Below are 288,358 nucleotides of genomic sequence, written 5' to 3'. Positions count from 1 at the left end.
TATGGTTAAATCAACATAATTTTTTTTTTGCAAAATAAAATTTCAATAAGAATCCTAATAAAGAAGAATAGGGTAATTAAAGGGAAGAGTTCACTTCCTTTGAACAAATATTGTTTCCCCCATCTTGCCTCTCCCGAGAGCTTCGATCTGAGCAACTGCTCAAGTTGCTGCGTTGAGGAGGCAAAGCCGGGGAAACAATTCCGTCATTAGCGCGGATCCAAAGGATTGGAGCTGCTACGCCACAGGGAGAAAAAAAAAAAAAAAAAGATGCTTCTCCTTGATGCAGCGGGAGACGGGAGAGGACCAGTTATCTTCTGAATAACTCGAAATATTAGGTGGCTGCCCAGTCTCACAAGAGCTTTGGCCAGTCGCAGAGTTGAGCTGCGAATATATGGCACAGGCATGGGGTGGGGTGAGGTGAGGTGGAGTTGGGGGGACTTGAGGATGTGGGCAGGAGCGGAGGTGTCGGGAGAGGAGGAACAGAAGGTTCTCGCCTGGGCCCTGCTGGCTGCTGTCAAAGCCTCGGCCACCCAGACCAGGATGCCCAGGGGCGAGGAGAGGACCAGGAGAGGGGCCCTAAAAAAGGCATTTATCTGACCTGTCCTCCTCTCGCATGCCTTTATTTATTTGCTTAGCCACCAGGCTCCCTTTCTGAATAATACGCACAATTAATTATGCTTTTCATTTGCATGATCTACACTACAGCAGTGATTATCAGGTCAGCACGGTGTGGGAGTTGGGGAGATACATTAATAACGAGTTAAAAAACAAAACAAACAACGACAAAAAAAACCCACATACAGGGAAAGCTGCCCTTGTGTACCACAGGGGCTGAAGAAGCCAGTACAGAGGTAAGGTTGTTGAGTCCAATGAAGCTTTTCCTCAGTTGGAGTTTGTCAATAGTGGGTGACAGTTAAATGCAGCTTTTAATTAGAAGGGAATCTTTTATCATGGACACAGATCTATATTTTTAAAAGCATCAGCCTTGAGATCAACTGGATGGAGAAAATTAACTGAAAATTAAGAAACTCTACCACAACTTCCACTGAGTTTTCACTTAATATTTGTTCTATAACACCCTCATTCCATCCCAACCCTTGCAAATAAAAGAAGCAGAAAGGCTCAAGAGGCCACTGGAACTTTCATCTTTTCTCTACCTCGGAAGTGTAACTGCTTTTTAGAGATGGGAGGAGATGCAAATCCTTTTTGTCTCTAAGATCTACTGGAGAATCTGAAAACCCTTAGTCTATTAAGGACACTCCACACCTTTGCCACACAACTAATTTTCTGCTGCTAGATGTATCTGGGCCATATATTTTAAGCCTGCCTTGATCTGTTTATCTGAGCCAAAAATGCATGAACAATTAAATGAAAGACTCTGGTGTGTCAAAGGAAGGAAGGTGTCTGTAGACTGTGATGATTTTAATGACTGCAATTATTGGAAGATTATTCGACAAGCATCATAGATTTGTTTACTGCCTTACTTGGAAACTATGGGGGGCCTATTCGCCTTGGGGTTTCACTCCCCCCCCCTCCATCACCAACTACTACAGAGGGGTCTTAGACATAAGCAAATGTTGGCTTCTTCTTTTCTAGGGCATTTCTACCAAAATTGGACTTCCCTGGTGGCTCAGACGGTAAAGCATCTGCCTACAATGCAGGAGACCCGGGTTCGATCCCTGGGTCAGGAAGATCCCCTGGAGAAGGAAATGGCAACCCACCCCAGTACTCTTGCCTGGAAAAATCCCATGGATGGAGGAGCCTGGTGGGGTACAGTCCATGGGGTCGCAAAGAATCAGACACAACTGAGTGACTTCACTTTTCTACCAAAATGGAACACATTTGTTGTCTCAGCCAACTCTCATGGAACCATCTTTGGAGACACTAAAGCAATCTTTTCACACAGACCCTAAGTTAATATGTTTAAAAAACCCAAAGACCAAGGAATTCTGGTCATTCATCAGCTTCTCCTTGCCAGCGTATTAGTTTCCTCAGTTTTACACTTTCACAGGCAGCCTTTGAGGAGACTTCCAACTTCTCCTTTATCCAGGGTTTAGAGGAGACACAACTGCAAGTTATGAAACAGGACTTTAGGCATACTTAATATGCCTATTGGAGAAAGTTTGGCTTTTCTTCTACAAGTGTTCCCTACCCCTACCCACCCCCAGCCATATGATTTCCAATCACAATTCCTAATGTTGCACTGTTAGAAATAAGTAAATAAAAAGAAGTATGACTGAGAGCAGTTTGTATCCAAGGAACTTCTTTGCTGTATTATACATAGACACAAGGAATGCAAATAAGGAAGATTTCTTGTCTGATAAAAGCAAAATCATCTTGTCTAACTAAATAAATCACAGCCTGGGTTTTGCTCCTTAGTGAAATTTGAAAAAAGAACAAAAAGGATAGCAAACATCCCTAGTAAGTCCCCCTTCCTCTCTCCCCTGAGGCTCTGAGGCTGCTGTGGCCTGGTCATCCTAGTGCTCTTCCTGGGTCTGTAATCAACCAGTCTGAAGATTAAGGTGGACTTCTGCTGGAATCAAGAACCTGTGCCTGTTCAAACAGGAGCCTGCAGAACTCTGCAAGTGGCAATTAGGAGCCCATTACAAGCCATTAGATTGATCAATGTACCTTAAACAATGCAAACGATTTATATGGCTGATTTATACGGAGTGGGGAAAAGAAAAGAGATGGGGGGAGGACGACTCCATATCCTTCCCATTATCTCACTGTTCTGGAGAAGACCCAGGCCCAGCCTCTCTTCATCACTGTTTAGAACCACCAGAGCGATTTATTCTGAAAACTTTTCAAGCAAAGACACAGGCTCGCCTGGCTCGTTTGGTGGATGGCGAGGTGCCCATTCTTTGCCCCTTTTCTCTTCTAAGGAAGAGCTTAGAAAGACCGAGGCCGGGATTCACAGCGACGCCACTCCCCCCGCGGAGCACGCAGAAGGGAGCGGTCCCAGCTGCCGCCTCTCCCCGGGTCTGTCCCGGAGAGGGGTAGGATGACCTACAGATTTGTTTTAACGGTGTGTTGAGAGCTGTGTGGCCTCCTAATTACGGCAGAACACAGAACCATTAGCCCTTGAAGTTTCAGGCGCGACTTCCACCCAGCTCCCCGCGTGCAGAAGACACTGGGGAGGGGGCGCTGAGGAGGGAGGGGGAACTCCTCGGAACAGAACTCCTCGCTAGAGCTGACTATTTCAGCTAATCTAAACTGGAGAAGACAAATATACAACAGAGCCGAGGCGATCAAAGCTGGCCCTGCCAGCTCCCTCCTCCCGCCCTCTTTCCCGCCCCAAAGTCTGTTTGTAGTTGTCTCCTGTGCTGCAGACACTCGTCCGTCTTCTCACGACAAGGAAATTCCTGCCAGTTTTTTCCAGAGCCTGCAAGGAGAGGACAGACGCACTTCACACTTCCTACAGGAGAATTCCCTTTGTCTTATCTCCCCTCCCCCAGTCCGCCCTCGGCTCTGAAATGGGGGGAGAGGCAGCAGGCGGAAAGACCCTGGGCGCTGAAGGGGCGATCGTAATCGAACCCCACTTTCAACTCTGCCCCTGTAGGTCCCCTCCCCCCTTTCTCCTCTTTTTTCCCCATCTTTTCTCCTCCCTTTCTTTCTCCTTCCCTTTTTCCAATCCCCTAAATGCTCTTACCACTCAAGTCTTCTTGAGGGCTCCCGCGCCCAGAGCCTGGGCCGGCGCCGTTTTTTTCCCGGCCTTAGTGGTTTGGCGGGAAAGGGCTCCGTCCTGGCTTGTCCATGGGTGTTTGGGACAAATCCTTTTGTCTGTGTCTATATGTGGAATGGGAAGCATTACGGGTTGATAATGGATCACGGAAGGAAGAGGGAAAAAAACAGAGAAACTACAGGCCCTGGGAGAGTTGCCACCTGTGTCTTTTGCAGCCAACCTGCGATGGGAGCCCAGGATATGGAAACTCTTCTAGATGGCTCATGACTTCACACACACACACCCCTCTTCCCCCAACTGCCCTCATCTGTTCTTTATTATCCTTACTCTTACTCTTCTGAGTTCTTCCCTGAGTTGTTTTCTTCCATTCTCCACCCCGCTCCGCCCCTAGGACTTCCCAGGGCTCTATAGTTAAGTGAGAGACTGAGAAAGAAGGTCGGTTAAGAGTCTCACCAAGCATCCAGGCACTCCTGTGACATCTCCCAGAACCGGCCTGTCCTGGGCCGACACTTTCGTGCTTTCTGAATTTCAGCCAATCTAGAGCCCTCTCTGGTCACATCCATCCCCATCGCGAGGCCAGACTACCACGTCCATCCTGAAGTATCCAGAGCCAGGTACTCAGAGGGGCAGGGGAAGCTCCGCACACATTAGACACGTGCGTCTCCTCCTGCCCCTCCCCCTCCCCCGCGGCCGCAGGCGGAATGTACATTGATGACACTGACACACTCACTCGGGCACGCGCCAGCGGCGTCGATCCTCCTTCCCTGCCAGGCAGCAGCGGGCGAGACGGCCTTGAGGCAGGTGACATAGCCTCGGGGAGATAGACTCCGCGCTCCAGATGCCACCCTGGGACTTGGGGGTGTTCGGGTCCCCCAAAGCCAGCGGCGGGGCTCCCCGGCCGGGTGGCCATAGGCCTCGCGGTGGCGGAGCCTCCGGTCCGCCTCCTGCTGTGATCCCCGCGCCGCCCCATGCTCGGCGTCCCGCACAGCACCTTCACCGCCGCAGCCTGCGAGCGCCCGCCTCCGAGAAGCCTGCAGTCCGCCCCCTCGCCTCCGCAGGCTCGGTTACATCTGGGATGCATTGCCCCTTAATTGTCAACCCCATCGCTGTGATCAAGTGAACGTTGCTAATCTCTACATTTATTGTTTAGGTAAATAGAGGCTGCGTTTAATCAATACGCGGGGCCCTAGCCCTCGCAGCGCCAAGTAACTTAAGTCAACGGTGAAGATTTCAGTGTGTGCGTAATTATAGAGCACACGGAATATTCACTCCAGCCTAATCCCACATCCCACCCGGGGGAGCGAGAGGAGGGAACGTGAGGAATCTCCACCCTCCGAGGGATCGAGGGCCGGGTCCCTTCAAGGAAGAAAAGGACTTGGCTGTGACACCACGCGCCGAGCGCGGGGGCCTAAGACTGGACTGGGAACTGTCCTGACATCCGAGCGGCTAAAGCCGGCGTTCCGCGCCGTCTTCCCGAGGCTTCTGGCCGCCTCCGCTCCAAATTTGCAGCGGTGAAGAGGGTGGTCCCCCACCCGCAGGTCCCCGCCAGACAGGAAGACTGAGGGCGGGGCCCGGGAAGGAGGGTGGGGCTGTATTCCCGAAGCCCAGGACTCAGCCAGCGGTCAGGGTCTCTTCCTCTCCCTCAGTTCTGAGCCCCCGAGCTCCTTGCCCCGCGGGAACTTTCGAGAACCCCAAGCCCGAGCGCACAGAGCTCTGGGGTATTTGCGCATCTTCCTAAACAGCTATTGTTTCCTAATTAAGAAGACCTTAGCCCAACGCTAGGTAGAGCTACTGGGACTCGCTGCAGGGAGTGGGCAGGCCTGGGGAGGTGGGCGGTCCGCACTGGCGGGAGGTGATGTCCGACTCCTAAAGCAGCTTGGCTGCTGGAGTGGCCTCTGGGCTCGGCAGGGAAAGGGTTAATTAGCTGGGACTCATCCCGGTGGTTTTGGCGAGAACCCAATCTCTGGCGTCGCGCTAGAGTGGGGCCTAAGAGGTTGCGCCTCCAGTTTGAGATACTAACGCTCTCTCCTTGGGCACTTGGTCGCTAGGGTTTGTTTCTCCTGGTGCCTTTTTCTCCGTTGCATTCCTGGGAATGTTCGATATAAACAACCAATAACTTTGGTTGTAATCAGATACTCGCCTTGCACGGAATTGCCCCGCTTTCAATATGCTGGATTCTAAAGTCAACTGATGATTTGCAAGTTTAGGGTGTCAGCGCAACCACGGAACTAAATGACAACTGGGACTTGAATGGGGGCCATGGTTCTGGATGGTAGCTGGCTGATTTTAATTTTCGGAACTGAACAGTTCTCGTATAAGGTATCTCTTCTTAGCTTTCTCCTTCCCATAAAAGTTGAATAGCATTTAGAACAAGAGGAAGATTAAACACAAATGTCAGGGCAATCCTAAAGTCCTTTTTGTAATACTTCTTCCTGAGAATCCTGTCTGCCAGCCTCAACCTCCCACCAAGCCTTTGACTCTCCTTACCAGCTATGCAGATCTTTCACTGCCCTGCTACAAACCAGCCTGCCAGTCAGTCCACAGGACACATAGTGTCAGACTTCTTTGATTGGAGACAACTTAACTTTTTCTATATTGTGGCTGTTTTTAAGCTAAGTCCAGGAAAGAAAGAAAGGCAACAGGACTGATGTCCAGGTTTTCTGGATGGGGACAAGCCCTTTGGGACTCTCAGGAGCTGGGTGCAAGTTAAGGTCCACCACTTAATGCTGTGACCTTGAGTGGGCCAGGAAGCTTCTCATTTTCTTATTCTCTAAAATGAAGTTAATAATTTCGACTTGAAGGGATTGTTAGTATAAATAAAACTGTGTAGGGAAATTCCTAGCAAATGCTCAGTACTTATTAATAGTTGCCTCCCCTTTGCCACTGAAATTCCCAACTAAAACGTTCTGTGAAACTAAAGATAAAATCAACAGCTACCCTAATATAGAATTTTGGTGCATATGGAAACCACAGGGCCTAGTAAAGAATCAGACTGAAGGAGGATGAATGCAAGGACAGCCCGCAACTGCCTGTTTGGGAAGGAGTGAGATTAGCTGCTTCAGTCAGCAATACATCTCATGGTCAGACTTTCACAGGTCTGCACATGGGGGACGGAAAATGTCTCTAACAGTAATAGCTAATGTTTATTGAGCATGTATTACATGCCAGGCACTCTGTCAAGTGCTTTACACATAGCATCTAATTTAATCCACAGGATAATAAATTATCAGGTATTATTGATCTCTCTCTTTTTAAACTATTATTATGAAAACTCCCAAATATATATATATTTAAAAGAAGAGAGTATATTATAATGAACCCCTCTATGTTGATCACATAGCATCAATAATTGTCAGCTCCTAGCCAAACTTGTTTAATCCCTATCCCATCCATTTCTTCCTACCTTATTTTAAAGCAAATTTCAGACATCATATCATTTGTAAATATTCCACTACTTATTAAAATATCAAAAGACAATAACCCTTGAAAAAAACCAAACTACTATACCATGTTATAATCATACTAAACACTTTTGAAATAATTCCTTAATATTATCAAACATCTAATCAGTGTTCAAGTCTCTCCAATTATCTCATAAATTATTTTTTACAATTGTTTTTCCCCCCAGATCTAAGTAATATCAACACGTTCAGTCTCTAATGTCACTTTTAATCACAGATCCCTCTCCCTCTTTTTCTTTCCTTGCAATTTATGTATTGAAGTAACCTAGTCATTTGTCCTGATATCATTTTTATAAATGAAGAAACAGACTCATATAGGTCAAAGGAATTTAGTAAGAGATAGAAAAGGAATACAGACATAGCCACATCTGACTCCAGAGTCCAAGTGCTTAATGGCTTTATCATATTCTCTTTAGATCAAGTGACGAAAAGCAAGACACAGGAAAAGCACAAAAAGATTTCAGAACATGCCTGACTCGCTTAAGTGACTAGTTCCTTTGCTAAGTACCCACAGAAAAGTGTTCACTTAAAAACCCAAGCAGGGTTTGAATGTGGGAAGAGAAATTGAAAACAGGATAACCCAGAGTCCTCCTTCTGGTTTGAATCCGGCTACATAATTCCTTCGTGCAAATGTATGTATAACGTGGTGAAGGGATTTTTATTTCCAACACATATTTAGCAAGGCAAAAACATTTCTTAAATGAATCTACCAGTTTCCTTTTCTCTCTTCTCCTCTTTATATAACTCGTATTTCCCCCTTTTCTCTGTTTTCCATAGCTAGATAAGGAGAAAACATCTCTTTTAAGTAGTTATTTTAAAATACTAGTCAAATTAACAATTTGGTAGTTTGATATGTGATATCTGGCTTTTGTTACGGTAGTTTTGAAACCACAGTTACCCTAGCAACTGAATACATTTTTTTCTTGAAAAATTTTTTAGCTGTCTGGAGGAAGAGAAAAAAGAAAAAGAAAACTTCTTGCCAGAATTTCCCCATAATAGCCTCCATTAACTGCAGTGACTTCTATTGGAGAGGCCAGCACTGCTATCTCCTGCTGTCACCAGTCATTCACTGATCCAGGAGATGTTTTGTTTGATAAGGCCAATTTGAGCTTTATAAAACATTTATTTTTTCACCTCCAAGGAGCAAATACCAGTAAGGATGGAATTCAGCGTCTATCACTGGATACCATACAAAGGCCTCAACCCGCCAGTGGAGCTTCTGGGTAAGAAGAAACGCTAAAACAAACATAAAAACTTTGTTTATTTAATTTAAAAAAAAGAGGGAGGATGGTGCAAGGGCTTTAGATCAGCCCCTTGAGACTTAGCGTGAGGTTAAAAAAAAAGCAAGTAGATGAGCCAATAGTGCACTCTAGAATCTTTCTGGAAACACCTTGTGCTTAACCACTCAGTCATGACTGACTCTTAGCAACTGAATGGACTGCAGTCTGCCAGGCTCCTGTGTCCATGGGATTTTTCCAGGCAAGACTACTGGATTGAGTTGCCATTTTCTTCTGCAGGGGATCTTCCCAACTCAGGGATCAAACCCAGGTCTCCCACACTGCAGGTGCATTCTTTACCAACTAAGCCACCAGAGAAGCCCTGGAAACATCTTTGTAGGTGAGCAATTGCCCAAAGTGAACAAGGATGTGAGATAAAGAAATAAGAGAGAGGGGGATGCCCATAGCATTGTTTTATAGATTTGATAAAATATGTATTAGCATTTCAAGGAGGTGAAGTAGAGAAGGAAAAAAAGCTGTACATTAGGGTTTTTTGGAGTAAAGAGACTGTAAACACTTGTAAGAATATTCATTTATTTGCTTCTGAATAAAATTCCCCTCACAATAATGTTTCTAATGCACACAACTCTAGATTCCTCTTCTTAACAAAACAAACTGACTTTGTAAATTACAAATATCCAAATTCTTTCTCTTGAGTAGAAGGAAGCTTGGTTCAAGACCTCAGGCTACGGTATGAGGAACCCAAAAGGCAGAGAACGAAGTGCTGGGCAGTTCTGGTCCTGTTGTTAAGATGCCTCCTCTCAAGAGTCTCCCAGGCCAGGAAGTCCTCCTCTGCAATATAAGGGCTCAACAAAAATAAGGTTTCAGTCCTTCCATTTTATTTTAGATTGCCCTATTGAGGGAAAATATTTTGACTTGAGGAATTATATTTTGAACCACAGTAAGAACTAAACAGAGGATGAGATGGCTGGATGGCATCACTGACTCGATGGACATGAGTCTGAGTGAACTCTAGGAGTTGGTGATGGACAGGGAGGCCTGGCGTGCTGCGATTCATGGGGTCGCAAAGAGTCGGACACGACTGAGCAACTGATCTGATCTGATCTGAAGAACTAAACAAAGAGAGAAAGAGAATATTGCTTCTATTTGTAGAAAATACAATTACTCCACAATAAATTTATCCTGAACAGCCACAAAAAATTTTGCAAACATATGCATATTCCTCTCTAGGTCAAAATAGGAAAAAAAAAAAAGGCAGAAACAGCAATACCAGCTAGGGATCTTTCTTAACTACCTGAATCACTAACGAGATCTATTGCTTCTTTTTCCTCCCAGCTTTTTTGAGATATAATTGACACATAACATCTTGTAAATGTAAGTCAACAACATGTTGGTGCGATACAATATATATTTTGAAATGTTACCACAATAAGGTTAACCTCACATAATTACCTTTTAAAAATTATTCTTTTATTTTTGGCTGCGCTGTCTTTGTTGCTACAAGTGGGCGTTCCCTAGCTGTGGCGAGTGAGGCCCCTGACTTGTTGCAGAGCAGGGGCCCCAGGGCACGTGGAAACTTGAGTAGTTGCGGCACAAGGGCTCAGTAGTCGTGCTGCACAGGCTTTGTTGCCTCGAGGCATGTGGGATGTTCCTGGACCAGGGATCACACCATGTCCCCTGCCTTAGTAGATGGATTCTTAACCACTAGACCACCAGGGAAGTGTCCTCCACCCCCTGCCTGCCTCTGCTTTTTTTTTTTTTTTAGTGGTGGTCATGGTAGAGACACCAACATTTGAGATCTACTTTTTAGCAACTTTCAAGTACACAATACGTGTGACTAACTATAGTCACTGTGCTGTAATCATTAGACCTCCAGAACTTACTCATCCTATGACTTGGAAGTTTGTACCTTTTGGTCAACATCTCATTTGTGCCCCTTCCAGCCACTCAGGAATTCAGATTGAGTACAGAGGGAGAAGGCAATGGCACCCCACTCCAGTACTGTTGCCCAGAGTATCCCATGAATGGAGGAGCCTGGTGGGCTGCACTCCATGGGGTTGCTAAGAGTCAGACACAACTGAGCGACTTCACTTTCACTTTTCAATTTCATGCATTGGAGAAGGAAATGGCAACCCACTCCAGTGTTCTTGCCTGGAGAATCCCAGGGACGGGGGAGCCTGGTGGGCTGCAGTCCATGGGGTCGCACAGAGTCGGACACGACTGAAGCGACTTAGCAGCAGCAGCAGCAACAGAGGGTATGGATGGTTTGTTTCTGCTCCACTGTATTTGAAGCCTCAGCTAGGAAGACTCAAAGGTGGGGATGGTGGTGGTGACTTCAGCTATCAGAGACTAGAATCATCTGGATAAGTCTTCATTCACTCATTCATTTACTATCTGGCATTAGATGCTGGGTGGGCTTCCTAGGTGGCACTAGTGGTAAAGAACCCACTTGCCAATGCAAGAGACACAAGAGACGCAGGTTTGATTCCTGGGTCGGGAAGATTCCCTGGAGGAGAGCATGGCAACCCACTCTAGTATTCTTGTCTGGAGACTCCCATGCACAGAAGAACCTGGTGGGCTACAGTCCCTAGGGTCGCAAAGAGTTGGACACAACTGAAGTGACTGAGCATGCACTCCCGGGACATCTATACATGGTCTCTCTGCATGTTTGCAGACTGGTTTGGACTTCCTCACAGCACATATGTGAATGCCTAGAGCCATGTCCCAAGACAAGATGAAACAACACAGTATTTTTGTGATCTCTTGATTGGGACAGACACAAATATTTGCTCAGGTTTGAGGGACAAGGACATAAACTCCAGCTGTCCATGGGAGGAGTGTTAAGATCACATTGTAAAAAGAGCACTCAGGGTATGAGACACTGTTTTAGTCCCTTTTGGAAAATACTATCTCTAAGAATATATGTATATACATGGAAAGGGAACTTTCTAATAGAGTACAAAGAGTTGACAGATACCTGAGAGCTATCTTTCACTGTCTGGCAGTTGAAAATTAAATTGTTTCCTCTGCAATTGCCCACCAAACACGAATACCCAGTTTGGAATTCATAGAAGTAAGAAAGAAGTATTAATATTTTGTGTGATCCATTAAGAAATAGTAAAGTCTGTCTGAGATGTAAAGCAGGAACTTACATATTCCCTATGCTTCTTTATTCGGAGAAGACAATGGCACCCCACTCCAGTACTCTTGCCTGGAAAATCCCATGGACGGAGGAGCCTGGTGGGCTACAGTCCATGGGGTCACTAAGAGTCAGACACAACTGAGCAACTTCACTTTCACTTTTCACTTTCATGCATTGGAGAAGGAAATGGCAGCCCACTCCAGTGTTCTTGCCTGGAGAATCCCAGGGACGGGGAAGCCTGGTAGGCTGCCGTCTATAGGGTCACACAGAGTCAGATATGACTGAAGCGACTTAGCAGCAGCAGCAGCATGCTTCTTTATTAAGAATTATTTTTCACTAATTTCTTGCAAGTGTAAAGTTTACAGTGTTTTGATTAACATTTTGCTCTCACATGCAACTCATCAGCAGATGAACAACAGCAAGTGCAGAATTTCAGTAACTACCAGTTTCTCTTTTGGCTCGAAACACTGTAGTAAAAATATTCATCTAATAACTTGGTCACTCTCATCTCTTTAAAGTAAAATGTAATAGGCAGCTTTAATAGAGAATTATTGACAGTCTCTCAGTTGTGTATTCCTTTTCATTAGCTTCTATTCGATTACATAATGCAAAGCTTTGGAATATTCTAAATCAGCCTGCACCTTTGAAAGAAACTTCGATACTTTTCTTTGTTACTATAAGTCTTTTCCTTTTTAATATTAAAAGAGACTGAGGAAATGTCTTAATGTTTGGTTAATAAATTAAAAACCCATGTTTAAATGCTTTAATATCCTGGTCCTATTTCACTGTGTCATCAGGAGTTGATTTATCAACTGTAAAATTACATAAGATATCTTTTAAATGTAGAACTTTTAAATGTAGATAATAGTTGGACTTCTGTACAGACACTGTGATCTTCTGATAATGTCTATATCAATTGTGACAGCTCATTGTAGCTCACCCAGACCAGCTCTGAAACCAGTGATGCCTTTTCAGAGATCTGAGACAGGTCACAAAGCTGGGCTTGATTTCACTATCTAATGCTGGTTACACATACGTAGTTCAGGCCTTTTCCATTCTTCCCTGAATGCTTTCTGCAAAGTTATGAACAAAATACTTTTTTAGAGAACCAATTGGTGTGTTTGTTTGGGTGACCTTTCAACTGAGAAGACAGAAAAGATATGGATTATATTACAAGGGCAGATTCAAAGCAAAATTTCGAAAATCAATAATTTGTCATTTTAAAACACTGAGTTGAATGGAATACATCTCAGTTAATAGTTAAATTAGATCTGGAGGCATGAATTCAGAGCTAACCCATTTTTCTGTGTGCTAGTTCCATCATAACTGAGGGATAAGGAAAAGTACACAGAAATGTATGGAAGTTAGGATTCATCTCGCTACATGTGTCAAAAAAGTCAGAAACCAAGATAATAACATTGGCTTGAAGTTAACAGAATAGAAGCTTACTTCTAAACCCATATGGCAGCCCAGTGATCGTCAGGAATTTGATGCCTCTTTTCATGCCTCACCTGTTTTACTAAGGACACAGGCATAGAGGTCTTATGGGTTTCCCAGCTGGCACTAGCGGTAAAGAACCCATCTGTCAATGCAGGAGACACAGGTTCAGTCCCTGGGTCGGGAATCCCCTGAAGGAGGAAATGGCAACCCACTCCAGTATTCTTGCCTGGGAAATCCCATGGATAGGGGAGTCGGGCAGACTATAGTCCTTGGGGTCGCAAAGAGCCCGACATGACTGAAACAACATAGCATGCTCACATATAGGTCAGGATGACTACTGATTCTACCTTCTAGTCAGCAGAAAGAAGGAAAGGAAACGGAAAATGTATTCTTTCCCCTTAAGAGCATTACCCAGGAGCTTAATTTAACACTGTACATCTCATGTAATAGAATTTGCTCACATGGCCACATCCAGCTGCAAGGAATGTTGGGAAATATAGTATTCCTCATGACCATGTTTCTAGATTTTAAAACCTACAAGGAAAAGGGAGAGGTGAGACATTGGAGGGCAAATAATATTCTCCACCACAAAGTATGTGCTTTGCGTGAAGAGGAGTGATCTAGAAACCAACAAACTGTTGTGGTGAGGCAATTTGTACTAATTTGGGCTATTCAGTATATGGCTGAATAGCAAAATAATCTTGAAATTGCTTCTGTCTCAAGTAAACATCAAGTATTCCAGGCCAGAATACTGGAGTGGGTAACTGTTCCCTTCTCCAGGGGATCTTCCCAACCCAGGGATTGAACCAAGGTTTCCCACAAAGCAGGTGGATTCTTTACCAGCTGAGCCACCAGGGAAGCCCAAACATAAAAAATTGTATCTAAATAAGACAAAGTAATTATTATTGATATTGTTAAGTGTGAAATGGCTTTATGGTTATGTTAACATAATGCTTTATTTTTTAATGATTTGTGTTGAGTATGAAGAGATGAATAACATGATCTCTGGGATGTTCTTGAAATACTTTTGCAAAGGAAAAGGGAAAAAGATGAAGAAAATATGGTCAAAATATTGATAATTTTGAATTTGGAGTTTTAGACATATGGGATTTATCATCCTACTAGAGTTCCAAAGAATAGCAAGAAGAGATAAGAAAGCCTTCTTCAGCAATCAATGCAAAGAAATAGAGGAAAACAACAGAATGGGAAAGACTAGGGATCTCTTCAAGAAAATCAGAGATACCAAAGGAACATTTCATGCAAAGATGGGCTCGATAAAGGACAGAAATGGTATGGACCTAACAGAAGCAGCAGATACTAAGAAGAGATGGCAAGAATACACAGAAGAACTGTACAAAAAAGAGCTTCACGACCCAGATAACCACAATGGTGTGATCACTGACCTAGAGCCAGACACCCTGGAATGTGAAGTCAAGTGGGCCTTAGAAAGCATCACTACGAACAAAGCTAGTGGAGGTGATGGAATTCCAAATCCTGAAAGATGATGCTGTGAAAGTGCTGCACTCAATATGCCAGCAAATTTGGAAAACTCAGCAGTGGCCACAGGACTGGAAAAGGTCAGTTTTCATTCCAATCCCAAAGAAAGGCAATGCCAAAGAATGCTCAAACTACCGCACAATTGCACTCATCTCACACGCTAGTAAAGTAATGCTCAAAATTCTCCAAGCCAGGCTTCAGCAATATGTGAACTGTGAACTTCCTGATGTTCAAGCTAGATTTAGAAAAGGCAGAGGAAACAGAGATCAAATTGCCAACATCCGCTGGATCATGGAAAAAGCAAGAGAGTTCCAGAAAAACATCTATTTCTGCTTTATTGACTATGCCAAAGCCTTTGACTGTGTGGATCACAATAAACTGTGGAAAATTCTGAAAGAGATGGGAATACCAGACCACCTGACCTGCCTCTTGAGAAATTTGTATGCAGGTCAGGAAGCAACAGTTAGAACTGGACATGGAACAACAGACGGGTTCCAAATAGGAAAAGGAGTTCGTCAAGGCTGTATATTGTCACCCTGTTTATTTAACTTCTATGCAGAGTACATCATGAGAAACGCTGGACTGGAAGAAACACAAACTGAAATCAAGATTGCCGGGAGAAATATCAATAACCTCAGATATGCAGATGATACCACCCTTATGGCAGACAGTGAAGAGGAACTCAAAAGCCTCTTGATGAAAGTGAAAGTGGAGAGTGAAAAAGTTGGCTTAAAGCTCAACATTCAGAAAACGAAGATCATGGCATCCGGTCCCATCACTTCATGGGAAATAGATAGGGAAACAGCGGACACAGTGTCAGACTTTATTTTTCTGGGCTCCAAAATCACTGCAGATGGTGACTGCAGCCATGAAATTAAAAGACGCTTACTCCTTGGAAGGAAAGTTATGACCAACCTAGATAGCATACTCAAAAGCAGAGACATTACTTTGCCAACAAAGGTTCGTCTAGTCAAGGCTATGGTTTTTCCTGTGGTCATGTATGGATGTGACAGTTGGACTGTGAAGAAGGCTGAGCGCCGAAGAATTGGTGCTTTTGAACTGTGGTGTTGGAGAAGATTCTTGAGAGTCCCTTGGACTGCAAGGAGATCCAACCAGTCCATTCTGGAGGAGATCAGCCCTGGGATTTCTTTGGAAGGAATGATGCTAAAGCTGAAACTCCAGTACTTTGGCCACCTCATGCGAAGAGTTGACTGATTGGAAAAGACTCTGATGCTGGGAGGGATTGGGGGCAGGAGGAGAAGGGGACGACAGAGGATGAGATGGCTGGATGGCATCACTGACTTGATGCACATGAGTCTGAGTGAACTCTGGGAGTTGGTGATGGACAGGGAGGCCTGGTGTGCTGCGATTCATGGGGTCACAAAGAATTGGACATGACTGAGCGATTGATCTGATCTGATCTGATCTGAATATAATATATATATATATATATATTTAATAATTGAGGTTGAAATTTCTAAATCCTAAGTGGTAATATGAGTTTCTTATAGGGTTGGCCAAGTTACTTAATGTTATGGGTCTCAGTTTCTTCATATGTAGAATGCAGATGATGGTATCTTGTCCTAACCATTTAAGAGCACCGCAGTGAAGGTCAAATGTAAAAAATGCCTATGAAAGTGTTTCAGAACCTATAATGTAGTATGGTATCAGTTATTGTTAATGATATGCTTGCTGTCATTTTTGTTATCATTATTCATGTAAGGGCAAAGGCTGTGTCTCATTATTCACTGCTGTACCTCTAGTGACTGGGAAAATGCCTGGAACATCATAGATACGAAATAAATGTTTGATGACTGAGAACAAAAATTGGTAAGCAAAAAATTGTATCTGTAACTGACACGGGATAGAAGAGCCATGAAAGCTTATCCAACAACTTCCTAGTACATATTAAATGACCAGCTTAAAATGACACAGGGTGGCAGAGTGTCAGTACAGGGGAAAGGCAAAGGCATAGTCAAGCTCAAAACCACAAGGGAACACCAGAGGCCCAGAAAGAATGTTTTTTTCTTTGTAACTGCCTTGGGAAAAGCATGCCATAATATAATCATGTCACTTTTTGTTAGAGTCCCAAGGAACAGTGCGTTTTCTAGCAGTACTCAGTTTTGTTTCATTAACTACTATTTCTAAACAGGAGGCCAACCAGAGGGGACTCAGAAGTCCTTTTGTCATGCAAACATTTTGTTTCTAATGGTCCCTATTGTAAGAACTGGTCTTGTAAATAGAATGACTACCTACCTCTTTTCTTTAAAAGTTCTCAAAATTCTGTTACTGGTTGTAGCCAAAGGTGTAAATTCTGTTCAAGTTTTTCACAGGAAATTTTCTTCTTGAGTATGCATGTGGATCAGTCATTTCAGCAGCGTCCTGATACAACAGGGCTGAATTAGATCCACATTGTCAGATTATCGCTCTAGTTTTGTGTGTGAGATATGTATGCTCAGCACTCCCCTAGCAAATAACAGCAGAGAACAATCATTCGGTAGCCAAGATTACAATGATAGAAATGATCAGATATTAATTTATCTTGGGATACATAATTTATATTATGTATCTTCATACAATACACGTGTATTTTTGCTCATGAAATCTATAAACTGGTTAGGTAATTCTGCTGATCTGAGCTGGTCTTGGTTGATCTCAGCTGGAATCACTGGGGTCTGTGATCAGCCGGCTGGTCATCTGGTGGCTGATTGAAGCCAGATGTTCATGGATGAGATTGCTCATCTTGACACTCTCATCCTTCAGCAGGATCCCATGCTTGTCATCATGGTGAAGGCAGGGTTTCAAAAGAGCAAGCAGAAGCATGTAAGTCTTCTTCCAGGCCTTCACTCAGAGCTGGCACATCCACTTCTGCTGTATTTACTGGTTAAGCAAGTAACAAGGCCAGTAGGAATTCAAAGCCAGGGAAAACAGATTCCACCTCTACATCATAAGTCACGTCATAAGAGGTATGGAGACCTAGAAGAGAATAATTGGGGCCTTTTTTTTTCTTTTTTAACAATCGGTCTACCATAATAAGGATGAGATTTTGCTAGGGATACCTTAGCGAGATTTGCTCTTGGAGTGTCCCCAACTAACCAAAGTGCTTTACCTCTTGAGTAGGAAGAAGAGAATTTCATTGGAATAGTGGGTAGGCTGGCAATAGATACTGAACTTTATTTAAAAGTTTACAAAAGCAGGCACAGATCTAATTTTTCAGTGCCTTCTAGAGTTTGCCCAGGTCCAATAACATGGATTTCTGTGTCCTGGTTATTAAGCTCTTTGCATACTGTGCTCAGTCATTGACTTGTCTCCAACTCTTTCTGACCCCATGGACTATAGCCCACCAGGCTCCTCTGTCCATGGGATTTCCCAGGCAAGAATACTGCAATGGGTTGCCACTTACTCCTCCAAGGGATCTTTCTGACCCAGAGATTGAACCGAACCTGCGTCTCCTGTGTGTCCTTCATTGGCAGGTAGGTTTCTTTGTCACTGAGCCACCGTATTGTATAACTCATTTAATTCTTACACCTACCATATATGATATCATTATCCCTATTTTATGGATTAGGTAACTGAGGCTTAGGAAATTTAAAGGTTAGGAAGGTTTAACACGCTAATCAAGCTTTCTCAGCTGTAAATGGAGTGTGGATTCAAACCCAGGGCATTCTAACTTCAAGGCCAGTGGAAGATACTAAACACTATGCTGTTTAGTCTTCCCAAATGAAGAAGCTCCCTCTTTCCCTGCAAATGGTATTATACATCCATTTCCCTGCAAATGGTATTGTACATCCGTTGTACTCTAACCATCTCAAATTTAAAAAGTAGTAGAATCTTCATCTATGGTTAACATGAGAAAGCAGCTTCGTGTTATATCGCAAAACAAGTGTCAACAAACATTTTCTACAAAAGGTCAGATATTAAATATTTTAGGCTTGTGGGTCATTCGTCTCTGTTATGTATATGTAACTCTATATGTAAATGAATGAATGTGGCTGTGTGCCAACAAAACTTTGTTTATAAAATGGGTGGCCAGTCACAGAGAATTTGATTCAAAGCCAGGACTTAGCAAAAATGCACTCTGTTTCACCTGCATGAGAGAGGGGGTTTGGGAGAGAACGGATACAAGGACATGTATGGCTATGTCCCTTTGCTGTTCACCTGAAAGTACCACAACATTGTTAATTAGCTATATCCCAATATAAAATAAAAAGTTCAGAAAAAATTAAATAAGGTAAAAAAATTAAATCAACAATACTTCAATTAAAAGAAGTGATCGTGGTCGAACGTGGGGGCAGTGAAATAGGATCCAAAAGGTCTGCTCTGTTTTGAGCTGTAAACAAAGATTTTCTATGTGCTCTAATCCTTCATTAGCTGTTTAATAAAACTAACGCTAGTTTCAGGATAGAGACAAAGAGATCTTTTACTAAGGAAACCAGATTTGTTTTATCTTGGTTTTTATCTCTTATCCCAGGAACTTAAGATCAAACAAGCAAGGTTTGCAAGCAATGAATTGATTGCCTTTACAACCTCATCAGAATGACAAGAAATATATCCGTTTTTTTTTTTAATCCGTTTGAGAGGGAAATTTGCAGACTTCCACCCAAAAATGCAAAGGAGCAATAGGCATTAATAAAATGTGAGCCCACATCCTTCTTTTCAAATATTCCACTCTCCCTATAAGTGTATCTGTATCAATCTATTCAAAGGCCCCAGTCCTTGTAACTCGCAGTGAAATTGTCTCTTAATGAAGTGATGCCCTTGAGAGCCAAACATCATTTGATGTTGACTTCATGACTACCATTAGGTGTTAGAACATGGTGTTAGAACATGCATCAGTTTTGCATCAGTTTTCTAATTCCTCTGATGGATTATTTGATTATATATTTTATGCCACTATTTCTCTAGAGCTTTAGAGACTCAAAGATATCTGCTATATACTTTATACATATGTAGATTGTTATTTTATACCTTAAAAAAAAGCCTTGTTATTTTATTTCTTAAAGTCTGTATTCATGAAGTGAAATAAAAAGTTCTCACCCATATAAAAAAATATACTTTGTTCCAAAGGCCAGTTTGAAGTGTTCTCCAAATCCTCTCAAACATGATAAATATAATAATAATGAACACTATAATAATTCATATGTGCTATTAATAAAATATAGTTAAAAATAAGGCAAAATCATGATTTTTCAGATAAATAAAAAACATACAGGTCAAAGATCTTATTTAACTCATTAATAATTAATGAAGGAAACAGTAAGAGAGTAAAACCTTTTCAAAGGAGAATTCAAAGAACAAACACATATAACAGCAATCAGGAATGCTGAAATTCGCTTACCAATGAATGAGAAAATAGTATTTATAGGAAATGTAATGTTTGGAATCATCTCTTTTACATGTGTCTAAGTCACTTCAGTTGTGTCCAACTGTTTGTGACCCTATAGACTGTAGCCCACCAGGCTCCTCTGTCTGGCAAGAATACTGAAGTGGGTGGCCATGCCCTACTCCAGGGGATCTTCCTGACCAAGGACTGAACCCACGTCTCTTACGTCTCTTGCATTGGCAGGTGGTTTCTTTACCACTAGCCTCACCTGGGAAGCCCTCTCTTTTACATAGTGACAATCAATTGCACCTTCAACAGAGATGATTTATTTTCACGTCTACAGATAAGACTCTTTTGCATCAGTTTTCTACAACTTACAGAGTTGTAGGTAAAATTGCCCAAGGATAGTGAAAACACAGACACCTATATAATAAAATAACCCCAAAGGATCACCCAGACAACAACCATTGAGAAGATACCTAGTAATCTTCACCTATTCTGAGTTTTCCCTGATGATCTATTATAAATTTTCTTAACACTGTGCTTTTTAAAAATTGAAGTAGAGTTGATTGACAATATTGTATGGTATTAGTTTCAGGTGTACAGCAAAGTAACTCAGTTATACATATATACAGTTATACATATATATTGACATAGATTTATAATTTAATTCTTTCTCATTATAGGTTTATACAAGATATTGAATAGAGTTCCTGTGGTATACACAGTAAATCCTTGCTCTCCATGTATTTTACATGTAGTGGCGTGTATCTGTTAATCTCATACTCCTAATTTATCCCTCCTCTCCACAGTTTGTTTTCTATGTCTGTGAGTCTGTTTCTGTTTTGTAAATCAGTTCATTTGTATTATTTTTTAGATGCCACATATGAGTGATATAATATTTCTCTGTCTGACTTCACTCAGTATGATAACCTCTAGGTCCATTCACCTTGCTGCAAATGACAATGTTTCATTCTTTTTTTATGGCTGAGTTAATATTGCATTATATATATATATATATATATATATATATATACAGATACATCTTCTTCATCCATTTCTATTGATGGACACTTGGGTTACTTCCATGTTTTGGCTGTTGTAAATAATGCTGCCATGAACTTTGGGGTACATGTATCATTTTGAATTAGAATTTTCATCTTTTCTGGATCTATTCCCAGGAATGGGATTGCTGGATCATATGGTAACTCTATTTTTACTTTTTAAGGAATGTCCATACTGTTCTCCATAGTGGCTGCACCAATTTACATTCCTACCAGCAATGTAGAAGGGTTCCCCTTTATCCATACCATCTTCAGTATTTACTATTTGTAGACTTTTTAATGATAGTCATTCTGACTAATGTGAGGTGATACCTCATTGTAGTTATGATTGGCATTTCTTTAGTAATTAGTGATGTTGAACATCTTTTCTTGTGCCCATTGGCCATCCGTATGTCTTCTTTGGAGAAAGGTCTATTTAGGTCTCCTACTCATTTTTTGGTTGGGTTTTGTTTTTTTTTTTTTTTACTTGAATTATATGAGCTGTTAGTATATTTTGGAAATTAATCCCTTGTCAGTGGCATCATTTGCAAATATCTTCTCCCAGTTTGTAGGTTGTCTTTTTGTTTTGTTTATGGTTTCCTTTGCTGTTTAACACTATGTTTTAATCCAAAGTTTCCCAAAAGGTAGAAGATATAACACTGGTGATACTAAAGACAATTGTTTTGGGTAGCTTCCAGTCTTTTTTTTTTTTTAATTTTTAATTGAAGGAGAATTGCTTTACAATGTTGTGTTGGTTTCTGCTGTTCAACATGAGTCAGCCATAATATACATGTGTGCATGTGTGCTTAATCGAAAAGTCATTCTGACAACTTGTGATCCCATGGAGCCTGCCAGGCTCCTCTGTCCATGAATTTTCTAGGCAACAATACTGGAATGGGTTGCCATTTCCTCTTCAGGGGATCTTCCAGACCCTAGGATAGAACCCACGACTCCTGCATTTCCTGCATTGCAGGCAGATTCTTTACCACTGAGCCACCAGGGAAGCTGTAAGTATACATATATCTCCCTAAAGATGATTTTAAATGGTATGATAAATGTTTTTTCATCTTAATGATCATATGCTTATTTTACAATGGGTTGTAAAATTAAAATTAGTCAACTCATGATTTCATAGCTATTATTTTTTTTGAAATATGTACCTAAACAGATCACTCTGAAATTTCAGAACACTAGGTCAAGAGTCTAAAATCTTATAGAAAGAGAAAATGTTATTTATAAAGGAATAAGAATCAAACAAACATCACACTTCTCATACACAACACTGGATGCTCTAAAATTAGTCAACTCATGATTTCATAGCTATTATTTTTTTTGAAATATGTACCTAAACAGATCACTCTGAAATTTCAGAACACTAGGTCAAGAGTCTAAAATCTTATAGAAAGAGAAAATGTTATTTATAAAGGAATAAGAATCAAACAAACATCACACTTCTCATACACAACACTGGATGCTCAAAACAAGGGGGAAATGCCTTTGGTTTGTAGTGAAAATTATGTGGAATAGAATTTTATTTCAATTCAAACTTTCCAATCAAGAGTGAGAGCAAAGTACAGTTATTCTCAGAAATTCAATAATTCAGAAAGTTTAATGTCCATGTAAATTCCAAGTAGCTTAAAAATGTACACATTTTTTTTAAAAAAATGTACTCACTTTGGACTTTCCTGGTTGCTCAGTGGATAGGAATCTGGCTGCCAATGCCAGGGACATGGGTTCGAAACTTGGTCCGGGAAGATTTCACATGCCACAGAGCAACTAAGCCTGAGCACCACAACTACTAAGCCAGCATGTTGCAACTACTGAAGCCTGTGTACCTACAGCCTGTGCTCTTCATGACAAACCTGTGCACCTCAACAAAGAGTGGCCCCTACTCGCTGCATCTAGAGAAAGCCCACACATCAACCAAGACCAAGCGCAACCACAAAACAAAAAAGGTACTCATTTCCGGTCAAGATGGGGTAACAAAAACCAGATTGACCCACTTCCCTGAAACAACTTTAAAAAATCAGATGAAATAGTGAATATATGAAATAATTATTTTTTAGATGTTAGGCATTAGATAATGAAGGACAGTGATCCCTGAGAGATGGGAAGCATAGCAAGGTGACTTCAACAATTATCCCAGTTTAGTTCCTGGAGAGAGTTTTCAGGCTGTAGTGCAGGAGGAGAACCCCAGCGGAATGCAATGATCTTTGAGTGGAGCAGATGGAACTGGGAGTTGGAGAGATGAAGTTAAGAGAGAGGCCCAAACTGCTGGAGTTTGCAGAACAAAGAACCAGAGAGGAGAAAACTTCTCAGAAAGATAGAACCCCCCCAAATGTCCAGAGGTGCTCCCAGAAGTATTCGTCTGAGAGCTTACCAGCACATGCATTTGAGAAAACTATACTAGATCATGTAAAGAACCACCAGTAAGGAGCTCACTCAGTGCCACAAATAGTGCCAATGCCCACCAGCCAAACTGGAAAACATCACAGTTCATGGGATATTGGGTAGAGCATGCAGAAGGGTCTCATTTCAGTAGTAGTACAAAATTAGCCCTAGATTAGATGCTCTCCTGGTCCTTCCTCAGATCAGATCAGTCGCTCAGTCGTGTCCGACTCTTTGTGACCCCATGAATCGCAGCATGCCAGGCCTCCCTGTCCATCACCAACTCCCGGAGTTCACTCAGACTCATGTCCATCGAGTCAGTGATGCCATCCAGCCATCTCATCCTCTGTCGTCCCCTTTTCCTCCTGCCCCCAATCCCTCCCAGCATCAGAGTCTTTTCCAATCAGTCAACTCTTCGCATGAGGTGGCCAAAGTACTGGAGTTTCAGCTTAAGCATCATTCCTTCCAAAGAAATCCCAGGGCTGATCTCCTTCAGAATGGACTGGTTGGATCTCCTTGCAGTCCAAGGGACTCTCAAGAGTCTTCTCCAACACCACAGTTCAAAAGCATCAATTCTTTGGTGCTCAGCCTTCTTCACAGTCCAACTCTCATATCCATACATGACCACAGGAAAAACCATAGCCTTGACTAGACGAATCTTTGTTAGCAAAGTAATGTCTCTGCTTTTTAATATGCTATCTAGGTTGGTCATAACTTTCCTTCCAAGGAGTAAGCGTCTTTTAATTTCATGGCTGCAGTCACCATCTGCAGTGATTTTGGAGCCCCCAAAAATAAAGTCTGACACTGTGTCCGCTGTTTCCCTATCTATTTCCCATGAAGTGATGGGACCAGATGCCATGATCTTCATTTTCTGAATGTTGAGCTTTAAGCCAACTTTTCACTCTCCACTTTCACTTTCATCAAGAAGCTTTTGAGTTCCTCTTCACTTTCTGCCATAAGGGTGGTGTCATCTGCATATCTGAGGTTATTGATATTTCTCCCGGCAATCTTGATTCCAGCTTGTGTTTCTTCCAGTCCAGCGTTTCTCATGATGTACTCTGCATAGAAGTTAAATAAACAGGGTGACAATATACAGCCTTGACGAACTCCTTTTCCTATTTGGAACCAGTCTGTTGTTCCATGTCCAGTTCTAACTGTTGCTTCCTGACCTGCATATAGGTTTCTCAAGAGGCAGATCAGGTGGTCTGGTATTCCCATCTCTTTCAGAATTTTCCACAGTTTATTGTGATCCACACAGTCAAAGGCTTTGGCATAGTCAATAAAGCAGAAATAGATGTTTTTCTGGAACTCTCTTGCTTTTTTCATGATCCAGCGGATGTTGGCAATTTGATCTCTGTTTCCTCTGCCTTTTCTAAATCTAGCTTGAACATCAGGAAGTTCACAGTTCACATATTGCTGAAGCCTGGCTTGGAGAATTTTGAGCATTACTTTACTAGCGTGTGAGATGAGTGCAATTGTGCGGTAGTTTGAGCATTCTTTGGCATTGCCTTTCTTTGGGATTGGAATGAAAACTGACCTTTTCCAGTCCTGTGGCCACTGCTGAGTTTTCCAAATTTGCTGGCATATTGAGTGCAGTACTTTCACAGCATCATCTTTCAGGATTTGGAATAGCTCAACTGGAATTCTATCACCTCCACTAGCTTTGTTCGTTTCTTTCTTTTGTTTTGTTTGTTTCTTCTTGCTATTCTTTGGAACTCTGCATTCAGATGTTTATGTATCTGATATTGGGTAGAGCATGCAGAAGGGTCTCATTTCAGTAGTAGTACAAAATTAGCCCTAGATTAGATGCTGTTCTGGTCCTTCCTAATGAAGCTTAAAAGCAAGCCCTGAAAGGATCAAGCTTATTTCCTGGTAAGTTAGCTACATCCCAGGACCGGAAAAAGTATTTGAAGAAATAAGAGCCAAAATTTTTCCAAATTTGAAAAAAACTAGATCCAAGAAGTTCAACAAGCCCAAGCACAAGAAACACAAGGAAATCTATACCACGGTCACATCGTAATCAAATTCATTAAAACAAGTTACAAAGGGAAAATATTAAAAGCAAACAAAGGGGATGGAAAAACACGAGTACAGAGGAACACAGATAATGACAGAACATTTCTTGTCAGAAAAAATGTAAGCAAAAACACAAACCAACCGGTGGAGTAACATCTTTAAAGTACTAAAAAAACGAAGATTTAAAGATGCCAAGCCTAGAAATTCTAAAAAATAGGTTCTCAGGATAAAATACAGCTGAGAGAGGAACTGATTATGTCTGGAACTTCATTAGCTATAAAGACCCATAGAAAGCTGTCTGGCTCTTAGTGCTTTTGTGCTCTGTTCTAACGTATGATTTTGCTTCTAATACTGATTGGAATGTTGCAGAGCAATTGCATGATTTACTCAAACCCATAAAGATAAATTCATTTCTTTTTAAAAATAAGCTTATTTATTTATTTATTTTTGCTGCACTGGATCTTCCTTGCTGTGTGAACTTTGCTCTAGTTGTGGCAAGTGGGGGCTACTTCCTGGCTGTGGTGTGCAGGCTTCTCATTGCAGTGGGTTCTCCTGTTGCAGAGCATGGGAACTGGGGTGCAGGCTTCAGTAGTTGTGGTTCCCAGGCTCTAGAGCACAGGCTTAATAGTTGTGGCGCTCAGCGTTGGTTGCTCCAAGGCAAGTGGAATCTTCCCAGATCAGGGACCGAACCAGCGTCTCCTGCATTGGCAGGCAGATTCCTTATCACTGAGCCACCAGGTAAACCCATAAATTCACTTCTTAATCTATACAATTATTCTGGAAATTAGTAATATTTTGACCAAAAATGAGGATTCCCTTAAAAGTAACCACATGGTTTATATTTAGAGAGATATTAGGTTGATAACAGTCTTAATTAGATTCGAGTAGAATACTTGAACGGAGAAGGCAATGGCACCCCACTCCAGTACTCTTGCCTGGAAAATCCCACGGATGGAGGAGCCCAGAAGGCTGTAGTCCATGGGGTTGCTAAGGGTTGGACATGACTGAGCGACTTCCCTTTCACTTTTCACTTTCATGCATTGGAGAAGGAAATGGCAACCCACTCCAGTGTTCTTGCCTGGAGAATCCCAGGGACGGGGGAGTCTGGTGGGCTGCCGTCTATGTGGTCACACACGACTGAAGTGACTTAGCAGCAGCAGCAGCAGCAGAATACTTGAAAATCTTTTTAATGAATATGGCGAAGCTGGGTATGTTATACTCTACAACCTGTTACAAACCTTTCAAATAAGTGAAAAATCCGAGATAGAAAATTAAGATTAACATTAATTATATTCCTTTGTGAGGCATGTTTTTATCTAAGCTATTTGCATTCTAGCACTTCATCTGAGATATATATCTATATTGCATAGTTGACAAATATTGTTAGCAGATAGCTGCTGTACTCATTTACATGTCTTTTGTTTGCTTGTTTGTTTTGGTTGTGTTGCTCGGCTTGTGAGATCTTAGTACCCTGGGCCCTCTGCAGTGAGACTGTGGAGTCCTAACCACTGGACCACCGGGAAATTCCCTACATGGTTATTGTATGGGTGAGTTTTGATAGTTAATACTGCAATAAGAAACATGCACGAACCTCAGTGGCTCGAAGGTTTATTTCTCATGCGTGGAATGTGTCAGCTGTGGCTGTGCACACTGTGTGTTCATTTCAGGATCCAAGCTGAAGAAGCGGCACCCGTTAAGGACACTCATTGGTGTGGTAGATGGAAAAGAGTGTAATGGCTGAACTGTGCAATGGCATTTAAGCTTCTGTTCAGATGGTCAATCGCACCTCACATTTCATTGGCCAAAGCAAATCACATGGCTAAATCCAGTGTTAACAAAATAAGGAAGTATGTGCCTCCTATATGAGGGACTGCAAGTTACATGGAAATGTGTAGTATATATAACTCTCTTACAGGAGGTGTGGTGAATAGTTGAGAACATTAATGCAATCTTCTACCATTATTAAATGGGATGCATTCAGTGAAGAAACAATTCAACAGACTGTTCTGCTCTGATTATTCAAATAAGACCAACCTGATGGTTTATTTAATATCCTTTCAAATCTTATCACTGCATTTTCAATTTAAAAATCACGAAACTTCTAGTGAAATACAAAGCATTGCTACCCAGTGGTATTGGGGTGTGGGTTTGTTTGTTTGTTTTGTCTATTTTTTTGGTGGAAATGTGGGGGAGAAAAGTCTCCTTAACAGGATCAATCACTAACCAGTTATGTCAAAGATAGTGACTCTCCTCTAATAACAGCAGTGTTGTAAAGCATTTCTTCCAATATATGGCTCACATGTTGTTGTTAAAATGTATGGCAGCCACCACCACTCACAGTTCCTATTACTGTCTGTAACTCTTCTGTCCTTTAAAATTTGTCCCCTACTCAAAATCTTTTCTCGAGAAGAGCTGTCATTGATTTTTCTCCAGTATTCCATTGAGATGCCACACTGTTTGAAGCAGAGTGTCAGTGACTATCCTTCCAGCAATTGTTCTGGCTTGTAATCACCCACACACCTTCACTTTGGCTCATCATATGGAAGGTAGCTTATCCTCCTGATGCCGCACACATGTCCTGGGCAGGGGACTGTTTTTGAAGAGCTCTGCTACCATATGGTTTTTATACATTTTCACTGTGATTCAAGAATTTTGGCATGGTGTTGAATTTTATATGTTTTGAGAGAGATTGAGCTCTGCCAGAATTTCAAAGACTTTAATTTTCTTCTGTAGCTTGATGCCACCGTTTTTCAGTTTCCATTATGATTTGATGGCCTTCCTGATATTATTGTTACATTTTCTTTATTAGTGCATGTAAGAGAATTATCCCCATCCCATGGCATGCTGCTGCCTTTAGAGAGAAAACTGTCATTTTTGGATGAGCTGAGAGATTCCAGATAATGGGAAGATCTGATAGTGTATGTAGGTAAAGGTAAGATTACTCACTGGATTTAGAATTTGCCTTTCATCTCTGCCGGGCACATGAGTGGGGAGTGTGAGGCTTCCAAAAAAAAAAAAAAACTAGCAACTGAGTGGAAGATGCAATAGGGAGGCTTAAACTTTGAATTTGAAAAGTCAGAAATTCTTCTGTTTGCCCCTGGTGAGTTGCTGACATAATAAGATGGAACTCATGCTATGAGGACTAAGATGAATGGAATTGCTAAAAAAGCAAAAGTTCCTTAAAAGCCTTTGTAACTCACCAAAAAAAGGGCTTCAGAAATACTATAGAGGGCTGAGAAAAAGGTCAAGGTTAAAGGCCCCATCTTCACCAATGTGAAAGAGAGGACTAGTTGATCAGTACAGGATTCCTCCAAGGAATTTTGGAACCAGAGATGGAACTCTCCTACTTTAGTCTCTAGGCAATTAGGAAAAGGCAGAAAGCAAGAAGCAAAGTGGCTGATGGCACTGGTTAGGGCATTGGGTTCAGATCCTGTGAAAGGAACCAGCAAATGGTTCCTGGAAGAGACAAGAATTCTGTCAGGTCTGGTGTTGGTGCCTGCCCAGATCTTTCTCAGGACAGCACTCTGACTGCTAAGTGTCTACTTCACCAAGTATTGAATTCAGACTAGAGCAAAGCATGGAGGTGGGGGCTGTGTAGCCAAAGCTAATCTGGGGTTGAAAGATAGCTTCTTGGATAAGGATTTTGTGTTCTGTAAACTAAAACAAGGGAGGGGGCATCTGCCCCTTTCTCCATGGATGAGGAGTCGACACTCTTGTCAAAAGTCACGAAACTTATTAGAATACAGTTACCTGTGAGCAGAGTCACTGTGATTAAAGCCATGGATTTTCTTCTCTTCCCCACTTTTAAGTAGTGAGTTGATTTGGGTCTTTGTTCAAAGCATTCAGATATTTTGCTCCTTTTTGGTACTTCTCACTCATGCAGCAGAAGGTATCAGAGGAGCTAGGGCTGCCTCATTAGGGAAGGCTGGGTTATCTTTCTATTGTTTTTCATGAGACGCTCTAGTTCCTGGGTTAAGTCTCTTGTAGGGAAAGTGTGGTCTTGCTTGGCCCAGGTAAAACTCCCCATCTTCGTAAGCAGGTTAAGAAATTTCTCTTCTAGAGGCCAGAAGACAGATGTGCACCTCCAGACAGCGCCAGGGATGGTAGTGGATTTCCTGAGCAGCACCGCGGTGAAAAGCGCTTTGAAGTGAAAAGGTGGAAAGAAAAAGTGGAAAATCTGGGCCTCGGGTATTACGATGGATAACTGTGCCACCTGCAGGAACCACATTATGGTTCTTTGCATACAATGTCAAGCTAAGCAGTCATCTGGTACTTTTGAACAGAGAGCTGTTGCATGGGGAGTCTGTAACATGCTTTTCACTTCCCTTGCTTCTCTTATGGGCTCAGAGCACGGCAGGTGTGTTCATTGGACAGCAGAGACTGGGAATTCCAAAGGTATATGCACCAGGAAAAGAGAGTTTTTTCATTAAGCTCAACTGTTTTGTTATGCATTTAATGACTTGCCCTCCTGTTACTTAATTATAAATTAGGTAGAACCATGTCTTCTCTGCTTTGTATTTTTTCAGTTTGCTATTCCTGCAGCCGTATTGTATTCCGTGTCAAATAAAATCCAGTAGGATTCTTTAAAAAGGAAAAAAGAAAAATTTCTCATGCCCTGGAAATTTCTATGAAGAACAGGATACACCAACTGGAACCCACTTCCAACCCTGCTTCGTTCTATTGCTTGCTCCTGCTGCTGCTTCTGCTAAGTCGCTTCAGTCGTGTCCGACTCTGTGCAATCCCATAGGCGGCAGCCCACCAGGCTCCCCTGTCCCTGGGATTCTCCAGGCAAGAACACTGGAGTGGGTTGCCATTTCCTTCTCCAATGCATGAAAGTGAAGTCGCTCAGTCGTGTCCGACTCTTAGTGACCCCATGGACTGCAGCCCACCAGGCTCCTCCATCCATGGGATTTTCCAGGCAAGAGTACTGGAGTGGGGTGCCATTGCCTTCTCTGATTCTATTGCTTGGAGAGAATTAATTCACTCTCATGGACAACATTAAAAAAAAAAAAAAAAAAAACGAGGCAGGATTTTCAGGGCTACCAAATGTGTTCAGTGGCATTCAGACTCCAGGTCTACAAATGCTTGGCTTTCATTTGTTTCAAATGCTTAGGCTCATGACTGAATAAGCAATCTACTGGGTGGTGGAATTATAGAAAACATATTAGATAACCCATGCTCTACAGGTGTTTTACATATAGAAGTCTTTCATGTGTAAAACTGGAAAGAAAGCTGGTCTACAGCCCTTCTTATTCCAGTGGGCATTTTATTTTCAAGAATAATGAAAATATGTTGTCCCCTGCATATTTCCTATTTCTGCTGTTATTAATATAAAGATTGTATCCAGGAAGCATGTGATTCCAGAAAATCCATCTGATGGTGGGTAAATACTACAAATTAATTTGGCTGAATTTCTCTAGAAGTTGTAACCAACTATCCTGTCCCCTCTGAAGTGCTGTGCAAGAGGGCAATTTGCTGCTGGCCTTCTGCAGCTTATTTTATCGTAGAGGAAAGGACCGATTTGCACCATGTAAATCACTAAAGTATTTAGGCTTTCCCTCAAGGAACAAGGCTATGTTGGCCAGAAGGTGACCCATAAATCATGATGGGAGCAACAAAGGGTGGTAAGGTTAGCAGTATGAAACGGACTTTCAGGCTTTCAGACTCAGTGGCCAGACACAGTAAGGTAGTATATCACGGTAAGGGGCTAACTTCTAGGCTCTTTGGATGTGCCTCCATCAGGAGTCCATCACCTTGTACTAAGACACATGAGACCAGATGGTAACCTTAGAATTCAGCTGCTCACCAGAAATGGTTTGGCTGACTTGATGGCCTTGTTTGTTGGGAGCAGAAAGAGAGGAATGCGAGGATGAATTGAGAGCATTCCTGGGAGTTTGGAGGAAGATCATGAATTGGGAACATTTGCCACTTTCTGATTCTTTACCAAGGAGGGAAAAAACAGGGAGGGAACACAACAGAAAATTGGATTAAAGTTTTACTGAGCCTAGCCCCGCCCATCAGAGAAAGACCCAGTTTCCCCCTCAGTCAGGCTCTCCTGTCAGAGAGCTTCAATAAGCTTCCATAAGCCTCTTATCCTTATCCATCAGAGGGCACACAGAATAAAAACCTCAATCACAGAAAACTAACCAAACTGATCACATGGACCACAGCCTTGTCTAATTCACTGAAACTATGAAACATGCCATGTAGGGCCACCCAAGATGGAGAGGTCATGGTGGAGAGTTCTTACCAAACGTGGTCCACTGGTGAAGGGAATGGCAAACCACTTCAGTATTCTTGCCTTGAAAACCCCATGAACAGTGTGAAAAGGCTAAAAGATAGGACACTGAAAGATGAACTCCCCAGGTCGGTAAGTGCCCAATATGCTACTGGAGATCAGTGGAGAAATAACTCCAGAAAGAATGAAGGGATAGAGCCAAAGCAAAAACAATACCCAGTTGTGGATGTGACAGGTGATGGAAGTAAAGTCCAGTGCTGTAAAGAACAATATTGCATAAGAACCTGGAATGTTAGGTCCATGAATCAAGGCAAATTGGAAGTGGTCAAACAGGAGATGGCAGAGTGAACGTCGACATTCTAGGAATCAGCGAACTAAAATGGACTGGAATGGGTGAGTTTAACTCAGATGACCATTATATCTACTACTGTGGGCAAGAATCCCTTAGAAGAAATGGAGTAGCCATTATAGTAAACAAAAGAGTCCAAAATGCAGTACTTGGATGCAATGTCAAAAATGACAGAATGATCTCTGTTTATTTCCAAGGCAAACCATTCAATATCACAGTAATCCAAGTCTATGCCCTAACCAGTAATGCTGAAGAAGCTGAACAGTTCTATGAAGACCTAAAAGACCTTCTAGAACTAACACCCAAAAAAGATGTCCTTTTCATTATAGGGGACTAGAATGCAAAAGTAGGAAGTCAAGAGATACCTGGACTAACAGGCAAACTTGGCCTTGGAGTACAAAATGAAGCAGGGCAAAGGCTAACAGAGTTTTGCCAAGAGAACGCACTGGTCATAGCAAACACCCTCTTCCAACAACATAAGAGAAGACTCTATACATGGACATCACCAGATGGTCAATACCAAAATCAGATTGATTATATTCTTTGCAGCCAAAGATGGAAAAGCTCTATACAGTCAGCAAAAACAATACCAGGAACAGACTGTGGCTCAGATCATGAACTCCTTATTGCCAAATTCAGATTTAAATTGAAAGTATGGAAAACCACTAGACCATTCAGGTATGACCTAAATCAAATCCCTTATGATTATACAGTGGAAGTGACAAATAGATTCAAGGGATTAGACCTGATAGAGTGCCTGATGAACTATGGACAGAGGGTTCATGACATTGTATAAGAGGCAGTGATCAAGGCCATCCTGAAGAAAAAGAAATGCAAAAATGCAAAATGGTTGTCTGAGGAGGCCTTACAAATAGCTGAGAAAAGAAGAGAAGTGAAAGACAAAGGAGAAAAGGAAAGATATACCCATTTGGATGCAGAGTTCCAAAGAATAGCAAGGAGAGATAGGAAAGCCTTCCTCAGAGATCAATGCCAAGAAATAGAGGCAAAAATAGAAAGGGAAAGACAAGATCTCTTCAAGAAAATTAGAGATACCAAGGGAACATTTCATGCAAAGATGGGCACAATAAAGGACAGAAATGGTAGGGACCTAACAGAAGCAGAAGATATTACGAAGAGGTGGCAAGAATACACAGAAGAACTATACAAAAAAGATCTTCATGGCCCAGATAATCACGATGGTGTGATCACTCACCTAGAGCCAGACATCATGGAATGTGAAGTCAAGTGGGCCTTAGGAAGCATCACTATGAACAAAGCTAGTGGAGGTGATGGAATCCCAGTTGAGCTATTTCAAATCCTGAAAGTGCTGCACTCAATATGCCAGCAAATTTGGAAAACTCAGCAGTGGCCACAAGACTGGAAAAGGTCAGTTTTCATTCCAATCCCAAAGAATGGCAATGCCAAAGAATGCTCAAACTACCGACAATTACATTGACCTCACATGCTAGCAAAGTAATGCTCAAAATTCTGCAAGCCAGGCTTCAACAGAACGTGAACCATGAACTTCCAGATGTTCAAGCTGGATTTAGAAAAGGCAGAGGAACCAGAGATCAAATTGCCAACATCCGTTGGATCATAGAAAAAGCAAGAGAAATCCAGAAAAATATCTACTTCTGCTTTATTGACTATGCTAATGCCTTTGACTGTGTGGATCAAAACAAACTGTGGAAAATTCTTTAAGAGATAGGAATGCCAGACCGCATTACTTGTCTCCTGTGAAACCTGTATGCAGGTCAAGAAGCAACAGTTAGAACTGGACATGGAACAACAGACTGGTTCCAAATCGGGAAGAGAGTACAACAAGGCTGTATATTGTCACCCTGCTTATTTAACTTATGTGCAGAGTACATCATGTGAAATGCCGGGCTGGATGGCACAAGCTGGAATTAAGATTGTTTGGAGAAATATCAATAACCTCAGGTATGCAAATGATACCACTCTTATGGCAGAAAGTGAAGAAGAACTAAAGAGCCTCTTAATGAAAGTGAAAGAGGAGAATGAAAAAGTTGACTTAAAACTCAACATTCAGAAAACTAAGATCATGACATCCAGTCCCTCATGCAAATAGATGAGGAAACAATAGAAACAGTGAGGGACTTCATTTTATCAGGCTTCAAGATCACTGCAGACGGTGACTCCCGCCATGAAATTAAAAGACGCTTGCTCCTTGGTAGAAGAGCTATGACCAACCTAGACAGCATATTAAGAAGCAGAAACACTACTTTGCCAACAAAGGTCTCTCTAGTCAATGCTATGGTTTTTCCAGTAGTCATGTATGGTTGTGAGAGTTAGACTATAAAGAAAGCTGAGCGGCAAAGAATTGATGCTTTTGAACTGTGGTGTCAGAGAAGACTCTTGAGAGTCCCTTGGACTGTAAGGAGATCCAACCAGTCAATCCTAAAAGAAATCAGTCCTGAATATTCATTGGAGGGACTCATGCTGAAGCTGAAACTCCAATACTTTGGCTACCAGACGTGAAGAACTGACTCATTGGAAAAGACCTTGATTCTAGGAAAGATTGAAGGTGGGAGAAGGAGATGATGGAAGATGAGATGGCTGGACGGCATCACTGACTGGATGGACATGAGTTTGAGTAAGCTCTGGGAGTTGGTGATGGACAGGGAAGCCTGGCATGCTGCAGTCCATGGGGTCACAAAGAGTTGGACACAACAGAGCGACTGAACTGAACTGAAACTAAGTTCTGATCAGAACTTAGTGAATTATTAAACTAAAAAGTTTAACTGAAATATATTTCAACATTCAATGCTACTGTGGCATCATTACACTCTAGATTCAGAATGAGTGTTTCTTTTCCCAGGATTACTTGCTTTGAGTGATAACTGGAACTCAGTATTATGTAGATGAGCCAGCAACTATGTCAATACTTATAATTCCACATATATTTACTGAAGATGTAGTATTTGAAAAGATGAACCAAATAATGGATGTCATTGGGAAGGAAATTAAGGTCTAAATATAAAAATATTCTGATGAGATGTCAAAACTTTAATGTCCAGCATCCAGATGTTTACAAATAGAAATTTTACAAGAGTATTATCTTCATTGGACAGTATGAATATGGCCTTCAAGTATTGATTTATACCCAATTTCCAATTCTACTGTATTTTCCCAGATTTAAACAACCACCCTCATTTGATACAAATTAAAAATTCACTTTATTAATCTTAATAGAGTATTTCAGTTCTCATAATACTGTTTCATAAAGACATGTCATTTATTTATTCTTTTTTAAAAAGTGCATAAAGAATTCAGAAAGAAAAGTCAAAGAAAAAATCATAAAATTCACCCTTCTAAAGTGTAGAGCTCAGTGGGTTTTAGTATATTCATAAGATTATGTGATTATCACATTACATAATTACAGAACATTTTTATCACTCCAAAAAAGAAACCCTGTACCCATTAGCAGTAACTTCCCATCCTCCTATGTCCTCAGGGATGAGAACCACTAATAACCACTAATCTACTTTCTGTCCCCGTGAATTCCCCTATTCTGAACATTTCATGTAAATGGAGCTATATAATATGTTGCCTTTTGTTTCTGGTTTCTTTAACTTGGCATAATGTTTTCAAGATCTGTGCATGTTTTAGCATGAATCACTTACTTCATTCCTTTTAATGGCCGAATAATATTCCATTGTATGGATATACCTCGTTGTGTTTATCCATTCACTTGAGTTGTTCTCAGTTTTTGGCTATTATGAATGATGCTGCTATTAACATTTGTGTACAAATTTTTGTGTGAAAATATGTTTTCATTTCTTTCAGATGTACACTTAGGAGTGGAGTTATTAGGTCATGTAATAACTCTATGTTTATTCCAGAAATTGCCAGACTGCTTTTCAAAGTGGTCACACTACTGTATATTCCCATCATCAATGTATGATGGTTATAATTTCTCCACATCTTTGCCAACACTGTCCATCTTTTTCATTGTAGCCATCCTAGTGAGTATGAAGTGATATCTCATTGTCTTGATATACATTCCCTTTGGAGAAATGTCTATTGAAGTCCTTTGCTCATTTTTAATTGGGCTGTCTTTTTATTATTAAGTGGTAAGAATTCTTTATATATTCTGGATACTAGACCACTATCAGATAAATGATTTGTAAATATTTTCTCTTCTTTTGTGGGCTTTTTTCTTTCTTGATAGTGTCCTTTGAAGCACTCCAATTTTTCATTTTAGTAAAGCCTAATTTATCTATTTTTTTCCTTTGGCTGTTTGTTCTTTATGTGACACATTTAAGAAACCAATTCCTAACCCAAGTTCATGAAGACTAACGCCTATGTTTTCTTCTAAGTGTTTTATAGTTTAAGCTCTTGCATTTAGGGCTTTGATCCATCGTAAACTAGGTTTTGAATATCATGTGAGATAGGGACCCAACTCATTATTTTGCATGTGGATGTCTATTCCATTTTCTAGGCATTTTGGGTTCTATTTTATTTATTTTTTTTTTAAATTCTTTTTAATTTATCAGACTTGGTTTATCACCAGCATTTATAAAACCAGAGCTAGGCAAAGAACTAGGTCTGGAGACACAAGCATGGTCTTAATATAGCAAATGTTTAGCCTGCCCTGATTATTACAAATCAGAACAGCGAGAATATTCGCAGGGGTTCTATTTTAAAATATGGAAAGTATTGATAAAGGAATTGGTACAATTCTAATGAAATGTATTAACATTACACTGAGAATTTAAAATTTCTAAATTCTACATTTATGTCCAAATTACGTTGGTTTTCATCTAAAGGAGGCCACTAGATTTCTTTGTTAACCTTTGAAATTATTTGTGCATCATAGATTTGTAAAACTCTCTGAAATATCAGCTCTGTATATGTGCTGGTAGTTTCTCATAGGGTGTTTTCAAAGATCAAGCTGCTTGAATTCATTTTGAATTCTTCAGTTGGTAATGAGTATTCTGAACATGAAGCAAAGATAGTTTTTAACCAATAGTGAGCAGTTTATTTTATTTTCTTATTTTAGCATTATTTTCTCTCCATAGTTTTACAGCAATATTGGACAGTTGATATTTTTTACCTTACCCTCTTGTTTCTTGGCATTTATTGACTTGGTTTTAGTCAGCTGTAGTTGTGAAATTTGAATTCTGTTCTCCTACCACTTATAATACTCCTTTGCCTACTTGTATGAAGTATGAAAGTGTTTTATTCAGAAATGGTCAATGAAATTACTTATTCCAGCAGACACAAAAATAACTCAAATGAGTAAAGTTTGGCTTCATCTACCTCATTTTTGAAATTAGTGTAATTTCCAACATCCCCAGTCAAGTAAATATTGGTTGCTTTTGAAAACGGTATGGGAAAAAAGTAGCAGATATAGCAACGGACGTATATTCCTCAGACATTCAGACCTAAGGCTGTTCTCCAACCTGGCTTCTGTGGAACTGCCATTCTAACAAGCAGATGCTGTAAGCAAGAATGTGAATTATTAATGCAGTATAGCATTGTCACCAACAGACCACATAAATCTATTTTAAAAATTCTTTTACATACATAGGACAGATTCTGCTGTGGCACTATGTGCTCTAAAAGCTGCAGATACATTTTAGAAAACACTGATGAAGCCATTACTGTTCTGTCCATTTGTTCATAGTATATATCATTATTCAAGAAATTTAAGAACCATAATGATGGAAAATCACACGGAAAGAAAAGAAGAGGAACATGGACTCTGTCAGAAACAAGGGCTACATTTTTATTCAAGAGGTCCCTAATGATGGAAAATCACAGTGAAAAGCAGAGGCAAAACCAGGATTCCATAAAGGACCTGACACACACCAGTGGTACAAGTAGGAGAACAGTCATAGCAGACGCGTAAAAATAAAGAAAAACAAAATTAACGAGAGACAAGCTGTACTGGGGCTGACGTTCAAAACAGCAACAAATCACAGCGAATTCTGAAGATTAATTTCAAAGAATCTTCTGAAATAAGCAAGGAGACAGACAGCATCAATATTAATGAAGCTGAAATAGAACTCCAAAAGAGCCGCAGCATAAAATGGCACATGAATGTTTTGTTTTTAAATGGATTGTAGATTGGATCACAGGACCATCAGGAAAATGAAGGGACATTCACAAGAACATCATAACAGGGCCAGCTGTGTGATAAGCAATTACAGCATCAGTGCTAGAATCTCCTATGTAAAAGAAAAACATCAGTAGTGAAATAAAAGAAAATGTCAACAGTCTGCAGATGAGGTAAAAGAAAGTGAAGAATAGATTTTATTGAGCCTCAATAGCCTTCACTGTGTCAATATCGAATGTCTTTGATAAAACAGACAATAGGCATTCGAAGAAAGATCAGAATTTGATTCCGTCTTGTAATGCACTCAATTTCCCTTCAGCTTGTCAGCTAAGCAGCCCTGGAATCAGCCCAAAGCTTCCACTGCTTAAACCACTTGCCCGGTTGCAAACTAAATGCTTTTGGAAGCTGTATAGCTTTGACAGGCTTCTAGAGTCTACAGATGTCTCAGGCATCTATAGATCAAATTTTAAAGGAAATAGTTTAGGTGTGTTAATAGCAGTGGAATGCTATAGTCCACATTTTTATAAATAAAGGATTTGTTATTAAAAGGCAAGTTGTCAATTATTATCTCCCTGTTGGTTTCATGGGTTGCTGCCCTCCAGATGGACAGGTCCAGGGGCTGTGTCTCAATGGAGTTGTGGCAATTCCACTTGGCATTTCCATTGCTATGTGGTACCACAGAGGGAGAAAATAACACCCACTTCAAGCTTTTTCTCTCTTCCTATAGCTCTACAATATTTATGATTGCAAGTTGTTAAGCTATTTTAACCACTAGCTGAGCCAAAGCCTGTTTGCAGGGGACAGAAGAGTGTGGGGTGGGGGGCAGAATTTACTTCCTATCCACAGTTAGAAAAGTAAGTCATGTCCGGCATAAAACAGCCTCTGTAGGGTTGGGTTCTTTGCCAATCTCCTCCTAAAAAATGAATGGGAAGTTGTGGACATTTCTGGAGAATTTATAGCAAGGGGCCATTTCACAGAGCTTTACTCTCTGTACTACCACAAAGAAATATTAGCCCTGTAGTAATTTAAAGATATGTCCATAGATTCTTTGGTATTCTTCCCTTAGGAGCTGGCACTTAATTCTCCTCTCTTTGATAGTAAGCTGGACTTAGTGACTAACGGAATATGATGATACGGGGCATGATGTTGGAGACTAGGTTATTAAAGGCATTGAGCTTTCCTCCTTGCTCTTTCTTGAATGATTCACTTGGGGGGAAGCAGTGGCCGTGTCATGGGGTAATCTCAAGAGGGCACTCAGGCAATCCTGCGGAGAGGCCCATTGGTTGAGGAACTGAGCTGCCAAACGGCAGCCAACAGGAGCAAAAGGAGGTCACTTGTCGAGAACCATATGGGCCAGCCATCTTCTGGTCCCAGTCAGCCTTCAGGTGGCTGTAGCCGGGCCTGACATCTTGAGTGCAACCATGTGAGAGTCCCTGAGACGGAATCCCTCAGCTGAACCTCTTCCAAATTCCTGACCCACAGAAACTGTGAGGTAATAAATATTCATTGTTTAAGCTGCTAAGTTAGGGGGTGATTTTTTTTTTTTTTTTTTGCCATGCCATACCACTTACAAGAATCTTAGAGCAGCTTCAATCCTGACCGGGGATTGAATCTAGGCCTTGGCAGTGAAAGCCTGGAATCCTATCCACTAGGTCACCAGGAAACTCCCTGGGGGTGACCTTCTATGTGCAATAGATAATTAATACAAGCCCCTGCCATTTATTTATGGTATTTATGTCCTAGGCTCTGTTTGCCAGACATAAACTTCTTATAATGTAATGAGATTCTTTAAAGAGGCCTAAGATTGCTAATTGCAATATGTGTATGAATCAGCCTGTTAGGAATGCTATTTTCTGTGGCACATTCCCTAACATGGGACCTATGAATCTGTATTTTCTAGAACACACTATTTGAGAAATATTGCTTCAAGCCTTTATCCTTTTTCTTCAGCAAATGCACATCTTTTAAATAAGACCCTCTGGGCATGTTGTTCCTTGTTTAAAAAATTATTACATTATTATTTTTAAAATACTACCCAAAGACTGTAGTGAAGTTTTTGCAAAGAGCAAGAGATAGTGTACCCTGATGAGAAGGTATTTTTGGAGACCAAGGATTTCTCAAACCAGATCCTTTGGAAGTCTGTCTTATTTGTTTGGGTAGGATACTTGCACTACCCAAGGAATTTTGGATTTGCATTTAGGGTAATTCTATAGGCAAAAGCCTATGCCTCATTTTGCTCACAGGTTTATCTAATTTTTAGGAGGTAAAGACAGAACCATCTCAGAGGACCAGAGAGTTGCCAGCATGGTAGACCTGAGGGTCCCCAGAGGCCTTTCCCCAGTAGAAATCTCCTTCAGCCTCATAGGATAGAATAGAGTCATTCTCTTATCTCAACCATCTATATATTTGGTGTATTTTTAAAAAATGTTTCCAATTATAATTGGGAGATGTCATCAATTATAAGATACACTTTGATTTATGAGATATTAAAATGAAAAAATATGCATCTTAGAATAGATGAAATAATAATTTTATGATTGACAAGAGTGGTATCAACAACTCATCACTGGTTGGGAGAGTCTAGTTAATGAAATTGTTTCTCACCTAAAGATTTGATAGAAAGCAACACTGAAATTTTAAACTATTATCGAAATTATTATGTTAATTTGTGCTTAAAATTATAGCGACAAAAACAACTGCATGTGTGCTAAATTGCTTCAGTTGTGTCCCTATGGACCGTAGCCTGCCAGGCTCCTCTGTCCATCGGTTTTCCAGGCAAGAATACTGGAACCCACTAGGCTCCTCTGTCCACAGAATTCTCCAGGTAAGAACACTGGAGTAGGTTGCCATTTCCTCTTCCAGAGGATCTTTCCGACCCAGGGATTGAACCAGCATCTCTCAAGTCTCCTGCATTGACAGGCAGGTTCTTTTCCACTACTGCCACCTGGGAACCCCAACAAAAATGATTCCTAGTACTTGATTCTTATGATCTTGCAATGTAACTGGAACTTATCAGAACAATCACAATGCTTATATACAAAAAATTTGTTTTCTTAAAAGATCAATTTTTAATTCATTTATTCATGGTCTCTGATGTCACTCGGAGAAGGAAATGGCAACCCACTCCAGTGTTCTTGCCTGGAGAATCCCAGGGATGGGGGAGCCTGGTGGGCTGCCGTCTATGGGATCGCACAGAGTCGGACACAACTGAAGCGACTTAGCAGCAGCAGCAGCTGATGTCACTGGGTCCTCAGTGGTGCTAGCAAGGATTTGGCAACGGTTTGGGGTATCACTGCTGAAGGGAGGGTAGAAAAGGAATAGTTTTGTAGCCTAAAGATATAATTGTCATTAGTAGGAGATGATCTAGAATATGATTCTTTAATGAGGTCCTCCTACTATACCTTCCTGTACTCCTTTCTTACTGCTCCACCTCTCACTCTCAGAGGAAGGAGGCATCATCACACCACTTCCTCAGTGTCTTGGCTACACCCTTTCAGCCTCCAGTCCCAGAGGAAGAGGTGACCACCTTGTCCTCATATAAAGCCAGTCCTTCCATTTGTGCCCCGGACTATTCTCTTCTGATTTCTCAAAGAATTCACTTAAACTATGACTGCTTTTTCCTGTTCTCAGCTTTAACCAACACATCTCTACTGGCTCCTTCCCATCCATTCACATTTAAGCATCCTCAAGGGTGTCTCATTTTATAAGTCCTGTGAAATAAATACCAAGTAGTAAATTGAGTGAAATTATGAAACCCAGGCAGAGCTTAGATGAAAGATCCTAATTCCTTCAAACTGCCGAAAGCATCTTCTCAGAGAGCGCCTGTGCCCAAGATGCTAACTATTCATTCCTTCAAAACAAAGGGTTAAGCACCTTCCAGGGTTGTGGTAGAAAGCTGGAAATGTTTTCATTTACAAGAAAAATAGAACTTCAATCCAAAATTTCAACTGAAATATGTATTTTTCATGGGTTTCCTAATTAGAAAGTTAGAGAGAGAAGCATGTTTTCTTTGTAGTTGGGAAAGAGTAGCCATAAATAAGGACTGAAATGCTTAGCTATTTGGATGAAGCCTTTCCACCAAGACTACTTACTCTACTCCTAGTCAATAAGAAACAGAACTGAAAGTATGGTTAGTTTTACAGATTCTTTACATTAAAACTTTTCTATACTCAAAACAGACAGCCATATTCTAGTATATGCAAGTATTCTATAGTTAAAGATGAATTATTGCAATCTAAAGGTCCAATTTCTTAAGAACATTTACAACAGCATTGGAAGTATGAAACATTTTTTTTGACTAAAGATGCCTAAGACTTGTACACTAAAAACTGCATAACATTGCTGAGACAAATAAAAGAAGGCCTAAATAAAAGAAGAGCTATATTTTGCTCATGGGTTTGAAGACTCAGTATTGTTAAGACATCTGTTCTCTCCAAATTGACCTATACATTCAATGCATTCCCAATAAAAAAACTCAGCAGGCTGTTTTATAGAAACTGTCAAACTGATTCTAAAATTCATATGGAAATGCAAAGGATCTAGCGTAACCAAAAGAACTGAAAAAGAAGAACAAAGTTGGAGGACTAACTATATGGTTTTAAGACTTTGTAAAGTTGCAGTAACCAAGACAGTGAGGTATACTGGCACAAAGACAGAAAAACAGATCAATGAAATAGAAGAGACAGTTCAGAAATAGACCACATGTATATGAACAGCTGTTTTTTTGACAAAGGTATATACGTAGTTAAGTGGAAAATGGATAATCTTCCCAATAAATGGTGCTAGAATGTTTGGATATCTACATGCATAACAAAGAATGGATGTATACATATATCAAAACTTGTCAAGTTGTGCATTTAAGTATTTATAATTCATTGTATGTAATTTATACTTCAATATAGCTGTTTTTAAAAAATTAAGATTTATTTTTGAAGAACCAACATATAATTTTTCAGATGGTGTTGTCAGATGTCTCCCAAATCATAATTGGAATGCCATCTGGGTTAGGATCTCCTGTGGATGGACAAACACAAGAGGGTAACTCTCTGCTTTAGTTAAGTATACACCAGGCTGAGCTAAGGTGCTACCACTGGATTCTTTTGTTTTTAATTAAAGCCGTTTCTTACTATATTAGATTAGAATTGATGATCAGAACCCAATAGTCATTTTTGCTAATAGAATGGATTTTTAATTTGAAATGATTGAAGTATCTCCAAAATAAACTCTAATTTTAGAATGACACAATCATGTAGATTTTTTAATCGTCCTTAATAATCTGAGTTGGTACTATTATATATTAGGCAGGAAATCCTATTACATTTAATGTCTAATTATGTTAGGGAAAGGAAATGATTCCTAGAATCATCCACAGTAAACTTGTAAGGGCTAGGACGTCCCTGGCAGTCCAGTGGTTAAGACTGCTCTTGCATTGTTCACCTCAGTTCAGTCGCTCAGTAATGTCCAACTCTTTGCAACCCCATGGACTGCAGCACGCCAGGCCTCCCTGTCCATCACCAACTCCCAGAGTCCACCCAAACCCATGTCCATTGAGTCGGTGATGCCATCCAACCACCTCATCCTCTGTCGTCCCCTTCTCCTCCTGCCCTCAATCTTTCCCAGCATCAGGGTCTTCCATTGAAGGGGGCATTGCTTATCTCTGTTAGGGAACTAAGATGCTGCATGCCACATGGTTTGGCCAAAAATAATTTTTTTAAGGGCAACGATTTAGTTTTTAGTATATTTTTACATTCTAATAGCTATTAAAAATGAGCGTGGTTTAGTGGTTAAGATATTTGTCATTCAAAAAACGTGGGCTAAATGTCCATCAAGCAATTGATGGACAAAATAAAATATGGCACAGATTCAAAGGCATAATATTCAACCTTTAAAAAAAGTGAAATTCTGATACATGCCACGACATGGATGAATTTTCAAAACATGCTAAGTGAAATTAGCTGGATATAAAAGACAAGTATTATATGATACTACTTACATGAGGTACCTAGAATAATCGAATTCACAGAGATGCAAAGTAGACTGGTGGTTACTAGGTGATGGGAGAAGCGAGTAAGGTAACGGGGAGTTGGTGCTAAATGGGTACAAAGTTGCAGTTTGGGAACATGAAGAAGTCCTGGAGGTAGATAGTGGTGATGGTTGCACAACACTGAATGTATTTCCTGCCACTGAATTGTACACTTAAAAATGGTTAAAATGGTAAATTTTAGGTTGTATATATTTTGCCACAATAAAAATTTTTTTTAAAGCCTGGGCTAAGAACCAGTTCTGCCACTTTAAAGTTATGAGATCTTGAACTATATTTGTTTAGTGCCCACAAATTCCTCCTATGCAAATAGGGATAATATTAGTAATACCTACCTCATAGAGTTAGAGTTGTTATGGGAATTAAATGAGATAAATTATGTAAAGTAATTAAAGAGTGTTTTTTGACAAAGTAAAAGTGAAGAAATATATATATATATATATATATATATACACCATATATACCATATATATACATATATTTACCTCTCCATTCCTGAGGTCAATAGTTTGTTGAATGAGTGAGGAAAGGAATGAACTGCAGGGCACTTTCTCCCAGTGTATTCAAAATGTTAGAGCAATGACAACAAAAATGACTACTAATTTTTGCATAGTGATTAGAGTTCACAGAGAGCTTTCATATACATCACCATGTCTGAATGTCATAATAACACAACGAGTAGGGCAGATGTGAGAGTGCTGTTCTTTACCACCAGGAACCCACATCAAGGCAGTTAGGGTTTTCGTGCAATGATTAGGGTGCTTAATGCAACGGAAGAGTGAAATAGCAAAGTTAAACTTCAAACTCAGGTTTGAAGCCTGGATCTTTTCTACAAACACAGTAGAAAAAGGCCAACAGGATGGAAAATGTGCGGAACGTAAGACATCATGGAAGGTTGGTAGATAGCAGCATTGCGTGATTCCTTTGCCCCAAATATCCTTCCTTCCCTTACACCTAAAAATTAGCTACTAAGCCTCTGGCAATGAGGGGTCAAAGTGGGACTTCAGTGCGCCTGAAACAAGGTATCTTTTGATGGTGAGTGACAGCCAGAAAGCACAGGGAAGAGAGACAGTGGGTGGGGAAATCTGACACCGAGGACTTCAAAGGAGGAATGAGCATTGTCCTACACTTTCATTCCCATCACTGGAAAAAAGCACTGGCAGGTTGTCCCATTTCTTGGTTGATGATTTCTCCTATTGCTCAAGTCATTGTCTCTGTAAGATGGAAGATGGATAAGGGAAAGCTGGAAACAAAGAAATAAGGCTACTGCAAACTGGACCAGATTAGATTTTGACTGTGATTTCTGCTAGAAGTTGAGAATAGTGACTTGGGCAATAAGTGAGGAAGGACCCAGCTAAGAAATGGATCTGTCTTCCTGTACTGGGGCAGAGCATCTGGAAGCAATGAAAATGAGACTATGGAGCCTTCCGTCCACTGTTGTCTGTGACAACTCTTCCTCCGTAATTCCCCGGGCTGTCTTTTTTTTTTTTTTTTTTTTAGACTAGATTTTTGGAGGTATTATCTTCTACCTACAACATAAAATTTCTGCCTTTAATTCTGCAACTGAAGTGTGTACCACATTCTCATTTCATTTAAAATGTTATAATTGAGTCATAAGAAAGCTGGGTAGTCATACAATCACTCTGAAAAATGCTTGAAGCAAAGTCTTACTGAGATGATTCCAACCTCAAACTATATGGCAAGCACACGGTTCTCCCAGTGCCTTCATCGTGATAGAGGTGATCTTCCTGTAGTCTCTTTTGTTGTCTGCCTGCCTAAGACGCTCTTTCTGGCTCTAATGAGTAAGGATACAGACACATGTCATTGCTCCTTTCTCTCTACTCCTCTGACCTCGGATAGCATGCAGCTAGATTCTGTCTCCATCGTTACTACAGAAAGTGCCATCTTTAAAAGAAGAATGCCTTTTGCAATCTTGTAAGAACTCCAGCTGGTCTGGCAAAGGTTGTAACCTATTTCACATCTTCAAGGACTACTTTTTATTTGGGGGTGTCTTTAAAAAAGCAACACTCTACAACTCCCTGTTTCCTTACATAAAATTCCCCCATATCCTTTATCTCTATGCTTTAAAACACACTTTTAGGAGGCATAAGCACTACAGGTAAGATCTAAAAAGCTCAATGTTAAAAACTGTTAAAGTGTCATTAATTGCACGTGGTAAGAATCTTTAAAATAAACAGAAACTTCTTGAATGAACATCTGTATGACACCATATACTTTCACATTACATCAGGTTGTTGGTCTACTAGAAGATACTGAGAAAATTTCACATGGATGTGAAATTATGATGGTTTCCAAGCCTACAGGTCTTCTCTGTAGCTCAAACAGTAAGGAATCCTTCTGAAGTGCAGGAGACCCAGGTTTGATCCCTGGGTCGGGAAGATCCTCTGGAGAAGGGAATGGCAGTCCACTCCAGTATTCTTGCCTGGAGAATCTCATGGATAGAGGAGCCTGGTGGGTTACAGTCCATGGGATCACAAAGAGTCGGACGCAACTAAGCTACTACTACCAAGGCTACTGGTGTCTCTGAAAAGAAATATCTGTTCCTAATATTTGGTGTTGAGGGAGAGTCAGATCATATGGTAATACAGATGCTACTCTCGTTATTTCTGTGTTAAAGAAGCAATTGAAATATATAGAACTTTGAAGACTGATGATGGTGATAATGTAATGGAGCCTGTAGGTAGTTCAGGGCTCCCTGGAGGAAAGGAGCTCAAGGTAAGAGGGGCTGTGTACTAATAAAAGTGTCTTAGAGAGGGGATGGGATTCACAAAGTTTGAAGGAGACAGTGGGTGGCTTAAATAGTAGATATTTAGAAGGAGATTCTGGAGGAGTACATGGGAAGTATATTAGTTTGCTCGGGTTGTGAAAACAAAGTTCCAGAGACCAGGTGGCTTAAACACAGAAATGAATTACCACACAGTTTTGGAGTCTGGAAGTCCCAGATGAAGACGTCAGCAGGGTTGTTTTTTTCTGAGAGTCTCTCCTTGGACTGTAGGCAGCCATCTTTCTGTGTCTTCATATGGCCTTACCTCTTTGTCTGGGTCCTGACCTCTTCTTCTTACATGGACACCAGTCATTTTGGATTAGGGAGCACCCATCTGACCTCAGTTTACCCTAACCACCTCTTTACAGACACTGTCTCCAAAGATCAGTTCTGAGGTACTAGAGATTAGGACTTCAACATACGAATTTCAGGGGAGGGACACATTCACCCCATCATAATTTCACATCCATATGAAATTTTCTTAGTATCTTCTAGTAGATCAGTAACCTGCTATAATCTGAAAGTATATTGTGTCATACAGATGTTCATGAAGACATGAAAATATATGATGATAACTGGGTGTTTGCTGTAGCAGACGTATAATGTGCTCCTTGGGGTGTTGGGAGAGATGGGGCTAGGGAGATAGGTGGGGCTCACAGGATGAAGGGTCTTGTATACCAGGCTGAGGAATTTGGAATTTATCCTGGAGACTATGAGGGACCATGGGAAATTGTAGAAATGGCACAACTATATTTGTGCTTTGGATGCTCTGTCTGCAATGGGGATTGGGTTGTAGAGAGGGAAAAATAAAGGCAGGGGAACTGATGAGGAAGTTAAGAGAGAATCTAGAGAGAAGGGGAAGCTAGGAGGGATTTTTAGGGTGCTATGTAGAGACAGTTGGGAGGAGATGGTACTGGAGAACCTGAAACTCTTATGAGCAAGTCCACAGGATAAGATCTTAAAGGAAGATATGGGGGTGCAAGGTACAGAGAAGGAGATCAATGAAGAGAAGAGGAAAGATGTAAGGAGGAAAGATTTAGAGAAGTTACTAGATGGAGGAGCGTCTGAGGAGTCCATGATCTATGCCTCTAGTTTTGCTTTTGCTTCTGCTAAGAGAATGCTGGATAAATTCTGGGACTTGAAGATGTTAGTAAAGGTTTGGAGTGGCCACCATGAATAGAAAGGAAATAGAATAATTTCTGAGCTGGTTTTCACAGCAGTGTGGAGCTTGAACAAGGTAAATTTCTTCCTGGACTCCTGAGAGAGTTTATGAGGCCAGAACCCCAGGCTGAGGGAATAGGGTGGGGCTGGTGAGAGAGTGGCTGATACTTTGGGATCCAGGCCAGGGGAAAGAAAAGGAACTGGAAGGGGTTAGAGGTCTGACAACTCTGGACATTTGAAGTAGAGATAAGACTGAAAAGCTGGTTTAATGAAAGAGAGGACGCATGAAGTGCAGGCAGAAAGGAAGTGGTGGATGAAAACAAAGAGGTTTCTAATTTAAAATTTCAGGGGAAAAATAATTCAGGGGAAAGAGCAACTTCAGGTAGTGACAAGGTCCTGAAGTCAGTGTTAATGAGGGGAGGCATGTGCTGAGCTTTCACAGGAAAGTTTAATATCAGACCCAAAAGGAAAATTTCTTAAAAATGCTGTCAACATGGCTCTGTTGTTTGGTCTTTTTAAAACTCTGGGCTTGGGGAAATATTGGAAACCTCTGTTCCCTAAGGAAGATGAAAGTGAAAAGATAGAGCTCTGAAAAGCAAGTACATCTGGGGATCATTAATTATATGTAAAAACAAAAACACCCTCAAAACAAGAAACAGGACAGGAGAGGTAAGCGCTCTGCCTTTTGCAATGTTAAATAACTAGCTAGAAAGAATTCTTTGCCTAAATCTTCATAATAAGGCAATTTTATTTGGTTTATACTTCCTGTAAATCTTGAAACCAGAGAACTTTAAAGTTTTGTTATATAAATCCCCCCTACCCTTGAAAAACAGCTTGAGTTCTCTTTTATGTTCTTGTCATCCTCCTGGGGTTGTGAGTTTGATTAGTAAAGTGGACCTGTAATTTCTAACTTCACACTGCACTTTATCTAACTATTCATTATTTGCTCTAATTTCTCCCTTAGAAATCAGTTTTCTTTTAGACAGCATTGTTTTCCCAAAAAACCCCTCTGTATAATATTAAAATAAAAAGTAAAAAATGAAAAAGGATTTACCTTGTTTATTTAGGATATTCTATAGGAATCATTAAAGTGAATAAAGCTGTACACAAATTTTCATAGTTTTATTCATAATAGCCAAGAAGTAAAAATTCAGTTGTCTATTAACTGATGTATGAATAAATTATTGTATTATCCATATGTCATTTGACCTTAAAAAGTAATGAAGTATTGATACATGGTACTGCTAAGAAAGAAACCAGACTCAAAGAGCCAATGAGTATATGCTAATGGGTATCAGGTGTTTTTTTTGAGGTGGTGAAAATGTTCTAGAATTAGATAGAATATACTAAAAAACACCGAGTTGTACATCTTAAAAAGGTGAATTTTATGATATGTGAATTATATCTCAACAAGAAAATAAAGTGAATAAAACTACTAGAGACGTGCTACATAGAAATATATATTAAGCCTTTACTCCAATTTACTGCCCTATGGCTAGTTTATTTTGCCTTGTTATACTTGTCTATCACACCTAAGTCACCTGATTTAAGATTTGAAAATCTGGGGTCAAGCTTAATCTCTTAATGACTGGTCATATTTCCTTTTTGCTTGAAGATTTCTATCTACATTAAACATCTTATTTATGCCCATTGTTGAAAAGTCTCACTACCTGTGCTGAACTCTTAATGGTGAGTCTGAGTTTCTACTGAGTCCGAGTTTCCAGTCAAACAACCAGGAGTGGAATCTGCCAGTAATAAGTACTACACAGCTTGCTATACTCTCTTGTAAGTGCTTTGGGAGAACCAGTCAAATGGTAATTGATTTAAATAACATTTAAACATTTTTATTTTTATTTATTTATTCATGGCTGCACTGGGTCTTCGCTGTTGCACTCTGACTTCCTCTAGTGGTGGCGCGTCGGGGCTACTCTTTGCTGTGGTTCACAGGCTTCTCCTTGCATGGTGGCTTCTGTTGCAGAGCACAGGCTCTAGGTGCGCTCGGGCTTCAGCAGCTGCAGCGCTTAGGCTCAGTAGTTGAGGCTCACAGGCTCCAGGGCTCAGGCTCAGTCGTTGCGGTGCGCAACTACTTAGTTCTTCCATCACATGTGGAATCTTCCTGGACAGAGATCAAACCTGTTTCCCCTGCATGGGCAGGTGGATTCTTTATCAACTGCACCACCAGGGAAGTCTTAAATAACATTTTATAATTTAAGCAAAGTAGGTGATTGAGTCAAAAAAAATCATTAATTTGACTAAGAAACAAGATCTACTTCTTTACCAAGACCAGTTGAATGCATTCATGGCCTCTTTAAGAGAAAAAAAGAAAGGAAACAGAAGAGAAAAAAGAGGGAAGGAAGGAAAGAAAGGGAAGAAGAAAAGAAAGTGAAAAAGGAAGGAAGAACTTGGCAGTCTTCCAATGTCTGGCAAAACATTCCCTGATGACCTGAATTGGGGTTTGAGGATGAGAGCGGCAGTGTTTGTTCTAGGCAGAGATCTACCGCCACACTTACGTGCACCAACGTATAGGAAGAAAGGAATCAGAGCCGAGACCTCCTGCCATTTACCCTAAGCAAGGCAGGGCTGGGCTTAACTGTTGCAATAAAATTAGGAGTTAAAATTGAGCCCCAGTAGTTCCCCCCTCCATGAATGTACATTTTGTTCCTCATCTTTCGAAGTGAAGCTTAGTGACTTCTAAAGTCAGCTTAGTCATTTAGCTCACGCACAACTGGGTAGCTTAAGGAATAGAAACTTATCTCTCATAGTTCTGGAGGTAGGAAGCCCTGAGATCAGGTTGCCAGCATATTTGGGGTCCTGGTGAGAGCCTTTGTCCAGGTTGTCAATGGCTGACTTCAAGTGGTACCCTCCCCTACATGGCAGCAAGTGAGGGCCAGCTGTCTGGCCTTTTCTTAAAAGAGCGCTAAACGCACACAGGAGGGCTCCCTGCTCATAACCGAGTTACCTCCCATAGGCCTTACCTCATAATACCACCACACTGGGGACTAGATTTCAACATATGAATTTTTAGGGGTTTGCAAAACTTCAGTTCATAACACGGAGTTTATTTCCCCTCCCGTCAATCTGCACTGGTCTTGGGGCTTGCTCTGCCTGGTTGAACACAACAGAAGTGGTTCCCCAGGACTTCCAGTGCAAAGATTAAGAGGGCTGGCACTTCACCCCTGGCATCTTAGAACCCTCAGCCATCATGTAACAAGTCCAAACTATTGTCTGGAGAGAAACCTATGGTGACCCTGGAGGATGAGATATCACGTGGAGAGAGAGGCCACAAGGATGAGCACTGAGGGACCAAACATGTGAGGAAAGAAGCGCATGTATGTTCTTGATTTGACCACTGTGATTACAGTAATTTTAATGCACTAAGTTTGGGAGTTTAAAAAAAAATATTTAACCATAGAAAGCTAAGAGAAATTGGAATCTGGAAGTAAGGTGCTGTGGTAATAAAAAACCTAAAAACACATGGCATTGACTTTGGGACCAGCTGGAGGGCAGAAGCCAGAAGGGCTTTGAGGAGACTGTAAATGAAGTTGGAAGGGGAGTGATAAAAATGTTATTGGATACTGGAGAAAAAGCAACCCCTGTTAAGTAAGGGTGGAAAGTTTGGCAGACCTGCTGACTATAGTAATATACAAGATAGAAAACATACCTCATGAACTTGTGAAGATGGCTAAGAAGATTTGCAGATAGCATGTTCCAAGTACCAGTTGGTTTTTCTAAGCTGCATTTGATGAGACAGGAATGAACAGAGAGTCGCCAGCTAGGACTTTGCTGCTGCTGCTGCTGCTGCTAAGTCGCTTCAGTGGTGTCCGACTCTGTGCGACCCCATAGATGGCAGCCCACCAGGCTCCCCCGTCCCTGGGATTCTCCAGGCAAGAATACTGGAGCAGGTTGCCATTTCCTTCTCCAATAAGAAAGTGAAAAGTGAAAGTGAAGTCACTCAGTCGTGTCCGACTCTGCTAGCAAGGATCAAATCCAAAGTGCTGCTGGATAGATGAAAGGGCTTCCAAGAATTTTAAGTGCACACCACTTGGGTTTTCTTTGCTAGAAAAAAGGATTTCTAAGCATCTTAAAGGCATTGTCACATAGCATCTGTCTCTAAATCCTAGATGGGGAGAGGGCCTGTCTCATAGAGACTTGTGGATGTGGCTTTTACCTAATAGACTGGATTAAAATGTGATATGCTGGAAGCCCATAAAGATTTTTTAAAAAGGAATTATATAAGCATGGTCCAAAGGGCAGAGATAGTGTAAAAACAAAAGAGACCTCTGAGCCCAGAACTTTCTCCAGACAAGAAGCAAGCAGAGAATGCTACTCAGTTGTAAACATGGACCATTTCTTATGGAAAATGAAGAATGACTCAGAATCGAGGGCCTAGAGAATCTGAAAGAACTACTCTAGCAGGCAGAACTGGGCCTTAATCAAGGCACTTTCTCTGATCTCAAAGTTGTAGGAAATGATGGTATGTGCTTGGCCTAATTCCAGAATTACTATGGTCTGGTGACTGTTATGTGCCTCCTATCCCCCCATTCACCCCTTAAAAAATTTTTTTTAATTTGAAGTATAGTTTATTACCTCAGATATGCAGATGACACCACCCTTATGGCAGAAAGTGAAGAGGAACTCAAAAGCATCTTGATGAAAGTGAAAATGGAGAGTGAAAAATTTGGCTTAAAACTCAACATTCAGAAAACGAAGATCATGGCATCCGGTCCCATCACTTCATGGGAAATAGATGGGGAAACAGTGGACACAGTGTCAGACTTTATTTTTTGGGGCTCCAAAATCACTGCAGATGGTAACTGCAGCCATGAAATTAAAAGATGTTTACTCCTTGGAAGGAAAGTTATGACCAACCTAGATAGCATATTCAAAAGCTGAGACATTACTTTGCCAACAAAGGTTCATCTGGGCAAGGCTATGGTTTTTCCTGTGGTCATGTATGGATGTGAGAGTTGGACTGTGAAGAAGGCTGAGTGCCGAAGAATTGATGTTTTTGAACTGTGATGTTGGAGAAGACTCTTGAGAGTCCCTTGGACTGCAAGGAGATCCAACCAGTCCATTCTAAAGGAGATCAGCCCTGGGATTTCTTTGGAAGGAATGATGCTAAAGCTGAAACTCCAGTACTTTGGCCACCTCATGCGAAGAGTTGACTGATTGGAAAAGACTCTGATGCTGGGAGGGATTGGGGGCAGGAGGAGAAGAGGATGACAGAGGATGAGATGGCTGGATGGCATCACGGACTCGATGGACGTGAGTGTGGGTGAACTCAGGGAGTTGGTGATGGACAGGAAGGCCTGGCGTGCTGCGATTCATGGGGTCGCAAAGAGTCGGACACGACTGAGCGACTGAACTGAACTGATAGTTGATTTACAATATTGTGCTACTTTCTGATGTACAGCAAAGTGATTCAGTTATGCATATATATATGTAATTCTTCTTTACATTCTTCTTCGTTATGATTTATTGCAGGATATTGAATATAGTTCCCTGTGCTATACAGTGCACACTTAGTTACTAAGTTGTGTCCGACTCTTTACGACCTCACGGACAGTAGCCTGCCAAGTTCCTCTGTTCATGATATTTCCCAGGCAAGAACACTGGAGTGGATAGCCATTCCCTTTTCCAGGGGATCGTCTTGACCCAGGGATGGAAATTGGGTACCCTGCAATGCAGGAAGATTCTTTACTGTCTGAGCTCCCGGGGAAGCTCATGCTATACAGTAGGACCTTATTATCTATTCTATATACAGTATTTTGTATCTGCTAGTTCCAGACTCCTCATTTATCCTCTGTCATCCCCTTTCTCTTTGTAACCATAAGTTTCTTTTCCATGGTTGTGAGTCTGTTTCTGTTTCATAAATAAGTTCATTTGTGTCACTTATTAGATTCCACATATAAGTAATACTCAGCTTCCCAGGTGGCTCAGGGGTAAAGAATCTGACTGCCAACGCAAGAGATGTGAGTTTGATCTCTGGGTTGGGAAGATCCCTTGCAGTTCAGTTCAGTCACTCAGTCGTGTCTGACTCTTTGCGACCCCATAGACTGCAGCACGCCAGGCTTTCCTGTCCATCACCAACTCCCAGAGCTTGCTCAAACTCAGGTCCATCCAGTTGGTGATGCCATCCAACCGTCTCATCCTCTGACGTCCCCTTCTTCTTCTGCCTTCAGTCTTTCCCAGCATCAGGGTCTTTTCCAATGAGTCAGCTCTTTACATCAGGTGGCCAGAGTATTGAAGTTTCAGCTTCAGCATCAGTCCTTCCAATGAATGTTCAGAACTGATTTCCTTTACGATTGACTGGTTGGATCTCCTTGTGGTCCAAGGGACTCTCAAAGAGTCTTCCCCAGCACCACGGTCCAAAAGCATCAATTCTTCGGCACTCAGCTTTCTTTATGGTCCAGCTCTCACATCCATATATGACTACTGGAAAAAGCATAGCTTTAGGCAATGGCAACCCACTGCAGTATTCTTGCCTGGAAAATTCCATGGCAGAGGAGCCTGCTACAGTCTATGAGGTCGTGAAGAGTCGAACACTACTGAGCAATTGAGCAGACACAGATAAGTGATAGCACTTGGTATTTGTCTTTCTTTTTCTAACTCTCTTCACTTTGTAGGATAATCTCTAGATCCATCCATGTTGCTGCAAATGGCATTATGTCATGCTTTATTATGGCTAATAAATCGCATCTTCTTTCTCCACTCACCTATAGATGGACATTAGGTTGGTTCCATGTCTTGGCTACTGTAAATAGTGCTACTATGAACATTGGGCTGCATGTATCTTTTTGAATTAGAGTTTTCTCTGAACATACATCTAGGAGTGGGATTACTATCCCCCTCTTTTTGAATGAAGGTGTCTGTTGTGCTTATCCTGTCCCTTTATCACCATGGTATTGTTGGATGCAGGTGGGACAGGTAATTTGTCTTTTTAGTTTACACAGGTCTTTGTGACTAAGGGCTGCACTTGAGAGACCATCTTGAAGAGCTTTAGTTGCTCCTGGACCTTATTTGACTGACAAAGTCCTGGACTTTGACCTGATGCCATAAAAGTATGAGATTTTAGGGGTTCTGAGGAATGAGAATATTTCACATATGGGAAAGATATGAATTGTTGTGGCCAGAGGTGCATTAGAGTAGTGTTTCCAAAGATTGTCCCCCACAAATACTTCTCCTACTTGTATACTTGCCACTCTTCACATTAAAAAATGGTACTATTTCCCATTCCTCGAATCCAGGTTGGCTTTGGGCAGTAGAATGTGGACAAGGTGATAATCTAGGTCTCTGGAACTAGACCTTAAGAGACTTGATAGCTTCCAATTGCCTATTGCTACTGAAATGTTCCCTCTTTGAGCCCAGCCTCTATGCTGTGAGACACCTGAGTGGCAGAGAAAGGGCATGTGGAGAAGGACTGAGGTGCCCTAACCAACCGTCCCTGCTGACAACCATCAAATGTCAGTCAAATGAGCAAGGCCATTTTGGATCTTCTAGCAATCCCAGTGCCTAGCCTAGCAATTCCACTGAAGCAGAACTGCCCAAATAAACCACAGAAAATATGAGAAGTACTAAATATTTGTGTTAAAGCCACCGAGTTTTGTTTGTACAGAAGACCGTAGTTGAGGGGAACTAATAATATCCGGAGAATGCTTTCATCTTGTTCCAGGTAGCCTGCTTGCTGCTATACACCACCTTAGTCATTAGACCTCGTAAAGTCTCTGTGAGGAAGATGGTGGTAGGCCCAGGGAATGGAGGCTGGGACAAACAAGTGGGTCCAAATGACATAGCTTGTAAGCGGTGGTACCAGAATTCAAGTCTAGGTTACCTGCCTCCAAAGCCTGTATTCTTTTCAGCATCCCATTAACACTCAACAATATTTTACAGTTAATGGGAAAACTTCAGGTTTAATGTAGAGAAAATTATAATTGGTGATTTTAAGCAATACTACTCTAGAAACCTTGTTTATATCATTAAAGTAAAATGATTTTTTTTTAAATAAAATATAACAAAAATTTTATAAAATAAAACTCTTATTTTATAAAGCTAATGATTAGAAGGGGCTTCCCAGGTGGCGCTAGTGGGTGAAAAATCAGTCTGCCAATGTAGGAGATGCAAGAGAAGAGGGTTCGATCTGTGGGTCAGGTCAGGAAGATCCCCTGGAGGGGGAAATGGCAACCTGCTCCTGTATTCTTGCCTGGAAAATTCCATGGACAAAGGAGCCTGGTAGGCTACAGTCCACGGGGCTGCAAAGAGTCAAATATGACTGAGCGACTGAACTCCAAATCCTTGCTTTATCAGTCTCAATGAATTGACTTTTATTGAACTTAATTTCCTCTTTCAGCATGTATTATTCAAACAACATGGGGAAGGGAGTTATGTTCCTTGTTTATTTTTATAATAACTTTAATTACTTTTCTATATAAAATCTTTTGTTACTTATGGAATTCTTTGGTTGGTTTAATGCTGTCAAACCAGCTGACAAATTCTATTTGTTACATTCCCTTTATTTTACATTAACATTTGTGGCATAGATAGAAAATGCAACAGAAGATAGTTATATTTGATAGGAACAACATTCCTGAGATTTTGACTTAAAAAAATAACATGGATTAGAACACCAACACTAAAAATATCTTCAAATAGCATGAAATACCTGCTTTAACACCTCATATCTAAGATGGAATCTATGGTTAAAGAATAGTGACATTTCTATACTTTTCCAAGATAGCTCATTTCAATTTATTCACAAATGATTAGGTAGCTATATTTAGCTAACACTTCTATACAAAGGAGTCTCTTGGCATTCTCTTCAGCAGTATAGTTCTATATAAATGCAAGCAATGGTTTTAGGCCAAATTGTTCCTTTTGATGGCTCTAGACTTTCAAAATTTCATAGTCTGACTCTTAGGATTATTTTCCAGTTGCTAGAGACTTCACTACACCTGCGTACATTCACAGAAATATTTATGGAGACAGCAATGTGAAAAGCCTGGCAGGCTGATTCCTTTAGGATGGGGATCTCTGTCCATTGCCACCATAAACTCCTTGCTTTGTTCTAGCCACCTGCATCTCTTTATTCTGACTTTGTGAGTGAACAGTATTCTTGCATTTCTCTAAGACTTCCCTCCATCTCATTAATCTCAACTCAGTCTTTACGACTCAGGACAAGTGTGTTCTTCTCCAGTCACTGTCAGTGTTGGTTCCACACTGCATTAACTCATCCCAGTTCAGCCGTTACTTACACTGTGATTCCTTTATCTCCTTTCCCCATTATGCTATGGAACCACTGGGGAAAGCAACTCTGTGTGTGTTTTAATTAGTTCTGAGTTTCTTTTTCTTTTTTTTTAATTATTCATTTATGGCTGTGCTGGGTTTTCATTGTTGCACTCTGGCTTTCTATAGTTGTGGAGAGTGGGGGTTACTCTCTAGCTGCGGTGCTCGGGTTTCTCCTTGCAGCGGTTTCTCTTGTTGCAGAGCACGGGCTCTGTGGCACCCAGGCTTCAGCAGTTGTGGCACTTGGGCTCAGTAGGTGCGGCTGGCGGGCCCCAAAGCGCAGGTTTAGTAGTCATGGCGCAGGGGCTTAGTTACTCTGCAGCATGTGTGATCTTCCAGGATCAGGGATGGAATGGGTGTCCCCTGCATTGGAAGGCAGATTCTTAACTGCTGGATCAGTGGGGAGGCCCAAGCAACTGTGCTTTTTCCATCTTTATCTCCCCAGCCCACAGCAGAATTCCTGTACAGCATTAAATTCAATAAATATTTAATAACGAAGAGAATGAAAGGGAAGCTCTCTGTCTTAGAAAGAAAAAAATATGAAGCCTTATAATGGCACCTTCCAGACTTTCCTGGTGAGCCAGTGGTTAAGACTCCACGTTCCCAATGCAGGGGACACGGGTTTGGTCCCTGGTAAAGGAACTAGATCCCGTACGCCACCACTAAAGATCCTGTGTGCCGCAACTAAGACCTGGCACAGTCAAAGAAATAATTAAAATAGAAATAAATAAATAAATATTAAAGTCACCTTCAAGGAGAACCACAGAGTCTCTTTTAAACAGCTTTATTGAGAGATAATTCACACATTCTACAATTTACTTCTTAGGATTATTTATGTTATGACAAACCCCTGGAGGTAGTTACATTTTCCTTCAGACTCTTGCATATACCACAAATACTTTTTTTTTTAACTTTTTTTTTATAATGACAGTTTTTAATTGTACTGAAAAATATTCAACATTTAAAATTCTCAGACTCCTCCCACTTTTTCTACCGAAGTGGTTCTCAAACTTCAGCTGCATGGGAATCACCTGGACGGTTTGTTAATCTGCAGATTGCTGGACCCTGTCCACAGAATTTCTGATCCAGTGAGTTTGGGGTGGGTCCAAGAAGTTAGCATTTCTAACAGATTCTCAAATGATGCTACTGCTGCTGGTTGGGAGATCCCTTTTGAGAACTATTGGTCTAGCAGTTTAAACAATTATCAACATTTTGCCATATCAATCATTTATCCCTTTCTCCCTCTTTCTTTCTCTTCTTTATTTTCTAAAAACAAATGTCTGATATTTCTCTATAATTTAAGAAGTATCTTAAATACTTCTGTATAAAATGAAGACTTAAAAAATATAATAGTATCACACCTAAAAGTTAACACTACTTCCTTAATATCATTGCACTGATAATGATAATTTTTTTTCTGATTATCTCAAAAACACTTTTTATGGTTGGTTTGTTCAATCAGGATTAAAACAAAGTTGATACATTCTATTTTGTTGTGACTCTTTTAATCTGGAACAGTCGTCTTTCCTTTTTTAATTTTCTCATGCTGATCGGTTCAGTTCAGTTCATTTCAGTCACTCAGTCGTGTCCGACTCTTTGCGACCCCAAGAACTGCAGCACGCCAGGCCTTCCTGTCCATCACCAACTCCAGTAGCTTATTTAAACTCATATCCATTGAGTCAGTGATGCCATCCAACCATTTCATCCTCTGTCGTCCCCTTCTCCTCCTGCCCTCAATTTTTCCCAGCATCAGGGTCTTTTCAAATGAGTCAGTTCTTCGCATCAGGTGGCCAAAGTATTGGAGTTTCAGCTTCAACATCAGTCCTACCAATGAACACCCAGGACTGATCTCCTTTAGGATGGACTGGTTGGATCTCCTTGCAGTCCAAGGGACTCTCAAGAGTCTTCTCCAACACCACAGTTCAAAAGCATCAATTCTTCGGCGCTCAGCTTTCTTTATAGTCCAACTCTCACCTTCATATATGATTACTGGAAAAACCATAGCCCTGACTAGATGGGCCTTTGTTGGCAAAGTAATGTCTCAGCTTTTAAATATGCTGTCTAGGTTGGTCATAACTTTTCTTCCAAGGAGTAAGCATCTTTTAATTTCATGGCCTCAGTCACCATCTGCAGTGATTCTGGAGCCCAAAAAAATAAAGTCTGCCACTGTTTCCACTGTTTCCCCATCTATTTCCCATGAAGTGATGGGACTGGATACCATGATCTTGGTTTTCTGAATGTTGAGCTTTAAGCCAACTTTTTCACTCTCCTCTTTCACTTTCATCAAGAGGCTCTTTAGTTCTTTGCTTTCTGCCATAAGCGTGGTATCATCTGCATATCTGAGGTTATTGATATTTCTCCCGGCAATCTTGATTCCAGCCTGTGCTTCATCCAGCCCAGCATTTCGCATGAAGTACTCTGCATAGAAGTTAAATATGACAATATACAGCCTTGACGTACTCCTTTTCCTATTTGGAACCAGTCTGTTGTTCCATGTCCAGTTCTAACTGTTGCTTCCTGACCTGCATACTCATGCTGTTGACTTGATAAAATCAGGTTAATTACCCTGTAGAATATCTTACCTTCTGGATTTGGAAAACTGCTTCCTCATAGTGTAATTCAACTTGTCCCCCATCCACTATATCTCCTATAAACTTAAAGTTAAAACTAAAGGTTCAATTAAATTCAGTTTTAGCTTCTTAAGCAAGAATATCTCATAGGTGGTGCCATGTAGGTTATGTTGCATCACCTCAGCAGGCATGTAATGTCTGGTTATCCTACTTTTAGTGATGCTACATTGATTGGTAGATTCAAGTGGTAATAGCTTAATCATTAAAAAGTGTACTATCAACCTTTTTTCCTTAATAGTTTAATCATCCATTAATGAGCACTGCCTATACCACAAAAATAGTGTTTTTCTATCATTTTGTTTGCATTTAGTAACAGGAGTCCCCTCCTTAATTAGGGATATTTAGTGTATTTTATATGGGACAGACAGAATAAATTCTTTTTTCTTTTTTTTTAATTTTCAAAGTAAGGACTTGGTGCCTGTTGTTATATCAATACTAAGTTGTGTCCTTCCTCAAGTTCATACATTGAAGTTCTAACCCCCAGTATGTGTTTGGAGATAAGTCTTTAAAAGGTAATTAAGTTAAAACATAGTTATTGTGGTGGTCCCTACTCCAACATGACTGGTATCCTTATAAGAAGAGAAAACGTAGACCCAGATATACACAGAGGGAAGGCCACGTGAAGATAGTGGGGGAATGTGGCCCCCTGCAAGCCAAGGACAGAAGCCTCAGAAGAAATCAACTTTGCTGACACCTTGATCTTGGATTTCTAGCCTCCAGAATTGTGAGAATATAGATTTCTGTTGTTGAAGTCACTTAGATGGCACTTTATTATGGCAGCTCTACCAAGCTCATACAATGCCCTAACTACTTCTAATGGTGACCAATAACTTTCTGTGTATTTATGTAATTAATTATCTTTCTTTATCTTTTTCATATCATATGAATGCATGGATTTTATACATTCAACATGTTTCAATTTGTTTCAATAATTTTTACTTTGGATGGTTAAATTGTTCCATATTTGGCTGGAGGAAGCCTAGAGGAAGTTGACTTTTGTGTCATTTTGATATGATCCCAACAGTCTTTGGTAACTTCCTTCCTCTCAGGTAGAAGGTATTGTGGGCTCATTTTATACATTTTTGATCCCAACACATTTAACATAATCATTTGCTCTATGATATTCATAAAATAATTTCAAAATGATACCAGTATTTTTTTTATCAGTTTTCATGAGACTACTAGAAGAAATTAAAAATTTACCTTTTTGTCCTTAGAATACCTATTTCTAAGAATATATAGTCAAAGTCTTATGTTATAAAAAAACTTAAAACAGTTCTTCTCTTTGTGTGGTTGTGTCACCGACTTGATATACAGTTATGCTTATTTGTTTTAAAACAGTCTTCTCAGTACTTTGTCAGGCAGCGTTCTTTGTTTATTTTATAAGCATCATTAGAAAATACTTTTCTTCAAGCTGTAATGAGAATTGAAGTTCAAAGACAGATGAAATGGGAAGAAGCACAGTTCTGGGACCTCATCTTCCTGCTTATATGCATCATTTAATAGTTCACCAATGATTTCACAGCAATTCATCCAGGATTCCCTGAATAAACTGTTCCCTGACAAAACATTTTAATCACTGCATCAATTTAAATAATCCTGGTCATGTCATGAACACTGAAGCCTTAATGTTTCCAGGCTCTTGTTTGTCCTTGAATATCAAAGCCTATAGATACACTGAAGATGTCTTCCAATAATGTTAATAGTTCTATTTACTGACTGAAATATTCATGATTAAAAAAAGAAATCCTAGCCAGAAGTTCCCTTTGAGGTCAGTTTTTTTTACGTGAAATATTTGAGTTAATCTTTTGCTCCACTTAAAAGCATACATAGACATGCGGGCACACAAACACACATATATACACCCCTTTATTCCTCATCTATACTGTTAGACAGACTGCATCATTTGCTAATTGTGAAACATTATTTGGCTGTTGTGTGACATGTTTAAATAGAAAGTGCATGTGGAATCAGATGGAATTGGTTTGGTAGTTAGGTTATTGCCTAATAATGAATGCTAATAAAATCACCTAACCTTTTATGGATTTGGTGTCCTTAGCTACAAAAAGGGCATAGTAACCCTTACTCCAGTACTCTTGCCCAGAAAATCCCATGGATGGAGGAGCCTGGTGGGCTGCAGTCCATGGGGTCTCGAAGAGTCCGACACGACTTCACTTTCACGTTTCACTTTCATGCACTGGAGAAGGAAATGGCAACCCACTCCAGTGTTCTTGCCTGGAGAATCCCAGGGATGGGGGAGCCTTGTGGGCTGCCGTCCATGGGGCTGCACAGAGTCGGACACGACTGAAGCGACTTAGCAGCATTAGCAGCAGCAACCCTTACCTGGCGGCTCAGTGGTAAAGAATCTGCCTGCCAATGTAAGAGGCATAAGAGACATGGGCTCTATCCTTCAGTCAGAAAGATCTCCTGGAGGAGGGCTGATCCTCTGGAGGAGGGCCTGGCAACCCACTCCAGTATTCTTACCTGGAGAATCCCATGGACAGAGGAACCTAGCAGACTACAGTCCATGGGGTTGCTGAGAGTCAGACATGGCTGAAGCGACTTAGCACAACCCTTACCTGTACAGTTAGTATATTAGGTCCCAGATGTAAAATGTAAGGATGGTATCTGGCACCCAATAGAGGTTAGTAAGATAAGCAATAGGAAGATAGTAACTATTTTCATTCTCTACCTAAAAACCTAAGAAGGACAGAAATGGAAGCAGAAGAAAATCATTCGATCTTGAAGATGATTGTGAGTACAGTGCTACTTCTTCTCTTGATTCTCAGATCATTGTGTGTAATCTGGTTCAACTTTCAAGGAGATCCAACCTGAGCTGGTATTGCTTCAGCTGGCCAGGAAGCCAAAGCACTGAGTAGTCTTTAAAGTCCTGTTAATAAGGCACAGAGGTAATATAAAACAGTGATTATCTTAGTCAGGGCTTTGCCTATCAACTGTAGGACAGGATAACCCAAAGATAGCCTCTAGGAGATTCATCAGTAATCTCAAAGGTCACTCAAGAAAACATACATGTTTCATCCCACTCTTTGGAGATCTTTCCCTTCTCCTGAAAAGGCATTTTCTCATCTAGAGTAAGATAAAGCACAAGACTCTTAATTTTAAGTTTCATCTTGGTAGTCAGACATCTGGGAGCAATGCTTTCTTTAGTTGGTACTCATTTTTTTTTTTTTTTCCTTGTCAAATAATCATTTCTTGTCACTACATAGTTGTTAAAAAAGCAAGGGAAGAAAGCATTGTTCAACAGGTTTCTGCTGCAGAAAAAGGACTCCTCCTAAATTACTATTTAATATCAACTTCCAAAGAGTTGATTCCGTAGAGCACATGGTCTCAGAGATTTTAATGTGTATTGTATGAAAATGCAGGTAATGGTGGGATATGGAGACTTGACAGGTCTCTTTATTGTGGAATTTCTCAGATCCTTAAATATACTAATGTATATTACAGTCTCCCAAAGGGAGATGCAGGATACAGCACTCCTGGTCAGTCATGTTTGGCTTCTCTGTCCATGGGATTCTCCAGGCGAGAATACTGAAGTGGATTGCCATTCCCTTCTCCAGGGGATCTTCCTGACCCAGAGATTGAACCTGAGTCTCCTGCATTGCAGGCAGATTCTTTACTGTCTGAGCCACCAGGGAAGCCACCTTCTAAAACTTAACCGATCCTAGATCTGTGGTTCCATAGAGCGTAGAGGATCACCATTGTACAGAACACACTCTGGGAAATAAAGTTTTATAATTTAAAACTACAGGTAAGAGGAACATTGGATCAATGGACCCCTAACAGACATGAATTATTTTCAGGACAGTATCAGTTGTTCTTTGCTTTATCTATTGCAACCATTGTTTGGTTGTAAAAAATAGAAACCCATTGGAAACCAATTTAAACAGAAGATGAAAGTCTTGGTAGAATACAGAGCTATTTCACAGAGTCCAAATTCAGAAAATATACAGAACTTTAGGAGGACTAGACTGTGACCCTAAAGTCAGAACTTGTGATTAAAGGACCATGTGGGTGATTGATTACTGCTTTTTTCCTGCTTGCCTGTTTTTTCTTTCAAAGAGCTTTGTCTGAACTGTCAAGAAAGTGTATGACATAGCCCTGATTCTATGTTGCCTTTAAGCAATTGATAGTAATTATTGCTATGTTGTGTCCAACTTCTCAAGAGAAAGAGAATCTAGATAGCCCAGCTTAGATTGGGCTTTCACCCACCGCTCGTCCAATCTCCTGAGGCTAAAATTCATGTGCTATAAACAGGAGGGTTTAGGCTTGCCCCCTCAGTTTGGAGAGGGAGTGAATCATTCTTAGAAGGAAGGGGCCATGGGATGAACAGGCACCGCCAAAGGGACATCAGTCATGACTTCTTCATAAGAATCATTTAGAAAGAAGGGCACCCTTGATGGCTGTGTTTCATATAGTGACAACAGAAAATTGATTTAGAAAGAACATCCTTCATAGAATCTATTTGTGAATCTATTATGAATATATTGTGTCAGGCATTATCACTATTTGTTAGTATCTAATTCTCCTCTACTGCTAGGTACAAGGATCCTCTGCCCCTTGAAGGTTGATGTGGTCATGTGACTTCACTTGGCCAATGAAATGTCACTTTGTGGGGGGAGCACTTTGAAATGGAAGGATTTAGAGACCGAAATAGCCTGCAAGTACTGAGCCAACTCATGGACAACACTAGCAGAGCTCCAGGGGACTTTATGTAAGAGAATTATTTTATTCTGTGACTTCCTCTTCCCCAGACATTTTGGAGTTGTCTTTTTAAAAAAATATTTATTTATGTGACTATGCTGGGTCATAGTTGTGGCACAAGGAATCTTTGATCTTTGTTGTGGCATGCAAGCTCTTCAGCTGTGGCATGCAGGATCTTCAGTTGTGGCATGCGAACTCTCAGTTGTGGCATATGAGATCTAGTTCCCTGACCAGGGATCTAATCCAGGGCTCCTCCACTGGGAGTGTGGACTCTCAGCCACTGGACCACCACAGAAGTCCCTGAAGTAATCTGTTACTGTATTATAATCTGTCCTATGCTGACTAGTACAAATAGTCGCTGAAATGAACCACACAGGTTCAACAGTGTAATGAAGGTGAATATTATCCTGAGCTGGTGCTACTATGAGAGGCCACCAGTTTGGTAACTTACAGGCAAGATCCCCCAACTTCCAGTTCAATTGGTGGGATTCATGATACATTTTGGTAAGTAATTTCACTTCTCATATCTGGAATTTTAAGTATCTTGCAGAGGTTAATAAAAAATATTATTTTCACATGCTCTCTTTATGTAACACCACTATGTTATCAGAAGATGATCAATTTTCTTGTGTTTTCTCATTGAACAAGGTATACCAATATCTATTACAATATGTACATTTAATCAGATGACCACCAATGCCACTAATTTTTTTCAGAATTATCATTCTATATTCAAGCTGTTATGTTGAAAAGTGGTTCAGGAAGTATATGTGGACACAGGTGCCCTATTCTTATACAACCCTGATTTTGCCCAGAGACCTATCCACAGTCAGGTGCCTCCGGTGAAGCTGAGCTATATTCCAGGCCCAAGGTTGGGCCGAATGGTCTCAGGCTAACCCCATTTCCCCTGCCAGTGTTTGGTTTGAGTATAGGCATGAGACCTCAATTTGCCCAATGGAAGAAGTCTGCTAGAGGATTTCTAGGATCCATTTCCTTTTTTCTAAGAAAGAGTTACAAGAAGAAATGGTTTATTTTCCTTACCCTCCCTGAATATTGTCATTTTGGGATGTGTTGCCTAGAAGTGCCACAGGAGTCTTCTTGCTGTTAGCCTGAAGATGAAACCAGAGGATGTCCAGAAAAGACAGAGCTGTGATACAGAAAGAATCAAGATCCCTGAAAATAGTGTTGAGCTACAGAATCCATCAATCCTGAAGTTCTTCTTCTCTGGACGTTCTGTTATATAGGACAAATTTCCATTGAATAGGAATTTCTATTACTTGCAGCTCAAAGTATCCTACATAATGCTTTAATAGTATCTGTACTTTTTTAGTTTAGCATATATCTTTTTCTGTTGCCTCTGGGAAAATAGTATGTAAAATCTTCTTTTAAGACTTCCTGAAAAAAGAAAAAAGACTTCCTAAATCTTTACCCATGAATTACGATAGACATTAGATAACAAAATTCTAGCAGTTTCTATGAGGATAGCTGGACTCCTTAATCAATCAGCATTCTTTCAAACACTATGAGCAATTCCAGAATACAGGGCAGATGATTAAACATGTTTTACTTCACAGGTAACTTATGGTCAAATTTCAAAGATTCAAAAATCACGATCTGTCAAGTGGAAGAATGAAAATTGAAAATCTGCTTCTTTGCTGATGCCTGACTGGGTCTGAGTACTGCTGGTAATGGAACAGGGAAAGGGGTTGATCATACACTGTCTGGAACATAATATCAGAAGTCCTACAAGTAAATGAAAGTCAAAGTGATGGTGTATTTTATTTAGTTTTTATTAACAAAGTTTTTTCCTATTTTTTGGCCAAGTTGTGCTATATGCAGGATCTTAGATCCCCAACCAAAGATCGAATCTGTGCCCACTGCAGGGAAGCATGGTGTCTTAACTGCTGGATTGCCAAGGAAGTCCTGGTAATGGTGTATTTTAAATTGTGAAATTGTAATCAAAGCACTTAAGTATTCTATAGATTTTTTTTTATCAAGTTCTTAGATAGTTATTTGTATAGTTACTTGTTTGCCTTCCCTGTTAGACTGCAAGCTCCTTGAGAGCAAGGGCCATATTTGTCTTATTCTTCACTGCACCTCTGTCACCTCACACAATTGTTATTTCTGTTTTGTGATGAGAACATGTAAGACCTAGTCTTTTAGCAACTTTCAAATACATATATATATTATATATATATAAAATACAGTATTGTTAACTATAATCACAATGCTGTATGTTAGATCTCCAGATCTCATTTACCTTCTAACTACAAGTTTGTTAGACCTTTGACCAATAGGTCCTCAATTCCCCCTGCCCCCCTCCCCCAAGGTACTTATATTTTTTACAAGCTGTTCCCTTCCCCTCTAAAGTTATTATCAGGACAGTTTCCCTCTTAGTGTAGTTATTACTATTATTTTTCTATCTGTTACACCTGTAACAGATGTGGATGAGGTTGGCCCACAGGTGTAGCCCAGCCTTGCAAGCCTATGATGAATGTGTCACTGTTCCATTTTCCTCCTTTCTTTCTCTTCTTCTCTCTGTAAAGTCTTCCTGTCTCCTGCCCTTAGGTTTCTGTATAAGATCAGTAAATCTCTGAATTTCCAACGGAGCTACTGTATGGGGTGGTGGGGGATAAATGACTGACCTCCATCCATTTCCTAGATCCTTTGTGACCTTTGGTCAACTCACTTGATCCCTGGTCATTGACTGATGACTGGAAAGGTAAGAAAAATTCTGAAAGCTAATAATAATAAAGAGTGAAAAATACGAGCTCTTGTCTACTTTTAAAAAAAATTGGAGTATAATTGCTTTTACTATATTGTATTACTTTATCTTGTACAACAAATTGAATCAGCTATTATGTATACATATATCCCCTCCTTCTTGTGCCTCCCTTCCACCGCAACCCCCATCCCAAGGGCTCTACTTTTTTTCAGCCCATTTATCTTTTCTTGGCAGCACCCTTATGTTGAGCTGATCTAATGGTCTATTCTCATCCTTCCTTTGATAGAGATCTTTTGCTCAATTTCCATTTTAGACTACTCCTGATTCTTTCCTCTAGGCTTCACCTAATCACTGAGCCCAACAGGTACTAAGTAGAGGTCCCTTTGTGCAAAAGGGTCAAGGACAAGCTTTCCTATGTTCAAAGTCATTTTATTAGGCTTGGCATTAGTGTTAACTCTTAACATCCTGTTTGTTTCACTGAGTCTTCATTTATTATGTAGAATACAATGTACCTACTAGGATCTCCTCTGAGACATGCCTGCTTAATTAGTAGAGAGAGATCAGTCAGAGATGTTTTTAGCCACATGACTGCTGATTGGACCTTTGGTAGAACTTTCCCTAAACCAGGCCAGTAAGATCCTCTCCCCCATGAGTGTGAACTGACCCCAGTGACTGCGAGTCATATTTCACCCAGTGAGTTAGAAATGGAGACTTATTATTGGGTAACTGTTAGCAGCAGCGATTGGCCACTCCTGAAACTCTGCCTAGCTCACTAATATCTTTGTGACCTGCTTTGTCAAGGCACTTTCAAGGTGGTCCGAAGTGCAAGTAAAAGATGGTAGCTGCAAATAGAGAAACAGGTAACTGACTCAAGAACTTGATAGTGTGAATTGAAGGGAATGGGTAGATTGCAGAGATATAGAGATTGAAGAAGTGTTGAGATCTGGCCTAAGAACAGTGCTAAGTTGAAGACAGTGCTATTACTCCTCGGCTGGGGAACGTTTTCAATCAATATTGGAGTGGCTGGTTGCTGGACAGATTGGGCTCTCTGGGATTCTTGAGCTTTTTAAGTAATGGTTCCTCTTTTTTCACAAGCAGCCGTGTGAAAGCCGACTGTAGAACTTCGTAAGAGTGTATGATACATATGCACTATTTAAGTTGTCTCAGTCCAGCTCCCGTGTCACCAAAACCTTGTATTTATAAAAACTGGTGTCTGAGTACAGGGTAGCTAAGAAACAGAAGGACGCTAAATAGCCCACACTTTGTACTCACCATCAGTATAACCTCTTATGAGTAGTGGAACCCAGATTGAAACCTACATTTCCTAAATTCTAAAGGTCCCTGCTCTTAACCCTCCAGAGGAAAAGGACGGTGTGTGTGTATGTGTGTGAATATTGGCTGTGTTAATCTCATCCAGGGATTCCGTGCCTGTAAAATGCCTGAACGATAAATTAAGGCAACGAAGGATTCCTTAGATCACAGGCTTCCTTTAGTCCTATTTTTTTCCTTTAAGAAAGTTTACCAGCTTCTCATTATCAGATTGAGTGAAGAGTTATAGAAAAAGAAGGCGAGCTGGGGCCGTGGTCCCCGATGACTCAGTTGGCAGCCAAGCAGGGCTGGCGCGGCTAATTACTAGACTTGAGTCAACCCGTCTGCCGGCAGGCGGTCAGGCGGGATGGTTCGAGGTCCCGCGGCTGAAATGTGCGCTTACTGGCAATGCAGGGCAAGCACAGGGAAGGAAGCCGAGATCTCAGGCCGAGACGCCCACGTGTAGGGAGGGCGGAAGACGCCTCTCGGGGGTACAGGGGTCAGGCAGGCAGGGCTGGATCTCCAGCTTCCGCCCGCTCGGGTGCCGCGCGGCTCCTCCCACTCTCTCCCGCTTCCAGGCGGCCGGACCAACGGGCCGGGCGGGCGGGCGGGCGCGCGGGGCGGGGTGGGGCGGGGCGCGGCGGGGCGCGCGGCCTGCGCGCAGGTGCAGCCCGGCGCCCGGCCCGCCCGTTCCGCCGCCGCCGCCGACGTGCGTGCTGCTCGGCGGAGGGGCCGGGCCTGCGCTCTCTCCTCCTTCCTCCCCGCCTCCCGTTGCCGGTAGGACCCATCTCCCGCTGCCGCTGGGACCCCCGTGTCATCGCGCGTCCCGAGCACGGTGAGGTCCTCAGGGAGCCTGCGGGCGCGCCCCCGCCGCGTCTTCGACCCTCCGACTCGTTGCTCTGAGGCCGGCGTCGGGCCAGGGCTGGGTGGCCGGCACGGGGCGAGGGCAGCTGGCGGCGTGGAGCGTGTGGATGAATGAGGCGTTGTTGGACTAGGCCGCGCCTCGCGAGAGCGGCCCACGCCTCACTCGGCACGTTCTAGGGAAAGCCTCCTACCGAGGCGGGGATGGCCAGTGGCCCCATCCAGAGGGGGAAGGTTTTTGGAGGGTCTCTGCTTTGGCTGGGCGGCCGGCCACCCCTCGGTAGAAGGCCAGGGGACTGGAGTCTCCTCTCATGTAAATGTGCTTCGGAGATCTGGGGTTTGGCTGGCAACTGGTGGGAGTTAAGATCCTAGAAGGGAGATTCCTTGGCCTCCGGGGTCAAGGATCAGAGGCTGGACTATCACTTTATGAGCGGGGCCTCAGCGTGGCCCGCGGAGGTTCCGCTGGAGCCAGAAGATAGGGACATAGTTCCCAGCTTATAAAACGTGAGGTTAGCAGTCCTCTTAAGTTCAGTTTGCAGTACTGAAGTGGGGTCAGTTCCGCGCGGAGAAACTTGGAGCCAGATTGTCAGGGACCCAGAAAGTTTCGACCTTTAAACAAAAAGGTTTAGTAAATCCATTTCGGACTAGAAATAATCAAAGGGTAGATTCCGGACGTTGCTTATGAGGTCTGAGGAGTCGTAGCTACAGTGCCAAAGGTGGAAGAAACTTGTTGGAAAGACCTTGATGTTGGCTAGTGTTCTTTCATGTGAAACGTGGTGTTTCTGTGCGAAATGGGAAAGAGTAGGTTCCAGATTAAGGGGGAATGGTTTGGTGGGAGGTGACTCGGTTGCTAGTGGTTCTAGAATGGATTTTCTTTGACACTTTTATCTGTGCTTGTGCTTCCAAATGCTTTCATTCATGGAACCACACGTCAGGTTAAGAAAGTGTTTTGTGAACAGTCTGAATGGAAGATTGGCAGCTTACGTTTTATTTTTTATTTCTGGTGCCACATATTTGTATTTTACTTACATATTTTAAATTTCGTTTGGGCTGTGCTGGGTCTTCCTTGCTGTTCTGGATTTTCTCTAGTTGTGGAGTACTTGCTTCTCATTGCAGTGGCTTCTCTCCTTGCAGAGCAGGGGCTCTAGGCAGTAGCTGAGACACGTGAGCTCAGTAGTTGCCATTCCTGGGCTCTAGAGCTCAGGCTCAATATTTGTGGCTCACAGACTTAATTGGGCCTCACCGTGTAGGATCTTCTCAGATCAGGGATCAAACCTGTGTCTCCTGCATTGGCAGGCAGATTCTTTACCACCAAGCCACCAGGGAATCCCTGGTGCTACATATTTTTAGATCAGTTTTTCTATTACTTTTCAGGGGTGACTGCTTTGATAACTATCATAATCAAATCTGTTAACAACTTTTCTGTTTATATTGTTGAAAAATAAAGTATGTCAGTTTTGAATTAATATATACAGTGCATTTTGTTTTTTATTATTCAATAATATATTTTGTGTGATGAAATGTGTTTTTGGTCAATGGGGATAGTAAAATGTTTTGTTCACGTGTATGTTTGTTTTGACATTTCAGATGCCCCCCAAAAAGGGAGGTGATGGAATTAAACCACCCCCAATCATTGGAAGATTTGGAACCTCCTTGAAAATTGGTATTGTTGGATTACCAAATGTTGGGTAGGTGAATATTGGCCTTTTCACATTTTCCTTTTGTAAATATTTTGGTCCTGTGGTACAAAGGGAAACTCTGGAGGTAATTGAAATTTAAATTGAAGAGGCCAGGAAACTGGAATTCTACTATGTTGCAAAGCAAGGTTTCATTGAGATGTATCTTATTTTTGGTTTTCTACACAGTACTGTATTGAAACTTGAGTTAACTTACATTGTTTGTTTTGCTGAACTCAGAGGAAGAATCTGTGGGAATTGAAACGTCTAGTTGAAACAGAACAGCCCTGGTTTGCCTCAAACACTGTTGGGAGACACAATGCTGAATTTATGTGGAATTAGAATAGTTTAAATTAGATTTTCTTGCTGGTTGGCTATGTAGGATACCTAGTCTGGTCACCAAAGGCCATACAGTAGGATACTTTAGTAAATAGTTTTAAAACCCACATTATAAATTTGATTAGATTCTTGGGGAGATCAGGGATAAGATGACTGAATTTTTACTTGAAGAGAAGGTGATGAATTTGAACTTAATATTGGAAATTGTATGATAAAAGGGTATTTGTTATAAAGTGGTTAAATCTGAAAGTTGTGGGAATAAAATTTTGAGTTTTGTAATGTTTAAAATTAAAGTGAATCACTTATTGCGAGTGAGACAGTAATTAGGAAATATTTGTGGGTTTTTTTCTTTTTTGTATAAATATGCACATGCAACTTGAATGTTCAAAGTCTATTTTTTCATTATTTGCCCTTCTATTTTAATACCTTTCACTAACCTTAAAATACAAAAAATGTCTCAGAAATGATTGGGGTGTACTAAGGAGTATCAAATCCAATATGTTAAGGATTTGTTAAGGTGACAGAAGATGTTTTGGAATGTGAGTTAGGCTTAAGATTGGCAGGTGGGACAACCGTGTTCTTTGATGTGTTCCTTGGAGCCCCTGTCACAGAGACTGCCTAGTGAATGCAGCATGGTGTGACCAAGTGAGGCAGTTCTGAAATTCTTGTAATGTAAAGCGTGACAAGTGTGGCTGTCCTAATTTCAACTGGAGCTGGAGAGGTTTGCATTTTGAGGGGGTTTCCTGCTGTGATATAGGCTGCTTGCAAAGTAAGACTAAATAGAGAGTGGGAATATAAGCAAAACAAATAATTAAGCAAAGTACTGTAGGGGTGTTGTCAATAAACTTGAAAGCAAGATATGATCATTATGTATGTTGTGAGCTTTATTACACTTAGTAAGCAAGACATAGTTTTTAGATATTAACGTACTTCTCTTATTCTAGACTCATTGCAGTCAGTGCAGCTTGATTTTAGTGGAAACACTTTAAATGGGCTATCTTAAACTTCTTCCTTTTATTTTATTTTTGGCTGCATTGCATGGCATGTGGGATCTTAGTTTGGTGACCAGGGATTGAACCCATACCCCGTGAAGTGGAAGCACATAGAGTCTTAACCAGCTGGACTGCCAGGGAAATTGTAAAATGGTCCATCTGGAAAAGTATTTCTTACATGAGTTTTTTAGCATAGAGCATAATGTCAGTATATATGAGAATAACCTAAAATATTTTTTTAAATGTGTTATTTATGCTTTTAAATTAAATACTTCTCCAGTTCTGTTGACATATACTTCATAACAGTAAATTCACTCATTTTAATAATGCACAGTTTGATGAGATTTGGCAATTGTGTTTGGCTGTGAACAGTCCTTTTTATAGAATGATCTTACATTGCCTAACTGTATCAGTTAGGGTTCTTCGTAAGCAGCACAAATTCTTGTTGTTTTAAGCAAGAAAAAGACACTGGAAGAAAAGCATTGAAGAGCAAGCTGAATGGCCAAGCCTCAGTAGGGACAGGAGCTTGGATAGCCTGGCGGAGTTGGGTCTGCATGGAGCCCAGCCATATGAAGCTCTGGGTGTGGACCGGAGGTATGGTCCTCTGGGTGTTTCTCATCACCTGCTGCCTCTCCAGAGGAATGCTGGTTCCTGTGTAGGGAAATCTGACTGAACATGTCTTCCTCTAGATAGGCTCACAAGAAACAGGCTGGGGAGAGGGGACAGTTAAAAAATAAGGACCTTTAGTACAGAAACCGATGGAGGAGGGCATGGCAACCCACTCCAGTATTCTTGCCTGGAGAAGCTCCATGGACAGAGGAGCCTGGTGGGCTACAGTCCATGGGGCTGCAAAGAGTCGGACACGACTGAGCGCCTAAGCACAGTACAGAAACCATCTGAAGAATCTCTTGGTTTTTAGAGAACTGGATGAATAAAAAGGTTTGCTTTTTAGTAGCCATAAGGCTGATTACCTAAAAACATCGAGGTAATATTTATAGCTAACAATACCTGATACTTATTTGAACACTTATTTGCTATATGCCTATCATTGGGCACATTATATGTGTTATCTAATTTAATCAATGTTTGATGTCCCTGCCCTCTTCCCATTATACTTTGAATTCCATGAAGGCAAAGATAGCCTTGTTCTTCTTCATTGTTATTATTTCTAGCACTTAGACTGGTGTTCGGAGAAAGCAACGGCACCCCACTCTGGTACTTTTGCCTGGAAAACCCCATGGACGGAGGAGCCTGGAAGGCTGCAGTCCATGGGGTCGCCAAGAGTTGGACACGACTGAGCGACTTCACTTTCACTTTTCACTTTCATGCATTGGAGAAGGAAATGGCAACCCACTCCGGTGTTCTTGCCTGGAGAATCCCAGGGACGGGGGAGCCTGGTGGGCTGCTATCTATGGGGTCACACAGAGTCGGACACGACTGAAGCGACTTAGCGGCAGCAGCAGCAGTGTTAGGAACTTAGTGACAGTGGCAAAGAAGGTGAAAGTTAGTCACACAGTTGTGTGTGACTCTGTGATCCCATGGGATGCAGCCCGCCAGACTTCTCTGTCCATGGAGTTCTCCAGGCAAGAGTCTGGAGTGGGTTGCCATTTCCTTCTCCAGATGATCTTCCCGACCCAGGGATTGAACCTGGGTCTCTTGCATTGCAGGCAGATTCTTTACTAACTGAGCTACTAGGGAAGCCCAGGAACTTAGTAGGCACTCAGTAATTATTTGTGAATGGGGTAGTTCTTCTGCCCTTGATGCCATGTGTAGGTTTAGTGATAAGGGGACATGTTTTGATGGCCACTTTTAATGAAGTGAAGTAGAAAGAATACTAAAACAAAAATATGGAAATTTAATTTCCAGGTTTGTTCTGCTTTTTCTTACCTGAATGACCCTTTATAAATTAGCTCTTCTTGGGCAAGTATATCATTGTAGGTATAAGGCTTGGAGGATGTTAGGGGACACTACTGATACTTTTTTTTTTTAAGGTTTTTTGCTTGTTTGTATGTTTTGTTTTTAGGCTCACAGCAGCTTTGAGGGAAGGACACAGAGATTTCCCATACACCTCCTGCCCATATATGTGCATGTCCTTCCCCTCTTAGCAACATTCCACACCAGAGTGGTACATTTGTTACCATTGATGAACCTCACTGACACATCACCCAATGTCCATAATTTGCTGTAGAGTACACTCTTGGTTCTTTACCTTCTATGGATTTAGACAAATGTATGAAGACCTTTGTCCACAGTATCTCATAGAGTTGTTTCACTACCCTGAAAATCCTTTCTGCTCTGCCTATTTATGAACTTTCCTCAACCACTAATCTTTTCGCTGTTTCCATACTTTGGTTTTTTTAGAATGAAATTGGAATTGTGCAGTATGTAGCCTTTTCAGATTGCCTTCTTTTACTTAGTAATATGCATTTGTTTCTTATATGTCTTTTCCTGGCTTAAATAGCTCATTTCATTTTAGCGCTGAATAGTATTTCATTGTCTGGATGTACCATAGTTTTTTTAATCCATTCACTGACTTAAGGACATCTTGGTTGCTTCTAAATTTTGGCAGTTACGAATAAAACTACTTGTTGTAAACATCCATCTGTAGGTTTTTGTGTGGGCATTAATTTCCAACTCATTTGGACCAAGGAATATGATTGCTGGATTGTATGGCAGGAGTATGTTTTTAGTTTTATAAGAAGCTTCTGAAGTGGCTGTATCGTTTTATATTTTCACCAGCAATGAGTGAGAATTCCTTTAGCTCCATATCCTCGCCAGCATTTGGTGCTGTCAGTGTTCTGGATTTTGGCCATTCTAATAGGTGTAGTGGTATTCCATTGTTTTAATTTGTATTTCCTTGATGACATTGTGAAGTATCTTTTCTTATACTTATTTGCCATCTGAATATCTTCTATGGTGAGATGTATGTCAAGGTCTTGGCCCATTTTTTAATTAGTTTGTTTTCTTATTGCTGAGTTTTAAGAGTTTTTTGTATATTTTGGATAACTGTGCTTTATCATGGAGAAGGCAATGGCACCCCACTGCAGTACTCTTGCCTGGAAATCCCATGGATGGAGGAGCCTGGTAGGCTGCAGTCCATGCGGTCGCAAAGACTCGGACACGACTGAGCAACTTCACCTTCACTTCCATGCATTGGAGAAGGAAATGGCAACCCACTCCAGTGTTCTTGCCTGGAGAATCCCAGGGACGGTGGGGCCTGGTGGGCTGCCATCTATGGGGTCGCACAGAGTCGGACACAACTGAAGCGACTTAGCAGCAGCAGCAGCAGCGCTTTATCAAATATGTGTTTTGCAAGTATTTTCTTCCAGTTTGTGGCTTGTCTTCTCATTCTCTTGACGTTGTGTTTGCAGAACAGAAATTTTTCATTTTAAATAAGTTTACCTTTTTATTGGGCTTCCTATGTGGTGCAGTGGTAAAGAATCTGCCTGACAGTGAAGGAGACACGTGTTCAATCCCTGGGTTGGGACAATCCCCTGGAGAAGGAAATGGCAACCCACTCCAACATTCTTGCCCAGGAAATCCCATGGATAAAGGAACCTGGCAAGCTATAGTCCATGGGGTTGCAAACCTTACTATTTCTTTCATGGATCATGCCTTTGGTATTGTACTGAAAAGTCATTGCCATACCCTAAGTCATCTGAGTTTTTCCCTATCTTCTAGGAGTTTTGGGCTTTCCTTGTGGCTCAGCTGGTAAATAATCCGCCTGCAATGTGGGAGACCTGGGTTTGATCCCTGGGTTGGGAAGATCCCCTGGAGAAGGGAAAGGCTACCCACTCCAGTGTTCTGGCCTGGAGAATTCCATGGACTATAGAGTCCATGGGGTTGCAAAGAATTGGAAGCCACTGAGCAACTTGACTTCACTTCTAGGAGTTTTTTAGTTTTGCATTTACATTTAGGTCTGTGATCCATTTGAGTTAATTTTTGTGAATTGTGTAATGTCTGTATCTAGATTCTTTTTTTTTTTTTTGGCATATGGATGTCCAGTTGTTCCAGCACCGTTTGTTGAAAAGACTGTCCTTGCTCCATTATATTGTCTTTGCTTGAGAAACTACAATTTGATATTCCGTCTTGGGACAGCTCTTCTTGATGCTGTCACTGCATGAGATGTGGTTAGTTTCAGTTGCAGGTGTCAGAAGCCCCCCCCCCAAAACTATGGCCGAAACAGAAATTTCTTTTTTATGTAAAGTAAATTTAGCAGTCATGGGTTGGTATATTGACTTCGCTTTATGAAGTCTTAGAAACCCCAGCTCCTTGCACTTCGTGCCTTGGCAGTCCTAAGGGAGCGGCTTTTCGTTCTCATCATCCAAAGTGTTGTGAATTCCAGACAGCTGGTTATCCAGAAGGTCAAAAGGCCAAGTGACTTGCCCTGCAGTCTATATGGATTTTTTTTCCTGTAAGCTGTCACACTGTACATTCTTTTGTCCAGATTTAGTCATAAGAATTTTTCAGGGAAGGCTAGGAAATGTAGTCTTTATTTTGATGGTCAGATGATCAGTTAAAAAATCTGTTACTGTGAAAGGAGGAGAGAATGAAAATTGGGGGACCACTGTACACTCTGTTCCAGCAGTCACAGCTGCCTTAGGGGACTATTTGTCTTGCTTAGTTGATACTTCTGGGAATGTCCTTTGGTTGTTCCTATGACTTGCTGTTTTCCAATTCACCAGAGACCAACTACAGAGTCTTTCAAAGCTAGGTACTGTTGTTAAGGAAAACGCTGTAGGAAATGCTTTTAAAAAAAATTGCAGAATAATTATGTTCAGTGTTTTAGTTATGTAGTTTAATGTAACAAACCATTCCAAAAGCTTGTGGTTTAAGACAATGACTTTATTATTTCTCCTGGTTCTGTAGCTTAGTTGGGAGAGTTTGCTACTGGTCTCACTTCAGATCCTATGTATCCTATATGTGCCTGCATTCAGCTGGTGGCCAGTCAGGATTGGAGGGTTCAAGTGGCCATACTGGCAGGGCTGGGGCCTTATCAGGCTTGGCTGGAAGTCTGGGTCATTTCTGCCCTCCTTTACTTGGCTTCTGTCTCTCCAGGTTATCTCCAAACTTTTTTATAGCATGGTGGCTAGCTCCCAAGAGAGAGAAGATGTGACGGTGGTACAACATGCTTCCACCTATTTCTTTTAGTTAAAACAAGTCATGACACCAGCCCAGAGACAAGGAGGGAAGGGAAATAGACCAGTTTCTTGGTGGGAGGAGTGGCAAAGAATGTGTGGCCATCATTAATCTGCTGCATTCTATTATTTCTCCAGTATAGTTTTGTATGACACCCATTTGTTTCCTGGAGAGGTCTTTCTGGCTGATTCTTAGCTTCTTGTTCTTACTGAAGAAGCACCATTCCTTTTTTTAAAAAATACATCTTGTTTCTTGTTTATTTGTTGGCTGCTCTGGGTCTTCGTTGCTGGGCATGGGCTTTCCCTAGTTGCGGCCGGCTGGGGCTGCTCTAGCTGCAGTGTGTGGGCTTCTCTTTGCAGTGGTTTCTCTCGTTGCCGAGCACGGGCTCTAAGGCCTATGGCCTTCGGTAGTTGCAGAGAGTGGGTTCAGTAGTTGTGGCACACGGGCTTAGTAGTTGCCCCAAGGCATGTGGGATCTTCTCAGACCAGGGATTGAACCAGTGTCCCCTGCATTGCAAAGCAGATTCTTAACCACAGGACCACAAGGTAAGCCTGAGGCTCTATTCTTGATTGCTTCAAGAAGCTCACTGGCGGAAGATTATTCTCTTAGTGTTCAATTTATAACTCGCTCTTTATGCATACATTTATTTTTTATGCTGGCCAGATTTTTTTCCAGTATTTGATTGTTAAAAATTTTGTATCCAGAAAAGCCACTAACTTCATACGGAGTAGTGTTTTATTATATATACATTATATATAAGAAATAACCAATTATGTGTATTCTATCCTTGGAATAGATTATATTTTTCATTTATAGTTATAGATTCTTGACAGTGTCTTCCACATATGACTTAATTGTTTCTGCAGATTGCTTGCATGAACTAGTTTGAAACTGATTTGGAAATGAAAGTACAGGGAAATCACAAATTGTGTACTTTAACTTTTTTTTTAGGTCATTTAAGGCCTTTTAAAAATGTTTGGTTTTGACAAAGACTATAGCAAAATGCAGTAGTGATCTGAAAGCTGGTGCTCACGTTTTGTCTGTAAATTCTCGGCCCTGTTTGTAACTCTCCACCTTTCTTACTCTTCTGCAGTCTTTTGTGGTTGCTACACTTCCTCTGCTCTCTTAATAGATTTCTGTCCTTGGCTGTCTTCTCTCTCATCCTTTCTCCCTGGTTAGTCTTATCCTCTCCTGATTTTAATCATCTGTTGGCTTCTCTTTTCTATAGTCCTGCTGTTATATTCCCTCTCTTGTGTAGTAATACTGCTTTCCGCCCAGATACTTGAGAGATTTATCTTTGCATCCTTTCTCCTCAGCTGTATTTTTCTGTAGGGTACCAAACCTGGTACCCGAATCTCTCTCTGATCTGTTTTTTTCACATCTTCATTGCCACTGATTTCTTACTTGAATTATTCCAGAGGCTTCTTAAGTGGGCTTTTTGTCAGAGCATTATCTATAGTGAATCTTTTGTTTTGTTTTGCCCAAGTGATTTTTTTTGTTTGTTTTTTACATTGAGGTATAACATATACAATAAAACGTGAAAACTTTAAATGTACATATCAGATTTTTACGTTTTAATTTACCCATGTAACCAGTACCCACATCAAGATCTAGAACAAATCCAGTGCCACAGAAGACTTGCCCGTGCCCCTTCTCAGTCAGAACTGTCTTTCCTACCACATTCCAGCTTATATCACCACATTGGTTAGTTTGCCTGATGGAGATGGAATCATACATTATGCACTCTGACACTTTTTATACGTCAATGTTATGCCTGAGAGAATATACAGGATGTTTACCCAGGTTGCTGTGATGGGCACTTGGGTAGTTTCCAGTTTTTGCCTGTGATGGATTGAGGTGATTTGAACTTTCATGTACATGTCTTTTGGTGAGTGGATCTAAGCACTCGTTTCTGTTGGGCGAATGGATGCACTTACCCACTTACCCTGCCTCTTCTCCAAACTTCCCACCCCGACTAGTTAAATAGCTTTAAGTGATACTGCCACATAGTTTTCCAAATTATCTATTATTATTCTAACTTATAGTGCTGGTATTGCAGAATTTCTAATTGTTCTGCATCCTCACTGGCACTTGGTATTATCATTCTTTTTCATTTTGGTCATACTTCAAGTGTAATCTCATGATTGTTTTGCATCTCTCTGATAGCTAATGATTTTGAGCATCTTTTAAAATGTTTATTGGTCATCTTCTGTGAAGGATTTTTTTTTTTCTTTTTTTGTAATGATTAGGTGTTGTTTACTCTGGATATGGATTCCTTGTTGGATATGTATTAGAACTGCTTCTTCCCAGTCTGTGTGACTCTGCTTAAGGTTAAATAAAAACTCTTTTTTTTTCAAGAAGTTTCACAATTTAAAAATTTTACGCTTGCAAAACCAGTTTAAAAAAAAAAATCCTATATGAGGTCTGTTTACATTCCCCAACTGTTAACACAGTATGGTTATAAAATTTAGGAAATCAGCAGTGATTTACCAGTTTTCTTACTAATATTCATTTTCTGGCCCAGGATCTAGTCCAGGGTTACATGTATGTTGCACTTAACCCTTGCTGTGTCCTTAGTTTCCTTTAATCTGAAACAGTTTATCACTTTGTTTCTTTATGCCCTTGACACTTTTGGGGAGTGGTGGCCATTTGCCTTAGGCTCTTAAACCTTGAGGTTTATCTAATATTTCCTTGTGGTAAAATTCATACTTTTGGATGCAGAATTGACATATGCTTCTAAGTACATTACATCCGGAGGCATACAACCTTGGTTTGTCCTAATGCTAGTGATGTTAATTAACTTTGATCAGCTATCTAGGAGATGTCTGACAGATTTCTTCACTGAAAGGTTTTCTGTATTTCCCATTACATATGTTGTAGGAAGATACTTTGAAATTATGTAAATATTGTGTTTCTCGTACTTTTGCCTCCCAGTTATGGCATGTATTAATGATTCTTGTTTGAAATAGTTATTATTGTGGTGTTTACCAAATGGTGATTTAAAAATTTCTATTGTTCCTTGTATATTTATATATTTATAGAAGGAACAATGGAAATTCTGTTGTATAGAATTCTGTTGTAAAGAAGAGCCTCCCCTTCTTCTGTTACTTATAATTTGTTTGTATCAGGAGCAGTTTTTACTTTGTTGTTTATAATGGGTTACTTTTGTTACATTGTGTCGCTCCAACTGCCCATATATGGCCTTCAGGAGCCTTACTGTTCACAAGTATACCTTTTGATGTGTCCTCTATTTTTTTAGTGTTTTCTACTTTCTGACTCCAGAAAGTAGAAAATTGTGTATATTGTGTTCTAGACTTATTTGTACTTTCTCTGCTCCAGCTTTGGAATAAACAAATTTATGTGTGACATGTGTTTTCACCGCTCTTGAGTGTATACTTAAGAGTGGAATTTCTAGGTTGTATGTGACTGTGTATTTAAGTATTTGAGGAACTGCCAAACTATTTTCCGAAGCGAGCATGTAAGTCTGTATTCCTATCAGCAACGTATGTAGGGTCTACTTTCTTCACATTCTCACCAATGCTTGTTGTTACCTTTATTAAGCATTTTTAAAATTAAGGTATAGTTGATGGCAACCCACTCCAGTACTTTTGCCTGGAAAATTCCGTGGATGGAGGATCCTGGTAGGATACAGTCCATGAGATTGCAGAGTCAGACACGACTGAGTGACTTCACTTGATTTACAATATTAATTTAAGCGTGTAACATAGTGATTCAAAATTTCGTAGATTATATTTAATTTACAGTTATTATAAAATATTGGCTCTATCCCTTGTGCTGAATACTGTATCCTTATGGCTTATTTATGCATAGTAGTTTGTGTATATCTTACTCCCCTGCCCTTGTCTTGCTGCTACCCCCTTTCCCTATCCCCACTGATAACCACTGTTTTGTTCTCTGTATCTTCATTTCAGTTTCATTTCACTTCAGATATTTATGCAATTGTTCTGTCTGATAGTTTTCATATTTTTTTGCATTCCTCATTATCTTCATCTGTGAGTTTGTTTCTTTTTTGTTACATTCACTGGTTTGTTTTGTTTTCTAGACTCCATATATAAATGATAACATAGTATTTAGTATTTATCTTTTCTCTGCCTGACTTATCCCTTTATCTGTTGGTGGACACAGTGTGCTTCCATATCTTGGCTGTTGTAAATAATGGTGCTTTGAACATTGAGGTGCATGTATCTTTTTGAATTAGTGTTTTTGTTTTCTTTGGGTATGTACCCAAGGAGTGGAATTGCTGGATCATATGGTAGTTACAGTTTTTTTTTTTTTAAATACTTTATTTATTTATTTGGCTGTGTCAGGTCTTAGTTGCCGCCTGTGGGATTTTCATTGTGGCATTCGAGATCTTTCATTGTGGTGCACAGACTCTCTGGCTGTGGTGCGCTGGCTGCTGAGTACACAGGCTCAACAGTTGCAGCACGTGGACTTCGTTACTCTGTGGCATGTGGGATCATAGTTCCCCAGCCAGGGATCAAACCCAGGTCCCCTGCTTTACAAGGCAGATTCTTAACCACTGGACCACCAGGAAGGTCCCTGGTTTTAGTTTTTTGAGGAACCTCCATACTGTTTTCCACAGTAGTTACACCTCCCACCAACAGTGTACAAGGGTTCTTTTTTCTTCATATCTTAGTTTCAGCATTTGTTATTTGTGGTATCATTGATTGTTACCATCTTTTTGATTATAGCCAAACCATGAAGTGGCATCTCATTGTGGTTTTGAATTGCATTTCCTTGATTCCTATTAATGTTGAGCATCTTTTCATGTGCTTATTATGCCTTCATTTTGGAAAGATTTTTGTTGGCAATTCTAGGAACAGTTTTTCTTTCAGCACATTGAAGTTATCTTCCATTTTCTTCAGCTTTCTAATGAGAAGTCTATTGTCATTATCATCATGGTTTTTCTGTACATAATGTGTTTTGTCCCCCTATAGTTTTCTTTAAAATTTTCTTTTTATGTACTAGTTTTCAGAAATTTGATTTTCATATGCATTGTTATGGTTTTTCTTATGCCTCTTTTGCTTGGGATATGTTGAGATTTTTAGGTTTGTGAGTTTATGATTTTCATTAAATTTATAAAATATTTGGCTAGTATTTCTTCATATGCTTTTCCCTCCCCTTCTCCCTGTTTCCTTTCTTCTCCTTCTGTGATTCTTATTATATGTGAGTTAATCCTCTAATTAGTATTCTGCTGAAGCTGTGGTTATTTTTTTGTCCAGTTTCCCCCTCTGTGCTTCACTTGATGGTTTCTGTTGCTCTGTCTTCATGCTCACTGATCTTTTCTGCAGTGTCTATTGTGCAGTTAGTTACATCCAGTGGCTATCATTTCAGTTTCATTTTTTTAGATATTATATTTTTTATACCATAGTCCTGCCTGGGTAGTTTTTAATTTAATTCCTCATTGTCTTCATATTTACCTTTATATCCTTTAGAAAAATTTAAAAATTTCTATAACATTTATCTTAAGGTCCTCATCTGCTAATACCATCATCTCTATCATTACTGGGTTTGTTTACGTTTGTTGACTTTTATCCTGATTTTGATGTTTTATTTTCCTGCTTCTTTGCATTCCTCTTACTTTTTATTGGATTCTAGATGCTGGATTTTATGTTGCTTGCTGAAAGTTGTAGTAGTCCTTTAATGAGTGTTGGACTTTGTTCTCACATTTGGTTTTTGATTTTTTTGAGACTTTTTCTTATATTTTCTTAAGATAGGTTCATAATATTTTTTTGCTGTGGTGCTACTTTAGCTCTTATACTAAGATGTGGCTTTGAGGACTCTACCCAAGTTCCCTTGCATCTCTGTCTGTTCCAGCTGGTAGGGATGTGAACTATTCTAAGCTCTGTGTGAACCTGAGAATTGTTCACTGTGCTGCACTTGGGTATTTTTTCCCCTGGCCCGTGGACACTGACCTTACTCATGTACAGTGTTACTCAGCCTTATTCTTGAAGATACCTTCTGCTGATGTCCAGAGCCCTCTCTGTGCAGCTGCTTCCTTTTAGTACACTGTCCTATAAATTCTAGCTGCTTTGGGCTTCTCAAAACTCTCATCTCAGTCTCTTTAACTTGGCACGACTGCCAGGTTCCTTTGGTTCCCCCTTCCTGTGCTGTGGCTTTGAAACCACCTTTAGGCAGTAAGCTAGGGCAGTTTCAGAGCTTAGTTCATTTGTAGTTCTTGCAGAGAACACTTCCTGTGTGGTATATTGTCCACTGTTTGAAAACTGTTATTTCATATGTTTTGTCTGATTTGCTAGTTGATTGTGGCAGGAGAGCAGTTCTATAAATAGAAGGGGAAGCAAAATTCCCCAATTTAAATGATCTTAACTCTTATTATTTCTGTCAGTATTCCAGGGTACCTGCTCGTCTGTGGAAATTTGAGACTGGGAATTATTTGCTTTCTTTTTTAATATGTTTAGAATAATCTTTTGGACAACAGATCTACTCTCCTACTCACTTTTTCCTGTTATCAACAGTAATTGTATGCCTTAAAAGTACTTCCTAATCTACTTTCTTTTAAGTCTTTTAATTTTCATAGGTTCTTTTTCAGAATTCTGGTCATTGTTGCTGTATCATCACATAATTCAGATAGATTTTTTTCTTATTTATTTACTAGTAACTACAGACTTTATTTGGATTTCACCAGTTTTCCCACTAATGTCCTTTTTCTTTTCCAGTATAGATCTTTTAAAGGTCACAAAAATTTTCATTTACTTTTGAAAAGTGCCAATCAGGTATTTTGTATAATGACCCTCAATTCCATTTTAATGTTTTGTCATGCTGTAATCTTTTTCTTTGTTCATTTCTCTGTCAGTAAACATTAGGGTTCCTTCCACCTTTTGGTTATTGTGAATAATGCTGCAGTGAACATGAGTCTGTAAATATCACTTTGCTGCTGCTGCTGCTAAGTCGCTTCAGTTGTGTCCGACTCTGTGTGACCCCATAGATGGCAGCCCACCAGGCTCCCCCGTCCCTGGGATTCTCCAGGCAAGAACACTGGAGTGGGTTGCCATTGCCTTCTCCAATGCATGAAAGTGAAAAGTGAAAGTGAAGTCGCTCAGTCTATTTGTGACCCCATGGACTGCAGCCCACCAAGCTCCTCCGTCCATGGGATTTTCTAGGCAAGAGTACTGGAGTGGGGTGCCATTGCCTTCTCCCAAATATCACTGTAGATCCTGCTTATAATTATTCAGGGTAAATACCCTGAAGTGAAGTTGTTGGGTCACATGGTAATTTTATTTTTTAATTTTTTTGAGGAATCTGCATACTGGTGTCCATAGCGGTTGTGCCATTTTACATTCTACCAGGACTGTGCCAGTTTCTCTATATCTTGGCCAACACTTACTGTTTTCTTTGGCTGCACTGGGGCTTTGTTGTACTCGTGGGCCTTCTCCAGTTGCGGCGAGCTGAGGCTGCTCTTGAGTTGCTGTGCGTGGGCTTCTCATTGTGGTAGCTTCTCTTGTGGCACGGAAGGGGCTCTCGGGTGCCTGGGCATCAGTGGTGTGGCGTGTGGCCTTAGTTGCCCACGGCATGTGGAGTCTTCTTCCAGAGGTCAAGCTTGTGTCCCCTGCGCTGACAGGTGGATGCCTAACCAGTGGACTGCCGGGGAAGTCTTATTTTCCGTTTTTTTTTGATAGTGACCATTCAGCTGGGTGTGAGGTGATGCCTCATTGTGGTTTTGATTTGCATTTTCTTGATGATAGGTGATGTTGAGCATCTTTTCACATGTTTCTTGGCCATTTGTTTATCTTCTTTTGGAGAAATGTCTATTGAGGTCCTTTGCTTTGATGTAGTCTCATTTTTTTTTCCTAATTTTGTTTTTGTTGCCTGTCCTTTTGGTGTCATATCTCAGAAATAATTGCCAAATGCAATGTCACAAAGCTTCTTCTGTACATTTCCTTCTGTAAGTTTCATAGTTTTAGGCTTTAGGTCTATAATCCATTTTGAGTTAATTTTTATATATAGTGTAAGGTAAGGGTCTTCATTCCTTTGCATATGGCTGTCCAGTTTCCTCAGCATCATTTATCGAAGAGACTGTCTTTTCCCATTCTAGATACCCTTGTTTAAAGATTATTTGACTGTATATGGAAGGCTGTATATCTGGGCTCTCTATTCTGTTCCTCTAGTGTATGTGTCTGTCTTTATGCCAGCTCCACACTATTTGGATTGCTATAGTTTTATATTTTGATACCAGGAATCATGCTATAGACTTTTGGGAAGAACACTATGGAGGTGAAGTGCTTTTCTCTTTGTGTATATCGAGGGCCATTTGTAATAGCCCTCAGTGATTTATTACTGGTGATATTTTACTAACCATGTGTACACTCGCTGGTATTTATTTATGTCATTTTTATTTCTGTATCTAGTAGGTAGTTACTTTTTAACAGTTTAGTTATATCTTTTATAACTTCATATAAATTAATATAAATTGTATTATATTTATATAATATACATTATATATTATATTTATATACTTAATATAAATTAATATAAATCTTAATATAAATTAAAAACATTTCAAAAAAAACATTTTACGTTTTCCATGTTTTTGAATGTGTATTTTATAAATAGTTAATTCAGAATAATGGCGGAGTTTACATTGGTATCCTAACTTCCCTATACATAATATAATTTTGCATAAGATTTTAGATTAAACATATTCAGTCAGATTTACCTATTACAATAAAATATATAGCTTCAGAAATAAAATAGATTTTAAATGGAGGAAGCATACATTAAGTCTAGCTACTCTTTCTTATGAGAAAAGAAATAATATTTCATTTCATTGCTGAAGTAATGTTTATGTAAACCTCTTCTTGCATTAGAGAGAGATCCCTACAATTTTGAATCTTTCCTATACCTTCAGGCTTCAATAATAACCTTAAGGGATCTGAATGTGTGTGTGTGTGTGTGCATGTGTGCGTGTATAAAATCCTCATTTCACCAAAAAGTCTTATAGGCTTTACCACTCCAATTTAAGCCAAAACTTTAAAATTCTTTGCTTTTGCAAGGCTTTTCTTTAGTAGATTTGAATTGATCAAAATGTCTTAGCTTGCCACCAAAGCCTGTACTAATAATCCTTAGAAAATTTTTTTTTCTTTTTTTGTACTTACAAAGCTATTGGAAAATATAGATGACTTGGGCTTTGTGAAATTTAAAATCCTGGCCAAGAGGAGGTGACCTGTGAAAATGGAGCTGTCTTCCAAGTTTAGTTGATGCATGTAAGAATTCTTTTGGCCTAAGAGATATGGGGACTTTCTTTTCTACGTTGTTGTTATATAATATGTTTTAATTTTAAGTTTATTTCTTTATTATGAAACATATTTTTGTCCAGGTAGGCAGTCAAAATGCAATAGTTATTAATACCAATAAATTTGAAAATAACTCCATGAACTCCCTATGGCCTTTTTATGTTGCAGTTACTGAACCTGTGGTAATAGCAACAAGCAGTTTTTTATCTACAGTATCCAGAAATACAGCTGCATTTTTTTTGTCCCCCAAGAAAGGCACAAATGTCTTATAAGTAGATTAATTAATATGTTTAAATTTGGTTAAAATATTTCTATTGTACCATTATTTTGCTATTATTTTTATTGCAGGTATACAGTATTCCAGTTACCTTTTATTTATTTTTTACTTTTCGGCTGCACCACACAGCTTGCAGGATCTTAGTTCTCTGCCCTGGGATCTTAGTTCACATGCCCTCAGCAGTGAAAGTGCAGAATTTAACTACAGGACTGCCAGGGAATTCCCTTTAATTACTTTTTTGATAAATATGAACTTGTAGATTATTCTAGTAACCTATACCAAATCTGGAAAGAGGCCTGGTAGTGCATGCCTTTAAATTCTCAGCTGAGTCTGTTATTACAGGCAAGCAGATTTGACCAGTGATGCTCTAAGTAACCAGTAATGATTTAAATGGCTGTTTTGGGAAACTTCTCTACTTTAATCTAAAATATTTAATTTGAATGGGATATAAGAGCTGTATTTTAAAGACTGATGGACAGGTACAAGTTAATATATCATTGCCAAATTGTACTTCTCACCAGTAGTATTTCGATGAGTCTCCCATGTTGCCTTTTGTTCACTACTATTTTAAAAGGGTCTCAGAGGTTAAAAAAAAAAAAGTGGTTCTCTGGTTTAAAAGTTCAATCATATGAACTAACTGTAACAAGTATAAACTGCTGAGTATAGGGTTAGATCTCATCTAATAGACATTTTTACCTTAAAGAAGTGTTTGGAAAAGAGAGAATAGTAATACAAGTTGGCATTCTCTGAGTGTGTGTTATTTATTATTAATAGCTTTTTTCTTGATTAAAGTTGTACTTTGGGAAAAATTCGCATTTTTACCTTCATAATCCACAGATCACAGTTCTAGACTACCAGTAATCCTTATGCATTAACAAGTAGAAGGGAGTCTGAGCTCCAAACTTTTATTTCCTACGAGGCAGTTAGCATCTGTTTCCCAATTCAGAATGCTTGGGAAGTAATTGACCTAACTAAATACATACGTCTCTACATTTATGCCAGAGGAAATCATACTAGATACAGGTGAGATGATACTGGTGTTTCAGCAACTTGATGAATGAAATATATAGGCTTTGTAGTATGATGTGAAACTAGTTATTTATAACAAAGATTCTTTGGGGAAATGTTTTTCACATTCTAAGTAGACTGAGATAGGAGCATAACTTAATTGTAAATCATGAGCTGCACTGTTGTAAATTTAATTCATTTCTGTTAGTAAGAATGTATCCTCCTCTTTCCCCAGATTGTTTTTATAACCCTCATGGATTTTATTTGAGCATTGAAATGACAGTAGGATAAATTTTTCTGTGCTAGCCTAAAAATTGGTTGAAATTGTTTTTATTCCTTTTAGGAAATCTACCTTCTTCAATGTACTAACCAATAGTCAAGCTTCAGCAGAAAACTTCCCATTCTGCACTATTGATCCGAATGAGAGCAGAGTACCTGTGCCTGATGAAAGATTTGACTTTCTTTGCCAGTACCACAAACCAGCAAGGTAAGAAAAATCTTTATGCCATTGTTCATGTGGTAGCCCTGTATAGATTAAGTACACATACATTAGTGATGTATTTAAAATCATGTGTTTTAATTTTTTTTCAAAATTAATTCGGAATTGTTATTTTGTGAGTGCTCAGTCACTCAGTGGTGTCTGACTCTTTGCAACCCCATGAACTGTAGCCCCCCAGGCTCCTCTGTCCATGGGATTCTCCAGGCAAGAACACGAGTTGGTTGCCATTATTTGGGGTGATTATTAAAGTAATGTAGAGCCTGGAGAAGGGTAAGGAAGGATACATCCGTTGTTAACATTGCAGTTATTTTTTTCTGGGGAGTGTGAAGTAAAGGGAGTAATTAGTCTGTATTATGTGATTCCACTCATGTAAATGTATACACGTATGTGTGTATTCATAGGAAAATGTATGAAGTGAAGATCACAAACTAATCCATGGTTATCTCTAAGGAATGTAATTTTTAGAATGGAATTTCATTTTTTATTTCTTGTGTTTCTCTATGTTGTTTAAAGTTTTTATAACAAACATGTTATTAGGCTGGTGCAACAGTAATTGCGGTTTCAGACCCTGAATTTTAAATAATTATAATTAGGTTCAGACATATCTTTATTAATCAAAATAGGAACCATTACAGTCAACACATTTTTGCCAATGAGAAATAAGTTTGTTTATTCCTGTAGCATAAAAATCTGTGCTTTGGGATTCAGCGAACTTGTGAAAAGCGTTTTCTGCGTCCTGCTGGTTGTGGAAGCATTTTCCTTGCAAAAAGTTGCCGAGATGGCTTGAAGCAGTGGTAGTTGGTTGACAAGAGGTCAGGTGAATGGGACAGATGAGGCCAACCTTGTAGAACAATTTGTTCAACTTTTGAAGCATTGGTTGTTCGACGTTCAGTGGGGCATTGTCATGCAGAATTGGGCCCATTCACTTGATCAATGCCTGCTGCAGGCATTGCAGTTTTCTGTGCATCTCGTTGATTTGCTGAGCATACCTCTCAGGTGTAATGGTTTTGCTGAGATTCAGAAAGCTGTAGTGGATCAGGCTGGCAGCAGACCACCAAACAGTGACCATGACCCTTTTCTTGGTTCAAGTTTGGCTTTAGGAAGTGCTTTGGAGCTTCTTCTTGGTCCAGCCACTGAGCTGGTCATTGCTGGTTGTTGTATAAAATCCGCTTTTTGTTGCTTGTCACAGCCTGATAGAGAAATGGTTCATTGTTGTTGTGTAGGATGAGAGAAGATGACGCTTTAGAACGATGATGTTTTTGATTTTCGGACAGTTCTCAAAGCACCCACTTGTCAAGCTTTTGCACCTTTCTAGTTTGCTTCAAACGCTGAATGACTGTAGAATGGTTGATGTTGAGTTCTTCAGCACCTTCTTGTGTAGTTGTAAGAAGATCAACTTCGATGATTGCTCTCAATTGGCTGTTGTCACCTTCCGATGGCTGGCCACTGTGCTCCTCATCTTCAAGGCTCTCGTCTCCTTTGCAGAACTTCTTATACCACCACTGCACTGTACATTCGTTAGCAGTTTCTGGTCCAAATGCATTGTTGATGTGAGTTGTCTCTGCTGCTTTATGGCCCATTTTGAACCTGAGTAAGAAAAACGCTTGGATTTGTTTTTTGTCTCACATCATTTCTATAGTCTAAAATACATATAAAATAAACAGCAAGTAACAATTCATTAGCAAAAATCATAAAGCAAGAATTGCACATTAAAATGATGTATAGCATAACCACATTTATTTAAGAATGTATTCCAATATCAATTGCAATTCCAACGCAAAACTACAGTTACTTTTGCACAAACCTAAATAGTATATTTTTAATTAGAAAAAAAATAATATAGGTTTATTGTAGGAAATTCACAGCATGGAAATGTATAAAGAGAGGAGTAAAAATCACGTATACTTCTGTCTTGATATAATAAATCTAAGTACTTTGGAGGTAGAAACTTCCATACTTTTGATATTTTTTTACTTGGGGTATTATTAATATTTTTCTAGAGTAAAAATACAGATTTAAATGATTTTTAATACAATACTTATGCTTCATACTACGTTATATGAATGTGTGTACAGTTTATTTGCTCTTTCCCTACTATTGAGATTTTGTGTGCATTTAGTTTTTCGCTCTTTTGAACGTGGTGATAAATCCCAAGATTTCATCTCCAGTCCTGAACTCTGTTGAACTCCAGACATGTATCTTAACTGCCTCTTTGACACTGACACTTAGATGACTAAGCAAGTGCCTCTGACCTGACATGTCCAAAATGAGCTTCTTGGTTTCACCCTGCCTGTGTCAATATTGTGCTTCCTCAAGACTTTTATAATTCAGTAAATACCCCTATTATTTCTCTAGTTGCTTAAGTTAAAGCCCAAGATTTATTCTGGATTCTTTTCTTTCCTCACCCCTACATCCAATCTGTCAGAAATTCCTGAGTTCTAACTATAAAATATATACCAAATTCATTTTCTTCTCTTACTTTCATCCTCTAGTTTTAGTATCTGTTCATTTTTGACAAATTAATTATTACTGTGATGATTGTCACATGATGATTTTGTAATTTCATCATTTATTTTTCATTTATTAGATGGCATTCTGCTATAAGAAGAGCTTTCTTGTTTTCATTTATTCATTCATGTATTTATTCCTATCACTGTTACTCACTTTGTTATAATCTATTATAATCATTGGACGTAGCTCAAATTATATCCCTCAGATTGACTCCTCAAGCTGACTTCTGTATCCTTTTTAAAAACATTTTATTTTTAAATGATTTCAATTTTATATATAAGCTAAAAAATTATATGTAGAATGCTTGTATGGTTTCACTCAAATTTCTCTGAACTCTTGAAAGTAAGTTGCAGACATAATGCCACACTGCACTTTAATTCTTCAGTTTTTATTTGCTAAATATAGACACTCTCCAGCATTGCCAGAGTAAACCATTATAATCAGGACATTGACAATGATCTAAATTTCATATGATCTAAAAACATAGTCTTAAAAATCACTGGTGCGTGTATAAAAAGTCCTTGAATAAGGGCTCAAGTTTTTGTTTTTTGATATATGGTATTAATGGTTTAAACCTTTATCATGGCTTTAAATCAAGAATCAGAATTAAACTCATTCCCATTAGAAAACTGAATCTCAGAACTATAGATTTACCTGTCTTGTTTCCTCATAAAAGGAAATGGAAATCTAAGAAGGTAAAATGATTTGTCCAAGGTCACACAGATAGTTAATGTCAACCAGCACTAGAGCTGAAGGCTTCTTTAAATTCAGGGCCTTTCCACTCATATCTGTGCTACTGTACTTTATATTTATCATATGGGCGATAGTTTTAGGTATAAGACATTATGTAGATGAATTTGGTTGCACTTAACGTACTGATTTGAAAATTCATTTATTGAGATAGCAACAGGTAGCTGGTATTTTAGTGTTGGTGTCAGCACTTGAGTTGTGTCAATGAGGACCTGGGTTTGTCCCCCTCTCCATTTTACTTTCTTCCTCAGCTGGATCCTAAGATTGCCTTCCCTTTTATTCACAGGATGCCTCTCCAGTCTTGGAATTGTATACTTTGTCGTCCATGTTCAGAGTGAGGAAAGAGGGGTTTGCTTCTAGAAGCTCTGTCAGAGCACTGATGAGCTTCTATTTAAGAATGCTCTTACCTTCTCTGGCAAACCTCTCCTTAAGTCTTTCTAGGCAAGTGGGGCAAAGCGGAGGTCCTGGAGTCATTGGTTGTGCCTAGGGGATGAGATTAAACTGCTTATTTAGGTCCAAGTACATGCCCCATCTAGAATTAAGTATAGAGCCAGCTTCTCCAAAGCTCTGGGCAACACTGGCGAGGGATGGCTGGCCAAGTGACAGTCAGTATAGTCCCCAGGGGAAGGGCAGAGGACACCACTGGTGAGGCAACCGCAGTATCCACCAAAAGCTGAACCATATCTCATGTATGTTTTCTGTGGATTTGCTGATAAGAGCTATCAGCTATTTCTATTTGTATAAAAAAAAACTTATGGAACAGTTATTTTTAAAATACTCATTTTCCATGTAGATAATAGAGAAGTATTTTATGGAACTTTATGTTGTGTTTTATCATGTAGTAAAATTGACGTTCTGAAAAGTGAATATTCTGAAAATTGACAAAGGATACATATGTAGGCCATACACCTTTGTCATATGACGTTGAGCTTTATTTACTCATGCTTTAATCTCCCTTTTTACATGGCTGACTGGTTTTGTTAACTTGTTTTCTAGTTTGTGTTAACTGTTACTTGACCTTGTCTCATTCTGTTGCAGTTGTTAACAACTAGGTTGTTACTATTCTGTTAATTGGTTCACATCATTACATGCACTTCGGGGCTGTAAAACCCATATGGCGATTAAATGCAAGAGGGAGAGCACATCCGTATACCTATGGCTGATTCATTGATATTTAGCAGAAAACAACAAAAATCTGTAAAGCAATTATCCTTCAATTAAAATAAATTAATAAATAAAAATAAGAGGGATTAATAAAATCATTTATATTTAAATTAAAAAAATGCAAACCTAGATATCCTGTATCCCAGTTTCATTACTATTGAGCTGAATGATCCTGTGTGCAGATTTCTTAACTCCTCAAAGGCTCAATTTCTTCATCTGTAAAGTGGGTTTAATAAATAACATCCACCGTATAGAGTTGTTGAACTTTGAAATGATAATGCACATCACCAGTCCGTGTCACTTGGTCTGGTTCCTGGCACAGTCAGTTGTCCGTTAGCTCATTTTGTGATGGTCGCCTTGCCTTGTATCAGTGTGCTCTGAAACATTCCCCCTCTCTGCTTTTGTGTATGTGTGCACGTGCCCGTGGAGCAGTATAATAAAATTAATGATGTGAGTTTTCATTTTTAGAGACATAATAACAACATCTATTCTGTTTTAGAATGTTTTCTCTTCATTTTCCTAGTTAAGAAAGATTATTTCTTGCTTGCATTTTTTAATTCATTTGAGAGTCTAATAAACATTGTTCTAGAAAGTAAAAAATTAATTTATGTAATGTGTTTGGAAGAGCCATTTGGCTAATAAACAGGTTCTTAGTACTGTCTTCTACTAAAGTCATTTTTTGTTTTTCAGCAAAATTCCTGCTTTTCTAAATGTAGTGGATATTGCTGGCCTTGTGAAAGGAGCTCACAATGGGCAAGGCCTGGGGAATGCCTTTTTATCTCATATTAGTGCCTGTGATGGAATCTTTCATTTAACACGTAAGTACAGTTGTTTATTTAGTTGATTGATTCCATTATGATTCATATTTTCTTTCCATTGTGCAAATCAAATAATAAATAACTAATAAAATAAGATTTGCTTAGTTTCACAGGGTGAATCGTGGTTTGTGTGTTAATTGTGACTTAATGTGATTAGGTATCATCTCCACATGAAAAGGCTTATTCCACAGTATATGCTGTGTTGTTGTCAGTTTCTAATTGAATTTTATCCCATTTTGGATTAGACTCATTGAGAAGTGTTTCTATGCAGAAGTAATTTTGTTGATTATAAAAGGCATTTTGAAATTTTCTTAACTTGTGGAATTTTCCTTCATTTTTGCTTTCCATGTGTTGAGAAGACAGAATTGATAAAGGAGGGGATTCCATTATTCTAGAGGAGAGAAAAACATCCGGGTTATATATTAGAGATGAAAGGATTAAGGAGAAACTGTAGATCAGCTAGTTGTTAATGAAGAGAGGGATATAAAGCAAAGAGAGAAAATAGGTGGAATTATGTGTTGGTTTGAGTTCTACAGAAGTGACCCACGAACATAGTAATCCTCTGAAAAAATAGAAAGTTTTAGGTTAAGGCTCAGGTCAACACTACTTTATGGTAATAATATTGTAATGAACAAATTAATGCAAATGAAGGAAATATAAATCAGAGGTGGAGTCTGATTTAGTGTTTTTCTCTGTTACTGGTCCTAGACAGGTAGCTATAAGCAACTGAGAATGAGCATTTAGAAAGTTTTGCTTAGTAATTCATTTTTATTTTATTCCACAAAAGCTCATAATAGATAGTTTGAGAAGCACTGTTCTAGGTAGCTTTACTTGGATGAAGATATAAAGACACTTTATGGACGAGATTGTGATGTAGGCAGAGAATAAGATTGTATGTTTGTGAGTATGGAGGGGCTTTAAATCTTTAGACCACTCTGTCTTATTTGACACATTATTTGTGGAGCACCTCTTTCTGTTGTGCTAAGGGATATGATGGTGAGTGGAAACAGAAATGACCCTCCCTCATGGTGTTTACAATCCAGTGGAGGAAACAGACATTGAGTAAATGGTCTTGTAAATGCCAGATGTCATTCTCTAATTGTGTACAGAGAAGAGAGACAGATTTTTTTGGAACCATGAACATTTTTTTTAATGGTTTGCATGAGTTAAAAAAAAATGAAAAACTGGGCTTTCCTGGCGGCTCAGTGGTAAAGAATCCTCCTGCCAGTGCAAGAGATAATGAATTCGATCTCTGATCCAGGAAGATCCCACATGCCCCGAAGCAGCTAAGCCCCTGTGCCACAGCTATTGAGCTTGTGCTCTGGAGCCTGGGAACTGCAACTATGAAGCCCAGGTGCCGCAACTCCTGAAGCCCAGATACCCTAGAGCCGGTACTCCGCAAGAAGAGAAGCCACTGCTATGGGAAGCCTGTGTACCGCAACTAAAGTGTAGCCCCTGCTTGCTGCAACTAGAGAAACCCTGTGCAGCAACGAAGACACATCACAGCCAAAAATAAGTAAAGAAATAAAGTTTTAGAAAATTGAAAAACTTTTAAAAAGTGGGAATTTCTCCATATTTTTGCCATAAATGGCATCTGTAATTTTGAATAAACAACTCTGATGAGCTATGGGTATACTCTATGGTGAGGTGTATGTATTAACTATAGAACAAAATTTCTTTATGAATTCATAATTTTCCTTTTTTGTGTGCTTTTAGTTTTCCTTGATCATGTTGTTAAAGAAAAGTGACACAATACAGAATACGGAAATAGGAACCACATTATGGGAAGCAAATTCTTTTAAAATTTATATATGTGGTAACTTCTCATAGATGTTTTATTTAGAAAAATAATTTTTTTCTCTAGAGTTCAGTGAGCCAATATAATTTGCTTTTACCAATTTTTAGAAGCAATATAACTTCCTATTGTTAGATATTTAAAGCTTTGAACATGACAAGACTATTGATTTCATGGAATCCTTAGCTTTTTAAAGCTGGCATTTGAAGTTTTGAAGTGATTTTTCAACAGAAAGCTAAAGTGCTTGTGTGTTATCTGAAGGACAGCACCTTTGGCTGTATCATTGCACCTACTGTCAAGCTGTCAACAAGTTTATAGTTGAAACTTGTTAGTTTCTCAGCAGCCACTTAGAGATATGACCTTGTAGCCTGGAAATAAGAGTTCTGCTTTTTGAGGTATGAGGCAGTTTTGTTCCCAATTTAGAAACATATAGGAGGTTCAGATTTATAGAACTGTTAATTGTGAAGTATGTACTCATTTATAGTTATAGAAAACAAAATTTCAAATACAGTTGATTATTTTCACCTAAATTGTTGTGTGTTTGCATGTGTGTGTAGTTGGTGGTAATGGTGGGAAGATGGGATGTGTGGTACCCTGTTCTTTCCAGAGTTCTGTTCCCCAGTTGCTTGTTAAAGGGACAAAATGTAGGAACCTGGGATGACTGTAGAGTTAGCATGTTTTTAAATACCTCTTTAGGACTTCCCTGGTGGCTCAGATGGTAAAGCGTCTGTCTACAATGTGGGAGACCTGGGTTCGATCCCTGGGTCAGGAAGATTCCCTGGAGAAGGAAATGGCAACCCACTCCAGTACTCTTGCCTAGAAAATCCCATGGATGGAGGAGCCTGGTGTCCATGGGGTCGCAAAGAGTCAGACACAACTGAGCGACTTCACTTTCACTTTCACTTTAGGGTATGAACAGACTCTGGCAGTTATGGCCTGGCAAGCAGTTCATTACTAACAATATTAGCATGTGTCTGAATTGTTGGCATTTTATTTTGATTTCTAGAAGAAGGGAAATGATTACTAAGCACCTAGTATTAGGTGAAAGTGAAAGTGAAGTTGCTCAATAGCATCTGATTCTTTGTGACCCCGTGGACTGTAGCCTACAAGGATCCTCTGTCCATGGGATTTTCCAGGCAAGAGTACTGGGGTGGGTTGCCATTTCCTTCTCCAAATATTAGGTACTATGGTAGATTTTTTTTCTAATGTATTCTATTTAATGTTAACAATTCTGCAGGATTGGTGTTATCCCAGCTGTATAGGTGAGGGTATTGAGAGAAAAAGATTAAGTAGTTTTGCTCAAGTACATAGTAAATGTAAATTTGGCCTCGAGCCCATCTTTCTTCTTTCTTTTTCTGGTCACACCATGCAGCCTGTGGGATCTTAGTTTTCCAACCAGAGATTGAATCTGGGCCCCGGGCAGTGAATGTGCCAGAGTCCTAACCACTGGACTACTAGGGAATATTCCCCATCTCTCTTCTTTAAGCTCTTTTTTTTCACCATACCACACTGTTTTATTCACTTTTAGATCTGAATGTTTAGAATCTACATAGTAAACATGTTAAAGATCCATGTATTTGTGTGTGTGGTGGATGTGGGGAAAGAAAAAGAGAAGTTAAGTGCTTGGAGTATGCTGTTTTCCAGAGACTACCTGCTCTTCACAGTAGTGACCTATAGACGTATCTGGAGACGTTTCTGAAGAGACAGATGCTGTATAGTGATTTTAAAAGAATTGGGTTATAGTTTTATTCTTTTGTTGCCATCAAATATTTATTAAGTACTTACTGTGTGCCAGGCTATGTGGTAAGTGCTTTATGTGAGGAATTTCATTCAATTCCCAGAGTAAGTCAGATGTAGGTGCAGAGAGTTTAGAACATGTGTCCAGGGTTAATAGCTGGTAGGTGGTATAGTTGGGAGTAGTACTCAGGAAGGCCAGTCTGACTGCAAAACCTGCACTCTTAGCCTTTGTACCAGTGGTGACCAATAGAAATACAGTGTGAGCTACCTGTGTAGTTAAAAGTTTTCTGATAGTCACATTAAAAAAGTAACAAATGAAATTAACTTTAATAACATTTACTCTATCAAAAATATTATTTCAGTGTTAGTCAATATGAAAATTTATTGATATATTTTTTGGTGCCATGTTTTTGAAATCTGGTGTGTAATTTTTACTTAGAGCACATGTCCATTTGGACTAGCTGCATTTCAAGTACTTTATAGCCATATGTTGGAGAAGGCAATGGCAACCCACTCTAGTACTCTTGGCTGGAGAATCCCATGGACGGAGGAGCCTGGAAGGCTACAGTCCATGGGGTCGCTAAGAGTCAGACACGACTGAGCGACTTCACTTTTACTTTTCACTTTAGTGCCTTGGAGAAGGAAATGGCAACCCACTCCAGTGTTCTTGCCTGGAGTATCCCAGGGACGGGGGAGCCTGGTGGGCTGCCGTCTATGGGGTCACACAGAGTTGGACACGACTGAAGCAACTTAGCAGCAGCATCAGCATAGCCATATGTGGCTAATGGCTACAATATTAGTTACTTATATTCATAGAAAGAAATTTGAAGAGAGACCTCAAATTGTTAATAGATTCTTTGGAGAATAGAATTGGGATGGAGAGAGAGGTGGGTGACTTTCCTTTCTTATGTTAGACCCTTGGCTAGCTTTTTAAAAAGTGAACATGTATTCTGATTTTTAAAACATGAGAAATTTTCTTATTTAAATACCAATGTAGTGAGTGAGTGAAGTCACTCAGTCGTGTCCGACTCTTTGTGACCCCGTGGACTGTAGCCTATCAGGCTCCTCCGTCTATGGGATTTTCCAGACAAGAATACTGGAGTGGGTTGCCATATCCTTCTCCAGGAAATCTTCCTGACCCAGGGATTGAACCTGGGTCTCCCACATTGTAGGCAGATGCTTTACTGTCTGAGCCACCAGGGAAGTCTGATGTAAGGTATGTACAAATGATTCAAGTAAAATTCTAAGGAGTTCTGTATTAAATCAGTGAGAAGATGGCTTTGCTTAGAATGTTGTGATTCACGAGTTGTCAGTGATCTACTGCTATCTCTGTAAAAATGTTTGGTTTTTAAACTGGGCTAATCAGGACAGTTCTGCCAGGATGATTTAATTAAAGATTTTATTCTCAGATAATGAAATTAGTGGGCTCTGTTGTTAAAGAAGTTACTTCCTTGAGAGCTCCCACAGCATTTTATTTGTATGTTCTGTTCTGCCATTAAATGATACTTGAATTTCTAAGGTACCTTAGTGGTGTGTGGTTGAGTGTGTGTGTATGTAAGGCAGATTGCCTTTATACCTCCTTGTTCTAATAACTAATTCCTTTTCGTACAGTTATCTCTTCCTCATTTTATGTATTCTTGGTAAGGGGATATTATCCAGTTTCTTCCTTCCACCGTGGGAACCTTATCTGTGCCCTTGACAGACACAGCCAAGAACTGGCCACCCAACCTGAGCTGGGCTTTGAGAGATGAAAAGATTGAGTTAAGGTCATTAAGAACTCAGTATTTCATTTCATCTGGCTTTTTTTTTTTCCACCCCAAGAGGAAGAATGATAATAGAAAAGGAAGTGTAGTCTTCTAAATAGATTCTTAACATTTTTATTGTATTTACACCAGTTGTTTTAATATCCCCAGTGCAGAGTCATCTGAAGAAAATTCCTTGTTGATTTGTCAAAGTGAAGGGAAAGGCTTGCTAGTCATGCCAGCCCATTGTTGTTTTGTGATATAATCAGTAGCCATCTATGTGATATCAAAAAGTATTCCCTTGTAATAGGTTGGGTTATGTATAATTTAGGTAGTGTTCTCCAGTAGTCCACATAGAATTATAAGTTGGTTATTTGTTTATCCCCCCTCCCCATCATATCTAATGAGTGGGCAGTTTTGGTTTTATCAGATTTCACCCCACCTTTTCATTATAAATGGCTAAATGTTGATACTTTAAAAAATACTCATAATGTTTAAAAATTCTGAATGATACATGGTTATTATAAACAAAATAGGAAATAATGAAGTGTTCACAATAAAATTTCATGTCTGTCCCTTGCTTCCAGTCTTCAGAAGTAACTGCCTTTTCTTTAAAATCTGAAAGGATATGTGCTTATTTTCCTCTCCTGATTACATGGAGGAGTTTAGTTTCTATTTGAATTTATTTTCCAATGTTTATTTTCCTTAAAAAAAATAATCTAGTAAGTAGAGCATTTCAATTTTCAGAATAACTGTTAATTGTAGCTTGATTTTTATGTCATTTCTTTTTATTTTGAAAGATCTATGAAGTTTTATAATTCTTAAAAAAATGTCTGTTGCCCGCCTTGCTCCCACTCTGCAATATGATTTTAAGCCCTTGACTGATTTTACTTCTCTTTTGGGCTTACGTCTCTTAAACTGGGCAGACAAGTTCATATGAGATAGAATTAAAATTAATCTATGTAGATGATTTCTGTGCAGATGGTTAGAATTTTTGGCCAGGAAAAATAAAAGCCCTGATCCTTTCTCTTTTGTTATTAATGACAGATGCCTCTTCATTCTGTTTTGTATTACTATTCCTCTGTGTCTTGTTTGAATTTCGTATGTCTAAATTGCTCAGTTAAGAGTTTTAACAGTAAGATTCCAGAGAGTTCCTTTAGTTTTGTTGCCTGTGTTTGCTAAAAAGTAGTGTTGATGGAAGAAAGAGGTTTTAAGTTGCCTTTCTAGTTTATATAGAATGTTAGCCCTCAAGGCACTACAACTTTATTGAACTGCTAAATAAGAAGGTAAAAATGCTTTCATTTAATTGCCACCCCCCTTTAGGTTAAGTTAGGTGTTTATATGTTTTGTAAATCACCTTTAATTACCACAGAACATAAATTGCTGTTTTTCAAGAGACCACCTCCCCCCTTCCTCATAAGCACGTCATTTAAGAGTTTAAAATGAGTCACACATTTTTGCCTAGACACAAATTGCCAATATAAAGCTGTCTTTGATTGTATCCTAAAATAATGGTGTTTTTTTTCTTTGGGTCCTGTAATTTTCTTTTTCAGCAGTATTTATTAAATTAATCTAGTATTGGATTGCAGTAAACAATCTGACCAAAAAACATATGTTTTCTTTGTTTCCTCGGTACAAATTCAATGGGTTAAGTAATCATGCAGTGGTTCTCATCTACATATACAACGCATTCTAATAATGAACTTCTGTTGACTGTGGAAAATATTGCAGCAGTAGGAAACAGTTCCTTCTAGTTTACACTGTAATAGTGTATGAAGTTATTTAATCTGCTAGCTGTTTACAGTTTAATTGCTTAAACGTATCCTCATATTCATGGTGGTCTTATATTTACTTAGGTGCTTGAGGCATTCTCATTTTTTTTTTTCTTAATTGTCTTTTCTGACACATTTTAGAGATCTCCTTTCCTGTCCTCTCTGCTCAAAATAGCAACTATATGGATTCTTTAAAAAGCTTTTCTCTCACTAAGAGTTGAAATTACTCAGGGATGGAAGGGCAACTTCTAAGGTCCTGGAGAGTCTCTTGATCTTTTAAACATTAATGTTTGAACTACGTTTTTCTTAGTTGTCAGAACACTGTCGTTATGTTAAGTTAAAAATGTAAGTTTGAGACTGATTTGGTTTTGAAAACCAGTGTATTCATTGTTATACTTGAGTGAAAACGTAACACTTGTGTTTTACTACAGTGTAAGTCTTCAGTTTTACTATAACTTGTCCCTTTGCAAATTTTACACTGACACCCGTAAACCACCCATTGTAGGCCCAGAATCATTTTCCTGCATCAGTGACTCAAAATATTGAGCTTGTGGGTTGCCAGCCTAGGCGGCTGAGGGAGCGCGGGGCTTCCTCTAAGGGCTGCAGGCTGTGTAGCAGCGCTAGTCCTTTAGAACCAAAAGATTCCTCTCCTCTCCCCTATGAGGTCAGGGTGTCCCTCCGGAACCGCAGACTGCTCAAGAGCCTGGAGCGATCTCCTCCAGGCCTGTGATGTCTCCTCCTGCTCCATCTTCCCTGTGTCTTGCTGTCCTCGCTCCCAGTGCAGGAGGGCGGAAGGCACGTTGCCTGGCTGGCTTGGATTTGACGGACTGAGTTCTTGCTGTTGGGAACTAAAGAAGACCCCACTGTCTCACCAGACCTCTAGACACTTCACCCGTCATATAGGTGAAGAGTTGGGTCAGGGGAAGGTGGTTTTGTTCCGCTTTGCTCTTCCCTGAGTGGAAAGGGACGACTGTATCCACCTTCTCCATAAGTCAGCTGTGAAGATCTTCTCTTGTACGCCAATTGTCAGGTCGATGGAACTGAAATGGTGTTTATACATTATAGCTTTCTGGGAATAGTGTTCTCCCTCATTCCCCAACTAAATTTACTGTTCAAATTTTGTTAAATCCTTAGAGTGAAAATGAAAATGCAGGGGATTACATGTACCCCACTCATTTCCTAACTTGTTTTTTTCCATCTTTGTATATTCAGGCTGAATTCTGATTTGTGTATTGTGTATAAAAAGTTTGAGAAAGAACTCTAATTAAAATTATTTTGAATATGGTTTTTAAAACCAATTGAAAGTGTTATATTTGGGGTTTTAGTCAGATCAAGGATTGATATTTTACTTTAAAGAACTTAAGAAAATAAAGTCCCATAAAGGAAATTTAGTGTAGGTTATGATTTTAAATACAGAACCACAGTCTTATTATATATCACCATTTTAAATATGATCTGCTATTTATAAACTCATGGTTGTAGTAATAGGAAGGAATCAGATGAATGAGTAATAGGGAAAGGAATGTACTGAGTTAGGAGCAGGCACTTTTCGGTGCTCTCATATGATACTCCTGTGAATGAGCTCTTATTAGCCCATTTTAGAAATGAGGAAACTGGATCTCAGGGAGTTTAAATAACTTCCAAAAACCACACAGCTACTGAGTTGGCAGAGTCAAGATTTTTTAGCAAAACTCATCCTTTAATTACTACCCTGTGTTTACTTCCTGAAACCATTTTATTGCTGAAAATTATAAAACATTTTTCTTATTTTAGGGTAGCTTTAATAGTAATAATAATTTTTAACGAGAGGATAATATTTCATTGCCAGTGATCTACAATTTATCATTTCCTAGGTACTAGAGTATGTTTTTAGTTATTCTGCTGTGATAGATGACGCTTCTGTGAGTGACTTTATTCACATACCTTTTTGCCTTTATTGTATTGTTCGCTCTTTTTGTTGGTTAGTTACCCAGTCATGTCTAACCCTTTTATGGACATGATGGGCTGCAGCCCTCCAGGATCCATGGGATTTCCCAGACAAGAATACTGGAATAGGTTGTCATTTTCTCCAGGGGATTTTCTTGATCCAGGGATCAAGCCTGCATCTCCTGCATTGCAAGTGGATTCTTTACCACTAAGCCACTAGGGAAGCCATTATTTGCTTAAGAAATATTTATTGGGGAGAAATTAATGAATCAAAGGGTACATTCTTTTACATTTCATTACTTGCTAGCCATTGCCATGTTGATTTTCAACAGGGTTTCTTGAATTTGCTTTTTTGTAGAAATTATCATACTGCATTTAACCAGCTGTAAACACCAGTTGTACAGTGTATATTGGGAACAACTTAAAGTATACATAAATCAGTGAAATAAGATTACATGTTAACTATTTACCCTATTGAGAGTAAAGGGGAAAAGCTAAGTGACTTTGATAAGGAAATAGCTGGCAGAGCCCCAAGAGTAGAACTGTTCCTGAAGAACAGTTGTTGGAAGAGAGAGAATGGAGGAGCCTGAACGCACTGGAATTTACTAGGGGTTGCTGTTTACCTGGTTTGCCATTCTTGGCAGGGCTTTGTGGTTAATCTCTGAGTTAAATTTGATGTAAATTAAGACCAGACTATAATTTGAATTTGAATTTGAATCCTTCTTTGTTACAACCTCTTTCAGTTCTTGTTGTCAGGCTTTCTTTGCTGACATTGTAATTTGTGGATGAGAATTCTAAACTTTGCTTCATTTCATTTGAGAGGCATTAGGAAACTTAATTACTTTACTTGCAAATAGATTTATACTGAGTATTTGCATACAAGTATTGCATACATATGTTATAAACGTCTCTGTTTTTTCACTAAATGACTTATTAGGTAATACTATGTTAGGAAATCTAATAAAGGAGAGAAAGTTAATATTATTTTACATGGTTTACTTAACCCTGATGTTTATATGTTGTATTTTCCTTTCATTTTTGATAACTGCCCTATACCAGCTGAGGCAGAATGGTAGCTAGTCTTTACTGGACTGATAATGATATCTCTTGATAGTTGGTGAAAAAAATTGTTCTTCCCAACATTTCTCATCATCGCCTTTCTTTTCCTTTACATGACATGAAGAATGACAGATACTGGTACCAGAAGCTTTGTTTACTGAGGATTAATATGTGGAGGAGGGTCTGGTAACCCACTCCAGTATTCTTGCCTGGAGAACTCCATGGACAGAGGAGCCTGGCAGGCTATAGTCCATGGGGTCGCAAAGAGTTGTACACAACTGAAGCAACTTAGCACACAATATGTTTTAGGCAGTAGCTTAAAGCTTTATTATTACATTTGTGGCCTCATTTAAGTTTTCACAAGGTTTACTTGAAGTATGCACTACTATTCCCGTTTTACATGCTAAAGCAACAATTAAAGAGGGCAGGTAGCTCACTCAGGTTAGTAAATGGCAGAACTGGAAGTAGAATTGGGGCTCTTTGATCTAAAACCCTTCCTATTAACCATTATCTCTCATGTGTTGTGTACATTTTTAGTTAATTGACTTTAACATTCTTGGTCCCACGTTTCAATTCTTTAGTTTCCTTTACCTTAGAACCTAGTTACTTCAAGAAAATCTTCACATTCTGTTTTTGAGCCTAAAGTACTCATAGTAATTACTTTGATGTTCACAAGCACTTCTGGGGATAGAGTTCAGAGAGAAAGAAAGATCACCTGTAGTCAGAGAAGTTGTAGTTTTTCTTGGTTCATAGATAGATGTTTTGTGTGGGTTTCTTTCAAGGTAATTTATGTATGGTAAGCAAAATACAGCTTACTTTAGAAAGTGGATGCTTACTGTTAATTAGCATCAATGTATCAGTATTTTATCTGGAATTAAAAAATACATTTAAAGGTTATAGGATCTTATTTTCACTAAATTAGGGTCCCATTGAAACACTTTACTGAGGTCTCTACCCTCTCAGTTTTTGGTTGTTTGGGTGATACACACAAAAATGGGATATGTTGGCATTTTTCCTAGGATAAAGTTGGCACGATGATGAGTTGATTCATTAGCATCCTCTAAAGGTGATTAACGAAAAATTTTCAATCTCTTTGATGTCACACTAGTAGTGTTTGATGGTTTTATGCTATCTGGGATGATGTGCAGGATGTTCCTGGCTTATCTGTTTTATTTTCTGCCCCAGGTCTGAAAATAGCAAGGTGTCTAAAAGAGCACTTGTTCTTTTTTTTCTAACTGCTATAGCTTCTCACTCAGCTATCGTTCTTTATATCCCCTAGAGAAATTTATTAAAAAAAAAAGAATGCAATTTTTCCAGTCATTTGTCTATATGGAAAGGTGGACAGATATCTTAAAATTAAGTTTGAATTAATAACCTCTAAGGCAGCATTTCTCAAATTTTTTGGCCTTAAGACTCTTTTATAGTCTTAAAATTATTAAATATACCAAGAGCTTATATTTATATAGGTTATTATCAATCCATATTTACCATATTAGAAATTAAAACTAAAACTAAAAATGTCTTTCTTTCTTAATGTTCTTTAAAATAACAGTGGTAAACCCATTATATGTTAACATTTTTTGAAAAATAATTTTATTTTCTAAAACAAAAATATTTAATAAGAGCGGGAGTGTTTTATATATTGCAAATTGCTAATGTCTGACATAGGAGATTGCTGGATTATATTTGCTTGTACCTTTAGTTTTTTGCAATGTTTATTTGAGTGAGATAAATGAAGAAAATCTGGCCCTATACAGATATGTGATTGGAAAAAGGAAGAGTATTTTAGTAATCATTTTAGATAATTGTGAATATTATTCTTTGATACTGCATCAAAAATAGTTGATAAATAGTTTCTTAGTTTATAAATAGTTTCTTAAAAGTTAATTGAAATATAAAGCCTGCAATATAGCAATGGACTCTTTTTCTCTTGCATTAAAGTCCATTGGTCTATTTTGTATTTTGAATGACTCTTCTATCCATGCATACCTTTAGTCATTTGGAAAATACCAATTCTCAGTGAGTATTCTGCAGATCTTTTGAATTATAACATATTTCATTATACTGTAGCACAAAATCACATCTGTTAATATCACCACAGATCTCATAAGAAAAGTCTTTACATATGGGGAAGCTGTCAACGTCATGGTAGCACTTACAAGTTTTCCAAAATTTTAATTTTCAATTGAGAGCCTAAATTTTATCATTTACAATAAAATGGCTGCCAGATATAACCATGGTTTGAATGTCAGTTGATCTTTCAAGTAGAAATGATGTTCCACAGAAAAAGTGACTAGTTCAGCTTGCAATTCAAATGCTTTTTCTTGATAACCATGGTATTTTGGTATGTAGCAGAAGTGTTTTATGTGTACTTCTGTGTCTTCACCCAGCATATTAAAAAGATGTATACCCCAGGTTGAGATTTTGTAAAATTAATAATTTTTACTTTTATTAAGGTCATTCTTAACTGAAACTTGGTTGTTGGGTATGTGAAGAATACAGTGATTACTAGTACAGTTTGAGATCACCACCTTGATTTTCATGCTAAGTTCCTGGTGGTTCTCTCACTATTGATTTCGCACTATGACTGCAAACGTCAACTCAGTGAGGAAGACAGACAGCATCTTGTTATTATTATGGCAGAATGGTTTGAACTTGCAGACCCCTCAGGGGTCTGTCACCACACTTTGAGAACCACTGTTCTAAATTCTTTGAATATGCCCCAAAGTCTTTGTTATTCTTTATGAATTTGCCTATATTCTTCTCATTAATACAACCCGGATTTCTTCAGGTTCCACTATTCCAGGTAAATGAAAATAATTTATCACTTGACTTTACCGTTTTTGTTTTGCAAGCATTGTATAAAATTTTTTACTTCTAATGTGCAGAGCTTTCAGCTACATGGTCATTTGAAAAGGCTTTGAATAATAGACATTGCCTGTGTTAGGTGCTTTGTCTGCAAATGAATATTTGGCTAGCATGTGTAAATAAATTGGATGTTACATAGATACCCCAGAATTAAACAGTTGTAATGTGAGATTTAGAGAGATTTAAGTATTTATTGGCATGTATTAATGTGACAGTAAGGGAAGTTGTAATCACACTTGCCTGTTTATTTTTTTCCTCATTTTTTAGTGACTTAAGTCTACCCTTCTCCATCCCTAGTCACTGCTCTTTAAACTAAAACAGTGAAAATCATTTACCACAAATAAGGATCTTTTGTGCATAGGAATATTTAGGAATGGGAAAAATCTTTTAATCATAATCCATTCCAAATCAAATTTTTTGTGATTAATTCATTGCAGTGGGATGATTGGGATAGTGATTACCTATATCTTAAACTTGAAATTTTATTTCATTCTGCTTTACATTATTCTCTTTTAAAGAGCAGTATCAAAAATAACATAGCTTCTAGTGCTCCCGTAAAAGCTTTTAGATTCTTGGGTTGAGTGGTGGTGGTAGTGAGGAGTGCTAGTCATTTGGGACACTGGCATCTGTTACACTTTTTTCCATCAATGAGAAAACACCTCTTACACTGGTAGCTAAATAGGCCTAAAGAGTTTGGTGTTTGTTTCTTGTTTTTATGGGGAGACTTTTCTCTAGCACTGAATAACAGTACTCAGATATCAGTTAATAAGAATAGATTAAAATTTTTTGAAAATATTTTAACCTAAATTATTAAACTATGAAGTACATTGGCAATATATCAACACATTGGCAATATATTAATATGTTGTTTCATATAAATACTTTCTGCATGCATGCTCAGTAGTGTCTGACTCTTTGCAACCCCATGGACTGCAGCCCACCAGCCTCCTCTGGCCATTGGAATTTTCCAGGCAAAAATATTGGAGTGGGTTGCCATTTCCTTCTCCAGGGGATTTTCTGGACCCAGGGGTAGAGTCTGTGTCTCCTGCATTGGCAGGTGGGTTCTTTTACCACTGCACCTCCTGGGAAGCCTTTTAGCCCAGTGTTAATCCTAGTTTGTCTGGTTCAGCTTATCCTTTTTTATGTTGGGAATACTGCATTTCCCTGTGTAAGAAACCTTTTGACTATTCAAAGATTAAAGCAGATATTCTGGCAAAACATAAAAATGTTGATTATGAACAATTTAAGAGCTTCACTTCAGTATTTTCTTTTTATAAACCACCTGTTGTCTTATGTGCATGGTGTATACTTTTGAACAAAGTGCTCATCACTTGTCAGCCATCAGTGGCAACATAGAAATTACTTGTGGTACTTGCTTTGCAAGAAGTTCTTTTGTATTTGTGACATCAGCTTTGTTTTATACAATTAAAGTATTACACGCTAGAATAATCTATTAAATGGTGATTTAATTCTTGCCTTGAACTAAATTTGTTTACTGATTGTATGCAGCTATTGACTACTATTTTACATGACAGATTCATAAAAATTTCCCCCTTATTTTGGTAGCAGATAAGAAGGTGGTTATATTATTAAAGGTGTTTCTCAATTTAAAAATTTGCCTTCAGTAAATATTACATAAAGAGATAAATGTTGAAAACCTTGTGTGTGTGGATAATCCTCATACGATTTGATTTTCAAATGAAGTGCAATACTTATGATATATTCATGATCACTTTAACAGTATTCTAATTTTTAAACTCCCAGTTGAAACTGTATTGCAGTCATTTTTATTCATTTTCTTCTGTTAAAAAAAGAACAAAGTATAGCTGTTTGATTAAGACTTAAGATTGATACTAGAATAAATATTTAGATAGTTATGTAACTTCTTTTATACTTACAGTAACATTAACTCTATACAGCAATCCTAGATAACTTTACCAGTGGATTCTAAGTAATCTGAATATTTCCCCTTTGTTGTCTTGTTAAATAGTCCTGGTTATAATTTTTTAAAATAAGTTAAGAGCTCTAATATATTGACATTATTTAAAATGACAAGTATTTTCTTCAGATAATTTTTTCAGTGAGCAGATTTCAGAACTAATGGAATAAAATTACTCACTTAAATTTATTTTATATTTTGTAAAAAGCTTTAGGAATGCCACTCTTCAGTTATATTATAAAGGTAAAGTGTAGTATAAGTACATTTTCCAAGGTAGCCAGTGGTATATCTCTGCAATAATTGAGTTCCTACCCTTGACAATAGTTTGTATATAGAAACTCTACATGGGTTCAATGATTCAGAAGCAGAAAACTACTCACAAATAAGAATTTTTTGTTCTTTTCGGAAACTGAAAGTAAAAGGTAACTTTATATTTGCAGGAAAAAAATTTGGTTTCTTTTTCACTGCATGGTTACTCTGATGTAACTGATATAATAGAGTGGACATTAGTATATAAGTAAATGATCAAATGAGTCATGCGATGGAACATCTGCCTCAGAAAGCCCTTTCAGACATCATATGCTATGCCGTTGAAGTGTCTAATCAGTGCATCTGTCCCGGAGACTTCAGTGGGTGCGAGGATAGTTTTCTATTTTGGATTAGTTACTATATGAAGACAGTATATTAACAGATTTTTTTTTTCATGAATGCAACTGGAAAGTTTATGCCTGTGATGTCTGAATAAAAAATTAGCAATGATTTTTCTTTTTAGCATAGTAATAATTAAGGCATGGTAATGAACATACAAACTTCTACCTACCTTAAAGTGGTTATTTATGATAGGATTTTACATTGCAGACCTACAAATGCTTCCTGCAGGAAATTTTCTTGCAAATACTGATGTTACAACAGGAGAGAAATCCAGATGGAGCATGAAGCACAGCAGGATTCAGATAGGATATTTAACTAGAACAGAAGCCTGTGTTTTGGATCCCTTCTGAGCTGGAGTGTTCCTATAGTTTTAAAATTGCCACCAGAAAGAGCGGAGGGTGGGGGAGAGGGAGAGGAAGGGTGGGCAAAGGAGGGAAAGTGTATGAGCACATTGATGTGTTTCACATGAAGTAAAACCTTCTAACCAGACACATTGTAGAATACCAGATGATGATAATGACATGCAGAGAATTGTGGTATACATATGTTTGTTTTATTCGTATAATCAACAAGCCACAGAAGACAAATTCTTATGATCGTATTTAATTTTACTAAAGGTTGCAATCTAAAGTAGTTAGTCTTTTAACAAGAGAAAAATGAATGTATTTAGAGCAGGGGGTTTGAATAAGAATTGGGCACATGTTATTTTAGACACTGGGATTTTTAAACCTTGGAAGCAGAGAATAGTCATCAGGAAATATTTTTATTCCAAAAGAGGGTATAAAAAAAGTTATCAGAACTTTTAGTTTCTGCCCTGGGATGTAGAGAGCTGGAGAGTTGTTACTACTCCCTTACAGTGAGAAAGAACCTGGCTAACTTCTGTGGCTCAAAAGTAAAATGATTTCTAAAGATATACACTGAAAAGTCTTCCTTTGTCTCTATCTACCGTGCCCCCCCGACTCTAGTATTTTTTATTACTATTGCTTATTCTTCTATAGTATTTTTTATACAAATACAAGCTAACACAGTTAAGTATTTTTCCTTTCCGTTTCCTAAACAAAATAGCAACCATATAAACTGTGATACACTTTGCTTTTGACATTTAAAGTGTCCTGAACAGCTCTCCATATCAGTGCACAGAGATTGTTTTCATTTTTCTTCACAGACACATTATTTCCTTGTGTGACTAACGTGATCATTTATTCAACAAGTTTGGTAGTGCTGGATGCTTGGTTTATTTCCAGTTTTTTATTCTGATTATGTTATAATGCCACAATGAATAATCTAGTACATGTGTTATTTCATATATGTGAAAGTTTATGAGAGATTCACAGAAATGGAGTTGTTGAGTTAGAGGGAAAATGCATTGGTAATTATGGCAGATAATGCAGATATCCTTCCTAGGAGTGTGCCATTTTTATACCACTTCCAGCAACTCAGTCGTGTCCGACTCTTTGCCAGCTTAGGGACTGTGTAGTCCTTCGGGCTCTATCCATGGGATTCTCCAGGCAAGAAGACTGGAGTGTGTTGCCATTCTCTTCTCCAGGGGATCTTCCTGACCCAGGGATCAAACCTGTGGGTTAGTTTTAATTTGCTTTTTAATTGTAAATGAAGTTGGGCAACTCTTCATATGTTTAATAGCTATTTGTGTTTTTTTTTCAGATTGCCTATTTATGTTGCTTGCCTGTTTTTCTATTGGGTGTTTTCTTTATTTTCCCCTGTAATAACTAAGAATTCTTTATATGTGGGGAATATTAGATCTATGCGTTGCAAATATTTTTTAATTGATCATTTGTCTTTGTCTTTTTATGGTCTGTTTTGCTATATAAAATTCTAAATTATTATCAAAGAGGCCTTCCCCAACTGAGGGTTATAAAATAATTCATCTATATTTTCTTTAAGTATGTTTATGGTTTCATTTTTTACTTGTAAATCTTTAATTCATTTAGAGTTCTATCTTTGTGTAAACTGTAACACATCCATTCTACTGTGTATATATGTATATATATATATGTATGTACATTTTGAGAATAGCTCTTTGATTTTCAAATAATATTTATTAAAGTCTATCCTTTGCTAACTTGAGATGCCACCTCTGTCATATGCTAGATTCCTAGAAATCCTTTTATTTATTTATTTGGCTGTGCTGGGTCATTAGTTGTGGCATGTGGAATCTTCATTTGCAGCATATGGGATCTAGTTCCCTGACCGGGGGTGGAACCCAGGCCCCCTTGGATCGGGAGCAGGAGTCTTAGCCTCTGGGCCACCAGGTAAGTCCCTCCTATAAATTCTTGGGTCTGTTTCAAATCTTACTGTGTTTCACCAGCATGTTAGTTTATTCATTTGCTAATGTGACACTTTTAAAATCATTAAAAGTATTTTAATGACATTAAAGTATTCCATATTAAAGACAGTATATATTGTATCTGATAGGACTGTTCCCCTCATTTTCACACTGTTCCTGGCTAGTCTCATTATTTATTTTTCCTGTATAAACTTAATAATCAACTTTCTTCATCACAGAAAAAGAAATCTTACTGGCATTGTTATTATAACAAATTTATAAGTTAGTTTAAAAAGAATTTTTAATCTTTACATTCAGAAACATGTATTCTTTTACTTGTTCAGGTCTACTTTTGAAGTGTTTGGAAAGTTCCTCCTTGTGTTGGTTTTGCATATTTCTTGTAAAATTAATTTCCAGGTTTTTAATCTTTTTTTGTTGCGTTTGGTATTGTAAATGTGGTCTTCTTTTTCATTGTTTTCTATTGTTGTCTGTATGTTAAGAATATTAAAAAAAAATCAGCCTGTTCATCTGATTCTTTGTTAGGTACTATAGGAAAGTCATAAAAATGGATAAAATATAGATTAAGTGAAATTAAATATAGTACATTAATTCAGTGGAATACTATGCAGTTTATATTAAAATGGACAGGTCCCTGTGACACATGAAGTAAAAAAGCAGGTATTTGGTTTCGTTTAAGCCCTAGAGAAAAAAGTCTCATATTCAAATGTTAACAATAGTTATTTGCAGATGGTGAGATAATTTTTACTTTTTGTCTACCTTTTCTGGCAATTACTAGTTGTCCACAGAAGTGGACGTGTTTTCCTTCCTTGCACATGTCCATTCATTTTTACTAGATTTCCAAACCTGCAGTGAGAATGGACATGAATCTACATTTTCAGCAGTGGATTGTGAAAAGAAGTGACGCTTATCCTAGATTTTAAGGCATTGCCCATGTCTCCGCTAGCAGTTGCTTTTTCTCCTTTTATGTGCTTGCTAACTAGCTTCAGTCACGTCCAAGACTTTGCGACCCGATAGACTGTAGCTTGCGAGGCTCCTCTGTCCATGGGATTCTCCAGGCAAGAACACTGAAGTAGGTTGCCATGTCCTCCTCCAGGGGATCTTCCCCACCCAGGGATCGAACCCCAGTCTCCTGCATTGCAGACAGATGCTTTACTGTCTGAGCCACCTGGGACCTTTCTCCTTTTATGCCAATTTAACTGAAGTGCTTAGACCATGCAGATGGTGGCGGTGCCTTAGAGGATAGTTGACTGCAAGGACCAGAGCTGCCTCACTAAGTTGGATCATTTGTTTCAAGATTGAAATTAAAGCGAAATAAACTATTTGTTTGTTAGTTCACCTGATTTTTGGTTCTCTTTTATGCTCTAGTTTTACTTTGGCTAATATACCTGAGTATTGTAAATATGTGAACACATTCAGTTTAGTTCAGTTCAGTCGCTCAGTCGTGTCCAGCTCTTTGCGACCCCATGAATTGCAGCACTCCAGGCCTCCCTGTCCATCACCAACTCCTGGAGTTCACCCAGACTCATGTCCATCGAGTCGGTTATGCCATCCAGCCATCTCATCCTCTGTCGTCCCCTTCTCCTCCTGCCCCTAATCCCTCCCAGCATCAGAGTCTTTTCCAGTGAGTCAACACTTTACCTGAGGTGGCCAAAGTACTGGAGTTTCAGCTTTAGCATCATTCCTTCCAAAGAACACCCAGGACTCATCTCCTTTAGAATGGACTGGTTGGATCTCCTTGCAGTCCAAGGGACTCTCAAGAGTCTTCTCCAACACCACAGTTCAAAAGCATCAATTCTTCGGCACTCAGCTTTCTTCACAGTCCAACTCTCACATCCATACATGACCACTGGAAAAATCATAGCCTTGATTAGATGTGTGAACACATTACTTTTATAATAGAAATCCATTTTCAAAGAATATAAGATCATATTATGCTTATTTTACTGAAACTTAATTTTCTCATTTAAAATACCCTGAATATCTTTCCATGCCATCAGTGCCCACTTTTGTTTGAGTAAACTTTTTATTTGGAATAATTATATAGATTCACAGGAAAGTTTCAGAAATGGCATCGGGAGTTCTCATATATATACCCAGTTTTGGTTTCCTCTTACGTTATCTTTGTTTCAATATCCCCTTATTTTACAGTGGTAGATTTGTCAAAACTAAGTACGTAAAACATGGTACCTTTATTAAACCAACATTGGTACATTACTGTTAATTAAACTGGATTTTATTTGGATTGCACCATTTTATTTACTGCTGCTGTTTTCTGTTCTAGAATCCAGTTCAGGAGACCACATTTTATTTGTGTGATGTTTCCTTAGTCTTCTCTGGCCTCCTCTGATAGTTTGTTAGTCTGTCCTTCTTTTCCTTGACAGTTTTTACTGTTGGAGTGTTCTGTTGTACCCTCAAATGGTGTTTATCCTGATTTTTTTCTCACGATTAGACTAGGGTTATGGGTTTTTGGAAAGAATACCACAGAGATGAAATGCGTTCACATTGTATCCAGGTGTCTACACGACATAGTATCTACACGACATCAGGGATATGTAAACCACTATCACTTGATGAAGCTGGTGTTTCCCATGCTTTTTTACTGTAAAGTTCTGTTTTTTCTTTTTCACATTTTCCCTTTCCTTTGGAAGCAAACCAAATGTAGCCCCCAATGAAAGGGAAAGGGGAAAATACCTATTTTTGAAGGCTAGATTTAATCTGCTAGATATCAAACTTGATGTCCACCAGACTAACTTTAGATACTTGAAATTTTCTGCTTTGATACTATGGGCAGCTGACTAGTCAGCATGGAATCAGGCTGGGATTTCCTTCTTTAATTGCACAGAATTTAGCCTACTAGTTGGGAACAAGCGAATAGTAAGTGGGATTAGAGAATATACTTGTATCCCTCCCCGGATGCCTCATTTTTTTCTGTTTGTCATCTTCATCTGGAAATCAGAGTTAAAATCCCTGTCTCTGGAGATTTGAGCATTTCTGGTACTTTAATGGGAAGAAGATTTAACTGAGTACCATTTTTTGAGTTACATTTGGGGCCAGTACTGTGCTCGGTTTTTTATATGAATCATATTTTATCTTTAGAACAATCTTGAGAGGAAAGTGCATCTTTATCACAAAGAAACTGAGACTAGATTTTGACTTCCCTAACATCATTCAGTTTATAAGTGGTAATACCCAGATCAGAATTATTTCTTCCCTACCTTCCTTCCCCCTTTTTTTTCTCTTACATATCACAGGGCCACCAGTTCTCTTGTCTCTCCATCAGTGAGAAAAGCCTAGTTATCATTAGATAGAGGGATATGATAGCTATTTAGTATAGTTAACAAGTAGTATGAAAAGATAAACATTATTAATGCTATGTGATGTAATCAGATTTTCAAGTTAGGATTCTCTTTTACCCAATGCAGATTTTGTGTTGCCCTGTTTTCTCTGCCCTAGTGTGTACCTGAATACCTGAAGAAACCCACAAAGAGACAGGGACTCTCCTGGTCTCAGTTCCAGCTCATTGCTGCACAGCTGATGGTTGGATTAGCAGTAGTCTGACTTTGCCACTGGCGAGTTCATTCTGATGCCAGTGGCTTACTTAACTGATTTCTCCCCCCAGAACTGATGTTGATGATGAAGTAAATGTATAGTTTTTTTCTGAGAGTATATTATATGCACATATAGTAGTCAAACTAGGAAAGATTGACCTGTTTTTTTTTGTTGCCGTGGTGTCCCATTTTATTAAAGAGAGGTCAGAGTTTTCTTTAATGGTATCTTCAGAGATTTGTTATAGATAGTAAATGAAATGTTTAAAAAGTGAAGTTTTATTGTATATTTGATGGTAATAGATGCTAAGGGAAATAAAGTATGGAAGGAAGTTAGGAAGTGTTTAGGTGGGTGGCGGGGTTGCAATTTTAAACACCGCAAAGGAGGGTGTCACTGAGAAGTTGGCATTTGAGTAAAGAACTAAGGGAGGTAAGGGGTGAAACTATGTAAATATTCAGGGCACAGTGGAAAATGAAAGGGCCTGGAGGCAGAGTTGGGCCTGGTGTTTTTGAGTTCTGTTATTCTACATCCACCTTATACTCTGCTTTTCAGAGTTTTAGTATAACAGGTGAGTTGTCCCTGCCAAGGCCAAGTTGTACCTGAAATCTGCTTCCCTCTCTCTGACATATGATTGTGATTCTGCTGCCCATGCCCTCTCTTTCCTGTGTCATGTTTCCTCTCTATTGATTTATTCCCATGACCGTGCAGACATGGTGCAGTGACCCCCTCCAGCAGCTACTCTCTGTTCTCTTTCACAGTGAAACTGACAAGAGGTTGTTTTTACTGTTCTTTGGATTCCATTCAGTTTTTTAAAAAAATCTACTCCAATGAGCTTTTGCCCTCAAAAGAGCATTTAAAGAGCTCTTGTCTAGGTCACCAGTGACTTCCATGTTGCCAAATGCTCCCTTCTCATCATTCTCTCTGATTGAATTCTAGCCAGTTATCCATTTACTTGTTTATTATGTTTCTCCTTACTAGTATGTAAGTTCCATGACAGCACGCACATGGATACACGTGATACTTTTGGCTGCGTGGGTGAGTGAGACTACACATGTCGTTGTACATACCTTACGTGCACCACTGTCCACTTGCCTGAGTTTTTTTCCTTGGGGTAAATTGCTAGAAGTAGAAATTACTGAGCCAGAGAGTATACACATTGTAAAGGCTTTGTTCGTAAGCTGCCTCCTTAACCAGAATGTACTGTTAGTATCTGTTTATTTTTAAGGCTTTAGCATTCATTATGAGCACCTCTTAAATGTTTTTACTTTTTTACATTTGTATCTTTTCCCAGATTGCCAAAATCCCAGTGTAACTCACAGTTTCATACTTTAATGTTCTGTCAGGGCTAGATAGTCTAATAGGAAAAAGTGCTCCTGAAGTTGTGTGTTCAGAGAGTGCTGGAGCCTTAGAGTGTCACTGGAGCAGTGTGACTGTCTTTAGGAAAGGAGCTTTACCCATTATGCTGTGTCCTGCTGTCTTATCCGAGGAGTAACACATTTGCTAGAGGTATTTGCCTTTAGATTTCTGCCCTAGTCAGAGGTCAGGTACTGTGGTGACTACTCTCTTGCTCTATTGATTATAGCAGGAATGCTGAAGCAATACAGCATGAAAGAATACACTCGCACACACACACACACCCCCCCCCCAAATTTATACTCTGATTATATGAGTAGGTTTTTCATTATGGACTGAAAGTCGAATAATTTGATTTTGCCTATGTGTTCCTAGTATTTTGTTGTTAAAATGGAGGTGTTTGATAAGAATATTGATAGTGTTGTTGATGTATTATACTAATAGTTTACAATTTATCATGTTATTGTCATACTGTGGCCATTAAATTGCATTTTGAGGATTTGGGGTGTTAGAATTTTACTAGTAACTTTTTAATGAGCCTCTTGGTTGTATTTTACCCTCCACCCCTGATACGAGTAAAATAAACTACTGAGTTAAAAATAGAAAATGCATGAACATATACATATAATCTTTTGCTCCTTATAGCATTATCCGTGGTCTAAATTTGTCATATCCCTCAGATCCTAAGGACTACCCTGGTGGCTCAGATGGTAAAGCATCTGTCTACAATACAGGAGACCTGGGTTCGATCCCTGGGTTGGGAAGATTCCCTGGAGAAATGGCAACCCACTCCAGTACTCTTGCCTAGAAAATCCCATGGACGGAGGAGCCTGGTGCAGGCTACTGCCCATGGGGTCGCAAAGAGTCAGACACGACTGAGCGACTTCACTTTCACTTTCAGATCCTAAACTAAACCAAACCAAAATAAAGCGCCAAGTAGGGACTTCCTTGGTGGCCCAGTCATTAGGGCTTCACCTTCTATCGCAGGGGGTGTAGATTTGACCCTTGGTTGGGGAACTAAGAGCCCACATGTCTCACAGCCAAAAAACCAGAACATAAACAACAGAAACAGTATTGTAACACAGTCAATAAAAATTTTAAAAATGGTCCACATCAAGAAAAAGATATTAAAAAGCAAAAAAATAAGGCAAGGAAGGCGTAATATTCTAACATCTTCCTTATACTTCTACATCTTCTGGTAAAAGTGAAAATTTTGAAGATAAGGTATATTCCTTAGAAGGAGAGTTTAATATTGCTGTTATTTAAAATAATTGTTAAGCTGCTTGCTTTTCCTTGAAAAATTTATGCTTGTTTTCAGAAGTCAGGAGTTTAGCTTGTACAAGTTTTGGGAAACTAAATTAACTGGCACAATTTATGCAGAAAGTAATAAAAGTCTGATCATATAAAGTATGATGTGTGTGCTTGCGTTTGTCTTAAGAAAGTGAAGTCTATAAAATTTTTTCTTGCTTCCTAAATTTAGATAATTAAATTTGGATCTTTTTCCAAAGCACTGAGGCTTTGGAACTTGTGTTTGTTTATAGTTTTCATTTGTGGAGGTGAATTCCTAAATTGAAATTGGCTTATTAGTTCAATAGTGGTCATCTGGAAAACCATGTATATTTCCATGTTCTATTTTATATTTTAGGTTGTACAGAAGTAGTTAATATTTATATTCTGTTATTTAAAAAAAAAATCTGCTTTGAATTGATTTAGTCACTTGTAGATTAGAGTTTTTTTTTTACACCATAGTTTATCCTTAAAGTTAGTTTAGTTCTTCATAGGGAACTGTGTTTTGATTTGATCAGTAACTAGAAAATAGGCATTTAAATTTTTTTCATAGACTTCTGAAATGCTACTAAATATCTCTAAGAATACTGAAAAATATATTAGGTTTATATGTATAATAAAATTTGAAAATTATTTAATAAAATAATTACATATAGTTGATATTTCAAGTATAAAGAGGCGTGGATAAAAACTTAACTGAGAGAGCTTGGGGTGGCTGGTTCGTGAGGGAATTAGGTGCATGCTTTTTCGGGGAGCACCCTCCGGTCGCTTCAGTGCCTCGAAGGGTAGGTTGCAGAAGGAGGCCCAGGCGATCTGAGGCTCTGAAGAAAGGCCCGCGGGAGGACGAGGCCCTGAGCCAAAAAAAAAAAAAAAAAAAAATTAACTGAATTTACTGCAATTTGAAATGTACAACTTTTTACTTTTAAAGAAGGAGGGTTAGTATATTTTGAACCTGTTAGAGAATTGGTTGAATTGGGGTAAGTCAACAACTTTTTGTAAATCAAGATATTTTTTAAGATCTGTCTTTCTCTTAGTTGGTATTAATTTCCTGAGGAATTGCTATTTTCTGATTAAGCATGTCAGGGTTTACCTGAAAAAATTTTAAATTATCAAACTGGATGACTTTATCAAAAATCCATTGCCATTTGCTTATGGTTTCTGGCTTTTTCAAGTGGAGAATAATAGTGCTCTTAAATTGGATTTATGCTGACTTTTAAGAAACATATTTGTTCCAAGCAGTCTAAGAAGCACAGAGATCCATGTCAATATTCAGAATTCATATTTTCCTTGAACAGAAGGTTGTGATAAAATGGTACATGGTGTGTTTTCATTGCCTGTTGAAAGACTTTCATGCAGTTAAAATAAGCATTTTGATGGTGGTTGAATTAAGAGTTTTTGTCAGTCTCTTCTCATCATGGATGATTAGACTAAAACGTCTGCTTGTCTTGACTTGAGATCACCACAGCTTCAGATAACATGCTTTGTGATTGAAGGTCGAAATATTTTGAATTCTAATAGGCTGCCAGATGAATTGCTTGAAATAGACTGTAAAATTTCAAGGCTTCCTTTTCCATCTGCTGTGAAAAGAACCATTGGGAATGGTTGAGCTTGATGATCATAGAATTACTGGATGGTGATTCTAAAACCCTCAAAGGGAAGTTGCTATGGAGATCTAGTTCCAAACTGAAATGATTCACCTTTGAAAGGCTGCAGGGTCTGAGAAGCTGAACACATCATTGTTCAGGTGGTCATTGGTTAGGAAATTGCTGGTGCCTGTGTAATCAGCACTCCTGTGGTAGTTAACGATCTAAAAAGGTTTGTTCTGAATGATGTGGGACAACAGCAATGTGCATAAGATGGCTTCTCTCAGTCATAGTTTGCTCAGCCTGGAGCTTATGAAAATACAGTGAACTAAATAGCACAGAAAGGAACTGCTTCATTGAGGACATTTTTTGAAACAAAATTTTGCCGTGATGAGTTTGATATCTAAAAGAAAATAGTTCCTTTTTAAAATAAAGTTTTTGCATAAACATACTTTGTTCTGTTTTAATTCACCTTAACCCCCACCTTTCATGATAAAGTGCTCTTTATTTCTCTGGGTCCAGGGCCATGGTGAAATGTTTGGCTTTTAATATCCTAAGTGCTATGTTAAGAGCCTCTTCGCATAGCCATATGGTCACAGGAGAAGGACTTTTAAAAAGCCCCCAAATCATAGAAAATGAGTCTAGGAGAGCCCCTAAATTATTAGGAGTAGAATGCAATTAATCCCTCTGTAGCAAATTGTTCCCCTCAATTCTTTTATTATTCATTATTTGTGAAGTGTATTTTAAATTGATATTGTTTACAATTTTTTCTTCTATTTTTACTAAAATTTTTTTTATCACCTCTACTTTTAAAAGAATTATTTATTTATTTATTTGGCTGTCTGGAGTCTTAGTTGCAGCATCGGGCCTTAGTTGAAGTGTACAGGTTCCAGAGTGTGTGGGCTCAGTAGTTGTGTTCAGTCTTAGTTGCCAGATGGCATATGGGATCTTAGTTTCCGGACCAGAAATCGAACTCTCATCCCCTGCATTGGAAGGCGGATTTCTAACCACTGGAACACCAGGAAGTCCCTCTCACCTTTCGCTTTTTTTTCTATATACCTGAGACCAGAATAATTTTTGAAATTTGTTTGACAGCAAGTCATTGTAATCTGCTTTTCTCCTATATTAAGATTTCAAAATAGATGAAATTCAGTCTTAGTTTCCTAAGTGCTTATAATGTTGAGCTTCTATAATCAAGTATGAAATCTTATCAAAAATAATTTAATGTCTCATTTCTCTAGATAAGTTCCCCCAAACATTATTGAGGTATGTTTTACATATAATAAAATCACCCATTCTTACTGTACAGTTTGATGAATTTTGTTTACTGTATACAGTTGTGTTTCCACCATCACAATTGGAAAATACGTTTTCATCCTAAAATGTTTCCTCACATTTTTTTTGCAGTTCCTCCAACTCTTGCTCTAGCAACTACTAATCTACTTTCTATCATTATAGTTTTATCATTTTTAGAATTTCATGTAGTATCATCTGGTAAGTTTGTGTTACTTTTTTAAACAAGCATAATGTTTTTGAGATTTATCCATATTGTATGCATTAATGTTTTGTTCTTTCCTATTTGGAGAAGGAAATGGCCCCACTCCAATATTCTTGCCTGGAGAATTCCATGGACAGAGGAGCCTGGTGAGCTACAGTCCATGGGGTCGCAAACAGTTGGACACAACTGAGCGACTAACACTCTTGCCATAGTAATAATAGTATGGATATATCACACTTTGCTTATCCGTTCATTAGTTGATGGCTATTTGAATTTCAAATTTCTAGTTTTACTATTATGAATATATTCAAGTCTGTGTGTGAACATATGTTTGTTTCTTTTGGACAAATACCTAGAAGTGGGATTGCTGAAGCATATGGGAAGTATATGTTTAGCTTAGTAAAATACTGCCATATACTGTTTTCCAAAGTGGCTGTTGGGAATTCCCCGGCAGTCCAGTGGTTAGGACTGTGTGCTTTCGCTGCTGAGGGCATGGTTTCAGTCTCTGGTCTGGGATCTGAAATCCTGCAAGCTGCAAGGTACAGCCAAACAAACAAAAAAACCAAGCGGCTGCAATTTTGATTTCTCACCAGCAATATGTGAGTTCCAGATACTTCTGATTCTCTTCAAACTTCATATTGTCAGTCATTTAAGCTTAGTCATTCTAAAGGGTTTCTCATTGTGGCTTTAAATTATGTTTTCCAGATGGTTACTGATAAGCATCTTTTCATGCTCATCTGTTTCTCTGGATGAAGTATCTGTTCAGACCTTTTGCCTGCATTAAACTTGAAGTGTTTGTATTATTTTCAGCTGAAAGAGTTCTTTATATATTCTGGCTATAAGTTCTTTTTCATATATATGTTGTGTGAAATTTTCTCTCAGACTGTGGCTTGGTTTTTTGTTTTCTTGAATTTGTCTTTCAAAGAGCAAAAGTTTGGGACCTCCCTGGTAGTCCAGCGGCTAAGACTCCAGGCTTCCAGTTCAGGGGGCCAGGGTTCAATCCCTGGTCTGGGAACTGGATCTCATATGCTGCAGCTAAGAGCCAGTGGATTCAAATAAATATTTGTTAAAAAAAAAAAAAAAACAAACCCCACAGAGCAAAATTTTTTATTATGATGTTCATTTTATGATTTTTTCCCTCCAGTGTTTCAGTGCTTTCTGTGCCCTGTTTAAGAAATCCTTACCCAACTCAATGTCACAGAGGTTTTCTTTTAATTGAAGTTTTGCAATGTTAGTACTTACATTTAGGTTTATCAATTTTAATTTTGCATGAGTTAAAGGATTAATTTTTTTCCCCATACAGATAGCTAGTCATTCCAGAATCATCTAATACTTTCTCTCAGTGAATTAATTTGACACCTTATTAGAAATAGTTGACCCTACATTTTTGGCTCAAAAGTAGGGTCTGTTTCTGGACTCCATTCTGTTCCATTGGTCTGGTTTTTTATTCTTCTGCCAGTACCACACTGTCTTGATTACTGTAACTTTAGTTAAGTTTTAAAATCAGATAGTATAGATCTTCCAACTTTGTTCTTTTTCAAGATTGTTTTGGTTTTTCTAGGTTCTCTGTATAAATTTTAGAATCAGCATTAATTTCTGCAAATTAAAAAAAGAAGGCTGCTGGGTTTTTATTGATTTTTGACTTTGTAATGAAACTGTGAATGAAGACTGCCAATCTGTGAACATGGTAAATCTGTTAATTTATGTAAATCTTCCATCAAAGTATTTTATAGCTTATAGTATATATTTTGTACATATTCTGTTAAATTTATCCTGAAGTATTTAATTTTTTTTGCTATTGTAAATTATATTGTAGGTTATTTGAATATGCCCTTAATAAGTTTGAGGAAGTTCTCTTCTATTCCTAGTTGACTGAGGACTTTTATCCTAAATGAGTATTAGATTTTATCAACTGTATTTCTTTTAGCTAGTAAAATGATCATAGAGTTCCTTTTTTATTGTATTAATATGACTTACATGAGACTGATTTTTGGATAATAAGCTGCTCATATTCCCACAATAATCTCACTTTTTCATGATGAATAATACTTTTTACATTATGTTTGATTTGATTTGCTAAGATATTTTTTAAAAGGGTTTTTGCATCTGTGTTAATGAGGGATGATCAGTTCTGTGTGTGTGTGTGTGTGTGTTTTTTCCTTCAGATCTTTGTCTGATTTGGATATGAGGCCTTATAAATTGAGTTGGAAAGTGTTTCTTCCTTGATTTTCTGAAAGAGTTTGTGGATAATTAGTGTTATTTCTACCCTTAATGTTTGATAGAATTTAATAATAAAGCCATTTTGGGCTGGAGTTTTCTTTGTGGGAAGAATTTTATTTGCAAATTTAGTTTCTTTAATTGATATAGAGCTATTTATATTTTATTTTTTTCCTTTGTTCTGTTTTGGTAATTTGTATGCTTTTAGCATCTTGATGCTAGACGGTCATATTATCTAGACTACTGTCTAGACTGTTGGATTTGCTTCTTTCTACCTATTTGGTTTAAATCTACTTTTCCCCTGTAATTTCTTAAACTGAGAACTTAGATCATTGATTTTAGAACTTTTTTCCTAATGTAATCATTTAAAGTTGCAAACTTTCTTCTAAGTACTGCTTTTACTTTATTCCACATATTTTGATACATTGTATATTTCTTATCATTTTAAAGTATTTTCTTATTTGTAATTTCTTCATAATTCTTAAGAAGTATATATATTTATGAATTTATAGGGTTTACCTGTTCCTATTGTTATTGATGTCTAATTTCTTTGTGGTCAAGGATCATATTCTGTGTGATTTTTAGTCTTTTTAAAGTTTACTGAGACTTATTTTTTGACTCAATGTGTAGTGTGGGCCAAAAGAACTATGTGCTCTTGAATGTATACTTTGTTTTTATTAGGTGTAATGTTCGATAAATATCACTTATGTGAAGTTGATCAGCATTTTTCGTATTTTATATGTATCATTTTTTTTGGTCTGATTCTGTCACTTAAGAGAGGGGTGTAAAAAATCTCCAGTTCTTGATTGTGAAATAGTCTATTTTGTCTTTAATTTTGGCTTCCTATATTTTGAAGTTTTGTTATAAAGCATATACATATATATATGTATGCCTTCCTGATGCATTTACCTTTTCTCTTTATAAAATATCCTTTTATCTTTAAGACTACTTTTAATTTTTAAATCATAAGATAGTTAGAGCCAGTATAACTATATTATGCTTACTGTTTTCTATTCATTTACTTTCAGTCTATCAATGTCTTTATATTTTAAAGTGCATCTCATGTACAGAGCATATAGTTGTGTCCTATTTTATTAACTTTGATAATCAGCAACTTAAAATACATTGTTTAATGTACTTACTGATAAGTTTAGATTTGTGTGTATTTCTTTGTGTTCTCTTTGTCGCTTCTGTTTTGTTCCTCTCTTTCTCTGTGCATTATTTTATTATTTGAAGATTTCTTAGGGATTCACTTTAATATTCATCTTGGTTTTTAACTAGACTTCTTTACCTTTTTCTCTAGTGGTTGCTTTGGTGATTATAATACACATTTTTAACTTTTCACAGATAGTGTAAAGGTGTCTTTCTTACAGTTTACATAGTTTATATTGAATCATTTCATGTAAAATATAAAAACCTCGCAAGTATGTAAGCCCATATCCCTTTCCAGTCCTTTGTGCCATAGTTATTGTTTGTAATATTATGCATATATAAATGGAGCAATTTAAAAAAGTGAGATAAAGTTCATGTAACATGGTTGGAGAAGCCTGGTAGGCTGCAGTCCATGGGGTCGCACAGAGTTGGACACGACTGAAGCGACTTAGCAGCAGCAACATAAAATTAGTCATTTAAAAGTGTACGTTTTAGTGGCCTTTAGTATTAATACATCCCCGAAATAACTTTTGCTTTAAACATATGTTTTTATTATAAATTTAAATATATATATATAAAATATATAAATAGGGCTTCCCTGGTGGCTCAGTCTGTAAAGAATCTGCCTGCAATGCAGGAGACCCAGGTTCAATCCCTGGGTCAGGAAGACCCTGTGGAGAAGGGAATGGCAACCCTCTCCAGTATTCTTGCCTCGGAAATCCCAAGGAAGAAAAGCCTGGCAGGTTACAGTCCATGGGGTCACGTAGAGTCGGACATGACTAACACTTTAATATAAATAGATGAACGGGAAAAATGCAACAGCAAAAATAAGTCTTTTGCATTTACTCAAATATTTGCCATTTCAATGCTCTTTATTTTATTTTATCTTTTATTTTTTGAGAACCTGAGGTTCTATTATCATTTCCCTTTAGCTTGAAGACATTTTTCAAATATTTAAGTGTAGGGCCATTGACAATGTATTCTCTTGGCTTTCTTTCATCTGAAAATGTCTATTTGGGCTTCATTCTTTACAAATATTATTGCTGGATATAAAATTCTAAGTTGATAGGTATTTTGGCTTTTTTTTTAATTTTTAAGAAAAATATTCTATGTTCCTTTTTAAAAATTTTGATTATTTATTTGTCTGTGCCAGGTCTTCGTTGCAGCACTCAGACCTTCAGTTTTCGTTGCAGCGTGCGGCACCCTAGTTGCAGCATGTGGTATTTAGTTCTCTGGCTATGGATTGAACCTAGGCCCCCTGTGCTGGGAACGTGGGTCTTAGCCACTGGACTACCAGGGATTACTTTTGACATTTGTATCATACCCCTGCTATTGTGTCTGCTGTTGAGCGTGTCTGTTCATGGGCTTCTTTGAGTTCATTCTTTCTGTTAGTCATTGAGCTTCTTCAGTCTGTAAATTTCTGTCTTTCGACAAATTTAGATACATTTTTACTTACTAATTCTTCAAATATCTTTTCTGTCCCATTTTTCCCTCTCCTCCTAGGACTCTAATTACATATATGCTGGGCCATTTTTAAATAACCTAATACGTCCCTGAAGCTCTGTTCATTTTTGCTTAATCTTTTTTTTCTATGTTGTCAGACCAGATGGTTTGTATTGATTGCTTCCCTGGTAGCTCAGCTGGTAAAGAATCCACCTACAATGCAGGAGACCTTGGTTCAATTTTTGGGTCCAGAAGATCTGCTGGAAAAGGGATAGGCTACTGTCTCCAGTATTCTTGGGCTTCCCTGGTGACTCAGATGGTAAGAATCTGCCTGCAATGCAGGAAACCTGGTTTTGATCCCTGGATTGGGAAGATCCCCTGGAGAAGGTAACAGCTACCCACTCCAGTATTCTGGCCTGGAGAATTCCATGGACAGAGGAGCCTGGCAGGCTATGTCCATGGGGTCACAAAGAGCTGGACATGACTGAGCAACTTTCACTTCATTTCACAATCTAGAAGTTAACTTAGTCTTTCCTCAGTCATCTCAGTTTGGCTGTTACATCCATGCAGGGTTTTTTTTTTTTAAGTATTATGTTTATCAGTTCTGCTTTTTTTAAAAAAAATTTTTTTCTGGCTGTACTAGATCTTCATTGCTTTGCATGGGTTTTCTCTAGTCGTGGTGAATGAGGGTTAGTCTTTGTTGCAGGGTACGCGCTTCTCATTGCCATGGTTTCTCTTGTTGCAGAGCACAGGCTCTAGACGTATGGGCTTATTAGTTGCGGCATGCGAGCTCTAGGGCATACCAAGTTCGGTAGTCACGGCACACAAGCTCAGTGGTTGTGACTTGTGGACCCTAGAGTGTGCAGGCTTATGAGTTGCACTGTGCAGGCTCGGTGGCTGCTGCTCGTGGGCTCTAGAGTGCAGGCTCAGTAGCTGTGGTGCATAGTCTTAGAAGATTCTGCGGATGTGGAATCTTCCTGGACTAGGGGTCAAACCCATTTCCCTGATTCTTACCCACCGTGGCAGGCCAATTCTTACCCACTGTGCCGTCAGGGAAGTCTGGTTCTGATTTTTTAAAAGATCGTTTTTATTTCTCTGCTGGGAATGCCTGACCTTTTGTTTATCTTTCGCATGTTTGTTTTGTTTATTGAAGATAATTTTAATAGGAACTTAAATTTTTCTTAGCTACTTCCAGTATCTGGATCATCTCAAGTTCAGTTTTTTATTTGTTTTCTTTTCTTTTAACAATGTGTTTGATTTTCCTTAGGTAATTTTAGATCATATCTTGGGCATTGTGAATGTTATGTTGTGGTTCTGGATTCCATTGTTTTTCTCTGTTGTGTGTTGTTTCCTTTGTGTTAGTAGGCAACTGGACTTGAACTACAAACTCCATTTCTTAGTCGGTAGTTTCCCTGTCACTTCAGATATTTTGTCTTTAGTCTGCTTCAAGTGTGCCTTGCCAATGCAGTTCTGGTGTCAGTCAAAAAGAGGTGTGTACAGATTTTGGGGGTTCCCTCTAGTTTCCCTTGCTCTCTCCTGTCCTGATGTATTCTTCCATTGCCATGGTTTCCCTGGCTTTATCTTTCTGGTTGCCCAGACCAGACAGCACATCTGCTTCTGTGCTGTGCTGCTTATGCTTGGCCCCAGCCTGAATGTCTTGAAAATGGGAACTCACGTCATACAACTCCCCTCCTTTATGCATGTATTCTTAACCAGTCTGTCTTCGTTCTTTAGTGCCTTTAGGTTGCTGCTTTTTTTTTTCTGTATCTTGTTCTAATGGCATAGTGCTTCTTCTCTTGAGTGGGAATGGTAGTTTTCCAGGGGGATTTTAGTATGCTGTTGTTGAAAATGGAAACCCTTTGGATAGAATTTTCGGCTAGTTAATAACTCAGTGGCATGCCAAAAGTGGAATACATTTCTTTTCAGATGTGTACACCAGCACTTCTTAAAGTGATAGCCTGCATCTTAAGGCAGTGAGTTTTGAACCTTAAGAAGAATATATTTGAGATTTATAGTTAAATTCAACTTCTTGCCAAAATACTTTTCTGAATTTATCATTATTTAGTATTTATCCTTAGTAATAATATATTATTGTTATGCTTTGATTATTATGTAATAATATTCATTTGAGTGAAGAATTGATAATGATAAGTATTATATTTCTGAGGATTCTGAATGTACTTGTGGTGCTGCAGTATTATCTCTCATGTATCTTTTTGGGATTAATTGAAGAAGATAGAGAAGATTCAGTTCAGTGTTTTAGTGACTAAATTGTAACTGGTTTATATTTACTGTGGGAATATTTTTGTTGGGGATAAGATAAACATTGTATTGACTTATGGGTTCTTTCCCTTTTAAAAAAAATTTACTCAAGATTCTTTGAGACATCATTATTGATACCTTTTAATGTGAGTTTATCTTATACAACAATTATAATGACAGTATTATGAAAGGAGGCGTAATAAGTGAATTTTTAACTAAATATTCACAGTAGAAAAGAGAAGAGAACCTTAAAATATTTTTCCCTTCAAGAAAGTCTAAATTAATATCTCTTAGAATGGTAAATTTGGGCCAAACACTAGAGTTCGTTGGTAGATATATCAACAGTGCAAGAAATGTATTTTACCACTTCTTTGTGCCCCTTTATTTTAAATGTGCTACTGTTGGTGATTACTAACAGAAATTTGCAGCAAACTGTACAGAACAGAATTTTGCAGATATTTACTTCCCAAAATAAAAAAGAACTGCTATTGTACTCTGCAATAGTAGCAATAAAAACAACCTTCCTCTTGGGGACCAGAGTCCCATTCAGGTAAGCTATTCTTCTGGTTGGTTGGTTGGTTTGAGGTTTTATAGTTCATGTTCAGATCATAGTTCCAAGGTATATGAACTGGTACCACCACTGCCACAGTTGGGTTCTTGCTAGGGCTTCCTAGTCTTCTTTTGTGTGTGTGTACTTAAAAGTGATGCAGTGGTGGCTGTCTTCATTCTGCCTAGGGAACTGCTTTTCAACAGCTTTGTTATATCTTCCTCTTCAGCAAGAGGGAAATTTAGGTTCTACTTTTGTGAGCACATTGGCTTATTTTTATTACGTGCATTGAAATTCTCAAAGCTAGGTCAGCAGTTAAGTGTTCATCAGGTAATTGAAAAACTTGTCGGATATTATCTTCTGATAAGTAATAGGAGGCAACATTTAAGCCATTAGTGATAAGTTATTTGCTAGACAATGAAAAGATGAAAGGCATTCTGAGTATCTTATAAGGTGCATTTTTACTGAAATTAATGAGTTTGACAAAGCTAATCCAATTTCTTTGATAGATGGTAATCTTGCATACAGTTGATGAGGCCTTAAAATCATTTACTGAGTCATTTTCTGCTTAAGGAAGAAGTTAAACTTGAACTGGATAGATTTTGGCTAGATAAAAGGGAACAAGAATTTCCTTGATGTGGACTCTCCAGAAAAAATTGTACAAACAATTGTTCTGTGCATCAAAGATTTTGCCACACAAAATTTTTTTTTGGATTTTTTTTTTTTTCCAGTAGATAACATCTCTGTTTAGAGATGAGGAAACCTGGAGTCAGAAATTGATTGTTAACTGTGTTACTTTAGGCAAGTTAATGGCAGAACTCATAATTTCTGAAGCCAGAACTATTGACCTGATGACACTTTATACCAAGTGGATGCATCCATTTTAAATATGGGGTATTAGATACTCATAATTATTTTACATTGTTTTACATAATTTTACATAATTGTTTTACATATGAGAGGAAACATAATATCTGAGTTTCAATATTTCCAATTGCAATAGAATTCCATTTCAAAATGGCTTAAAAATGAGGGCTATCTGTCAGCTTTTTCTATTAAGCAGGTGAGATGGTTTCAGGAAGTGTTTGATCCATTGATTCAGCACTGAGCCTAAAGACTTAATCTCTTTCTGTCTTTCCTCTCTGAATTGAACAACTTTATCCTAAGGCTGATTACTCTTGTGATCTGAAGATGGCTTCTGGCATCTCACTGGCCACTCGGCTTCTAGTTCACATCTGTCAGGGAAAAAGAGTGACGCTGGCCCACCCTTCCAATAAAAAGCTTTGAGATTTACTCCACTTGGACCTGCTTTGGAGAGGTCCAATCTTTGACCATTCATTGTGGGTAGATAGAATCATCTAAACTCCCTAAACTCCAAAGCAGTAATGGGAGGTAAGAGAGGGGACGTAGATAGATTTTGGGGAGTTGACAATAAATCTATATGTTCCAATGTCAAACTTGAACATTATTATTTGCAGTTTTGTTAACTGGAGAGGAGAGAAAATGCCTATTAAATTTTAAGTTAAAAATTTTTTAGGAACTAATTTACTTCCATACTTTGATTCTTGACTGGCACATATCATCTTTCTTTTCAGGGTAATACCTCATAATACTGGTTTAAAACATCCCATTATTATGAGTTAAAGCAGTATAATTCTGATGAAATTTCATTACTATAGTTGTAATAAAATGTTTCCTCTTCATTAAATATGTGGTGAAGTTTATTATTCATGAAAATGAAACTGACAAGTTACCTTGTGAGGTCACCAAACATAAAACAGAAATGGTATTTGGGCCTCCTCATAGCGCTCCATATTGGTTAGTGCAAATTTTATTTAATGGCATGTTTTTAAAACTTGTTTTTGTTAATTTTCAAACAGTCTTTGGTTAAATAAAGGGTTCTGTTCTCCAAATGTAAAAATCTTTTTTCATGTTTTTAGGTTAAATTTTTTCTTTTGACTTAAATTTTTGATCAGTTTTCTAAGTAGTCACCCATACTTTTGTTTAGAGGTAATATTTTATTTTATATTACTGCTATAATCTATCATTTCTGTTGGTCTTTTCTGGATGTTCTTCTTTATTTACTTATTCTGTTTCCACTTCTTAGTTCAGGCTCTTATGCATTATAACTGACCTTTGTAATAAATTCCTACTGCGCCTCTCTTTTTCTGATCAGTGTGACCATGCAACTGACCATTTGTGTCAGACACATTTTGTTTAAAATGCAGAATCCTAGGTGAGACTGGTGATCCAGAGTCAGATCCAGGGAGAAGGCTGGGCATCAGCTGCATCCTAGGAGATTTAAAAAAATCACTGTTCTAGTCTTTCCTTCCTCCAGTTTCTTCCTTCAAGAACAGTGGTTCTCAACTATTGTTCTCAATAATTGTTCCCACTGTATCCAAGAATTTTGGTTCTATATCATGAAGGGGAAAAAAATGCCAATTTTTTTCACAAAGCAGAAAATAATTGTACATTTTTTTTAACTCTAAACTTAAGTTATATTAACTTTGCAGCATTTATTTAGCAGTACATATTGCTGTGGGGGCTTCCCTGGTGGCTCAGATAGTAAAGAATCTGCCTGTAATGCAGGATATACCATTCAATCCCTGGCTCGTGAAGATCCTCTGGAGAAGGGAAGGACTAACCACTCCAGTATTCTTGCCTGGAAAATTAAGTCTTGTAGGCTACAGTCCTTGGGGTCATAGCCCTGTTGTGGTGAAGGGGCTTGTGTAACTCATTGAAGCTACGAGCCATGCCATGCAGGGCCACCCAAGACATACAGGTCATAGTGGAGAGTTCTGACAAAACGTGGTCTACTGGAGGAGGGAATGGCAAACTATTCCAGTATTCTTGCTGCGAGAACCCCATGAACAGTATGATAAGGCAAAAAGATATGACATTGGAAGATGAGCGCCCATGTCGAAAAGTGTCCAGTATCCTACTGGGGGAGAGCAGAGGACAATTATTAATAGCTCCAGAAAGAATTAAGCAACTGGGCCAAAGCAGAAATGACATTCAGTTGTGGATATGTCTGGTGCTGAAAGTAAAGTCCAGTGCTATAAAGAATAGTATTGCATAGGAACTTAGAATGTTAGGTCCATGAATCAAGGTAAATTGGACATGATCAAGCAGGAGATGGCAAGAGGTGAACATCAACATCTTAGGAATCAGTGAACTAAAATGGATGGGAATGGGCTAATTGAATTCAGCTGAACATTGTATCCACTACTGTGACCAGGAATCTCTGAGAAGAAATGGAGTAACCCTCATAGTCAACAAAAAAGTCTGAAACGAAGTATTTGGGTGCAGTTTGAAAGACAGCAGAATATCTTGGTTCATTTCCAAAGCAAACCATTCAGCATCACAGTAATCTAGGTCTATGCCCAACTCCTAAAGTTGAAGAAACTGAAGTTGAGCAGTTTTATGAAGATCTAAAAGACCTTCTAGAACTAACACCAAAAAAAGGATGTCCTTTTCATCATAGGGGATTGGAATGCAAAAGTAGGAAGTCAAGGGATACCTGGAGTAACAGGCAAGTTTGACCTTGGAATACAAAATGAAGCAGAGCAAAGGCTCACAGTTTTGCCAAGAGAACCTACTGGTTGTAGCAAATAACCCTCTTCCAACAATGCAAGAGAAGACTCTACTACATGGACATTACCACATGGTCAATACCAAAATCAGATTGATTATATTATTTGCAGTTGAAGATGGAGAAGCTCTATAAAAACAAGACTGGGAGCTGATTGCAGCTCGGATCATGAGCTCCTTATTGCAAAATTCAGGGTTAAATTGACAAAAGTAGGGAAAACCACTAGGCCATTCAGGTATGACCTAAATCAAATCCATTATGATTATATAGTGGAGGTGACAAATAGATTCAAGGGATTAGATCTGGTAGGCAGAGTGCCTGAAGAACTATGGACAGAGGTGTGTAACATCGTACAGGAGGCAGTGACTGAAACCAACCCAAAGAAAAAGAAATGCAAGAAGGCAAAGTGTTTGTCTGAGGAGACTTTACAAATAGCTGAGGAAAAAGGAAACAAAAAGCAAGAGAGAAAAGTTCAGTTCAGTTCAGTTCAGTCACTCAGTCCTGTCCAGCTCTTTGTGACCCCATGAACCACAGCACGCCAGGTCTGCCTGTCCATCACCAACTCCTGGGGTCCACCCAAGCCTATGTCCATTGAGTTGATGATGCCATCCAACCATCTCATCCTCTGTCGTTCCCTTCTCCTCCTGCCCTCAATCTTTCCCAGAACCAGGGTCTTTTCAAATGAGTCAGGTCTTTGCATCAGGTGGCCAAAGTATTGAAGTTTCAGCTTCAAAATCAGTCCTACCAATGAACGCCCAGGACTGGTAAAGAAGGATACCAAATTGAATATAGAGTACCAGAAAATAGCAAGGAGAGATATGAAGGCCTTATTAAATGAACAGTGCAAAGAAGTAGAGGAAACAATACAATGGGAAAGACTCAAGATCTCATCAAGAAAATTAGAGATATCAAGGGAACATTTCATGTAAGGATGGGCATGATAAGGTCAGGAAAGGTAAAGGACCTAAAAGATACAGAAGAAATTAAGAAGAGGTGGCAAGAATGCACAGAATACACAAAAAAGGTCTTAATGACCTGGACAACCAACATGATGTGATCACTCACCTAAAGCCAGATATCCTAGAGTATAAAAAATGGGGCTTAGGAAGCAGGCATTACTATGAACAAAACTAGTGAGGTGAAGGAATTCCAGCTGAGCTATTTCAAACCCTAAAAGATGATGCTGTGAAAGTGCTGCACTCAATATGCCAACAAATTTGGAAAACTCAGTGGTGGCCACAGGACTGGAAAAGTTCAGTTTTCAGTCTCAAAGAAGGGCAATGCTAAAGAATGTTTCAACCAACATACAATTGCCATCATTTCGTATGCTAGCAAGGTAATGCTCAAAATCCTTTGACCTAGGCTTCAGCAGTACATGAACCAAGTTTTCCAGATGTACAAACTGGATTTAGAAAGGGCAGAGGAACCAGAGATCAAATTGCCAACATCCTCTGGATTGTAGAAAAAGCAAGGGAATCCCAGAGAAACTTCTGCTTCATTGACTACTTTAAAGCCTTTGACTGTGTGGATCACAAGACACTGCGGAAAATTCTTCAAGAGATGGGAATACCAGACCACCTTACTTGTCTCCTGAGAAACCTGTATGCAGGTCAGGAAGCAACAGTTGGAACCTTATGTGGAACAACAGACTGGATCAGAATAGGGAAAGGAGTACAACAAGGCTGTATATTGTCACCCCTGTTTATTTAACTTATAAGCAGAGTGGATCATGCGAAATGCTGAGGTGAATGGCTCAAAAGCTGAAATCATGATTGCCGGAAGAAATGTCAACAACCTCCGATAATGCAGATGATACCATTCTATTGGCAGAAAGAGGAGAGGAACTAAAGAGCCTCTTGATGAGAGTGAAAGAGGAGAGTGAAAAAGCTGGCTTACAACTCAACATTCAAAAAACTAAGATCATGGCATCTGGTCCTATCACTTCATGGCAAATAGAAGAGTAAAAAGCGGAAGCAGGAACAGATATTATTTTCTTGGGCTCCAAAATCATTGCAGATGGTGACTGCAGCCATGAAATTAAAACTTGCTCCTTAGAAGAAAAGCTATGACAAACTTATAGTGTATTAAAAAGCAGAGACATCACTTTGCCGAGAAAGGTCTGTACAGTCTAGCTATGGCTTTTCCAGTAATCATGTACAGATGTGAGAGTTGGACTGTAAAGAAGACTGAGTGCTGAAGAATTGATGCCTTTGAACTGTGGTGTTGGAGAAGCCTCTTGAGAGTCCCTTGGATTGCAAGGAGATCAGACCTAAAGGAAATCAAATCCTAAAGGAAATCAACCCTGAATACTCATTGGAAGCTCTGATGCTGATGCTGAAGCTCCAATACCTTGGCCACCTAATGCGAAGAGCCAGCTCTTGGAAAAGACCCTGATGCTGGGAAAGATTGAGGGCCAAAGAAGAAGGGTGGCAGAGGATGAGATGGTTGGATGGCATCACCGACTCAATGGACATGAGTTTGAGCAAACTCCAGGATATAGTGAAGGACAGGAAAGCTTGGTGTGCTGTAGTCCATGGGGTTTTAAAGAGTCAGATATGACTTAGCAACTGAACAACAATTGCTATGGTTTTAAAATACACACAAATAAATCTACTAGTACCTGAAATTACAGTGAATGTTAAATTTTGTACTATGCTAATTCTGAAAGACAAAGATAATGAGTACATAGGGATATAGTTATTAAGTAAGGCAGTACTTCATAGCCTATATGAGGCAAGGAATGGGGAACACCACGGGTCTAGGAATGTTGTTAATACTCCAGAGGACCACATCTCTGGCATACCACTTTTTTTACTTGTGATATAGCCATTGAAAAATCAGATGTACTGCTGATTGTGAATCACTGTATTTGATTATGTCACTGTCTCTTGTAAGACATTCGTGCCTTGCTGGGAATTCCATTTTCTGTCTAGTACTCAGGACTCTTCTTTGTCAAGCATTAGTATTTTTTTCAGTGCTCTTTTTTCTGTTCCAAATTGTCTTCAGACAGATGTGCTGTTTGTGCTCTGAATATTTCTTCTGCATCTCATCCTTGTCTATGCTGTTCCCCTAGCTAAGTTTATTCTCTTAAGATCATATCCTCGATGATCTACCTTTCCCAACCCCCTTTTGCTCTTTCTTTCTTATCTTTTTTTTTTTAAAGATTTTTTAAAAATTTTATTTTATTTAACTTTACAATATTGTATTGGTTTTGCCATATATCAAAATGAATTTGCCACAGGTATACATGTGTTCCCCATCCTGAACCCTCTTCCCTCCTCCCTCCCCATACCATCCCTCTGGGTCATCCCAGTGCACCAGCCCCAAGCATCCAGTATCGTGCATAGAACCTGGACTGGCGACTCGTTTCATATATGATGTTATGCATATTGCAATGCCATTCTCCCAAATCATCCCACCCTCTCCCTCTCCCACAGAGTCCAAAAGACTGTTCTATACATCAGTGTCTCTTTTGCTGTCTCGTATACAGGGTTATCGTTACCATCTTTCTAAATTCCATATATATGCGTTAGTATACTGTATTGCTGTTTTTCTTTCTGGCTTACTTCACTCTGTATAATAGGCTCCAGTTTCATCCACCTCATTAGAACTGATTCAAATGTATTCTTTTTAATGGCTGAGTAATACTCCATTGTGTATATGTACCACAGCTTTCTTATCCATTCATCTGCTGATGGACATCTAGGTTGCTTCCATGTCCTGGCTATTATAAACAGTGCTGCAATGAACATTGGGGTACACGTGTCTCTTTCCCTTCTGGTTTCCTCAGTGTGTATGCCCAGCAGTGGGATTGCTGGGTCGCATGGCAGTTCTATTTCCAATTTTTTAAGGAATCTCCACACTGTTCTCCATAGTGGCTGTACTAGTTTGCATTCCCACCAACAGTGTAAGAGGGTTCCCTTTTCTCCACACCCTCTCCAGCATTTATTGCTTGTAGACTTTTGGATCGCAGCCATTCTGACTGGTGTGAAATGATACCTCATAGTGGTTTTGATTTGCATTTCTCTGATAATGAGTGATGTTGAGCATCTTATCTTTGAGGTCAGTAGCTTGCTTAATGTGATAGGCACCACTTCATGCAGCCATGATTTAGTTTCATGTGCTTATCTTATTTCTTCAACTGGACTGTAAGCACCTTGAAGTTGTGAGCCATACCATGTAATTTCACTTCTCCTCAGGTATTTAAATGTGCTTGGTGGCTCAGATGGTAAAGAATCCGCCTGCAATGTGGGAGATCTGGGTTCGATCCCTGTGTTGGGAAGATCCCCTGGAGAAGGGAATGACTACCCACTTGAGTATTCTGACCTGGAGAATTCCATGGACAGAGGAGCCTGGGAGGCTACAGTCCATGGGGTCACAAAGAGTTGGACATGACTGAGTGACTTTCACTTCCCTTCTGTGTAAAATAGAAGATGGATATCATTTTTGTTGTTGTTTAGTCACTAAACTGTGTCCAACTTTGCAACGCCATGGACTGTAGCCCTCCAGGCTCCTCTGTCCATGGACTTTCCCAGGCAAGAATACTGGAGTGGGTTGTCATTTCCTTCTCTAGTGCATTTTCCCAACGCAAGGATCAAACTCGTGTCTCCTGCATGGTCAGATGGATTTACCACTGAGCTACCAGGGAAGCTCTTGGGTGTCATTTTTGTTACTAGAATTCTTTCCTAGCTATAGCTGGACTAAGTTGTGATCTAGTAAAATTTTTTACACTACTCTGCTTGCTTGCCTAAGAAAATAATGCAGGGTGCAAATGGATATGTTTTTATTGTTTTATCCAAATTGTGGATCAAGCAATAAGATTTTAGATAAAATCAAATTCTTGTATTTTGGTGTTTACCTTTACTGCTAAGCCTCTGTATATTTTTTCTGTAATGCTAGTAACACATGTGGATTTATATATGGCATATGTATAAATAAGCTTATATATAATACATTTTTCTATATAAAATTTGCTTTTATTATTGTAATTCTGTGTTATGTTATCTCTAGTATTAATATTTTTATTCAGGGTTAAAACTTAGCAAAGTGATTTATATAATATATATAGTTTGTGTTTGATATAGTTGGATGAATTCTTATAGGTAAAAATTTATATGATAGAAGGAAATCTTATTTAAGAAACAAACCGACCATTTAAAATAGAAACCTGAGATCTTTTTCGCATTGCAGCTGAGTTGAACAAATAATCTTTCCATCATTGCTATGAAGTGCATGTAGTTAAAAATACATTTATACATATTATTTAAAAAAACCTAGTTAACTTTAAAATATGTAAGTTTTCTTGTCGTTTAGGGTTCTGTGAAGCTGATCATCAAGAGGGTTGCAAATCATTGGTGGTTTCTATTTTCAGATTTCCACATCCCGGAGTAATTTGCTTTAATTTCACCCAATTTAACCTATACTTCACACCATCACCATTCAGCTTTAATAGCTATGTTCTATGCATAAGAAAAGCAGATAAATGTCCACAATTAGGCTGCAAATGATTACAACTAGTTAGGGCTTTATGAAGACAAAACTTAAAGGACTATGGCGCCAAACAAAGCCACAAAAGACGGCTGAAAATGCTGTCTCGAGAAGTCAAGTCTACCACAGCATTTGATTTATTACTTTTGTAGTTGATTTTACTTATTTTTAATATATTGGCAGGTGTGCGTACTCTGAGAAATGTTCGGCTTTAATGAATATTAGTTCTCTGTTGTTAATTAATGTATTTTAGTTTTTATTTTCTTCTTTGAATTTTGGCATAGATAACCAGATTGAATCTTTTAAAAATATTAAGATAGCATATTTTTTTATATTAAGCAGAATTGGTTTGAAATGTACTGGCATTTTATACCTTGTCAGTGCATTTGTGAAATTAAGACTTTTCTGAAATGTTTATGTATGTGTTGAATGGTCCTATGAGACATATGATAGAAGTATATATTTACAGTTCTGTATAGAATTTCATTTCTGGTTCGACCTTAGCATGCAAAAGATATGCTTAGAGTATTACTTGTATAATATATCTACGCATATATAAAAGATTCAGAAATCATGGTAATCCCTTTTATGTGTGGGTGTTGTTTTCTTCTCTCTATATAACTTCCTGTTGATGGTTACTGCACAGCATTATTTTAGTGTATAAAGAATTTGGATATGTTTTAAAGTTTTAAAAAAAAGCCAGATTGTTCATCTTATTGTAAAAGTATGTCTTTCTCCTGCAAAATAAAATGTGTCCTTTTTGTTAATGTTTTTCCACATTTAGCAAGGTAAGTCTGAGCTAAACAGTTTGATTGCATCCCTCTTCAAAATTTTTAGTCCAGGTTTTGACATATAAATCTTTTTTTATTTTTTAATGAGTAAATAAAATTCAAAGTTATAGTTTAGTATTTAGATTTTATTCTTTAGTCATTATGTTAAATATTCTCTCAGAAATTCTTATAGATAAAAGAGTAACAAAGCTGATGAATGATAGTATCTTTCCACAGCTTTTGTGCACCCAGAATTATTCATGTAATTGAAATACTTCTATTTTAGAAATGTAGCATCCACTGTTTTATTAACCAAGGGGTAGCATGTGTTTATTTAAAACATACACATACTGTAGATAATCCTTATTTTCTAAACTAATAATCAAATCATATCCCTTTAGTTTATTGTTGCTTAGAAGCCAAAATAAATGTAGTTTAAACACCTAAGCCATTGTGGGCTTTATACACGTGTAACAAACATAGTATACATGCACGCACAGAGCTGTTAACTTTAAACATAGTGCTCAGGGATTAGTAGCTTGTTGCCTTGTAGAAGCAGTGTGAAAGTATACTGAAACTTATTTCTTTAAAGTATCTTTATTTTAAAGAAAGCAGTCTATCCCACAAAGTAGACCAATATATCCAAGGCAAGACAATACAGCTACACAGCTTCACAGTTGTATTAAACTAGTTTCATATGCTATATCATAAAACTTTCAGTCCAATCAGCAACTAAATTTAAATACTGCAAATTGTAGCAGCAAAACAATAATTCTGCTGATTAGCCCCTTTCCATTTCTTGTAAGTGAACTGTTTATGCTGTTGAGTACCTTTTGAAAAAAGAAAAAGCCCAAACAGCCTTGATTAGTCAAGGAGTAATTGGATGACTTGATTTTAGCAAGAGAATGAATTGGTTGATGATAGCCTGTAACTAAGTGTAGTGGTTCTGTTCAGATGAATACATAACATACAGTCATCAGATCTTGACAGGTATAACATATAAGCAGTGCTAAAATCTGGTAGTAGTGGGGATAAGATGGAAATGGAGGGAAATAAGTTTGCCCTGAAGTCTTTTGTGAGAAATTTTGAGGTGATTCTTAAAGTAATTGAGAGGAACTTCCATATTTTTTTTTAACATTAGGGAAGGGGTGGGGAGATACTGTAGTTCCCATGTTTTATGCTCTAAAGACAAAAGAGCTGTAGGATCATTTAACTTTATTTAGGGAGATCAACAATATTACATCCTTTTATTCTTGTTGAAGATCATGATTCATTAGTAGAGCCATGTGGGAAAGCTGTGAAGCATTAATTGTGTTCATATTTAACTGTTTAAACTCTTGATTAGTCAGACCTTTTTGAGGATAGCATTATTTTATGATTTTCTGATTATTTTTAAGGCTCTATCTGAGTCTGTATTAATGAGAACTGGCATAAAGCAAGAAAATTATTTAAAAATTTCTTCTTTTGTAACTGGATTTCTTAAGCCCTAGTTCTCATCTTTCCCCTCCCCTCACCCAAAGAAGGTATTACAGTAACCACCCCTCCTCTGCAGTAATGTGCTACTTGTGTCCAAGAGTTTCAGTTGCGTAAAATATGAGGTCAGGGTATTGCTAGGTGAATGGAATGAGCTGGGTAGACCTGCACCCTCAGTTGCAGGGGGTGAGGGGTGTAGCAAGGTGCTGGCCCAGCCAAGTCCAGTCTGATACTGGCTTTGATTTGGCACCACCTGCTGGCGGTGGTTTGCTCTGACTTGGCTGGTGATGGTGATGACTAGGACTTTAGGGTAGCAGCAGAATTCTAGGAGTCTCTCAGGTAAGTTGGTCCCCATTTTGTTGAGCCAATTATGGTGGGTTGGGTTGGAAGACTACCGGGTGTGCAGTGGCCTGCTTTACGCAGTCTGCTCCCAGAGGTTCAGTCACTTGCCTGTCCTTAATCTTTCTAGGCCCTCCCCTTCCTTCTGTGTTTCTGCTCTCATTTCAGAACTGTGGATTGTTGTATTTAGGGCATAATTATTTTGTGAGGTATGTATCTGGTTTTGTGACATCTGCCTTTGCAGTTTGGACCCAAGAATGATCCCTATCATGTAACATAGATTTAGTCAAACCATTATTTTCCTATTCTAACACCAAATATTCTTGGTGAGTCCTTCCTTTTCCTTCTGTCCTCACCCCTACTCCACCATATTTTTTAAAAACTAGGTAAAAGTAATAATCCATGGATATTACAAACAAAGCTAAAAATAGTTATTTTAAAGATTAATAGCCAGCCATTTCTTTGACTGATTAATACCTGTCACATGTTTACATTTTTCACGCATTTAAACACCAGTTTCAGACTCTAACAGAGAAAATATTATCTCTTAGCAGAACATCAGTGTACCTAAATGTGGGACTAAAAAATAATTTATGCGTCCGTCAAAACCTGCACACAAATCTTAATCCAAAGTTTAAGTGACATCTGTGTAACACCAGTGTTCCAGTTTGAAGCCTTGAGGCTGACTTTCTATCAGCTTGTACTGAATACTAACTATTTCCCTGCTTCCTTTCGTCCTGGATTTACTTTCTTGTATTTATTATATGCTAATCTGTCTCTCTCCTCTTAGATTGTAAACATCTTTGAAGATGTTATTCAGCTTTTTCTCACCTCTGAAACTTGCCTTCCAGCTCCTGGCCCCATTCTGTTCGTGATTGACATTCAGTATACATTTGTTAAATATGTTGCTTAAAATATGTGTCTTTAACTAGCTGTTATATATCTCCAGCTTTATGACTGGTCACATTTCATTTCTTCTCAATTTAATATAATTCTTCCTACCCACTAGACCAAAAAAATCTTTATAAAGATTTTAATTTATTTTTTAGATTTAACCACATTCATGTTATTTCTATAACCAGTACCCAGCAGTCAGCTGCTCTGTTTTTGACCAGTAGTCTCTCTGCAAGCTGCTATTAGATCTTGTATATAACTAATGGAATTATTTAAAGACAGTGTGAGTGAGTAACCAAACCAGGGCAAGATTACAAGAGCACTTCTCTGAAAATCTACATTAGGAATTTTATAATTGAGGAGATTAAATTTCAACTCCTGAGCTTAGTGTTAGAACCTTTTCATTGGAACTTCCCTGGTGGCCCAGTGATTAAGAATCCACCTTCCAGTGCAAGGGACACAGGTTTGATTCCTGGTCGTGGAACTAAGACCGCATGCTGTGGAGCAACTGAACCCACGTGCCACAACTAGAGAGCTGGTGCCACAATTACCGAGCCCATGCTCCACAAGAGAAGCCCCTGCACGCACCGTAGCTAGAGATTGAATCCTGCACACTGCAGCGAAGACTTAGTAAAGCCAATAGTAATAATAATAAGGCACCATGTTATGGTTGGTGTAGCACAGCCTTTGTCTTTTGGTGTACACTGGTGTGCTGAACTATGCCTTAGTGTCTGAAGACATTTTTGACTCCACAGCTGGAGGTCTGCCTGTGTGCTTGTGCACAGCCTTGTGCCCAGTATATGTGTGTGTGTTACCAGCATCTGGTTTGTAGAGGCCAGGGGCGCTGTTGAACATCCTGCATTGCACAGGTCAGCCCCCACAAGAAGGAATTATCTTGTCCTGAATGTTAGGAATACCAACGTTGAGAAACCCTGGTATATACCTTTTCTTTAGATTTCCATTTGTAAGTATAGTTAGCTTATTTTGTGTGTTTACATCCTAAGATCTTGACATATATTATCACTTTTAATCTTCAGAACAATCTTAGGAGGTTGGCATTATTCTCTAGTTTTTACAGACGAGGAAACTTCAGACACAGAGAAATTAAATAGTCACAGAGCTAATGAATCAAACAGTCTGAAATACAGATTTGAATCCAGATTACCTGATTTCAGAGTCTATGCCCTTCATCATCTCTACTCTATTTATACTTCTATCCTGCCTGGAATTTTCTTTTGACTGTCTGCTTTGCTTTGCTAATGTCTGTCCCTAAAAGTCTTCATGTGTATTCAAGCCTTCCATCCTTAATCTTGATTCATGCTGATCAGTTCCTTCTCTCTTTTTCTTTCATGGTTGCATTTATTGGTCTTATAGTGGATAGGTATGTTTGCCTTCTTAATTTGACTTATTCATTTTAAAAATTACACTATAATGTGTAATTCAGTGCAGTATGCCCAAGAAGCCCTCAGAAAATAATTAAGTGAATATCAATCATCACTAATAACCAAGCAGTTCAAAGGTGAAGAGATGAGACAGAAGAAACTTCTCATATCTGTTATTTCAGTTTGCTGTTTTGTGCTTTACTTACACTCTGTTACTTTATGTGATTGACATGCTTAGCACTGGTTTCTTTGAAATACTTCCTCAGTGTCTTGTTGTGTGCTATAAAATTGATCCTTTGCTGTTGTGCTGCTTGTCTGGATTCATCTAGAGTCTGTTGTGTTGTTGTTTAGTCACCAAATCCTGTCTGAGTCTTTTGCAACCCCATAGACTATAGCCCGCCAGGCTCCTCTATCCATGGGATTTCCCAGGCAAGAATACTGGAATGGGTTGCCATTTTATTCTCCAAAGGATCTTCCCGATCCAGAGACTGAGCCTGCATCTCCTACACTGACAGGCAGATTCTTTACCGTTGAGCCACCATAGTTCTCTTCTTACAGTTTTTCATTCTGAGTGCTTAATAAGTGCTTGAGACATTCATTGATTCCTTTATTCTTCACCTTGTACCTATCAGCTCTGATTAAGGCACTGGAGGGAACTAGAAAGGCATATAAGACAGAATCCTTGAGCTTAAAAACTAGGAGATAGAATCACATAGTCTAATATTAGATATACATGTTACAGGTCAGGATATGGTTAGAGAAGGTGTCATCAAGATAAATTTCAGTGACATTGAATTAAGGTCATGAAGGATATGTATTAATAACTTTTTTTGAAAGGCAGAAATGGGGAGGAGGACTATTCCATGCAGAATGATGAGTACAGCATTGCAAATGTAAAATGAAAGGGTTGAATGTAGGTCAATTTGATTGAAAGATGTGGGATATTAATGGGCACCAACATTAGAAAAATTAAAGCTCTGATTATTCATTTAGTTTATTTCTTGAATGGCAGAGAGTTCACATAACTCGTTTTATTCGTTGCTTACAGTACTTGGTAATAAGGGCTTCCCTGGTGGCTCAGTGGTAAAGAATCTGCCTGCCAGTGCAGGAGACCTGGGTTCGATCCCTTGTTTGGGAAGACCCCCTGGAGAAGGAAATGACAACCCAGTCCAGTATTCTTGCCTGGGAAATCCCACGGACAGAGGAGCCTAGCAGTCTATAGTCCATGGAGCTGCAAAGAATCAGACACGACTTAGCAACTAAATAACAACTGGTAATAAAGATAAAATTTTAGTTTTGTTAATTATTCCTTTTGTGTCTTCCCTCATTATAATGTGATTCTTTAAAAAGGTATAAAAATGGATTTTCTCAGGAGTCATATTTAGGGTAAGATATTAAACCATCGGTTTTACCACGCCTTACTCAAACAAGTATCTCCAATTCTGCTTGTGACCCAGGGATGGTAGAGATCTCTTAGACCTGGACTCTCCAGAACTGCTGTGCTGATGAGGGGAGGTCATGCTCTGCATTTTAGGGATAGGTGTGACTTGTAATAGAAAGAAAGGATATGTATCTCTGAGGCCCAGGGAAGAGAGTGGGCAAAAATTTACTGACAGTTGAGTATTAAGAACTTTTCAGGGCTTAGGAAGTCAGCATGAGACTTGACTTGAGATGAAGGTTGGTGGAGAGTGAGGGTGTAGCAAGGTCAGTTTATAGAGTGCGTTTTCTAGTGGCAAAAGGCTAAGTGATACTTTAGAAATTAAAAAATTAGTAAGATAGTTATTGGGAAGATTAAATACAGCAGAAGCAGTTTGCTCAACATTGGAAGTAGAGCAGAATCTCAATAAATATTAATTCAAAGTACCATTGATTGAATTTATGTTTTATACATCTAAGAATCTATTATATAGAATAAGAAATGAAAATCTTGTTGAGAGATGAATGTTAGTTCTCATTAAAGTACTTCTTTTCTGCCTGCTTCTTTGGTGAGAGTTGATATGTTGCAGCAACTAAAAATGTAAAACCCTTGAGTAACTAAATATAATTAAATACAGGTGTTGACTCTGGGTTATAATTCATAACTTTCAAGTGACTTTAAGGATTCCCTAATGATGTGAATGTCTTAATTATTTACAGTATAAGTACAATACCAGTAACTATTAGGTAGAATTTTCTGGTGTTCTGTACATTTAAAAGAATTATATTGTATAATATTGTAATGTGTTGCTTCTGATCAGTTAAGTGGTATAATTAATAATCAAAAGTCTTTTTTGCTTGCTACTACACTAATGTAAGCTCCAGTTTTTAATATTTTTCATGTTTTTATGCCTGTGTCTTTTTTTCCACCTCATCCTTCCTACTTATGTTCATTTCAGTTCAGGTCAGTCGCTTAGTCGTGTCCGACTCTTTGCGACCCCATGAATTGCAGCACACCAGGCCTCCCTGTCCATCACCAACTCCCGGAATTCACTCAAACTCATGTCCAATGAGTTGGTGATACCATCTAGCCATCTCATCCTCTGTCGTTCCCTTCTCCTCCTGCCCCCAATCCCTCCCAGCATCATAGTCTTTTCCAATGAGTCAGCTCTTCACATGAGGTGGCCAAAGTATTGGAGTTTCAGCTTTAGCATCATTCCTTCCAAAGAACACCCAGGACTGATCTCCTTTAGAATGGACTGGTTGGATCTCCTTGCAGTCCAAGGGACTCTCAAGAGTCTTCTCCAACACCACAGTTCAAAAGCATCAATTCTTCCACACTCAGCTTTCTTTATAGTCCAACTCTCACATCCATACATGACTACTGGAAAAACTGTAGCTTTGACTAGACGGACCTTTGTTGGCAAAGTAACGTCTCTGCTTTTGAATGTGTTATCTAGGTTAGTCATAACTTTCCTTCCAAGGAGTAAGCGTCTTTTAATTTCGTGGCTGCAGTCACCATCTGCAGTGATTTTGGAGCCCCCAAAAATAAAGACTGACACTGTTTCCCCATCTATTTGCCATTAAGTGATGGGACCAGATGCCATAATCTTAGTTTTCTGAATGTTGAGCTTTAAGCCAACTTTTTCACTCTCCTCTTTCACTTTCATCAAGAGACTCTTTAGTTCCTCTTCACTTTCTGCCATAAGGGTGGTGTCATCTGCATATCTGAGGTTATTGATATTTCTCCCGGCAGTCTTGATTCCAGCTTGTGCTTCCTCCAGCCCTGCCTTTCTCATGATGTACTCTGCATGTAAGTCAAATAAGCAGGGTGACAATATACAGCCTTGACGTACTCCTTTTGCTATTTGGAACCAGTCTGTTGTTCCATGCCCACTTCTAACTGTTGCTTCCTGACCTGCATACAAATTTTCTCAATACCAGATCAGGTGGTCTGGTATTCCCATCTCTTTCAGAATTTTCCGCAGTTTATTGTGATCCATACAGTCAAAGGCTTAGTGATTCAGAATTTTTAAGGGTTATACTACACAATACTGACTCTATTTCCCTGTACTGTATAATATAGATCCTTATAGCTTATTTATTATATATTTGGTAGCCTGTATCTCTTAATTCCCTACCCATGTCTTTCTCGTCTCCCCACTGGTAACCTCTAGTTTATTCTCTTTATTTGCAAGTCTGTTTCTTTTTTTTTTTTTTTTTAATATATTCACCATAATGTTTTTTTTTTAATTCGTTACTTAAAAGCGTATTCTTTTTTACTTTATATGAACTCTTAGGATAAAATAGTAAATGAAAAAAATTAAGGTTTCTAAACTTAACTGACCCACTTTATTATATTTTCCTATAATAGATATATGTATTTGTCTCAGTATTGGGAATGATTCTTTACTTCTAGCATTTTGTTTGATTGCTTCCATTTAAGGTAACAACTTTGTGTTAAACTCCTAAATGAATCATGTATAATTTGTTTAATTTTAGATTGGCCCCTCAGAGTCAGCCATATGTGTGGTTTTTTTTTTAATTAAACTTTTTGAAAACCTTGATCAACTTATGAATGTCAGAGGGATGGAAGTTTTTTTCCTCTTGGCCAGGATTTGGGGTGTGAGCTTTTTCCTATAATAAGAGAGTGGGAACGGAGAGGGGATGGAAAAGAAGCAAAGCAAAAGCAAATATTTTGGCTATCCCAGTTCATAGTTTCAGCATTAAGCAGTTAGCCTGTAACATAGACTGAACTGTTCTAGGGCCCTTTTCTATATCTAATACAGTAGGTTTTCTCCTGGAAAATAAAGGTCAAAGACTTTAAAAGGCTACTTTAAAATGATTTGTTACTGTAAATAACAGCAATCCACCAAGTCTAGTTTTGCTTGTTCCATTTATGCTACTCCATCAGGTAATTGACAGTTTATATTACTGGACCAACTAATTCCATGTTTGTGTGTGTTAGCTGCTCAGTCGTGTCTGACTCTGTGATCCCATGGACTGTAGCCCACCAGGCTCCTCTGTCCATGGGGATTCTCCAGCAAGAAGACTGGAGTGGGTAGTCATGCCCTCCTCCAGGGGATCTTCCCAACCCAGGGATTGAAACCGGGTCTCCTGCATTGCAGGCAGATTCTTTACCACCTGAGCCACCAGGGAAGCCCATTTCCATGTGTCTTCTTCACTGATAGGTTTAAGGAGACTATTTATTTATAAAGTAAATATAATAAGTTGAGAGGCTCTTCTCCCACTTTCTTACTTGAGGAAGGTAATTAAAACTACATATCTTGTTTAACAGAGATAAATATTACAAGTTTGAGATCCAGCTATGAATTAGATTCTGGTTTTGCTCAAACTGCTTTTATTATCAAGATGAGAAGGAGCTTTATCTAGGTTTAGACTAGAATTTTAAAGTGCATCTATAAACCTGGGCTTAAACTAGACTAAACTAAATCATAGCATTTGAAGTGTGCAATAAACAGCTTTAACCCCCTCTCCCTTTTTAACTGTATAATTCTGTTTTTATGAAGTTCAAGAATCAGCAAACTAAGTGATAGGCATCAGAATGGTGGTTATTTTGGAGGAGAGGAGCAATTTAACTGAAAAAGGAACATAAGTGAACTTTCTAGTCATAGATATGTTCTCTTTTTTTAACTGAACTGTAGTTGACAATATTATGTTAGTTTAAGGTACACAGCATAGTCAGTGTTTAGATACATTAGAAAATCACCATAAGTCAAGTAACCATTTCCATATGAAATTATTAAAATATTGTTGACCATATTCCTTATTCTGTATATTACATTCTCATGACTTATTTATTTTATAACTGTAAATTCATACTTCTTAATCTCCATCGCCTGTTTCACCCAGTCAGCCCCATCCTCTGGCAGCCCCAGTTTAGTCTCTGTATCTAAGACTCTATTTACATTTTGTTTTGTTGGTTCGTTTGTTTTGTGTTTTAGACCTCATAAATGAGGCCATTTGATACTTGTCTTTGTGTCTCACCTATCATTATACTCTCTATATTCTTCCATGTTGTCACAGATGGCAAGATTTTATTTATTTATGGCTGTAGCTACTTTAACCTCTTCCTCCATACAATAAAGAATTGTTGTCATGTATAAAAAAATAAATAGGCACTGGTATTTTTCAGTATTTATGAATAAAGCTGTAGATATTAAGTGAATTGCCAATGCAAGCTTAGCTCTCTTCCCTTCTCTTTAAATATTAATGAGCTGTAGAATTATGAGGAAGTTGGACATCACAGTTCTGACACAAAAAAGGACTTTGCTTTGGAGAATGGATTAGAAATTTGATAAGATAAAGATTTTTTTGAGCAAGATATCCTTGTCTTGATTTCTAACATTTTATTTAATAGTTTATTTTTTACTGGTTTAAGAAGGTGGCCCTTAGCCTTTCAGTGATTTTGGTGGGACTCTGGATTAGAATATAGATGATCATAACATTTATTATTTGCCATGTAGGACACAGGATATTTTGGTGCTGTGACTAAGATTTAATATATTTGAGTAGTAACTGTTTTTTTCTAGAGTCTTTTTCTAAAAATTGTTTTATTGGGGTATAGTTGATTTACAGTGTTATGTTAGTTTCAGGTATACAGTAAAGTGATTCAGATATACATACACATATTTCCACTTTTTTTAAGATTCTTTTTTCATATAAGCCATTACAGAGTATTGAGTAGAGTTCGTTGTGCTATACAGTAGGTTCTTACTAGTTATCTGCTTTATATATGGTAGTGTGTATATGTCTCTCGAAATCACCCAACTTATCCCTTCCCTTACTCTCTTACCTTTGGTTTTTATGTCTGGTAACCATAAGTTTGTTTTTTATCTCTTTGACTCTATTTCTGTTCTATAAATAAGTTCATGTGTACCATTTTTAAGATTCTACTTACAAGCGATACGTGATATTTGTCTTTCTCTGTCTGACGTACTTCCTCTGTTGATGGACATTTAAGTTGCTTCCATGCCGTGGCTATGGTAAATAGTCAGCCGTGAACATCAGAATGCATGTATTTTTTCAAATTATGGTCTTCCCGGGATTTTTGCCCAGGAGTGGGACTGCTGGATCATATGGTAGCTCTATTTTTAGTTTTTTAAGGAACCTCAGTACTGTTTTCCGTAGTGGCTGTACCAGTTTACATTCCTCCCAGCAGTGTTACAAGGCTCCCTTTTCCTCACACCCTCTCCAGTAGTTATTGATTGTAGAAAATTTGGATTATCAAGGTTTCCGTGACAGGTAGCAGTAAAGTACTGCAGTGAATCCTTAAACACATCTATGTGTTCTAAGATCTATTTCTGCATCTAGCCAGGGATGTTTTGCTTCTGAAAATTGAATATAACCCAGATATAAGTAATAATATAGCAAAACAGTATACTGAAGTGCTGAATATTCAAAGTACATTTTTATTTCTGAAGTCCTTCCTAGTTAGATCTAGCGTCCTAAAAGTATGGATTTATCCATCTTACTCAAATCTTTGTGAAATAAGACAGGCTTTGAATGAATTAACGAGTAATCAGTCTTCAATCCACTTATATTTGAAAATAGCCAAGTCATTTATGACATATTATACCAAGAAATAAATATAATGTGCAGTGTCCAATACCATGTGGATAGTCAAGTGTATCTCACCAAGTCAAATATTTTGTGTTTTTGTCTGGCTCTTAGTAAAGAGGTACACAATTTTTAAAAGTCAGTTTTAATATGAGCATTGACATTTTGCATTTATTCACTTAGTGAATAAATTTTGTAATAGAAATAATTCATTTAATAACTTAGAGAAGGAAATGGCAACACAGTCCAATATTCTTGCCTGGACAATCCCATGGACAGAGGAGCCCAGAGGACTCTTTATGAGTCCATGGGGTCATAGAGAGTTGGACATGACGGAGTAACTGAGCGCACTTAATAACTACAAATCTTTTTTTTTGTTTATTTTATTGGCTATTAACTTGAAGTATACTGGAGTTAAACAAGGGAGTTTGGGACTGGAAATTCTGTTAATGAATGTGTAATAGAGGGTTAAGAGAAGAGAGCTAAGAGAGACACCAGTATTTATAGTGTGATTAGAGCAAGGAAAGGTGTAGCCTGAGAAGAAATGGCTAGAGAGAACAGAAGAAAATGAGGAGAATACAGTTGAAAACAAGCAACGAAAGAGACTTCGTCAGTGCTCTGAAGTTAGATGCTAGTGAGAGGTGATTTAAGATTCCTGAAGAATGGCTGTTAGATTGAGCATCATGAAGACAAATCAATGGTGTCCCTTTTTGAGACTGATTTCTCATAGCATGGTGGAGGCACATTCCAAACTGCTGTGTTTTGTATAGGAAGTAAAGAAGTGGAGAGGACAGGTACAGCTCGGAGCCAAGAAGTTTGGGTCTGAACAGGAGGAAAGAAAGCAATGGGTGGAAAGGGAATTAATGTCTGAGGGTGACTGACTTGACTGATTTAATATATTAGGTTGGCAAAAAAGTAATTGCAGTTTTGGACTGTGAGTTTTAAATCATTATAACTAGGCTCAAACACATTTTTGTTATTCAAAATAGGAGCCATTACAATCAACACATATTTGCCAATGAGAAGTAAGTTTGTTTATTCTTGTAGTGTAAAAGATCCTTGATTCACACAATGTGATGATGGAGAACTATAGTAACTTGATCTCACTGGGCCATTCCATTTCTAAGCCAGACATAATTGTGTTATTGGAGGAAGGAAGAGACCCTGGATGGTTGTGAGGGAAGAAGCAAGAAGCTGGAATACAGATTTGGATTCAAGTTATAAAATAATCAGTGACAGAAAAACATTTATTTCTGGGAAACATTCATCTCTTTTTCTGCATCAGATCATTCATGGTGGTGAGGAAGCCCTATGAAAAATGTGGGAAGGCTTTTTGTTGTGCTTCAAACTTTGTTCAACACGGAAGAGTTCTTACTGGAGCAGACTGCCAGGACTCCAAGATGGCGTCAGTTGTACCACTGAAGGAAAAGAAACTCCTGGATGTCAAGTTAAGGGAGCTGCCAAGCTGGATACTAATGTGAGATTTCATCCCTAAAGCCATTCTGGAGCATTTCAAAGCGCTTATTGCCGGTATTACAACAAGTTAAACATGAAGAAAGGGAGTGTCGCTGGGCTTTCTCTGGTGCCGGCAGGTTACATGCTTTTCAACTGTTGCCGTTCTTACAAGGAATTTAAACAAGAGCAGCCAAGCGAATACCACTGAATAGGGCACATTCTACATTCCCAGCCATGATCTTTGCCAGGCACCCCTGAATCCTTTCATAGCCTAATGGAGAATTAACACCCAAAAAAAGATGACTGGTTAAAAAAAAAACTCTCTTAGTAACTTTCAAATCAAGTAATATGAACTATAATCACCATTCTGTATATTACATCCCCATGAGTTATTTACTTTATAGTTGGAAATTTGTGGCTTTTGGCCTCCTTCACACATTTCAGCCACTGCTTCTGGCAGCCATTAGTTTCTTCTCTGTATCTGTGGCTTCGCTTTTATCTTTTTGTTCTTGATTTTTTTTCCCCCTAGTCCACATAAAAGTGATATCATACAATATTGGTATATATCTTTCTCTGTCTGACTTCACTTAGTATAATGCCCTCAGGATCCATCCATGTTGTCACAAATGGCAGGATTTCTGTCTTTTTATTATTTACTAATATTCAATTGTATACACGCCACATTAAAAAAAATCTCTTGATGATCTCTTGTTTCCATGTCTTGGCAATTGTAAAAAATGCTTCGTTGAACACTGGAGTGCAGATATATTTTCAAAATAGTGATTTTGGTTCCTTTGGGTAAATACCAAGAAGTGGAACTGTTGAGTTATATGGTAGATTCTAGTTTTAATTTTTTGAGCAATCTCCATACTGTTTTTCATAATATCTGCACTAGTTGATACTCCCTCCAGCAGTGCAGGGCTTCCCAGGTGGCTCTCAGATGGTAAAGAATCTGCCTGTAGTGCGGGAGACCCGGGTTCCATCCCTGGGTCGGCAAGATCCCCTGGAGAAGGGAATGGCTACCCAGTCCAGTATTCTTACCTGGAGAATTCCATGGACAAAGCAGCCTGGTGGGCTACAGTCTGTGGGGTTTCAGAGTCGGACCCACACACACACCAGCAGTACATAAGGGCTCCCTTTTCTCCACATTCTTGCCAGCATTCGTTATTTCTTGGGTTTTTTTTTTTGGTAATAGCCATTCTTACAGGTGTGAGGTGATCTTTTATTGTAACTTTGATTTGTATTTCCCTGATGATTAGTGATGTTGAGCACCTTTTCCTGTATTTATTGGCCATTTGTTTGTTGTCTTTGGAAAAATGTCTATTCAGAGCCTCTCCTCATTTTTAAATTGGGTTTTTTTGCTTTTCTGTTAAGTTGTATAAGGGTCTTTAAAAAATATAGTCAATTATAAATCAACTATATTCCAATAGAAAATAAAAATTAAAAAAAAAAATTTCATGATTCAGGATATGACTAACCCTTGGAAAGCATTTTCTGCGTCTTGCTGGTTATGGAAGCGTTTTCCCTGCAAACAGTTGTCAAGATGCTTAAAGAAGTGGTAGTCTGCTGGCAAGAGGTCAGGTGAACGTGGCAGATGAGGCAACAGTTTGTAGCCCAGTTGGTTCAACATTTGAATCATTGGTTGTGCAACGTGTGGTCAGGCATTGTCATGGAGAAGAATCGGGCCCATTTTGTTGACCAGTACTGGCTACAGGGGTTGCAGTTTTCAGTGCATCTCATTGATTTGCTGAGCATAATCCTCAGATGTAATGGTTTTGCCAAAATTCAGAGAGCTGTAGTTTATCAGACTGTCAGCAGAGTGCTGAACAGTGATCATGAGCTTTTTTGGTACAAGTTTAGCTTTGGAGCTTATTCTCCGTCCAAGCACTGAGCTGGTTGTCACCAGTTGTATAAAATCCATTTTTTGTCGCACGTCACAATCTAATCAAGAAATGGTTTGCCATTGAGTGTGGAATAAGAGAAGGTAACACATCAAAATGATGACTATCTTGATTTTCGGTTAGCTCATGAGGCACCCACTTATGGAGCTTTTTCACCTTTCTGCTGCTGCTACTGCCGATCAAGTTGCTTCAGTCGTGTCCGACTTTGTACGACCCCATAGACAGAAGCCCACCAGGCTCCTCTGTCCCTGGGATTCTCCAGGCAAGAACACTGGAGTGGGTTGCCATTTCCTTCTCCAATGCATGAAAGTGAAAAGTGAAAGGGAAGTCGCTCAGTCGTGTCCAACTCTCAGCAACCCCATGGACTGCAGCCTACCAGGCTCCTCCATCCATGGGATTTTCCAGGCAAGAGTACTGGAGTGGGGTGCCATTGCCTTCTCCGTTTCACCTTTCTAATTTGCTTCAAATGCTGAATGACTGTAGAATGGTTGACATTGAGTTCTTCGGCACCTTCTCATGTAGTTGTAACAGTATCAGCTTCAATGATTGCTCTCAATTGGTTGTTGTCAACTTCCGATGGCCGGCCACTGTGCTCCTCATCTTCAAGGCTCTCGTCTCCTTTGCAAAACTTCTTGAATCACCACTGCATTGTACATTCGTTAGCAGTTCCTGGGCCAGGTGCATTGTTGATGTTACAAGTTTTCTCAACTGCTTTATGACTCATTTTGAACTGAAAAAAAACCTTGAATTTGCTTTTTGTCTAACACCATTTCTGTAGTTTAAAATAAGTATAAAATAAACTGCAAGTAATGTCATTAGCAAAAAACAAAGCAAGAGATGCACATTAAAATGATGTATAACATAATCACATCTATTTAAGAATGTGTTCCATATCAAACTGCAAAGTTCATCAGTGCAAAACTGCAGTTACTTTTGCACCAACCTGATAGATTCTTAAGGCCACTTAAATATTGATGGGGAAGTATTAGTGAAAATGGAGATGTTTCAAATATAAGGGAGAGAGAGGCATGATAGGTTGAGGTCTCAGGAAATACAAAGAACAGTCTGTGGACAAACTTCCTTGGAAGAGGATAAGATCCAGAGCAGAGGTAGTAGAAGGTAATGCTTTCTGTTTTGCTTCTAGAAAGAAAGAAAAATTGCAGAAAATCCCCAGGATGACTTTCATTTTCTCTGTGAAGTAAGAAAGATTAGATCATTTACTGGGTAGCAGGAGAGAAGAGGAAAGCATTGAAAATGTGAGAGAAGTCAAGATGGTTTGAAAAAGGTCATTTGTTGGGAAAGGAAACATTGCAGGATTGCTGGGTGAAAACTTTTTGTGATGGAGTCCAATCTGAGCCTAGCTTATGGTTAAATTTCTCTTACAACACATCATTTAATAATGAGACTACACTATGGTTGGTATTATTTTCAGTCACTCATTTTATGTGTATATAAACAAATGTACAGATATAAAATAATTTCCATGGTAATAATGATTTTCTCCCTGTGGCTAGTCACTGCAAAACCAAAATTTTAAGTAAAACTTGTTTAAAGTTTTTCTGCAAGTTAAACTTGTTTATTGTTTTAAAAAAGAATGACTTTTAAAAATGACTTACTTTGTATGAACAATGCATGTTCATTATGAAGTAATACAGAAGAAATTAGTATTTCTGTACCAGGTGGGTGACCAGCATGCAGTTAGTCCATTTTTGTTTCAGTGTTTGTTTGTGCCAGCATACTTAGAATGTGAAACTTTGAAAGTGGCTGTAATTTCAAAGTGGGCCACCTTGCTGACTGGTAGGATCTCTTTCAAAGACTGAGAAATCTTATGGTATTTTACTTTGTGTGTATAATCCACTTAGAGTATATACAGAGAGGAATATTTTCAAAACCAAATGAACTGAACGATGCTCAGACTTAGCTTTTTTTAGTACTCCTCAGTATTGGAGAAGGAAATGGCAACCCACTCCAGTATTCTTGCCTGGAGAATCCCAGGGACAGGGGAGCCTGGTGGGCTGCCGTCCCTGGGGCCGCACAGAGTCGGACACGACTGAAGCGACTTAGCAGCTTAGTAGTTACAAGAAGGAAGAGGATAGGTCCATATTTACATCCTTTAGTCATGTTATTCTCATCTCTGATATATGGAAGTAATAGACTCTCGTGGAAAGGGATATAAGTATCAAAATGTTTCTCCAAGAACCACTCTGTCAGAAGCAATGATCAGCTTTCTCTGCTTGCTTTCTTTCCCACTAAATAGCATCTGACGCAGTTGAATACTTTCTTCTTGAAACATTTTCTTTCCCTTACTCCTATAAGAGCACACTCCTACTTTTTCTCTGACTTTGTCACCACTTTGTACTCTCTTTTGCCAGATCCTTTCCTATCAGACACCTGAGTTTTTGAGTGATCTCTCTATATGATGTTGTCCAGACCCATAACTTTAAACACATCTGATAATTTCTAATTTTATATCTCCTGTCATGACCTTCCATCCTACATGTAGTCTATTCTGTAGTACATGCCCAGTACAAACTTTCTCATCTTCTCTACAGCAACAGTTTCATCTCACATTACCATTTATCTGCACCAGTGCAATTACCCCCTAACTTAATCTTTCTGCCCTCACTCTTATCCTCTCCCTTAGAATCTGTTCCTCTTGGAGTAACCACAGTAGCTTATTTAGCTCATAAATCATATATCATCATGCTACTTTCCCTTTATTTAAAACTCTAATCAATGGCTTCCAATTATAGCTAGAATAAAATCCAAACAGCCATGGTTACAAATGTTGGTGAACTGCTCTGCTTCTCCAATGTCAATTTGATTTACCATCGTCTGCTGTGGTTCACCCACACTGACCTTATTCCTACTTCTTAGAACTCTCTTCCTGCAGGTCTTCACGTTACTCCCTCATTCTGGCCAGTCCAGTCTCTGCTCCAGTATCGTCTCCTCGGAGAGGAGTCTTTGACTGTCCTAGTTCAAGTATTGCCCAGCAGTGCTGCCCCCTCCCCTCCACACACACATGCTCTATCACATTATCACATTTTATATAGAATAGTACTAACATGCAATGGCAACCCATTCCAGTACTCTTGCCTGGAAAATCCCATGGACGGAGGAGCCTGGTAGGCTGCAGTCCATGGGGTTGCAAAGAGTCAGACACGACTGAGTGACTTCACTTTCATTTTCATGCATTGGAGAAGGAAATGGCAACCCACTCCAGTGTTCTTGCCTGGAGAATCCCAGGGACAGGGGAGCCTGCTGGGCTGCCATCTGTGGGGTCGCACAGAGTCGGACACGACTGAAGCAATGCAGCAGCAGCAGCAGTACTAAAATAGTTTTTAAAAAATCAGATGACATCCCACCACTAAAATGACCATAATTAATATTTTCAGACATTTCTTGATTTTACAAAAAAAAAGTGATCTCACATTTTTAATTTATTTAAATAGGAAGTTTTGTCACAGTTTCCTATTTAAACAGTTTTAAATACGAAACTTTGTAATTTAAGTGGAAAATTGGTATTACTTTCCAAAATTGAAGGTAATAAGAATAAATACAGTGAAAACTACATATTTATTGAATTTTCTAGCCTTTATAAGCTCTGAGGTGAGGTGTGCTCTGTTGATAAAAAGTTAAATTTACAAATGTTAAACATTAAAGATCAGCAACATCAACTGACATTTTCTCCTTGGCATAATCAGAAGGACTAAAAGAGAATTAAAAGAGAAATAACTTGCTTATCAAGCAATTCAATATGATGTAGTATAATCTTTATGATGACTTCTTTACTGGTAAAGTATTTCCCCAAAAGAGAATTGTGATAGTAATTGTAACATTTTTTTATAATAATTGTTTTAGTTAATGTGAGGTTGAAATAACTTTCACCATCATATCAGATCAGATCAGTTGCTCAGTCGTATCCGACTCTTTGCGACCCCATGAATCGCAGCACGCCAGGCCCCCCTGTCCATCACCAACTCCCGGAGTTCACTCAAACTCACCTCCATCGAGTTGGTGATGCCATCCAGCCATCTCATCCTCTGTCGTCCCCTTCTCCTCCTGCCCCTAATCCCTCCCAGCATCAGTCTTTTCCAGTGAGTCAACTCTTCGCATGAGGTGGCCAAAGTACTGGAATTTCAGCTTTAGCATCATTCCTTCCAAAGAACACCCAGGGCTGATCTCCTTCAGTATGGACTGGTTGGATCTCCTTGCAGTCCAAGGGACTCTCAAGAGTCTTCTCCAACACCACAGTTCAAAAGCATCAATTCTTTGGCACTCAGCTTTCTTTATAGTCCAACTCTCACGTCCATACATGACTACTAGAAAAACCATAGCCTTGACTAGGCAGACCTTTGTAGGCAAAGTAATGTGTCTGCTTTTGAATATGCTATCTAGGTTGGTCATAACTTTCCTTCCAAAGAGTAAGCGTTAGCAGTGCTAAGGGGAAGGTTTGTAGCAATACAAGCTTACCTCAAGAAACAAGAGAAAAATCAAATAAATAACCTAACTCTACACCTAAAGCAACTAGAAAAAGAAGAAATGAAGAACCCTAGGGTTAGTAGAAGGAAAGAAATCATAAAAATTAGGGCAGAAATAAATGAAAAAGAAACAAAGCTAAAAGCTGGTTCTTTGAGAAGATAAAATAGACAAACCATTAGCCAGACTCATCAAGAAAAAAAGGAAAAAGAATCAAAGCAACAGAATTAGAGATGAAAAGGGAGAAATCACAACAGACAACACAGAAATACAAAGGATCATAAGAGACTACTATCAGCAACTATATGCCAATAAAATGGACAACGTGGAAGAAATGGACAAATTCTTAGAAAAGTACAACTTTCCATAACTGAACCAGGAAGAAATAGAAAATCTTAACAGACCCATCACAAGCACGGAAATTGAAACTGTAATCAGAAATCTTCCAGCAAACAAAAGCCCAGGACCAGACGACTTCACAGCTGAATCCTACCAAAAATTTAGAGAAGAGCTAACACCTATCCTACTCAAACTCTTCCAGAAAATTGCAGAGGAAGGTAAACTTCCAAACTCATTCTATGAGGCCACCATTACCCTAGTACCAAAACCAGACAAAGATGCCACAAAAAAAGAAAACTACAGGCCAATATCATTGATGAACATAGATGCAAAAATCCTTAACAAAATTCTAGCAAACAGAATCTATTAAAAAGATCATACATCATGACCAAGTGGGCTTTATCCCAGGGATGCAAGGATTCAGTATTTGCAAGTCAATCAATGTGATACACCACATTAACAAATTGAAAGATAAAAACCATATGACTATCTCAATAGATGCAGAGAAAGTCTTTGACAAAATTCAACACCCATTTATGATAAAAACCCTCCAGAAAGCAGGCACAGAAGGAACATACCTCAACATAATAAAATCCATATATGATAAACCCACAGCAAACATTATCCTCAATGGTGAAAAATTGAAAGCATTTCCCCTTAAATCAGAAACAAGACAAGAGTGCCCATTCTCACCACTACTATTCAACATGGTTTTGGAATTTTTAGCCACAGCAATCAGAGAAGAAAAAGAAATAAAAAGAGTCCAGATTGGAGAAGAAGTAAAATTCTCACTGTTTGCAGATGACATGATCCTCTACATAGGAAACCCTAAAGCCTCCACCAGAAAATTACTAGAGCTAATCAATGAATATAGAAAAGTTTCAGGATATAAAATTAACACAGAAATCCCTTATATTCCTATACACTAACAAGAGAAAACAGAAAGAGAAATTAAGGAAACAGTTCCATTTACCATTGCAACAAAAAGAATAAAATAATTAGGAATAAATCTACCTAAAGAAACAAAAGACCTATATATAGAAAACTATAAAACACTGATGAAAGAAATTAAAGATGACACAAATAGATGGAGAAATATGCCATGTTCATGGATCAGAAGAATCAATATAGTGAAAATGAGTATACTATCCAAAGCAATCTATAGATTCAATGCAATCCCTATCAAGGTACCAACGGTATTTTTCATAGAACTAGAACAAATCATTTCATAATTTGTATGGAAATACAAAAGACCTCGAATAGCCAAAGCAATCTTGAGAAAGAAGAACTGGAGGAATCAGCCTGCCTGACTTTAGACTGTACTACAAAGCTACAGTCAGCAAGACAGTATGGTACTGGCACAAAGACAGAAATATAGATCAATGGAACAAAATAGAAAGCCCAGAGATAAATCCATGCACCTATGGACACCTTATCTTTGACAAAGGAGGCAAGAATATACAATGGAGAAAAGACAATCTCTTTAACAAGTGGTGCTGGGAAAACTGGTCAACCACTTGTAAAAGAATGAAACTAGAACACTTTCTAACACTGTACACAAAAATAAAATGGATTAAAGATCTAAATGTAAGACCAGAAACTATAAAACTCCTAGAGGAAAACATAGGCAAAACACTCTCCGACACAAACCATAGCAGGATCCTCTATGACCCACCTCCCAGAGTAAGGGAAATAAAAGCAAAAATAAACAAATGGGACCTAATTAAAAGCTTTTGCACAATGAAGGAAACTATAAGCAAGGTGAAAAGACAGCCTTCAGAATGGGAGAAAATAATAGCAAACAAAGCAACGGACAAAGAATTAATCTCAAAAATATACAAGGAGCTCCTGCAGCTCAAGTCCAGAAATTTAAACGACCCAATCAAAAAGTGGGCCAAAGAACTAAACAGACATTTCTCCAAAGAAGACATATAGATGGCTAACAAACACATCTATAGATGTGTTGCAAAGTCACAGATGATCAGATATGCAGATGACACCACCCTTATGGCAGAAAGTGAAGAGGAACTAAAAAGCCTCTTGATGAAAGTGAAAGAAGAGAGTGAAAAAGTTGGCTTAAAGCTCAACATTCAGAAAACTAAGATCATGGCATCCGGTCCCATCACTTCATGGCAAATAGATGGGGAAACAGTGGAAACAGTGTCAGACTTTATTTTGGGGGGCTCCAAAATCACTGCAGATGGTGATTGCAGCCATGAAATTAAAAGACGCTTACTCCTTGGAAGGAAAGTTATGACCAACCTAGACAGCATATTAAAAAGCAGAGACATTACTTTGCCAACAAAGGTCCATCTAGTCAAGGCTATGGTTTTTCCAGTGGTCATATAGGGATGTGAGAGTTGGACTGTGAAGAAAGCTGAGTGTGGAAGAATTGATGCTTTTGAACTGTGATGTTGGAGAAGACTCTTAAGAGTCCCTTGGACTGCAAGGAGATCCAACCAGTCCATTCTAAAGGAGATCAGTCCTGGGCGTTCATTGGTAGGACTGATTTTGAAGCTGAAACTCCAGAACTTTGGCCACCTCATGCAAAGAGTTGACTCACTGGAAAAGACTCTGATCCTGGGACGGATCCGGGGCAGGAGGAGAAGGGAACTACAGAGGATGAGATGGCTGGATGGCATCACCAACTCGATGGACATGAGTTTGGGTGAACTCCGGGAGTTGGTGATGGACAGGGAGGCCTGGCATGCGGAAGTTCATGGGGTCACAAAGAGTCGGACACGACTGAGCGACTGAACTGAACGAACACATGAAAAGATGCTCAACGTCACTTATGATCAGAGAAATGCAAATCAAAACCACAATGAAGTACCATCTCACACGAGTCAGAATGGCTTCTATCAAAAAGTCTACAAACAGTAAATGCTGGAGAGGGTGTGGAGAAAAGGGAACGCTCTTACACTGTTGGTGAGAATGCCAAGTAATACAGCCACTATGGAGAACAATGTGGAGATTCCTTAAAAAATTGGAAATAGAACTGCCATACGACCCAGCAATCCCACTGCTGGGCATATACACTGAGGAAACCAGAATTGAAGGAGACGTGTACCCCAATGTTCATTGCAGCACTGTTTACAATAGCCAGAACATGAAAGCAACCTAGATGTCCATTCGTCTAGCTGTGGTACATATACACAATGGAACATTACTCCACCATTAAAAAGAATGCATTTGAATCAGTTCTAATGAGGTGGATGAAACTGGCGCCTATTATACAGAGTGAAGTAAGTCAGAAAGAAAAACACCAATACAGTATACTAACACATATATATGGAATTTAGAAGGATGGTAATGATGACCCTATATGCAAGACATCAAAAGAGACACAGATGTAAAGAACAGACTTTTGGACTCTGTGTGAGAAGGCGAGGGTGGGATGATTTGAGAGAATAGCATTGAAACATGTATATTACCATATGTGAAATAGATTGCCAGTCCAGGTTTGATGCATGAGACAGGGTGCTCAGGGCTGGTGCACTGGGATGACCCAGAGCGATGGGATGGGGAGGAATGAGGGAGGGGGGTTCAGGATCGGGAACACATGTACACCCATGGCTGATTCATGTCAATGTATGGCAAAAACCACTACAATATTATAAAGTAATTAGCCTCCGATTAAAATAAATTAATTTAAAAAAGAAAAATAAATAAAATATATCTATCTGGCTGTAAAAAAAAAAAAAAGAATGGGAAGTTGTCCAAATGGCCACCAAATTTTCTGTAAGCTTGTATTTTACAGCTCTTTTAGACCTCAGTTGATCCCAGGGCTATTCAGTTTTGAAGGATAAATTTAATGTTCCTTTCACTTAATTTTTATCTTAATTTTTGGGCAATATTTTCAAAAATAAACTTGTTATTTGCATAATATGTTTCCACCTCATATATAAATGAATAAAATAGTGATACTGTCAAGCATGGGAACAACAATGCAGTTCAATTTCTATTGTCTATCTGGTTAAAATTGAGGGCTGAGATGAATAGATTGCCATTTAAAATCTGCTGATGCATTTATTTTAGGAATGTTGTTGAGGATATCACTATAACTACTCATTAGCTCCTACATCAAGATAGCTTTGTAAGAAATATTTTATTCTAAGTGTCATAAGTTTTTTATTTCTGTAACTGAACTGACCATGTTTCCTTTATTGATCTGACTGCCAGATCTGATCTAACTTTTATTTTCAGTTTTCCTGTTTTATTGTGTTATTTGTATAGGTTGCCTCACGATAATAAGTTAATATTATGCTTCCAGGGAGACTTTTTTCATACTTTTTGGATATTTAGAAAATTTACCTAAACCATTGTCTGGTGTGCTTATTAGTAGGATATAATGTACCTCCTCATTTTGAACTTAATTTTGTTCATATGAATCAGATATATATTGATTGTTTGTATAACATTCAATATATAACATATATAACATTGATTGTTTGCCAATAATACTTAAGTATTAATTTAAATACTTACACTTAATTGTAATAATTTACTTTAAATTTATTATTACCAAATAATTCCACATTAAGATATGAACAGATCAATTATTTCTAATTTTGGGAAATTGTATTTAAAAACTTTGCAACCTGCAGTGTGAATGTCTTGGTCTTCTAGTATGTAAGAATGAGCTATAGTCATTGTTTTTCTCTTATCAAACTCAATCTAACTGTCTTTCATGATTCCTGTGATACCTTCTATCTAAAATAACTGATCCTTTATGTTTGAAAACATCTCATTTTGGGAATATAATCTGATTGGTAATTTTAATTAAATTAATTTGTTATAAATGTGTTTATTGTTCTGTGGGTATACCATTGCTTTATGTTTATAATATTTCTTAGTATTTGTTCATTTTTGTGATACTGTTATCTGATAATTTGAGTAAATCCCAGCTGAATTATGTTGCCACATTATGTCTTCAAAAGGGCATAAAGTCAGTACACATGCTTCAGTAATATCTGGTTGTTTTACCCTTATGTTTCCAGTTGGCAATTTGAAATTATGGCTTCAACTGCACTTTAAATATGTGATAATAGCATGTGTTTCTAATAAGGGCCAGCACCATTTTGTTCAGATAGTGTGAATGGTTGTCACTCATATATGACAAATGCACCTTCATCTGCTTCTTTGATAGCCCCCTAAAAACCATACCCTCACATCAGGCCGATGAAATTAGCTGCTGTGTAAATTGTGTGTCTGAGTGGTTCATTATCTAATCACCGTCAGAACCACAGTGATAAAGTAGATTGAAGCAGGGAAGAGGTCTGCCAGATGATTTCACACACACCGCCCCCCCAAATCCGGTTTCCCTTGGAAACCCTAATAGTGCAGTTTAGAACTTCAGACTCTCATGCTTGGAAAACAGTATCTTTTAATGTACCAAACCTGAAAATACCGGTAGTTCTGGAGCATAATTTTCTTTCTGTAAAAATCATAATTTTATTTATTTCAATCAGTTTTTGAAATGTTGAAGCTCTTGAATTATTATTTTACTGATAGTGCCCTAAGTAGTATGAAATCAGAAAAAAAAAAATACTCTGTCTTACTTGTAAGAATTCAGAATAATTTGAGTAAATTGTTAACCTAGGAATCTTGACTCACTCTCATAATGACCTTTGTGTTATTTGTTTATTGAATTGCTTTGCTTTAATTTATTTTAGGTGCTTTTGAAGATGATGATATCACACATGTTGAAGGAAGTGTAGATCCTGTTCGAGATATAGAAATAATACATGAAGAGCTTCAGCTTAAAGATGAGGAAATGGTTGGGCCCATTATAGATAAACTAGAGAAAGTGGCTGTGAGAGGTGGAGATAAAAAACTAAAACCTGAATATGTAAGTAAAATTTATAGCTTCTTTAGATATTTGAGTTCATTTTCTTTGATTAATTTTTTAAAATAAAACACATATAACATCTAATATTGTTACGGAATTTTAGGATTCAAGAATCATTTCTCTTCTTTTTTAACTTTTACTAAAGCAACAAATACTTTTAACGAGAAAAATGTAACAAGAAACAAGCATTTTTCCCTATTATTTATAATTCCCCATCATTATTTATAATTGGTATTTATAGTTCCCCATTGCCTTTTTTCTTTAATTTTTAAAAAATTTATTTTTTTATTGAAGGACAATTACTTTACAGAATTTTGTTGTTTTCTGTCAAATATCAACATGAACCAGTCATAAATGTACATATGTCCCCTCTGTCAGAATGATTCAAGGATCATTTCTGTTAAAACATTGTTGAAAAACTTTGTTTTCTCTTGGCAACAAAGGATTGTTGTGATACACTGGTTAAGTATTCTTAGCAAGCCATATTTAGCACTAATATTGAGTATTTATATGGTTACTATTAGTAGCCTCAAGTTTTAATGTTGGAAAGTGAAGTCGCTCAGTTGTGTCCGACTCTTTGTGACCCCGTGGACTGTAGCCTACCAGGCTCCTCTGTCCATGGGATTTTCCAGACAAGAATACTGGAGTGGGTTGCCATTTCCTTCTCCAGGGGATCTTCCCAACCTAGGGATCGAACCCAGGTCTCCATCATTGTAGGCAGACGCTTTACCATCTGAGCCACCAGAGAAAACCTTTAATGTTGGAGATGTGGAGTTTTCTGATGAAAACTTGCCAAATTTAACTAAATGACTGAATATGAGTTTTGTGGATTTGAAGAAGTGATTTATATAAGAAATTGGTCTTCCATAGCAATTGACTGAATGAATGCACTATTAAAGTAGACAAATAATTTTAACATTTTATGCGGTGAAAACACATGTCATTGTCTTTAATATTCAAATATGTTTTCTATCACATTATTGTGAATACTCTTTAATAATATTCTAAGCAATGTTTCAAAATTGGTTTTGAAGCTTTTAGTTTAAATTAAAAAAAATTGTCTTTTACCATAAAAAAGCAGCTTGATTATATATTTTCTCATTTATTAACATCTTCCATAAACTGTTCTTGCTTTTTATGGCTTTTTTATTATAGGAAATTTTCTTTCTTTTTAACTTCTCATGTGATTTAATATGCCTATTTTTTATTTTCTCATTTTTAGAAGCTGATTATCTTTTATTTTTGTTTTCTCATTTATTTTTAATAAGTTTGGCAACACAGTTGATTAGGGAACTCTAATAGGAAGAAATCAATTACAGAATCTAAACATAGGCACACTACTAATGAATTATGGCTGAAAGTGCCTGGTCCTAAAGCAGAAAGACCTGCGTTGTGCTACTCATTTCTTGATAGTTTGGAGCGAGCCCAAGTCATTTGACTTTTCTTGACATCATGGTTATTTCACTTTTTCCTTATGCAAATAGAGCGGAGAAAAGAAAGCAATTTGTCTGTGGAAATTATAAAAGATTTATGACAGAAAAGGGGATTTCACATATGGATAAAGATATTCCTTTCTGAAAAGGGGAAAAATCGTGAGAAAGATTGCCGGGGACCAGCCCCGGCTGATCCAGGGTATTCGAAGGAGAGATGGCGTAGGCGAAGATCAGGAAACAATTGCTTAATTAAACATTAATTAAGGATATAAAGAGTAATAGAATGAGGATAGCTCAGTGAGGAAATTCAGTGGAGAAAAGAGGCTGAAATAAGGATAGCTCAGTGAGGAAATTCACTGTAGAAAAGAGGCTGAATAATTCAGCCAGAAGGTAAGAGAAAGAACGACATGGTGAGACCAAGTTTCGGTGAACAAGGCCCACACTTTATTTTCCAAAGTAGTTTTTATACCTTAAGTTATGCATAGAGGATAATGGGGGAAGGGGTAGAGTCAGGCAGCAGGCCAGACTTCTTCCTGCAAACTTATCATATGCAAAAGCTTAGGTGATTTGCATCATCTTCTGGCCGGGAGGCCTGTTAACATTTTAAGACCTTTTCTTCAGAAAACTTATTTTTCTCTAAAGGTGATTGGTCAGGAGCCACCCTCCAAAAGCATTAGATAAAGTTGCATTCCTACAGTGCAAAGGTGTGGTGGGCTATAACAAGAAAAAGAATTAACTCAAGGGTCCCAGGTTACAAACATTAAAGCTACTACTTACACCAATTATATTAATCAATACACTGCCAGGGACACAGCAGGTAAGGGATATGGAAACTTAGCAGCAAACATTGGCCCAACAAGTGAAAATCCCTTCACCAATACAATTTCTAATCAATCTTTTAACTACTCAAAAGAATCTGTGTTTAGACAGTTTAGAACATCTCCTGCCTCTCACAGTTGGGAGGCTCTGAACAATCACATGTGGCCGGAAAAACCTATTCAGGTAGGCTAGAGGATTTCCAAAGGAGTTTGTAGGTTAAACACTGTCACACCCAGGAATTATTAACTGGAACTGTAAGCTAACTCTTTTTTCAGAGAGAGGTAGTGGGGGACAGCCCCCCGTAAAATCAGAGCTGTAGGTGAAAGCTCAAAGCAGAAAGTAGGCAGACTCTGGTTTTGGGGCTAGATGCTCGAGAATTTCCAGGGGGACTCCTGAAGCTCGATCCCGCCTTTGCGTATGCCAAGCCTCCTTCCTCATGACCTTTGTCATGGGCGGAGTTCCTCACGCTGGCTACCGGCAGTGATAGAATTCCAGTTGAGCTATTCCAGATCCTGAAAGATGATGCTGTGGAAAGTGCTGCACTCAATATGCAATATGCACTCAATATGCAATATGCCGGCTCCCGGCAAAAGATATTCGGATTGAAGGCAATTCCTTTGCCCCAAACAACATGGTTTTCTGATTAGAATAAAGCTGAGCAGTCATCCCTTAGTTAACTGATGCTTACTGACATTCTTATCTGTTTCAGAAGCATTAAGTGTCTTAAAAATAAAATTTGTTGATCTTGCTTTTACTTATACATGGGGAAAAGAGACATTACATTCTTCTGAAATTCTTGGGCTACCATTTCCTGGCCTTTCTTCTTGAAAAAAATTAGAACACCTATTACTTCTTATTTCCAAACACTGAGATTATTTCATCATTTTCTTTCCTCAGATTTAGCTGCTTCAGAATAAAGTATAGATTTGTGTTTCTCAGCTTTCTTTCTGATTATCATTGTCCCTAAGGAAAATTTAAGTTAATTAAATTTCTCCCTAATGAGAGAAATTAAGTACTAATGAGTAAGAATTTGTTGGATAGAGTTGAGCATTGGAAGGCCACAAAGTATTTTAATAACTAGGTTTTTTTTTTTTTTTTTTCACTCCCTAGAGTCAATTTTTGCCTCTCTAGGAGTAATATTACCTCTATTGTGCATTTATGGGGCTTCCCTGGTAGCTTAGTGGTAAGAAACTCGCTGCAACATGATCCTTAGAAATTCTAATACATAATTATTTTCTGTAACCCAAGAAATATGAGAGCCAAGAGAGTACTAAATAACATAAAAAGTCTCTTGTGATTTGGTCTTTAAGTCATGTCTGAGTCTTCTGCGACCCCATGGACTGTAGCCCACAAGGCTCCTCTGTCCCTGGAATTTCTCAAGCAAGAATACTGGAGTGGGTTACCATTTCCTTCTCCAAAGGATCTTTTCAACCCAGGGACTGAACCTGAGTCTCATTCATTAGCAGGTGGGTTCTTTATCACTGAACCACCAAAGAAGCTTCAGTAGTTTCCTAGGGCTGCCATAACAGTTATCACAAACTAGATGGCTTAAAATGATAGAAATGTATTCTCTCACAGTTCAAGAGGCTAGAAGTCTGAAATCAAGGTGCCAGCAGGGCCATGTTCCCTTGAAAGCCTCCACAGGAGAGTCCTTTCTTGCTTTTTCAGTTTTTGGTAGCCCCAAGAATTCCTTGGCATGTGGCAGTATAAGTTCAATCTCTGCCTCCATCTTCACATGGCTACCTTCCCCTGTGTCTCCATCCAAGTTTCCCTCTTCTTATAAATGAAAGTGTTAGTCACTCAATCATGTCTCATTCTTTGTGACCCTATGGACTGTAGCCTGCCAGGCTTCTCTGTCCATGGGGTTTCCCAGGGAAGAATACTAGAGTGGGTAGCCATTCCCTTCTCCATGGGACCTTCCTTACCCAGAGATTGAACCCAAGTTTCCTACATTGTAGGCAGATTCTTTTATCTCAAGATCCCCTAGAGGAAGGTGTGGCAACCCACTCCAGTATTCTTGCCTGGAAAATTCCATGGACAGGGGAGCATGGTGGGCTACAGTCCATGGGGTCACAAAGAGTCGGACATGACTGAGCAGGCAAGCACAGCGCAGCACACACATTCTGTTTGGAAAGACAAAATTTGGAAATGAAGGTAAAAAGCTTTAAGGATCATTTTTATTTTGTATTAACTAATTATTTGGAAATCATCATACTTAAAAGATATTTATAAAACTAACAGTTATCTGATTAAACCACTAAATAAGGCAACCAAGAATTGTAAATAATAGATCTGTTTTTCTTGTCAGTCTCTCTGAATTAAATAATTAATGTCCCCCAAACATATAGCTATTAGCAGATTTCTTCTCATTATTCTTAGGGCAGTTTTTAAAGTTAATTTTTACGTAACTTAAAAAACATTAAATGGGAAAGATTAGAGATCTCTTCAAGAAAATTAGAGATACCAAAGGAACATTTCATGCAAAGATGGGCACACTAAAGGACAGAAATGGTAAGGACCTGACAGAAGCAGAAGAGATTAAGAAGACATGGCAAGAATACACAGAAGAACTGTACAAAAAAGGTCTTAATGACCCAGATAACCACGATGGTGTGGTCACAAACCTAGAGGCAGACATCCTGGAGTGTGAAGTCAAGTGGGCCTTAGGAAGCATTACTACAAACAAAGCTAGTGGAGGTTATAGAATTCCAGCTAAGCTGTTAAAAATCCTAAAAGACTGTGCTGTACTCAGTATGCCAGCAAATTTGGTAAACTCAGCAGTGGCCACAGGACTGGAAAAGTTCAGTTTTCATTCCAGTCCCAAAGAAAGGCAATGCCAAAGAATGTTGAAACTGCTGCACAGTTGCGCTCAATTCACATGCTACAAGGTAATGCTCAAAATCCTTCGAGCTAGGCTTCAACAGTATATGAACCGAGAACTTCCAGATGTATAAACTGGATTTAGAAAAGGCAGAGAAACCAAAGATCAAATTGCCAACATATGTTGGATCATCGAAAAAGGAAGAGAATTTCAGAAAAACATCTACTTCTGCTTCATTGACCATGCTAAAGCCTTTGACTATGTGGTTCACAGCATACTGTGGAGAATTCCTACAGAAATGGAAATGCCAGACCACCTTACTGCCTCCTGAGAAACCTGTATGCAGATCAAGAAGCAACAGTTAGGACTGGGCATGGAATAACAGACCAGCTCAAAATTGGGAAAGTACGTCAAGGCTGTATATTGTTATCCTGTTTATTTAACTTCTGTGCAGAGTAGATCAAGTGAAATGCCAGGCTGGATGAAGCACAAGCTAGAATCACAATTGCCAGGAGAAATGTTAATAACCTCAGATACACAGATGACACTATCCTTATGGCAGAAAGCAAAGAGGAAAGAGCCTCTTGATGAAAGTGAAAGAGGAGAGTGAAAAAGCTGGCTTAAAATGCAGCATTAAGAAAACTAAGATCATGGCATCTGGTTCCATCACTTCATGGCAAATAGATGGGGAAAGAATGGAAACAGGGACAGAGTTTATTTCCTTGGGCTCCAAAATCACTGCAGACAGTGACAGCAGCTATGAAATTAAGAGACACACTTGCTTCTTGGGAGAAAACCTATAACAAACCTTTGCAGCATTTTAAAAAGCAGAGGCATTACTTTGCCGACAAAGTCGGATTGTCAAATCTATGGTTTTTCCAGTAGCCATTGTACAGATATAAGAGTCAGACCATAAAGAAGGCTGCACAATGAAGAATTGATGCTTTTGAACAGTGGTGTTGGAGAAGACTCTTGAGGGTCCCTTGGACAGCAAGGGGATCAAGCCAGTCTGTCCTAGAGGAAATCAACCCTGAATTTTCTTTCGAAGGACTAATGCTGAAGCTTCAGCTTCAGCTCCAGTTTTGACTACCTGATGCGAAGAGCTGAGTCACTGAAAAAGACCCTGGTGCTAGGAAAGAAGGCAAAAGGAGAAGAGGGTGGCAGAGGATAAGATGGTTAGATAGCATCACCAATTCAGTGGACATGAATTTGAGCAAACTCGAGGAGACATTGGAGGACAGAGGAGGCTGGCAAACTGCAATCCATAGGGTCACAAAGAGTCAGACATGACTTAGCAACTGAATAACAATCAACTGAACAACAAGCAACTGAACAACAACAATCTTTGACTCCTCTCTCTGATATACCATTTATATCCATCCTGTTGATTTTATCTCTTGAATATTTCCTGTGTCTCTTCGTTGTTATTTTAAAAACTTTTTTAGTTTAGGCCTCGTTTATGCTTAAACTGATTTCTTTACCTCCATTTTTGCTCTTGTTCCCCACAATTAGAAACTGCTATTCTGTTACTCTGCTGATTAAGATATCTTGCCATCTTCCTGCAAACTACTTCCAACATGAAGTCCATGGCTTTCAGGTTTTCTTTGTGATCTGACCCTGCCTGACATACTTTCTCAGCTCTTCTAACAGTGGAATAAAGGTTTTGGTTTTAAATATTTGAGCTCATTTACTACAGTTCTAAGACTAAATGTCAAAAAAACTAGGATCATGGCATCTGGCTTAATTACTACATGGCAAATAGAAGGGGAAAAGGCGGAAGTAGTGATAGATTCCCTCTTCTTGGGCTCCAAAATCACTTTAGATGGTGACTGAAGCCATGGAATCAGAGGACGAGTGCTTCTTGGCAGGAAAGCGATAGCAAACCTAGGCAGTGTGTTGAAAAGCAGAGACATTACTCTGCCGATAAAGTCCATATAGTCAGGGCTATGGTCTTGCCAGTGGTCATGTTGTGAGAGCTGGACTGTAAAGAAGGCAGAATGCCCCAAAATTGATGCCTTTGAACTCTGGTGCTGGAGAAGACTCCTGAAAGGCCCTTGGACAGCAGGGAGATCAAATCAGTCAATCTTAAGGGAGATCAACTCTAAATATTCACTGGAAGGATTGATGCTGAAGCTGAAGATCCAGTATTTTGGTCATCTGATGCAAACAGACAACTCATGGAAAAGTCCCTGATGCTGGGGAAGATTGAAGGCAGAGGGAGAAGAGGGCGTCAGAGGATGAGATGTTTGGACAGCATCACCGACGCAGTGAACATGAACCTGAGCGAACTCCGGGAGTTTGGTGAGGGACAGGGAGGCCTGGCGTGCTGCAGTCCACGGGGTCGCAAAGAGTCGGACACGACCGGGAGACTGAACAACAACAACAGCTCTACCCTTTTGCTGTTCCTTCAACTCCGTTTCCTAGTCACCCTTTAGACATAGCCTGAAGCAGAAATTTCTTACTTTAAAAAAAAAAAAAATTATTGTGGTAAACTACACATGAAGTAAAATTTAACTACTTTACTCATTTTAAGTGTACAATATAGCGGCATTAAGTACATTTGCAATGTTGTATGACTATCACCACTGTCCATTTCCATTTTTTTTCATCATCCCAAATTGAAACTGTGTATCCCTTAAATAATAGCATACCATTTCCCCCTCCTCCCTGCCCCTTGTAATCTCTGTTATACTTCCTTTCTCTGTGAATTTGCCTGTTCTTGGTACCTCATGTAAGTGAAACTGTACGATTTTTGTCTTTTTGTGTCTGGCTTATTGGTCCTCAGTGGTCACTTATTTATTTGAAGACAGCAGTTGGGAAGTGCAAGTCTGTTTAAGACCAGCAGGTTAACACAAAGAATGTCTTGTGTTTGGGTCAAGGCTCACAAGGATTAAACTCATATGAGACCAAATGAATACTTTAGAATCATCAGTTTATATACACTGAGGGAATGAACTCATATAGGAACTGATGTTATGGTGCACATGCTGTAGGCACACTTTCCTGAATAAATTTCTGTCTGTCCACTTTCTCCTTGCTGTTGCCAGTGGAACACAGATGGAGAGAATTAAAAACAGGACATATCACTGTCTCCATAAACTCATGATCACCAGCCTCAAGTGGATTATCATCGATACCTAGCTTTCCTAGTTGCTCTCCTGCTTCTCTAGCAACTTCGCAGTTTCTTTTAAAAGACCCAAATCTATGATCATGATGGACTATTTTAACACTTCTTTTAGTAATTGATATAACAAGCAGACAAAATTTTAGTAAGAATATAGAAGATTTAAACAGTGTGATTAAGGAGTTTGACCCAATTGACATATAGAAGACTGCACCTAACAACCACCAGTGTACTCTCTTGTCAGATACCAATGAAATGTTTGCCGAAATTGTCCTTACTATTAGCCATCTAGCAAATGAACAAATTTCAGATGATTGAGATCATCAAGAATATATTATTTGATCATTATGGAATTAAAAGTAGCAGTCAGTAATGAAAAGATTGCTGGAAAATTTCTAAATGTTTGGGAGTTAAATGGTACACTTCTTTTCAAAAAAATAATTTTATTATTTATTTTTGGTGGTGATGGGTCTTTTTTGCCGCGTGAGCTTTCCTCTAGTTGCGGCAAAGGGGAGCTGCTCTAATTGCAGTGCACGGGATTCTCATTGCAGTGGCTTTGCTTACTGCAGACCACAGGCTCTAAGATATTTGGGCTTCAGTAGTTGCAGCTCCTGGACTCTGGAGCACAGGCTTCATAGTTGTGGCACACAGGCTTCATTGCTCCACGGCATGTGGCATTCTCCAGGACCAGGGATCAAACCCATGTCTCTTGCATTGGCAGCAGGTGGATTCTTTACCACTGAGCTACCAAGGAGGCCTTAAACAGCACACTTCTAAAAGATTACGTTTTAAGGAAAAACTCATAATGGAAATGTTTTAACCCTATGATAATGAAAATAACAATGTTTCAAAATTTGTTGTATTCTTTTCTGATATATACAATCAGATTTTATAAATTTATAGTCTCAAATGTATACATCCAAAATAAAAAAGAATAATGAACCAACCAGTCCATTCTGAAGGAGATCAGCCCTGGGATTTCTTTGGAAGGAATGGTGCTAAAGCTGAAACTCCAGTATTTTGGCCACCTCATGCAAAGAGTTGACTCATTGGAAAAGAATCTGATGCTGGGAGGGATTGGGGGCAGGAGGAGAAGGGGACGACAGAGGATGAGATGGCTGGATGGCATCACTGACTCGATGGACGTGAGTCTGAGTGAACTCCGGGAGTTGGTGATGGACAGGGAGGCCTGGTGTGCTGCGATTCATGGGGTCGCAGAGTCGGACACGACTGAGCAACTGAACTGAACTGAACTGCATGTCAGTATTCTCAAAGTATCCATCTGAAGGAGTTAGAAAAGAACTCAGAGAAAGTAAATGACAGAAACAGTAAAGATGAGAGGAGACATTAATAATATAGAAAAGAAACATGTAATAAAGAGGCTTAAAAAGGTCAAGTTGCTTCTTTGAAAACACTAATAAAATTGATAAATTCTTGGCAAGACTGGTGAAAGAGTGAAAAAGGGAACACAAAACCAGTACTAGAGATGAAAGAGAAGTATTACTATAGATCCAACAGACATTAAAATGCTAATAAGATATTATAAGCAACTTATGACAGTTATTTGAAAAATATGTGAAATGAGCAAGTATTTTTAAAGACTATTTCACAAAGTTAGTGTAAAGAGAAATAAAAATCTCATTAGTCCTGTATCTATTGAAGAAATTGAACTCATAATTTAAAACCCTGTTTAAAGAAAACTCTGGCCCAGGTGACTTCTCTACACAATGAAGTCTCAGACACATTCTTCCAGATAATAGTAAAAGAGAGAAAACTAACTGGTTTTATGAGGTCAGAAGAATCTTGATACCCAAACGATACAATATAAGAAAGAAAGGTTAAAGACAAATCTCTTTCATGAACGTAAATGCACAATCTTAAATAAAAATATTAACAGACTGAATCTAGTAATAGATATTAACAATAATTAGATATGACTAAAATTCTAGGAATGCAAAGCAGGTTGATATTAAAGATTAAAGTAACAGAATAAAGGAGAAAAATCATGATTGTCTTTAAACATTGAAAAAAGGATTTGATAATATTTGACTGCTCATGATTAAAAAAAAAAAAAAAAAAGACCTCTAGAGGGTAATCTCCTTAACCTGAGAAAGGGTATCTACAAAAAAGAAACATGCATAACCAGTTATACTTAATGGTGAAATACTGAAAGCTTTCCCCCTTGTAGTGGGAGCAAAACCAGTCATGCTTACTATCACTGCTTCTATTCAGTCTTGTATTAGATAAAAGTGATTATTATTCACAGACAGCATGCCATGTGTTTAGAGAACATGACAGAATTGGGGATATAAACCATTGGAATTAGTGTATGAAGTCATCTGGATTGTTGAATATAAGGTCAATATAAAAAATGACTTATATTTCATAATACAGAACTTGAAATGTTTTTAAAAAGATGCTAGTTGTGACATTTTAAAAATTCAGATCAGTTAAGTTCAGTTGCTTAGTCGTGTCCGACTCTTTGCGACCCCATGGACTGCAGCACGCCAGGCTTCCCTGTCCATCACCAACTCCTGGAGCTTGCTCAAACTCATTTCCATCAAGTTGGTGATGCCATCCAACCGTCTCATCCTCTGTCATCCCCTTCTCCTCCTGCCTTCAGTCTTTCCCAGCATTAGGGTCTTTTCCAGTGAGTCAGTTCTTTGCATTAGGTGTCCAAAGTATTGGAGCTTCAGCCTTAGCATCAGTCCTTCTAATAAATATTCAGGACTGATCTCCTTTAGGATTGACTGGTTTGATCTTGAAGTTCAAGGGACTCTCAAGAGACTTCTCCATCTCATGGAAGTCATACTAAAGTTTCTACACAAAAAGTATAAAGCCTTTATTTAGAGAAATAAATGAGTGAATGAAAGGTTATACCAGTTTTGTTTTGATGAAAGACTTGATATTTTAAAGATGTCATATCTCTCTAAAATTGATCTGTAGATTCAACAGATCCCAGTCAAAGTCATATCATGTTGTTTTAGAAATTGACAACTAAATTTTACATGGAAATGCAAAGGTCACCAAATAAGCAAAACAATCTCAAAGAACAAAGATGGAGGACTTTGTGCACATCAACCTTATATCAAGACTAGTACAAATCTACAGTGATTAAGACAGGCAACAATAGACAAATTGACCAATGGAAGAGAATGGGTATACAGACACAAATATACTTCAATTTGTGGTAGAGATGGCACTGCAGAGTAATGGAGAAATACTTTTCCTAAGAAGTGGTGTTGGGGGCCTCCCCTGGTGGCTCAGTGGTAAAGAATATTCCTGCCAATGCAGGATACCCAGGTCCAGTCCCTAGTCCTGGAGAATCCCACATGCTGTGGAACAACTAAGCCTTTGTGCCACAACTATTGAACCTGTGCTCTAGAGCCCACAAGCTACAACTTCTGAAGCCCAAACACCCGACAGCCTATTCTCCACAACAAGAGAAGCCCACGCACTGCAATTAGAGACTAGCCCCACTCTCTGCAACGAGAGAAATATCCGTGCAACAACAAAGACCCTGCATAGCCAAAAATAAATCAATTAAAAAGAAAAAGAAAAAAAGAAATGGTGTTGGGACAGTTGGATATCTTTGTGGGAGAGAAAATAAGTTCTCACCCACCTCACACTATACTCAAAAGGCGAAGTTTACAGAGTAAAAGGTGAAATTTATAGAATAAAGCATCTATAATATTGATCTAACATAGAATATTTTATGACCATGGAATAAGCAAATATTTTTTTAAACCAGAAACAAAAAGCAGTAATCATAAAGGAAAAGATTTTTAAAGTGGGCTACATTAAAATTAGGACTTTTACTAAACAGAATTTGAAAAGGTAAGCTTGCCAATACAGGAAATACAAAAAACTTGGGTTAGATCCCTGGGCCAGGAAGATCCCCTGGAGGAGGGCATGGCAACCCACTCCAGTATTCTTGCCTGGAGAATCGCATGGACAGAGGAAGCTGGTGAGCTACAGTCCATACAGTCCATGGGGTTGCAAAGAGTTGGACACAACTGAGTGACTAACACTTTTACACTTTTACCATAAGAAAATTGACAGTCTGAGTGTTGGAGGAAATGAGAAGCAAATGAAATTCTCAGACAGTGTTGATGTGAGTATAAATTAGTACATCTGCTTCTGAAAACTGATTAGCAATATATGCTAAGTTAGAGTAAACCTGTGACCTAAAACTGTCTTAGGTATATGCCCAGGAGAAATGCATGTGTAAATTTACTAAAATGCATGTACGAGAATGTTTATACCAGCTTTATTGTAAGAGGTTTAAAGTATAAACAACTGAAGTGTCTATCAATACTATAGATAAATTGAGGTTATATTCCTATGATGGAATATTACGTGGCAAAGAAAAAACACACCACAGCTTATTTAATAGTGTGGATGAATTTCACAAACAATGTTGAAGGAAAGAAGCTGGACCCAAACAATACTTACTGTATGATTTTATTTTCATAAATTTTAATAACGAGCCAGCTTGTGGTGCAAAAAAGCCAGAAGGTGATTATCTCTGGAGAGGAGGGGAACATGGTGACTACATTGCTAATAATATTCTGTGTGTTGATCAGGTGGTAGTTACATGCATCTGCTTATTCTGTGATACTTCATCAAGCTGTACACTTATGTATGTTACACTGAGTTTATGTTATACTTCAGTATAACCCCTGTTCAAGTTTGGCCTCCAAGCCACTGATTATATTCTGCCATGTAAGGTGAATCTTCAACTTGGATTTTTATTTTCCTACTTTGATTTTGGCTTCCTTAAAAATCTATCTTAGCTCATCAGCACTCTTGGCATCTTTTCCATTCTTTCTAACCTCATACTATTCTCTCTTCATGGCCTCATGCTTCTGTTTCATAGATGCTCTATCTTTTTGCATTCTGCCAAGTATGCAAAATGATTCATTAAGAGGTTATTGATGGTATGTGATTGTTTTCCTCTTCCTTTATGACTTTCCTTATTCAGTAGCCTTTTCATTAAAATCAGATTTGTAGGCTTTGCCTGTTCCCTTTGTCCTTCCTTGAACATGGTAAAATCCATTCCGACTAATTTATGGGAATCATAGGAGTAGTTGCCATCTTTGTGAAAAGTGAAAGGGTTAGTCGCTCAGTCATGTCCAACTTTTTGCGACCCCATGTACTGCAGCCTGCCAGGCTTCTCTGTCCATGGAATTTTCTAGGCAAGAATACTGGAGTGGGTAGCTGTTCCTTTCTCCAGAGGATCTCCCCAACCCAGGGACTGAACTCAGGTTTCCTGCGTTGTAGGCAGATTCTTTTACCATCTGAGTCACCAGGGAAGCCCTGTTGTCTTCCTGCTGCTGCTGCTGCTGCTAAGTCACTTCAGTTGTGTCCGACTCTGTGCGACCCCATAGACAGCAGCCCACTAGGCTCCGCCATCCCTGGGATTCTCCAGGCAAGAACACTGGAGTGGGTTGCCATTTCCCTCTCCAATGCATGAAAGGGAAAAGTGAAAGTGAAGTCGCTCAGTCGTGTCCGACTCTTAGCGACCCCATGGACTGCAGCCCACCAGGCTCCTCTGTCCATGGTATTTTCCAGGCAAGAGTACTGGAGTGAGTGGCCATTGCCTTCTTCATGTTGTCTTCCTTGTAATGGTCAAATCTGCTGAGATCTGTACCTCAAAAATGAATTGGTTTCCATCCAGGTTGCCACTTTATAGTCAACAGGGTTCAGGAATATAGTCAACAGGGTTCAGGGACATTGCTGTTTTAAGTTTACACTATTTGCTTAAGTGAATCACATAACTGAAAACAAACATCTGCCAATGTACATTGTAGCAGGTTATTGCTAGAGTTAATCTATCATTTTAATTCTTGGAGAACATTCCCCACCCCTTAGCAGCATTCATCTAGCAGAGCAACAAATGCTCAATATTCTGACTCAGTTCAGTTGCTCAGTCACGTCTGACTATTTGCAACCCCATGGACTGCAGCATGCCAGCCCTCCCTGTCCGTCACCAATTCCCGGAGTCCACCCAAACCCATGTCCATTGAATCAATGATGCCATCCAACCATCTCATCCTCTGTCATCCCCTTCTCCTCCTGCCCTCAATCTTTCCCATCATCAGGGTCTTTTCAAATGAGTCAGCTCTTTGCATCAGGTGGCCAAAGTATTGGAGTTTCAGCTTCAACATCGGTCCTTCCAATGAACACCCAGGACTGATCTCCTTTAGGATGGACTGGTTGCATTTCCTTGCAGTCCAAGGGACTCTCAAGAGTCTTCTCCAACACCACAGTTCAAAAGCATCAATTCTTTGGCGCTCAGCTTTCTTTATAGTCCAACTCTGACATCCATACATGACCACTGGAAAAACCATAACCTTGACTAGATGGACCTTTGTTGACAACATAATATCTCTGCTTTTCAATATGCTGTCTAGGTTGGTCATAACTTTCCTTCCAAGGAGTAAGCGTCTTTTAATTTCATGGTTGCAGTCACCATCTGCAGAGATTTGGAGCCCCCCAAAATAAAGTCAGCCACTGTTTCCCCATCTGTTTGCCTTGAAATGATGGGACCAGCTGCCATGATCTTAGTTTTCTGAATGTTCAGCTTTAAGCCAACTTTTTCACTCTCCTCTTTCACTTTCATCAAGAGGCTCTTTAGTTCTTCTTCACTTTCAGCCATAAGGGTGGTGTCATCTGCATATCTGAGGTTATTGATATTTCTCCTGGCAATCTTGATTCCAGCTTGTGCTTCCTCCAGCCCAGCGTTTCTCATGATGTACTCTGCATATAAGTTAAATAAGCAGGGTGACAATATACAGCCTGATGTACTCCTTTTCCTATTTGGAACCAGTCTGTTGTTTCATGTCCAGTTCTAACTGTTGCTTCCTGACCTGCATACAGGTTTCTCAAGAGGCAGGTCAGTGTGGTCTGGTATTCCCGTCTTCTTCAGAATTTTCCATAGTTTATTGTGATCCACACAGTCAAAGGCTTTGGCATAGTCAATAAAGCAGAAATAGATGTTTTTCTGAAACTCTCTTGCTTTTTCAGTGATCTATTGGATGTTGGCAATTTGATCTCTGGTTCCTCTGCCTTTTCTAAAACCAGCTTGAACATCTGGAAGTTCATGGTTCACGTATTGCTGAAGCCTGGCTTGGAGAATTTTGACCATTACTTTACTAGCGTGTGAGATGAGTATAATTGTGCGGTAGTTTGAGCACTAGCGTGTGAGATGAGTATAATTGTGCGGTAGTTTGAGCACTCTTTGGCATTGCCTTTCTTTGGGATTGGAATGAAAACTGACCTTTTCCAGTCCTGTGGCCACTGCTGAGTTTTCCAAATTTGCTGACATATTGAGTGTAGCACTTTCACAGCATCATCTTTTAGGATTTGAAATAGCTCAACTGGAATTCCATCACCTCCTCTAGCTTTGTTCATAGTGATGCTTCCTAAGGCCCACTTGACTTCACATTCTAGGATGTCTGGCTCTAGGTCAGTGTGAGTGATCACACCATCATGATTATCTGAGTCGTGAAGATCTTTTTTGTACAGTTCTTCTGTGTATTCTTGCCACCTCTTCTTAATATCTTCTGCTTCTTTTAGGTCCTTACCATTTCTGTCCTTTATTGAGCCCATCTTTGCATGAAATGTTCCCTTGCTATCTCTAATTTTCTTGGAGATCTCTAGTCTTTCCTATTCTATTTTTTCCTCTATTTATTTGCACTGATCGTTGAGGAAGTTTTTCTTATCTCTCCTTGCTATTCTTTGGAACTCTGCATTCAAATGGGTTTATCTTTCCTTTTTTCCTTTGCTTTTCACTTCTCTTCTTTTCACAGCTATTTGTAAGGCCTCCTCAGACAGGCTTTTTGCTTTTTTTCATTTCTTTTTCTTGGTGATGGTCTTGATTCCTCCTATATATTCTCCTATACAATGTCTTGAACCTCTGTCCTTAGTTCATCAGGCACTCTGTCTGTCAGATCTAGTCCCCTAAATTTATTTCTCACTTCCACTGTATAGTCATAAGGGATTTGATTTAGGTCATACCTGAATGGTCTAGTGGTTTTGCCCACTTTCTTCAATTTAAGTCTGAATTTGGCAATAAGGAGTTCATGATCTGAGCCACAGTCAGCTCCCGGTCTTGTTTTTGCTGACTGTATAGAGCTTCTCCATCTTTGGCTACAAAGAATATAATCAGTCTGATTTCGGTGTTGACCATCTGGTGATGTCTATGTGTAGAGTCTTCTCTTGTGTTGTTGGAAGAGGGAATTTGCTATGACCAGTGTGTTCTCTGGGCAGAACTCTATTAGCCTTTGCCCTGCTTCATTCTGTACTCCAAGGCTTAATTTGCCTGTTACTCCAGGTATTTCTTGACTTCCTACTTTTGCTTTCCAGTCCCCTATAATGAGAAGGACATCTTTTTGGTGTGTTAGTTCTAGAAGGTCTTTTCGGTCTTCATAGAACCGTTCAACTTCAGCTTCTTCAGCATTACTGGTTAGGGCATGGACTTGGATTACCGTGATTCAAGCAGATGCTAAATTTCAACTTAGAATATGGTAGCATTCTATTTCATGATGAAAGTGTAGATTGGACATTCCTCAGTTTGGGATGTTTAAAGGGAATGCTTGATTGGAGCAGGAGGAACCTGTGTTTGTGGACTTCTAGCCAGACTACTTTGAGCTGGAGGCCTTGCCCCCCATTCTTTTGGTCTGAGTGCATTGTTGGCTGTATGTTTTAAACCCACCAAACCAGCATAGGTCAGCTCATGTAGTTATTAGCCTCAGGTTTTAGGGTACTGGGTTTGGCTAGAGAGAAGTGCCAGGCTTGGAAGCTGTAATTATTGCAGAGTAAAAGCCAGAGAAGGCAATGGCAACACACTCCAGTACTCTTGCCTGGCAAATCCAGTGGATGGAGGAGCCTGGTAGGCTACAGTCCATGAGGTCGCTAAGAGTCGGACACGACTTCACTTTCACTTTTCACTTGCATATATTGGAGGAGGAAATGGCAACCCACTCCAGTGTTCTTGCCTGGAGAATCCTAGGGACAGGGGAGCCTGGTGGGCTGCCGTCTCTGGGGTTGCACAGAGTCAGACACAACTGAAGTAACTTAGCAGCAGCGGCAGCAAGCGTGAGTCACCTTGATAAACTGCCAAAGCTATCTGCTGCTGCTGCTGCTAAGTCGCTTCAGTCACGTCCGACTCTGTGCGACCCCATAGACGGCAGCCCACCAGGCTCCCCCGTCCCTGGGGTTTTCCAGGCAAGAATACTGGAGTGGGTTGCCATTTCCTTCTCCAATGCATGAAAATGAAAAGTGAAAGTGAAGTCGCTCAGTCATGTCCGACTCTTAGCGACCCCATGGACTGCAGCCTACCAGGCTCCTCCATCCATGGGATTTTCCAGGCAAGAGTACTGGAGTGGGGTGCCATTGCCTTCTCCCCAAAGCTATCTAGTTAGCCATCAAATTTGAGGCTTACAGAGGGTGAGCAGAGAATAGATCAAGTCCTCCCTTCCCCTTCACCCTGTAAATATACCTTTTTTTTTCCCCCCAGTTTTAAAGATAGCATTTATTGGTTAAAAATAAATAAAATATCATTGTAGTTTTTAAAAAGAAGACAGAAAAGGAAAATCTCTCTGGAATCCAATCTTCCAGATTTTTGGTGCTACCAGTTTGATAAGACATCTATCCAGTTTCATTTTATGAGTACATTTATTTATATGTATTATATATAGTTTCAGAACCACAAATGGAGTCACATTATGCCATTTTGCCATAAATAATAACACTTAATATCTCTGGAATGTTTACTGCGTGCTTGTAAGTTGGGGTCCTCCCGGCTATGCTGACCTCTGGCCCCTTTCTCTGTCCTGAGTCAGTTCTGCTCCATGAAGTCCAGACCTTCCCCCACCTCAGGAGCTCTCACTCACACACATACATACACAGACACACATGCTTTGTGAGGATCTGCCGTCCAACAGGTCATGGGGGCTGGGTAGGCAGATGGGGTATTCGCATATCAGAGGCCCATGGGCACACCTGACCTTTACATTCATTTTCTCATTTAATCTTCATAATCATCGTATGTTGAATTGGCATACTATCCCAATTTTACAGAAACAAACAGGTTCAGGTTCAATAGCTGTCCCAAAGTTACACAGCTGGAAAGTGGCAGAGCCAAGACTTGAGCCCAAATCTGTTTGACAGTAATATCCATATTCTTAATTTCTTTCCTTTGTTCTGAATCTGCTTTTTTTTTTAACTTAGCAGTGTATTTTGAACATTTTCCCTTGCATGAAAACTGTTCTATAAATATCCCATAATTTGTTAATAAATCTCCAATTAATATGTTTTAGGTTGTTTTTAATCTTTACCTCTCTTTTTGTGCTAGTATCAAACTGTTCTAATTATTGTAGCTTTATGATTTATTTAAATATATAGTAAAACTAACTTTTAATACTTATTTTTCTCTGTGCTGTGCTTAGTCGCTCAGTCATTCCAACTCTTTGCGATCCCATGGACTGTAGCCTGCCAGGCTCCTCTGTCTTTGGGATTCTCCAGGCAAGAAAACTGGAGTGGGTTGCCATGCCCTCCTCCAGGGGATCTTCAGAACCCAGGGATCAAACCCAGGTCTCCCACATTACAGGTGGATTCTTTACCATCTGAGCCACCAGGGAAGCCCAAAACTTAACTCTAAAGCAGTTCATTTTCTAGAATAATGATATATTTAATTTGTAATGTTCTCCAACAACCCTATTATGATTTTAACTGTAATTGTGTTAGATAAACTTTATAGGGGCTAGAATTTTAATCAGGATGGTTTTGATAAGAATAGATGAATTTTGAGTGCAGAGTCTGGCTGAAGCAAGTTTTAGGTCAGTGTCTCAGACTGCAAATCTGGGAGTCCATGAACCTAGAACATATACTTCATTGACTGTTGTTGGGGCCTTGGAACATTGCCATGGACTCACTCATAACCATGGTTCTTGGATTTTTGGATTGTGAATCCTTTTTAAAAGCATTTGGAAGATGTGTGCCGTTATCCTTCAAAGGTACATAAACATAGAACTTTAATACAATTTCAGGATATTAGGACATTCCTGAATTCCATTTATGGATCATGAACTAATAATTTCTGCTTTGGGAACTAAAGAATACAAAATAGAGAAGTCAAGTAGTCGGAAAAATCTAGTTATGGGTTATATAACATAACTTGGTTATGGTGTTCAGTTGCTAAGTCATGTCCGACTCTTTGCGACCCCATGGACTATAGCCTGCCAGGCTCCTCTGTCCATAGGTTATGGTAGTGTCTGCAAAGAAAATACTATTTTTGTGGTACATGGATTGACAATCAGATATTGTAACCAACTAGTAAGAATGTTGAATTTTCCTGATGACACTGGAATGAGGATGAGGACATTGAATAACAGCTTTGGAATGCCTAGGCTAACCAAGGAGTAATTACAGAGAATACCATGGACAGAGGAGCCTGGCGGGCTGCAATATATGGGGTCACAAGAGTCGGACGCGACTGAGTGACTAACATATCCACTTCTAAGGAAGACAACAAGCCAGGGTGGTTGGACAGAAAGTGAATTTTTGAGTCACTTAGACCTGAATCTGAATCTCAGGTCTGCCCCTTACTGGCAATCAGAATTTAGGCAAGTCACACGTCCTTTCCGAGACTAAATATATTACAACTGCTATTAACAATGACAGTAATAAACTACACCAAGAACATAGAACATTTCTGAAGTGTAAATATGAGGCTGTTGTTAATAAGAAGAGTCAGGGCAGAACAGCAAAATGTTTAAGGTGAATTTGGATTGTTTTTTTGGTAGTTAAAGCGTAGTTCAGCAAAAGCTAGTCCTTATAGAATGTTAAGACTAGAACCCTGAATTGATATTTCACTAAGAAAGCCAGTATTATTGGTAATCATCAGATATTTAAGAAAAGGACTAATGAGCAATTATTCCAGTTGGAGAAGATGTTTGCTTTAAAGGAGTACCCAAGAGACTGTATTGCCATTTTGTAGATCATTAGTATTTTTCAATAATCGTAATAGCAATGACAACTCACATTTCTTGAGAACTTACTCTGCCAAGACATATACTAAACACCTTATATGCATTTTGAACTTTATAACAACCCCCAGAAGGTAGATAGCATCTTTATCTGCAATTTATCCATGAAGTAATAGGTTATAGACGGGTGAGTGGTGGATCTAGGATTTATTCCTGCATTTAAGCATTAAATGGTTACCTCAAGTTAGTATACTCATGTTTTTGCCATATAACCAAAAAAATTCAAATGACTAGGAATTTTTGCATAATCTTCATCATGTACAGAATTTATTTTGAAAATGAGGAATTTGTTAAGGTTATCAGAACTGCCCTCTTCCTACATCTGTATTTCCATTTAACGATGTTAACTAAAGAAATACAAAATTATAAAGTAACTTCTGATGCATCAAGCATTAGTTTTTTTATTTAATGTTTTTATTGTGGTCTAATTTGTTAAAAGTAGGTTAAGTATGTATTCTTATAGATTACTTTTTCAGTTAACTGCATTCAATTAAAGGAATATTGTTCTAAACATAATTATTACTATATCTGTGTATATATTCAAGCATAAGAAAAAATTCAGTCAATCCATTAAATATTTTATGCACAGAAGTCCAAATGTTTTCTTTCATTTGATCAGAAGTTTGTCAGATAAGGAACATAACATCTTTAATTTTGCTAAAACTAAAAATTAATTTTTACTGTAAGAACTATGCAGTTTGGTACTATATCATGTAATGATCATTTACATAAGATAATCTCATCTGAGAGCAATCTATTTTTGATTTGTCTTAAGTAAAACTGACATCTTAGCAATCTAAGGTGTCTTTTCTTGGCTGTTAAATCTTTTGTGGGGATATTTAAGAGAGTGTTGAGTTTAAAATAAATATTTTAAATCTTAAAGTATTTTTACATTCAACTGTTTAAAAACTTGGTTATACTCTATAAATTTTTCTAAGAAGATTTGAACATGGCTTTAGCGAATATACTGCTTTAGAACTTAAATTATGAGTTAATTTTCTTTATCTAAACTGTGAGTGCTCCTTATTTAAATATAATATGTTAGTGAAAAGGAGGAAAAAAACTAGTGTGAAAAGATTTCATGATAAGATCTGTATGTCTGAAGTCATGATCCAGTTAATTCAAAATGCAAGCGAAATTCTGAAATTCCTTCACTAGCAATCAGCATTTATTGAGACCCTTTGGATTCATAAAAATATTTATGGTTTCGAAAGTATTTTACACTTTTTATATGATTAAGATTTAATTTCCTTCCTTATTTTTGGTTTGGCTTTCCTTTGTCTGTTTTCTTCTCCTTTTTTTAATTGAAAAAAAAAAAACTAATATAGCCAAGTATAAGATGGTACCACTGTTTTCTCCTTCTTTTGTATAATCTTGTTGCATGTCTCTACATAAGCTGTTCTGGCCACTCATCATAGTAACCAGCTGGGCCATTTCACCTGCTGGAGCCATTAAAGAGGACTCTCTCCCCCTAGATTAATCCCCTCCGACATTAGTTTTTTGCACTGACAACTGGAGCAGGCATTCAGAATTTGCAGGTGGCCAGTGTGACGCACATAATTGCCTACAATTTTAGGCAATGAATAAAAATGGTCTACATTACTTGTCAAAGGTTGTATACGCAGTGCCAAGTGAGATCTATGGGAAGCCTTTTAGGGTTTAAAGAACAGTTAATAGCAAGGCTGCACAGGGCTTTTTTAATCATAATGCATTTGTAATATAGCACTTTGATCTTCTCCTTGTAGGAAATGGTGTTACATTAGCCACTTTTAAACATTTATGAGTGAAATTCAGTTATAGAAGAGTAAAAGTGATTATTCTTAAGCAGAACATGTTAGATTTCATTAAAAGTTTTTAGCTTGCCCCTTCCTTGTTAAAGTCTGTGGGAAGTCTTTTTCCTGGAGGGTTTCAAATCAGGATCTAAGGATATAGAGCTTTTGCCTTATTTTTCCTGTTGGTAACAGCAAGATTTGGAAGGAAGGTATACTAAATATTGAGGTAATTTAATAAGTAGATATTTATAGAAGACTCACTGATTTATGATAAAGTAACATATATCAATGAAAATCTAAGACCTCTATTACTAATAATTGTATATTACAATAAAATTTGAGAAATGCATATTTAAACATACTCATAAGTTACCTTTAACAACAACAACAAAAAACAGATGACTCTCAAACGCACTTCTTCTGGAAGGGCTAAGTTTGACCTTTCAGACCCAAGAGCCTTTTATTAACACCTGCCTGTAAGGAGAACCTTGCCACACGCAGCTTTTAGATTCAGAACCACAAAACTGATGAGGAAAGGCTTGAAGGGTTCAGTTTGTGTCACTTGCTGTTTGCCGTTTCCATTTCACAGATGATTAATCTTTCTGTGAAGAAAGGCCAGAGAAACAAAGCACATTGGGCTCTTCCTGCAGTTACTCCTTCTGAATGCACACTAGCTTGCTAACTAAAAGGCCTTTAGATTTCCAGCAGAGAGAGATGTTCTGAAAGTGAATGCAGCTGGTTGGAGGTCACCAGTGCAGGGCTCTTGCCATTGTGTAATGCAGGCTTTGGCAGGTTGTGGGAGGCTGGGGGTTTGGAGCCAGGGACAGGAGAAGTGGGCAGGGAGAAGGTGTCGGCAAAAAATTAATTCAGAATAAAAAGGGTTTTGGTCAGCTGATTTAATATTTTGGAGGCTAGATCATCAATAATAGGCTCAATTTAATCTATTTTGTTTTTCTTTTTAAGGAAAAATTATGATTCAGTATTTCTCTAGTATCCCCCCATTTCCTAATTAATAACATGTTTATCTTGCAATTAACATCACTCAATAGAATTGAAATGTTATTAACTCTTGTAGACTTTGGTGTGTTTTAATTGTCTTGAAATTTTAAAGGTTATTACTGACTTTGCTAGTATTCCACATTTCACATGTTAAAATGTTAATGCCACATAGTTTCATTGCTGTTTGGTTTTTTAATGAGATATTGAAAATGATTTGTGTGACTCAGTTCTCTTTTCTTAAAAAAAGTTGACTTTGTTTTTATTTTGAGGGTTTGAAAACTTTTAATTTTAATATTTAGTATCTAAATGCTTAGTATTCATCTTGTATTTACTTTTTTCCAATTATATATAGGACATAATGTGCAAAGTCAAATCCTGGGTTATAGATCAAAAGAAACCTGTTCGATTCTATCATGATTGGAATGACAAAGAGGTAAGTTATAAATATGATGCCATCTATTATTACCTTTGATTTCTTAGAGAACAAGTTAAAGTTGTCATTATTTTTCACTTATTATTCTGCCTAGTAAAACTTTTATTTCTCTCAATGATTTCTTATTCCCAAACTTGTTATGTTTTTCTTTTTCTCTACTTCTGATATTTCATGACAACTAATCTTTAAGAAGCAAAATCTATAAAAATAAAAATGGCTAATTGTTTAAATATAATTTTCTTTCAAGTTCTTCAATGACTTTATTTACTCAACTTTTAAAAAGGATTCTTTTTCTGTCTCCCACTATAGATTGAAGTATTGAATAAACACTTATTTCTGACTTCAAAACCAATGGTCTACTTGGTTAATCTTTCCGAAAAAGACTACATTAGAAAGAAAAACAAATGGTAAGTTTTTTTCCGTCCAGATATACCCTTACATATCATATCTATACACATACAAACACACACGTATGTACTTCCTGCTATGTTTGATTTTAATACATTTCTCCTTATTATTAAAAACTTTAAAATGGATGGGAAAGCTTTGCCTGTTGTTAACATTTTGAGGTGAGTCTCCGAATGATTTACATTGAGAGAACTTAAGGGGGGGAAAAAAGGAATTACATTAGGCAATATTGAATTATACATATTTAATTATCAAACTTAAATTGAATAGACATTGATGTTTTTTCCTTTGCAAAATGAGAATAAATGTAGTTAGAGCAATAAAACTTTTTAATCTACGGTATTTTAACTTTGTTGATGTTTTATATGACTTTAAAATACTTGGGATCATAGCTGGACATAAAATGTTTGGGATCATAGCTGGACATAAAATGCTTGGGATCATAGCTGGACATAAGTTTTAAAATCCAGATTGAATGCTTTAAAAACATTTTTTTTTAATTAAAAATACTGTATGGTGGAAGGAAAGATCAGGTATTTGTTTAAAACATACAAATGTAAAAACGATGCACTCATGTATTGATTGTCATTTTTGACATGTAACCAAAATGTACAAGTTTTCCTTTTTGTTCACTTGTAGCTTCAAAAAATCATATGTTCATGTAGTATAAGGGCATGTACACATTTGGCATAGTACTCACTGGAGTCTCAGTATTTTATGCTGTTAAGCCTACAAGCCAAAGCTATCCAAAGCAAAATATCTGAATTCTCCTAAAATATATTGTCGTTTTTTTCCCTGTACTTCATTAAGTACTTAGATGCACATGGTTTCAATTTTCCATTAAAAATTCTCATTTCCATATGATATCAAAGAGTGAGAAGCTTTAAACTGAAAAATAAACATTCATAGACTGGAAGCCAAAACAATAATTAATGTCAGATGGTTAACTCCAATAAATCATTAGAATAAATTCTGTGAAATTACTGCAACTAAAAATGCCCTCTTGATATTACTGTAAGACAGTTTGTGTTCCTGATAGGAAACTGAATTTGGCCTCTTTATTGGAAATGTTCTAGAAAGCATGAACCTGACATGGTCTGACTGGTCAGTATCCTCCAATAGATAATTAACTTTAAAATAAATAGTTCTGTCTTATTTCTTATATAAAATTCTTACAGATTTTGTGATTAATATGTTAAAAATTGGTACCTTTGGGAAGGAATTTTAAAATGTATTATTTGACTTCAGTTAATAAATCTCATTGTAGTGCGAATGGTAAGGTTTCCTGAGGCTCGGTGAAACAATACAGACACCAAAGTTTACATGAAAAGGGATGAGTCAGTTTCCTTGCCCAAAGGGGCTTCTCACACCTGTATTTGGATGATTACAGGTAGAACTCCCTGGCTCTAATTGTATAGTAAATACCATTTCCCAGACCCTAATGGTAGACAGACTGCTTGGGAGACGCCAGTCTGTGATTTAGCTGTCGCCAGACACCCCATGTTTTTTGTGAGACCAGTTGTGATGATGATATGGTTATAGCCAATTGAAAGTAAACTCTTGTCTAAATAGCAAATTTTAATTTATAAAAATGTAGAGGTATGGATGATCCTATTTATAAAAACAAATTTTGAATTTTATGTGTAACTAATGATCTGGTTTGGGGAGTATGTGTGTTTGGTGGAGGTTGTCGGGGGGTGGGGGGTCAGATCTTGTGGAAGTTAGTGTAATTGTAGCTGAAAGATCAAAGACTGGGTAACTGAGTGATGTTCCAGAAGAGAATTTACCACATAGCCATTTTCTGTACAGTTTCTGCCGCCTGCTGTTCCTATTTTCCCTCAAGCTAGCCATTGACTACCCCCTGTGCATCCCTGCTCGTAAAAAATGATTGAGGAAGTATTTGTCATGTATTTATGAGTGGGAAACATTGTGTGATAGGGAATGGCATCTACTGGAGCCAGAAAGATTGCCATTTTCCTTTCATTCAGCCACTCTGCTACAGCTTTAAATCCTCTGTTTATGCAACACATCCTTTGTATTAAAGTGCAGCATAAATTTTTATTATGAAGGATATGAACACTAGGTTTTCATCACTTATAACATTGCGAGCAGATGTCAATAGTTAAAATATATTTTAATTGCTAAATCCTTTAAATTTGTGTTAGCATCTTGTTCTTTGGTAATGTTTATATCTCAGCTCCATTTGCATTAGCTGCTCCCTTAGCAGAAGAAAAGGGTTTTTTTTTAAGGTTAGTAAGTAATGTAATGTAGCAAATTAAAACTAATGCAGGAAGCAGTAATAAATATTTTTGTGGGTCTTTTAGATCTGGAAAACTATTTTAAATGGTCAGGAAAGAGGAGGAAAAGTGTGATTCTGGCCACAAAAGGAAGACTAAAACTATATTTTAATTACTAAAATTTACTTTAAATTTAAATGTTACTGTGTTATTTTTCAATCCTAGAAAAGAAGTAAACATTTTGAAAGATAAGTCTATTGTGCTACTGAATAGGTGTATTGACCTTTTGAAAGATGTAAACACCAGAATGGCCCCAAACATCACTGGTTTTATCAATGTTGAATTAGTCATTTCATTCATTTATGATTAAGACCTAGCCCCTGAAGAAAAGCTAACATGGCAGCTAGGTTAGTTACAGGTGAGTTGTGATCAGATGACAGTAAGCAAGATGTTGTAAGGGAAATCCACAGAAACCTTTATTATTATTATTATTATATATTATTATGCTTTGAATGAATGAAACTATGCAGCCATTGTTATTATGTTGTTGTCATTGTTGTCTTTGACAGATGTCAGTGATTTTTTAACACTTGAGGATTTTGTATATTAAACATGATCAGTTACTTATAACTAAGATTTATTACATGCAGTATTAATTTTCATTTGAGATTGCCTGCTAAGTCATGGTGTCAAGCGGGTTTAGGACATTAGTCCTGCCAGACAGTTGCTTGATTAGGGAGAGTAAATTTCAGTCTTTGCACGTTTGTTGCTCTGTTAGTATATGCTATCTAATTATGAAATCTGCACAACAAACTAATTTTGTGCACCTACATAGCTTTCTATTATGTTTCATTTTTGTGTTCTCTTGTCCCCATCCTTCTTAAAACTGTTACTGCTGCTGCTGCTGCTAAGTCGCTTCAGTCGTGTCTGACTCTGTGTGACCCCATAGATGGCAGCCCACAGGGGTTCTCCAGGCAAGAACACTGGAGTGGGTTGCCATTTCCTTCTCCAATGCATGAAAGTGAAGTCGCTCAGTCGCGTCCGACTCTTAGCGACCCCATGGACTGCAGCCTACCAGGCTCCTCCGTCCATGGGATTTTCCAAGAGTACTGGAGTGGGGTGCCATTGCCTTCTCCATTAAAACTGTTAATAAAGGATAATTTTATTTTATTGTTTATTATACTACATATTTATATTCAACTGGAAAGTATAACTAAAATTTAAGACATTCAGACTTCTTGTGTGCCTATGTGTATTTATAAACATGTATTTGCATATGCCCTGGTGGACTTGTGGTCACTGAACATTATTCTCTAATATTACATAAATCAATTAATCTGAGTTGTTGAAATTGATTTGATAGGTAGACAGGACTTGCAAAGTCTTTTAAGCTATTATATAATGAAGGGCAATCTGTCAAGTTCACTAAATGAATTTTGAATAGAAAAATGGTTTATTAATTCTTATTTTTCTATGATTCAGTCTTTCTTATCCCAGCTTTTCTGTTTTTGTTCGTTTTCCACAAATTTGTACCTAACAACTAAACATAGTTTGGCAATTCTATACAGTGTGTACCTGCCAAGGGGAGAATCATGGAATAAGCCCAATATTTTCTTGACTTTTTGAACTATATGTAAGAATCACAGGTATTACATCTCAGCTGTTATTTACAGAGGGGAGTGTGAACATTTTTGCATATAATTTTTTATGTGTGCTTAGTCGCTCAGTCGCGTCCAACTCTTTGCGACCCCTTGGACTATATAGCCTGCCAGGCTCCTCTGTCCATGGGTACTGGACATGGACATATACTGGCGTGGCTTGCCATGCCCTCCTTCAAGGGATCTTGCCAACCCAGGGATCAAACCCAGGTCTTCCACATTACAGGTGATTTCTTTACCATCAGAGCCACATTGGAAGCCGAGGTTTTTCTTTTTTTCATGTATATATAATATAAAACAAAACTATATTCATGTATATTACATGCTATTCAGGGGAAAAAAACCCTTTCAGATATATAGGAATAGTTTGAGCTGTAGTATCTATTGGTTTCTTAGGCTTTCTTGGATAAGCTCATCATATATTCACAAAAAGTATGGATGTTGACACATGAGCATACTTTACACAGCTACTATAATTATTGCTGTTCCTACAGATATTTAGTTGTTTATCAACTCTCCATGGAGGTAATACTGAATGATCATCTGCCGTACTGTGAGCCTTAGGTTTTATTTTCTGACTTTCAGTAGGAGGTCTGACAGAAATTGTTCTACCTAACTCATCCTTGAACATTGTTCTCCACAATACGTATTATGTACATTTCCATTATGTCGTATCAACAGGAGCAGTATTCACCACTATAGGAGGATTTGTTCACTGGTTTCCATTATTTTCAGGCTATATACTTTACATGAGCAAAAGTCCACTTCTGCAATTATATTTCTAGAAGGTTAATATAACCTTCACACAACATTTTCTTGGACTTCAGGAATGCTGTGATGTATTCTGTAAAACTCATAAAAAGTCTTCAATTTCTGACAAGATTATTCATTGAAGCTAGAAATTTAACATAGATATACTGCTTTGAAAAAAAAATCATTGTTGTACATTTGATTTACTTGAAACAAATAAAATGGGAATGATTAATTATTCTTAAAAAATTATTCATTTTAGTTCAGGAAGCTTCTCAAATAGATATAAAATTAGGTTCAATTCGTGTAAAGTTTTCAGGAATATACCCTAGTATCTAAAGCAAGATTCACAAGTATAAGATTTTTTTTAAATGTTTCACTTTATCATCCACTAGTCTGGCAAAGTAAAAGCCCTGAAATATCCATATAGTGTTTCTTTGGGATTATAGTTTCTATTTAACATGTGAGGAGTTTTTTAGCTGAATTAAATTTGGAAAGCTATAATTTGTAATTTTTACTAGAGATTGCTTTATGAGGACTACTGCTTGTTTTCTTCATTGCCAGATAGAAAAGGGTGATAAGACAGGTCAAGGGTATTCTGGAAGCCTAAACTAAGCTATTCTTTTTTTCAGTATGGGATTGATTAAATTGGTAAATCCTCTACAAAAATAGCCTTAATTTTACTGAAGTAAGTTGTAAATGAATCTAAAAAGAAAATATTTTCTTATGATCCCTTTCTGTTTTATATTTTGTTGTTTTTGCTACTGAATAATTATCAGTTATTTTTTAATTTGTATTATGATAAAGCTTTGAAAGTATCATATGTGCTATGAATTAGGATTTCAAATAATTTCTAGTGAATGGATTTTGTAGAATTGACTGTTTCTTAATTTCTCTGATCAAAATCTTGAGAGATGAAAAGAATATACTAAAGCAAGACAATCTTTTTATTACAAAACATGGAAGGTTGAAAGAAGTAGGAAGGAAAAGACCTTTAGCCATTCAGGAGTGCTTTTATTTGAAATGCCCTTTGGAATTTGTAAATGTATGTGTATGTAATAAAACTTATGAACTTGCCTGGTTTTCATTAAATTGTTTTGGGTTACTTGTTCAGCAGTTTCATAGTCCTATCAAGAGATATTATTACCGTAAAGCATATAGTCATAATGAAACCAAATCGCACGTCTGATGCCATATTTGAAAAAGGTAATTATAGAAGAAAGCACATCTTTTTATATGGATATAATGCTATTGACCCACCATATTAGACATGGTAGGAATTGCCCTTGGCCTATTTTCCTTTTTACCCAGTACAGTTTATAGACAATAATTTCTCTTTACAAGATTGTTCACTGAATTTGAGAAAGATACTTCGGGAGAGTCAGTTTTTATTTTCATTAGCACCATCCATTGACTTATTGATTTATGAGCAATATGCTTTATCAAATGTGTCAGGACTCATCTTTTTTAAAGTAGCTGAAGAATTTCACTGTATATATTAATAATAGGGAGAAGTTTTATAAATTTTCTTCCAGCTTTAAGAGACTAAAGCTCTTTAAAAAAACAAGTGTTCTCTAGGATTCTCTTATGAAATTAAAACATATATTCTCCATACATGCACACACACACACACACACACACACACATATATAAACTAGGAAATAAAAGGCAAACTTTGGCATACAGCTATTTAATGTTCCTCAGATCACAAGTGATTCTCATGTACACAGAACGTTTCTCTGCCTCTCTACCTGACTTACTTTGGTGAATACTGCAAGTTCTGTTGTTATTCTTAAAAATCTGTGTCATAGATTAAGGATGGCTGAGTCAGATTTTGTTTCTAAAACTATGAGTTGAGGTGAACTACACTCATTAAATGGGAGTTTTGAATAGTCGTTGGTGAAGGTAGAGGAGAATGTTGAAGCCCCCAAATCTTAGGACTGTTGGTGATGAGGGCAGGGCCTTGTGAAGACTGAGGAATGGAGTCTCACTGCAGTGTAAGTGATCTCAATAACTTACACTGTAGAAAAGGGAAGGAAAGAGGCCCCTTGGGGCAGTTTCAGTGTTTGGCCTAGCACCCTGTGCTTGTGCAGGAGAGGAGAGGAGGAGTCTTTTCTGTGCCCTTCCCTCTGTGGTCTCTCCTGTGTTCCCCCGTCACTAGATCTACCTTTGGAGATACTGCTAACTATATTGTAAGTTCAATAGACTTCTGAAGGCTAGACCAAAATGCTGGATACCATTGATAACATTGGCTCTACAAGGAAAGTGAGTTCTAAGAAACTCAGAGCATAAGTCTATTTATAAATTAGATAGTATATTATTAGCAAGTTTGGTGTATTAAGAATATAACTACTTTAGAATTTGAAATGCTAGTGTTGTGGTCCTTATTTGATGCTAACTGGTTCTTTGACCTCAGGCAAATGATAGCCTTTTATGTATTGAAGACAGTTTATCAGAATGTTCACATAAAATGTGTTCTGTATAAACAGAATTTCCCAAATTTAAGTAACATAACTCAAAAAGAATACATAACTCAAAAAGTAATAGAAAAGGGACTTGTTAAGTCTTCTACATGTGTCTTCGGGGGAGACATTCTCTTGTTTTTTTCTTTCCATTATGTAGATAATGGAAAAAATGTATGCTTTGAGACAGTTGTCATCCAAAACAAACTGAGAACTGTCTCTATTGTGCAGTATGGGTAGCAATAAAACCCTATCACCACCATCTTCTGTAGGGTTCTGCCCTCATCTCATACTCAGGTTAGGACCTGTGACTTCATCATTTGCAATTTAGAGGATTTTATTGTCATTCAAAAGAAGAGATGCCCATGCAGATTTCTTCTCAACTCTCATAGGTAGGTTTGTCATGGTAGGATTTTTTTTCTAACTGTGGGACAATCCAGAGCATTCCTGAGGTTACAGGTACACAATTCATGAGCAACTCTTCTGGACTGAATTGATGATAAGACCTGGCCTTTTTCCCTTCTCTCATTCCCACTCCCATACCTCTACCCCTTGAAAATAAGTTTTTTTTGGATCTTACCATGCTCTTGTCTTTCTCATAGTGGGCAGCTATTGCTCTCTCTAGAATGAGAACAAAGTGGAAATAAAACTTACTTGTAGAATTGGCATGTCTATATTTGAAGCTAGTTACATTACTCAAAATATTACACTTCCTTATTCTAAATTGCCCTAGAAAGCATTTTGCCATCAAAAACATTTGATTACAAAACGCCCTCAAAAGCCTACTTATTCCACCATGTAGTAAAAATAGTACAGTTTGGGTGAGACATATTTTGGTATCTGACCATTTTTATTATCAATATTAAAATTCTGCTAAAAAATATGTTTCAGAATAACTGACATAGGAACTCTGAGTACACCTCTGTCTGTAAACTGGGGGCTGCACGTTGATTCAGTCTTTCTAATGCTTTATCAAGAAGACAATTAACTTCATAAAAACTGTTATTATGAATTTAAAATGTATAGATTCATATGAACACTGTGGGCTCATCAAGGAGATAGGTACTATGCTTCCTTTTTCCTTTTCTAGGCAAATAATCATTGAGCCTAAACAGAAAAAGCCTTTGCCCCCATAAGGGTTATAGTCTCATGGGATAACAGACAACTAACAAACAAATATTTAATATAATGTCAAGAAATGATTAGAATCACTTTGCTGTACACCTGAAATAATACAACATTGTTAATCAACTATGCTCCAATATAAATAAAATAAAACATTTTTTTAAAATAAAGAAGAAGAAAGAAGAAATAACCTCAGTGGCTTAACTTATATCACTATTTCACTTGATCATTTTTTTTTACTTGATCATTTTTATAAAGTATTTTTTCATCCATGTTTATGATACCTTCATTATACTAGTCTACATCTTTGAAATCTCAGAATTAATATTTAAGATTTATACTTTTTCTTCAAAATTATTAACTTGAACTTTTTTCATATGTCTCACATTTTAATGTCTCTTTCCCCCATTTCCTTTGCCACAGCCTTATCATATATAATTTCATTGCTCTAAGACTATCACTTTGTCTACTTTTTACAGATAAATCTAGCATGTAGCATAATACATAACTAAAATTTAGTTAACAGCCAGATTATATTTGCTCAATGAATAATGTTCGGGTGTTATTTATGAGTTGTGAAAATTAGGCTGCTAGAATTTTATATCTGGCTTTTAAAGTCTGTCTTTTGGAAATTTTGCCTTTCTCATTTTTAAAATGAGAAAGGCAAAATAAAAATAATAACTCTTGTCTTCCTCATAAAATTGTTATGACTATTATATCAGTTGATACACTTTGATCATTTAGGATAGTAATTGGTACATAGTAAATTCTTCCCCCAGAATTTTCAGTGTTTACAAATGAATGAAAAAATAAATGCATGAATTAAATAAACAAGTAAATCAAGATAACAAGGTGCTATTTTAGTTAGGGGGTCAGGGAAGGCCCTTAAGAAGTAAGGGAATACACATGACAGAGGAAGGATCTGAGGAAAACTTGGTCTAGAGAGGGGGAATAGCAAATGCAAAGGCAAGTGTGGTGGAACATAGAAAAAAGAGTGTAAAATGTGAAGGCAACCATTTGATAAGAGCTAATAAATTCTTACTCAAATACACTGCAATTAAAAAGATTAAAACATATCCTAAATGTGTGCAAGTAAAATTTGCAATTATAAAGATTATTTATATATAGTATAATTTATATATAATAAAAATTTGCAGTTATCAAGATTGCTGGGAGAAATATCAATAACCTCAGATATACAGATAACACCACCTTTATGGAAGAAAGCAAAGAGGGCCTAAAGAGCCTCTTGATAAAAGTGAAAGAGGAGAGTGAAAAAGTTGACTTAGAACTCAACTTTTCAGAAACTAACAAATTCAGAAAACTAAGATCATGGCATCTGGTCCCATCACTTCTTGGCAAATAGATGGGGAAACAATGGAAACAGTGACAGACTATTTTTTTGGGCTCTAGAATCACTGCAGATGGTGACTGCAACCATGAAATTAAAAGACGCTTGCTCTTTGGAAGAAAAGCTTATGACCAACCTAGACAGCATATTAAAAAGCAGAGACATTACTTTGCCAACAAAGGTCCATCTAGTCAAAGCTGTGGTTTTTCCAGTAGTCATGTATGGATGTGAGAGTTGGACTCTAAAGAAAGCTGAGTGCTAAAGAATTGATGCTTTTAAACTGTGGTGTTGGAGAAGACTCTTAACAGTCCCTTGGACTGCAAGGAGATCCAACCAGTCCATTCTAAAGAAAATCAGTCCTGAATATTCATTGGAAAGAGTGATGCTGAAGCTGAAACTAAATACTTTGGCCACCTTATGTGAAAAACTGACTCATTTGAAAAGACCCTGATGCCGGGAAAGATTGAAGGTGGGAGGAGAAGGGGACGACAGAGGATGAGATAGTTGGATTGGCATCACCAACTCGATGGACGTTGAATTTGAGTAAACTCTGGGAGTTGATGATGGACAGGGAGGCCTGGCGTGCTGCAGTCCATGAGGTCGCAAAGAGTCGGACATGACTGAGCGACTGAACTGAACTGAGATTTGTTTAAGATTTCATCTTTTCTTTTTGATGCTTGTCTAGCAACTTGCTAACCCATACTGTTACTGGCAAACCACTTTTAAAAGTCGCTTGATGTATGACCTCAAAGAAGTAGATTGAACTTTACTAAGAGTAACAACCTGCATTTGTCAGAACTTCACAGTGTTTCAATATACGTTACTTCATTGGATGCTCAGATCTTGAAATGGCCTCAGACACTGTCATTTGCCTTGAATTGAAGTTTTATTACAGTAAAGCATTTTCATAATTGGATAAAGAGATCTGCATTTTAGTTTACTAATGGGTTAAGCTAACAGATAAATAAGTTTTGTGTTTCCATTAAGAGATACAAAAGTGCCTTTTCAGTACTTTAAGTGTTTGTTATTAATGTAAAGGGGTACTCATCAGTATTCCTAGGTCATTATCAACATTTCCTTAGAAATTCCTTAAAAAGAACAGTCTGTGAAAAACATCTTTGAGTTTAGTTCATTTTGAAATTTAAAAGGAAAAGATCAAATAACATCTATCTGCTGATAATTGTGTTTTCCCCAAAGAGCCTATCTGAACGTATGAAACATGAAGATCACTGGTAGTTTTCATACGTAATTTACATTTAAAATTGTTACCTTTTAAATTGTGCCATTTCTCTTTTCTCTGTCCTGTGCCCACCCTCCCATTAAATGACAGTGACTTAGCTTTTCGTGTACCAAACCAAAAGGGAGACACATAGCAAACCATCGTTATTGAGTTCCTGCTGTGTGCCAGGCACCCCTTTGAGTTTAGAAATCGGTGAGATGGTAATGGAAAAGTAGTGAATGGCACCCCACTCCAGTACTCTTGCCTGGAAAATCCCATGGGCGGAGGAGCCTGGTGGGCTGCAGTCCATGGGGTCGAGAAGAGTCGGACACGGCTGAGCGACTTCACTTTCACTTTTCACTTTCATGGATTGGAGAAGGAAATGGCAGCCCACTCCAGTGTTCTTGCCTGGAGAATCCCAGGGACGGGGAAGCCTGGTGGGCTGCCGTCTATGGGGTTGCACAGAGTCGGACACAACTGAAGCGACTTAGCAGTAGCAGCAGCAGTGAAACATATGAAAATTTTAAGAATATTTATGAAACATAAATATTATCATGCCTATTTTACAGATAAGACCGTTGGAGAGATTCAAAACGTGCCCAGTTTCTTACAGTAGTAGAAGAAATAGACCCATTTGATTAGAATGTTTATGCTAGTCCCACACATGACACTGCAGGATATATTTGTGAATCTTCAGGAATCTTTGAGAACACTGCTTTAATTAACTTTGTGTTCTGCTATGTTTTATCTCAGAAAATATCACCTCTATCAAATTGTTTAGAGTTTTAGTTAATGAAAGGAAACAATTCTCAAGATGAAACTGTGTGTCCTTCTTAGGATAATGAGTTTTAGCTGCTGCCATTTTTGCCTTGCCTTTTAATTTTATTAACTATATAATATTGTTACAGCAAAATATTTTAGCACCTGCTTTAGCATCCATTTTTAAATATACCACATATGAAAATTTTAGTGGAGAAAATTCAGTGTTTCTCATTGAAGCCCATATGAAAATTGCATCAAGTTGCCACATCTAAAATAATACTACAGAAAAGACCCCAGGAAACAGCTATAAGTATGGATCAGTTCTTATATATTTATATGATAAAAAAGAATTTTCCTTTTTTCTTTCTTCTAGCATACCATGCAGTTTGTTAAGAACTGTTCTTCACTGCTGAGGTGAGGGAGTTGATATGTAAATGAACAGAGAAATGGGAGACTACCATGAAATAGAACAGCAGATAATTCATGCACCTAAAGTGTTGTTGTGTTAGTAGTAGTCAGCATCAGTCAAGAAGCACTGAACACTTAACTATATGCATTACATTTAAGACTCTCACCAACCTTGTAGAGTAAGAACTATTACTATTTTAAGGAAGGCTAAGCAAGTATAGCAAGACTGAGAAACTTAGAGAAGAATGGCGCCAAGACTCAAACCTCAGCAGTTTGTGTCCAGACTTGTGGTTCTGTACCTCTGCACTGTGCCGTCTCAGCGTTGGGGCACTAGTGATGTTGGAGAGTAGACAAGGCCTGAGACCAGGTGGCACACAGCCACATTCCCTGTCACTGTACGTTTCATTTAGACATGGTTCATGCACTATAGAGTTTGAGACTGAAAAGTCACAATAACCTGGCTAGAGAATGCTAACTGAAGGTAATATAAACATTTTTACCTGAAACTCTATTTTCATGAACTTATCTCTGAAAGCTATTTTCTAAACGTGTACCAATTTAATAGTCCTTTGTAGGGTCAATAATTCAAATAACTTATATATTTTTACATGGAAAATATATGTTATCAGTTCTTTTTGAAGACAAGTACTTTCTTCCACCACTTGGTTGTTTGTGTGTTCGTTTTTTAACCACACAGTGATCTGTTCTATTTCCTTGCGTTTTCAGTAACTTGGATGTGTTTTTGAGAACTTCCTGGGAGTAGGGAATTGGGTGTGTTTTTCTTTTGTTAACTGAAGTGCAAGCAGATAATTTGTATGATGTTCTGTTCAAATACTATGGAAAGACATAGCAATGTAATTGAAAGAACATTATATATGCATATTCATGTTATGTGTATGTTTCCAAAGATCCGAGTCTTGAGCAAAATAATGACTACCATTCGTTGAACATCTATTATATGCTGCACTTTGGGGCCCTTACATATGTTCTCTCATTTGGTTTAACCCTCACAAAAAGGCAAATATCTACCCAAATATCTGTCTTTCTCTCAAGCACATGAGAGAAAACATTTTGGTTGTATCCTGCTAAAAATTACACAGAAACTCATACCAGCAAGAGTTTTATATAAGCAGGACTCAATATACTCTGGTTGGTTTCCTTATAACCTTTGTTTCCTCACCTGTGAAACAGAAAGAATAATAACTTTCTTATAGAATGAGAATTAAATGAAATATTTTGCACATATTAAGTAAAATTATTCTGTGGTAGATAGGTACATTTGTCTTGGAATTTAATTCTCATAAATTTGATGAAAAAAGCATGTATTAACATATGATCTATCGCTGGCATTATAATTGCACGATAAATTCTCTTTAACTTTTTGAGTGCTGCTTAAATAAAACATTGCAGTTAGGTTTGCTTCCCGGCAAGTATGAAAGTGAAAGTCACTGAGTCATGTCCAACTCTTTGTGACCCCGTGGACTATAGGCTGCCAGGCTCCTCAGTCCATTGGATTTTCCAGGCAAGAATACTGGTATGGGTTGCCTTTCCTCCTCCAGGGGATCTTCCTGACCCAGGGATCAAACCCAGGTCTCCCACATTGCAGGTGAATTCTTTACGATCAGAGCCACCAGGGAAGCCCAAGAATACTAGAGTGGGTAGCCTATCTCTTCTCCAGTGGATCTTCCTGCCAGGAATCGAACCAGGGTCTCCTTCATTGCAGGTGGATTCTTTACCAGCTGAGTATGCATTTCTGTATTTTTCACTGGTATACAACCAACATAGACAACTTTTTTTTTGTACTTTTGGTTGAATGAAAAGCATGCTATAAATGCAATCAAGTGTTTCATACTTTCTCTCATGAGCTCAAATTAAAAAGTATCTTTAAAGCATTTTGTAACCTGTTAATTCTCAAGAAATAAAGGATAGCAATTTTCCATTTTCTTCTATTTCTTCTAAATATACATATTTTTATTTTTTATAATGTAATGTTCTGCCTTCTGAAATTTATAAGGATAAAGGTCACTTACATTTTCTTTTCCTTTCGCTGCATTTTTGTTTCCTCTCTCCTTCTCCTACCAAATATATATATATATATATTTTAAGGTTTGGGATCCAGTTAAAAATCTGTTTAGAAATATAAATATCAGAGTTCATATTTGGAGAGATTTTACTATTTCATGAGTGCTCAAGACTTTTGAATGGAACAGTAGCACTTAGAAAATCTTGCTGTTTCTCCTTGTCATTAATCACAACTAATCTCTATACCTTTCTATCTCTATCCTAATGGATTTTTCCTTATCTTATCAGCAGGTATGCTGTAACACGTACTATGTAGCTAAGAAAAGCAGTGGTTTACAAGGCAGTTCGGATAGATGTTGGACTTCCCTGGTGGTTCAGACGGTAAAACGTCTGTCTACAATGCGGGAAACCTGGGTTCGATCCCTGGGTTGGGAAGATTCCCTGGAGAAGGAAATGGCAACCCACTCCAGTACTCTTGCCTAGAAAATCCCATGGACGGAGGAGCCTGGTGTCCATGGGGTTGCAAAGAGTCAGACACGACTGATGACTTCACTTCACTTTCTCTCACTTTCAAATAGATGTAGACTGAAAAAGAACAGCTTGTAATAATGTTTTTATTATTTAAAGTGTTTTTCTCCTGAGTCTTTTAAAAAAATATTGTGTAAAATAGTTTTCATGGAATATTTCTTGCACTGTAGAACTTTACTTTAGGCCAAATCTGTGACAGAAGAAGAGACCAAGAGAGAGAATATGGGGAATACCAACCATGCTGCCTTTCCTATGTTAATCACTCAGTCGTGTCCGACTCTTTGTGACTCCATGGACTGTAGCCCGCCAGGCTCCTCAGTCCATGAAATTCTCCAGGCAAGAATACTGAAGTTAGCCATTCCCTTCTCCAGGGATGTTCCCAACCCAGGGATCAAACCTGGCTCTCACACATTGCAGACAAATTCTTTACAATCTGAGTCACCAGGGAAGCCCTTCCTTTCCTGTGTTCAGAGGTAAACATCTTCGTTGTCTAGATCTCTTGAAATTTGTACTTTTATAAGTTTTTAAATGTTAATCGAATAAATAGTTGAAGTCATATCATTTAATGTTTAAATGTGATAAAATAATTGTATTTCTATAGTTACTCATTTCATGTTTATGATGTATGATAGAGAATTATCTTAAATCTATTATTAAGTGAAATTTATATTGTTGGCAAAGTTTATATTTTAATGTGACTTGGTGTTGCTTAGAAATTTTGGCTAAATAGTTGAAAGACCTCCAGATTACACTGGGACATTCTTAACAGCTTTACAATCTTGAAAAACTAAAACAAAAGAAAAACCTGTGCCTATTTAGTATTCCTAGCTATATGCAGGCGAATGTGTGTATAACTTAGCTGATAGTAACAACTTTCTTATTATTTATCACTTACAGAGGGGTTCTTTTGGGTAAAATATTTAGTTACACATTTGCTGTCTTATGGTTATTTCAGTGCCCTATTGACATCAAGGGTTACTGATTGTTGTATTGGTAGTTCCTGACAAATAGAAATTATTTGATATGCTAAGCCATTTCTGACAGAAGATATAAAATTTTGACAAACACGTATGGCACAGCAAGTGTCCAATTCTAAAGAGCAAAATAAATGCAAACCACCATTATGGTGAACACAAACAGCCTGAAAGCAAGTTATCAGTAAGCAAATAATTGTTGAACTGTTATGAATGGAATAGGATGTTGAAATAGGGCATGATTGGCTGATGTTACATATGTCCTTGATTACCTTCCCTATGCTTTTATCCTAATAAGTGACATTCTTTGTATTCCCTTGGATGGCTAGACAGTCTGACACTGAAGAAGAATAAATATTGCATGTGGTACACATTAAGCTGTCATCCAAGACAGCATTTATAAAAAGTAACTGGAGAAATTCATAAGAAATTCTGCACTGCTACAGTTCCCTGGCTCCAGTCATAATTGTCAAAGTTCTTGACACATTCAGGTCTTCAGAAATGATTTAGGTTTACAGTGGCTTGGTGTATGAATAATTATTAAGGAGTTATGTTCCCATATTGCCTTAGGATGTTAATGTTAGTTACTCAAATGTTGTATTTTATGGTAATTTTCATTTTAAGAAGTATCTCCATATTGGTAGTAGTGACATATCTTCCATCTTATGGACTTCCTTAAAAGGATTTTAGATAATTCATATATTTGAAAGGAAGAACAGGAGTTTTTAAATGCTTAGTTTATCTTTAATCTGTTGGAAAATATTGCTTGCTTGTGTTTAGTACAGGCAAATAACTTTCAAAGTAAGTATTTTTGTTTTTCTTCTCCAGCAGCATTGGAAAGCCTTCAAAATGGTCCAAATGTTTTCAAATTATTTCCAAAAAGCCAAATCACTGCTTGGGGTTTTATTTAGGAGCCTGATGGACTACAGTCCATGGGGTCACAAAAGAGTGGGACATGACTTAGCAACTAAACAACAACATCGTGTTTTTAATTCCCATACTTTTGTAATTTTAATATAGTTTTTTAAGGCAGAGGAGTATATTATTTATTTCAGTCACTATGCCTGGAGAATCCCAGGGACGGGGGAGCCTGGTGGGCCACCGTCTATGGGGTCGCACAGAGTTGGACACGACTGAAGCAACTTAGCAGCAGCAGCAGCATTATCTCTTAAAATTTCTTTTTGGAGGAAGATGTGTGGATGATATACTGTCATACAAAAATAAGCATACCTAAATGAAGAAATAAGTTATGAATGCATATTTAGGCAAGCATTTTTTAAACTCTTCTTACTTTTGCTAAACTAAAACACTTCTTTTTTATCCTTTCTATGTGGTATGTCACATAGTAACTGAAGGTTGCTAGAAAATTTTGTTTTTTATATTTCTGTAACCTGACATGTTATTCTAAGCCTTTTGAAATTGAGTAATTAGTATTCCCATTCTATAATCTAATCAAGAATATACCATATTCTATCAGCTGATTACTAGGAAAATGTGATTAAGTATCAGAATGGTTTAGGATGCAACACAAATATGAAAATAAAGTACAGTGTCGAATTCTGAATTATGAGCTCTATTTTGGGGGAGGACAAGGGGTCACTCAGGATTTCTGTGACAACTATTTTGTGTTAGTTTTTAAACTGCATAATTTTAATTTGGGGTAATATTTTTGGGGATATTGTCTCTACTTTGAAATCTAAACCGTCCATTTGAATTGAAGAAACTTTTCTCCAGGTATAACACGGCTCAACTGTTCCCTATGGCTTTTAACTCTCCAGGCCACTACAGAGCACAAAATATTTGCCCAACTGGTAAATTGAACTGTAAGTCCCACTGTGGGAAATTGCTTTGCTGTGCTCCCAACAGCAGTTATCTTAGTAATTGTACCTGAATTCTTTGTGGCTAATAGAGCGTAGAGTCCATTTTACAAGCAGAAAATTAGTTCTCTTAAATACTTTTAATTATAAACCCCCCAAATAAAATGTGAATCGGTAAGACCATAGTGACTGGTTAAACTGCATCATTTTTAATTGTTAGTGCAGAAAAGTGAAATTATTTTTCTTTTTAGTGTAAAACTGTACATACCAACATTTCACATTCTAAACTGGAGCTTCCAACAAGGAGCTTATCAGAGCAAATTGTCTAGTCCATCCCCTTCCTCACTCAAAACCTAATGACCCTTTATCATCATGGTTTAGATTGCTGGACACAGATGTGAGAAAATACAAGTAATCTACAGGTAACTACAGTAGCTGCACTGATGTTCTCAGAGAACTGACTGCTGGGAAGATAAAGAGCTTCCCACAGAGTCTGTGACTTTCCGGCAGCAAAGCACATGATGAGCTCATACATGAAGTTTTATTTGCTGAAGATTCACAATAAGATACATTAGAACATTCAGCAGGGACTCTTTTTAGATGAGCACAGAAATTCTGGAGGGTTATTAGTTGATGCCCCATTGCAGAGCATCATGTTAAAATTTTTTTAAAGTTCAGTAATATTAATTCTTTGGACAAGCATCAAAGATTACAAACACAATGCATCATTAAAACTTCTTGATATTTATATAATGTATTAACAGATCCTGATCTCTTTCTTTTCACAAAAGACTGAGCTTTCTTCTAGAAAGTAATTTGGTTTTGATTTTTAATATGAAAAAGAAACAGCAATTTCTCAAACTTCATACTAAATTATATTTCAAAGAACTTGTTTGTGGCCAGGTGCTCTGCTTTTGTTAACTGCTTAGATGATGATCAGTGAGGTAAACCCATTTATCTGTTTGCATGCAATTGAGTAATTTACCATGAAAAGAACGATCATTTATTTTTTGTTTTGAATTTGTTTTGTTTTTTTTGGATAAAGATACTGCACCTGTAGCTTAAGCTTTATAATTGTTGGTTTAACTATTATTTGCAGTGATCATAGTTTATACAGCTTTAGAAAAACTACAATGCAAAAAAATATTTACTTAATCTTTTTTATGTATGAAGTGTTTTGTTTTTAGTCATTGAATTTGGTTTAAGTTTACTAAATTGGGATGAATCAATATGAATTAGACTGTCTGAACTTCAAGTGTGTGTTTCTTTTCAAAAATCATTTGCTTGTCATATTTTTCTAAAAGCTAATTAATTTTGTTTCTGTAAAAACTATAACTCCTGGATTAGGAATGGTCATATTTCCTTCATATGTCAAAATGAACTACAGTCCTAAAATCATTTTTAGCAATTACCATTTAGTAGCTGAAAGATAATGATTTTCAACAACCCATGGTGGTTAAGCAGCTGACAGCCAGCAACAGGAGTAGTGAGATACTTGGCTTATTCATTAGATAGTTGTATGGGGTATGTACCTAACTTATTATTTATGGAAAATATTGAAATGCCCAGAAAATTATAGAAGACACTGGCTGGGGATATTAGGCTAGGTTCCAAGTCATTTTTGTTTCAAAAATATTATACTTTTAAAAACAATTCCTTGCAAGTAGAGCACCAAAATTACATCAAAAGTACCTGCCATCTTAAGTAATTAATTTAATATTAAGTTTCTAGTATAGAATGACCATGAACAAAGTAATTTCTTATCAGAAAACAGAAAAAAACAAATTATCTGTAAGTAGAATTCCTATTATTCTTACAGCAGTTACCATCACTCTTTTGATATAATTGAAATATTTTATGTTGCATGGCATAGATTAATCTAAAAAATAGAACACTGAAGAATTGTTTGAGGCTGTATTATACATTAATTCTGTTTTTAGTTTGCTCTAAGATCTAAAGAAACAACTATATTTGTTTCCATTTAGCAGCAAATAGGAAACACAGAACTCAAAATTCTACAAAGTGTATTTTCTTACCATCTTCATGTTTAAAGGGAAAGAAACCAGGGAAGCATGTGCAGTATAAGATTGTTTTGCATTTTTGTTTTTACATCACCAGATTAAGTATAATGAAACCCATCTGCAAATTGTAGGAAATACTCATTGGTTTTTGTCAAAGACTACAGTATGGTTTTTTCCTTTCTTTTTCTTCTGTAGTTTTTTTTTTTTAATTCAACAAGATATACAGAAAATTAAAAACCTTGTCTGTTATAAAGTTTTGTTTGAGCTTTTTAAACTGAGTGATTAGCAGAAATAATGACCCTGTCAGCCTTAATCACATTAAAATGTGGTTAACATCATTTAATTTTTTCCACTTAATATGCAAAAATTTCCAGTAGATTTGCAGTGAAGGCCATTGAAATTCCATTAGAACAAGAATAAAAATTTCAGGCATCATTTATTCAGAGAAGGAATAAAGGTCTCGATTGAGAACTGCTGAATCTTTCTATTAGAGACACTATGAATCATTACATTGAATGTACCTTACATTTCGATACACCTCTGTCTGGCTTTTCAAATGGTTGAAAGTCATGTTTTATCATTTTTCATGAGAAGAAATAAACTAGAATTGCATGATTTTATAAATATCTAAAAGATTACTGAACATTTTATTTTGTACTCCCTCAATCTGCTCAAAGTATGAAGTTATTTGTGCCTGAAAATCAAGATAAGGAAAGAACTGATTATTTTAACATGGAACAGACTACATAACCAACCCATGAAATGGACAGGTTGGGTTTTAAATAGTTAATTTGGTATATGCCAAATAAGAAATTTAAAATTTAGCACCAAATGGCACTAATTCTTTGCCAAAGTTCATAGCTTATCATTTGTGAAGCTTCCCCTGGTTTATTATACTGAATTAGCTGTGTATGGGAGAAGGCAGTGGCACCCCAGTACTCCAGTACTCTTGCCTGGAAAATCCCATGGACGGAGGAGCCTGGTAGGCTGCAGTCCATGGGGTCGCTGAGGGTCGGACACGACTGAGCAACTTCACTTTCACTTTTCCCTTTCATGCATTGGAGAAGGAAATGGCAACCCACTCCAGTGTTCTTGCCTGGAGAATCCCAGGGATGGGGGAGCCTGGTGGGCTGCTGTCTATGGGGTCACACAGAGTCGGACATGACTGAAGCGACTTAGCAGCAGCAGCTGTGTATGAATTACAATTGAAGCACATTCTATGGTTTCTAGTACTGTTTGTCCTTTTATGATCATTTTTTATATTTATTTGTTGTGATGTAGTAGGAAAAGCTTAATTTTATTCTCAGCAATTAAGAGATACCTACCATTATACTTTCCTTGCTATGTTTGCATTTACCAGTATCCTGTAAAATGTATATCATGTGGAATGTTTCCTCCCCATATTAATAAAAAAAAAAAAGAAAGAAAAAAAGGCCATTACTGTATATACCTGATAAGCAGAAATGGCTTTCTGGAACCATTCCTATCTTTCGGGTAATTAGGTAATTATACAGTATTGTGGGGTTTTTTTTTATTTGTATTTTGTTCCCAAACCATTTGAACCCATTATATAATTATTCTGTGTGTACTTTGTAGTAAAAATACCATTGGAGAATTTATCAGGGAAGGTATTCCATGCATGTGCTCCTCACAATGTATAAATTTCTCCATCCTGGCATGTTTCTGTGTCTGTGGAAACCTAAGAACACTTAATTGTCTACTCCTCCTGTTCACCGCACTCCTTGCTCCCGCCATGGTTGGCTCCTCGGGCCTCAGAAACCCCTTCTTTCTCTGACTGCCTTGTCTAGAATAATCCCCAGGCTCCCTTGTGTTCACAGCATTGTGTGGATTTGCTTCTGAGCACTTATCACAAGTTATATAATCTCACTTATTTGTCTCTCTTCTGTCCCATAAGCATTTACATTCCCATGGGAATGAGAATGATGCCTGCTTTGTTTATTTTATATCTCCAGTGCTTGGCACCAGACTCAGTAAATTTTGTTGACTGAATGGCTGGCTGGATGAAATCAATTAATTTTATCCCTTATGTTTCAACTTTGACTTTAGTCTTCATTAATAGCAATATGTAGATCACTTGAAGTCTGTCTGTTCTGGTTAGATATATCAAAGGTTTAGAGCACAGGTAGATAGGTGTCTTTGCCAGGAGGCAGTGGATGATTTCAGAAAGTAAATATTTTCAGCTTTGAGGCCCACACAGCCTCTGTTAAAGCTCCTCACCCTTGCAAAGGCAGCTATAGACAGTATGTAAACAAATGGGCATGGCATTGTGCCAATAAAATTTCATTTATGGACACTTACATTTGAATTTCATATAATCTCACTGCCACAGAATAGTGTTCCTTTGTTGCTGTTGTTGCTGTGTTTTAGAAATAACTTCAAAATGTAAACACACTTTTCAACTTGTGGCATTACAAAAATGTGCAGTGATTTGCTGATCCCTGTTCTATGCACTTAGCCAGAGACAACCTTTCGGTTGTGTGCATGATTATATATCCCCATTCATCTACTGAAGTAGTTCCTCCTTTCTTTCCTGCATCGTCAGTTTTTCCTTCCCAAGTGGATATTTCCCATCAGCATAGAAGCATACTGTCATTTCTCCAGTCTTTAGAACAACAACTTATTTTGACCCCACTTGCCTTTCACATTGCAGCCCATTCTCTCCTTGCTCTGAAAAGTTATATACAAGTAGTAAATGAACCTAAATATCTAAGATACCTATCATTTTCTCCTTTCAAAAGCAAAAAGTTGTATGGATTGTATTGTTTGTGTTACTTTGTTTGCAGATTTTCTTTATTTAAAAGAAAACTAGATAATAAGATGCCATTGGGAGGCAGGGTGGGGAAGAAGAGATATATAAAATAACAGATGGGAGGAAGGCTCCATTCTGTATACCTTTCTCTTTCTGTCTCTTTCTGAATAAACTGCTTAGAAACTTCATGACATTCTCTATCTTGGCTTTTGAGTGACAAACGTTATCAGCCTTCCAGTTGTAATCTCTCCTGTGTACTAATTTCCTCTCTGCCTGCCATGGGTCTTCCCTAGCAATTAGTAATTGAGTGATTCTTGTTAAATTTTTTCACTTGCCCTCTGCACTCATGCCTTCAACTCTAACCGGTATGCTAGTGGTTCTCAAAGTGTAATGTGCACCAGAATCCTCTGGAGTGTTTATTAAAACACAGATTGCTGCCTTTACTGCCACGGTTTCTGATTCATTAGGTTGGGGATGGGGCCTGAGAATTGTCAAATCCAACAAATTCCTAGGTACTGCTGGCATGTAGGTGTGTTACTTTGAGATGTACTGCTCTCTGCTAATGATTTGCACATCTGTAGCCTTAACTTTCCTCTTAGCCCTTTGCAAGTTTCATTATTGCAGACTGGCAACAGGAAATCTCCATTTGGCTCTTCCATTATCATTATGAAGCTTAATCTGTGTAAAACTAAACTCATTTTTTCCTATAATACAACCATGGTAGAAACTACTTTCAAGCTTTTTTATCTTTGTTAGTACTACTGGCTCTCTTTGAATCTTTTAAGCTCATTTCTTTACATCATTTTAACATGTATTCTTTCCTGCATCTGATTCACGTAATCACTTAGTTACATGTTTTTTCTTCCAAATCTGGCCCGCCCTTGTTCTTTCCTCTTCCGCTACACTGCCCATCAACCCAGACCAAAGCCATACCAATTCATTCTAAAGTTGGGTAACAGCCTGCTAGCTTATCATCCTTAACTTGTTGTTTTCCTATAAACATTCTGTTTGGTTTAAACATATTCACTCTGACATTTTCTCAATCCATGATCCTTCTCTGAAACAGAGTATCTTCACAATTAGGGATAGGCAAAGATCCGTTGGATGAAATACAAAATTAAAAAAAAAAAAAAACTAATATAAAAGAAAAAAATTTTCATTATAATGAATAACTTCTATTCACCAAAAAACACTATTAAGAAAATGAATAGATTAGCCACAAACTGGAAAAATATATTCATTATACATATATCTGACGGAGGACTTATAGCCAGAATATATTTTTAAATTTCTACAAAAGAATAGTATAAAGACCAATAACCTAATTCGAAGAATGGTCAAAAGACTTATACATACACTTCACAAAAGAAGATACATGAATAAACATGGAAAGATACTCAGCATCTCTTAAGTCATCAGGGAAAGACAGTTTAAAACCACAGTAAGATATGATTTCATAATCACTGAAATGGCTAAAATTAAAGTAACTAAGAACACCAAATGTGGACAAGGAAGAAGAACAGGAATTGTTTGTCACCTTGGAAAATTGGCCATTTATTTTAAGTAGACATCTACCCTCTGACCCAGTAATTCCAACTTTTAGTATTTATCTAAAATAAATGAAAACATACATACATATGTTATAAATATTTTTGTTTCACAAAATAATAACAGCTTTATTCATAATGGCCTCATACTGGAAGCAACTCACATTAGTAGAAAAATGGATACATAAATTGTGACATATTTATATGATGGAAATCATACATCTCACCAATAAAATAAATAGATCAGCATGGAGAGGCAGTGGGGATTGACTGGGAAAGGTCATAAGGGAACTTTCTGGGGACATTGAAAGTGTTGTCTGTTTGGGGGTGGTGGGTACATATGTATATAAAATTCTCAAAATTCATTAAATTGAACATTTAAGACCTGTACATTTTATTTTTATTAATCATATTGCAACAAAAAATAATTTTAATAAAATAAAAAAATCTCCTTGTTCCCCTGTCAAGTATATCCAAATATACATTAAAATACCTAAAGAGATCAACAGGCTGACTTGATAAGTTGTGTGAAAATGATGACAATGTTTATCCTACCAACCCAGCACTTCGCTAAATATTTTTTATGCTGTGTATTTCATCCCCACAACTTAATTCTCACTGGAAGTTTGTCCCTCCTATCCTTGGGTCTGTTTTACTCAGTCTCCAGCAAAGACTCTCCCCTCTAGCAACCACCAGTTTGTTCTCTGTATCTGTGAGTCTGTTTTCATCTTGCTTTTTAGATTCCACGTATAACTGAGATTATAGGAATTTGTCTTTCTCTGACTTATTTCAGTTAGAATAATAATACCTTCTAGGTCTATCCGTGTTGTCACAATGGCAAGATTTCGTTCTTCTTTATGCCTGGATACCACTTCAGTGGGGAGGTGCAGGGGGAGGATGGGCTTTATCCACTCATCCATCAGTGGACTCGGGTTGCTTCCATGTCTTGGCTATTGTAAATAATGCTACAGTGAGCATAGGGGTGCGTGTATCTTTTCAAATTAGTCCTTTTTTTCTCTGGGGATGTACCTACAAATGGAATTACTGGATCATATAGTAGTGTTATTTTTAACTTTTTGAGGAACCTTCATACTTTTTCTGTAGTGGCTGTACCACTTTGCATTCCCACCAGCAGTGCCCAAGTGTTCCCTTTTCTCCCCATCCTTACTAACAGATGTTATTTGTTGTCTTTCTAATGATGGCCATTCTGACAGATCTGAGGTGATGTGTCACTGTGGTTTTCATTTGCATCTCCCTGATGATTAGTGATATTGGACATCATTTCAAGTGCATTTTGACCTTTTGTTTTGGGTTTTTTTTGCAGAAGTGTCTATCCAGGTTATCTGTCCATTTTAAAATCAGATTTTTTTTTTGATGTTGAGTTGTATGAGTCCTTTATATAATTTGGATATTAACTCTTCAGTTATCCAGATCCCTCGCTGTTGTTTTCTTTTGAGGTTATTTGACTTTTGTGTGTGTGAGTAAGGTACAGTGAACATCCTTGTAGCCATCCAAGAAAGTACATTTTCCTTAACCCCAGCAATACTGGATGTTAGTCTTGCTTTAATCATTTCTCATTTAATAGCCCCAAAGTGGTATATTATTTTAATTTTATTTACTTGATTATGCCTTTAATGACTTTTAGACTAGAAAAGATGTATCGACACTAGGAACAGAATTAGCATGGACTTAAGTCAGTTGTATAAAATTTGATATCTCATTTATAATTATTATTTTGGTGTATTCTGAGAGCAGAAATCTTATTTAAAGTAAGAGAAACTATTCAAGAGTATAGTTTAATATGTCATTAATAAAATTACTTTTGGCAATTTCTTTTCAAGTGAATTTAGCTAAAACAGTATATAAATATACCCAGGAATGTGTAAAGGTGATAGAGAGAAACCTTTGAACTGAGAATGCAAGCAAAGGAATAAAGGTTTTATTAATTTTGTGTCTCCCAGTATGGCCAGGGAAGAGGAAGTAAGACATTGCTTTTCGTACTCAGAGACAAGTAACAAATGGTTCCTAGACTGACTGCTTTGAATATTGGTTTAGAAATTATAGCAAAGTCAAATATACTTCCTACTGGTTCACTTCAAATCTGTTTTTCTTTTAATATATTTGCACCTTAGGTAAATTTTTGCCCTTCTTGGAAACTGCCAGAATATCACTCAGCAGCAATTTAATGAGTAGCAAAACTTGCCATTTTCCTTTACCACAGGTAGGACAGTTTAAGGAGAAAATAAGAAAGAAAAGAAATCCCTATAAATAAAGTTTGAAGTGGTTAATGCTAGACCTGTCTTCTCAGATAAATTTGACTAATAGATAAACAGATCACAGATAAACATACAACACACTTCTTTTTAAGAAATTGTGTTCTGAACATTGAGGTGTTCAAAAGAGGCAAAGCCATTCTTCACTTTATTAACAATAGATAACATATGTTGATCAACTTACCTTGTATCAGCATGCTAAGCATCTTATATGCACTTTCTCATTTAATCTTCATAGCAATCCTGTGATGTAGATGCTATTATGATCTCTCATTTATTGATAAGAAAACTGAGACTTTAGAAAGGTTCCATGACATGGCTAGGATAATCTCCTCTGTCTGGCTTCAGTACTCTGTAACCATATTCTATACTGCCTCTCTTGGCAGGGATTATGTGTGAGTATCCTTTAATTATAGGATTCCTTTCATTAAAGTAAATTAACTTTTGTGTCTTATTTACAAAAGCTCATTTTACATACAATGTCTTTTCAATAGAATAATGGACTCCAATGTATTATTACTTGCTAGGACAAACTATAAGCTATGAAACCAACTACAAATTTTGATAGATGTGATTATACTCCGACATTTCCTAGTTATCCCTTTTCTTGTATAAACATAGTCTACTAAAGCCAGTTGGCACTTTAAGACTGTGCATACCAAATTATGTTGAAATAGATATTTCTATAACAGAATAATCTTCTTTCAGAAGCAACGTATCTGTCTGCAACTACTGAAGTTTGCATTAAGAACCTGTGTCTTTTTAAGTGCTTCTTGCTTCTCCACTGTCCCCAAATCACTGTTCTCCAAAAATACACAAACGGTGGCCTTTCTCTTTTTTATGATGACTGTTTTCCTTGGGTTTGTATCCTTCTGTGTCGGCTCCTTTATGCAGTCCATGTGTATCCCACATGGTAAATAGACTGAGGATTTGGATCATGAGGGAGTGGACTCCTTTGTTAGAATATGGAAGCCCCCTCCAAGCAAGAAGTATCCATATGGGAAAGGAGGTCTGTGCAGATTGATTCTGACATACATACCCATATTGACCTTTCCCTTGGGGGTTTCTTTCTTACTTACTTACTTTCAAAACCCCGTTCCTCTTCTGCTTTTCCTGTTTTTATTTTTTAAGTTACGTAATTGAAAAGACCACTAAATGTACTGGTTTCTTTTCCTAAAATTCTCTATTTTAATGAGGCCCAAATCTTCCTTTATCAAGATTGTTTATCTTCTCCTCTTAATCATTCCTGTGGTACATTCCTTCTCCCATCACAATGCTTATCATTCTTTTTTTAAATTATGCATTTATCTGTTTTTCCTTCCCCATCCCTTACACCCCCTTTTTCAGAGTTGATTGTTCAAGGTTTAACATAATGCTTATCAGTACACTTAGTTACTTACTGTATGTTTACAATCATTGTGCTTGCATTCTTTCCAGTTACTTTTCTATCTATAAAAAGTTGGTTAGGCAAGACTTCTTCCCAGAAATACAGACCCAGTGTTTTAAAGAACCATCATTCTTTACTTCCAGGCAGTCTAACATTTTTTTACTTTCTATATTAAACCCACACACTGATAGGAGACAGCTAAGATTGGGGACTAACCTTTGAAGGCCTCCTGTGTTCCAAGCACTTCAGCCTGTGAGGATATACTATTTGTGTTGTTGGTGATTAAACTGAGGTTCAGGAAGCTCAAATAGCTTTCCCAGAATCTTATAGCTAGTATGTGATTAAACTAGCATTTGAATTGGTATTTACTCCAAAATCTTCCTTTTTCTATTGATCCTGTCTATTTCTGCAGGATGGTTAGATATTATAGGATCAAAATGTGCAAAGTATTAGCATTTTTGTCTTTTATTTTTAAATTCTCAGTTTAACTTTGGGTTTTTTATTTTTCAGATAATTAATAGGCACAAAAGTTTCCTTTTTAAAGTGGGTTTTAGTATATCCACAATGAGCCACCATCAACACTAGTTTCAAAACATTTTCATCGCCCCAGAAAGAAGCTCTTTGCCCATTAATAGTCACTCCCCATTGCCTCCTCTACCTAGGCCCAGGCAACCACTAATCTACTTTCTGTGTTTTTGAATTTGTCCATTGAGGATATTTCATATAAATTGAATCATACAATATGTAGCCTTTTGTCTGTGGCTTCTTTTATTTAGTATAATGTTTTTTAAGGTTCATCCGTGTTGTAGCATGTATCAGTACTTCATTTCTTTTTATGACTGAATTGCTTTCCACTGTATGGATATACCACTTATTGTCCATCTTTTTATGTTTTTAACCATCCTAGTGGGTATAGAGGACTTCCCTAGTGGCTCAGACAGTAAAGCGTCTGTCTACAATGCGGAAGACCTGGGTTCAGTCCCTGGATTGGGAGCAGATGCCCTGGAGAAGGAAATGGCAACCCACTCCAGTACTCTTGCTTGGAAAATCCCATGGACGGAGGAGCCTGGTAAGCTATAGTCCATGGGGTCGCAAAGAGTTGGACACAACCGAGTGACTTCACTTCAGTGGGTATTGAATGATATCTCATTTTGGTTTTGATTTGTACATTTCTCTGATGATTAGTGATATTGAACATCTTTTCATACACATCTTGGCCATTTGTATACCTTCGGGAGAAATATCTGTTCAAATCCTTTGCCCATATAAAATTGAGTTCTGTCTTTTTATTACTGAGTGGTAAGTTTTCATTATTATTTGGTGGTGCTTTTTTATTGAAGTATATATTTGATATGTAATATTGTATTGGTTTCAGGTATATGGCAAAGTAATTCAGTTATATATTTTTTCAGATTATTTTCCATTGTAGTTTATTATAAGATATTGAATATAGTTCCTTGTGTAAATGCTTGTTGCACATCTGTAATTGAATTTGTTAGTATAGTTTCTTTACTCGGCCCTTATCGGAAACATACTTTCCAAACATTTTTTTCCCATTCTATGTATTGTCACTTCACTGTCTTGATAGTGTCTTTTGGTGCACAAAAAATTTTTTTTTAATTTAATTTTATTTTTAAACTTTACAGTATTGTATTAGTTTTGCCAAATATCAAAATGAATCCACCACAGGTATACATGTGTTCCCCATCCTGAACCCTCCTCCTTCCTCCCTCCTCATACCATCCCTCTGGGTCGTCCCAGTGCACCAGCCCCAAGCATCCAGTATCGGTGCACAAAATTTTAAATTTTGATAAATTCTAATTTATTTTTTCTTTGGTTGTTTGTGTTTTAAGTATCATATCTAAGAACCTATTATTACCTAATCCAAAAATGTGAAGATTTCCACCTGCTTTCTCTGAAGAGTTTTATAGTTTCAACTCTTACATTTAGATCTTTGGTCCATTTTAACTTTTGTTTATGGATATTCACTTGTCTAAGCCCCGTTTGTTAACTGTTATTTCCCTATTGAATTGTGTTAGTACCCTTTCAACAATCGAATGATCATATCATAATCTCAACAACAACAACAACAAAATCCTAATTAACCCAATTTTTAAGTGGGCAAAGGACTTGAATAAACATTTATCCTAAGAAATGTCCATCATTGAATGAAAGGATAAACAAAATGTGGTATATACATACAATGGAATATTATTCAGTCTTTAAAAAAAAGGAAATCATGTCATCTGCTATAACATGGATGAACCTTGAGGACATTGTGAAGTAAAATAAGCCAATCACAAAAAAAGACAAAAACCGTTATGATTCTACTTGTCAGAGGTATCTAAATTAATCACACTCATAAAAACAAAGTATGGTAGTTTACAGGGGCTGGGGGTGAGGTAGGGTGGGGTGTAGTAGTTCAAGCCACAGGTTTACCTTGGGAATGAAAATCCACTATATTGTGATTTTTTTTTTCTATCATAAGTGGTACTGGAAATATTGCAGTGAACAAAATATTTTAAAAAATTCCTTTGCCCTAATAAACAGTGGCTGACTTTATTTTTCTGGGCTCCAAAATCACTGCAGATGGTGAATGCAGCCATGAAATTAAAAGATGCTTACTCCCTGGAAGGAAAGCTATGACCAACCAAGACAGCATATTGAAAAGCAGAGACATTACTTTGTCAACAAAGGTCCGTCTAGTTAAGGCTATGGTTTTTCCAGCGGTCATGTATTGATGTGAGAGTTGGACTATAAAGAAAGCTGAGCGCAGAAGAATTGATGCTTTTGAACTGTGCTGTTGGAGAAGACTCTTGAGAGCCCCTTGGACTGCGAGGAGATCCAACCAGTCCATCCTAAAGGAGATCAGTCCTGAATATTCATTGGAAGGACTGATGCTGAAACTGAAACTCTAATATTTTGGCCACCTGATCCAAAGAGCTGACTCATTTGAAAAAATCCCTGATGCTGGGAAAGATTGAGGGCGGGAGGAGAAGGGAGCAACAGAGGATAAGATGGTTGGATGGCATCACCGACTCAATGGACATGGGTTTGGGTGGACTCCGGGAGCTGGTGATGGACCGGGAGGCCTGGCGTGCTGCGGTTCATGGGGTCACAAAGAGTCGGACACAACTGAGCAACTGAACTGAACTGAATAAGTGAGTAAGTGGGTTTCCCAGTGGGGCTTCCCAGGTGGCACTGGTGGTAAAGAATCCGCCTGCCAATGCAGGAGACACAAGAGACACAGATTCAATGCCTGGGTCAGGAAGATCACCTGGAGTAGGGAATGAAATAATGAGTGGAAGACAATAAACACTAAGAACATAATATAATAAGTTCTGTGAAGAAAAATAAGTCAAAGTGAGGGAATAGAGTGACAGAAAATGGAAAAGGAGAGCTTTTTCTTTTTTTTAAGATGGTAGAAAATAACATTTAAGCCAAAATTTGAAGTGCTTTAAGATTTCAGCACTTGTAATTCACTTCTGGCATGTGGCATAAAATGATAGAGTTTGCAGTCTTAAAAGGATCACTTAATCATTGAACTTTAGAGCTGTTGAAAACAACAGAACTCTTTCTTCTGATGAACTCTGATGCAAAAATCCATCATGGCAGAATGATGCAGCTCTGGTTGAAATGCAAAAGTGGAGAGTTTCAAACCTCCCTCTTGTTCCTCTTTTTCTTTTTCCACGGTTTCTCCTCCTAGCACCTTGAAAGTTCCTGTAGGGAACCCAGAACCGTTTGAAAACTTCTCAGCATTTTGCAGGTGTGTAAACTAAAGCTGCTGCTGCAGCTGCTGCTGCTAAGTCACTTCAGTCGTGTCTGACTCTGTGTGACCCCATAGACGGCAGCCCACCAGGCTCCCCTGTCCCTGGGATTCTCCAGGCAAGAACACTGGGGTGGGTTGCCATTTCCTTCTCCAATGCATGAAAGTGAAAAGTGAAAGTGAAGTCGCCCAGTCGTGTCCGACTCTTAGTGACCCCATGGACTGCAGCCTACCAGGCTCCTCCATCCATGGGATTTTCCAGGCAAGAGTACTGGAGTGGGTTGCCATTGCCTTCTCCAAACTAAAGCTGCTGCTGCTGCTAGGTCATTTCAGTCGTGTCCAACTCTGTGCGACCCCATAGACGGCAGCCCACCAGGCTCCCCCGTCCCTGGGATTCTCCAGGCAAGAACACTGGAGTGGGTTGCCATTTCCTTCTCCAATGCATGAAGGTGAAAAGAAAAAGTGAAGTCGCTCAGTCGTGTCTGACTCTTAACGACCCCATGGACTGCAGCCTTCCAGGCTCCTCCGTCCATGGGATTTTCCAGGCAAGAGTACTGGAGTGGGGTGCCATTGCCTTCTCCAAAACTAAAGCTAAGAGAACTTAAATACTACCTATAGGCCCTCAGCTAATTATTGTTAAAACACTTTCCACTTTGTTATCCATTCAGAAAATGTCTGAACGTTCACTATATGCCAGTGCTGTGCTAGTAGAGTTCTTTAGATATATCAGGGAACAAAGACAAGTGCCTGACCTCACAAAGTTTTTATTATACTGGGAAGAGATAAACGCCCCCAAATAGGCAATTTATAGCATAGGAGGCAGTGTGGTAATAACATCCATCTATATGGATGCTCAAGGAAAGCTCTACAGTAGCTGCTATTCTAAAAAATAAGTTAGACCATTTAAGAGGAGCTGCGTTCATATATTCAAATGAAGAGAACCCTAAAATGTGGTCAGAGTCAGTATCAGGATGCTGCAAATAACGAAGACAATCCCAACATGTAATAGTTAAACCCAGGGTAGTTTGTCTCCAGCTTTGGTTAATTCAGTGTTTCTGTGATCGTTTTAAGAACAAGGGTTTTTCTCATCTTTCCGTACATCCATTCTTTTGGTCAAAGTATAGCTGTTAGAATTCTAGAGATAAAATCCAGACATAGTGTCCAGCAGAGACACTCTTCTTTACCCTATTTAAGAGCTAAAGGAGCCTTTCAGAATCTTCTTGAAGCCTGTAGCAAGCTTCCTCTCATGCCCTATTGACCAGAACTGGTTCACATGGCAACTCTCAGTCAAGTTGCCAGCTGGAGAATGGGATTACTATGATTTACTCAAAGAAATTAGGATTCATCCTTAAGATTTCTCCTGTTTATTCATTGCAACATTTGTGTGTGTGTGTACACAAATGTGTATATTACAAATGCCACTTTTAATACAGTGACTGCAAAAATGAACAAGGTTTTCCAGACAGTGGTTCTGTGAGGTCCTCATAGGGAACAATTTGTGGTAATATCCCTTTTACTTGATATGAATTCAGATTTCACAGAGTCCTCTTTGCTGGGCTCATTTCTTATAATTTGAATCTAGATTCCAAAGCTAACTTCCCGATGTTTTTCCAGGTATTGAGGCTTACTAGAATAAGAGAGATGAATTATGTCTTATAAAGAAACTGTTGACCATAGTAATTCTGTTTAAACTAATTATTTTTACCCTGAATCTAAAACGTCTTTGATACTGCAGGGGTGTCAGAGCAAACATTTTCCTTATACTTTCTGAAATTCTGGTAAGTTTTTTCTCTTTTGGATTTGAGCCTGGGAGATGTGAGCAGGAATTTTTCTATTATTCTCACCCCTCTCATGTCAATGGGATAGGTAGTCAAGATCTGCTTAGTTATTAGTTGGTCTGCAGAATTCTTGCAGACATTTCTATGTTTTCACTTAAAGTGCTTTTATTTTCAAAGTCCTTTAATTCAGTGCTTCTGAAAGTTTAGTGTGCATGTGAAATACCTGACGATCTTATTAAAATGCAGATTCTGAGATTCTTCATTTCTAAGAAGCACCCAGGTGATGAGACCACACTCTGTGGAGCAGAGTTTAATTGTTGTCCTGCACAGTTCCATCAAGTCAGACAAGAACATTGAAACCTGAAGTCAGTTACATAGATAACAGATGGGGATCTCTTTTAGAAGAGGGATTAGATTTCCAAGACTAATAATTAGATTAGAAGTTTTTGGTATTTCTTCTTTCTAGCTCTTTTTTTCCCATTGACTTCCTTAATAACCTCACTCTAGTAACTTTATTCAAACAGAATTTTGAAGGGTTGGGAACTTTGAATGTTCTAGAGCTAATTATTTGGTCTTGAATATTGTTTATGGGGTATATGTTTGTTTCTTTTAGAACACTGCAAATGAGCATTAATTTGCAGTGAACATGTTTGGAAAATGGAAAAGAAAAATGTGATTTTCTTAAAAGTCATTATTTGGGACTTTGAACAGTTTTAATAAAAATGAGAGGAAACTTGCAAGGAAGAAGACTAGACATAAGCTCAGTGTTTATCAGTGCCCCCTGGATTTATGGTATATCTACACTTTGGAAAATTCTTCAAGAGATGGGAATACCAGACCACCTGACCTGCCTCCTGAGAAATCTGTATGCAGGTCAAGAAGCAACAGTTAGAAGTGGGCATGGAACAACAGACTGGTTCCAAATAGGAAAAGGAGTATGTCAAGGCTGTATATTGTCACCCTACTTATTTAACTTATATGCAGAATACATCATGAGAAACTCTGGGCTGGAGGAAGCAAAAGCTGGAATCAAGACTGCCAGGAGGAATATCAATAACCTCAGATATGCAGATGACACCACCCTTATGGCAGAAAGTGAAGAACTGAAGAGCCTCTTGATGAAAGTGAAAGAGGAGAGTGAAAAAGTTGGCTTAAAGCTCAACATTCAGAAAACTAAGATCATGGCATCTGGTCCCATCACTTCATGGGAAATAGATGGGGAAACAGTAGAGACCGTGTTAGACTTTATTTTTCTGGGCTCCAAAATCACTGCAGATGGTGACTGCAGCCATGAAATTAAAAAACACTTACTCCTTGGAAGGAAAGTTATCACCAACCTAGACAGTGTATTAAAAAGCAGAGACATTACTTTGTCAACAAAGGTCCATCTAGTCAAGGCTATGGTTTTTCCAGTGGTCATGTATGGATGTGAGAGTTGGACTATAAAGAATGCTGAGCACCGAAGAATTGATGCTTTTGAACTGTGGTGTTGGAGAAGACTCTTGAGAGTCCCTTGGACTGCAAGGAGATCCAACCAGTCCATTCTAAAGGAGATCAGTCCTGGGCGTTCATTGGAAGGACTGATGTTGAAGCTGAAACTCCAATACTTGGGCCACCTGATGCAAAGAGCTGACTCATTGGAAAAACCCTGATGCTGGGAAAGATTGAGGGCAGGAGGAGAAGGGGATGACAGATGATGAGATGGTTGGAAGGCATCACCGACTCAATGGACATGGATTTGGGTGGACTCCGGCAGTTGGTGATGGACCAGAAGGCCTGGCGTGCTGCAGTTCATGGGGTCGCAAAGAGTCGGACATGACTGAGCAACTGAACTGAACTAAACTGAACTTGGCTTTAGTGCTAAATTGTGCCATCTTTAAAGGATTTTTAGAAAAGTAGAATTTGAATAGCTGGGCATAGTTGAATGACTGGATGGACATGAAATGTAGAAAAGAATAAATTAAAATACATATTAAAGTATATCAGAGAAAAGTATTTCAGGAGTTTAAGTTGCAAAAATTTAGTTTTATGCAGAATATCAAATAGTATCGCTGAGATGGACTCAGCCAATACAGGAAGCTCCCTTCTTGTTTCTTGTATATAGAAACATCAGAGGAAATAACCAGGAAAGATAGTATTTTTGATGATGTGGTATTTTTAGAACATGGCAGGACTTGAAAGCAAGAAAAGGGGTTCTCACGGGTCAGAAACAAAGAGGAAACTCTGATGGTAGAAAGTGAACTCAACAGTGTATGGTCCTCAGGGAAAATATCTCATATGGCTTAGAGGCCTTAGTGTCCATACAGGGATAAGACGCACGCTACAGGTGCCAGAACTGCACACTCGTAAACCTAGAAAGAGCTGTCCTTTCCATGTCAGACACGAGAAACATGCACCCCCAGCTCCCACCCCTTTTATAAAAGGGAAGAAACGGTTATTCTCAGGAAACTAGAGACTGGGCCTCACTGTCTACATTACCAATAACCTAGTGCAGAAACTCTAAGCCTCAAAATGTTTCAGAGCCCGAAATCCTCCATAGGTCTTTCCCTAGAAGAAAAAAAACCCACAAAACTATGTCATAAATATATCTCAACAACCCAGGGGTTTGATCACAGATTCTCTTGGAACAAAACAGCTTCTGCCAAATGATCACACATCCAAGAACAACGGCACATACACAGGAGCCACCCATTTTGAGAGATTAGAAGATGGCATGTTAAAGGGGGTCAGGCAGAGTTACACACAAGAAACTAGAAGTAACTAGAACAGTCTGAGAGAAACCTTCAGTTAATCTTTTAAAAATATTGTAGGGAATGAGAATTCATTAAACAAGAATAAAATGTTACCAAAAAAGAACAGGTAGATTTCAAAGACAGACAAATGTAATTTTTAGAAATAGAATTTGTATCTGGGAAGAGAAATACAAACCATGTAAATTAACCCAAGGAAAATCAAATTATGAAATCTGAAATTTCGTGACTGGATAAGAAGGTCAGATTATAAAACCAAAAGTAAATTTGAGACATAATCTTTTAGAAATCTAAAGCTAGCTTAATACTAAAGATCTCATTTTGCCAAAGACTCTACCATATCAAAACCTGCCAGTGAATTTCAAAGCATAACCCTTTAGCCTTAAAATTGATTGTCCCTGCTTAGTCCGCTTGCTGTAGAATCATTAGTAGGAAGAAAAGTACCACTAATGGCAGTTCTTCTTTCCATTTGTCGCTCATAAAACTTTGGGGAAATCAGTGTGGCTCTGACTCCTTATCGGTAATCTGCAGCTTTGTGCAATAATCTGTTTATATAAATTTATAAAATGAATGTTGTGAAAGTCTTTGCAGTTTAATTCCTTGGGAGTGTCCTGTCTTTACTGTTTCTTCTCCCCTCCTATAATTTGGTATTCTATGACAATATCATTATTATTTTGGTTACTATTAGATAGCTTTCTTTAGACATTGGCTAACATTTGTGTATGGAGATTACTATTCAGTCACTTTGACAGCGTGTATTGTACTTGAAATTGTTTTTCTTGCAGTGGTCCTGAGTGCGACTTTGATTTTCCGTATTCCCTCATGTACCATAGCTCACATTTTTGAGATGAGTTTGGGGTACAGTTTGCAGCAACAGAATAGATAGCTTTCTGCAAAAGGTAACTGGTCCCAATGGGGTTCAAACTTGTGATCTTGGCCTCATTATCACACTTTTGTAACCATCAGACCTAATAGATATATTATATGTATTTTAGTCTATAATCTTGAAATCAAGTCATATTTTTAATTACTCAAGGTTTATTTCAAATATGTAATTAAAAATTACTTTGGGGCATTTCTCACTTTTGTTTGATAGTAAAAGTAACAAAAGTAAAGCAGACAGCCAAAGAACCTAACTCACTTTTCATCTTCCCTGTGTTTTCTATGACAGGGAAAGTCACAAAAGTGAAGCTCGCAGGCAAAGACCTAACTCACTTTACGGAGAGTGCCACGGTACCTTTTTCTTTCAGTGAGGCTGTAGCAGGTCTGATGTCAGTCACTTTAGAGACCTTTAGACCTCAGTGCTCATTTACTGCTAACATGTTCCAGCTCTGCTTCTGCATTATGAAGATCATCTGTCAACACTTTGAGATATTCTCCTTTGTTATTAAGCTTGTGATGCTCTACACTGGCAGGTTTTTTGCCAATTATAGTTAAGGTACAATAGTGTATTCAGCAGATCAAAGTCTCGCATTGGCGGTAGAGGAATGATTTGTAAGTCTTTATTCATCTGAATTGTACAATAGAACACCTGAGGAATGCAAATAATCCCTCTGAGGAATCTGCAGGAAAGGCTGTTAAAATGACAGGGTAAAACTATTGTTATTCTGAATTGATATTTTAGCCAAAGTCATTATTTCTTGTCTTGTTGTCTCATAACTGTTCTAGTTTTATTAGCTATGTTGACCATATTTTTGAAACAAAACGTATATGATATTTTTGTTTTCTTTTGCATGGGCTTGTTTTATTTTATTTTCATTGAATCTATATTTGGTATGTTATTTTTCCTTTTTTTATTACATTTCTGATTTCTGATTCTGGCTTGCGGTTACTAAAACCATCAATGAAAAATTTTAAAATACAGTTTTGTTTGAATAGTGTAAGTCTGTAAAATAAGTTAGAATCTCATAATGTTCTTTCCTTCATAATTTTGGATAAGAAAACAACTGGTTTGGATTTCCTCTTTTAAAGGACATATATTTGGTTCCAAAATACATCTTAGGGGTTGGTCCATTATTTCTAGGATATGACCAAAAGGGAAAAAAAAAAAATATTACAAAGATAAAAAATCACTGATAGTTTGTTTTTGTTTTGTTTTTTTTTGGCCACACCATGCAGCATGTGGGATCTTAGTTCCCCAACCAGGGATTGAACTTGTGCCCCCTGCAATGAAAGCATGGAATCTTAACCACTGGACCACCAGGGAGTTCCCCATTGATAAATAGTAAATAAATAAATTATAGGTTAGCCTCATATAGCAAACATGTATGAACTATTGTGTGAGTTTTTCATTCCTTTATCCCATTCTACTCAGTAGTCCATGTTCTTAATTTTCTGATAACTCTGATCCCTGCCGTTTTGTTTGATGGTAAGTGTTAGGGTTTAGTTCTTGTGTTTCTTATCCACTGTAGTGATGTTTTACATTGTTTTTTTTTAAGGATTTCTGCCTCAATTTTCTATCATGATAGTTATTAAAGCCTTGGTCTAAATATGCGAGACAAGTATAAGTGATATACCTTGAACTGTGAAATCTATACCCATTTCTATACTAAGCTCTATCCCAGAATCATAGGCATGTCTGCTGTGATTATCTGAGAATAAAAATATTAATAGTAATTGCTGTTAATATTTGTTTATGATATGCCAAGCTTTACTTTTCTAGGTTCTTTACCTACAGTATAATGTGTACTCTTACTATTTCTGTGAATAAGGAAACTGAAGTTTAGAAAGGTTTAGAAACCTGCCAAGAGTAAAAAGCTAGCATAGTGGTAGGATCAGAACCTAGTTAATATACTCACTACACTTACTTCATTTATGCTCTAACTGCCACTTTGCTAAATTGCTCCATGCTTACAAAATTCTGTAAAGCAATTATCCTTCAATAAAAAAATAAATTACAAAGAAAAAAAATTCCATGCTTGGGAAGAAATCACTCAATAATGCTTTAGAATCTGAAATGATTCTGAAAAGAATCAATAATGTCTTTTCAGGTAATACTTGATATCAATTTCCTAACTGATTTGGCTTTCCAAACCCTTTTCTATTAAAGGAATTTATTTCCTCTGTAGTTCTGTTATTCATGATTCTACAAAAGTGAGATTCATGAGAACAATGTATACACAATCAACCAGGTTTGTAAACCTATATATTTGGACTTTGGGGGGGGCGGGGAGATTAGCAAAAATCTCAAAACCAGTGACAACTGTAAGGTCTTGTTAGTCCAAGAAGGAATTGAACTAGGCATATAGATATCTGGGAGGAACAAATTAATTATTTGTCAAAGCTCCTCAAAATTAGCTGATACTTTTAGGTGTGATTCCTGTAAATCCAGAACTTCGTGTTTTTTGCTTTTTAAAAATTTATTTTGTAAAGGAAGATAGTAAATCATAACATTGAGATTCTCAAGGTCACAGGTGTTAATACTGAATGAATTTAGTGTAACTGCAAAAAGTTTTAAAATATTTGTACGATAGTTCCTATAGATAATGTTAACATAAAACTAGATTACAGTAAAATATTATGGCGTGTACCTGAAGCAGTTGCTGCCTGTTAATGCCTTGACCTTGGAAAGCTATACACAAAAAGATGGCATCATAAAACCGTGCAATTCTTATGAATATGTATGCGCTACTTGATAATAATGAATGTGGTACAGTCATGCATGCACTACAAGATAATGTTGTGCCCTTTTTTGTCTACAGGTTGATAAAAATTAAAGAGTGGGTGGACAAGTATGACCCAGGTGCCTTGGTCATTCCTTTTAGTGGGGCCTTGGAACTCAGGTTGCAAGAATTGAGTGCTGAGGAGAGACAGAAGTATCTGGAAGCGAACATGACACAAAGGTTAATTAGCATTCATTTTCCCTACACTTTATTATCAACTATTTCCTTGCAGTAATTTAATTGCTTGCGCTGATAGAATAATAAATGACAGAGTAATTACCATTATAAAGAGGGAATCTTCTCCTTTCTTTACCATGAGACAGAGTGAAAAGATTTATTTTAAATTAAGTTTTTAACTGTCATCTGTCATCTCTGTACAGTGTTTTAATTATAACATAGGTATTAGTTATGTATATTTTTGAGAAGGAATGATCGCCAAAACTCTTTCGTCATGTTCAGTGGGGGCGGGGAAAGAGTGAATCAATTGCCTTAATTTTTTTCTGAGTAACAGTAATATATTGTTTAAACATTGGATTTCAATCAAATAATTTTGCTTTCATGACCCACGTCTGGGAAATAACTGATATTGGAGGAAAATAACCATAGAATGGGTAGATCAAATTTTTCTTTTTCTATAGTAAACAATTCAAAATGATATATTTAGACTAATATAATTAAAACTAATTTTTGAAGAGATTTTTTAGGAATAGTTACATGCTTTCTGACCTCTTCAAGTGTATTATAAAAGAAAAATGGTCATTTACTAATCTCTCTAACATTTTCTGCTTGAAATGAATATTTTAGGTTCATACTGATCTCTGGCACAATCTACTTATATGTTGAGTGAATTTGTTTCATTTTATTTCAGCGCTTTGCCAAAGATCATTAAGGCTGGGTTTGCAGCACTCCAACTAGAATACTTTTTCACTGCAGGCCCAGATGAAGTGCGTGCATGGACCATCAGGGTAAGATTCATACTTATTCATCAGCTATATCCAGTTCCACACTATTGAATTCAGATTGATATCACTGACTTTGAAGTTTGTCATGGTGGCGGTTAGCTAGTCATTACAGATGAGGTTTTTGTCCAGGATAACTTTAATTATTTGTGAGCTGCTGAACAGTGAAAGTGGAGCGGCATTGATTGAGGCAGGTAACAATTGATTCTGCCTATTACATAGTCTGAATTTCTTCATCCTGTAGAATCTGTCTACCCTCCTCCTGTGGTCAGAGATAAGACGCACCAGTATTGTGCTTGCTTAATCTGTGTGACTGGGTTTGTCTGCAGTGAAATTGATGTTGCTTTTCATTTTGTATTCGCTAAGTTTGTTTGGGTTGCGGGTGGTTCTTTCCTCCTTTGCTTTGCTCGGATTACATTTTCAGCAATAAAAGCAATATGACATCATTATGCTCTTCATAGATACACAGTTGGGCTAAAGAGCTAAAGAGCTAAACTCAATGTGTAATAATTCATGCCTTTTAAAATTTGAATTTATAGAAATAGTGTTTATTTTTACAGTGTTTTATATTCAGTCTTCTTTAATAATGTGATGCGTATTTTTAAAATATTGATATATAACTGATTGCCACCAGAAAGAATGACTAATTTATTCCCAAAGGACAATAGAAACAGAACTGTAATGGCTGGCTTTTAAGTGAAAATACATTGTAATACGGTAGTTACTGTTGAAAAATATTTTGAAACATATGTAATCCAAAATCGTCTTACAGAATCTAAAAATAACATCTGAACTTTCAGAAATATTCAGTGTCTTATTCATTCTTTTATTATGCTTTCTTAGTGTATGGTACATGATGAATTTTAGGGCTGCTTTCATTCCTGTTTTCACTGGCTACATTAATTTATTATTACATTTATTTTGATTTAAGATGGATAGGAGCATGAAGTCAGTTCAGCATAATGTTAAAGGCGTCGTGTGAATGTGAGATTCGCTTTTCTTTGATCTCCTCTTTTCTTTGTTAAAAAAAACATTTGATTGACTTATAACTAAGGTCCTTTTATATCGACATACAAATTATGTCAAAGCAATTTGGGTTGGTAAACAAATTGCTAGGGTTTATTTTTACTGTATATTTTAAAGCCTTAAAACTTCCAAACTTAAGTATGTGCAGAAGGAAAGATAACATGTTCTGGGCTTGAAAATGTGAAAGCTGGTTTATCTTAAGACTGATTGTAAGTATCCATGATTTAATGTGCTAGGATATTTAGTCAGGTAAGCATCAGTGAGTAGCCATATTAACCCAATACATCTTTTATTGTAAAAACTGTGCTTTATAGTGTCAGACTCCTTATCACTTTAACATGCTTTATTAAGCAGCCTTTAGGTCACCATTATTTCTCAAATTTCTTTCCATGGTTGTGTGTGTCTGGAATGTATGTCCTTGTAGTTTAACATATGGGGTAATTATAAGACATTTCTCTTCCTATATCAACTTGAATTTTCTCTCATGGTGGTTAGAGGCAGGGTTTATTATGTAAAGTGTTCAAAATTTTATGAGGATTTAAAAATTATTTGCTGAACATAGATTGTATGATTTGTTGGAAATATCTTAAAAATGTCCCTTTATATATTGATTTTTATATGTTCTTTAGATGAGCTGAAATTTTCAAGGCTTTTTATCTTTTTAAAACCTTTGATAATTCAGCTTGAAAGCTACTTTTAAAATCCTTTTTTTTTCCCCACCGTGAAGAATAGAAAATCGAAATGAAACCTACACCAAACCAGGCCACTGCATCTAAATCGATAAATCTGTGGATGACTGTTAGGAAAAACAAAGCTACGCTGCTTTAACATCTACTGATTTGTCTGTGCTAAATCTGCTGCTCAGATAGTGCCCTGTATTGAAAATGTTCTAATTTGTATATCAGACATCTTAACTGTTATTAAACTAAGTTTAAGTTGAACCCAACTGCAGATAAAACAAAAGAAACTCTACGCTTTCAATCAGTCATCATAAATGCAATTAGTTTTCCCTGGTCTTCCTTTTCAAAGAAAGGGACGAAGGCTCCTCAAGCTGCAGGAAAGATTCACACAGATTTTGAAAAAGGATTCATTATGGCTGAAGTAATGAAATACGAAGATTTTAAAGAGGAAGGTTCTGAAAATGCAGTCAAGGTAAGGAATTATTTTCTAGTTTCATACTTAATAATTTTTGCTGATATGAAGATACTCATGATTCAAATGAATGATAACGATCTTTTAAACTGTGTCAGCGTTAGTGTTAACTATCAACTGTATGTACTATCAACTGAGCCATAGATATTTACATACTCTTAGGCAGCTTTTTAAATGTATAAATTGTTATTAATTTTGTGGTGTTTTTCTAAAACTGAAAAAGAAATTTTAAAGCTGGCTTTAAGTAGTTATCAATAATTTCAAAGAATTTGTTCACTGATGACCAGTGAAAACTTGAACTTATTATACTTGAATATCTGAAATAAAAGTAGTATGTGTATACATATGGGTTAATTCAAGGAAAACAATGTAAATTTAGTCAAATAAAACCTGTTTTTGCTGAACTTCATGGTTGTACTTTTTTTAAAAAAGATCTCTGAGAGCTTAATTTGCTTTCTCAACACTAGAGGGCAGGTCCAAAATTGTGCTTTATTTTAGCTAATAAGTATAATTTAGTTTGCATCCACTAATAGTGAAGCTGTGTTATGCAGACGTAATGAATGATTTCTTTTAATGTAAACTCTGTTAGAGACTTGATTTTGTTTGACTTTATTAGGTTTACTTAGCAAAATCCAGTAGGTGTGTCAACTCTAATCAACAGACAGGTCAGGGAGGTAAACTGGCATTATAAGCAGGCGTCTTTACCTTTAATTTGTTATTTGAAGACTAGTATAGAAAATGTTTAAAAAAAATTTTTAGAGCAGTCTTGTATATTTCCTAATTTTAAAGAAATCCAAAAAAGTTTATTTCAAGTTTATTCTCATTGGTATCATTGGAGAGATCATATGGAACAGCAGGACTATAATAGAATTGTTGAAACCCCAGGAAGAGAAGGGGGAAATCTTGGTGTAGTTGGTTCAATGTGGAATGAGAGCCATTTTGTTTTTTTTAAAGGCGTGAAAGAAGTTACAGTTTATACTAAACAAAGTCATTAACTTCTCAGTGTTGTCATCTGTGGCGATAGTTAGATATGCAAGTTCAGTGTATTAAGATTGAACTTTGTCAAGAATACTAATTAGACTTGAAAACTCTCAGATTATTTTTCAACATGTTATGTCATGCTGGCATATATATTTTTCATAGACTAAAGGTTAAAATAAGGATACTTTTCTATTACTAGAATTCAGAAATCAGATGCTTCTTTTTTATATTCTCATGGGATAAGCCTGTTTTACCAACCCTTAATAGATGTCTATGTTGTAATTTATAAACTTGAAAGTTATATAAATTGTGAATACTTCCTTTAACAATACAGAAATGTTATAATATACAGTAAAAAAAAAATGTTGCCTGCTTGTAGAAATGCTTAACAATAACTAGGAGGTTTTATGCAATAAACTGGAAAAGGTTGACCTCTGGCTTTTCAGCTTAGAATACCATTAAGTATTTTAGGCTTTTTTTTTTCTTTTTTAATTTCCAAAACATTTCAAAATTTGAACTCCAAATTAAATAAAGCATTTATGAATTTCTTTTATTCAACAAATACTTGCATATTATCACGTAAGTTTTAGGTTTGAGAGCAAGATTGTGTATATGTGTATGTATGTATATGTATGTATATGTATTTCAAACATCAGTGCAGCATAACTAATTTAATGCCAGTGCTGTGAACTATATACTGAATAGCTCTGTGTGGGCTTTGTAGTCTACAGGGATATCACATTATTAGCAATCATATCTGCTTAGGCAAAGCTGGCTTCTACAGATGGCTGCTTTCAAGTGCAAATGAACTGGTTAGACGTGTCTTGTTTAATACATACTCAAGATTCACAAATGGGTATTGATTTTTTTTTCCAACCAGTGTTTCTGATAGCAGTGGAAATGGATTAAATGGTCTCTAGAGAATTTAAAGGAACACTGTCACCTTTAATTAGTAGTAAACTTGAGTCATAACAAAGTATATAAACTTACACTTAATATGTCATGCCAATTATGTATTTGATTTAAATTGTCTATATAGTTTTATAACATTGGACTTTAGATTCTCAAGACAAGTAGCACACGGCCTTCCATACATTACAACTTTGGAAAAAATCGTATAAGAGTATTGTGTGTGTGTGTGTGTGTGTGTGCCTTTTAAAATGTTAGGGTATGTTGACTTTTTAAAAATTAGCTTCATTTTTAAAAGCACTTAGTAGGTGATTTTTATATGTGGTCTAGATAATTGTAATATGCTTACTAGGGCTCTGTGACCTGGTTTGTTGATTTTAACCTCAGATGTATGATCTTAGTCTTGTTTCTGATTAGTATAATTGCACTTGACTTTGAACATTCTTATCAATATCTTCAAAGGGAAGTACTAATCTTGTTGGTCAAAGGTTTTGTGTTCTCGATAAGTTCTAGCAGAAGGAAAATACTTTTGAGAATTTTTTGTTTTTCTAAAAGACCCCCAGGTCCTCAGTGTTGCGTGGTTGACGTCAGGTCACGCAGGACAGGGTTGGTGGTGTGCAGTGTGCAGTGTGGATGTGTAGATATTGAAGACCCTGTCGTGCTGAGGATGAAGTGTGTGTGCTGTGCCCCACAGGGAACCTGAGTCTCTGTGTAACTGCTGCTTATTTGTACAAGAATCACCAGAAGATTGCTCATCTTGATCTGCGTGCCAGCAGGTGGAATCAGTTGCTTTGCCGACTGATTTACAAGTGGAAAAAAATACCTATCTTTGCATTTCCAACCTGTTAGAGTCTGCTTGTAACTACGGCCATTAGTCAGTAAACTTCTGTGTGTTGAATTTTAGTATACACCATTGTGTACGGCCATTGTCAAGATCAAATTAAAAACTACAAAGAAGCAATTTAAAATCTGTAATTCCAATTGATACTTGTAGCATGCTGTGTCTTTGGCATCATCAGTATCACCAAAGAATTTCTTTAAGTAAATATTGCAGCTTTAACCTAACTATATAATCTTTTTTTCCTGCCTGGTTTGATCTGTTTGTTACAGTGACTTGCCGGATGTTTGCAGACACATCAGAAATGTACCATAAACAGCATGTAATGAAACTTAATGATATTGGTATAATTACATTTATGTACCAACAGTTTAGTGGAGAATACATTATGATTATGTATGTATGGAAAATCTAGTGCTGCCCAAATCAGGAATATTTTGCTTCTCTCCAAGTCTAGTTTTGAACTTGTGTGCCTTCCTGTATTTTTTTTTTCTTTAATCTGACCCAAGATGTGGAATACTTTTTGCATGTGCTCCTACCATTTACCTTATATATTTCATTGTAAACTAACACATTTCCTTTGTATTTCTTATTTACAGGCTGCTGGAAAGTACAGACAACAAGGCAGAAATTATATTGTTGAAGATGGAGATATTATCTTCTTCAAATTTAATACACCTCAGCAACCGAAGAAGAAATAAATTTTAATTATTGCTCAGATAAATGTACAACTTCCAAAAGGCATATACTTTTTTTTTTTTTTTTAATTAAAATTTCTGAAAACTGAAAGGGCAGGTAAAGTTGGGGTGATGGGAATCTTCTACAAACAATTATTTTTATTTGTTTTAAAATTAAAATACTGTGTACCTCCAATGAGATGCAAGTTCACCAAATGTGAACAGCTTTGCTTTTCACGTGATTAAGACCCTACTCCGAATTGTAGAAGCTTTTCAGGAACCATATTACTCTCATGATACTTCATTAATCTCCATCATGTATGCCAAGCCTGACACATTTGACAGTGAGGACAATGTGGCTTGCTCCTTTTTGAATCTACAGATAATGCATGTTTTACAGTACTCCAGATGTCTACACTCAATAAAACATTTGACAAAACCAGCCTTGGTGTGTTTGGGGATGTCTGTATTGACTGACTGTGGTGTGCTGAATGCGATATGGCACCTGGCGGTTGCTGATTACAGAATTTTAAGGCGTGCGTATGACACAGTAACTAGCGTGTGGGGCAGCTGCAATTGTATCTTAGAAGTGGGTCTTTCATAGGAATCAGAAGAATAGTCTACCAGGGATTTGTCTCCAGAAAGTTAATTAATTTGTAGATGGACATTTATTGAAAGATGATAGCAATGATATCACAAAAGATATATCCTAGGTGACTATGACCAGAAAGAAAACAGTGCTGGGGGAAAATTCTACCTCAAAAATTAAAGGATTTCTTGTTGTTGTTGTTGTTCTGACCATATTGGAGAGAATGTTCATTTTTAATCATTCCTTTGAAATTATTGTGATGAAATCGTTGTGAAAACTAACCCATTCATATCTGATGAGTTATAATTTTGTTTTGATTCAGTAGTGAGTATAAAAATTAGTTACTAAAAAGATTAGATCTTGAAAATTATAAAACTTTTAAAATACTTGCTATTAACATATTTTAAGATGAGTTGAAACTTTAGCATATGCAAGTTAAGCACTTTATAAAATTGTAGCAGAAAATTCTGAAAGAAAAATATGGTTAAGTAGTTATCTGGAGATCGTTTGCCACTTAGCCTTCTTCTCTTATGGTGACAGTCGTAGCGTTCCTCCCTGAACCCTCCCTTCCTCTCCCAGTTAACACTCCTGCAAGGCTGCCCTTGTCCCCACCCATGGCCCTTTTGTGCTCCTCTGTGATCAGAGGATCATTTCAGTTAAGTGCAGACCCCCAACTAGGCCAGCTCTTGCCTCTACTGTGTTATTTTGTTACATTAAAGGTAAAAACACACATAAACTTAACATTGAAAGTTACTTAATGTAGCACAAAAAGCAAGAAGTGATTTTAAGGGCAATTTGCTATAAAGAGGGCTTCCCTGGTGGCTCAGATGGTAAAGAATCTGCCTGCAATACAGGAGACCTGGGTTCCATCCCTCCATCAGAAAGATCCCCCGGAGAAGGGAGTGGCAACCCAGTCCAGTATTCTTGCCTGGAGAATTCATGGACAGAGGAGCCTGGTGGGCTACAGAGAACAGAGGACCCCTGGTGGGGTCACAAAGAGTCAGACACAACTGAGCGACCAACACTTTCACTTCTTTCACTTGCTATAAAGAGGAAAGGGTGCTTAAGGAGGATTTGATTGAGTAATGAATACAGTTTAGAAGCTCTTTAGTTGAGTATGTTCTTTATGAGAATCAGATACTGATATTCTTTTGCTAACATAAAAATCAGAACTGCAGCAGGGAAATAATAAAATTAAGTGAACAAAATTTTTTTTGTTTTAAGGATTAAGTAAAACATAAATGAAACTCGGGTACAGGTGCAGTTGACCAAGTTTGCAGTGAAAATTCCTGTTATACTTCTGAATTGGAGAAATGTAGAGATTTGTGGATTGTTTGGGATTTCACCAATATAAGAAGAAATCCAATCTCTTGCTTTTGAGTCCTCTCCAAAATAAATTGCATAGATGTCTTAAAGAAGTTTGGAATTTCATTTAAAAGGCTTAAAGATTGTGTAATTTTACTTTCTCTTAACTTCTAATGTGGTAATTGCACATTGCAGAATAGAAGTTTTAATAAGAGACAAGTTCGTTTTGAGGTAACTGCCTTCATTAGGGCTGAAATTAAATGCTGGAGATAAGTTTAATTTGGTTAGAAGTCCTACAGTATTCTGTATGTGTGTACAAATTTTTATTTTCTACAAAAGTTGAGAATTCCAAGAACTTTTGCATGTAGATAACTGGGTATATACCTGTATCTTCATGTTTTCCCCCTTTTAATATTGGTGATAGTTAATGTATTTGTAGGATTATAAGTGAATTTTTTTTCACTTATCTATAGATCCGTCTTAATCAGATTTTTTGGTAAGAGAAATTTGATTTTAAAAAGTTCCCGAGATCCCGGGTCAGCGTAGCCATGGCGACTCGTGTCCTTTGTGCCTGTGTGCGCAGGGCACCTGTGTTCCCACGGCCTTCGCGCCACTGCCCAGGCTCCCCACGCTAGCCGTGGCCCGGCCGCTCAGCACTACCCTCTTTGCCGCGGAGACCCGGACGAGGCCTGGGGCTCCGCTGCCGGCCTTGGTGCTCGCGCAGGTTCCAGGCACAGTTACACAGCTGTGCCGCCAGTATAGCGACGCACCACCTTTGACATTGGAGGGAATCAAGGACCGTGTTCTTTACGTCTTGAAACTATGACAAGATTGACCCAGAAAAGCTTTCAGTAAATTCCCATTTTATGAAAGACCTGGGCTTAGACAGTTTGGACCAAGTGGAGATTATCATGGCCATGGAGGATGAATTTGGGTTTGAAATTCCTGATATAGATGCGGAGAAGTTAATGTGCCCACAAGAAATTGTAGATTACATTGCAGATAAGAAAGATGTATGTGAATAAAATATCAGACCCCTTTTCCTCACTGAGAGAAGGCTCAGAAGATGCTGGCGAGTGTCTGGCAGTGAGAACACATTTCTGCATCATTGCTGACTTTGAGAGTAATTCTGTTTAGACTTGTATTTAAATTGTCTTAAGTGTTTTTGCCCTTTGAAAATAAATCTGTAAAACCAAAAAAAAAGTTCCTGATAGCATTTTCATTTCATTTTTATCATATCACCTTCATAACTTCACTTTGGGCTTGGCTCAAAGCCTATTTTGATACCACTCCAGGGGAGCATTCTGTATCTGCTTTCTTACACAGATAGTAGAGTTGCTTTCATGCTTTGGCAAGCAACCAAGAAGGAAGAACCTGTCATCAGGGGCCTGTGTCTGTGGCCTGCAGGGAGGGCCCATGGGGCCCATCCAGTGCGGTCTCTTGCCTCAGGAGGGTGGAAAAGAGGGATAAATATGATATGTTCAATTTCTTTGGTCCTTCTGGTCTGCATGCAAATTGCCATTTTTTTCTGGTGAAATAAACCATCTTGGTTGCCTTAAGAGTATAAGGAGTAGAACAAATCTTCATTTAATTTTCAATCACATGTTCCTAGTCCTGTTGGTATTGTTTTATAAAACTTTACTCTCTAGATCATAAGTATAAACTGTTTGAGGAAGGTTATTTGCAGGTTATCTCATCCATCCTGTGTGGATTTTATCGTGAGAAAATGACTTTACAGGAGGGTATGCTAGTTGTCTACCACAGGGCATTCTTTCTTTATAGTTTAAATAGAGAATGGCTGGGCACTCAGCTGCAGACAGACTATCAGGCAGACTCTGCAGCTAGGTGGGGGTCATGTGACTAAGTTCTTGTCAGAGGAATGTGAATGAATGCCTTAAGACCTTGGAAACCGCTCCCCTCAGGAGCTCCTTTCCTCCCAGAAAACCCACTGTTAATCATGCAAACAAAGACAGCACCTTAGTGGACAGCAGAGCAGAGGTATGGCAGGAACCTGCATCTCTGAAGGACCCTGGTGAGCAGAGCACACAGGCCCTGACTGCTTCCCTTGGGACTGGTACGTGAAGGAGAAATAAACTACTGTTCTTTAAGCTACTGTATTCGAGCTACCATATTTCTTTTGTAGCAGCTGGCTTTTTACCTAGGCACATATAGACATTGCCTGGTCTTGTCTCCGTTATACCTTCTTTGAAATTTATACCTTCTGTTCTGTGTTATGAGCACAGATTTATTGGGTGGAAAGAGCTTCGAATCCAATCTGGATCAGGCACCACTGTTACTGCTTCAGCGTTGCCTTCTGTAAATTACTCCTCCTCTCTTCCATTCTTCACATGTATAATGAAGATCATAGGTTAACTGGCCTAGTGTAAAAGGACTAAAGAGAGTTCCAGATACATAATAACCACACAATCAATGTAAATACCATATAGTTACCTTTACTGCTGCTGCCAAGTTGCCTCAGTCGTGTCCGACTCTGTGCGACCCCATAGACGGCAGCCCACCAAGCTCCCCCGTCCCTGGGATTCTCCCGGCAAGAACACTGGAGTGGGTTGCCATTTCCTTCTCCAATGCGTGAAAGTGAAGTCACTCAGTTGTGTCTGACCCTCAGCGACCCCATGGACTGCAGCCTAGCAGGCTCCTCCATCCATGGGATTCTCCAGGCATGAGTATTGGAGTAGGGTGCCATTGCCTTCTCCTTACCTTTAACATCACCCCAAAGTGTAACCACTCTTAAATAGGCCTTATGAACCACACACAAGAAGACTATAGAGCGTGTATTTCTTAAATACCTGTCCTGTAGAAGAAATATTAATTCTTTATTGTTGCTAAAGAATATTCTGAAAGAGGAAATAGTTGCATTGAGTGATGAATGTGGATATTTTGCTAATAGCATGCCAGGACCTCATCTAAATCATGGAATTCCGAGGCTGAAAATGTTATTTCAGAACATCTTGCTTAACTTACCTATCCTATAAATAAGAAGTAAATGAGGAGCAGAAAGATTAAATAATGCTTACCATAATTACAAGTCATAAAATAATAAACTGTCGCAAAGATTATAAATTCTATATTTGGAAGTTGAAATTTTCACACAGAAATTGGTTATTACATTTTCAGAATAGCCACAGAATCCCATTCAACACAATGTAAACTGAACTACCATAGGGGGTTTTGGACAGCAAGGGGAAAAGAAAGGCTAAGGAGACCCAGACATCTCCAGCTGGCGGTTGAGGTCACTGACGATCTGCCCACGGCCTGTTGCTCTCTCATTATTACTCTTTTTATAAAGACACAGGAAAGTTAAATCCCTTAACCAAGTAACACAGCTCATTATTTGTCCAAAAAAAATTGTAATTTTTAAACCAGTACAGTAGAGCATTATTTGCATTGAATGACCCAGTTTGGCCTTAATGAATAGTAACAAGTTTGGGGCGGAGGGGTAGAATGGAAATTCTGCTGGCCTGAATCACACAAACACCAAAGGTTTCAGCAGTCCGCGATTTTCCCATTAATCCACCTAGGATATCCATGAGCATTTTCTAAAAATAAATAAACGACTGGGGATGCATAGAGATAATAGAATATGCAACAGACCCTTGTGGTGCCTCTGTTTCTTCACCTTATCCTCTCTCCTTCAAATTATTATTACCATGAGAATCATAAAGGAGTATTCATCCTAAAGAAGTGAAGACTGTGGAAATTTGGAGAAAAAACAACTTGAAAAGTATCCTACTTGGGACTTCCCCTGGTCGTCCAGTGATGAAGACTCAGCACTTTCACTTCAGAGAGCACGTTTCCATCCCTGGTTAGGGAACTAGGTCCTACGTGCCACTCAGCACATATATAAATTTTCATCCAGCTGTACAGTCAAGACTTGAGTACTATATCTAAGTTATACCTCACTTTTAGAAAGAAAAGAAATTCCCCCCTCCATTAAATGATTGCTTGGTACAGCCCTTATACCCAAAGAGTTACTGGCAATGTTGAGTCTTTGTACAGTACTTATAAACTTTATAAATTTTTAAAGATGTTGGTTAGTAATGATACCAGTATATAAACTATAGACAAAAAAATTGTTAATGCTTAAGATGGACACAGTCACAGTTGAATGGGATGTATCTCAGAAACTATGATAAAAGACTCATTCTTATAGATGAGAAGGTAAATTATTTTCTGTGGTCCAAAGAATTGAAATCTATATCAGCTGTAATAAGATTCCATTGTAACAGCAAAAACAATTGGAAACAATTTAAATATTCATCCATATAGGAAAATGCTGAAATGAATTCTAAAACATCCATAGAAAAGAATACCTTCAGCCATTAAAAAGAATAAAGTAATCTATATGAGCAGCATAGAAAGATTTTTTATTCATTTTGCTTTGTGAAAAAGTAAGTGGCAGAGTGATATATATAGTATGGTCACAGAGGTAACCTTTGGTTAACTGTTTAGTATGTATTCTTGCAAAGTTATCATTGTACTTACATATATGTATACATCTGCATATCATGTTGTTCAGTTGCTAAGTCATGTCCGACACTTTGCAACATCTACGTATGGTTTTACATAACTGGGATTACAGTTGTTAGGCAGTTTTCACCCAAATAACTGAATTAATGTTTTAAAGGCAGTGGATGAATAAAAATGCATCTAGAATTACATCATATCTGAGAACTTTCATTTATTCCTTTAAGCCAAGACGAGGAGAAGGAAAAGTATGCAGCCGTCAAAACAAGCAGGGCACGAGCATCCCAGGCAGAATAGGAGCAAATTCAGAGGTTGGGAGGCAGGAAAGGACCTGGAGTTGGGAGAAACAGAGGCCGGAGTGGCTGAAGTGTAGTGAGTAAAAGGTTCTTGCTTATGCAGGACCTTCCACGCATGAGAAAGTTCTGACATCTTATTCTGACTTAGATAAAAGTCAGATTGGCTCTTAGATTAAAGAGTTTTAAACTATACAGATCTACAATCTGGTTTATATTTTCAAAAGTCACCTAGAATCTTGACCCATCTGCCATCATTCCCAAAGAGATCCTGGGGTAGGAAAGGGGAATGTCGGAGGTTAGAGAGTGGCACCCAGCATGTGTTACTGACCAGGAGAAGAATACTGTGAGCCATGTATGTGACTTAGATTTTTCCAACTGCCACATTTTTAAATAAACAGTGCATTTTGATATAGTATTTTGTATAACCCAATATATCCAGTTTTATCATTTTAATATCTAATCAACCTAAAAATTGTAAGTCACTTTCAATTTTTTTCATACTAAGTTTTCAAAATTTGGAGTGTATTTTATACCTACAACACTTCAGCTTAAACTGGACGCATTTCCAGTGCCCAGCAGCCACATGTGCCTTAGTGGCTGCTCTAGTGGACAGTGAAGGTCTTGGGCTTTACCCTTCCTCCTCAGGAATTTAGCCTGAACTCTTTATCTCCAACTGATTTCAACAGAGCGCATAGAAACCCACTGTGCTTAGACTGGCTGTGTTTTCATTTAAGGCTGAATGTAAAAAAGTATATGATAAATCCTTATTCCTGCTTTTTTTTTTTTAAGAAAAGAGGGTGAGGGGGCTCACTGACTTTAGAGCAGGACACAGGAGAGATCAGTTATAGAAGGTACCAGTGAGATTGACTCTTGACTTGAACTAAGAAGAAATGGAAAGCTGCAGCTTGATTTGATCTGCTTATTGGAAGAATTCACAAGACACATTGATGGAATGGATGAGAGGTGGGAAGTGAAGAATTGAGAATGATTCCTAGGTTTTTATCCTGAGCAAGTAGATGCGTGATGGTGCCACTTACTGAGATGGGAAAGACCTGTGAGAGGCGCCGGTATGGGATGTATGTAAGGGTGGAAATTGAGAATCTTTTGAATGTAGGTGATACTGCCCAACTTTAAGATTTACTATAAACCTACAATAATCAAAACAGGGTGATACTGGTGAAAGAATAGACAAATAGATTAATGAAACAGAGAGCCCAGAAATAAACCCACATGAGATACAGTCAACCGACCACTTACAAAGGAAAAAGGAACAACAGCAAAGATTTTCAACAAATCTTTCAAATGGTGTTGGAACCACTGACATCCACATACCAAAAAAAAGGGATCCTGACATAGACTTTATCCCCGTCACAAAAAATAACTCAAAGTGGATTACAGACCTTAATGTAAAATGCAAAACTATAAAAATCCTAGAAGATAACATAGGAGAGAAAATCTGCATCACCTTAGGTATGGTGACGATATTTTAGATACAACACTGAAGATGGCAATACATCAATGAGCTGGACTGCATTCAAATTCAAAAATGATGCTCTGTAAGAGACACTGTCGAGAGAATGAAAAAACAAGCCACAGACTGGGAGAAAATACTTGCAGAAGATATATCTGGTAAAGAACTGCTACCCAAAATACATTAATACAAAGAACTCTTAAAACTCAACAATAAGAAACAACCCAACTTTAAAATGTTTTAAACATAGGTGCAAGGGACTTCCCTTTCAGTTCAGTAGTTAAGACTCTGTGCTTCCAATGCAGGGGGCCTGGGTTCAGTCCCTGGTCAGGGAACTAGATCCCACATGCCACAAGTAGAGTTCACATGTGTGTGCTGTGTGCTTATTGCTCAGTCTTGTCCGACTCTTTGCAACCCCATAGACTGTAGCCTACCAGGCTCCTCTGTCCATAGGATTCTCCAGGCAAGAATACTGGAGTGGGTTGCCATTTCCTTCTCCAACGGATGTTCCCAACCCAGGGAACATCCCAGGGAATCAAACCCAGGTCTCCTGCATTGCAGGCATTCTTTTTACTGACTGAGCTAGGAGGGGAGATTTCACATGCCATAACTAAGGATCCTGCAGGCCACGACTAAGATCCAGTGCAGTCAAATAAATAGTTTTTAAAATGTAGGTTCAAGATGGCTAGATCTGAAGCTGGCCACTACCTATGTCTGAAGCTCAGAAGAAAGTCTGAAGCGCAGATACAAAAATTTATCAATAAAATCATCACTATATGGATGGCATGTAAAACCTGAGGATTAGAATAGATCACCAGGCTAGAAAGAGAAAGAGCCCAAGAATGAGCCTCGCCAGAGCTCAAGGAGAGAAGCAGCTAATGAGGTTAAAAAAAAAAAAAAAAAGCGGGGGGGAGGGGGGGAGTATGGACGGAGCATCGAGGAGAAGCAAATTCCAGAAAGCAAATGTTGGTTGACAAGCTCTGTTTCATTTGAAGCAAGTCGGGATTACTCTTTTGAGAAGTTTTTCCATAAAGGAAACAAGAAAAATGGGGTAGAGACTGGAAGGAGATGTTCAGGCATAAGGGTTTTTTGGTTGGTTGGTAGGTTCTTTGGTTTTGTGTGATGGGAAATACTAGAGCATGTCTGGGTGTTGATAGGTATGTTCCTGGATAGAATGAGAGTTTAAGGCTGGTGAGGAAAGAGACAGAAGAGGATAGAGGTGTAGTTTTAAGAGGGTATGGGGTGGGTGGGTTCGATCTGGGGAGCCCAGATGGAGGGACTGGCCTTTGGTAGACACAAGAATGCTTCTTACACTGGCAGAGAAGAGAAGACAGTGAGAGCCTGAGGAGAGACGTGGTTTGTTTTCCAGTGATGTTTGGATCACAGCCATGACAGAGGGTGTGTGAAGAGAGTAGGTTTGAAGGGTTAGTAGAAGCTTTTCCACAGCCCTCTTCAACTTGCCCCTTTGATTTGTTTTGTTTTTAACCAAGTTTCCATTGGCTACAACAGACTCCTGTAAGCCTTCATTCATTAATCCTTTATCTATTGGGTCGTGGCGGGGTGGAGGAGCGCTTGGGGTTCGAGTCAACTGATTCCAGTTTCAGCAGGGACAGGGCACCAGCTGAGTGTCAGTCCTGGGGAGGGCATCTTCTTCCCCTTGTGCGCCTGCTCTTGTAACCTTTTTCCAGGGAATAGGAAATACCAGCATTTAAGGTCGTCTCTCAGGAAGCTCTTTGTTTTATCTTTCTATTTTTGTGGGAAGATTCCTTAGTTCTTCCTCTCGTGAGGCCTGCCCAATCTGAGTAGTTTCTGTTTAGAGTAACTACCCTTTGCAAAAGTTTCAGTCTCAGTAGAGAATAGCAGTCATGCCTGCTGCTATCAACGATATAAATGGAGTTATGGGTGTGTGCGTGTGTATACAGTTCATAGTCTTTCATTTCAGTCCTTTGAAATCTCATGACAGTGAAGACCAGAGAGCACCCCTCGGACTCTTGTGACTCTTGCCTGAGTGGATTAACTAAGCCTGTTTACTAATATCTTTCGGCCCTCTCTGAAGACCCTCATCTTTAGAATTCACTGCTCTCTCTGCTTTGAACAAAGCCTTCAGTTTGCAGCCCTTCTGATCACAGCGTGAGAGCAAGCATATTTGCTTTGGTCAAATTTTTTAAGTGATTTCAGCCATTTGGCTTATTGTATTTGTATCATTTGGGGCTGAATTCCAGGGACCTCTGGGACATCATTCCTTTTTTACTTGAAAATAGATGTAATGAAGAATTGTGTTAGATTTGGCCAAGTTTTATTTCCAAGCAATGAGCCTGTCCTGTGGCTTAACTCCTCCGAAGGCATGTCTGATGTCTGGTTTCACTAAGGTCTTTACCCAATTTAAACAGGGTAGCAAATGAAACATAGATTTCCTTTCTTATGCATGCCTTGAATAGTGATGGCCAGCTAAAGCCCTGGAACCAATGTCTCACCTTGCACCTGCGAATGCCTTTAAATATCATAAACACTGTTGATTACTTACCCATAACCTTCTCACACCCCTTTTTCCTTGCAAAAAAAAATCTCAGTTTTGTTCAACAGAGTGTAAGGGTCTCCAGCTCCAGGAAGTACATTATTACTGGTTTAAATTCATCATGTAATCTCTCTTCTCCTTTGCCAGGACAGGGATAAGCAGATGACCCAGGTCTGACCTGTGAAGTGTAGAAAGGTCTAGGGAGGGGGCTTGGCAGAACTTTGGGGGGAAATTCCTCCCTGATGTAAAGAGGAAGACAAGACATTGCTCCCCTCTTTTCCCTCCTGCTATGAGGGACTTGGAGTGAATTTCTCTGTACATCATTCCTTTGTTATTTGAAAATAGATTTAGTAAAGAACTGTGTTTGGAATTGTGGGAAAGGAAAGCCAAGAAAGACATGGACAAAGGAGGGTCCATGACTATTAACCAATCCTGGGTCAGCCTCCTTCCAGATTCTTGTTTTTTATAAGAATCAAATGCTCTCATTGTTTAAACTGCTTCTAATTGAGTATTCTGTTACTTGCAGCTAAAAGCCTCTGGATACACCTGACTTCACAGAACTTTCTTTGCTCAAGAGCATCTATAGCACTCTCTATCCTGACTCAATAAAAACAATTCCCCATCTTCTAGTTGGCTGTTAAACCATGGTTTCTTAGTAGCTTGTTAAATATAGTTAAAGATCCAAGAGAATTATAACAGCAAAGTGTTTTAATTCTTCTGATTTTCTAGTGTACTTTGGCTAAGTGGAATAATATAAATAAAATTATTTTTCATTAACTGAAACTACACTAAATATAGAAGAGAGAATGCCAGTGTTCTCAAATAGCCATTTTAGAGTTTTCTTCATGAAAGTGTTTTTCAACCTTTCTGGTTCAGAATGTGAACTCTTAATTGAGTCAGCCTTTGGGAATTATTGGAAACCAACCATAAACAGCTTCTGCTATTGCCTAAGGCAGTTACTAGGGGTTTTCTTTTATTATTGTTGCTATGAAAGCTCACCTGTCTTATTAAAAACCCCAAATAGTCTTCATCCTTTATGGCTTGGCATTTTAAATTTTATTTGTCCATAACTTCAGCACTTCATTCACTTTTACTACTAGAAACTTATATTTGTTCTGTATTTAATATTTTTATCACAGTTTTCTCCTTTCCAACTCCTCTCCAATCATATCTTTACACCTTGTATCCCTGGAAATGTGGCCAAATCTCAGTTTGATAACTACTGGGTCAAACGGAAGATGATAATATTGTCATTTGTAATTAACTACTAAAAGTACATCTTCAGTTTACCAGGTTTTCTGTTCTTTCTTATCTTTACCTGAGAATACAATTAAGGTGTTTGGGTTAAAACCAGCTCCAGGAAATCCCTGACATTTTGTAGTAATCAAAAACAGTCATAAAGTAACATTTTCTCAGAGCCTAAAATAAACCATGCAACAGGCCTCGGCCTCCTGGAATAAGCACCACTTTCTCTTCATTCTAAGTTTCAGCTTTTTTGTTGGTCAAGGCAGATTTGGTTACTGATGGTAGGTACAAGCTTATTTGCTAACTAAATGAATTAGGGTGGAGGAGCGGGGAGGGGAGGGAAGACTGAGAAAAAGAACAGTGACTGAGTTAGGACATAAGCACTTCCAGTCAACTCTGTCGGTGCAGAATTTGTAGGCCAAGGCACATTTCCACAAGTGATTTATGGAATTTATTTTCAAATTCCACATAGAGTGCTAATTACATGAAGCAAGATGAATAATTTATCTTCTGCATCACTGGAGCAATGACTGTAAACTTGTTCATTAAATCCAGCTATCAGGTATGAGCCAGGCTTGTGCCAACTAGTAAAGACTATCACCCACTTGAAACATAAGCCCATGGAGGAGGGGTTTTCAAGTTGTCTTGATTTTATCCACAGGACTTTAATTTATGGAGGTGACTGAATGACAACATGGAGAGGCTAATCATAATACCACTGAAAGAGGACTGTGATTACTTACCTTTCCCAAGAGAAGAAAGCTCACCATACCATGTAGGGCCTCACAGGGAAGCACCAGGTTTGGTCAGGAGACAGAAGCAGCAAAGGGAAAACGTGGCCCAGACCTCTACTGTTTTCTCCAGGAAGATGTCAACAATGGTGGCCATTGATCTGGCCCTGTGATAAATGGATGCCAAGTATGTATGTTTGTTTAGTTGCTCAGTCATGTCCAACTCTTTGACCCTTTCGACTATAGCCCGCCAGGCTCCTCAGACCATGGGATTCTCGAGGCAAGAATACTGGAGTGGGTTGCCATGCCTTCCTCCAGGGGATCTTCCTCACCCAGGGATTGAACCCATGTCTCCTGTGTCTCCTGCACTGCAGGCAGCTTCTTTACCCACTGGGTCATCGGGGAAGCCCAGTGGATGCCAAGTAGACAAATATAGAATCTAAGAAAGCACAGAGGAAGAATCGACAGGATCCGTGAGTCTCAGTCCTCTTACGTGAAAACACAGCTTAGAAACTATATTGCATACAGACAAACATATGGAAAACCAACCACATAGTTATTTCCAGTTTTTAATTATAGAAATGTTCAGTAAAGAATTTGGTCTCACCCAAAGAGAGGTCTGCCCTTTGTCCTCAGCTTCTGGGATTAATCTGTGTCCTATCTGAAAGGACTGTCTTTGAGTAGGGCCCAGGATGGACACACTGGATACAGCATGGGACTGGCGTTTCCAGAAAGACCAGTCAGGTAATTTAGGATGGGGCTTATGTCACACAGCGTCAACCTATGGGCTGAGTTCAACCATATGGGCCCTCATTCATGCCTACATAATGAAACCCCAATGAAAACTCTGGACACTGATGCTCAGGTGAGCTTCCCCTGTAGCCAGAACTCCATACGTACATGGAGATGCCTGCAGGGAAAGGCATCCTAACTCCATGGACAGGATAAGGGAAGCTGCACATCTGGAACCCTCCCACACTCTGCCCGCTGCCTCTCCTCCTTTGATTTTAATTTGTCTCCTTTTCCTGAAGTAAACCATTGCTATGAACATAAGAGCCCCTCTAGTGCATTATCTGGAGAAGGCAATGGCAACCCACTCCAGTACTCTTGCCTTGAAAATCCCATGGACAGAGGAGTCTGGTAGGCTGCAGTCCATGGGGTCGCTAAAAGTCGGACACGACTGAGTGACTTCACTTTCACTTTTCACTTTCATGCATTGGAGAAGGCAATGGCAACCCACTCCAGTGTTCTTGCCTGGAGAATCCCAGGGACAGGGGAGCCTGGTGGGCTGCCGTCTATGGGATCGCACGAGTCGGACACGACTCAAGCGACTTAGCAGCAGCAGCAGTGCATTATCAGATTGGAAGCTTCCCTGGTGACTCAGATGGCAAAAAACTTGCCTGCAATGTGGGAGACCTGGGTTCGATCCCTGGGTCAGGAAGATCACCTGGAGGAGAAAACGGCAACCCACTCCAGTATTCTCGCCTGGAGAATCCCATGGACAGAGGAGCCTGGTGGGCTACAGTCCATGGGGTTGCAAAGTGTTGGACACAACTGAGCAACTAACACTTTCATTTTCTTTCTAGTGAATTATGAAACTTGAGGCTGATTTTGGGAATCACTCTCCCCAAACATGCAGTTGGTATCAGATGGGAAGGGCAGTCCTGGGAACTGTGCCCTCAAACGTTGCAGTTTGTCTGACTCCAGGCAAACAGTATACACATGCATTGTACATTAAAAAAAGTAAAGAAGATATTCATTTAAAAATGGAAGGTTTTCCTCCCTTCTCTGGCTTCACTACTTCCAGTTCCCTAGGGGATCCACTTTGTTTCTTTCTGGTTTATCTTTCTAGACATTTTCTGCACAAATATAAACATATACACACTTTATATATGTGTGGCACTAGTGGTAAAGAATCCACCGGCCAATGCACAAGAAACAGGAGATGCAAGGTTCAATCCCTGAATTTGGAAGATCCCCTGGAGGAGAAAATGGCACCCTACTCCAGTATTCTTGCCTGGAAAATTCCAGGGGCAGAGGAACCTGGTAGGCTACAGTCCATGGGACCACAAAGAGTTGGACATGACTGAGCACACACACACTTGATTATTCTTTTAATCATAAATGAAATTGTGCTCTACAGCCCATTCTGAAATTCCCTTTTATCCCTTCTATTTCATGAGTAGCCTTTGTGTCGGCACAGCTGACCTGCCCCTGGGCTTCTGGATGGCTGAGTGGTGTTTACGTGGCTGTGACATCATAAGAAGGGAACCGAGTGTCAGGGTTCTTGTGAGATCACGTGATTTCACATATGTAGGAGCTCTTAGAATAAATAGTACTAACACAAAACAGGCAAGCATTCCATGTGTTATTATTTATTTAGCCTGCCCTCTATTGTGTACATTGCTATATCTAATTTTCTCATTATTTCTAACAAGGCCACAGTGAATTTCCTTGAGCTTGTACTTATACATTCACATCTGGGATAAATTTCTAGGAATGGAATTGGTATGCCAAAGGGTATATGCATTTCACATTTTGCTAGGTGTTTTCAAATTGCTGTCTAAAATGGTTGTACCAATTTACATTCCTACCCCTGGCCTGTGATTTGCCTGAAATTCCCCTTACTCCCATTAACTGAGCATTATCTAACTTTTTAGTCTTTAGCAACCTGATAGGCTTTTAAAAATATCATCTCCTTGCAGTTTAGTTTGCATTTTTTAATTATTGTGAGGCTGGGCATCTTTTCAAATATATTTATGCATTTACTTTATACTTATAGTACTTTTTCTTCCAGCTGGTTAATTTATGTGCTTTAATTTTTTCATTGATTTAAGCAAACTTTCCATACCATTTGAACTATCTTGAATAAGAATCAAGCAAAATGAAAAGATACCAAGATAATCTCCCAGCCAGAATTTCCACGCCATCATGACTTCCACTATGGTTTTAAACTTCCTTTAAAAAAAGAAAAAGAAAAAAAAAAGCTAAGCTAAATGTAAAACAATAAACTGGAAAAAAGTACTTATTTCCTCTGGTTGATTGAAGGGCTTTTGTTTGTTTATTCCTTTCAACTAAATAGAACTCATTCCTTTTAATCCAGCTTATATCCATTTCTCCAGCATAGAAACCAACCCACCAAGAACTGAATCTTTTTAATTTAAGTCAACCTAATAAATAAATACTCTGTTATTTCTCACCCAACATAAAAGGTGGTAGAGAACAAAGAACAAACTGTATAAGACTGAATTACTTTTTAAAAAACAGGTTGACTTGTATGTTGTTCTAAAGATATATATACATATATTTGGCCTTGCCACACAGCATGTGGGATTTTAGTTCTCCAACCAGGTATCAAACCTGGGCCCCCTGCATTGGAAGTGCAGAGTCTTAACCACTGGACTGCCAGGAAGTCCCAAAATATATATTCTGGATTTTCAAATGAATTTCACATTTTTCAAAGAACATTTGAATCAACTCCTCAGGAATTTGATCTCTCCAAAAAGGTGAAACCCCTAAATTTGGTCCTGCTTTCTTCAAACCTTTTCTTCCAAAATTGACCTCTTGAAATCTTCTCAAGTGGAACTCCTTATTTTCCAACTGTACAACCTCACTTCCCCCCACCCAGTTTTCAGAACCTGTAACAGGCAGTATATGATTATACACATACTGGCTTCCCATATTTGTATATACTCATGGCTATCTTTTCTCCCTTGCTAATTATAAAGCTCCTTTAGATTAGGTACTCTGTTAGTTGTAAGTTAGCATAACAAATTACCTCCCAATTTAGCAGCTTAAAACAACAGTAAACATTTATTTTCTAGCATAGTTTCTGCAGCTCAGAAGTTTAGGAGTTGGGCTGCAGTCATATAAGTAAAGGCTTGATAGAGCTGGAGGATCTGCTCCAGAGACGGTGAATTCTCACCCTGGCAAATTGATGCTACAAAGTTTCTCACCATGTGGACTCCTCCACAGAGCTACTCAACAGTCTGCATGACATGGTATCTGGCTTCCCCCAGAGTGAGTGATCCAAAAAAGGACAAGGCAAAAGCCACAGTGGCTTTTATAACCTAGATTCATAAGTCACACATTCATTTGCAAAATATCCTACTGGTTACACAGAGAAGCCCTTTTTTAGTGGTGTGAATACCAGGAGGTAAGAATCATTTATGGTCATTCTGGATTCTGGCTACCATGGGGACCCAAACTGTATGTTATGCCCATAGGTCATAGATCTTGGCATTGGTATAATCACTTAACCCAATTATGCAGAAATACTATAATGAATCAGGACATTGTTTCCTTTAATCAAAACTAATGATACACATGCAAAAGGACAAATCTTAGGTCAGGTCTGCAAGGCAGATTTGCATGTGAGTTCATTGTGGAGCCACCATGCCCTCACCCATGGAGAGTCCCAGCAGAAGGACTGGGGTCAGGGGTCTGTTGAACTATAACAAAGGCCTCCGCAAATACCCAGGGGAGATCTGGAGCTAGGATGGCTCTTCAGATTATTTCCACCATGGAAACTGGCAAATGCTCCAAATCAGAGTTTTTACTCCCTGATCTGATCCCTGAGTCAGTTATTGATCATTTACCAGCACACAAGTGATCTATTGAATCCTTTCTCTGAGATGCAAAATCTATTATTTTAGCATATTAAAATTCTTAGTAGCCCCACATTAAGGAAAAGTGTTTAATTTTTGAAATAAGCATTTCCCAAACATATGACTTGGTTACAAATCTTAGGCCACCGGCTCAAGTTGACAAGAAGCTATTTAATTTCTGGTTTTGGATCCATTTCTTTCAGGTTGATAGGAAAACCAAACCAAACATAACCTCCCTTCTTCCTGAAGTTCTCTCACCACCTCTATCCGGCCCCCTACCCCCACCCCCCGGGGAGGGGCTGGACACCATACTACCCTCTCCCCCTTTCCAAGTGGCTGCAGGGATCCTCTTCTGGTTCTCGCTCGCTGGTGCACTCAGGCACTGCTTAGACGTCCCACATCCCCGCCCACACAGCCCTGCCAGACCTGAGGTCTGGGCTAGTCCTGTGACACTCAGAGCAAAGGAATCCTGTCTTGTAGGCGGGAGCCGCTCCCTCCAGCTCCCCTGTCGGCACCGCTCCTATCGCCCCGGGCTGGGCTCCCCTTTCTTCTGGCTCCCGAGAGCCCCTGGCTGAAGCCCTGGTCCCGGTCGTGCTGACCTTTCCCTTCGCCCCCGCCCTGGGCCTCTGCGCGACACGCAGTCGGGGAATGCCTCCCTGCCTCTTTTCCCGACTCCCGCTTTCCTTGCTCCACGCCTCCCCCGCCCCCCACCGCTCCCCCTCTCCTCGTTCCTTCCCTCCTCCCTTCCCCAGCTCAAATACTTACTTTCCCGGCAAGGGAAATCCCTCTCTAGTCAACCAGTCTTCGCTGGAAAATCGGCTGAATTCTCCTAAGGATTTTTGGTTTTAAATAACAAAAGCCAGAAGACTGGCCGTTTTTTCTGTCCTAACTAAAGCCTCCGTTATGGCTCTGAGCACTGAACCCCTAGCTCCTTCAGTGGGGGGGAGACAGTGAAATTGGGGGCGATGGGATAAAGAAGCTCATCTCTGAAAATACCTTTGGCTCCATCACACTGGTTTGAACTTGGGGATATTTCAGGGAAAGTCTGCCAGCAGCTTCTCAGGTGGCGCCCTGAGAAGCCTGCCCAAGGTGGCCAAGGGCTCACAGTCTGCGGACCCACACAGACTGGAGGGGAGGTTTTCCTCCCCGGATTCTGTCTGCCCTTCCGGATCGTAGACGCCGAAGCCGAAGGGTGGAGCCGAGGTCGGCCTGAAGGAGCTGGGCCCCCGGGCTGCAGAGGGCGAGCTGGGGGAGGCTGCTGTTATGGTGGCTTTTTGAAAACTTACAAGACTGCACCTTCAACGCCTTCTCACCTGTGTCTCCACCGGCCCTGATTTGCGAGGCGCCGTTGGCACTTCTGGAAAGGACCCTGATCCGCACTGTGATAGGACTCCGAAAGCATCTTAAAATCTCTTGGAAAATTAGCATGTTGATTTACCAATAGAAGTGACGCCAAAAGGTAAAGACTCCACCTGACTAAAATAAATCCAAACCTGGATAAAGGGGCATGATTTAATAGCAGGCCATTTCTACTTTGTTTATTTCAGATAGCATTTATATTGGTGGCAACTACGATAGCAAATCCTAGGGCCTCGGTAGGATCAACAAATTACCAAATGCTAATTGTTTCTGCCAGGTGTAAGTGAGGAGATAAATAGCTTATAAATTAAACAGTAGTGCCCAAGGGTGCCATTCCTAGACTCCTGAGCTCTTCTTCCCTCCCTGGCAAAATAATTTCCTCTTATCCTATAATTAGACACTTCTACCTTTAATAACTGCACTCCTTAAAGAATAGGGTATCCTCTGCCAAATTTAGAAGAGAAGGAAAAAGATAAGGGGGACAGTGCTCTAATATATTAAATGTCAATGACATTTCATCCTTTTGTATCATTGAAGTACAAACTATCTTGGATCATAACTGGTCATCTATGTAGTTTTTCCATGAGGAGCTGCTTTCCCAGTGCTGAAGCGCGCCGATCATCTCTTCTGGTCCTGCATGGCCTGGCTCCCTTCAGTGCCCTGCTGGCCCACTGCAGCTGTTTGCTTCCATTTATGATTCTGCCTCTCATTCTTTTAAAAGTGTTGTTATTCTGTCAGGTGAGTGTATGCTCCTCGGTTCTTTGTCTCGTCACAACAAAGATTTGGAGTGATGGACATTAAAGCCCCCTTGGCATGTCACAGCTCCTGGGTCTTGGACAGACCGTGTTATAGCTATTAGATAAATCAGTGTTACAGCTCAGTGTTACAGCTCTATTTTATTTAGAAGATAGCAGGAAAATCCATCTTCGAGGCGTGAGGGCACGACAATCCAAAGACACAAGGAGAAGAGCGCCCCAGCAAGTGAGGGGGTGTGGAGAGAGAGAGAGCCCTTTGGCTCCTCTTTTATATGATTTTTTCTTCCCCCTGGGCCTGCCCTATGCAAATTTGGCTTAGTCAAGAGTGCTGTTCTACCTGAAGTCCTCACTCCAGTCCTCGGACCTTCCTTTGACCTTCCTCTGTTCTATTTTTGTGGGCTTTTCCCTTCCTTTTCTTTTAGCCACTGCCATTTTGGACTCCTTTTCCCTATTCTAACTATCTAACAATACCATCTTCAGTTGAACGGTCCTATGAAGACCTACAAGACCTTTTAGAACTAACACCTAAAAAAGATGTCCTTTTCATTATAGGGGACTGGAATGCAAAAGTAGGAAGTCAATAAACACCTTGGGTAACAGGCAAATTTGGCCTTGGAGTACAGAATGAAGCAGGGCAAAGGCTAATAGTTTTGCCAAGAGAATGCACTGGTCATAGCAAACACCCTCTTCCAACAATACAAGAGAAGACTCTACACATGGACATCCCCAGATGGTCAACACTAAAATCAGGTTGATTATATTCTTTGCAGCCAAAGATGGAGAAGCTCTATACAGTCAGCAAAAACAAGACCAGGAGCTGACTGTGCCTCAGATCATGAACTCCTTATTGCCAAATTCAGACTTAAATTGAAGAAAGTAGGGAAAACCACTAGACCATTCAGGTATGACCTAAATCAAATCCCTTATGATTATACAGTGGAAGTGAGAAATAGATTAAGGGACTAGATCTGATAGATAGAGTGCCTGATGAACTATGGACAGAGGTTTGTGACACTGTACAGGAGACAGGGATCAAGACCATCCCCATGGAAAAGAAATGCAAAAAAGCAAAATGGCTGTCTGGGAAGGCCTTACAAATAGCTGTGAAAAGAAGAGAAGCGAAAAGCAAAGGAGAAAAGGAAAGATATAAGCATGTGAATGCAGAGTTCCAAAGAATAGCAAGGAGAGATAAGAAAGCCTTCCTCAGCGATCAATGAAAAGAAATAGAGGAAAACAACAGAATGGGAAAGACTAGAGATCTCTTCAAGAAAATTAGAGATACCAAGGGAACATTTCATGCAAAGATGGGCTGGATAAAGGACAGAAATGGTATGGACCTAACAGAAGCAGAAGATATCAAGAAGAGGTGACAAGAATAAACAGATCAGATCAGATCAGTCACTCAGTCGTGTCCGACTCTTTGCGACCCCATGAATCGCAGCACGCCAGGCCTCCCTGTCCAACACCAACTCCCGGAGTTCACCCAGACTCACGTCCATGGAGTCAGTGATGCCATCCAGCCATCTCATCCTCTGTCGTCCCCTTCTCCTCTTGCCCCCAATCCCTCCCAGCATCAGAGTCTTTTCCAATGAGTCAACTCTTCGCATGAGGTGGCCAAAGTACTGGAGTTTCAGCTTTAGCATCATTCCTTCTAAAGAAATCCCAGGTTCAGAATGGACTGGTTGGATCTCCTTGCAGTCCAAGGGACTCTCAAGAGTCTTCTCCAACACCACAGTTCAAAAGCATCAATTCTTTGACGCTCATCCTTCTTCACAGTCCAACTCTCACATCCATACATGACCACAGGAAAAACCATAGCCAGAAGAATTGTACAAAAAAGATCTTCACGACCAAGATAATCACAATGGTGTGATAACTCACCTAGAGCCAGACATCCTGGAATGTGAAGTCAAGTGGGCCTTAGGAAGCATCACTATGAACAAAGCTAGTGGAGGTGATAGAATTCCAGTTGAGCTATTTCAAATCCTGAAAGATGATGCTGTGAAAGTGTTGCACTCAATATGCCAGCAAATTTGGAAAACTCAGCAGTGGCCACAGGACTGGAAAAGGTCAGTTTTCGTTCCAATCCCAAAGAAAGGCAATGCCAAAGAATGCTCAAACTACCACACAATTGCACTCAGCTCACACACTAGTAAAGTAAAGCTTAAATTCTCCAAGCCAGGCTTCAGCAATACATGAACTGTAACTTCCAGATGTTCAAGCTGGTTTTAGAAAAGGCAGAGGAACCAGAGATCAAATTGCCAACATCCACTGGATCATGGAAAAAGCAAGAGAGTTCCAGAAAAACATCTATTGCTGCTTTATTGACTATGCCAAAGCCTTTGACTGTGTGGATCACAATAAACTGTGGAAAATTCTGAAAGAGATGGGAATACCAGACCACCTGACCTGCCTCTTGAGAAACCTATATGCAGGTCAGGAAGCAACAGTTAGAACTGAACATGGAACAACAGACTGGTTCGAAATAGGAAAAGGAGTATGTCAAGGCTGTATATTGTCACCCTGTTTATTTAACTTATATGCAGAGTACATCATGAGAAACGCTGGACTGGAAGAAGCACAAGCTGGAATCATGATTGCCAGGAGAAATATCAATAACCTCAGATATGCAGATGACACCACCCTTATGGCAGAAAGTGAAGAGGAACTCAAAAGCCTCTTGATGAAAGTGAAAGAGGAGAGTGAAAAAGTTGGCTTAAAGCTCAACATTCAGAAAACTAAGATTATGGCATCTGGTCCCATCACTTCATGGGAAATAGATGGGGAAACTGCAGATGGTGACTGCAGCCATGAAATTAAAAGACGCTTACTCCTTGGAAGGAAAGTTATGACCATTCTAGATAGCATATTAAAAAGCAGAGACATTACTTTGCTAACAAAGATTCGTCTAGTCAAGGCTATGGTTTTTCCTGTCGTCATGTATGGATGTAAGAGTTGGACTATGAAGAAAGCTGAGCGCCAAAAAATTGATGCTTTTGAACTGTGGTGTTGGAGAAGACTCTTGAGAGTCCCTTGGACTGCAAGGAGATCCAACCAGTCCATTCTGAAGGAGATCAGCCCTAGGTGTTCTTTGGAAGGAATGATGCTAAAGCTGAAACTCCAGTACTTTGGCCACCTCATGTGAAGAGTTGACTCATTGGAAAAGACCCTGATGCTGGGAGGGATTGGGGGCAAGAGGAGAAGGGGACGACAGAGGATGAGATGGCTGGATGGCATCACTGACTAGACGGACGTGAGTTTGAGTGAACTCCGGGAGTTGGTGATGGACAGGGGGGCCTGGCGTGCTGCGATTCATGGGGTCGCAAAGAGTCGGACACGACTGAGCGACTGGACTGAACTGAACTGAACAATACCATCACATGTATTCAGTGCCAGTTAATATGTCTTAAGTTTATCACAAACGCCAGCAGGTCCCTTCCCAGCTTCCCATCTCAAGTGAGATTGTAAGGGTTGAATATCACTACCACATTATTTTATGCAGACAGAGTGCAATGCAGTGTGAAGGGTTTTGTTTTGATTTTTCCCCCACTTTCTTCTTCAGCCTCTGAACATCTGGTTGGAAGAGCGTTATCTGAATAATGTTATTTTTCACTCTGCTTTAGTCATGGTGTGCCAAATGTGTTGGATATGCTAAAGACAAAAATGTGTCCATTTCTTGTCATTTCATCCATCCATCCGTCTGTCTATCCATACATTTGCTTCATCATTTATTCGTTGCATGTTTACAAAACTCCTTTGGTTCAGATGCTGTGCAGGGTGCTTGATGAGAGACAAATGTGTTTGGCACATGTCTTTCTGCTGAGCTCAGAGGGAGAGGCCAAATTTGTAAACACTGATTACAGCATAAAACTGTGGGCAGGCCCCACCCAGCTGGGGCTTGGGCCGGAAGATTCCAATGAGGAGATAAAGCAAAGAGGAGCAGCAGAGGCAGGAGCCCCCCTGCCTCTGAACAGCAGGAGCCGGGATTGCAGCCCCCTTGCTGAGCTCCCCTCTGTAGCAAATAAAAGCCCACCGTGCCTGGGGTACAGTGCAGGCTTGGCCAGGAGGAGCCTGAGAGGTTGAAACACAGCATTTGCCAGGCTTATCCCAATATACTCCCAGTAGCCCTATGGTTCAGGTGCTGCCCCAGTTGCTCTGTAGTGAAGAGTGAGAGGGAGGGAGGAAGAAATTCCAGCTGTCCTTGCTTACTGTGACCTTGGGAAAAGGAACGTAACCTCGCTGGCCTTGGTTTCTTCATGAGTTAATTGGAGAGCAGAATGGTTTCTACCTTGTGAGTATGAAATGAGTTTACATGGGTAAAACACTGAGAATAGTACATAAATTCAATAAATAGTAGCTATCATTTCATTACTAATCTCCCTGATTAAGTTTATTGAGTATAATTGACCCAAATCAGCCAGTTGAAAAGGGGCAGAGCCAGGGGTCAAACCAGTTCCTTACTGCAATGCTGTAGAGTGTGCCACGGGACCACACAGGTCAAGACTGGGGCAGGGACCTGCCTGGTGGTCCAGTGGCTAAGACTCTATGCTCCCAATGCAGGGGTCTGGGGTTCGATCCCTGGTCAGGGAACTAGATCTTGCATGCCACAAAGAAAATTGAAGATCCTGAGTGCTGCAGCTAAGACCCAGTGCAATCAAATAAATAAATAAACAGTAAAAAAAAGACTGGGTGTAACCAAGGAAGACTCTCTGTAGAAGTGGCAGCCAACCTGAGTTTGAAAGAAGGGCCAGGACTCAGCCAGTGGTGGAAGGCATTTTGAGAAGATGGAGCTGTTTGTGCGAAGTCCCCCGATTGTGCGAAAGTAGGGCTGATGTGTTGGGGGAACTGAGGTCTCTGTGATTTGGCAGAGGGAGTGGGCAGAGCGCACGTGAAGAGTTTGGTCTGGATCTTGAAAGCCTTGCAGATTCCTTGTTTTGTTTTTGGTGCTAGTTATATGTTTATATGGAGAGTGGGAAAGAGTGAAAGAGAAACTTAAAAATATAGGTCATCTGTACTTATAGTTTACTTACTGTTTTTTTTTTTTTATGACTTGTCCTTTTAGCTTAAATTGATCTTTCAAAGAAATTATATCACAGCAGTAAATGGAAAGCTCAAAATGGCAGATGTGTTTTGAAATTCAGATTTTTTTTTCTGATTCAGAAAGGTGATATAGTGCATATACCCAACATTAGTTAACATCCCCCCTGAGGGCAAAAGAACTGATGAATATTTCTTCAGAGAAATGTATGCATATTTTGTTGTTCAGTCGCTTAGTCCAACTCTTTGCACCTCCATGGACTGCAGCACACCAGGCCTCCCTCTCCCCCACCATCTCCCAGAATTTGCTCAAACTCCTGTCTCTTGAATTGGTGATGCCATTTTTACATCACCAGTTTTACACTAAATGCATATTTACACCAAGATAAAGACTATTCATAGGGGCTTCCCTGGTGTCAGTGGTAAAGAATCCACCTGCCAGTGCAGGAGACCTGGGTTCAATCCCTGGGTCAAGAAAAGAAGATCCCCTGGAGGAGGAAACGGCACCCCACTCCAGTGTTCTTGCCTGGGAAATCCCATGGACAGAGGAGCCTGGCGGGCCACAGTCCACGCGGGTCTCAAAGAGTCGGACGCAACTTGGCAACCGAACAACAACGAAAACAAACACTACGCACGTAGCTTGCTTCAAATCAACCTTGGCTCCAAACTTACAAAAAATGTTTTTCATTTTTCAGAGCTCTTGCATTTTAGAATGTGGATGAGTAGTATCACTTGCTTTAGAGGGAAAGTAACAGAAAATATATTCATTGCAAAGGAAATACATTGACTCAAGTCCAGCTCACCCCCCTGCTGTAGGTGTTCGGACTCCCCTGGCAACACTGCTGCTGCTGCTAAGTCGCTTCAGTCGTGTCCGACTCTGTGACCCCATAGATGGCAGCCACCAGGCTCCCCCGTCCCTGGGATTCTCCAGGCAAGAACACTGGAGTGGGTTGCCGTTTACTTCTCCAGTCATGAAAGTGAAAAGTCAAAGTGAAGTCGCTCAGTCGTGTCCGACCCTCAGCGACCCCATGGACTGCAGCCTTCCAGGCTCCTCCATCCATGGGATTTTCCAGGCAAGAGTACTGGAGTGGGGTGCCATCGCCTTCTCTGCCTGGCAACACTAACAATGCACAATTCGGGGAACTGGGTGGAGGGGAAACAGAAATTCTAGTGATATTCTTGCAACTTTTCTGGAAAGTTGAAACTATTCTAAAATTAACTTTTTTAAAAAGTTAACCTTCTCTTAACATTGAGAACTAAAGAGAATAAAAAGCAGAATCACCTTCTCATTCAGTCATTTTATTTTCTCATGCTCCCTCCTCATCCCATCTATAATCTTTCCCATGGATTGATTCCTTGATTCCCAGGGCAAGATCCCAGACTTGGGAAACCCTGGCTGGGTCTGGGCTGAGCCATGCTCTCTGAAGGTCAGGCCAAGGGTTTGGGCTTTTTCTGTAAGTGATCCCAGTACATTAATGTTGTTTAAGTAGGTTTGGAGGTACGCTTGAGAGTTTCATCTGGGGATGGGGTGAACAGGAGGAGCTGGGCAGGGGAGGGAAAGTTTGGTGGTCATGTAGAAAGGTGGGAGAATGGAAGGGGTGGGGATTCAGCCCCCACCCCACCCAGATGCTGGGACAGGGCCGGGGTATGTAGGAGAGTGCGTTAGGGGGCCTGCTGAGGCAGGGAGCTGACTTTGAAGGGACCAAGGGCACCTTACAGAAAGTCCATCGTCGGATTGGAAGCTGGAGCTCGGAGCCAGAGAGGCAGCTTTGGATGCTGACCTTTTGCACATTGGGGCCCTGGAGCTGGAGGACATCTGCAGGAGAGAGAAAAGAACACTCCGCTGCCCTGGCCCCTCATGCCCCTACCTCTACCCCCACCTTGATCCCAGGCTTCCTACAAAGTGCGAAATAGGCAGAGGGGCCCTCATTCTAGGTGGAAAAGAAGGCTTGGTCCTTGTTGTTAACCAAGAAGCCAGTGGAATCGGGATCTAACAGGCAAAAGATGGATGCCCTCCCCTAGAGGACTGGATGCCCAGGACTGCCAATGCAGGGAGCTGTTCTACCAAGGGTAAAGGAACCCATACCAAAAAAAGAATGGAAGATGTGCATGGAGACGTCCTAGAGAAAGCAAGGAAACAGGGCTTGTCTCTGCAGAGTCTGGGGGCCTGTGTGCACGCGGAGGACACCCATGTAGCCTGCGTGCATATTTTTGCCTTCAAATTCTTTCTTGCCCTTCAGCCCCTTGTCTGAGCTACCAACACCAGGGACCCTGTGCCAAGCCAGTGCCATTCTGGGGCTTAACCCCACTGCTGGAAGCAGCAGAGACACTGGGGATGCTGGGGACAGTGGCTGAGTTTGGATCTCAGCCCACAGGAGAGCTGTCCTGAGAAGAGGCCCCTTGGCCCCCTGGGGTCCGCCCCCTGCCCCGCCTCCCCAGGGCAGCCTGAGTGGCAGCCGGCTGCGGGCCTGACTGGGAGGCAGGTCAGCCTGATGCCCCCAGCAGATGTCAGTCTGGGAACAGGAAGCAGCTTCTCTGGGGCTTCTGGAAATAAATAAATAAATAATAACCATAACCACAAGAACGGTCTTTTATTCTGAAGTTAAAAAAAAAAATGCTTTAATGACTAGAGCATTTAACACATCGGGGGTTTTCATTGTTTTCAATTATGTGCAATTCTGAAAGGAGAGCACAAATTCTGAGCCTGAATGGAGAATTGTGGGGCTGTGGATTGGTGCTGTTTTAAACATTTGCTTTACTACTTTAAGAAGAGAACTGTAAAATGGAAATAATGATATATTATTACAAGTAAATTACACTGTGGAGTAGCATTAATATTGCAGTTGAAACCTAGAATTTGAAATAAAGATGGAAATATTCATTTGTACATAGTTTTTGTTCTTAGAAAAATGATTTGGAATTAAGCAAGAAGCTTCCTTCCCCACGTGCACCCTCGACTCTGGGCGCTCCCAAGCCCCCACTGCCCTGCCGCTGGAACAGGAGACCAGGGGTTCTCAGCCCTGGGTGCTGGCGGGGCCTGGGCGGTGTCCTCCGTGCTTCCCCCAGCGAGGGGGTGGGTATTAGTGCATTATAGAAATGTGGAATTTAGAAAGTAGAGATCCTGTCTTGGGCGGTGGGTGGGCCTAACCATCTTAGGTGCTTGGGGACAGAGACTCGTTAAGGAGGTGGTGGCAGGGGAGCTTTACTTATGGCAATTACTTTCTGTCACTTTCTCTCTTCTTCTGGGAAGAGGGTTGGGCAAAGGGAAACATGGAAAAGGTTAGGGTCCATAACTTCCTTCTGTTTGTCAAGTCTCATCCCCCTTTCTCCCCCTCACCAACACACACACAGACACACAGTTTGGCTTGCAGGATCTTAGTTCCCTGACCACGGATTGAACCCGGGCCTCTGGCAGTGAAAGCAGCAAATCTTAACCACTGGACCACCAGGGAATTCCAAGTCAAGTGTTTTTAATTTTTATTTTATCTTATTTCTTTTCTGTATTGGTAAACTATCCTCCTACAAGTATTTTTTAAACTAATGTAACTGAGCTCTGCTGACTATATTTTCTGAACCAAACATCAAGGCCTGCCGTGCTCAGTGATAATAAAAGATCTTTAGAAATGCATCCTATAGGGGCACCTCATCATCCTACAGCCAGAGCCAACATGGGCTCACCAGGGCCCATCCATTTGCTGACCTGACCCTGACCACTCTGCCCAACTCTCTTAACCCTTTTCCCCTGGGGGCCCTCCCTACAGATCACTGTCGTTCCTCAACACCCATGCAAGCCCCCAAACTCACCATTCCAGAGCGCACCACCTCTCTGAGGTCTTCTGGAGCAGCCCGTCACCCCATCTACCCTACAAATGAAGTCACACCCAGCATTTATCTTCTACTGTTTACCACAGTGTGTCCCCCCATTTGATCATGAAATAACTAGAGTCATCTTTGTATTCCTTGCCCATTGCAGGCAATAACAATAAATGGTTACTAAATGAATGAATAATCTGACAGTTTGGGAGGTGGGACCAGGAAACATTATTTATTGAGTGTATAACAATCACCCTGCAGGGTAAGCATGATCTTTCTTTGTACAAATGGGAAAACTGAGGGTCAGAGATGTTTAGTGACCTGTCCCAAGTTACACAGCCAGAAAGGGACAAAGCAAGTCTGCTGACTCCCCAATCCATTTTTTCACCCACATCATGGAGTGAGGACTGACTCAAAGAACCCCCAAGATGTACCCTGGGCACCACCAAGAGATCTTTGTGGTGTTTATCGGTTCCTTGGAATCTTTCTGATAGCCTAGCAAATACCAAGCGTCTTCTTCCTGGAGATTTAAAGTGAGCTCCTGGTAATCACACCTCACCCCGACCCTTTCTCCCATCCTCATTACCTTTTATATGGAAAACTTTAAACCTGCAGAAAAGTTGAAAGAGTAGGACAATAAACATGAGTATATGCTTCATATTTGCATATAAATAAACTCTAATACATGTATTTACAATTAGGAATTTAAAGTTTTCTGCGTGTTTCAGGTTTTTTAGCTAAACTATTTGGCTCACTTTGTATTTTTTCCTGCCCCAGACCTGGAGTCAGTCAACTCTGCAAGGCTTCTTTTAGTAGAGAATGGCATTCAGAAACCAGGCTCTGATCACTAAGTTTGCTCATTGCCACTGGGTTATCATTGCTTATAGACTTTTTAGTGGACAGAGCTAGGAAATGCATTATTTTCTAATATTTTGGCAGGCTTCTGTTAAGGAGAAAGATTCTCTTCCATAATCACAATACCATTATCATACCCAGCCAATTAATGGTTAATAGACCCACTCCAGTGTTCTTGCCTGCAGAATCCCAGGGACGGCGGAACCTGATGGGCTGCTGTCTATGGGGTCGCACAGAGTCGGACACGACTGAAGCGACTTGGCGGCAGCAGCAGCAGCAGCAGCAGAAAGTCTATACTCAAATTCCCTAACTGGTTCAGGAATGTCCTTTCATAACTATTTTTGTTTTTTGATCCAAGATCTAATTAATTAAGTTATCTCAATTGGTCTCCTATTTGGTCTCCTATAATCTAAAGCAGTTTGACTTTTTTTTTTTCTTTTTCATGAGACTGACATTTTGAGTCCAGACTAATTTTCTTATAGTGTCCCACATTCTGGATTTCTCTATTTGCTCCCTTGTATTTTTCTCCCCGAGAGTGGCACATACATAGGTGTCATTGTGTATCTCCTGCTGCATTTATCAGGAGGCACATGATGTCAGTTTGTCCTGTTATTGGTGGTATTATGATGTTTGATTATTTGGTGTGATGGGCAGCCTCTAAGATAGTCCCTACCATGGGAGTTCACATCCCATGTGTCCCCCTTCCCTTGAGTGTGAGCTGGATTTAGTGACTTCTGAAGATTAGCCTCTGGTAGGAGATATAAAATGTCCCTCCTGAAATTAGGTTATAGAAAGACTGTGGTTTGCATTTTGGGAGCTCTCTTCATATGCATCACTTGCTCGGGGGAAAGCCAGTTGCCGTTCGTGTGTGTGCGTGTGTGTGTGCGCGCGTGTGTGTGTGTGTGTGTGTGCGCGTGCGTGTGTGTGTGTGCGCACATGTTGAGGTGGCCATAGGGAGAAGTCCACAGGAGTGATCTGGAAAGTGAATCTTCAGAGGCCTGCCACCTAAGTGATAGAATTGACTATTATAACTTCTTTCTGATAACCAGATAGTCCAAAATTTCGTTAGTAGTCGTTCCTTCAGGCTGAGGTCTATAGCCTTTTGACCTATTTCCATCCATGTTTGAGTACTTTCTTACTTTTTGGCTCACTTTGTATTTTTTCCTGCCCCAGACCTGGAGTCAGTCAACTCTGCAAGGCTTCTTTTAGTAGAGAATGGCATTCAGAAACCAGGCTCTGATCACTAAGTTTGCTCATTGCCACTGGGTTATCATTGCTTATAGACCTTTTAGTGGACAGAGCTAGGAAATGCATTATTTTCTAATAGAAGTTTCCTTCAATGCAAATCTTCCTCACCTTCCCACTCTGTATTTGTGTTTCTCTTTCTCCACAGTGAAAGCCTTGATTCTCAGAAACACTGTATATTAATCATTTGTTCCGTCCTACAACATACTCAAAATAGTTTCGGAATTACTATCCCAATATCATTCCCAACAAGAAGACTTCTAAGAAAAATTCAGACTTTGCAGTTCTATTTATTCTTAGAATGTATCCCACTAAAGTTATACAGAGTACAGTAGTCACAAATCATTGAAAATAACTGTGTGTATGTGGTGGGGGTCCATTATCAATCTGGTATGCAGTTAGTTTTTTTTGTTTCTATTTGCATTTAGTTTCAAGAAACACTTTCTTCAAGTCTTTTAAAATTTTATATATTTTTCAAAAGTCAAAACTCTCTCCATAAAAAGAATACTGAGAAATTTCCCTCCCACTTTTATTCCTTTCACTCCAGTCCTATCCATCCATTTTTATTAGGTTCTGATGTATTCTTCCTGTGTTTAAAGTATACCAAAAGTAGTATCCATTCTCTATCACCTTGATTTTCACTTACTATATCTTAGAAGTCACCACATGTTAATCCATTAGAAGTATTTCTCAGTCTTTTTCAGCTTTATATTAGTCCATTGTGTGAATTCATCACTGTTTGGCATTTAAATTGTTTCTAATACTTCATTATTGTAAATAATGTCTCAGTGAATAACATTATAGAATATGTTGTTTTATATTTCTGGAAGTGTACTTTCAGGATGAATTCCTGGAAATCAGGATTGTTGGGTCAAAGGGCAAATGCACACGTTGTCTTGCTAGATATTCCAAAATCCCTCCATAGGCATTGTATCATTTTGCATTCTCACCAGTAATTACAAGAATCCCTTTTTCCTTAGAGCCTCACCAACAGAGTATATTACTAAAGTTTTGAATTTTTGACGATTCGAGAAAGACTAGTCTCTTAATGTAGTTCAAATATGCATCTATATCATTATGTGTGAAGCTGAACATCTTTTCATACTTCTAAGGTCAATTTACACATTTTGTGTGTGTGTGAACTGTCTATCCATGATTTCCCCCCAATTTTCTATCATCTTAGCCTCCCACCCTCAATATTTATTATTTAAAATATTTATGTATTTATTTTGCTGTGTTTGATCTTAGTCACAGCACAAAGGATCTTCAATCTTCCTTGGGGCCTGAGGGATCTAGTTCCCTGACCAGGAATCAAACCCAGGCCCACTGCATTGGGAGCACAGAGTCTTAGCCACTGGACCACCAGGGGAGTCTCTCCCCTCAGTGTCTCCTATATCCTTAAAATTATAGACAGGACTGTAGCTATCTTTTTGTTTTTTGTCATGAAGCAGGATTTTTTAAAACACTGAATTTTTAAATATTTTATCTTTTGTATCTGGCTACTTTTCATTAGAAAGCATTCATTTGGGAGTTGGATTGGGCTTGGACCAGGTTTCTGTGCTTGCCAGTGTTGTCTCCCTTTTGTGAGTCAGCGTGAGGAGACTTCTTTCCCCTTCTGCAGAGAAGATGGAAGCTGTGAGCCTAGCCAGTCTGGTTAGTTTGTTTCTCTCTTGGGAGCTCCACATCCCTCCTTGACCCAAGGACCCTTTGGTTGGGGACAGTTGCTTAGCTCTCATTGGGAGGGGTGGATGCCACCCTGAGAGAGAAAGCTGCCCCACATTCTCTGTCTCAGCTGGGAAAGCAGGTACCCCGAGCTGCCCTTGGACTGCACGCGGGTTTTGAGTCAGAGAAAGACTATTCGGGGTATAAATAAGTCCACCTTATTTTTTCCTAATACTTGTGTGCTCCCCTGATGGCTTGGACGGTAAAGAATCTGCCTGCAATGCAGGAGACCTGAATCTGTAAGATTCCTGGATCTGTAAGATTCCCTGGAGAAGGAAATGGCAATCCACTCGAGTGTTCTTGCCTGGAGAATTGCACAGGGCTACCTACCCTCCGTGGGTCGGAAAGAGCCAGAAACCGCTGAGCGACTAACATTTTTTACTTTTGTGTGGTTCACATCTTTTACATTTAAATTTCTGTTCCATTTGGCGTTTATCCTGGTGGATGGTAGGAAGCATGAGGTATGCCTATTTTCTGATAGGCAAGGTGGCCCTTGGAGATGTGCGGGGGCGGGGGTGGCGGTGGGCGGGGTGGGGGGGGGCGGAGGGTGGCGGTGGGGGCGGTGGGGGCGGGGGGGCGGGGGTGGCGGTGGGGGCGGGGGGGGCGGGGGGAGGCGGGGGGGGGGGAAATAAGCGGCCATTCTTATGGTCTCGGCCTCTAGGTGGCGCTCCTCTAGATTCGTTTCTGCCGGACTGGAGGAGGAAATGCTGTAAGTCGTTAGAACAAAAAGGAAGTGACTGACTGGTTAGGTTTCATTGGCCAAGGGGAAGCATCTAGTGGGACGTTCCCCTCTATCCACACAACCTTGACTTCTATAGGCAGCTTGGTGCTTCTTTCCTCATGTTAGAAAATATCACTTCCTCCATGTCTCTGTTTCCTAGCAGGAAGGCTATGTGGGCCATGAGTGTGTGTGCACAGAGATTGCCTTCTCCGTGTCTCCAGGCCCTGGGGTGATGCAGTGGGCAGAGTGGTCAAGATGGCCCCTGTCCTGACCTCTGCTTCTCTGGGAGCCTGGGCCTGGGAGTGATAAGATCTTAGTTCCTGCCCTAAGCCACTGCCAACTGGTGCTATTATCACCAGCATGATGCCTAACCTCCTGTTCCTCAGTAGCCTCATCTGTAAAATGGGACAGTAATGCCTTCCCTACCTGTATGCCAAAGATGTCAGTGGAATAAAGTGATGTAAGTGGAAATGTGTGTGCAAAGTAAAAAACTCTGTACAAATGCATTTGTACTATCATCATGGTTACATCTTATCAGATATGAATTTGTCTCTCTGCAAGAATATGATGGCCAAAAGAATTTGCAGTTATAGGCTACTTTGCTGTATAAGGTGATTTTTCCATGTATCTTTTCTCTCGTGGAAGCAACACAGGCTTCATGAGAAAATTTAGAAGATTAGCTTAAAACAAACTGCTGAAATACAGTCCCTAGAAGAGGCTCACAACGAGCTTTTCTAAAGATCCCTGCTGCTGATGTTGCTAAGTCGCTTCAGTCATGTCTGACTCTGTGCGAGCCCATAGACAGCAGCCCACCAGGCTCCCCCGTCCCTGGGATTCTCCAGGCAAGAACACTGGAGTGAGTTGCCATTTCCTTCTCCAATGCATGAAAGTGAAAAGTGAAAGTGAAGTCGCTCAGTCGAGTCTGACTCTTAGCGACCCTATGGACTGTAGCCCACCAGGCTCCTCCATCCATGGGATTTTCCAGGCAAGAGTACTGGAGTTGGGTGCCATTGCCTTCTCCGTAAGGATCCCTAAACCCCCCTGAAATTGTGCACAGAATTATATATGTGTGCATTTTTCACAGCTTTTATCAGATTGCTATAGGAGTTCTTCATTCAAATATGAATAAGAACCAGATGAAAAAAGAAGCCAGTCCAGTCCCAGGGGCCCTTCCCCATTTGACTCTGCAAGATTTGAACTGGCCCTAGCTCCTTCCTCAGCCCCAGATTGGATCTTTTGGCTACTAGTCTCACTTCTTAGTGGAGCTGGTCTGGAAAGAAGGATAAAAGAGATGTGGGAAGGCTCTAGAAGGAGTCTGTGGAGTCTAGAAAGTGAAGGTGAAACCCTGAAGCAGTGTGGTCCAGGGGCAGCTGAGCAAATACGTTAGAAAAACAATTTTGTAAACTCTTGTCGTGCTGCAGTGGTCTTCCCTGTGTTCCTGAAATATGCCAAGATCATCCCTGTCTTGCGGCCTTTGGCATAGGCATGTTTGATTACCTAGAACATTCTTGCCCTGGGTCTTCTCCTGACGGGCTCTTTCATATCATCCAGGTCTCAGCTGTAAGGTTACTTCCTCAGAAAAGTCCTCCCTGATCACACAATTCCCCCAGCCCAAATTATCTTTCAAGAGTAACCATCACTATGGGAAATCATCTTTTTTGTTTGTGCTTGGTCGCTCAGTCGTGTCCGACTCTTTGTGACCCCACGGACTGCAGTCCACCAGGTTCCTCTGTCCATGGAGATTCTCCAGTCAAGAATACTGGAGTGGGTTGCCATGCTCTCCTCCAGGGGATCTTCCCAACCCAGCGATTGAACCCAGGTCTCCCACATTGCAGGTGGATTCTTTACAGTCTGAGCCACCAGAGAAGCCCAAGAATACTGGAATGGGTAGCCTATTCCTTGTCCAGGGAATCTTCTCACCCCAGGAATAGAACCAGGGTCTCCTGCATTGCAGGCTGATTCTTTAGCAGCTGAGCCATCTTTGTTTTTTATCTGCACTGCCAGACCCCCACTCAGCAGACTGAAAATGAAATTTGGGCAGTAACATATTATTCCCAGAGTCTGCATCAGATTCTGATGTGGGGAAGCACTCAACACATATTTACTGAATGTATAAGTGTTACATAGAAGGAAGCATGTTCTTGGCAGAAAGTGGTGCATCAATACTACCCTGATGGTCCAGTGGTTAAGACTCTGTGCTTCCTCTGCAGGGGGTGGAAGTTCGATCCCTGGTCAGGGAAGTTCTGCATGCTGAGTGGTGTGGCCAAAAATAAACAAAAGAAAACAAAAATAAGAGGGGTGAAAAAGAGGCCTGCAGCTTCTAAAAAAGAGAAAGGAAGTGCTGCGTAAAGCATTTTGACTCTTCTTCCCTCCGTGCCAGTGTGTGGCATCAGGTCCTGCCTGTGTGCTCTACTTCTGAGAAATGCATCGTGCTGTCTCTGCCCCGCTCCAAACCCCCAGATACCCTGTATCTACCTCCCTGCTGCCAGACTTCCCTGAAACACAGGTCTCCAGCTCTGCATCCTCCTCCCTTGCTCCCTCACCCCCGACTCACGGGACAGCCAACCTCCTCATGAGTCCTCCTTGCCATCTGGGGGCTGAATTGAAGTGTCTTTCCCGTAGCACCTGCAGGCCCTACTTTTTCAGTCAACAGGCCTAGCTCTCTCATTAGCGGAGCCCAAGCGTGACAGTGTAGGCAGTGAAGTCCCTGGAGAAGACATAAATGCCTGCCTCTGAGGTGCACGGGGCTTCTGAAGTCCGCAGGGTGTGGAGGGTGTGAGGAGGGGCAGGGCAACAGCCAGAGGGAACTTTCTGAGGATGTCTCTCTCCCGCAGGGCAGGCCTGAGGCCCCTAGACAGCTCTTGGGGAGCCGGTGTGCAAAGATGCTGGAGCTGGCCTTCCACAAATCAGGCAAGCCCTGGGAAGGCCTGGAATGGAGTTGCACCAAGGTGATGAGATGGCCTTGCCCCCACCTGTTTTGCAGCTGTGGAGAGCCATCCAAGGGTAAGCAGCTGGTTGTGTACTACTTAAGAAGAGAGAAGGCCAACCGGGTGAGACCGGAGATCTCAGCTTTGGTGATGAAACAAGCATTGACCACTGCTGATGATGTGGGCCTGATCTCCATGCACAGATGTTGCCAGGTGTGGCTGGGCAGGGGTTAGCAAGTGACTACTTGCTCCTTAGAAGAACCCACACTGGAACCGGGGTGGGAAAACTTTATGTAAGCTGTTCAGGTAACAACGTTTAGAGACCTTTCCTATGAAAGACACTGTATTTCCTGTGAGTTATTGCCATTAAGAATATTTATTTTTAATATCAGATGTCTAAATTCATCTGCTCCCTACAGATCATTTCATCTTAGACTGTGCTATCTCAGCAGAAAATATGCTTTCCCCAAATGTGTCAGTTCTATTTTTAAAAAGGTTCAGTGACCTATTTCTGTAATTCTCATAGACACTGAAAGAACAGCAGAGTCTATTTAGGCTCAGCTCTGTGTCACTGAGAGTTACTCCTGTCCAGGTGTGGCCTACAGAGGTGCCATCTTGCTTTGAAATAAAGACGCATAAATAAACGAGAGGAGTATTGTCAGTGTGAGGTCATGGGAGTGTAAACACACCCGCATACACACACTTCTCCATTTTTGAACAATGTCATGGTGACTGTGGTCCAACTTTAGCCAAACTTTAATTAGGAGATTGCTTAAGAGTCAACCATTTCCTGGACAAAGAACTTGAAAGACAATTTACAAAAGAGGAACTATTAATATATGGAAAAATGTATTCATCGACTAATATATGGAAAAATGTATTCATCGGCTAATATATGGAAAAATGTATTCATCGGCTAATATATGGAAAAATGTATTCATCGGCTAATATATGGAAAAATGTATTCATCGACTAATATATGGAAAAATGTATTCATCGACTAATATATGGAAAAATGGTTAGCTCTTCTAGTCATCAAGGAAATGAAAATTCTCTATAATGCTGCTTTCCAAAACTAACCTATGGTGTGAGACGTCAGGATAGCAATTACCCTTGGGTGGGGTGGAGGAGGGTGAACAGGTGAAATGCAGGGGCTTCTGGGGTCTGGAAATGTTCAGTTTCATGATGAGGGTGCTGGTTACTTGGGGGTGTTCACTTTGTGACCATTTACTCATGATTTGTATACTTCTGTGTATGTATGATAAACCACACAATAAGGTTTACGAAAAAAAAAAAGTCCTATTAAGCTGGCAGCAAAAACCCCTCCCTTCTTTTTTTTTTTTTTTTAGTGATAGTAGCCATGCAGTTGAAGTCATCAAGAAGCTGGAATTTTCACATATTGCTAGAGGCAATGTACATGAATACAGCCTTCTCTGGGGAACAATTCAGCAATATGGATTTGAACTCTTAGAAATACTCCTATTTGTTAACTCAATAGTTCCACTTCTGAGACTCTATCTTAAGAAACAATCCTAAATGTCAAAAAACAAAAAACAAAAAAAAAAACGGTTTAAAGTGCAATCTCATTGAAAGTAACCAAAAATGTACAAGCAAAACATTGAAAGCAATTATAAGTGGTTGACTATAGGGCAACAGTTAAGAAACTTTTGATAAATCCCATGATGACATTTTCTGGACATGTTACAGTAAGCTGAAGTGAATAGTGAGAGAAGGGAACACAATGCAATATGTAGGAAAAGCAGAATGTGAGGTAGTAGGCACAGCAATTACAACTACACCAAAAAAAAAAAAAAAGGGAAACAACTCTACACAGAGAAAATCACCAGAAGATGAAAAAAAAAAAAGAGCAATGCTTGTGGTTTGGTTAACAGGTTTACGTGGGATATAATTTTTTTAGTGTACTTTCCCATGTTATCTAGTTTTATTGAATGAGCCTGTATTACTTTGGTAAAGGAGGGAATGCTCTAAAGTCAGTCTTGTGCCTTCCACTCCTTTCAGAAGGCGCTGTCCTCTATTTCTCCCGGGTCCCTACACACCAGCCAGTCTGTGTGTAGGAGTCTAATGTCACCATCCTGGGTGGAATGGAACCAGCATTGAAAGCTGGCCCCTCTGGGGGAGAACATGAACCAACCGTCCTCTCCATCCTGAATGATGTGGGCTTGGCTCTGATGACCCAGTGAATTCTCTAAGCCCCGGTTTATCACCAGGGCCACAAAAGTGCCAAGGCCCTACTTAAACACTTGAAATCCAGAGGTTTGGGGGGTGGGGAAAGCAGGAGCTCAAAAATATGAGAAGAAAAGTACAAAATTGAAATGTACAGACATTTATTGCAGTGGTTACAAAATGTAAATTATGTCAGCTTCTTTCATTGTTACCTCTGATTTCATAAAAATGTCATTAAATTGGAGATCCATTTGTAGGTTAAATTTTTCTCATGTTCAGGTTTCTGACATTCATGACCTTTGAGAGAAATTCATAGCTAGTATATATTAAATTATTTTTTTGGTAGCTATATAATTTTTAAAAGCAAAGTGATAAATCTCTCTGAAACAGCAATATAATTGTTTCCTGTGGGATAGACGTGTATTTGAATGCCTAATTACTAGACCACCAGGGAAGTCCAGTAGTTAGAAGTCCATGCTTCCACTACAGGAGGCACTGGTTCAATCCCTGGTGGGGGAACTAAGAGCCTTCATGCCTCAGGGTGTGGCTAAAATAATAATAATAATAGTATTAATAAGCCTGTTCTAAGGTAGGACAGGGTCTCCACAGGTGAGAGTATCTGGGTCTTGGAGGTCTCCTTGTTTCTTGCCTCAGTTAATAAGCAGTTGATTAAGAGGCCTCCCACTGCACTTTGCCCTTCTGCTACTGCTAAGTCGCTTCAGTCGTGTCTGACTCTGTGCGACCCCATAGACGGCAGCCCACCAGGCTCCCCCGTCCCTGGGATTCTCCAGGCAAGAACACTGGAGTAGGGTACCATTTCTTTTTCCAATGCATGAAAGTGAAAAGTGAAAGTGAAGTCGCTCAGTCGTGTCTGACTCTGTGCGACCCCATGGACTGCAGCCCTCCAGGCCCCTCCGTCCATGGGACTCTCCAGGCAAGAGTACTGGAGTGGGTTGCCATTGCCTTCTGCCCTTCTACTAGATGAAAATGTATGCAAGTCTGTCCCTGCTGAATATGCCGTCTTGAAAGAAGCCAGCCCTGACCCCTGAGGCTAGGTAGGCCCCCTCCTGCCCTCACTCCTAAATCCTGTGCTTCTTTTTATCAAACCTCTTTGAATTGTAATTATCTGCCCATGGCCCCCGGGGGATCCCTGTGAGTAGGGACCGCTTTGTAAAGATCTTTCTTAACCTTGTTAATTCTCCCAAGTGTTGGGGATTAAATGAAAGAATGACAGGATGGGAGAGACAGCATGGGGTGGAAAAGACAGACAGGATTTGGAGGAGGCAGGTGTGGTGGGGGTTAGGAGTTGAGGGCAGCCAGAGACAGGGTTGGGTCGAGCAGACTGTGCGACCTCTGGGTAAATACAGGTGCTGGGTGTATGTGGATACTTTAGTCTGGAGGGCGGGGGAGAGGCTGGGATAGAGAACCAGATGGGGCCACCAGTATAAATGGTGAGGGGCAGGGACTGGAGCCGCTGCAGTGGTTGTGCAGAGGCCACGTAGGAAGTGCAGGCAGAGAGCCTGGGAGGCCTCAGCACTCATGGGGTGGGAGAAAACACGATAAAGAGAGCAGGATCTGTGAGGTCTGAGTGGTTCCAGCAGAAAGAGGAAGAAAGCTGTACCAGGAGGCTTGAACCTTGGGTGAGAGGCCAGTAAGAGACCTGAGCACTCAAGTGGGTTGACTGTGTGCCTGGCCCTGATTTGTGCTTTGCGTGGATCATCTCAGGTGAGCTGCAGATCAGTGTTAGGATAAACCTGTGTTTATAGATGAGTGAATTGAGGCACAGATGGGCTAAGCTGCCCAAAGATGTAGGGGAAGGAAGTGAAGACTCAGGGACTCTACTCCAGACTCCATCCCAACGAGAGAGAGATAACCTCCAAGTGCAAGTGAGGCTGGAAGAGTGTCCCCAGGGATGGTATTAGAGAGCCTCAGGCCAGTGTCTGTGATGAGGGCCCTGGCCAAACTGCAGGGGAACTGGTGAGTCAGCAATCAGTCAAGGAGACAGTGAGTGACTGTTTAATGAAGTACAGGGGTGCTTGCAATTTCACGAATGTATTTGATATCAAGAAATAATTGCCAGTTTATACTTTTACAATTTTAATTTCTTTTAAAAATCATCTTAGCTGGTTTGGGGTAGCCTGCAGGGTTTGAGAGCTTCTTCTGCTGCCAAAAACATGGAGACTTTGCCCTATATCCCACGCGTAGTGCTCTGATGTCCCAAACTGGGCTGAAGAAGCGGCCCGGGTGGCTGACCTGACGGTGTGCACTCTGCTGGTGGCGTCTTATTCTCATCATCGGAGGAATGACTGATGATGTCACTGTGGAACCTCCCAGTGTCGGATCCATGACTGATGATCGTGGCCTTGGAGGCCTGCAGTTTTCTTGGCCTACAGAGCAAATGGACAGTATAGTATGAAGGACCGCAGCCAGCTTCCTGTTTACAATGGGAGGCTTAGGTTTCATAATCCTGGGCTGATCCAATGCAGCAGACATTCCAAAACTCAATAGATTTCTTGTTCTGTTCATTGGATTTTTGTTCTATAGAGTTTTTTCATGGTTAGGGTATTCATGAGAATGAAACTGCCAGGCTATCTGAATGTTAACATGCCTTCTGAGAAAAAAATCAGTGGATAATGGATTTGCTCCTGTTAATAAAGTTTTAAAGGCTGTATCAATCCTCTAACATGAAATGTGGGAAAGAATGAAAAGCAGCAGAAAAAGAAGCATCTGTGAAAAGATAGGAAGCATATAAAGCTCAGACTAGAAAGCCTTCTGCATATGGAAGAGAGAAGCTTATCACAGTATTTTTTTCCCTGCTGACCTATATGACATACATTAATGATGTGAAGTGACATGATCTTAGTTTTTTGCTTCTTAAAGAAAATATACTCCATTTCTACAACTAGATGATTAAATAAAACAATCTTTTTTACAACCCTCTTAACATGTTTTGGAGATGATGTTTCTAATTTTCAGAAATTAATGTGAAATCAGGAAGCAAGATCCCATATACTGAGAACCGTGGATGGCTGGTCAACTTTACCTATGGTGCTTACTTAACCTTTAAAAAGTGTGTGATAGTACATCATTTCAGACATATGTTTAAAACTGTTTCCTCCGTAGTAAGAAAGGAGCAGAAACTATTTTTTCTAATTAAAAAAACTACCTTTGGGTCTTCCCTTGTGGTGCAGTGGCTAAGACTCCACACTCCCAATGCAGGGGACCGGGTTTCAATCCCTGGTTGAGGAACTGAATCCTATATGCCACAACTGCCCAAAATGCCTCAAGTAAAAGAGCCCACATGCCACAACTAAAGACCCAGCACAGCCAAATAAATAAGTAAATTTAATTTAATGGGCAAAAGTTTAAAGAAAAATTCTTTGAACATAGCAATGAAAACTGAAGCACCTCTCCATTGCTTTGCTATCTTCCTCCTTAATGCAGAGCTGGCCATAACTAACACTGAAGGCCTTTCTGTTCAATATTTGACATTATGGATTTTCTTACGTTTCCTTTGTCCATAGACGCTTTTCTAGAGCTCTATCGCCTGCAGGGCCACCTGGAAAGTGAAGAGGAAGGAGGGACCCTCCATCCATCCAGGAGAATGGCTCTGCCGGCACCCCAGATGTGCCCACCGCCCAGAACTCTCCCCTCTGGTGTCTGTCGCTGCTATGTGCCTCTCTCTTCCACCAACACTGAGACCTACTGTGATCACCCTGTAATACGGCAGCCAGCCCCCTGCTCTCCAACGTCAGGGGCTCCTGTCTCCCTTTCCCTGCTCTATTTTCTTCCTTTTTTCCCCCATAGCAACTGTCAGCTACTAAGTAATACTACTTACTTACTACTTATGCCTTATCTTTAGGGTTTACTGCACATTTCCCCCTGACTGTGCAAGCCTTGAAAGCAGACATATTTACCTGTGTTGTTCTCTTATTCCAGGTGCTTGGAGCAATTGTGGGCAACCAGTACACCCTCCACTCATATTTTTGGAATAAAAAAAGGACTTCTCCCAGGGAGCCATGACTCCTTCATGAAACAGGAAGGGCTTTGGTCAGTCCTTGGAGGATGGGCAGGCTTTCCATTGGAGAAACAGGGAGGCCAACCAGGCAGGGGAGCAACACAAGCAAAGGCTGAGAGACGGGGCAAGGAAATCACCAGGGAGGCAGCAGAGGGGTTGGCCTGGTGCTGCTCAGGCTGTGCGGCATCAAGTACCAGGGTCACGGCTATGGATTTTCTTTCACAGACAATGGGAGGGAAGATAAGGGATATGGAAGGTTCTGGGCAGGAAAGGTTCTTGATGCCAGTAGTAGTTTAGGAAGATTAACCTGGAAAGGGGGTGCCTTTGAGGATATTCCCAGAAGGGAGTGGTCCCTTCTGGGATATTCTCCTAGACCCCCAATCCCATTAGCCTGGGACTCTTCTGTGCCCACATTTTCTCTTTGTCCTCACTGTCCCATGCTAAGCCAGAATCAGAATCTGAAGGTGTGTGGCACATCTTAGATTTGGAGGGAGGTGACTTTGGCTCCGCCTATTCCCCTTTTTCTAGGTGAAGCCAGGGGAGCCATTACCCACAGCCTCTGGTTAGAAATGGCATGTGGCACTTGGAATGCTTCCTCCTCCTTCTCCATCTTCAAATTTGTGCTGTGGTCCCCAAGAGGAATGAATGAATGCTTACAGATTTCCCTAAGCAACACTGAAATGCCAAAAGAGTAAAAGGTGCGGAGACCTTTGCCCAGCACATCAAGAATGTGGACAAATTTAGAGTTGGAGCCTTGCGTTACAATTGCAAGTCAAACTCCAAGTAGGGGTAACCAGCCCATTAGCACAGGCACCTGAAAACTGACTTTCTGCCATCTCTCCAAAAACACACACACATACGCACGCACACATGTGTGCACATTCTCACATACACACATTCACTGGGCCATAGAAAGATCAAGGCTGACTGCAAAGCACCCATTCCCCAAGACTCCTAATTTATATTGGGAACTAGCTCTAAAGCTCCTCCTGGCCCCCAACCTTCCCTTGCAATGATAAAGAGCATGTCACATCACACTAAATGTGACACTTAATCAAAACCCATCTTCTTTAACAAATCCTTAACCTCCAGCACAGGAGAGTCGCCAAGGCCAAGGGACAAGACAGGGAGCCGACTCAGGTGGCACATGCTTTGATCAAGATGATACAGATCTCCTTTTATTTCACTTTCATCAGAGTTATAAAATTCCAGATCTGTCCCCTTTTTGATTTGACAACAGCACATCTCAGTAGAGGCTGACACTGAAAAAAGACCAGGACTTGTTCTCTCTTCAACCGGGAGTAGGCAATAATTTCTCTGAATCCTTTTCAGTAATGATCGCCAAAGCTTCTGATCTTCCTGTAAGCAAGTTTTGCAGGGAATGTGGTTAAACTGAAGCACAAACCTAGCTGGCATCTGGTTCCTTTCTTAAGTGGTATCTAAATACCCTTAATCTATTGGCCCTGGAAAAGACCTCCCCCTTTTCTGCCTCCTTCCCGCGGTCTTTTTTTCTGAGACTTAAATCCTCAAGCGAATTCTTTTGCCAGATTTCTAGGGCAGGAAATTTACCTCCCTGCCACACAGTACATTAGAAACTTCTGGGGTTCCAGCAACTGTTCATTTCTATAGCATGGCCGATGGCTTTTCTCATGACCTATGTGGGATTATGTTTTTAAATTATTTAATAACTAGCTAGTTCCCAACAGAACGGATTTCTATCTGTTCAATAGACAGTTATTGAATCCCAGTTATGGATGATGTAGCTCTTATGAGACAGAAAGATTTACTTCTGCTTCTGAGAAACTTTCTGTCTTGAATTATGATGCAATAGTAGCTAATAGTCGGAGAAGGCAATGGCACCCCACTCCAGTATTCTTGCCTGGAAAATCCCATGGACGGAGGAGCCTGGTAGGCTGCAGTCCATGGGGTCGCTAAGAGTCGGACACGATTGAAGTGACTTAGCATAGCATAGTAGCTAATAGTAATGGTAGCTTGTGACAAGTGGCTACAAGAATTTCAAAGCACAGACCATTCATACATCCAGTAAGTATTAAGCATCTATATGTGGCAGACCCTGTTCTAGGCACTGGGACACTGCTCTGTACAAAATGGACAACCTTCATGCCTGCAAGGCACTTACATTCTAGTTGGGGCTGGGCTGAAAATGGGGCATCGTTTTCAACTATTGTAGATTTGGCTTTGAATAACTCACAGCTTTATCCATTGATCTTCTCCAATCTTCCTTTGTAGACTGAATTTGAACTTTCATGTATCCACCGACAAGTAAAATGTCTGAGCTATTGTGTGATGTCACACCAGTACAGTTTGTGTCGTACTGGTACCCTTAGTATTTACTAAAAATGAGCAGAAATTTAAAAAATGAAAGTAAGTTCTCATGAACTTATAATTGAGACAAACAGGAAGGAAAAAAAGGAAAATTAGAGAACATATTTAAAATGTTGTGAGAATATTACGTCTTTAGTCTCACGAAGTGTAATTAGGACTTTTCAAATTTGTTTTCTGTTTTCTGTTTAGAGCAGTCTTCCTTATAACATGCTGGCAACAGCTTGGGCAGGTTCTCGGCAGTAGCACTCTCTAGACCCCACCTCTACATGGGAGGCCTTTTTCCGTTCCAGAGGGCTGGGTGCCCAGGCTGGGCCTGAGAAAGTACCATGTATGGCCCTGTACCATGAAAATGTACTTACCTTTCACTCAGGACTTGAAGGAAAATAGAAAACTCCACATATTTCAAGCAGGAGGAAAAAAGATGGTTTTCTAGAAAAGACTGTTTCAGCCAGAAAGAGAAGATAAGAAACTAGCAAAGAATCACCTGGGACTTCTCTGGTGGTCCAGTGGTTAAGATTCTGTGCTTCCACTGCAGGGGTCACAGGTTCGATTCCTAGTCAGGGAAGTTCCATGTGCCATGCTATGCAGCCAAAAAAAAAAAAAAAGTATGAAAAAAAGAAAGAAACTAGCCAAGAATCCTCTCCTTCCCAAGACCAGGTTAAGGCTAACTATTGTAGACTAACCTGGAATGGGAAGGCAGAAGTTGGGAAGGTGGCAAGAGCCAGGGCTAGGAAGAGAATGAAGTGCCATGCCTACACCAACTCTTCTAAGTAGAGGCCTTCCCTTTGCCCCTGGAGGAGAGGGGACTAGCAGAGGATTCTTCCTGATTTACAAGTCTGTGTGTGAACCAGTGTAGGAGGACAGTCAGCACTGATGGGACAGTGAAACACTGGGGGTGAGGGCAGCAAGAATCATTTGACGCTGGAATTACCAGAGCTTTATTTGGCAGTTACAGTGGCATGTGGTCTGTGTCCTACTTCAGCTCCTCCTGGCCCCAAACTTCTCATGCACTAATGCACAGGAGGAAACCACAGCCCTAAAGGCCAGTGGGAACTGGAGCGAAGAAGGCTGTGTTTGTCCTGGGAGACTAGTTCCTTCCACTTCTGACCAGGCAGAAGAGCTGGGAGGTATGTCAAACTCCTGGTCAAAGCTTGCAGGGGTCACCTCCCCATTATACCTGAGTGCTGACCCCTGGTTTAGCCATTAGGATTAAGAATCTTAGTGCAGAATTCAGCCACCATTGAATGGTGTTTGGTTCTTGTTTTTGTGATAAAATAGTCTGTATTTTAAACTTTTTATTATAAAAAAATTCAACATATATCAAAGTATAAAGAATCTCAAATTGTACACCTTAGACACAGAATGTGTTGACAATATATCAGTTATATCTCAATTCTAAAAACTAATTAATTAAAAAAAACTCTTCTTCAACCACATGATAGACTACTATGCGGCCGTTAAAAACTTAAAAATCATTTTACTAAAAACAAAAGGCTCCCACATACCCATTATTTGAATTTAAGCATTAACAACTTGCCACATGCTATATAGACTGCATGCTTATGTTCCATCCTAAATGTATGTGTTGAATAACCTAATCCCCACTGTGAAGTTAAGAGGTTGGGCCTTTAGCAGGTGGTAAGTCATAAGGGTCACCCTAACTCCAGTACTTTTGCCTAAAAAATCCCATGGATGGAGGAGCCTGGTAGGCTGCAGTCCATGGGGTCGCAAAAATAGGACTAAGCGACTTCACTTTCACTTTTCACTTTCATGCGTTGGAGAAGGAAATGGCAACCCACTCCAGTGTTCTTGCCTGGAGAATCCCAGGGACGGGAAGCCTGGTTGGCTGCCGTCTATGGGGTTGCACAGAGTCGGACACAACTAAAGCGATGCAGCAGCAGCAGGAAGTCATAAGGGTGGATCCCAATAAAGGAGACCCCAGAGAGCTTTCTCACCTCTTCCACTTTGAGGTTGAGGACAAACATATACGAACCTGAAAGAGGTTCATCAGACACCAAATCTGCTAGCACCTTGATCTTGGACCTCCAGCCTCCAGAACTGTGAGAAATACATGCTTATTGTTTGTAATCCACTCAGTCTATGGTATTTGTTACAACAGCTCAAATGGACTAAGAAACCAATTTGCTTCATCAGCTTTTTTTCCTGAAGTATTTTAAAATAAGTGCCAGACATCATATTTCACCCCTAAATATTTTAGCCTATGTTTTTAAAGAGATGATGACATTTTCTTATATAATAACCATACAACCATTATCACACCTATAAAAATTAACAATAAAGTCTTAAATATTTTCCTATACCCAGTCCAAATGAAAGTTCAGGCACGGTCAAGGTGGTGTGGCCATAGTCCAAATGCAAATCTTCCTGATTATCCAAAAATGCCTTCTTATAATTAGCTTGTTTGAACCGGGAATCCAAGCCAGGTGCACACTTGCATTTGGTTGCTACGTCTTTTCTGGTGCTTTAATCTAGAGGATCACTGGGCAGCGTGAACCAGTGGGCTGCTCTCACCACCCATCCTCTGTCCTAGGCATCTGTGATGCTTTCCAAGTGTATCCTGAGGCTCCCCCTCCCCAGAGCAGTTCAGGTGACCAGACCAAAGTGACCACAGTCTGAAGGTATCAGCCCTGTCATGGAACCAGAATCGCAGGTTTTCAAAATTCCAGGTATGAGACCGTGAGATTTGGGGAAATGTATGATGCCGTTGGGTCCGGGCAGAGGGGCTGATGCAGCCACCCTCCTCAGGGTCCCCTGGTGAACACTGCCCCTAACTCTCCTTTTATACGTCCAATGGGAGGGATGCCCATTGCTTCCTGCAGGGAGAACTCTGCACTCAAAGGCCCACAACCCAGGGAAGCCCCTTCATGGGTTCCGGGCCCTGTCTACCTACAGGGTTGGTGGAACTTGACAGAAGTCCCTCCCACTCCCACACCCACCCTGAAGCTGGCCAGCACTGCATTGAGGTCATCCACGCAGTGATGCCAGGTTGCACACGTCCTCTCCTATATCTGGTCACTGGCATACCCTCATGTTCCCTCTGAGAGTTCAGCCATATGTGAGGCTGATTTCCCCTAGATTTGGAACTCTGCTCTAAAGAATAACATTTTTTACATGAGAGCAGGAAGTGCCTGGAGCCTGAGCTCTGTCCTCTACTGTGGTATTCCAGCGTCAGTGTGCCCCCGGAACTCTAGGACCACAGCTAGCCATGCTGGTGAACAGAGCCAAGAGGTGTGCGCCAACACCCAGAGGCCAGTTGGGCTCAGGGCCTTGGCTGTTCCACGGCGCAGGCCGGCCCTTCTGCTTGTGTCCCTATGGAAATGTTCCTGCAGAGTGTGTTTGGGGGACATTCATCTTCTTTGATGACCCACTTAGGGCTCTTTGGGCTCCTCTCTTCTCTTTACTGGCTTTGGTGACCGTGGCATTGGGAGGGCTCTGCTCTCAGGCTCCCCAGGGGACCCCAGAGGTTCTGACTGCACCAGGATGGTGGGAACTTTGGGAGATGCTGCTCTGTCGGCCCTCACATGGAGTGCAGAGATCCTGGCAAGCTGGAATCTGGTCTGCATCTGATCCATTTTATCTGCAAAGCATTCAGAAAATGTGTCCCCCAAAGAACACACTGACCCCTCTGAAGGAGGGAGTGCAGTGTCGGTCGCCTGTTTGAAGACATTCTCGGTTTTGATGAGGATTGTGCAGAGACCCAAGATAAGCCTCAGAACGTGAGCCAAGCGGGTGGGGAAAGGGCTCTCTGGTGACACGCAGCATCTTCGCCTGCCTTCCATTTTACGTGTTTACCAATTGGGAAAGCAAATCCAGCTGTTGGGAGGAATTGCTTCCAGATGACATTATGGGAAAGGAAAACACACTGTATAAAAAAGCTGCAGAATAAAAAGCAGAACATGTGCACTCTGTGGGCCAGGATTTCATATGGACTATTTCCTGATATTGTGCAATAAACCAGCTCCTGGGGTAATAATCAGAACAGTGCAAATGTTCCCTGTATGAGAGTCAGGAGACCAGAAGGGGGACCAAACTTGGCAGAACTTGGGGAAAATCTCTTGACCTTGCTGGGCAACCGTATTTTTCTCCTTCTGGACAGCTGCTTCCCACCTTCACCAGGGACCCCCTGTGAAAGCCTTAGAAAATATCTTCTGTATGCTGCATGATGTGAGAGAAACCATGGGAAAGCAAGGACATTTTGCTTTAAAAACTGATGGGTTTCTTAGCCCCCCAGCACAGAAAAATTTGCTGTGTTGGCTTTTTCAAAGATTTTAGAAGCTCTCTAATGAGCTGGAATTAAAGTGTCCCTTTACTAATTTGGTTTTACAGGTCACTGGATAAAACCTACTTAGAGTGGTTTGGAAGAGGATTAGGACATTCGTGTCTTTTCCAAGTTGACTTTCCAGGCAGGGTCAGTCAGCAGCTGGAGACTCCCTTGGCTAGGGGCCAGAGCTCTTTTGTAAGCTGCGACTTTGTAAGGGCCTGGTGAGCACACTGTAACTCTATTGGTGGCTTAGTGGTAAAGAATCCGCCTGCCAATGCAGGAGATGCAGGAGTTGTGGGTTCAATCCCTGGGTTGGGAAGATACCCCAGAGAAAGAAATAACAACCCGCTCCAGTATTCTTGCCTGGAACATCCCATGGACAGAGGAGCTTGATGGGCTACAGTCCATGGGTCGAAAAGAATCAGACATGACTTAGCGACTAAACAACAACCACCACCCAAGGAACACTGAGTTTGCAATGAAATAAAAATGTAAATGTATAATAGTAGCAAGACACATGTTCCCAAGTTTGCCAGCCTAGAGAGAATGCCAGAAAGCCTAGCATTGCAGTTCCCCAGGGTGAGGGATATAGCCAAGGCCTTTGAGTCATTCCTGTTCAACCCCTATTGGGGCAGAGTGGACCTCAGTAGCTAGAGAAATGGCTTGAGCTCAGGCAGTCTCCTTAGACCAGTACTGTAGCCACTAATCATATATAGCTGTCTGACTTAAATAAAATTTAAAATTGATTTTCAGTGGCACCAGCCTCATTTCAAGTGCTCCATAGCCACATGCAGATTAGTAACTACTGTATGAGTACAGATAATATGAACATTCACTCATTTATTCAACAAATATTTTCTAAGAGCCACAGCAGTGGAGGAAGCATACAAAATCTCTGCCTTCATGGAGTTTCTGTTCTAAAGGGCAAGATAAACAAGAGACAGTGAGCATATTGGTTGTGGTCCCAGCAGGAAACAGGTGATGCATTTGACTGAGTAACTGAGAAGAGATTAATAAAGGGAGGATGCACAAGTGTGGGCTGACTTTAGGGAAACCAGCAAGGAATGGTGCAGCGCCCCAGAACTGCCCCTTGTGGGGAAGCATAGACACACTAGGCCTAAAGGGACAAAAGGAGAAGTGATCATCAGAAGCCAGGGAGAGCTGAAGGGAGAGGCTGTGGCCTCTGCTGGGGCCCCAGGCTAGGAGAGACACACAGAGAGGGGAGGCACCTCATGATTCAGACCCCAATCTCCTCCCTGCCCACTGGGCAGGCCCCAGGGAAGCCACAAGCAGGGAGTATCCTGGGACACAGAGCAGGAACTAGAGAGGGAATCTGCAGGGACAGAGTATGTAGCATCATCATAGAGCTTATTAAAAGGCAACAGATTTAGGAAGAAGAGGAGTGGGTAAGGGGGGTGAACAATGGGGCAGGGCAGCCACATAAACAGATGGCCTGAAGCCCATGGTGTCCTTCATTTGCTCTCCCACCTGCCCTCCCTTTCCTGTTTTCTTTCGACTAATTGTGTCCTCCTTTTCCATGTCCTTCGATCATCTCTGTGGTTCTTCTGATGCTTGTTGCATTCTCTCTGTGGCATTATCACAAGTCCCTTGGAGCCAAACCAGGGCAGCTCTGCTGAACCTTCAGTGAATTCGGATGCTCCGTTTACCTTAGAAGCACAGGCAGGGTGATTTTTTAATTTAGCTGTGCTGGGTCTTCGAGGCGGTGCCGGCTTTCTATTGCAGCACGTGGGCTTTCTCTAGTCGCAGCCTTCTTGGGGGGCTTCTCTTGTGGAGCGTGGGCTCCAGGGCACAAGGAGTGAGTAGTTGCGGCGTGTGCACTTCTCTGGTTGTGGCACAGGGACGGGCTTTGTTGCCCTGGGGTGTGTGGGATCTTAGTTCCCTGACCAGGTATCAAATCCATGTCCTCTGCATTGGAAGGTGGATTCTTAACCACTGGGCCACCAGGGAAGTCCTCTATTTTTCATTTTAAATAGACTATATTTTTAGAATTTAATTTCCCATAAAAGTTGAGAAAATAGTACAGAGTTGCCATATTAGCCTCTCCCACCCTCATACCTCCCCTTATGTTAGCATGGAACATTTTTTACAATTAATGAACCAGTAATAATATATTATTAATTAAAGTCCATGTTGAATTCTGATTTTCTTAGTTTCTACCATCAAGCCAAGATGTTGTCTCCATGCCCACTCTGCCACTCCCTAATCTGGCTACCTGTTTTCACAAGCCCCTGCCAGGCTTTCAAAAGCTGGTGGAAAAAATCCCGAGACTGGGTAAGGGGGCTCCAGTCTGAGGAGAGAACATCTGGAAGCACTAAGAACCACAAAGCAACCTACAGGGGCAAGGGATTATCAACAGCTTCCACCCAGTCCTCAAGCTCTGGGCCCTTCCCTCCCTGAAGCCAGCACATAGGGGTCCCCTAAGCCCTTCATCTAGCTTCCCCTACTGTTAATACCTAATATGTCATGATACACTTACCAAAACTGAGAAACGAACATCGACAGGAGACTATTAACCATGGACTCTGTTCAAATTTCACCCATTTTTTTGCTAACATCGGATTTTTTTCCACTCCCTATCAAATCCAAGACACCAGGTACTTGTCCTGTCTCCTTAGTCTTGTCCAACCTGTGACAGCTTCTCAGGTTTTCTTTGTCTTTCATGACCTTGATGTTTCTGAAGAGTGTTGGTCCAGAATGTTGTAGAATGTCCTTCAGTTTTGGCTTGGGCTTGATGTTTTCTCATGACTAGACTGAGGTTATGAATATTTGGGAAGAAGACCCCAAAGGGGAGGGGCCTTTCTCATGACACTGTATCAAGGGGCTCATGATATGAGCAGGACATATTACAGATGATGTAAACCTTGGTCACTTGGCTAAGGTGTTATCTGCTAGGTTTTGCCACTATGAAGTTACTAATTTTCTTTTCCGTATCCTTGTTACCAGCAAGACATTAAATCTAGCCCACACTCAAGAGGAAAGAAATTAAGCTCCTTCTCTGAGGAAGGAGCTTATTTGCACTTCTTTATGGGGTTCACAGCGCTTTGCTAGAGCAGCCGTGAAGAGATACGTCCAAGGTAAGAGAAACTCAGTAAGATGGTAGGCACTGAGAGAGGGCATCGGAGGGCAGACAGACAGAAACCACAATCACAGACAACTAGCCAATCTGATCACACGGACCACAGTCTTGTCTAACTCAATGAAACTAAGCCATGCCATGTGGGGCCACCCAAGACCGACGGGTCATTGTGGAGAGGTCTGACAGAATGTGGTCCACTGGAGAAGGGAATAGCAAACCACTTCAGTATTCTTGCCTTGAGAACTCCATGAACAGTATGAGAAGGCAGTAAGATAGGACACTGAAAGATGAACTCCCCAGGTCGGTAGGTGCCCAATTTGCTACTGGAGATCAATGGAGAAATAACTCCAGAAAGAATGAAGGGATGGAGCCAAAGCAAAAACAATACCCAGTTGTGGATGTGACTGGTGATAGAAGCAAGGTCCGATGCTGTAAAGAGCAATATTGCATAGGAACCCGGAATGTTAGGTCCATGAACCAAGGCAAATTGGAAGTGATCAAACAGGAGATGGCAAGAGTAAACGTCGACATTCTAGGAATCAGTGAACTAAGATGGACTGGAATGGGTGAATTTAACTGAGATGATCATTATATCTACTACTACTGTGGGCAGGAACCCCTTAAAAGAAATGGAGTAGCCATCAAGTCAACAAAACAGTCCAAAATGCAGTACTTGATGTAATCTCAAAAACGACAGAATGATCTCAGTTCATTTCCAATGCAAACCATTCAATGTCACGGTAATCCAAGTCTATGCCCTGAACAATAACGCTAAAGAAGCTGAACGCTTTTATGAAGACCCACAAGACCTTATAGAACTAGCACCCAAAAAAGCTGTCCTTTTCATTATAGGGGACTGGAATGTAAAAGTAGGAAGTCAAGAAACACCTGGAGTAACGGGCAAATTAAGCCTTGGAGTACAGAATGAAGTAGGGCAAAGGCTAATAGAGTTTTGCCAAAAGAACTCACTGGTCATTGCAAACACCCTCTTCCAACAACACAGGAGAAGACTCTACATATGGACATCACCAGATGGGTCAATACCGAAATCAGATTGATTATATTCTTTGTAGCCAAAGAGGGAGACACTCTATACAGTCAGCAAAAACAAGACCAGGAGCTGACTGTGGCTCAGATCATGAACTCCTTATTGCCAAATTCAGACTTAAATTGAAGAAAGTGGGCAAAACCACTAGACCATTCAGGTATGACCTAAATCAGATTCCTTATGATTATACAGTGGAAGTGAGAAATAGATTTAAGGGACTAGATCTGATAGAGTGCCTGATGAACTATAGATGGAGGTTTGTGACATTATACAGGAGACAGGAATCAAGACCATCCCCAAGAAAAAGAAATGCAAAAAGGCAAAATGGCTGTGTGAGGAGGCCTTACAAATAGCTGTGAAAAGAAGAGAAGCAAAAAGCAAAGGAGAAAAGGAAAGATATACCCATTTGCATGCAGAGTTCCAAAGAATAGCAAGGAGAGATAGGAAAGCCTTCCTCAGAGATCAATGCAAAGAAATAGAAGAAAAAAACAGAATGGGAAAGACTATAGATCTCTTCAAGAACATCAGAGATACCAAGGGAACATTTCATGCAAAGATGGGCTCAATAAAGGACAGAAATGGTAGGGACCTAACAGAAGCTGAAGATATTAAGAAGAGATGGCAAGAATACACAGAAGAACTGTACAAAAAAGATCTTCATGACCCCGATAATCACGATGGTGTGATCACTCACACTCACCTAGAGTCAGACATCCTGGAATGTGAAGTCAAGTGGGCCTTAGGAAGCATCACTACAGACAAAGCTAGTGGAGGTGATGGAATTCCAGTTGAGTTATTTCAAATCCTAAAAGATGATGCTGTGAAAGTGCTTCACTCAATATGTCAGCAAATTTGGAAGACTCAGCAGTGGACACAGGGCTGGAAAAGGTCAGTTTTCATTCCAATCCCAAAGAAAGGCAATGCCAAAGACTGCTCAAACTACCACACAATTGCACTCATCTCACACGCTAGTAAAGTAATGCTCAAAATTCTCCAACCCAGGCTTCAGCAATATGTGAACCGTGAACTTCCAGATGTTCAAGCTGGTTTTAGAAAAGGCAGAGGAACCAGAGATCAAATTGCCAACATCTGCTGGATCATCAAAAAAGCAAGAGAGTTCCAGAAAAACATCTATTTCTGCTTTATTGACTCTGCCAAAGCCTTTGACTGTGTGGATCACAATAAACTGTGGAAAATTCTGAAGGAGATGGGAATACCAGACCACCTGACCTGCCTCTTGAGAAACCTGTATGCAGGTCAGGAAGCAACAGTTAGAACTGGACATGGAACAACAGACTGGTTCCAAATAGGAAAAGGAGTACGTCAAGGCTGTATATTGTCACCCTGCTTATTTAACTTATATGCAGAGTACATCATGAGAAACGCTGGACTGGAAGAAGCACAAGCTGGAATCAAGATTGCCGGGAGAAATATCAATAACCTCAGATATGCAGATGACACCACCCTTATGGCAGAAAGTAAAGAGGAACTCAAAAGCCTCTTGATGAAAGTGAAAGAGGAGAGTGAAAAAGTTGGCTTAAAGCTCAACATTCAGAAAACTAAGATCATGGGATCCAGTCTCTTCACTTCATGGCAAATAGATGGAGAAACAGTGGAAACAGTGTCAGACTTTATTTTTGGGGGCTCCGAAATCACTGCAGATGGTGAGTGCAGCCATGAAATTAAAAGACGCTTATTCCTTGGAAGGAAAGTTATGACCAGCCTAGACAGCATATTAAAAAGCAGAGACATTACTTTGTCAACAAAGGTCTGTCTAGTCAAGGCTATGGTTTTTCCAGTAGTCATGTATGGATGTGAGAGTTGGACTATAAAGAAAGCTGAGCACGGAAGAATTAATGCTTTTGAACTGTGGTGTTGGAGAAGACTCTTGAGAGTCCCTTGGACTGCAAGGAGATCCTACCAGTCCATCGTAAAGGAGATCAGTCCTGGTGTTCATTGGAAGGACTTATGTTGAAGCTGAAACTTCAGTACTTTGGCCACCTGATGTGAAGAGCTGACTCATTGGAAAAGACCCTGATGCTGGGAAAGATTGAGGGTAGGAGGAAAAGGGGACGACAGAGGATGAGATGGTTGGTTGGCATCACTGACTCAATGGAAATGGGTTTGGGTAGACTCTGGCAGTTGGTGTTGGACAGGGAGCCCTGGCGTGCTGCTGTTCATGGGGTTGCAAAGAGTCGGACACGACTGAGCGACTGAACTGAACTGAACTGATAGGGTTCATGTGTGAATTAAATGAGAGAGTGCTTGTGAAGCAGTTCACTTGCCTATCGTAAGTATTCAAAAAATTTTTTTATGATAAGAAGATTCCACTGCTTCATGGACTTGTGGCAGACTGCCTGGCTTTGTAACCTTAAAAAAAACTGTGCCTCAGTTTCTCATCTGTAAAATGGGGATAATAACAATAACTATCTCGTAGAGTTTTTGTTGGGTTAAATGAGTTATTACATACAAAGTGCTCAAAACAGGGCCTAGCATATAGTAAATACTTGTTAACTGTTAAGTATTATTGTTTTTG

The 288,358-nt window shown here is 39.1% G+C and overlaps 1 protein-coding gene, 1 long non-coding RNA gene, 1 other non-coding gene and 3 pseudogenes across 9 annotated transcripts; 5 read left to right on the top strand and 1 right to left on the bottom strand.

Annotated features, from left to right (window-relative positions):
* Positions 1–36,342: 36,342 nt before the first annotated feature.
* On the bottom strand, positions 36,343–36,473 carry LOC147378573 (small nucleolar RNA SNORA72). Its single transcript, XR_015153495.1, has one exon. It is a non-coding gene; the product is annotated as a small nucleolar RNA SNORA72 (small nucleolar RNA).
* A 32,776-nt stretch (positions 36,474–69,249) lies between these two features.
* On the top strand, positions 69,250–151,265 carry LOC147378572 (ATP synthase F(0) complex subunit f, mitochondrial pseudogene; annotated as a pseudogene). Its single transcript, XR_015147891.1, has 6 exons — positions 69,250–69,387; positions 71,001–71,101; positions 86,698–86,801; positions 88,460–88,603; positions 93,731–93,858; positions 150,759–151,265. The product of XR_015147891.1 is annotated as an ATP synthase F(0) complex subunit f, mitochondrial pseudogene (transcript).
* On the top strand, positions 69,250–233,611 carry OLA1 (Obg like ATPase 1). 6 transcript variants are annotated; one of them, XM_086358836.1, is made up of 12 exons: positions 69,250–69,387; positions 71,001–71,101; positions 86,698–86,801; positions 88,460–88,603; positions 93,731–93,858; positions 163,323–163,498; positions 186,872–186,952; positions 187,262–187,359; positions 226,667–226,807; positions 227,496–227,592; positions 229,642–229,764; positions 233,092–233,611. In XM_086358836.1, coding segments are annotated over exons 3-12 (1,092 nt in total). In that variant the 5' UTR covers positions 69,250–69,387; positions 71,001–71,101; positions 86,698–86,799; the 3' UTR covers positions 233,194–233,611. The 6 variants fall into 6 exon arrangements, with proteins under 6 accessions (XP_086214962.1, XP_086214945.1, XP_086214991.1 ...); XM_086358819.1 differs by lacking the exon at positions 86,698–86,801; XM_086358865.1 differs by lacking the exon at positions 163,323–163,498.
* Positions 233,612–235,596: 1,985 nt separating this feature from the next.
* On the top strand, positions 235,597–236,266 carry LOC147378570 (acyl carrier protein, mitochondrial pseudogene; annotated as a pseudogene).
* Positions 236,267–251,204: 14,938 nt separating this feature from the next.
* Positions 251,205–270,450, top strand: LOC147378569 (uncharacterized). The gene is made up of 2 exons (XR_015147873.1): positions 251,205–251,872; positions 268,755–270,450. It is a non-coding gene; the product is annotated as an uncharacterized LOC147378569 (long non-coding RNA).
* A 1,862-nt stretch (positions 270,451–272,312) lies between these two features.
* Positions 272,313–273,946, top strand: LOC147378568 (oligosaccharyltransferase complex subunit OSTC pseudogene; annotated as a pseudogene).
* Positions 273,947–288,358: the final 14,412 nt, after the last annotated feature.

The sequence above is a fragment of the Bos grunniens genome, chromosome 2 (assembly GCF_055505025.1).
Source record: "Bos grunniens cultivar Pamir isolate PY7600 chromosome 2, Bosgru_T2T1.0, whole genome shotgun sequence".
NCBI classification, from domain to species: domain Eukaryota; kingdom Metazoa; phylum Chordata; class Mammalia; order Artiodactyla; family Bovidae; genus Bos; species Bos grunniens.
Note: the sequence above shows the minus strand (reverse complement) of the source record. Positions and strands in the feature narration are given on the sequence as shown.

Bases quoted from the DNA above. Each gene is read 5' to 3' on its own strand.
- OLA1 (XM_086358819.1), top strand. From the start codon at position 71,001: ATGCCCCCCAAAAAGGGAGGTGATGGAATTAAACCACCCCCAATCATT. The intron at 88,604-93,730 runs GTAAGAAAAATC...TTTGTTTTTCAG, and splicing joins CAGTACCACAAACCAGCAAG to CAAAATTCCTGCTTTTCTAA. The intron at 229,765-233,091 runs GTAAGGAATTAT...TCTTATTTACAG, and splicing joins GTTCTGAAAATGCAGTCAAG to GCTGCTGGAAAGTACAGACA.